The sequence below is a fragment of the Phocoena sinus genome, chromosome 16 (assembly GCF_008692025.1).
Source record: "Phocoena sinus isolate mPhoSin1 chromosome 16, mPhoSin1.pri, whole genome shotgun sequence".
Lineage (NCBI taxonomy): Eukaryota > Metazoa > Chordata > Mammalia > Artiodactyla > Phocoenidae > Phocoena > Phocoena sinus.
This window is the reverse complement of record NC_045778.1, coordinates 83,388,628-83,676,985: the sequence shown is the minus strand read 5'-3', so window position 1 is coordinate 83,676,985 and position 288,358 is coordinate 83,388,628. Positions and strand designations below refer to the sequence as shown.

At 48.3% G+C, this 288,358-nt stretch overlaps 1 protein-coding gene across 1 annotated transcript; it reads left to right on the top strand.

The window, feature by feature from the left end:
• Window positions 1–61,385: 61,385 nt before the first annotated feature.
• On the top strand, window positions 61,386–265,476 carry TCERG1L (transcription elongation regulator 1 like). Its single transcript, XM_032608658.1, has 13 exons — window positions 61,386–61,646; window positions 63,662–63,808; window positions 64,576–64,787; window positions 101,064–101,215; window positions 143,527–143,536; window positions 197,580–197,661; window positions 201,232–201,320; window positions 211,578–211,732; window positions 224,244–224,313; window positions 245,943–246,078; window positions 257,563–257,652; window positions 261,557–261,675; window positions 265,279–265,476. The coding sequence occupies exons 1-13, from the start codon at window positions 61,401–61,403 to the stop codon at window positions 265,433–265,435; spliced, it is 1,665 nt and encodes a 554-aa protein (XP_032464549.1). The 5' UTR covers window positions 61,386–61,400; the 3' UTR covers window positions 265,436–265,476.
• Window positions 265,477–288,358: the final 22,882 nt, after the last annotated feature.

Here is a 288,358-nt window from a genome sequence, read left to right as displayed (position 1 = left end):
GGGGTCCCCACGGCATGGATCCCCCAGTGCCATGCCGCCGGCTTCCGGGGTACTAGCGCAGCAGGCCGTCCGAGGCACGACACCCAAGCTGACAGTTACCACCATCAGCTTCTGAACATTTCCTTTTTTATCACTCAGTGTACTTATGAATAATGCCAATTCAATCAGACTTATTGTCTATAATTTGCTGGCATATTGCTTTATTGAGGAGAGAAATTCCATCGCGTCTGGGATCTCAGCTTCCTGAAAATGAACTCAGACAAAGAACGGACAATTTTCAGTGAGCGCTATTATTTGTGAGACTGCAAAACTCATTTCTCGGTGAGTATCCTGAGATTTAAAGAGTCTGACATATCTTCCGATTACTTTAAAGGGTACGCATGCCTGTCAGTGCCATTGTCTCAAACCTTTGGGCAGCAATATTCATGCTTCTGCACGTTGTAGAAAGTGGTCTGCAAGATGTGAGTGGCGGCGTTAATGGGCTCATTTCACGTCGTGAAAGCAGCCCCGTGAATTAGATGTGTCACAGACGTGGGGCTGAGCTCGGGAGCCTGAGGGCAGCGCTGGCGGGGGCCGATGTTCTAAGATACGGCTTGAAGTACAAATCGATGCATCCCGTCACTTGTTTCACGTAATTTATTAGAAAGCAAGAAGATCGACAAAGTTGGTAATTATTATTTATGAAGGTCGCTTTCCCATAAGGCTGAATCAGCAAACACGATTGAGATGATTCCCATTAGCCCCCCTGCGCGGCTAAGCATCCCGCTGGAGAGAACAAAACCCCAATAGAAATACATTGCATTGACGTTGTTTTCGAGCAATTCTTTTTTTAACCTAGGAAGCTCTGACTAATGTTAGGAATTTGGAAACATGAGCTGGAAGACAGTCTCCCAGTTCCTCCGTTTTGGATACCTAGTTAATGCTTCAGTTGGCTAACAGATGTCTCTGTAGCTTTAAGAGGAATTAAATGCTCGCATCTGTGAGTGAGGGCACTTGGGCATCAGACGAAGCTGAGAGTTTCTACAGCTGAGCATTCTGGTATTTTAGCATACGAGCAAGTCGATTTTCCATCTACTGGTACAACATCCTTGAAGGTACTTTGGGGATGGTAGGGAGTTTGACACAGAACGCAAAACACTAAGACTCTCGGTTTTTCCAGAGTATTAGCATCTCTCACCTGCTTCCATTCCCGCACCGGGGGAGGCAGCCACGGGCATCGCCGTTCCCGGGAAATGGGTGTTTAGTCACTTACTAAACACGGAGCCCAGGTGACAGGTCCTGTGCTCCTGAGAGCCCGGAGGGCACCTTCTGCAAACCCTCGTCCCTGGGGTCGAGGCCAGAAGAGCCAAGGACAGGCAGGTGGTCCGAAGTCCAGGCGGGTGGAGAGGAGCAGATTGAAAGGGACCAAGCTGAAGGTATGAGGCCAGGCTGGCCCTTCGAGGGGCCTCACGTGGTTCGGAAAGCTGCAGGCAGGGTGGTGCAGGGAGTGTGCCAGCTGGGGTGCTACCTCCGGGGACAAGAGGCAGCCCAGGGCCAGGCACTGGGACCCACATCAAGAGTTCCCTTGTGTGGGCACATGTTCCGGGCACAGTGCCTCTCTGCTCTCCCCTTGGCTAGTACTGACCCTGCTATGTCAGAATGCAGTCCTGAGAGGCCAATGGCCTCTCAGTAATGGCTCAGCAATGTTACCCGGCAGTTGGCAGTGCCGATGTGGAGGGGAGGATGCCGCAGAGGGCCCCGTCCATGAGGAAGGTCTGATATTGCATGCGGTGGGTGACGAAGCCGTGGAGACCCTCGGAGAGCCTGAGGGCCACTCGTTCCTGGTGACACTTGCTCTCCAATGACACTGCAGCAAATCCAGGCTGTACAACGGCCCAATTCATGTGACCATGTCTGAGATCCCTCTGAGGAATAAGAAGCAATGTTTTGGTTCTTAAAAAAAGGACAGAACAAATGTCCTATTTTCCAGAAACTTCCAAATATGTGCCAGAAATTAATCTCATGGGAATTAACATCAACTACTCAATGGCTCTTCCCCAGAGCAGCCCATGTAAGTGTAGGACACACAACTGACCGCTTGGAGCTCGGATTAAACTTTGGCTTGAAGAGGACACAATGGCAGGTTACCTACAGCAACTGAAACCTCAGATGCACAAATGGAAAGGGTGATGCCTCTGCCATCTCTGTACCAAGGACAGTGCAATCAGACTAACTCTGCCACACGCAATTCCACTCACTGACTGCTGATGAGCTACGGGCTCCAGCACCCACGTTCCCTCAGAAGCCAGGGAGTGAGGGGCCGTGCACGCAGGTCACATGGTTGTTCCTAAGCGTAGTTGAGTGGTCCACGTTCGAATGCAGTAAGAGGTGTAATACAAAGGAGAATCAGGTGCGTGCAGGGGCTGATTCTTACCTGTATGCCTTTTGTTGGGGATCCTTCCAAATGCCCTGGGTGTATGAGGCAATTTTAGTATAATTAAAACCCGAATCACTTAAATTAAATAATTAATTACATTCAGCTTCAACCACAATTTCTAATTGATCCCAGTCTGCTAGCTCTGCACCTGGAGACCTTGGGGACATGGGGAGGGAGAGCAGGTGGCCTGGCCCTGCTGCGTTGTTGCCTGTACTCAGTTTTCAACAAGGAAAATGTTTTTGGCAAACCATGGTGTGTCCACGTGCCGTGCACTTACGCCCATAGCGCCCGGCATGTGTGGGGCTGCTGAGTGACTATAAATCAAAGACCAGGAACGTTGTCTGTTTCTAAGCCCCTGGGAGTCTGAGAAGAGCCACAGGACCCTGGTGGTGATGCAGAAGTGGACTCACGCCCAGTTCAGTAAGCACGTACTGGATGTCTACACCCGCTAGATCTACCTTCTCAAAAACGAGCCCTCCGTCTTATGCCAGTATTTGGGAGATAGGAACAACACTGCAGGAGTTGGGGGCTTGCCAAAACCACAGAAAACTGCAATTGTATGGGGCCTCGTAGCTTCTGGAAGAATCTCCAACACCCTGACCAGATTCATCAGACAACCTGCCAAACTAATTCTAGAAAGCACTTTAACTACTGAGAAAACTCGTGTGTGAACCACGTGAGAAACAGGGCAACGTGGATGTCGTAGAATGTAGTCCACACCTTCTTTTTCATGGACGCAGCTGGCTCTGTTAGCGCTAGGCTATTACGATGCCCCGGCTTAAGCAGAGAAGCCCGTACAGGAGCATCATTTTAAAGTGTATGACCCTGGGGAGCATCCCACGACCTCCCTGTGATGTTGCGGTGCCACGTCAGAGCACACACCGTTCATGTGCGTTGAGAAAGGGACCCTTTCCGCAATCACACAACGATGCTGTTTCAGTTAGTGGTGGTCCTGGTTTCTAGCTGCTGAAAATGTCAGCGCTCAGGGGGTTAGACGGCACTGATTTTGATGGGCACAGATGTCGGCATCTTTTGGGGCCAGAGTGGATGAAGAGGGATGGTCCAGGGGAGGCTGAGAAGACGAGGGCCCGTGGGATGAGCTGGGGAAGGTGCACGGGGAGTGTCTTTGCTCCTGACTGCCTTAGGTCCATTTTCTCAGGCCTGGAGGGAGAGGCAGCTGATGGAGGAATAAGAAGAGCTTGGGACCAAGTAGGTGAAGAGGGAGTTGGAAGCCCCAGAAACAGGGTGTCGCAGCACTGACCCCAGGGAGCTCTTTCCATCAAAAAAAGGCAGACAGCAGAGTGGGAGCCCGCCAAGGACTGGGCTCACTGCTGCTGAGGACGGTCAACAGAAGCTGGCGTAAAAATAAATAGCTGAAGAGGGACATGGCACACCCCCGTGTTTGTTCTCGGGGCTTGTGTCAGAGATTCGGAAATGGGTAGGCGGATGAAGGGGTGACTGAGGTACAGGGGCCACGGACGGGGTCTGCCTGCAGGGGGCCTCTCCCAGCACTCTGGCTAGGTGCTCAGCTGTTTACAAACAGATTTCGACAACTTTTCCCAGGTCACAAGTTCTGTCTGCTCCACAGATGTGCAGAGTGAAAGGGGACCTCTGATACAAACCAATGATGAAACCAGTCATCTTTGGTAGGAACGAAGGACACGTTTCTGGCTTTTGTTTTTTTACCCGTAAATAAGCTGTATAATGCCAGGAAGAACACACACAGTAGATTAAATTAATCTGTAAATCTAAAATCCCTTGGCAAGAATCTTTTAAGAATTCTGCGAGTCTAGTAAAATAGGATCTTTTTTTAAAAAAAAGTTTTAATATACTCACAGCAAAGAGAGCCACATGCTTTTTATAATTTGAAAGAAAAAGACAGCATAAGACAAGGCTTTATTTTTATGTATGGGTCAAAAATCATATTTGACACGAATTCATCTGTTTTGCTGGGACTTGTGTCTTTGAGAACACACTGTGTGTGTCCAGGTGTGTATATGTGTCTGTGTATATACACCTGGGCTTTTAAAACTGTCAGCAGAAGGAAAGAGAAATACTCGTGAGCTGCTGGGATGAGGTTAATACCATAGGCTGTGTTGCAGCCACAGCTGGGAAGAAGCTGAGCTGTCCACCCGCTGCTCAGGACGCCGGGTCCCCCGCTGGGTGAGGTCCCCCGTCAGAGCATCTGGCCCAGAAACTAGCCGCCGAAGCACAGCTGTTAGGCAGGACCTTCCACTGAGAGATATTTCACTTCTTACTTCTAGCAGGAGTTTGAACGTCTTACTGATAGTCCCACAGTTAGGGAGATAATGAAGTTCCCCAGCCGAAGGCTCACCAATTAAAAATCTCCAATCACCTGTTCCACGTGGTCTGTGAGGTAGGACAGGAGTCTTCCTGCCACGCAAGTTTACAAAGAAGAATTTCACAGAATATAAAAACATGTGGGCTGGATGGATCCTGATAGCAGCTGGTTATGAACAACATAAGGAGGCTGTTATCCTTCGCCCCTTTTACCTTGGAGATTATTACACAGATAAAATGAATTTTTCAAAATCTTTGGATAGTTATACATTACTCTAAACTTCCAATGTATGTGCCTTTCTTTCCCCTTTGTGATTATTTACATCTGACTCTTTCCCCTTAAATCCAACACATCTTTTGCTAAAATTGCTTCTTTTTCAGCAAGGTACCGTTTGAGCCTCAGGTATACAATATCTGTAGCGAAGGTCTTAGAATTTGAGGCAGACCCGGATGAAGTTCCCCAGCGCCCGAGTTTCTGGTGGCTCAACTCCAAGTCTGTAGAGCTGTGTAATTGCAAGACTCCAGCTCTGAATCTGGAAAAAAAAATGTAGGATGCAAATAATTTCTTGTAGGAAGCAGGTTGCCAACAGCCATGATTTTTTTTTTTTTTTGCGGTACGCGGGCCTCTCATTGCTGTGGCCTCTCGTGTTGCGGAGCACAGGCTCTGGACGCGCAGGCCCAGCGGCCATGGCCCACAGGCTCTGGAAGGTGGAACGACGAGGGGACAGATTCTCCCCTGGAGCCTGGATTTCAGCCCAGCCAGGCCCGTGCTGGACAGCTGACCTACAGACTGTGGGAGGTGCGTCTGCGCTAGTTAAGCCCCCATGTCTGTGGTGATCTGCGGCGGCAGCAGCAACAGAAAACTAACACAGCAGTAAAGGAGACTTAATTTGTTGGTTTTTTTTTTTTTGTCTTCTTTTATTTATTTATTTATTTATTTTTGGGCTGTGTTGGGTCTTCATTACTGTGTGAGGGCTTTCTCTAGTTGCGGCAAGCGGGGGCCACTCTTCATCGCGGTGCGCGGGCCTCTAACTATCGTGGCCTCTCTTGTTGCGGAGTACAGGCTCCAGACGCGCAGGCTCAGTAGTTGTGGCGCATGGGCTTAGTTGCTCCGCGGCATGTGGGATCCTCCCAGACCAGGGCTCGAACCTGTGTCCCCTGCATTAGCAGGCAGACTCTCAACCACTGCGCCACCAGGGAAGCCCCAAGACTTAATTTGTTTTCGTTTTTGTTTTTGCCTTTACCAATAGTCATTCATTTTGGAGAGTGAAAAAGGAGTTGGCGCTGGTGATAGCATTATCTGCTTCCAGAAAGTCCATAGAGAAAATGGACCGATATTGGGCTATTGGGTTACTGAGAGCCAGCTCTTGAAGGTGGGTGCTGGTTGGACGGCTTCTCCAAGTTCACGGTAACGTGGTGGCCCAGCTGTGCATGCTGGGAGCTGCTCAGGTGGTCACGGAGCCAGCTGCTCCTGGAGGGTCCCTGGTGACATTGCCTGTCACGTGTGGCACCCAGACCACAGGGAGAAAGTCCTCGTGGGGCTGGTTTCCAGCGCAGGGAAGCGCTAGTGAGGGTGTGGAGTGGGCAAAGGGAGATCTGGGGGCTGGCGGCCAGGGTCCACTCAGTGCAGGGATGGGGAGAGTTATGGCCGTGGGCGGGCTGACGGCCTCCGAAAAGGTCAGAGGGGAGGCAGATAGGTAAGAGATAGGGTATGTGGACGGGGTGGGGTGGGAGGCGAAGACCTAGATGGAGATGAGGGTGGCCCTGTGACCCCTCCTCTGCTGGACACCCTGCTGGGACAGTTATGACCACCCCCTGTTCCCTGGTGCAGTGCCCAAGCAGAACCAAGTGGGGGGATTACATGTATTACTCCTCAGCCAGGAAGTTTCCATCATGTCCACCGTGTGGAGGGCACACTCAGGCGCAGAGGTCACATGGATAGGCAAGGGCAGAGCCCGGGTTCAAGTTCAAATGTCTGGATCTCAGACCCTGCCCCTCACCACCCTGACAGGGCCAGAGCAGAGAGGGCTGTTCACACAGTGCCCAGGTCTGCAGGGAGTGTCCACCCCTCAGCAGCCCCTCCCGCTTCTCCCACCTGAATGCCAGCTGCAGGGCACCTGCCTTCCTGACACCCTTTCTCTCCCCAGCCTCAGGGTTCTCCCCGCCTGCCCAGCTCTCCCTCTGTAGACCACCCATGGGCGGAGCCTTTGGGTCTGCAGAGGGGCCCTGCCCACTGTTCAGGAACCCCTGCTCCTGGGTGTGGGGCACCTCCACTGCCCAGAGCAGCTGCCACCCTGAGGCTCAGTGCTGTAAGTGCTCAGAGGGGAGGTTTGCAGTACGGGGCAGGGGCTGAGCGAGGCTGGGGGAGGGCTGGGCTCAGGAAGTTCTCTCTGTGGGATGAAGGCCCCGTGATGAGCAGGGAACGGTAGGAAGGATGGTTTGTGGGGAGCAGAAATGCAGACAGAACAGCACGTGCAAAGGGGCTGCAGGAGGCTGGTGAGCTGGAGCCCAAGATCCAGGAGAGCTGGCAAGAGATGATGGTGAGGGGTGGGTGCGCTGCCCGGACACTTACACACTGGTTGCGTCCCTCCATCTACATTTTTAAATAAATAAATTGCGTTTAAAGTCAGGTCATCGGCGGAAATTTTGAAGTCACCTATAGTTTGAAAAGGAATTCTGTTTTGCCGTTCATATACAGTGATCTTGGTTAAGGGTTTAATCAAAATGGAGAGGAATTCAATTATTTAAAAACCTCTGTATTTTGGGCTGCTCAGGGGATAGAAAATCTCATTTAAAATATTCAGCTTTAATAATATAAAATAAGACCATGCTAGTAATTACAAGAATCATATTTAGCAACTAGCTTAGTATATTTAAAAATTATTTTGTGATGAAACATTTTTCTCCATTTATTATGGTTTGGGGAAATGCTTGTCAGAGGCTAAAAAAAAGACATTTCTTTTCACCTCAAGACTCTGTAAGCTGTCCTCATTGTGCAGACTGCCTCTCACTCCAGGAAAACACCCTTTGAATCAGAAGGTCACCTTTTTGGAAACTGGGGGATGCTTGCTACCTGAGTGTCAGGGGACAGTTTTCAAGACAGGAAGATGAGGAAAGTTCACTGTGCAGAGAGCGTCTCACACACACACACACACACACACACACACACACACACAAGCTCTAACTCTTTTGCAATATGTGAGTAATATTTAAAATAGTGAAGAAAAATAAACTTATAAGCTCACGTTTCTTTCAACCTTAAAAGGTTTAAGAGGTTTGGATTCTAAACGTTGTATAATGGAGACAACCCAGCCCAAGACCCAAAAAGCCCAAGCCCCCCCACTATTTCCACTCCTGTGCCCCCTACACCCCTCTCCCATCCCCAGACATTTTGTGCAGGTCCTAGGCTGGGCTGGGCTGGGCTGGGGAGGGGCTGACCCACACTTGGATAAGTTTTTTTTATTTTGCAGTACGTGGGCCTCTCACTGCCGTGGTCTCTCCCGTTGTGGAGCACAGGCCCAGCGGCCATGGCTCACAGGCCCAGCCGCTCGGCGGCATGTGGGATCCTCCCAGACCGGGGCACGAACCCGCGTCCCCTGCATCAGCAGGCAGACTCCCAACCACTGCGCCACCAGGGAAGCCCAAGATTCCATCTTTAAGGCTGATTGATCAAGGCCATCCCAGAGGCACACACAGGACTTTGAGGCCCCAGCCCTTACTGGGGACAGAGGGTGCAGCGAGGAAGATTTCCCGGGGGACAGTGGCTCTCGACCTTGGCAACCCAATAGCATCACCTGGGAAGCCGGGAAAACCTGATGCTCAGTCACACCTGGAACAATTGCATCAGAATCTCAGAGAAGGGACTCGGGCAACGGCATTTTAGGGCTCCCGGGTGATTCCAAGTGCAGCTGAGACAAACCTGCTCGTGGAGGTGACACTAGAGCGGGGACTTCACAGAGGAGGTGGAGGGGTCCAGAGGGAGGGTTGGGGGTGTGTGGAGAGTGTTGGGCAGAGGGCACACAGGAGGGGAGGAGGGGGGGTGGCGGAGGGCAGCAGGTGGTGGGGCGGGAGAGATCTCCTGTCTCCCAAGGCCTCTGGCCACACATCCCCTTCCAGAAGGGCGGGCCTTGGAGCGTCGGAGCCTCACTGCGGTCGCAGAGGCTGTGGAAGTTCCACGGGGATCAGGGGGCCTTCCCGAGCCTGGACGACCCCTGCATCCAGTCCACCTCGGCTCAGGCCAGCTCCCGCATGGCCATGGAAGGCCTTGCTGCACATGGACATTTGCGACTCTGAAGTTTCTTGGGAATCTTACTGCATGTTTGTTGAGGAGCAAAATAGGAGCCTGAGATGAGGGTTCCATGGCGCTTGGTGGAAACGCAGGTCAGTAGCTGCCTGGGTCACGCTGACGGGGAGCCAGAGGATAAAACCACCGGAGCAGAGCACGAGCGTAAATGGAAACAGAGTTAGAGCCCAGTTCCCACACCGTGGGAGGGCGAGGCCATTGCAAATGGAGGATGATAAATGGGGGACATCAGTGCTGCCATCCGAGATCCACCTGGACTTCCTCTGTTCACCAGCCCCCACTGGGAGGCCCCCTCAATCGTCCAGGGGTTGCAGTGAAAGGGGTGCCAGTGAGGGGGCTGGAGGGGGTGTGGACGGCTGTAAAGATACCCGCAGACATCCAGATGAGAGGGACGTGAGGGCCTCCTTGGTTACCTGCCACCAGCTTAGACGCACAGAGTTAGGAGGACTTGCTGAGGATGTGGACCCTCAGGCAGCCACGCTCCCATGCTGGGGTTTCCCCTTGACGCGGCTCACTCTTCAATCCTAGACAACCTTGGTGTGTTTTCCCCAGGAGGGCCTGATATCGCAGTCCAGGAGGAAGGACCACAGATGCTGGGTGCTGAAGTTTTGGAAACTCTGTGTTAAAAAATAAATACATAGTTTTCTCTGTGGAAAAACCTTCCATAGCTAATAGGCATTTTGGATTCCTAAGAGGGAGATCCTATAAAGTACCTCCTAGATTCAGACATCCACAGACCTTTTTTTTTCTCCTTCAAGGCATCTCTTGGGGCCAGTTTGTGGAAAACACATTTTGGAAAATACAGCTTCATACCAATTTTAGCTCCAATGCAAAAAAAGAGAGAGAGAGAGAGCGAGAGAGAGAGTTCTTGTTCCATCCTCCCTTTATAAAGGCACTAACTCCCTCACGAGGACCCCCCCCCCCCCACTCATGACCCCATCATGTCCCTGAGGCCTCCCCTCCAAACACTGTCACATGGGGATTTAGACTTCAACATACAAATTTTGGGGAGAAACAAATATTCAGTCCGTAGCAAGCTTATTAAAAATAGGCAGACGCAGGTACTCCTCAAAAGAAGGTATTTGGATGACCAGTCAACACATAGACGACACATAACACCATCAGTCATCAGAAATGCGAATTTAAAGCACAAGAAACACTTTCCATTCAATTTTTGCTATGAATCTAAAACTGCTCTTTAAAAAGGTCCACTAAAAACAAAACCCACAGTGAACTACCATTATCCATCTACTAAAAAGGCTAATTAAAATGTGTTTAATGACAATACCAAGTAAAGTAAGAACATGGAGGAAGTGGAAATCTATACTTCCGAGGTTGGAAGAGTAAAAACTCTACAGCCTGCTTGGAAAATAGTTTGGTAATTTCTTATGAAGTTAAGTAAACACTCACCATTTGACCCAGCAATCCCACTCCTGGGAATTTATCTGAGAGAAAAGAACTCTTGAGCTCAAATGAGATTTGTTCATTAATGTCCATGTCAGCCTGGCTCAAAATAGTATAAAAGCAGAAATAGTCACAATGTTTCCAAAAGGACAAAAAGGTTAAACAGTTTTCAGAATATTCATAATACAATGGAATAATATTCAGCGATAAAAGTGAATGAAATGCTGATTCACACGACAACGTGCATGGATCTCAAAGCATGATTTTCAGTGAAAAGAAGCCAGACACAAAAAGTACATATTTCATAAATGCACTTATATTAATACGGAATTCTAGAACAGTGAAACAAGCTATAGAGGCAGAGATGGGTCAGGGTCTGACTCAGCACAGGGATGGGAAACTTGACCAGAAGGAGCATTTGGGCCTTTTAAAGGCGATGAAAATGTATATTTGTCAAAACTCATTCAACTATTCAGTTAGAATAAGTGTATTTTATAATGTGTAAATTTTACTTCAATAAACTTAAGACACAATATTGTACCACTGCACGCTCAATGGAAATTTATTGTTAAAATAACAGTAGATAATATGGAGGGTCTGAGGAAACCTAGAGCAACTGGAACCCTTGTATGCTTCTGGGAGGAATGTGAATTGGAACGACTCTTCTAGAAATCTGTGTGGTGGTCCTACTACGCTGAAAACCCCATATACCTGAGCAATTCCAGTTCCAGGAAAGAGTCCAACACAAATGCATACACGTGTTTAACAAAGTGTATGGGTTGTAGTATTCACGACAGCATTATTGGCTACAGCTCCGAACTGAAGGCAACCCAGATGCCCATCCGTGGTCGCAAGGATTACAACAGAATACTGTATGGCAAGTAAAACAGAAAAATTAGCAGCTGTGTGGGTAGCATGGGCAAATATCACAAACCTAATTCTGATGGTAAGACAAACACACACACACACACACACACACACACACACACACAGTGTGTGATTCTAGTGGTACAGAGCCCCAAACTAAGCAGGCGGACCCTGCTGTCACAGGGCGGATTTGAGTTCCCCTAGGGTGGGAGAGTGTGGGGATAGGAAATGGACTCCGGGTTGGAGGGGGGCTTCTGTAAATGTGGTGATGACTGTTTCTTGACCTGGCTGAAGTTACACAGATTGTCGGTCTTGTGAAGGTTCATCACACCATACTTTTATGATGTGTGCAGTATCCTGAGTGCTAATATATTTAATAAAAAGTTTATGTATCAATAGAATGTCACAAAAACGCACAAATATATAAAGGTCCTAATAGAGTAATGGTTAAAATATTTTACTGGAATTCAAGAAATAGAAATTGGGCTGAAAATATATTAGCCTAAGTGGACAAGGAGAGTGCTGTGGTCTGTGTGAAGTTACCAGGAGACTTGGAAGGTGATTGGAAACTCAGAAAACAGCCCCCGATCATGATGGACCCTTGATGGATCTGACCATTGATTTTTTTTTTTTTATGTAGAACAATCTGGCATGTTTGTTTGCGTGTGTGCTCTTATATATGCAGACATAAGCCATGACTGATACTGAAAGCTGTGTGAGTATTCCCAGGACCCTAACTGGCTGTGTGGGGAGAGACACATTTTATTGGTCTTTCCCTAGCACATTCGATATTTACCAGCTGTTTTATCTTTGCATTTATAATAAACGAAATAAGTTTAGCAAAGGGAAGGGATACAATGTCATCACCTAAAATCAGTAGCTCTCTTTACATCACTTAGAGAATGTGATAGAAAGTCAGGGGCCAAACATAATAGGAGTGAGTCTATACAGATGTGAGCTGGGATGACAGCACGCAGGTGAACAGAGGACTGGGGGAGGGGCCGCACATGAGGAGGTACCCACCTCACCTGAGTCCCATACAGGAACACCTGCTCACACGGCCCATCGCTCACACTTGTCACTTTTTCTATACAGAATACCATTTATTCAAAATTAGGGATCTTGAATGCTATTAAAGAAAAAGAAACACACCTCTGCCAAGGGGAGGGATAAAAGTAGGCTTGGAAACCCTGCTGCCGCGGCAAGATTGCGCTACCCCTGCAGTGTCTGCAAAGGGAAGGACCCGGGAAGCGGGGTGCGCATGCGCACACCCAGCAGGCCTCACGGAAGGGCGTGGCTGGGAGGGAAAGGCCGGGCAGCACCCTGGACAGAGAGTTTCCTTCCTCAACTTCACATTTCTGTTCTTTTTTTTTTTTTTTTTTTCTGCGGTACGCTGGCCTCTCACTGCTGTGGCCTCTCCCGTTGCCGAGCACAGGCTCCGGACGCGCAGGCTCAGCGGCCATGGCTCACGGGCCCAGCCGCTCCGCGGCATGTGGGATCTTCCCGGACCGGGGCACGAACCCGCGTCCCCTGCATCGGCAGGCGGACTCTCAACCACTGCGCCACCAGGGAAGCCCCAGATTTCTGTTCTTGATGATTAAACACCTAAGAGAGAAGATAGGAGATCTATCTTCAATCCTATGACATTTTTTTTACTGATGTGTAGTTGATTTATAATGTATTAATTTCTGCTGTACAGCAAAGTGATTCAGTTATACATATATATATACATATATACATACACAGTTATACACACATATATGTATATATGTATAATTGGATCACTGCTGTACAGCAGAAATTAACACATATGCTGTACATATATATGTATATATTTTCAAATTCTTTTCCGTTATGGTTTATCCCAGGATACTGAATATAGTTCCCTGTGCTATACAGTAAGACCTTGTTGTTTATCCATCTATACGTAATAGTTTGCATCTGCTAATCCCTAACTCCCAATCCTTCCCTTCCCCACCCCCTCCCCCTTGGCAACCACAGTCGGCCGTCTACGTCTGTGAGTCTGTTTCTGTTTTGTAGATAAGTTTATTTGTGTTATATTTTAGATTCCACATATAAGTGATATCGTATGATATCTGTCTTTCTCTGGCTGACTTACTTCACTGAGTATGATCAGCTCTAGGTCCATCCGTGTTGCTGCAGATGGCATTATTTCATTCTTTTTTATGGCTGAGTAGTATTCCATTGTATATAAGTAGCACATCTTCTTTGTTCATTCCTCTGTCGATGGACAGTTAGGTTGTTTCCATGTCCTGGCTGCTGTGAATATAGGGGTGCACGCATCTTTTCGAATTAGAGTTTTGCCTATGACAATTTTTAAATGATGAAGTTGGGGCTCACTCAATTAAGTCACTCTGTTAAGTGAAGCAGCTAGTTTGGAAACCACTCACTCTAATTCCAAACGCTCAAGCTCCATGTTTCTGCCTCTAGTTCATGCTGTTTTTATAAAAAGGGTTTCTGTTTTTATTTTTCAAATATTACAATTACCTGGCAAAGCAGAAGACCTAATTTGCCTACTTAATTGGACATTTTGCTTTTCTCAAGGTTGCTAAATGCTTGACGGTGGCCTAATTACACTGCAACCCTCCTGCTTCACACCAAAGAGAGAACTCTAGAACCCTGTCATCGTAGATGTCATGAGGGGTGCTCTCATGACCTCAGCCTCTCCCCCCAACACACACACAGCCGTCCTAAGTGACAAATTCTCTCAAAGTCCTGTTGTAAGGTAAGTAGCACCATGCACAGCTAACTGCTCAGGGGGAGGAGAAATGTTAGAGTAAATGAGACAGCTTACTTTAGAAAAAAATTATCATTCTAGGGGCTTCCCTGGTGGCGCAGTGGTTGAGAGTCCGCCTGCCGATGCAGGGGACGCGGGTTCGTGCCCCGGTCCGGGAAGATCCCACATGCCGCGGAGCGGCTGGACCCGTGAGCCATGGCCGCTGAGCCTGCGCGTCCGGAGCCTGTGCTCCGCAAGGGGAGAGGCCACAACGGTGAGAGGCCCGCGTACCGAAAAAAACAAAACAAAACATGTCAACTTCGTAAAGAAAACGTTTCTCCCCCGACTTCTGCAGAGCCCAAAAGGAAAAGTCTCAGGAACCCCATGCACGGGGTGGGGGAGGGAGGGAAGCAGCGACAGTCACCACGAGGCCCCTGACTTCCCCTAGGAAGACACGCAGGGCGCGGTGGCGCTGGTGGTGAGCTGCCCCGGCGGCTATTGTCCAGAGAGGGAGGGACACCTGGGGAGTGTTACAAACCGTGTTCTATGGTTAAGTGTGTTCAGAAAGCAGATTCCGGCTCACAGACTCGGCGTCTAGAAAAGTGAGATTGGAGGACCCGTGCTGCTAGAACATGTTCCTGCAGTCAGTTCTCACGAGCGGGGCCACGTCTGACTCACCTTCGGGTCCCTGTATGTGGCGCAGTGTCTGGCACATAATAGGTGCCAACCAATGTCTCTTGACTAAACACATCTAATAATGATGCTGGTCACAGCAATAGGAAGAAGGAGTGTCTACCATGCATGTTCTGCTATTCTGAGACGCATCAGGGGCGTTGGCAGCCCCTGTTTGGGGTGTTCAGACAGACATCACCAGAAAGGTATATCTGACCTAGATCTTGAGGAAGGAATCAGACTGGTGGATGATGGATGAGGGGCACGTGGCTGGCAGAAGAGAGAAACTCACAGCTGTTCAGTACAGAGCACATGGTGGGGAGGACCGGGAGGGACCCAGGAGGGGAGTTGGGACAGGGGACGGATGCACAGGCAATGTCAAAGCTACCAGGAAAACATTAGACACTGTTAAACTGGGACGTGGCCCCAAGTGTTGGTTTCATAGAAGTGACTCTAGTCTAGAAGTCATGTGGAAGATGATATGCAGAGAGAAGCCCACAGAGGGGAGACCTAGGAGGATTTGGCTGTTGTCTCTGACTTGGACTTACAGGGAGTGAGATGGAGAGGACGGAAGAGATTTTGATGGACAGTGCAGGACCCAGAGACCAATTAGATGCACTAGAGGTGGGCGCATGTGTAGAGAAGACGGTGCCAAAATGTCTAGAGTGGGCATTTGGGAAGCTGTGGCATCTCGAGCTAAGTAGGAATTCAGGAGGAAACAGATGTTTAGGGGTCTGGGAAGAAAATAATGTGCTCTGGACATTATCTGGAGGTGTCAGCTGTGCAGCTGGACTTCAGAGAGCCTGGAGTTCTGGGGACACGTCAGGACCAGCTCTATTTTGGGGATTCAGTGGCATGTAGGTGAGGTCATTCGGGGAAAGACACATCAAAAGGGAATAGATGGCAGAAGGTGGATGGATTTGAGAAACACCCTGTGGGAAAGCTCTGGCCGGGAGAGACCATGTGTAGTGTCCTGAAATGTGGTTGGAGAAGAAAAGAGACTGAAAACTTGGGCCCCAAGAGAGGAGGGGATCCAGGGCTGGGGAACTCGGTGAGGCAGAAGGAGAGGCAAAGTGAACGGGTGGAGAAAAGCCAACGCCTGTCCTCACGCTGGGGACAGAGGTCGGCTGGGACCCCACTAGACAAATTGGACACTGGAGGTGCAAAGTGAATGTTCCACGATGTCTTCCTGTCTGGATCGGAGTCCAGGGGCTCAAAAACATTTTGAATGAGTGAATACAGGAATGAACCTCCCTTCCCTGTAAGAGTGAGGTTTAAGCCACAGCATCTGTCAAAGGGCTTAAAATGATGCCTGGTACAAATCTTCACCAATTAAATCCTCAGTTTGAAAGATGCTCAGTTGATTCATGTAGCAAAAAATTGAGAATAAGCATTGCCATTAAAACTCTCAAGACCACTACCCCAGGGCATTCACAATCTGGGAATTAGCAATGCAGGGGATTCCCTATACGATGGCACCAGAGCCGGTGAACATCAAGGGTGCAGTTGATCTTGTGTCTAGGACGCTGTGATGTCATTCCCTTTGGGGCCCCAGACATAGCTGCCGTGCTTTCCAATGGACGGCACCCCCACTTCACCCCCAGCGCTGCTAGGGTCCCGCAGACAGGACAGCTCTGCCTCCCCTGGCAAATCGGGACTCAACAGTAACCACGGCTCTGTATCCAAAGTGGTTGCTCCCGAGGGACCCCTTGGCTGCGGGGTGTGTCAGTTTAGAGCCGAGGCGGTTCTCAGGAGCCAAGCTCCTCCCAGCTTCATCTGTGGGAGCTTGGAGGTGGGGTTGTGGAACGCAATGACCTCTGAAATCTCTCTCTTAACGAGTAATTGCCTTTTGACAGCAGAACCTCCTTCAAGCATTCCGTTTCTTACCTACAGGAACATCTTTGGAGCTGAACCAAATGTCCATGAACCACTTCTTGTCTGAATATTATTGAACACATAAAGTTGAGATGGAAGAAGCCGGAATATTTTCTACATAAGTTAACATGTTTTTTCCTCTCAAATGCCGATGAACCTTAATTTCGGCAAGAGGTAATTCCCATCCTGCCTCCAGACCTGAGCACTGGCCAGGTCTTATTGTGCACCGTGAGACAGTTTAGGATGGTCCTGTACAGATAATGGGGCAGGGGTCCTTGGCATGGCAAGCCAGAACCCCTAGGAAGTGCTGAGTCCTCAGCCTCACAAACAGTCACATCTCTCCACCACAAATCCTCTAGACAGCAGCACTACTTACTCATAGGTCCTGGGCTCTACAGGGTGGTTTGTGCCTCTGTGTTTCTTGCTGGGATAGGCATTCCTGCTCTTCACCCATGCCCAGTCCTTTTCTCCTTCCCAATAAACGCAAGGAGCATCCTTCCATGACTGCTCAAAGTTAGGTGGGCTGCACGACTAGTTGGGGGCAGAACTGTTATGCATCACCACCAGGCCAAGTCTTTAATCTTCAACGTGAGACACACTAACAGATGGAGCGTCCAGGTGGTGCCGCTTCTGGGTCTGGCCTTTATCTCTGATTGCTGAGTCTCCACTTGAAGGGAAGTTGCCCTGGAGAGTTCCCAGAACCACATCAGACTTTGCATGAGCAAGGAATTCAACTTTCCTTGCAAACTCCTGAGCTATGGGAGATGTTTGTTACTGTGGCCTAACCTCACGTATGCTGACAAATACATCTGCCTTGGACACTTACAGCTGCCTCTTCCGAATACCACCTATCATCTCTGCCCCCGTGACATGCTCTTTCCCTTGACACCCATCACGCTGATCTTCCCCTGATCCTTTGGGATCCTGCTTTTACTTTGACTCCAAAGCCATGCTTACTGTTGAGCTCTCATGGGGTGCTTTGTCACACACTATTACCACTGCTTATTTGCATGTCTGCCTCTCCCTCTCTGGCAAGAGCTCCTTAAGGACAGGCGTTGTGCCCGTCTTATTTATTGTTACAACCCCAGTGTGTGTTCAGGAATGTTTGTTAAACGAATGCATGAAAGTTTTGCAAAGACAAGAAAAATTGTATGAGGCAAACGACTGCTTACTAATTCATTGTTTATGTGAATTAGGAGTATTTTATGTTGGGTTTGTTTTAAAAGGGATACACATATTTTACCGGTGCTAGAATTTAGTTTTAATTAAGCAGACACTTCTGCCAAAGTTGTTTTTGGTTTAATCTTTTAATGTCTCTTGTTGTTCTTGAGCAATTCTGCTTGTTACTTTCTCTCCAGCCATGAGGGAGACTGGAAGATGGCCTGGCTTTCATGAACAGATATCTGCTTTTGATTCAAAATGTAGTTAGCTCAGATGTGGGGCTTTCTAAGTGGGACTCCTAGGGGTGTCGGGGTGGTGGCTCTCATTCCAGGGTATCAGACGGGCTGGGAGAGCTGAAGTTGCAGTGGGGACAGATGTCTCTCACGCCTGATGAAAGGATGAGATGTGGCGTCAGTCTTTGGTGCAGGGTCTTGTCTGACTCTATTAACTGCTCTCTCATCCACATATTCACTCATTTACTCACTTTTCAACTCACTGTGGGTCAGTGTTTGAGACTCACGTTGAACAAGGCACATCTCTTGTCATCAAGGTGCTTGGAAGTTCTTTCTCTGGTTCTCTATACCCTTAGACCATCGACCTACAGCCCTTCCCCACCAGAACACATGTACACACTTGTACACACACATGCATACACATACACACTGCTCACAGAGACACAAAAGTGCGTGCACACATGTATACACAGACATGTGCACACACACATATGCAGGTACACATGCATGCATGCATATAAGGACACACGTGCACACACAGACCCACAGGCATAAACATACATTCACAGAGATACAACATACTTGGGTACACACACCCACGCCTTCAGACTCAGTGTGATGGGAGTGGGCTGCTGCATCCAGGGTACCCGTGGCAGTGGGAGGGCATGAAAGCACAGCACTGCTCAGGGTACCTAAGCCTGAAATCTTTTCCACCATAACCTTCAGAGGAGCCACGGACTATTTTTCGGCGATGTAGTAGTGCTGCTGTCACTGTGATACGTTGACACTTTTTCTGAGCACCGATACTGCAATCACGACTTAACGGAAGGGACATTATCTGCTTTCAGAAATTTCACCAAGTGCTTTTTCTTCTCAGCTTCAGAAGAAAATCCAGTCAGCCTGCAGACCATGTGAGGAGATAATCGATTGCCTTCGAGAGGGAAAACTGCTGAGACGCGACAAACCGCTCGGAGAGAAACGGGGACAGGCCACCTTGGCCAGCTGCCCCGTGGGCTGCCCTTTCGCTCCTGTGAATCTCTTTAGTTAAGAGAGAGTTAAAAACTGAGGGGTGCTTATGCAGGTGACTCAGACAGTCATGCTTCTGAAGTGAAGGAGGGCGCCTCTCATTTTACTTGTCTGAAATTTTCCACTCAGTGGGAACTCACTGAAATGGCTCTATTATGAGACTTGGAATCATAGTTTCTGGAAAGGAGAATACAAAGCATGAAGAGAGCCCTCAGGTGTGGAGCCCCCTTGTGGCACCTATGAAGGTTTACCAAATGTTTTGCTCCCTTTACTTTGGGGAGCCCGGTCTTCGCTGGGCACAACCCGGCTTCGGTCAGGAACACAGCGCACCTAATGTTGGGTGCACGGGGATGGCAAGGCCGGGCGAATGAGGTGCTCTGCTCTAAAGGGCCACAGTCTTTATTCTTTCCCCACGGCCACAGATAAGCGACGACAGGAGAGGAAGCCACGCTAACAAGGGGCACAGAGATGGCTTAGCACATTCTCCTCTGGGCCTTCCCCTGCCCACATCCACAGCACTCGAACATCTTATGCTGTTGAGACTAAGCGATAGCCTGGGAGACAAAGACTGTGATCCAAAGAATGGAATATTGAACCCCAAATGTAAGCGGGGGAGGAATAGCCCACCGCTCTCTCCCTTTTGGGGCAAACAAGACATCCCTCAGAGCTGGGGCGTGTTTGATGGTGAGCTGCAGAGCCAGACGATCAGCCGAATATTTCTTGTTAATGTGGAGCAAGAAAACAGCTGTGCTGAGTAGACACATTTCCCCCCTGAAAATCTGCAGTAATTGATTTTTAAAGCTTCTGTAGAAAAGGCTATCTTTCCTGTTCTTTTCTCTGTTGTTAAAATACAGTTTCATGTGAGCACATTTCTGGTCCTATCCCCTTACATCTCTATGCAACAACTAATGATTTTGTCAGATTCTTCTGCCAGGATATTCCCTCGTCTTTCTTCACCTAAACGTTCACTTGTAAGCGGCGGGCCTGCCTGAGTAGAGCTGGATATCAAGAATCAGAGAATCTCTTTACAAAATGATAGAGACGTGATGTAAATGCTTGACTGATTTCCAGATGCTTGACAAACAATTAGTAAAAGGAAAGGCTCTGTTTGCCCAATATCTCTTTACAAAATAAAACATGTTCCCTCTCCTGAACCTGTGATAGTCATTTGGAAACCCGAATCCGGAACAATCAGATTGGCCTCAAGAGGCATCAGGATTCCACGCTAAACCTTGCGATTACAATGAGCTGCTGTGTGCTTCAGGGTAGTTCCGGGGCATCCCCTTATGTAGATGTGAGCGCACTGTGCTTCCTCTAAAAGCATGTGTGTGACAGCATCTCCACAGTGCTGTCATCCGTGATAATCACCATTTGTTCTGGGTCTAGCATCAAACCGACAGCAAGGGCAGTGCCAGGATAACTGAGGCCCACGTGGTGCTTCGTGGGGGCTGCATCCCTCACTCGGAGCTTCAAGTTGGAGGAGAATCGGTAACAAGTCAGGGTGCAGACAACCGATGTTATGAACACAGAAATACGAGCCCATAAGAGCAGCATTTTCGCTGGTGGGAGATGTTAGTCTTGCATTTCGGTTGAAGTTGTATGTTTTTAGAAAGCCTCCCCACCGAAGGAACACAAAAACGATGTCGTGTTAACGCACCCCTGGTTTAACATTTTAGTGGCGCCCAGTAAATTTAGCACCGCAGGGTTTGTGGGGCTGGTTTCCGGCCTTTCGGATCTGGTTGGTCAGTGTTCCTGGGGTCTTTGTCCCTCGAGATGTCTCCTCTGTGTTGGCCTTTATCAAATTCCCACTCATCAAAATCTTGGTGTAATGAAAACAGTTCAACAACAGTTTAGAGACGGAAGGGGTTATCAAACACTGGGACTCAATGGCACAGCGCATTTTCCATTTTAAAAAATATAAAGCCAATTGTATTTATTTTTTCCCTTTCTTTTTTATTGAAGTATAGTTGATTTATAATGTTGTGTTAATGTCTGCTTACAACAAAGTGGTTCAGTTATACACATATATACATTCTTTTTTATACTCCTTTCCGTTATGGTTTATCACAGGATATTAAATATAGCTCCTTGTGCTATAGAGTAGGACCTTGTTGTTTATCTGTTCTACATATAATAGTTTGCATCTGCTAACCCCCAAATCCCAGTTTTGAGCTAGCCACTTTGGGGTGATAATTCTAAAACCTAGAATGAGGAAATGGCTGGTCCATGGTCCCAGAGAAAACCTTAATGAGTCTGGATGGGGATGGAGAAGAGAGTTCCGGTGATGTGCCCTCAGGTGGGAGCTAGAGTTCAGGGTGGAAATCATGTTTGTGAATCACAGATCGCCCCTCCCTGGCGTGGGACCTCACCTCTCATTCCTACACAGAGGTTGGGATGGGGTGGGGAAAGGCACATGTAGGGTATTCGCTGGCTGTCATCCTCCATTCTGTGCTGAAACACTTCCAAGGGCAGGGTTGTCTCCCTGACACTGAGCTGTAAGCCGCTGTGGACTGAGATAAACAAGTTTGGAAGGAGGACGATTATCCCCTAACATGGCAAAGGGGAGAAGAGAAACTATTGGCTCACGCTGGAAAAAAAGGCCTGAGTAAATGAGAAGCTCGCTGTGTTTGGCATTGGTTCAAAGCATTTTCAGCTTCTATTTTAATAAGATGACATTGAAAATAACCGCAAATTTCTCTTTAAACTCAGAAAGTGAAAAATCTCTTCAGATATTCCCTGCCATAAAAATGTGTCCAAATGTTAGGTGAAGAGGTTCTAAATTATCATCTAGATGCTTCTTGAGTTGCCCTGTGACTTTCAGCCCCAAACTGGTGTAGTGACCATGATCATTACCTTCTGCCAAGCACAGAAGAGCAGTGAGTCCCTAGCGCTGCAGATCACTTACATTTGTGTCATTAAGTGATGAGATGGCAAAAGGAAGCTGCTGCCCGAAATTTAGAGAGGATGCGAAATTGGGCTGCAGTGAAAAGAAAGCTCACCCTGCAGTTACAGATCTGAGCCAGGCTTCCTTGATTGACAGGAACTCACCAGGCCCCTTCTTGGTGCCCAGCGCTGTCCAAGGTGCTGCAGGTACAGCCAGGAAGGAAAAACATTAAACCCCCCTGTCTTCCATGAGGGGCGTGAAGGAATCCAACCAGAAGACTGGCCCAGGTCACGAGACCATATGCTAACCTATACGCTCTTGAGCAGTGATAAATGCATAATGTTTTGAGACAAAAATTTTCCAACAACAACAACTGGAGCTTACAGCTTTCATCTCAGTGCATAGAGACAATAGGCAGAAAGTACACAGAGGCTGTGATACATCCAATGGTAAATGCTATGGGGAAAACAAAGCAGGTGTGGAGGAGGGGTGAGCCACAGGCATACCTGTGCACAGCAAGGTCATGGCCAAGGTAAGTGGGTGCCTGGCGACCCAGAGGGGTAGGGAGGAGGCCATGTGGAAGGGGGCATGGTAATGTAAGGGAGGGAGGGACGGGGCAGGCTGAGCGGGGTCTGGGCAGCCAACCGAAAGACCTTGGCTTCATTCTGAGAAGATGGGCACCACGGGAGGGCTCTGACTGAGCAGTGCTGGGACCTGTCCTGACCAACAGGAAGGCCCTCTACTGTGAGCACAGACGGGAGAGCAAAGGAGGGGTGGAAGGAAGCTGTGGCGATGCAGGAGCGAGGTGAGAGCAGCAGCGGGAGCCAGTGATCTGGGACCCGGACACATCTGCTGGGAGCACAGAGAGTGCGTGCTGATGGAGTGGACATGGGTTTGAGGGCAGGAGAGGAACCAAATGCACCGAGGCTGCAGCCTGAGCTTCGAAGGAGAGGGAGACAGTGAGTGCAGAACGGTCATTGGGTAGTGGTCAGCTCACGTGAGGGCTGGATCCTGGATGTGAGGTGAGGACATTCCACCCAGCATGGTGTCTCCTCCACCACATTCAGGAAGAGGGGCAGCAAGCAGCAGGCACGGGTTGGGTTGAATCCAGTTGGTGGCTTGGCCGAAAGGAGGGCATAGGAGGGAGGGCACCTGTAGAGGAGTGACTGCAGTGGCGGTGTAGCTGGAGTCAGCCTGACGGCAGGGAGGTGAGGACACAAGCGGAGGAGCAAGGGGCCCTGGAGTATTAGCGTGGGCTGTGGGCGGCTGGTACCGTGTGTCAGAGGATCCGGCTGCAAAGAAGGTGGCATTCAGGGATAAGCACCCTGGGCGTCGTGATTGTAAGTGAGCTGCGGTTCCTGGCATTGACGGGGCCAAGCATGTGAACGTCGAAAAGAGCAGCCACAGTGGGACAGGAGAGAAGATTCTGGACTAAAGAAGCCCAGGAAACCTGTGTGTTGAGTGGGTCACTTAGGTGGAAATTGAAACGACCACGGGTTAAGATGGGGGTAACGGGAGAGAGCAACAGTGAGTCAGGAATGAAATTCATCGAGAAACGAGGGTAGAAGGTGGGTGGGGGCCACCAGACTAGACCTTGGCCATGGCTGTTCTGAAGTGTGGAAACATTGACAGCCAAACCTCGGAGCCCCTTCTGCTGTGGGGATTCCTGCAGTCGAGGGATGGGCTGATGTTCCCCAGCCACAGGTGAGCCTGAAGGCCTTGGCCGCGGGCCGTGGGTGCTGCACGGACAAAGCTCCAGAAGCCGCGTCAGAAGAAGCTGCTGTGCAGCGGCCACCCTGTGCACCCTCCATGCTCCCACCACCTGCACATTTGCGACTCCTGGCAGAGGTGGGAGCGGGTGGGGCTGCGTCCATGGCCCCCGGCTGTGAGGTGGTGTGAAGGAGGGCGGGGTGGGGAAGCATCCCATCATCAGGGGCTATACACTGCTGTGGGGTAGAATCTCCAGTTGATTCACACACCTACATGTCCTCACCTGCCAGGAAGGCTGGCTAGGACTACTGATTCTGAATTCAAACAGGACACTGATGTTAAGAGAATTGAAATGACACCCAGGTAACAGTCCAGTGGGGCTGCGACACAGACCTGGGTCTTCTCCGCTGCCTCTTAGGTTCTTTCCACTAGGCTAGGGAAACCCCTGCCCTTGAGAAGTGGCCGTGAAGTTCAGAACAGGGCCTGGCTGACTTGGCTGAAGGCAGGAGCATCTGGGAGGTGACAGCAGCCCCGGCCATGGTCCCGAGGCTGGCTTTGTGCTGAGAGACGGGAGGGGCTGTGCTGTGAGGGTCGAGCCCTCCCGGATCAGTCGCACCTGTGGCTCAGATCTGCCCCCCACAGACACAGGGATCCCTGCCTGTGTGGGTCCCAGGGTCACTCGTAGGGAATGACTTCTGTTGTCTGCCTAATGGGGGTCTGGTGGACCCCCCTTGTCTGGCTATGAAAACAGAGAAGTGAGGGTCTCCAGGATGAAGCTGGGGCCCTGCATGAATGTGCAGCACGCCTGCTCCACGCTCCCTCCGGAAGGATCCAGTGTCTGCGGGGACACCTTTAACCTGTTTCTAACTCTGCAGAGAAGAAAACAGGAGTGCATCTATTCTCACATTGGACCGTAAACACTTGAGTAGGGTGACTGTCAGACTTCGTTGTCAACTTGGCCGGGCATTTTGTGGACCCTGGTTAACGCTTCCCTTGTTGACTTTAAGTAAAGCAGATCATCTTCCATAGTGTGTGTGCCTCATCCAATCAGGTGAAGGCGTTAGAGAAAAAGTGGAGGTTTCCTTCAGAAGGAATTCTGCATCAAGCCTGCTGCATTACTCCTGCCTGAGTCTCCAGCCTATCATATAGATTTAGGTCTCGCCAGCCCCACAATGCTTTAATTTCTGAAAAATCTATAACACCTCTATCTACATCATCTCTAACTGCGTCACCTACATTTATATTTCTCTCTATGTCTATATCTACATTTCTAGCTGCATCCATACACACACACACACACACACACACACACACACTCACACTCACTCCTGATGGTTTCTCAGAACTCCTAATTGATACAATCAGTCATAACAAGACATATAAATGCAAATGGACTTCCTATTAATTTCTCCTGGAAAATATCAGAAGCATCTTAACCTTTCCCTCCCAAACATCTGCCCAGATGTCAGACAAAGTGAATCTAATCGGGGGCCGGGAGCAGAGGGAGCTTGAGACATCTGTCACCTGCTTCAGAAAGGACCACGTCACCCTGGGCTGCTTCCTTATGTGGGAGAATTTTATGTGAAATTATTAATTCTGAAAGCAAAATTATAAATAAACAGATTGTTTGAATGTTCTTGAGTCCAAGTCTCTCACCACTTGATTTATTCCCCAGAAGCTGGCAGGTTGTGTCAGAAATGGAGGACTCAGTATCTGATGCATTGATACATCCCACTTCCGACAGAGTAGCCAAGAAAGAAAGAAAAGACAAAACAACAGCAGCAATCATGTAACTCTTCCGTTGTTTCTTACAGGAGGTTTTTTGTTTGTTTTCTCGTATTCAGGAGTAGATCAACGCCAATGATAGTATTACAATTTAAAATCACGGTGATGGTCAGAAGTGAAGATAAGCCCGTGACGCCTCTGTTGAGCCCCCAGAACAGCCAACGTGCTTATTTTGGGCCCCACAGGTGAGGTCAGGGCTGGGCACCAAGGAGATGCAGGCTTGAGAGTCTCCAGGGGTCAGGCTAGCTCCAGAGACAAGCTGGCCGCGGCTGAGCCTGCCCTGTCTGTGCTCCTGGGCTGGAGGGATCGGCTCTTGCACCCTCTCCTCTTCCAGACCCTGCCCGCTCTCCCCTCACCAGAGCTCCTCTACCCCTCACCCTACTCTAGGGCGCCCTCTAGCCACTCCTCCAGGGCGCTGCGCATGGACTCCAGCTCATCATGGCCAGAAGCCTGCAGGGTCTAAAGCCAGCCAGACTGCAGGTCCCAAGGAGCAGCTTTGTCCTCAGGGGAGGTCTGCACTGATGGGACAGGGAAATGGTCTTGAACTGGACCATTCTCATCTGATGCCAAGCTTCCTGTCTGTTCAGCAAGATTATTATTTCTTTAGAAAGCTGTTCTCCATGAGGCTGGATTAAACTTGCTGCTGTGTTTGCTGCTGTGTTTCCTGCAGTGTACAGGAATGGTTTTTGATGTCCTTGGTTGGGTAAACTCACAGGGCACCAAGCAGACTTGCTTTGCTCTTTGCTACACCAATTGTGAGCCGCACGCAAGCCCAGACCTGCCGTCTTGACCTCATGCAGTTTTCATGATGTGTTTGGAGACTGTAGAATGTAGGGTAAAAACACAGACTCTGAGGCTCTTTTTAAATCCCATGTCTGTCCCTTCCTAGCTGTGTGACCTTATACAAATTACCTGACCTCTCTGTGCCTCAGGTTCCTCAAATGGGGATGCCAGTAATGGAAGCAGTTGCCTCATAGGTCTTCTGTGAGGCTAGAAGGAGTTATGTATGTAGAGGACTCAGAACAGTGTCTGGCACCATTGTGCACCGTATGTGTTATAGCTGTTATCGTTTGAGATCCAGTGGCCCAGCTTCTAATCAGCCTTTGTTCTTCAGGACACTTTTAAGTATCTGGAAATTATGGTGAAAACACACCCGTGGCTCAGGTCTCAGGTAGAGGGGGAACCACATCTCAGGGGCTGATAGAGGTACCAATCCTCCTGCTACCCCCAGGCGACCTGAAAAAGCCACAGAACTCCACGTGGTCCATTCTCAATAATATGCCTCAGTCACAGAAAAAGGACCGAAATCAGTTAAAATAACAACAGAAAGAAATTCTGGTTTTGAAGATGTTTTCGTCCTTAGAAGATGGGGACAGGATGGTGGAGGGGGAGGAAAGGAGGATAATGAGATGACACATGCCCTGAACATTCAGCAATGACATCTGTCTAACACACACTTATAAAGCAGAATGTCTGCCCGTTGATAACTCAGTTCCAACCCATTAATTAGCCCTCAGCTCTTCTCATCAGGTTCTGAGAGAAAGAAAGAAGAGTTTGGATTAGGAAGGGCCTCAAAAGGCAGGGCCAAGTCGGGCATCAGTGGAAGATCCCTGGTCTGCTGGGTGTTCACCTGGGACAGAGACGGGGCTGGTGGCAAGTCAGCAGCTGCGAGCTCTATCCCAGAGCCCATCGGCCTCACCAAAGGGCTGCCGCCTTACCAGAAACGAAGCCTGTCCTGGCAGGGTTTCCACTCACCCAGTGCCTGAAGGCTCTGCCCTTCCACCTCCGCAGGAACACAAGAGACAGAGATGAAGCCCCTCCCTGCCCATCACTCGGTCTGTGAGCCTCCCAGGGTTTCCCCACTTCCACCTGACTCCTGTGTGGTGCAGGGGAGCTTAAGAGAGCCGCCCCTAAGAGAAAGGCAGCCCTCCCAGACTATCCCCATCCTGCCCACAGCTCGCTCTTCCCCTTCTGGGAATAAGTAGTATCTTCAGAGACTACAGGATTTCATCAAGAGATTATTTCCTTCCAACAAGGACAATTGCAGTTTGGCTCTTCAGGATTTATGGACAGTAAAAAATCTTGCCCCCGTAGAGAAATGCTCACAGCAGCCACGTGACGTACCCAGCAGTGCGGCGCAGAGCAGGAGAAATGTCTCCGAGATGTCGCTCTGTTATCCCAGCTACCTTTTAACCTCCGGGTGTGTTGTTTACATCAATGACGAGGCATGTAAATGCATCATAATTCCGCTGGTCGCAGTAGCTGGAAGACAATCAGAGGGTTCTGGAGAGAAATGAGCTTTGACAAAACAATAGCCCAGGGTCTGTGGATAAATATTATACCAAACAGCAACCCCTGGAGCGCGACTGACCCCTGGGTAATAAAGGCTGCGCACAAAGGTTTCCCTCAAAGGTGAACTGCGTAGCTTAAAGCTAGACTGATTTCCCCTCTGCAAAGCCACCACCAGATGAGGGGCCTGGCTTGATGCCGCTATATTTGTACATGTCTGACCCAAGGCTACAGGGTGCCAATAATTAAAGCAAGTCAAAGGCCTCTCCTGGCCACTACAGGCTGAAAGTCCCCAGTGCTCTGTGTCCTAAGTGCATTTTTCCCCCTCCAGTTGGGCCAGGGGCAGGGGGCAAGGGATGTTTTGAAGAGAAAATAAGAACTTAGAGCACTTACGTTCAGCTTGTAACATACACGGCAATTAGCCAGGGCGTTAAAATAGAGATTTTGCCTTCCAAAGCCTGGGTGGGGCCCAGGAATGAGCATCATAACGAATGCACAGGTAGGAGAATCTGACGCAACAGGCCACAGACACGCCATGGAGACGCTGCCTCAGAGGAGGGTGAGGGTGAGGGTGAGCCTCCTTCGTCTGCTCGTCCAGAAGTCTAAGCTCTGCTTCCTCGGAGAGCACTAAGGCCAAGGGGCCTGAGGTTCGAGAGTCAGGAGGAAGAGAGGGGCTGCTGCAGGCTGGGGAGAACCGGACGAGAGCAGCTCCTCAGGGGTTGACCAGAAAGCCCGACCGCTCAGGGATGGCCAGAATGAAGGTCTGGGTGGGTGGCCATGCCAGGAGGCCGAGGTAGGTAGAAGGCTTTGGGCTCAGCCCCCAGCCCCCCACGGGCCACCTTAGAAGTCGTGTGGAGGGATTACTGGTAAGAATTTTCCTAGAGTGAGCACACTCTGGACAATGGAGGGGAGTGTGATCTTCTGTACACGCCACCCACAGAGCCCTGTGTGGGGAGGAATCCCCGGACCACGGCAGGGCACCCGAGCAGCGGCTGTTAGAGCCGAGCCTGTGGATGAGGCCAGACTGAAGCGGGGCAGGGGCAGCGCCGGCCCCACCTCCAGCTCCCTCCGGAGGCCTCACTTGCTCTTGGAGAAGGAGCCGCAGCCAGGGAGGGAGGCAATCAGTTGATGCACTTCAGGCAGGTCAGCACCCACAGGCCCTACTTCCAGCTGCCACTTGGTTTTCTTGGAAACATCCGGCAGCTTGGCAAGAGGAGGCCGACAGTGCCAGAGAGCTCTGCCTGGGAAGTTTATGTTGCCTTGTTGTGACTGGGACCAAGTTGACCTTAAAGTAACTGAACATCATTTACCGCAGACCTGGTGGGTCTTTGCCAGAGTCCCCAGTGGAAGGACTCTATCCAGGGTGGTCAGAGTGGCCAGCCTGCACCAAGATGCCTTCTCCTGACCATCCCAGCACCACCAGAGTGTCACTGAGGGGCTCTTTGTTGATGACGAAGCCCCGACCACAGGCACCCAGCCCCAGGCCTGTGTCCAAGAGCAGGGTCGCTCAGGTGGGGGAGCTACAGGTGAGCCTCTGCGTAGGTGCACACAGTGAAGACTTCCTAAGACATCAATCACCTGTTCCTCTTTGCCCCCGGCAGCTCAGAACCATGGGCGCCCTGGGGCTCCCAGTCTGCAGGTGGGCTGATCTTCTGAAGGTCCCTGTGCTTTGCTCTCCTGCTGTGAAATCCTAGAGGCTCGTAGGCAAGAGCTGCAGGAAGACGGGTTTTGCCATGAACTTTGTCTACCTTGATGCAAAGCACGTGATCACATTAAAAAGCCAGCCAGCCCACCAGGCTTACATCTGCACCGGTAATTCCTCCTATTTACTACTGCACCTGTGCTTTTCAGCTTTTTCAACGAAAGTAGTTTCATTTTTAGATACTTGTGCATTCCAACCAGCTACAGTGGTCAGAAAAATTTCTGTCATGTGACATCTGCTTTATAAGTTGTAACTGATTTTAAAGAAAGGAAAAGAAAAGAAAGGCTTTTTTTTCCAGTTGCATCAACAGCTGTTGCCTGTGTGGTTTGTCTTTACCGTCCCTGTGATTCCTGAACTGAGAATAGGTCAGCCAGAGTCTGACCTGCAGGGCTTGGAAAGGGGTTGTCGGAAGGAAGGAGGGAGGGAGGGAGGGAAGGAGGGAAGGAGGGATATGAGGGAGGGGTAAGGAAAAGAAGAGGCAGAGACATGGCAGGGAGGCTGCTCTTTGCTGTCAGGTCCATCGTCCGGGAGCTCCTCAAAGCGGCCTGTCGATCCCTGCCCTCTAAGACTCTAACCTCTACGATGCTGGCCCAGTGGTGTTTAATGAATGTCTGTTATTGAATAAACACGTTGGATTGTTCAGCAAATACTTCTTAACAGATTTTTCTCCACTTAGCTCTGTGTCGGCTGCCGGCGTGTGATATGAACAAAACTGCCTCGATTGATTTTTTTTAATGCCATATAATTATTTGTTCTTATTGACACTTCTCTTGTTTTAGTTTTATTGGAGTACACTTGCTTTACAATATGGTGTTAGTATAAAATAGACATTAATGAGAACCTACCGCCTTGTTTGACTGACCTGGCACCTGAGCCATCCAGCCCAGGCCCCCTTTAATACGAGAAGACCCCAGCTTTGCAAGCGGGGCCTCTGTCGTCTCATCCCGACGCCTGGTGGGGCCCTGGTGATGTTCCTTCAGAAGTTCCTGGTTTGAGGTGAGTGAGCTTTCATGCTGAGGCTGATGGTCAGACATGCGTGTCATTCCCCTGAGCAGGTAGTTTTCCTTGAACCTCTTGTACCCCACACTATTAAACAGCAGTAACACAGCAAAAACACAAAGACAACCCCTAATCTAGGAAACATGTTCATTCCATGTGACTTGAGGACACTGTGATTTTGAAAGTTAAAATAACATGTCCTTGATACTTCATTTGCTCTCTGCCAAATATATCTGTATATGTATATATCTCTATTCACACAGACACACCCCCCCCAACACACATATATATAAAATCTCTGTTTCTCACAAAGATCCTGAAAAGTAGGACTTCTATCTGCCATTTTGGAGATGGGGTGAAAGAGCCACAGAGCTTCTGTACGTAACTTAGGATTACAAAGCCAGTAACCAAAGAGCCAGAATGCAAAGTGAGTAGCTATTGGATCCTAAAAGAACTTTTCTCCACATTGACAGAAGCTGTGTCCCTTGGGGACACTGAAGTTTTCAGAGAATGAACACATGGGCCCTTCTCCCCAGAGTCCAGCAGCTACTCGGGTCCACAGAAGCCAGCAGTGCTGCAAGGACCATGTGCAGAGGTGGGCTCTTTCCTAAGCCTGACCCCATCAGACCAAGCCCACCTTGTGAAGGGGAGGTCGCAATCAGGATGCCAGCTCTTGGCCAGAAGAGGATCCAGCTGTGATGGATTTCCATCATCCTTCCCTGATGGCGCCTCCCTGGCTGACCCTGTAACAGACTGTCAGCCAACATGTTGCCAGCAGAGCCTAGAGGGCTGGGCTTCCCGGCCTTTCCCTCTGCCTTTGCCATGTTCCTGCTGCTGCTGGAGGATGAGACTCAGATGGGAGCCAGGTCCCTCAGGGGTCTTTGATAGACCATTATAGACCCAGTGGCAGCCATCCAAAGTCCAGACATGTGAATCTGGCCAGTTGCCCAGCCCATGGATTCATGAGCTAAGTAAATGTTTATTGTTTTACACCATTGAGTATGGGGGTCCTTTGTTACACAGTGGGTCCTGTGGCAGAAGATAACTGATACACTTCGGAAATGACAGCTGCAAACTAGGCCCAGGGTGTCTCTCCTAAGGGAGCCAGGTGCTGATCGAGGCCAGAGGAGCTGGGATGGGAAAGACCTGCCTGTGAGGGCACCTGAGTCATCCACCTGCCTAGGATGGAGGTTGGAGGACACTGCTTATTGCAGAAGGGGACAGGGACTGCCTGCCATATAGTTCTGTTGTAGATTCCCTTGTGGTGATTAGAGAACTCCTCTTTTCCTTTCTGTGGTTTGAATGATCGCACCAAGTACTTTATGGGGAAAGAACAGCCCAAGGATAGACATACCTCCTTTCACGAAGTGAGACGGACACCTTCCTGGGAGCCAACTGTACTTCCAGGGACAGAGTGAATCACAGTCACGAATACAGGGAAGGCAGAGCCTGGTTTTTCTTTCTGAAATGGAGTATCTAATCTCACCATAAACGCAGCTGCATGATTTGACAAGCTTTTACAGTATGGTGATATAATAATCAATACTAAAAAGGTAAAATGATGCATTTGGACAGTGATGAACCAAAGAAGAACGGGATTGGTGGAATTAAATTAAACAAACATCTGAAACAAAATAGACACTGACTTCCTATTATTTGGGCTATAGAAAAAGTTCGATTCTGTAAACATTTTTTAAAAAGATTTCATCCTGTTATTTCAGGATCTCAATTAATCTTTTTGAAAAAATTATTTATTTTTTATACAGCAGGTCCTTATTAGTTATCTATTTTATACATATTCGTGTATATCTGTCAATCCCAATCTCCCAATTCATCCCACCACCACCCCATCCCTCCACCACTTTCCCCTCTTGGTGTCCATATGTTTGTTCTCTACATCTGTGTCTCTATTTCTGCCCTGCAAACCGGTTCACCTGTACCATTTTTCTAGATTCCACATATACGCATTAATATACGATGTTTGTTTTTCTCTTTCTGACTTACTTCACTCTGTATGACATTAATAACTCTTGAAAATGAGACAAGCCAGCAATTTAAAACAGCTTTCTTTTAACTATTCAGTGCTAAAGGAAAACATAAAAATGACTCTATTTTAATGAGGAAAATTTACATAGACTATTGACCTTGTGTGAAACCTCCCATTATGTGGAATATACTGCACCTTGTGTCATCCAATGTTCACTCTTCCTTTCATTTGGTTGACATTTAAAAGTACTTCTCAGAATTAAGAAAAATATCACAGTAATCTTGCTTTTCCATAATCAAAATAGAGGAGGGAGAGAAAGAGCAAATGAACATTTTTCATGGACATAGGGTCACAAAGGTGAAATTCCTGTAGAGCCAGCACCCCAGAGCATGTGACTCCTTCAGGAAATTCATCAGGAGAAGAGGGGAGGCCCTGAGGTGAAGCTTTGGGGTGTCTGAATTCTCAGGGAGAACCTGTGCCCTGGTTCCTTTCAAACACGTTATCTGGCAACCCCAGGAATGGGGTTCTGTGGACCCTGGGCTGCAGTGCCTGCCCCAGATAGAGCGTCTGCAGGACCAGGAAGACCAGCGGAATGACAGAGTCTCGCCGATGTGTCCCATCACCTCCTCCCCTCTAAGCTCACCTGACTGTGCTTTGCTGGGGGAGGTGATGCAGTCCTGACTCCCAGGATGTCTTCCGGCAGAACTTGAAAAGCAGCCACTGTCAGCTTTCCAGCTACCCTCTTTGAGATTCTTGTGGTCCTTGTTTCTGCCTCCCTCCTTGCCTAAGACCAGTCTCCCCATTTTTCCTCAAACCTGCCACACTAGAACGATGGTCAGTTTCCTCAGCATCTCCCAGGATGAAGAAACAGGTATCCCTGCCCCTACAGGAGCTTAGCACCAGCAGGGCAGCAGCACAAACTCATTCCTTCATTCCTTCATTTTTTCATCCAGGCAGCATTTACAGAGGGCCAGTTGTGTGTGAGCAGACGAAATAACATTTCTGTCTTCAAGAAAAGCATAAGAAAGAACATGCAGTGATGTAATCCAGACATGCAACGAGCTATGGGAGGAGAGTGAGGCGTGGGCTCAGAAACGCCACAGAGGTAATGAAATGCTTCCTAGGTGAAGATATTGATTTAGGCCTCGAAGTATGAGGAAGGGAATAAAACATGGGGTAACCTTCTCAGGCAGAGTTCAGATAAGGGAAAGACATTTGTCCCATGGAAAAATGAGCAAGGGCCAGTAATTCACAGTACATACATATGGACACTAGCAAATAAACATCTTTTTAAAAATGATTCAACCTCAGTAGGAATCCAATGTATGTAAATTAAAACTACAAAAAGAGATTCCCTGTTGCCAACCAGATTCTAAGGATTTCAAAATGGTAACACTCCGTGAGAACATGAGATGAAAAACCACACCCCTACACCATGTCCTAGCAATACGTACCAGGAATTTTAATAGGGTGAGCACCTTTTGGTCTTCTACAATCTAAAGACAAAGATTTATACACAAAAGACAGTCATGCAGTACTGTGCACGTCAGAAAAGTTGGGAAGCCCTAAATATTCAACATAGGAATATGGAACACTCATCACGTGGATTATTCGGAGGCTGTTTAAAACCATGTTTGTAAGAAACGTTTAGTGACTTGGAAAGATAATGATGGTATAACGTTACAAAATTACACAATGACTGTTATCATAGTCCCATGAAATTTGTGTATCAGGGTGTATGCTTTCAGATGCAAGTAACATTGTGTGACTTAGAGTGTCTTATTCAGTAAGAAGTTTATTATCCTCTATAACAAGACATTTGGACGTAGATGCCCTAGAATTAGAATGTTACACTTTTAAGCACTTGGCACTTGCATCTTTCCAAACTGTCCGTCTTACCATCATGGTCCCATCCTCAGGTTGGTCCCTCTTGCTGCCCACAAGATGACTGCCAGTGACACAAACTCACACAGCCATCTCTCTCTCTCTCATATATATTTTACATATCTGTAAAATATAAAATGTATTTTCTTCCTTTAACTCTCCTCTTTTAACCAAGTCCCATTAGACCAGCCCTTACAAGCTTGCATTTTATTGACCATGGTTCAATATGTCCATGCCAAAATTTATTTCTTGTTAGGGGAATGGACAAGACAAATCTAACACTCACTTTCTTATGGTGGGAAGGAGCCATGTTTCCTGAGCACGTTGCCACCTAACATCTGAACAAGGTCAAGAATTCTGCCAGCAAAGATTGTGAACAGAGGAATAAGGGCGGTTGGGTAGACAACCAACATCTTCCCATAATACACTTGGAGTAAAAAGAAGAAATAACATCCCCCAAATAAACAGTAATTATCTCTAGGTTATTGTGAGATTAGGGTTGAATTTCATTTTCTTCTTTGTGTGTCTGAATGCTTACAAATATCTTCCATCAGTATAAGTTTATTTTAAAGACAGAGAACAAGTAAACGATAATTTTAAAAGAAGCACTTGTATGAAGAAGTTTTAGTACAATGTGAGATTTGTGTTGACTGTCTGTAACGAGCAACCGTTAGAACACCTGTATTCACTGAAAATAGATATTTTAGAAACTGTGAGTAGATAAGGTGTGTGTCTGTTACACGTCTTACGTAGTTAAGACATAACTTACCTTGTCTTTTTCCTTAAGGACTTCCATAGAATGACAGGCTGACAAGAGGCGGTGAGGGCTATGGATGCCAAGACCAGGTTTCAGGGAAAATTTAAAAATAAAGGCAAGTTATATGAATAAGACTTTGTGAAAGACAGCATGCAAAAAAAGTAGAGTATGATTTTAAAAACAATGTATATAATGGTTAGAAATAATAATAGACTATTGTAAATATAAATGCATTTAAATAAAACTAGAATGTGGTGAAGAAAAGTATAAAATGATATAATATGGTTCCTATTCCACTTCCATCCACGATAGATTAGCTTATATAGACTCATCTTCACTCTATTACCTAGAAAACTTACCAAAATATATAAAACAACATTCTGGAGTCTGTCATTAACTGGCAGCCTGAGATTGCCGTCCCTGAGAGGAGGTAAACAGATTAGAGAGCCCCATGCTGCCCTCCCCTTTCTCCCTGGAAGCATCTTCCAGACTAGGGCACAAGGAGTGGAACCTAAGTGGTGCATGACGATCTAGCTGAGCTGAGGACACAGCGTTTAACAAGGCTGCTGTGGCTGGAATTCGGAGAGAGTTTACCAGAGAGGAAGGAGCTATACAGAAAAGGAGCTCCAGAAATTTTCATGGGATCCCCACCGTGTATTTGGCTGAATATCAAGGTGGAACTCTATAAAATTAGTGAAAAACTAACTCCTGCGTGGCTGTAAAATGAACAATTCTCACACCTCATACAGAGCTGGAAGATGTTTGATTGGCCAATCAAAGGAGGGTGGCCTTATTTAGCACCAGATCATTCATCAAAGACATAAGGGAAAACAACAATATGCGGTAGAGTTCATAACATGTCATGGAGTGAAATGAATGAAGATAACATGAAAGTAAAAGTGAAAACTGAAATATACTGATCTAAGTTTCTTACATTAAATGAGAATTTGTAGATCAGTAAAGGCTGGTTGTCATTTTAATTATGCATATTTCCTACAGCTCCTAGTAAAAAACAAACCAGGAGGTTTTGCTAATAAGCTGGTGGGAGAGAAAAAATAAATACCAAATTTTCTCAATCAGCCCAAAAGAATGGTGAAAAAAAGCAAAGTGAAAAAAAGTTAAAGAGGAACAGGATGCGACAAATAGAAAAGAAATAACAAAATGGTGGCCTTAAACCTAACCGTATCAATAGGTACACTGAATGTAAATGGTCTAAATTAAAATGAGAAGAGGCAGAAAGCATTAGACTGGAAAAGATGCAGCACAGTTACATGCTGTGTTCATGCAATGTCCTTTAAACGTAAAAAGGGAGACGCGCTTAAAAAATAGAACGATGACAAATTCTGCCACATTAATATTAGTGATAGGGAGTCATTAAGTGGCTTTATAATTTACAGACTGGCTCTGTGATTACTAGTCAAAGTTTTCAGAAAGAGGGTATATCACAGGAGATAAATAACAAACGTTTACAGTGATAAATGGATCAATTCATCAAGAAGACACAGTAGTCCTAAACGTGCATGCACCCAATAACAAAGTCTCAACAAAGAATAAATACTGAATTCGATGGAGAAATAGAGAAATCAATAATTATAGTTAGATATCTCTCAGCTCCTCTCTCAGTTATCTAGCAACAAGTAGACATAAAATCAGTAAGGACATAGAAGACTTGAACAATGCTTTCAGCCAGATAAATATTGTGTTCATTGAACACTGCACCCAACAATAGTAAAACACACGTTTCTTTTCAAGTACACGTGAAACATCACCAAGATAGAATGTATGCAGGGCCAAAACAAATCAAAATAAATTTAAAAAGACTGAAGTCACAAGGGTTATCTTCTCTGAATAAACTAGAAATCCAAAAACTCTCGAAAATATAAAAATATTTTAAGATTAATGTAAAAAACAGTGTTTTAAAATTTGTGGGATACAGGTAAAGCTGACATATAGATTTAAATTCTTATATCAGAGAAGAAGAAAGTTTTTAAATTAACCAAAAGCTACACTAAGAAGCTGGGAGAAAGAGGTATTCTATAAACCCAGAGTATGTAGAAGAAAGGAAATAATAAAGATAAGAGAAAAAAATAAATAAAAAATTTTAAATGGACAAAAAAGAGAGGAAATAAATGGAAAGTGACAGTTTAAAGTATCAATAAAATTGATGTCTCTCTGCTTAGACTTATTTTAAGAAACAGAAAAAATACAAGTTATTTATAACAGGAGTGAAAGAGGTGATTTCACTATAGATCCTACAGACGTTGATGGAAAAATAAGTGGTTAGTAAGAACAACTATATTTCAATAAACATGAAAAGATAAATGAAATTGGAAAATTCCTTGAAAAGCAATAATGTACCACGAATGATACAAAATAAATATGTCTTAACTGGTAATGTAATTGAATTTATATTTAAAACCTACTCACAGAGGAGACTGCAAACCCAGATGGCATTAATGGTGAATTGTCTCATGTCTAGAAAAGACGCAGTACCAATATTACCTAGGCTCCCTCAGAAAATGAAGGAGGGCGGCACTTCCCAAGTCATTTATGAAAAAATATTGTAAGAAGAGTAAACTATATTCCTCACGAATATAGATGTAAAAATGCTTAGCTAAATATTAGCAATTCAAATCAAGCAATATATAAAAGAAAAATATATTATTATCAGATGGTGATTATTCTCAGAATGCAAGAGAGATATTACATTAAAAATCAATCAGTTTAATTTACCATATTATAAGAATAATAAAAAAGTGACCTTAATATATGTGGAAAACGCATTTGACGGAACTCAACATCCATCCCTGAGGAACAAGAAATACATTCACAGCGAATTGTGAATAGAAGGGAATTTCCTCACTCTGCTCGAGGGCATCTAAAATAAACTATTGACCTTGTATACACTGACCTTGCTGAATTCATTTATAAGTTCTCTGATTTTGTTCCTTTTTGAAATTGTTTTGGCTCTTCTGGTTATTTTTAATTGTCATGTGATCACACTATCTTATTCCGAGACTTTCTCTTAATCAAGAAAATGTCCAGTTTGCATGAGTGTAGACCAACAGAGCAAATGAACAGAATATAATGTCAAGGTAATTCATTGGAGAACAGTCTTTTCAGAAAACACTTCCAAAACGGGTAGGACCTCTGGAAATCCACTACTCCACACAGGCAGTAAGAACACTAAAGAAGCATCAACATCAATTTTTTTCAGGACCTTGTAAATTAACCATAGACTTGCAACAATCTGAGAAGCATTTATTCAAGAAAAATCGCTGAATCTTAGGCCCGTATCCCAAACATAAAAAACTCATACAACTCAATAAGAGGAAGATAAACACTCCAATCAAAAATGGGACGAAGATTTGCACAGACACTTTGACAGAGAAAGTATTAAGTTATACATATTGAACTATACCCTTTAAATGAGTGCATTTTATTCTATGTAAGTTAAATATCAGTGGAATTGATTTCAAATTTTATATTAAAACCTCAGCAAAATATTTTAGGGGACGTTTGACTAAGAAATACACGTGAATGACAAATAAGCCCGTGAAAAGATGCTCAATATCGTGAGTAATCACCAAAAGGCAAAATAAAGCTCCAGTGGGGAAGGACTGGCGTGGATAAAATGTACAAGTAAGAATTTTAGGGGAAAATAAGAAGCAACTAAAACTTTCTGTACTTCTGGAGATTAAATAAGGTACAGCCATTTTGGAAAAGTTTGGCAGTTCATTATGAAGTTAAACGTACACTTTCCAGAAATTCCAGAAACGTATACATAACCCAGAAATTCCACTCGTATATTTACTGAAGAGAAATGAAAACATACATCCATACAACGACCGTACACAATGGTTGAGAGCAGTTTTACTCATTAAACCCCAAACTGGAAACAACCAAAAAGTCCATCCACAAGTGAATCGATAACAGAATCTGGGTATATTTTCATAGTGGAGCACTGAGTAGCAATAAAAAGGGATGTATCGATCATCCTCATAAAAATATTCATGAATCCCAGAACAACGTGCTGAGCAAAAGAATCAGATAAAAGTATGTGCATATTGCAAAACTGCTTTTATGTGAAATTTGGGGACATGCAAATCTTACCAGTAGAACACTAAGCGGGTCAGTGTTTGCCTAGAGCCTGGGGTGGGCTTTTAAGATGGAATTCAAGGAACATTTGGGGGGTGACGGGCATGTCCTAGATCTTGATTGTGGTGGTGGTCACATTGGTGTTTGCATTTGTGAAGATATTGAAAATGGATGTATTTATTGCATATAAAATATATTTTGTTAAAATTTAAGTTAAAAAAAAAAAGAAACTAAAGAAGCAAAACCAAAACAGTGTTTTCCTATAGCAAATTCACCTATCCAAGAACTTTAACTGGAGAAACGCCATATATTTCCCAAAGTTCTAGGAGAATCAACCACATCCAGAGAACGGTAGATTGGCCGTGTGACTAATTAGCCATCCCTGGTCCCTAAGTGGATGAATTGATGGCGGCACCTGGGAATCTCTGTGGAGGACCTGCTGGTGCTTAGAGGACAGAGACATCATCAAATAAAAGTTCACTTTCAAAAAGGTGTGAGTGGAAAGGAGGCTTTTTTAAAAAGTGAAGTATAGTTAATTTACAATGTTGGGTTAGGTTCAAGTGTACAGCAAAATGATTCAGTTGAATATATATTTTATACATTATATTTCAGATAATTTTTCATGATAGGTTATTAAAAGATAGTGAATATAGTTCCCTGTACTGCACAGTAAATCCATATTGTTTATCTATTTTGTATATAGTGGTGTGTATCTGTTAATCCCATACTCCTAAGTTATCCCTCTGCCACCCCTTTTCCCCTGTGGTAACCATAAGTTCATTCTCTGTATCTGTAAGTCTGCTTCTAACTAGTAAATAAGTTCATTTGTGTCATACTGTAGATTTCACACATAAGTGATATCACATGGTATTTGTCTTTCTCTTTCTGACTTACTTCACTTAGTGTGATAATCTCTGGGTCCATCCACGTTGCTGGATTTCATTCTTTTTTATCTTGAGACAATCAACCAACGAAAGCACTGGGTGTTGGAGCTTCAGGAGGCCGTTTCTACTGGCCCCCACAGCACAAAGCAAGCTGTTCCCCTCTCAGCACATGTGCATGACCAGCGAGGTGGTCTTCTTAGTCTCTGTCTCACTTGGTATGAGACGAAAATATGACCCCAGTGGCAGTGCGCTGTGTACACTGAATGTGGATGCCTGCAACGTGCCAGGCCCAGAGAGCTCAAGGACATTGCTCAAGGTCACGCAGCCGATGAGTCAGGATGCAGACTTAGGCAATTAACCACGAAGTGTAGAGTGTGGTATCTCCCAAAGGGATATTCCTGTGTCTCCTGTAGTTCATCCTATGTGTGTGACTGTCCACGTGGGTCTGCTCTGAAACCATGAACACAGCTCACTGTAGATCTGTATTTTTTGCAAAGTGTAAAATCCCACAGGATGTTCTCCATGGCTAAGATTGCTGGTTGTTATCTAACACCCTTTTTCCTTCCTGCAGAGTAATTAAAGTTTTCAGCTGAGACACCTTCCCCTCAAGTCCAAACGTTGCATCTCCCAGAATCCTTTGCCGACAGGTATGGCAATGTGACTAAGTAGTGCACCATAGGCTCTCAGTGGATATGACAGTCTTTGGAACCTTCCTTAAAGACCAGCTGGCATGCACCTGTTGACTTTTCTTCTGCCCTTTCTCATTCTGCTTATCCTGTAGCTGGAGCTCTATGTGGGACCATCTGGGACATACCCAGAGGGCTCATTCCCAAAGTTATCTGGGAGCAGAGCCCTGGCCCTGGACGGCTGCCCTCAGCACTTCTACACGTAAGAAAGAAATCCCCAAACATTAATGCTTAAACAAAATAGGTGGACAAAGCAGATAGATGTTTGTTTTTGCTACTAGTTATATGAACCTAATCTAAACTGTTGGTAGAAAAGTACATGCGATTTTATTTCTTAGGAGTATCTTAACTGTGAAGTTTTTCTATCAGGTGCCCTTATAGAGAAAATCACCTGTCCTATGTATAAATGGAGTGGGGCCAGAGAATAAAAGAAAGGGGATCCTAAGGCATCAGTACAGAATGTGAAATGGGGGCAGGGCACAGGATTCCCTGTTTACCCAGTGGTTACTGAACATAGCATGTCTATGGGGCCTCTGTGACTGTAAAGACCCAGCCCATGTGCTCCTGGAAACAGGATGCAAAGAACTCTGCTGAGAGAGAACATTTACCCTGGCTTGGCATTGTCATTGCAACGTTCTAAGGTGAATGTTAGGGTGTCTGTCCTGTTTCCCAGAGAAGACAGAGTTGCAGGTGTTACATGCCACTCAGAGAGCATTTGAACTAGGATTTTAACCCTGATAGTCAGACTCCAAAGCACGTGTTGTCCAGAAAGCCCAAGGTTTCCTGGAGATCACCAGTTCACTGAGGATGAAGGAGAGGATGACAGCAAAGAGAGCTAAGAGGTTGCGAAAAGAAAGGGAGGCTGCAACATAAGAAAAATAGGTAAACTGGCCTCTATCAAAACGAAATCTTCCGTGCGACAAAGGACAGAATCAGCAGGGTGAAAGGGCAGCCCACAGAAGAGGAGAAAATATTGGCAAGTCATGTGTCCGATAAGGGGTTAATATCCAGAATGTGTAAGGAACTCCTACGTTCAACAGCACAAAACAAACAACCTCATCAAACAACGGACAGAGGACATGAAAGAACATTTCTCCACAGAAGATATGCAAATGTCCAATAAGCACATGACGAGATGCAGAACATCACTGATCATTAGGGAAACACATATCTAGCCACATCGAGTTTCCATCTCATACCCACTAGGCCGGCAACTATTTAAAAGCCAAACAAAATAAAACAGAAAATAGGAAGTGTTGGTAAAGATGTGACGAAATTGGAACCCTTGTGCCCTGTTGGTGGCAATAAAATGGTGCAGCCACGATGGAAAACAATATGATGGTTCCTCAAAAAATTAAAAGTAGAACTACCATATCATCCAGCAATTCCACTTCTGGGTATATCCCCAAAAGAACTGAACGCAGGGTCTCAAAGAGATATTTGTACATTTACGTTATTCACAATTACCCAAAAGTGGAAGCAATTCAAGTGTTGACCATGGATATGGATAAACGAAATGTAGTCTGTACACACAATGGAACATCATTCAGCCTTAAAAAGAGCAGAAATTCTGACACATGCTACAACACAGAGTGACCTTTAAAACGTTATGTAAGGAGAAGAAGCCAGTCACAAAAGGACACATGCTGTAGGATTCCACTTCTGTGAGGGTCCTAGAGTTCTCAGAGTCAGAGACAGAAAGCAGATGGTTGTTTCCAGAGGCTGGGGTGGGGGGAGGGGAAATGGGATTTGTCGTTTAAAGGGCAGAGAGTTTCAGTTTTCCAGGATGAAAAAAGTTCTAGAGAGGAACGTTGGTGATGGGTGCACTGAATGCCTCCGAACTGTGCACTTTATAATGTTTGAGATGACAAGGGTTATGTGTTGTGTATTTTACCATAGTTTTTAAAAATTAAAATTAAAAATCAAAAGAACATAAGTGGAGGTAAATGGAGGCATTGGACCAGGCACCTTCCCTATGGAAAGATATAGGAAGAAAAGAGAAAAAAACAACTTCATAAACTGAAGCGTAAATGAGGGGGTGAAGCAAGTTGCTTTGGGAGTACTGAAACTGGTGTGCATTTTGCCAAGGCGGAGCTGGTCCCTGGGTGGACAGAAGTAGCTGTAAGGATGATGTGGAAAATAGGTACACATAACATTTTTCAGTGTCTGCCTCCCACCACCTGCCTCCCCGCAAATATTCTAAATAACTTCTAGCGATCGGCTTACCAAATGTCCTCTGATGTTGAGGTTTCACCCGGCAACCCTTCCCTGGCGACCTGTGAGAAATGATGAAATAGTGTGTGGGCTGATGGCAATTAACGCCTCAGAAAAAGTCTGTCCTTGGCATGAAATAAGATTCCTTCCCGATCAGCGGAGGGAGTGTGGGTTTTGCTTGGTGCTGGCGGTGCGGCTGGGTGGGTGGGTCTCCCATCCTTTGAGCCTTCCCACCTGATACCCAGAGCAGCCCAGGGGATACCTTTTGGTTTTGAAATTGCCTGTCTGGATACTTGATATTATTGTTGCAACAAAGCCAACTTATGTTTGCTAGAAAGGGTTTTGTGTATAGACTGACAGATTAAAAGAGGAACAGTGCCATTTTATATTACTTGTTTGTTGAAGGTATTTATTTATTTTTTAGAGATTTTGCATCTTCTTGTTTGTTTGTTTATATATAACAATGTTTTCAAGTGGCGGGGGTGTGCATTTAACAAGCGGATTGCATCACTAGTCACGTATTCCATAGGTGATGCTAACAGCATGAAATCCTTTCATTCATACATCCTCTCGTCCCCCCATTAATCTGCCACGTATTGGTGGAATGTTTGCTGTATGTCGAGCTCTGCACTGGGTCCTGGGGATTTGAAGGTCTTCCAGTTTGGGAAGAGATGACCAACACTATAAGTGTTTCATGGTCACTTGTGCCAACACTATGTGATCGTGGAAAAGGTGGTGACTAGTCCTGCTTAGATGTGCCGGGCCCACACAGAAGTGACTTTGAGGTGGACCTGGAGAGAGGGGAGGGTTAACATAGATGGGACAACACATTCCAGGAGAGGAGAGCCCTGCCCAGGTCGGCGGGATGGAGAAATCGCCCTTTGGGGCGCCCCAGTGGCCGCCCAGGCTCCCCCGGTTTCTCCCTGTAAGGGCTACACTGCCCTCCTCTGACCTCTGGGCCGATCGCCCTCCTTCGTTGAGACTTGCCCTCTGTGTGTCTTTGGTGGAGGTTCCTGGCTTCACTCTCACAGCAGTGTCTGCTTCTAGGGAGAAAGGCTTGTCCCAGGGAAGGAGTCTTTAGAACGAGAGCAGAAGAGGAAACTCTGGCTCCAGAAATCTCAGTGGAGCACATTTCAAGCCTATTCTTCCTCTCCGTGACTTCCAAGGAAGGTTTGTACCTGTGTGACCACACAACATGTTTCTCCATTGACCCTCCCTGAGAATTTCATCATCCTTCTTAGGGAGTTCTGTCCTGCAGCTCCCCTCTGCTCCCTGGTCTCAGCCCACCAGGAGGAACCTGGGGGACACACCATCCTTTCCATCAGGAGGACTTGGATGTGAAAGAAGCTTCCTTCCATAGCGAGGGGCTGCTCTGGGGGTCTTCAGGGCAACAGACACACCTCTGAGGTTGAACAGGTGGATGGCTGCTTCGTTCCTGGTGTTAGGAAGGTGCTCAGGCTTCCAGTGTGAGGTCCCATCTCACCTCCTACCACCGCCCCCTGCAGCTTCTGTCGAGCCCAGGGAAGTGCCTCCTTTGGCATCTTTTATTCATAGGCCCGTCATGAAGCAGGCTCCCAGGGGACGTCCACAACAGCGTGAGTGATGTTATTTAAAACCATCTTGCCACTTGATAGTAAAAGTGGAATCATTCTTGCAGTGCAACTCATCAATCGCTAAATACGACTTGTTAATGCTTTTCCCTACGGAAGGTCAAGTTCGAATGAATAACGGGTGTGATATCTTTGGTGGCTGCTTGTGGCTTTATGTTTTTCCTTAATGTATCTGAATAAGGAGTTCCCCTTTTGGGATGTCATTTAAGAGAGGCCCCTTCCTCTTCATCAGGAATGCTGCCGGATGTTCCCTGAGAGTGGAGACGTTCTGTGTATCAACACAGCAGAAGAATAAGAGGACCAAAGCCGGACCCGCCTTTAGGGCAGGATGCTTCATCAATCACCATGGCAAATGGAAGCACCGCAGCCTGAGTCATCCTGGTTAAAATGAAACCAGGAAAACGTGGACAACCACTGGGATGGTGCAGATTTAGGTCATAGTGCAAAGGTCATGCCCACCTTGTCATTAAAATTAGCAACGGGAAGATTTAGGGTCCTGTTTGCTAACCTCCACTTGGTGTCTCACGGGGTGGACATAGAGAGATGGGACTTCAGTCCGGGAGGGAGGAAGCCAAGTTTTAAGAGATGGTTACCAAGTGGTCCACGTTGCTCCAGGTCACATACGTGTTGATGTGTAGGCGTATGTGATAACTACTGGACCTGTTCCAGAGTCCCCACAGGATGGTTCTGCTGTGGTCATCTTGATGATAGGTCTATGGACATGGCTTCAAGGCTCTCCTTTCTTCTGCTATTTTCTTATTCTGTGACATTGGTTCTCAGCGTTGGGTGGAGGGATGTTTCCTCTCAACGGCAATGTCCAGGGACATTTTTTGATAACTATGACTTGGAAGGTTGCTACCGGTACTCACTGGGGAGAGGCTAAAGTTACTAACCATCCTACAATGGCCAGGACAGCCCCCATTCCAGGTTTTTTTAAAAACATTTGTAACAGCTTCATTGAGATACACAATACATCACCCACTTAGAGCGTGTATTTCGGTGCTTTTTGTATATTCACAGATAGGTACAACTATCACTTCAACTGATTTTAGAAATCTTCATCACCTGAGAAGAGACCCCCCCCCCACCCAGACCATGTAGATATCTGTCCTCAATCCTTACATCTCCTCCAGCCTTAAGCAGCCACCAGTCTATCCTCTGTCCCTAGAGACTTGTCTATTCCGGACCATTCATAAAGGTTGGATCATATCATATGTGATCTCTTGCGACTGGCTTCCTTCACTTAGCATTCTGTTTTCAAGGTTCATCCATGTTGTAGCAGGTGTTGGTACGCCTTTCCTTTTCATGGGGAAGGTTCCATTGTATGGATGTGCCGCATTTTGTTTATCCATTCATCAACTGATGGACATTCAGCTTCTCTCTGCCTGCCTAACTGATTTTTGACAGAGGTGCAAAAGCGACTCAAGGAAGGAAAGATATTCTCTTCAACAAATGGTGCAGGAGCGGTTGAAATAATGTAAAAGCAAAACAAACAAATAAACATGAACCTTTAGCTAAATCTCATGCCTTCTTCAACCGTTAACTCAAAGCGAATCATGAACATAATGTAAAATATTAACCGTGAAACTTTTAGAAAGAAAAAAAAGCAGAGGGACAAATATTTTATGTCTAGGGCTAGACACAGAGTTCCTAGACTTGACACTACAACTATGACCCACAAAAGGGAAAAAAATAATAAAATGGACTTAACAAAATTAAAATATTTTGCTCTATGAAAGACCTTGTTTGGAGGATAAAAAGACACAATAAAGACTGAGAGAAAATATTTGCTAATCACCTGTCCAACAAAGGATTGTTATGTAAACCATACACAGAACACTCATAACTCAATGTTAAAAAAAACCAAACAATCCCTTAGAAAATGGGCAAAGATATGAGGAGATATTTGACCAAAGAGGATATACAGATGGAAAATCAGGACATGAAAGAAATTCAAAATATCACCGATTAAGGAAATGCAAATTTAAACCACCAACTACACGCCTATCAGGATGGACAATTTTATTTTAAAGTGAGAGCACCAAGTGCTGGTGAGGTTGAGGAGAAACTGGATTTCTTGTACAGGGATGTAAAATGGTGACAGTACTCTGGAGAACAACTTGACAGTGTCTTAAAAAGCTAAACTATCATATGACCCAGAAATTGCGTTGCTGGCTATTCATCCCAGGGAAATGCGAACATGTTTATACAAAAGCCCATGTATGAATGTTTATGGATGCTTTATTCATAGTAGGCAAACATGAAAACAGTCCAGATGGCCTTCCGTGGATAAATGGCTAAAGAAGTTGTGATGCACCCACACCATGAAATACTATTTACCTGTAAAGAACAAACTCCTGACGCATACATCAACCTGCGCAGACTTCCAGAGAATTACACTGAGTGACAAAGAACAACCACAAAGGCTACATATGTCACATGATTCCACTTACATAACATGCCCGAAATGACAAAATTATAGGAATGGAGAATAGATTAGTGTTTGCCGGGAGCTGAGGAAGAGCCAAAATAGCACTGAAGCGGATGTGGCTGTAACTGGGCGACAGCGGGCGTCCTCGGGATGGTGGAAGTGTCCTGTTTCTTGACTGTGTCTCTGTCAGTGTCCTGGTTGTGATGAGGTTCTATAGTTCTGCAAAATGTTATTGTTGGAGGAAGCCGGGTGAAAGTACACATGATCTCTGTATTATTTCTTACAATGGCATGTGAATCGACAATTATCTCAAATAGAAAGTTTAATTTTTAAAAGCATAAAACAAGCGGTTCCATATAATAGAACTTACCCTCCCTAGGAGTCATTTATAATACTTATGCTTTTGTGAGACAAACTTACATAGAGTGAAACGCATAGATCTTGAGCGTAAAATTTGATGAGTTTTGATAAATGTTCACACCCACGTAACCCCATCCACTCAAGATACAGGACTCTCCCATCATCCCAGAAGGTTCCTCTGGGTCCCCTTCAAGTCAGTCTCTACCCCCATAACAACCTCTGTCCTAATTTCTGTCACTATACATAATTTTTCCTGTACTTGGATTTTGTAAAATATGGACTTATTAAGTTTGTATTCTCTTATGTCTGGTTTCTTTCATTCCGTGTATCTTTTTTGGTATTAATCAATCTTGTAGGTATCAATAACATACTATTTTATTGATGAGTGGTAATCCATTATCTGAATAAGCCACAAGTTGTTTTTCCATTTTTCTATTGATGGACATTTGGGGTGTTTCCAGTTTGGGACAGTTATGACTAAGTCTGCTAAGACAATTTGGACGAGTCTATTGCAGACCTATGTCTTCATGTATCTCAGGTACGTAGCTCAGACTGAGACTGTTGGTCACATGGTAAATGGACTCCCAAAGTGGGGAACAACCAGTAAAATTCTTCTCTGTAACGCATGAGTTCTGGTTACTTCACAGCCTCATGGTGTTTCGTACGGTCAATTGGTCAGTTTTGTTTGTTGGTTTCTTTGTTGACTTTAGCCATCCTGGGGAGGTGTGACATGATACCTCCATTGGGTGTCAATTTGCATTTTCTCTGGTAATTAATGACATTCAGCCGATTTTCATGAGCATATTAATATTTAACTAGCATCAGTCATTTGTATACCTGATTTTGTGAAACGACTAGTCAGGTCTTTTCTTACTGGATTGTTATTTCTTTGTTGTTGATGTGTGGAAGTTCTTTATATATAATGGATATTCTTTATATATTCTGGATTCCTTTGTCAGATATATGTGTTATGAATTTTTTTCTACCAGTTTGTGGGTTGTGCTTTCATGTTCCTGGTGGTGTCTTTTGAAGAGGAAAAGTTTTAAATTTTGATGGAAACTAATTTATCCATTGTTTCTTTTATATTTCATGCTTTCTGCATCCTCTTATATTCTTGTCAGCTCTGAGGTTGGGAAGGTTTTCAAACATGTTTTCTTCTAAAAAGCCTTAATACTTTTGGATTTCACTTTTAGTTCTATGACACATCTTGCATCAAGTTTTATGGAGTATAAGGTAGGGGTCCAACACTTGTTTTCTTGTGCTGTGTTTCATTCTTTTATCCAGTAGTTTCAACACCATTTGTTGAAAAGACTTTTGAACAGTTTTCCCTATTGAACAGTTTGTCACGCCTTGGCTATTCTTGATTTTTACACTTGTATATCTATTTTAGAATTAGCATATCAGGTATATATAAAGTATGCATATATCCTCACCTTTGATTTTTTTTTTTTTTTTTTTTTTTGCGGTACGCGGGCCTCTCACCGTTGTGGCCTCTCCCGTTGCGGAGCACAGGCTGCGGACGCACAGGCTCAGCGGCCATAGCTCACGGGCCCAGCCCCTCCGCGGCATGTGGGATCTTCCCGGACCGGGGCACGAACCCGCGTCCCCTGCATCGGCAGGCGGACTCTCAACCACTGCGCCACCAGGGAAGCCCCTGATTATTTTGTTTGCATTAAAAGTATGCATCACTTTGGGAAGAATTGACAGGTTTCAAATATTTAGTCTTCCTATCCATATATATGGTCTATCCACTTTTAAAGTTTTTTTTTTAAATAAATATCTCAAGAAATTATACAATTTCAGCCATAGAGAAACTATACATTTTTCGTTGTTAGATTACTGTTAGGAACTTCATTTTTGTTACTATTTTAAATACTACATAATTTTAAATTATATGCTCCACTTGCATTTATTATGAAAATGCAAATAACTTTTATATACTGATTTTTCAAAACTTGCCAAACTCTATTTTTATGCTTTCAGTATTTGCTCTAGAAATTCTAGCATGCATCTCTAATTTAAAGTTAAAATTTAATAAATATCTTTACTTCACCCCAGATTTCCATGCTACTTCTGTGCAGTGAGGTAGTTCTAACTTAATTTTTACCCCCACCAAGTATGGTCGGGTTGGTGCAGGCGTATGTCCTGCCCGCACCTTTACCGCAGCACTTACTCTGCTCAGTCTTGCTGGGGGCGCCCCTGACCTTCCTCCTGGCATCATTTACCTTCTTTCTCTAGAACCTCACTGTAACTCCCTTTAGCGAGAGGCCCTTGAAGTAAGCACTCCCCGTTTTTATCAGTTTTCACAAGTTTTTATTTTGCCCTTGCTTTTGCATTCCACAGATGTTGGGTACTGTGTTCCACATTTATCAAAAAAGGTGAATTTTGTTATCACCTTTAAAATTTTTTCTATACACTTGCTGATTTCTGTATTTGTCAAGCTGGTCTGTTGGTTACTAAGAGGGATGCGTTCAAATTTCCCGGTGTGTTTACTCATTTTGTCTACTTAAAAATTTCTGCTGATAATTATTTTTTATATTTTGAGGTTATGTTATTAGGTACATATACATTTAGAACGGAATTATCTTCTTATGTCATTATATGCCGCTTCTCTTCAATCTCTAGTCATCTTCCTTATTTTAAATTATACTTCGATATCAGTGTACCTAAACCAACTTTCTTTCGGCTGGTGTTTGTAGCCAGGGCTGTCCCTAGTGTTTGTGGGGCCCTGGGCAAGTATTTTATGTGGGGTGCTATCTATAAAACTAATTTAAATTAAATATATATTAGAAACCCATGGGTCCATTTGAGGTATCATGATTTATCCACGAAGATTTAGAACAATGGACAGAGACGCAGCTTTATTCTCCAATCAGTGTACGTGAAGATGCTTGGTCGTTGGGAGATACCATCTCTTACTGTTCAGGTCCAGGAATCTTCTCTTTGTTGTTTATTGACAAGGGCACCATTCCCGGCCAATTTCTTGTTTCCCAACAGGAGAAAAAGATGGCAATGCTGTTGTGACTCGCAGTGCGTGGCCCTGGGGACCTGTGTGCTTGGACCAGCCCGCGTCTCTCGCCTCTGTGGTTTAATACTGTGTGTGTTACTTCCTGCATCGTGACTCCAGAAACTGCTCCGTCGGTGCTGCTGGCCACGAACCCTGGCTTCCAATGAGCCACTCAGAGCTTGTCCCTGGGCTTCCTTTGCGGTGATCACACTCTCAAGTCTGCTTCAGAGCACACAGGGGATGAGCTGGGGTCTGTCACACTTCCAGACACCGGGGATTTGTGATTTCTGTACACTCTGGAAAATATTTGGTCATCATCTCTGAATATCGTGTCTCTCCTCTCTTCTTTTTCTCTTCCCTCACTTCTGGGAACTCTTACTAGACACACATTAGCCCTTTCACTTTGTCCTCCATGTTTCCTCTCATCACTTTCACATCATCCGGTGCTTTCTCACTGTGGTGTTTTCTGGGAGATTCCTTCCTCCCCTCATTCATTTACCTCTTCAGCTGTGTCTGATCTGCTTTTTAATCCACATGCTGTGTTTTAAACTTCAAACACTGTGTTTTTCATTTCTAAAAGGTTTATTAAATCAATTTACAAATTCACCTAGCTGTCTTTTATTATCTCTTATTTTTTAGAGGCAACTTTAGTGCATTATTTTAAACTATTTTGGAAGAGCTCACTAAAATATTTAAATGTTATTTGAAGATGTCAAGCACACCTATTTTATATTCCATGTCTTTTCATTCTAACACTCTTCATCTTCTGGGGTCTGATGCTTCTGTTTTAATCTTTTCCGGCAAACCTCCATCGCCTCTTTCCTCCTGTGCTTCCTGCTTTGCGATGTCCCTTTGATCGTCTCCTGTGACATGTCTCTGGGGACTGCATTTACTATTCCTTCCTCGAGAGGGTTTGTATTCCTTACTGCCAGGTGCCTGGGGCCACCTCCCATCAGGGACCACTTCAAATATGTTTTTTTTTTTATGTGGGACAGTCCGTAGTTATAAATTATCCAAGGAGGCATTCTCCACCCACCAGCTGGAATCCGATGCACAAAGAGCACGTTTCTGACTATCTCTGTTCGCAGGACAGTCTTCCTGGTGGCTGTGTGGTTCCTGGACAGCTAGTCCAGTGCTCTTCCTTCTATCAACAAGACCAGGACAAATTACAGATGGACAGACTTGTTTGGGGAGGAAAGAGGGCGCCCTCGGGGCCGTCACCCCGAAAGGCCCAGCCCGGCCGGACCCAGACCCGCCTGGGAATCTCGCGGGCAGCCTGCTCCCCACAGCGGCAGCACAAGAAAGCAGGGGCACTTGGTTACCGGGGGCAGCAAATGCCCAGGTCAGATGATGGATTCAGCTTAATCATGTTTCCATTTTGGGTTCTCTTGTCATTTTTAGCTTCCAGGGATCTCTCTACCTTTTCTTTTTTCCCCAATTCAGCCCTGTCTCTCTCTTTTTAATTAAGTTTTAATCATACTTTAAAAAAACGTTTCATACTAGAAACTCTGTTCAAGACACATTTCATTTGACAAGTGTACGGATGAGTGCTGGCCTGTTGTGTTCCTGGTTCCAAGAACACCATGCACGCGGCTTACAGTCTAGAGATTCCTGTGCTCAGGGCAGGGAGTGTCCAGATGACTCGGGAACCCCAGCGAGTGCCCTTCTTCCTCCCCACACCCTGGGGAGTCACTGTAACTGTCCTGGGGCACCTGCAGCTGCTCCACCTGAAGTAGGAGGATGAGGTGGTGACAGATGGCCCTGGGACAGGTCGTGGGGGCCAGGCGCCTGCAGGCAGCTTCTCAGCGGCTACTGGAGGAATGCGACTGGAGCAGGGGCCGCAGGGAGCCTCTGAGGGCTGTGCGGGAAGAGGAGAGGGGAAAACTCGGGGAGATGGGGGGCTCTGACCATCCGAGAGGCAGCAGGCCTTTGGGAGAGCCGGCCACCCTGGGGCTCAGACCCGCTCCTCGGCTCAGCCCCGGTCACTGAGCTGACCTGTACCCCCGGCCCACCACGCCCAGGCAGGTCCCGGTGAAGGTCAGAGGCTCCCTGAGTGAACCCCTGTGTGGTGCCCACACCCACGCGCTACCCAATCGTATATTAAAATCAGAAAAGGTGACACTGCTGCACTGGGCTGAGAGCTGCTTCCGGCCGAGGGGCCACGGACGCGACTTGCTCCCCAGCGCTGGCTTCTGCGTTCGCGCAGACGGTCTCGGGCAGAAGCGCAGCAGCTCCGGGGCAGAGGCCCACTCGGCCTCCCGGCAGCGTGGTGATGCAGCATGGCTGTCACTTCGGGTGAACATTTAACCTTCACAGACTCAAACAGTCACCCTGGTCAGAGAAAGAGAGGGTGGAGAGGAGAGGCTGGGTGAGGGCAGGCGCCACTGGTTAGAACCACACAGCTGGGCCGGGCTCCCGGGGCCCTGCCAGGCTCTGGGCGGGTCTGGGTCCCGCCGGGCTGGGCCTTTCGGGGCGACGGCCCCGAGGGTGCCCTCTTTCCTCCCCAGACAAGTCTGTCCATCTGTAATTCACCCTGGTCTTGTTGATAGAAGGTAGAGCTCTGGACTAGCTGTCCAGGAACCAGGACGCTGGTCTTGACTGGGCTGCTGGAGGGGCCTCAGGCACCCGGGGCAGCAGCGGGGACTTGGTAAAGAGTGCACAGCTCCCCGGGTTCCTGGAGCCCCAGCATCCAGCGTCGTGGATGTCTCCTCTCCCACAAAGCAGAGGCCACGGCAGCGTCCAGAAGGGTCTGGGGGCCCGGCCTGGGCTTGGTTCTGGAATGCACAAATCTGTGTCTGGTCGAGCGAAAGGACTCTCACCTTGAAATGAAGAGCATGGGGTCTGGGATGATTTACCTGCTTCCCTCCTTCAAGGCTGTTTTCTCCTATATGTCATATTGTGTTGTATTGTCTTGTACCGTAGGACCTTTGCCTTGTTCTCTGTGCTGAGGAAGGTATCCCTAAGAGGGTGGCCATGTCTGGCTGGCCCGGTACCTAGCCAATGGACCCCAGGCAGTGAGCCGGACTCCCAGAGTTCGGGTGCCCAGGGGTGGGCGAGGCCCTGAGTCAGTTTTGCCGGTTGGGAGAGCAGAAAGCCTGCTGTACGATCACCGTCTGGTGGTAGGAATGGCCCTCAACGGCACAGGCTCTTTGGGCTTTTGCACATTTTGTTTTATTTGGGGATGGAGTTCAGAAACCTTTGCACACACGTGCTCTTATTATCGACATTTGTGTGCCTCCCTAAAATCACGGTTGAAAGCCTAGCCCCTAACGAACTGCTGTTTGGAAGTAGGGCCTCTGGGAGGTGATCGGGTGATGAGCTCATGGAAGAGGAGAGCCCCTATGATGGGATTCGTGTCCTTATAAGAATCCCAAGAGAGCTTGCTTTCCTCCTGCCCTCGGCCATGTGAGGACACAGCGAGAAGACAGCCACATCTGTGGGCCAGAAAGCAGTTCCTCACCAGACATGGAATCTGACGGCACCAGCCTCCAGAACTATGGAAAGCAAAGGTTTGTTGTACAAGGCGAGTCTATGATATTCTGTTGCAGCAGCTGATGGACTGAGACACCTTATCTCTCCATAAGACACCTTAGGTGTCTCCATAAGACACCTTATCTCTCCTTGAGCTACTGTGTTCCAGGCAGTGGGGACACAGCCCCGACGAAGTGGCTTAGGAGCGGTATACATGCTGCTGGACAGAGACGCGAAGTCAGAAGGGCACACGTGTACTTTATTGACCCTTTATGAGCCTCAGCGACATCCTACTCAGTGGATCGGCTGGCAAACATCCCCAGATGGTCTCCCTCGCTTTGCCTCCATCGGATCCCTGCTAAGTTGATGTGACTCACCTCTAGCTTCCGTTGGGGGAAACTGAGCCTGCAAAGGTGGCAGGACTTGTCCAGAAGCAGGCAGCCACTCAGGACACACGGATCGCAGACTGAGCTCAGAGATCCCACGCTGCGTGTTAACACTGGCTTGATCCAACTCTGTCTCACGTGTGGACAACTGAGGCCCAGGGATGTCAGGGACTCGGCCAGCAGGTGCCGGGGGCAGGAGGGCCCTGAACTGCCTGATAGGGCTTGGAGGCTGGGCCGTGGGGTCTCTGCCCCCCGCAACCACTTACAGACATCCTGTGGAATGGCTTGCGTGCAGGGCAAAGGCTGCCACTTGGCTGAGTCATCCTGCCTTGTCTGATCTCCTGGTCACTCTGGGAAGCTCACAGAACAGGTTGTTGAGCAGCGAGATGGCCCAGCTGTCCTTCCACCGGCGTCCCTACGAAAACCTCACTCCTGGTCCCCGGTTTCATGTATGCACCTCGATTTTACTACTTAGCTCCTTAAATAATCAAAACTTTTGCCCTGTGTAGAGTTCTGAACATAGAAAAAGGTCAGAAGTTGGATGCCCCCGAGATTGGTCCCAAGGCAAGTCTATTTCAATATATTTATTAACGAGTTGGAGAAAAGGTTAAGTGGCAGAATGTGGTGAACACACAGAATTATTTAAGTTAACAGTTCAGGGAAGAAGAAACACAGACTATCTTCTGTGAAATTGTATTTTTTCCTTCGCCTAAGAGTATCTCATCGAGGTGAAAACCATGAAGACAGTCAGCGGTGCAGAGAGCACTTTAGGCATATCCACCTTTTCTCCTGTTGAGACGTAACTCACCGTTGAGGTTAGAGAATCTGGATTTGAAGGATGACGATCCCTGGGTCCAGGAAAGCACGCTGCTGGTGAAATCGAAGACTTGTAGAGAACAGCTGCCCGGCTCTACCCTGCCGACGTGACGGGAAGCGTGTGAACACGTGTGAGGTCAAGGATGGACGATGTGTCACCCTGTCACAACCGACCGCTGGCGACCGGTCTGCTGAAGGACCCCACTCCCACCCTCCTCAGCGCTCTGAGCGCCGGCACACGGCTCACATCACGGGTTGGATCCAGACGTGGACTAGTGAGCCCACGTGGCAGGCCTGGCATCCTGGTGGCTTGGTTGCTGCTGGCAGGCGGGGGAGGGGTGCCGTGATCCTCGGCATTCCGGTCAGCTCTGCTACTGGGAACGGTGAGGGCCATCCTCTCCCCAGGAATCTCGTTCTTCTGGTGCCTCCGAAGAAACGTGTTCTGGACTATGTCATGAATTCAGGCCCTGTGCTTTGGAGTTGGTGCTGATTTGAACCTGGTTGGAACTGCAAAGTGTAGCCTCGGACAGAGGAGGCTGGTGAGCCTGAGAAGGCAGAGGGATGCTCTCAGGGCACTAATTGCTGAAGCAGCTCCCCTGCTCCAGTCGGGCACAGCGGGGCTTCCCCGACCTCCTGTTACCTCGTGCTCCCGGTTTCGCCTCCTAACAGAAAGACTGTGTTAAAAACGCACTTGATAATCTACATTCTTTCCCACTTCAGACCAAGCTGCTTCTCCTCCCGAATTATTTCCAATCAGCAGGGCTGTTGTAACAAGTCTCCCAGTTGTGGCCCCTCTTACGTGTCAGCGTGTGGCCTGGCCACAGTATAATTAAGCAGAGTAACGGCCAAGTGTGCCCTTCACAGGGACACGGACGGTGGGAATTCCCGCCCCCTTCTCCGCTCCACTTAAGAAATCCAGGGAACGAGCGCTTCACGTGGGACAGATTGGAGCAGGGTTAGCACACTGGCTTCATCTGGTGTGAGATCAGCATGCTTTGACGAAATAAGATAAAACTATACACAAGCACAAATGTTTGTGTCCAAATAGGAAGTTCGGGTGTTTTCTGACAAAAGCCCTACTTAGCACACATCATGATGGCTTTCTAGCTGTCTGGTCAGGCTCTGTAGAGAAAAGGCAAACGATTTCATGTCTCCAGACGCCACAAATCATGCCACCAGATGTGTATGTCGAGAATAAGGCCGATGAATCGTGTGATTTGTGAGAACGCACAGCACCAAAGGTCTTCCTGTCCCTCCTTGTCTAAGTACCCGTAAATCATGTCCTGATAAGATTAAAGGCCTCCGTCCCCTCCCCCAGCAGCTGGGATCACCAGAGAGCCCTGGGAAAGGAAAGGGCACAGGAAGGGGCCAGGAGCAGAAAGGATGGGCTGGAGGCGGGGTGACCTCAGAGGGCATGCTGGGCCAGGCCCTCTCCCACCATTGGCTCTCTGGACCCGGGGCACCTAGGATAAGCAGGGCACTGCTCTTTGTTGTCACCTCTTTGGGGTTGTCACCATCTCCCAGACTCTAAGCTTCATGGGGGACATCCGTCTTCCTCACCATCATTCTCCAGAGCCCAGGCTGCCTTGGTGTGGGTCCCAGGAAGCTGTCCTTCTGGGTGGACCCCAGTCCCTCTCCTGGCCGGGCATCCTTATGCAGGACACAACCTGCAAAGCCCTGGCTGGGTTATTGTCTGTTGGATGGGATGTGGTCAGACAGCTGGCCTGTCTTTGCACCCACTGGGGGCTCAGTAACGATCCCAGGCTGGGGTTTCAATCCAGCATGAGGAGTATTCTGTTCTAGTCACTGGACACTCAGCTGTTGTGGAGAGGAGAGGGGAGAGCACGCAGTTCCTGCCATCCGGGGCCTCTGCTGAGCCGACCCGAGATCAGTGTGGACCTGGGGAAGTGCTCCACGGAGGGCGGCGGGTCTGGACGCAGGGAGGGAGGCCTCTGCGCTGTCCTGAGCATCCCTCAATAACTGCCCGGGGTGTCTGGTTTTCAAGGTCTTCACTGTGTCCCACACGGCATCTATGCACTCCAGTGTTTGCGACGTTTTACCTATGACTTAGATCGATGGATGGTGGGAAGTTGGGTGGGTAGACGGGTAGTTCTTTACAGCTACCAAATGGACCGGCTGCTGAGCAGGCTGCGCTGCTGTCCCACGTGGGCTACTGATTCCCACTCAGGGCAGACTCACCCCCACTCCTACACGTCCTCCGTGAGCTTCCTCTAGGTATTTTCAACGATGTGGGGAACCCACTCATGCTATGATGCTGAGTGAAAAATAAGGTTTAAAATGATTTGTTATAAAATGCAATTTAATATAAAACGTAATACGATCAGATGCTAAAAATATGCTAACATATATTACTATATGTAATATATATACAATATACATTATCATGCTATATAGAGAGAGATGAGAAGAAAAACATACTCTGGAGGGGAGGTCGACGAAAGGTTCATGTTCCTTTTCCCTGAGTGGGTTTGATTCATGATGCTTTTCTATATTTTCCAGATCTCGTGCAATACCACATCTATAATAAAAACAATAATAATACCCTTTAACAGACGAACACACTCCTGCCCATCCAGGGTGGTTTCGTGCTACCACCTGCCTCGGTTCCCCTCCGTGTATCCTAGAGAGCTTCACTCCCCATGACGGGGACCCCCCGACGGCCTCTCCTCTCCCACTCTGTGCTCGCCTGGGGTGACCCCATCCACATCTCTGATCTCAGCCACCACCGCGGAAGGCTACCCCTCTCCATCCTTGTGCTAATTCCAGTTCCGTGTCTTCATCCAAGACTTTGCTCCTGACTCCAGGCAACCGCGACACGGATGGATCTTTCCAGGGGTCCCTCGGAGACTTCCCAGTCGTCCTGTCTGGAGCAACCTCTCCTCTCTGCTGCCCATCCCCAAAGGCCCCTCATATGTGGGAAGGGATGCTCAGCTGCAGACTCCCGAGTTTGGCAGAACTTTGGAAAAATCACTCTTACGCCCGCTCCGTGTCAGCCCACACCGAGTCAGGTATCAAATCACCAATTCCTCCTCCTGAAGATGCCAGTCTCCCGGGGCGGTGGTTCGCTTTTGTGGCTTTCATCCAGGGCCTCATCATAGCACAGTTGGCGAGCCTTCAGCAGGGAGGGACCCAGTCGGATCAGCGTTGGTTTTGGAAAGATGTTCTGGCACTGTGAGCTGGTGGGCAGGACAGGGCCGCGGCTGAGGCAACATCTCAGTTCTCCACCCCACACGTCCCCACTCCCGCCTGCCCCATTGCTCTGGGAATTACTTTAACTCGGCAGGCCTGGAGAAGGCACCTTCATGCTTCTCCCTCTCTTTCTTTTGAGGTGGGAGTTTCTCTTATATTTTACTTAGAAAAAGAGTAAAAAAAAAAAAACTTGAAAAAATCCTTCTACAAGCTGCAAAATCTTACTTCATCCATCTCTCCCTAACACCCAACATTCTTTTTTCCAAAAAGGTGATAAACAATTCAGAACTCATTAGCATATGAGGATAATTCACACTTTTCTCGTGCTGTGGATCTCGTCTTTCTTCAGTCTGTCACAGATTAGCTGGAAATTTCTGCTGGTTTTGCGTGAAAAATACAGACAGACTTAAGGCTGTTTTTATTGGTTAGGAGAACTGGAGACTAGATTGTGTATAAAACCCATTACAAGGAGAATTTGTCACTGATTTGTATAGGGAGATAAAGGGCCTGAGTTTATGGGGCGCTAACCCCCTGGGGGCACTGATAGGTAAGCACACCTGTCCACCAGTGGCACAGCTCTACCTGGCATGGAGCCTCCATGCACAGATGGGAGGTCCCCTGATTTCTGGTCCTCATGGAGAACAAGTCTTCCTGCTTTAAAAGAGTCCTCTTAAATACCCATTGGAAAGACAGTACCCATAGTAAAGGGGGCTTCTCCTATCCACGGGGGTGTCTGGTTGTTCCTGGGTCGAGTGGGGTGTGTGAGGAAAACCTTGAGATGAATGTGATTAAAACAAGAGCCAGAAATAGGGGATAAGTCCATCTCCTGGTTCCCCTGTCATATCCATTAACTAATTAGTGAAAATCGCTCTGCATCTCTGTTGTCCTCTGCTGTGTTCCCAGAATTCAGAGCACAGCATGGTAGGGAAAGGGGTTCAAAACACTGTAATAGATGAATACAGTCAAGCCCATGGCAGGAAGCAGCAAAGGAGTTTGGGCTACTTTGAGATTCTTTGAATGAACATACTTGTAATTTCCCAGCTCTTGTTCAGAGCCGATCAGCTGCCCAAGGCATCCTGTGCTCAGGGCACTGGAAAGCCCAGGGAGGGAATAAATACAACCAGTTTACAAGAGCATACTTTAACAGAACCACTTCAAGGACGGGGCTGTGTGGGAACGGGTGAGACTCCCCCCAAAGCACCTGCTGAAGCACCCCCAGATCATGGCTAAATCCTGTTTCCTGGGAGTGTGGGTTCTGTGTACACTGCACTTGCTTTTGCTGAGGGCAGCATGCAAGCCGGGCACTGCCAGCCTCCAAACAATGGAGAAGGGATGAATAACTCCCATTCAAACAGGACCCTTTAAGGGTTCACCTTAGCCCGCCCAAAGACACCTGCCCCAGTTCCTTAGTCTGGCTGTGGCCACCGAGATCAAGACACATATCAGGAGTGTGTGCACATACAAATATATGCGCACCAATTAAGGGCTTAAGCTGAATAGTAACAGTCTTCTAATCTGCAGAGCTTTCTGACTGTAGGTGAGAAAAAACAAAATCTTGCCAGGACTTTTGCATCAAAGAGAGAGATAAACTTGCTAATTGAAAAATGGTTTGCCTGGAGGAAAACACGGAGATGCCAGCTATGTAAATTAGCATATGCCAGGATCTAAAAGAAATCATGCCAGGCCAGGAGGAAATAAGCAAATTAGAAGAATGAGGAAACAACCCTAGAAGCAAACCGAAAGCACTCTGGTGCTTTAGTTTATCTCAGGAGGGAGGTCGACGGATCAGTCCAGAGGTGAGGCGAGCCCGTGTTTGGAGAGTCCCAGGTGTGTCTGTGGTGTACCTGGGTGGGTGCATGCTCTCCTGTCCAGGTCAGGGTGGGCTTTTCATACAAGCTCTTAAAAGCATGCCTCATAATAGCTTCCTTCTGCTTTAGGCGGCAGGAAGGCCCTTCATCAAATGCTCCTAAGAAACACCGTGCTTGCGCTGTTGACTGTGGTGGGCTTTCTCCGGCGTAGCGACCTAAGCAGTTTATTAGCACGTGGAAGTCTCCAACCGGCTCTGGGCGACGAACAGCCCACAGCTGGGCGGGGTCTCAGAGCCCCGGCATCACAAGGAGATACCGCGCGGGACCGGGGTCTGCGGCAGGAGGGAGGTCAGCCGGGGCGCGCGCCGCCTGGCGGCGACCGCGTGTGACCCGCGCGGAACCAGGCTCTGCTGTGCGGACCGAGCGAGGGTTCTCGCAGGAGGGGTGGTCCTTGGCCTCAGGCAGCCCAGGTTGCACTGAAGAGGCCGCGTGAGGTGGGTAAAGGAGGAGTACAATTCTGGGCCCGGTAGAATCCAGGGCCAGTTCACAGTGGGCAATCCCAGCGACAACCGTCTGTCCCGTGCAGAGGCCCAGAGGCGACCCGCCTGGAGTGTGTGGCGCCTGAACTAGTAGAGCGTGGGGTAGGGGCCGCCGGGGCAGAGGACCCGCTGGGGTCGTAGGAAAGTGTTTGGCAGATTTTCCAGGGAGAGAAATCTACCTGTCCCCAGTGGCAATCCGTGCCCGCCGGGCGTCGGGGGCTGCAGGCAGCATCCCCTGGGGACCCTCCGCCCTCGACCCAGGTTACGCCAGGCATTGAGCGGCCCGCGCGCGATCCCCGTCGGCGCCCCCAGCACCGCCCGGCGGCTGGACGTGCCTGGCTCAGGCGCCGCCACTTTGGCCTCGCCGCTGCTGGTGGACCCCGTCTCCCGGCCTGGCCGGGTGCGCCTTCCTCGGCGTGCGCTCCGTCCGCGACAGCCGGCGGCCTCCAGCGGCCGAACCTGAGCTCCGGGCGCGATCCTCGGGAGCCCCGCGCCTCCGCCTGCTCCCCGCCCCCACCCCCGCCGCCGCGGGGGTCCCGGGGTGAGTGCTGGCCGGAGCCCGGAACCTGGGGACGCTGCGAGCCGGGGCCGGGCCTGGGGGGCGGCGGCGGCGCCGGCGCGGGCGGCAGCGCTAGCAGAGGAGGAGGAGGAGGGGCTCCCGGCGCGGGGCAGGGGCGGAGCGTGCGGCCGCGCAGCGGAACCAAGTGAGTTCGCACCGGAGCCCGCGCCGCCGCCGGCCCGTGCCTCTGGCGCCCGCCGCCCCCGCCGCGCCCGCAGCCGCCGCCCGCGCGGGGATGTAGGATGCTGGTGGGCGCCGGGCTCCAGCGGCGGCGGCGGCAGCTGCAGCAGCCGCAGCAGCCTCGGCGGCGGCAGCCTCTCCTCTGGCCGATGAACGCAGACCCGCCGCCGCCGCCGCCGCAGCCGCCCTGGGTTTGGATGGTCCCCGGCTCGGCCGGGCTGCTCCGGCTGGGAGCCGGGGTCGCGCCCCCGCCAGGGCTGCTTGCCTCGGCCCAGCCCTCTGCCGCCCCGCTGCTCCCGGGGCTGCCCGGCTGGCTGCCGTTGCTGCCGCTGCCCTCTGCGCCAGACCACGCCGCCGCCGCAGCTGTGCACCACTACCCCTTGCTCAACGGGCAGGTAATGTGTCCCCCGGCCCCCGGCCCCGGGTTCGGGGTCGCCGGCTTCCCCCCTGGCCCCTGGGCGCGGCCCTCGCCCCGCTCCGGCGGCTCCGGCCCTGTGGCTTGCGCTCTTTCCTCCCGCGGTGGTCCTCGGCTCCCCAGCCCATCACGGCGCAGCCTGGCAGCCATGCATCGGCAACAAAGTTCATGCTTCGACGTCTCGTTCTGCCTCTCGGCAGTTTTTGCAGTATGTCTTCCCGGTTTCTCAGACGAGCAGTTTGGAGACCCGCACCCCGAGCCCAGAGTTGGGACCGCCTTGGCCACAACTTTCGCCCGGGCCGGGGTCGTTGTCCAGAGCGCGGTGCTTAAGTATCGCCTCCGGAGCCTGGCGTTGCAGCTGCCAACTGTGGCCGACTTACCGAATAGAAGTTAATACTTTTACAGTCTCTGACAGGCTTGGAAAGCAAGCTGGGAATCAATAGCTGTTTCTGATTCTGATCTAGTTTTTTATGTTTTTGTTTTTTTCATTTGAAAATAGACTCAGGACAATGCTTAAGAAAATTCAAACCAATGGAAGCCTGCGGGGAAATCCTGCCTTTAATACTGAGAAATGCTACCGGTGATTTCCACTCCCACCCTAGGTCTGCCTGAGTCGACCAAATTACCTAGTGTCATATTGCACTTTAGAAGAGTTTGGCGTTTAAAACCTGGAATTAAAAAGAAAAAGTGACTGTGCCTTTGATTAATGGTGTAACAGAGCAAGGGAAGCTGGTTTTGGCAAGATCCATTGTTTGCTATCTAACTAGGCAGATGCATTTAAATCAGAGAATAACATGTATTTTATTCCAATGACTGTCCTAATTAGCATATTCAAATGAGTGGATGTTAGAATACACCACATAATTAATTTAATTCCAATATTATATTGTGAGCTTTTCTAAAAGATGTTGTTACCTCTCCTAAATTGGTCTTTACATGTAATGATACATCACATATGTGGTACTGGATATGGTATTTTGATGTGTGGTGCAGTTCACGTTGGGGATTTTTTTGAATAAGCGTTGGTAGCTTTTTTGATATTTTGAAGGGGTTGTCATATGCGAGTGCTACCACTAGAGGTATATGGTGTCAAGGAACTACATTTTATTTTTTTTCCGTATAGAAAATGCTTTTTTTTTTCTTGTGTAAATTTAAAACGAAAAATCTCCCCCAAACTTAGTATTAATCTTTAAAATATTTTGTGCTACCATATTTTCTGTTAAATAACTATTTAAACCAGAAGAACATTTTCACATAACAGGAAATTCAAAAATGCTTTTATGATTTTAGAACAAATGCGTACTGAAGTATTCCGTACCATTGAACAATGATCTTATTCTCCACTGATAAGGATTCAGTTAATTTAATTAGAGAGACTGGCTCCTAAATTGTCTGCCCCCTTTCAACGTTTGCTATTTTATTCTGTGCGTTGGGATCTTCAGTTATGTGATAAGCTCATTTATGTTTTCTTTGCCTCGGAATCTATTTGCATTTGCGAACCTTGGGAAACTTTGAATCCTGACCTCTTATTTTAAAAATATTACTTGTGCCTGTTTTTAAAATGATAAATATAATTAATATAAAATGATATATGGAAAAGAATATCATAAAATATAGCTCTCTGCTTGCTTATAAAAAGAATTCAAGAATTGTAAAAGGAATACCCAGCATTTCACCTTCCCATTGTGGTTTTTCATATTCTCAGGGCAGAAATCCATCTCTTACCATGTTCTCATGGTTTTGTGCTTAGAAGTTCTTCCTTAATATTAGAGAAAGCAGTGTTGTAAATGCATTGTGATGATTCAGATATGAAAATTTTTATGAATTTTGAATGTTTGTGGGGGTTTTTTTGGACTGGGAAAAAGGAGATTTTTCTCATAATCAAATACATGCATTTTAAAATTCCCTTTTAAAGCAGCTATCCCAGCATCTTTTGGTACAAAGGAGAGTTGATGTAGGCTAATGAGCACACCCTTCTCTTTTCTTGGGTTTCAGTGGCTGTTTGGTGGTCATTCTCCATCGATTGGACTGTCCCCCTCTTCCACTGTGGAATTGGTGCCCATTTTCCCACATGTCTGCCCATCTTCTCTTCCACTTCCCATTGGGAAAAGTTGGATAGACAAAAGGATACCTAATTGTAAGGTAAAAATGCAGCTAGCCTGATTGGATAAATGGGCTGTTAATTTTTAAGTTGTTGGGTATTGCCGTAACAGAAATCACTGTGTAATTTTAGTTTCTAACTGCAATAGATCAACCATCTCAGTCTGGAGAGAAGTCTTTTCAGAATAAGATTGGTCTGTTCAAAAGCACCAGTAGATGGTGGTGGTGGGGGATTTTGTTTTAGCTTAGAATATTTGGTTTCCATAGGATAATATAAAATTCCTACTTCTGAATCAGAAGTACTAATTTTTGAATTTTTCAGTTTTTAAATCCATAACTATTGTTCAGAATCTAGCCCTAAACCTTATATAACTCAAGTGTACGTTTTAAAAGTAAGTTTTCCTTGGTATTATTGCTTTGAGTGTTCGTCTTTCTGATGGTTTTTCTTGGCTTTTGAATTCAGACATACTGGCTCCACTTGGTTTACCTGAAAACCAGTAGAAAGTAGTACACTGACTTGTTCTACAACACACTGCTTGCCTCACTGGGGGGGGGGGGTGTGATTCTATATCTGTTAACTGGCTGCTGGGAGGAACTAACCAAGTCAATAGCTGAAGACCAGCCCAGGAGACTTAACTAGAAGGTGATTGGTATCAGAGCCCTGTGGATCTTCTGGTTTTAAGATAGTGGCTTTATAGAATCTCCATGCATAGAATCTCCAATATTCAATGTAAGACAAGTATTTTACAGTCTTCAGCTTTTATTCTGTGCATGGTCTTAAGTGTTATGCTTGCTTTCTCTTTGGACAGATCTTTTTAAATAATTCCTTTGCTCTGGACTCAACATGGATATATCCTGAGGAATCAAGATTGTTCCATGGGCCTGAGAAGCCTCAACTGTTGGCAAATCAAGTAGCCATGTCTCTGTCCAGGCCAGCTCCTGCCTCTAGGCCTCTTCCCACAGTGGTGTTAACACCTCAGCCTGTCTCAGGTTGGTGCCCAAATAGCTGTAAGAATGTGTGGTTGTTTTTTCTTTGTTTGCTTTTGCTTTAGCTACAAATTAGCTTTGGGTGTGAAAACTATGTCACTTTAATGAAACAGTTCTTTCAGTAGAATAGAATTTCCTTTTTCATGGCCATGATTCCTTTTCATAATGAAGTTGAGGTTGGGGTAGATCATTCACTGTGTTTTTGGAGAATGGAATCTGTTTTAAGGCGAAGAGATGGCTGAGGGGATTTGTACAGAATCATATTTTTGGTGCTGTTTTTAGAGTTGGACCAAATCTGCTGCTAGCTTTTAGTAGGAGCCCTAACTGACCAGGCAACTCATTTAAAAAATGTTCCTTATGTGAGGGGAGGTGCTCAGCTCCCTGGTCCGCAGGACACGGGCGCGTGTAAGACTTTTATACGTTTTGCCTTCACGAATATGGGGTGATATTGGCGACGGTCTATGAACGTGTGCTGTTTGGAAGATGGGTTTCGTTCTCTCTTTGGAGTCTAGTGACCTAAAAGAACAGTTGTCCTGCAACAGACTCCCATGAAATAATCCCTGGTTGAAAGATGGTATAATAAACCTATATAGTAACAAGAGAATAAAATCATCTTATGAATTGTTTAGTTGATTTTTAAAATCGCCTTAACATATGATCATATTAGAAAAGCAGATGTTGCTCATGGGCAAATTATCTTGCAACACCTTCCATTACGGAATATTTTATGGCTTCAGAATTATATTATCTTCCTTGTAATTTCCTACCTACCAAGATTGTCCCAATATATAGCACTAAAATTTAGTAATAAGGACACGTATCTGTGGATAGTTCAGAGCTGGTTTAGGAGACATATTTATTTTCTTCTCTCTCTTTCTACCTTATGTATTATAATTTGTTATGTGTCCTGTTTAGTAATAAGTCAGGAAGAACACTCAAGTCGTTGTGTTTTTTCATACGCCTGAATGATTCTTGACTGAAACTTGCCTTCTGTCCTTGTAATCATCTATTACTGAGCTGTTAAAATCTGAATAAGCGTCATACATACATACACTTATAAACATTTTACACGAAGATGATCACATATCCTTTTTAATGAAACGATGACAAAGGATGATCAGATAGCATGTAATATATGGTATTCCAGGGCTTTAGACGTCTTTTTCGGTATATGAAAGGATAATATTTTACTTTCCTAATGCACTGGCAATGCTGTCACCAAAATAATCAGCACATTTAGTTTAAAAAACAGTGAAATTAGTTTAACTGTTCCAACAAAAACTTTGAATGACCTTTCCTCTGTCCGCTCACTCTTGAATAGCATGTAGACATTTGCATTATACCTCTGTCCTCTTAGAAAACTCATACTGTGAACACGCTAGCTACCAATTTTGTCGAAGAAGCTTATGGCAGGTTATCATAGCCATTGTATCATATGGACATTTTGACCTGCTGTTGTATGGCACCTGTTTCATACTTAAAGCATATTCATGTTAATTTTACCTTTTGACTTTTTTTTTTTTTTTTTTTTTGCGGTACATGGGCCTCTCACTGCTGTGGCCTCTCCCGTCGCGGAGCACAGGCTCCGGACGCGCAGGCTCAGCGGCCATGGCTCACGGGCCCAGCCGCTCCGTGGCACGTGGGATCTTCCCGGACCGGGGCACGAACCCGCGTCCCCTGCATCGGCAGGCGGACTCTCAACCACTGCGTCACCAGGGAAGCCCCACCTTTTGACTTTTTGACTAAGCCTTTTTAAAGGACAAAATAAAACAATATTTCTTACTAACATGGTCGATCATAGAATAACTGTCCGCCCCATCTAACATTTATCAAATTTCTGCTTTTATTCTTCCTTGGATTTTTTTTTTTTTTCGGACTCATGAACCATAAGAATACAACATGCTTTACTTATCTTTTGGAGAATAATGTGTCTGTGCCCAGAGGTATTTTACTAACAGTCGTATATGCATTTGTTCTGAGATGGCGTTTCTGAACTGCTTCATGAAAATTTTGATTTTTTGATACATTTCAGATTCTTAGAAATTACTATTCTAGAAACATGTATTAAGTGACTGTTAGTCCAAAGAACACATTTAGGGTGTTGTTTATATGTTTGTTGTTTATATGTTACTAACTGTTTAACCGGGAACCTGGAAGGGGGAGCAAGTAAAGGTGGAAGGTAGGGTAGCTCCCAGTCCGTTAAAAGTTAAGGTACATTGTTTCAATTTTAATCTAATTAATGAGAAAATATAGCCTCATTAAAACATTTTATATATAAATTTTCAGCTATGTTGTTAAAAGTTATTGTTATAATTGCTATTAAGTCTTATATCTTGCTATATATTGATAAATTGAAATATTATATTGGTTTACATTACATAAAGTTATGCATTTATAAATATAAATATTTATATACACTATATTAATCTATAATGTATGAATATATTGTATGATTGATATTTTAAGCTGATCCATTCGTAAATTGTTCTATTCAGAAGCAGATGGCCTCAGAATCTTAGATATATTTTATTAATCTATAATGTATGAATATATTGTATGATTGATATTTTAAGCTGAGCCATTCGTAAATTGTTCTGTTCAGAAGCAGATGGCCTCAGAATCTTAGATATATTTTATTGATCCCCTTTCAGTTAATCAGCGAAGCACTATTGGATTTCCAGGAGAACCAGGGGAGTGAGTCAGACTCGCCTCATTTTATTTTTTAATTTAATTGAATATTTTTTTTAGAGTTTTTTAACATCTTTATTGGAGTAGAAGTGCTTTACAATGTCGTGTTAATCGCTGTTGTATAACAAAGTGAATCAGCTATATGCATATGTATATCCCCACATCCCCTCCCTCTTGCGTCTCCCTCCCACCCTCCCTATCCCACCCCTCTAGGTGGTCACAGAGCACCGAGGTGATCTCCCTGTGCTGTGCGGCTGCTTCCCACTAGCTAGCTATTTTACATCTGGTAGTGTATATATGTCAATGCTTCTCTCTCACTTCGTCCCAGCTTACCCTTCCCCCTTCCCTTGTCCTCAAGTCCATTCTCTACGTCTGCATCTTTATTCCTATCCTGCCCCTAGGTTCGTGAGAACCATTTTTGTTTTTTTTAGATTCCATATATATGTGTTAGCATATGGTATTTGTTTTTCTCTTTCTGACTTACTTCACTCTGTATGACAGACTCTAGGTCCATCCACCTCACTACAAATAACTCAATTTCATTTCTTTTTATGGCTGAGCAATATTCCATTGCATATATGTGCCACATCTTCTTTATCCCTTCATCTGTCGATGGACACTTAGTTCGCTTCCATGTCCTGGCTATTGTAAATAGAGCTGCAATGAACATTTTGGTACATGACTCTTTTTGAATTATGGTTTTCTCAGGGTATATGCCCAGTAGTGGGATTGCTGGGTCGTATGGTAGTTCTATTTTTAGTTTTTTAAGGAACCTCCATACTATTCTCCATAGTGGCTGTATCAATTTACATTCCCACCGACGACAGTGCAAGAGGGTTCCCTTTTCTCCACACCCTCTCCAGCATTTATTGTTTGTAGATTTTTTGATGATGGCCATTCTGACAGACTCGGCCTCATTTTAAACAGGCTCATCACATTTTCCTTTCTTGGATAGATAGTACATTTGTGTGATAATCATTCTTGACAATGGCATTATGTAGCATGAGCTCCAATGATGTGACACTAGAAAGTGGTTTTGTTTCAGTAAACATGTAGTCTGTTGAACTGAGTTAGAAGGTGTGATGGGCAGAGACGTCGGGTGGGTGACCTCTGAGGCTCATGTTAATATTGCTCCCCTCCTGATCTATGGTTGGTTAAGAAGTAACTGCACTGCAGCAGTGTCTCATATAATATTAGCACAACTTGAACAAATTTGGGTAAGTCATCTAAAATTTAATAAATGTTTTGAAGGACTTTATTTTTGATATATAGTAGACTCACTTATGTTAACGATAGAGATAATGATTTGCTGTTATACTCAGACCTGAAGAAAGCCTGTTGGCCACTTAGAAGCGTGAAGGTCAGTCGTGTTCCCACCTGCATTCATCAGAGGAGCTCCTGCAGGCGGTGCAGACATGGGCTCTGCTAGGCGCCCTTGCAGCTCATGTTCTCCTGGGGAAGTGCACTCTGTAGATCATTACCCAGCACTGCCTTCCTAGGGGCTCTCTGCAGATGTCCGAGGAGGGTCTCAGGAGGGTCATCAGGGAAGGTCTCCAGGGGATGATGTACCTGAAACACACCACAAAGATCAGCAGAACCTGACCAGGGCAGGAGGGGGAATGGAGGAGTAGAACATGTAAAGTCACAAACTCATGACAGATGTTTCGTCAGGTGATGACAAGCAGTCAAGCAGCCTAAACCAAGGAGGAGAGTGGTGGTGGGATGCGGCAGTGGTGGTGGGATGCGGCAGTGGTGGTGGGATGCGGCAGTGGTGGTGGGATGCGGCAGTGGTGGCCCAGCTCAGGGCCGCTTCGTGCAAGATGAATCCCATCATCCCACGGGACCTGTGTAGTAAGTCCTGGGCGCTCTCCGGAGTATCCTGGGCTGTTCCATCATCCTTCAGCTTGGGAGCCACATGGTTTCTTCAGGAAAGTGTAAATTTGTCCTCAAGAAGCAGAGCAGACAAAGAAAGGGCCGAGTCTTCTCACCGAAAAGTAAATGCAAGCGTCCAAAAATATGCAAAGTTACAACTGTACTGGAAACTAAAGTCTCCAGTGAGTAACTTAGTGGCTTTTTAAGGAATTATCCCTAATTACAGTGTGAATGGGTTGAACTGAGAAATAAGCTGGGACTCATTCATTCCCAGTCATCAGAGGTTGATGCAGGAAAGGCGAGGACGCATGAGGACACAGGCACCCCCTCCTCTTCAGGAGTCTCTGCACTTAGGATGAGACCCCATCACTTGGTCTCCAATCTCAACATCTCCCTTCTCCCATGCAGTGCTAAGTCCCTCTTCATCCCAGGGAGAAATGGGCTTGCATTGCTTCTAAGGATATGAGGTTTATCACAAGTAGAGGTGGGAGTAGGGCCAGCGTGGAAATCGTGCTTTCCAAAGCATCCCTGTGCTTCACTTCTAAAAATAAGAACTTCAGAGTCCTTCAAGTTATTCAGAAATACAAGTGCTTAGATTCAGAGTATGAGGCAGGAGAATAATTTACTCAGCTTCTGTCCAGTAAGGACACATGGCATTATAGTTTGCTGGAAACTGGAGATTTGTCTAAAAGTTGTCTGTATCACATTGCCTTTTGGCTGAAGATCAAAGAGCCTGATTCTACCAATATCTTGTTGGAAAAAAAATACTGGCTGTGCCATTCAAAGATGACTAGAGAGAGAGGGAGGGAAAGTGGAAGATGAGGTGGGACAACAGAACCTGTTCTGCTTCATGAAAGATTTGTTTACTCAAAAGATGCAGAAGAAAGAAAAATCTGGGAAACAGCTTTTGTACAGGAGCTTGTAAGCATTTTGCATAAATCACCTTTCAGTTTAACTTAATATGAACAAAAGAGCTTTATAGAAAAGCAATAAAAGAAAAATCGAAAGCGAGCTGGTGGAGGTATGAAATCACGTGGCAAGACGGTTTGAACTGGATGATGGCAGACAACATAGACGGATTCTCAAGCATGTGTAGCTGTGGCAGTGAACAAAGGGATGGTAATCATGAGAAGGTGACAGTGAGATAGAGAGCAAACAACACATCAATGTTGATTTGATCTCCTTGAAAAACAAATACAATGTGACAGACATAGTAAATGTGGCCGTGACATATACCTTGCTCACTGTATCCTGGTGGAGTTTACGAATGGGAGAGCTACTCCTTCCAGGAACACCGAAGTGGGCACAGCTTCAGATCAATGTACAGCACTAGATGTGATCACCTAATGTGGAAAACTTTAGAGAATTAGGAGGAAAAACGTTTGTGATCAAAGTAATATATGCCCAACAAGAAAGGCATCCATACGCAAAAGCAAGGAAAAGACCTTCTCAAACAACCGATGGATAGACTTTTTTCACGTCTAATGTTCTCACCTCAAGTTCTACTTTGTCTCAAGTTAATGTTGCTGTCACTCTACATTTCTATTTTATCTTGCTTATCAGTGTTTACCTTGTCTTTTGTTTTAAGCTTAGGTCAGTCGTTTAAAGGCACAGTCTCTTCTTTTGCCTTTAAAAGTGGAGTTTAGCATACCTATATTTGAATTCCTATTTTTATGTTTTTTCTGTCATATTATTATATCCTGTTTTTTGTTTGTTTGTTTGTTTTTTTGTTTTGGTTTTAGTTTTTTTTTTGTGGTACATGGGCCTCTCACTGTTGTGGCCTCTCCCATTGCGGAGCACAGGCTCCGGACACACAGGCTCAGCAGCCATGGCTCACGGGCCCAGCCGTTCTGCGGCATGTGGGATCTTCCTGGACCGGGGCACGAACCCGCGTCCCCTGCATCGGCAGGCGGACTCTCAACCACTGCGCCACCAGGGAAGCCCTATATCCAGTTTTTTATAGTGTTTTGTTATTTCTTTATTTTAGTCTGTTTTTATTCTTTTGCTGTGCCATGTATGTTTTGTTTGATTTTGTTTATTTTTGTTTTTTATGGTGATTTGGAATATGTTCATACTGATCCTATTTTCTCAAGCAATTACCAGTAAGATTTTTAAAGAAACAGATTTAAGCTTTATGTTTCCCTTAATTTTCAAATTATGACAATACTATCACTTTAGAATTCTTTTATAGACTATGAAAAATTTGGGAAAAACTTATAAATTTTTTTTTCTCTTCAGTTTCCTCCACTAATTGAGAAATTAATCGAAAGCAAGAGCTAAGAATGGGGAAGTCAGGTTTCAAACTATCTATAATCGTCAACAATTTTTGTCAGTAACATAGAATATATGTAAATGTTCATTAATTTGGTTACAGGAATGACTGAAATTTTCTAAGCAACTTTTTTCCCCCAAACTGAAGCTGAAAAGAATAATTATAATCTGAATACGTAACCTCAAATTATGTTGGTAAAATTGGGAAGAGGAGAATTGAGAAATCTGAGGATACAGATTATTTCAAAATCCCTCATATAGTTAAAAGAAGCTGAAACACTAGGAAACTCTCATGCTGGAAGCCCAGAAAACAAGGGTATTTAAGACTGACACGGGACAAGACATCCTGCCCCACAGCCAGCCTTATACATATGAGTAAAAGCAACAGCCACCTACCACTGGTGCAGGGACCAGGTATGGAGAGTGACCCTCTTCTGTGATGCAGGAATTTGGTGATGGCTGAAAGTTAGGGGGACACAAATATTAAGACTGTCAGACACCCTAGAACTTACTCTCAGAAAAAGGCATCGTTAAAGGATTTTGAAGCCTCTGGGGCATGGTAGGAAACTGTGGCAAGAAAATTCAAATCCAGGTCAACACCTGAATACATTGACACATCTCATTCAGCTTGACAGAAGAAGGGGTGTGCCCATTTCCAGGAGTCAATCCTAAGTACCTCATTCTCTGTTGTTCTAATCATGATGTCTGGCATTGAATAAAAAAGTTACAAGACACACAAACAAAGCAAAAAATGATAAACCATTGTCAAGAGATAAAGTAAGCAACAGAACCAGATCCTAAGATGACATATTTTGGAACTCTCAGACAGGGACTTTGAAATAACGATGATTAATGTATTAATGAGTCTAATGGAAAAGGCGGGCCACATGCATGAAAAGATAGAGAATTTCATCAGAGCTATGGAAAAGATAGGAAAGCCAAACTGAAATACTAGAAAAAATAAAACGTGGTATCAGAAATGAAGAATTACTTTGGTGGACTCATGAGTAGATGTGATACAGCCAAGGAAAGTATGAATGAACTTAAAGATAGGTCAACAGAAACTACTAACATTGTAACACAAAGAGAAAACAGTGAAAAAATGGAGCATACTTTCCCAGAGCTATGAGATAATAGCAAATGGTTTAACATGCATATAATTGAAGTTTCAGGAGGAGAGAAAATGAGGGGGGAAGAAAACATTTGAAGTCACAGTGACCAAAGGTAATAAACAATTAATAAAAGTTATCAAAACATGGATCCAAGAGACTTAGAAAACCCCAAGACTGAAAATGTGGCAAAACATATTCAAACTTCTGTTTCCAAGGTTAAGAGAAAATCTTGAAGACAAACAAGGAAAAAAAGACACATTACACAGATAGTAACAAAAATTTAAAATTGCAGGAGTTGTATTGTAAGAATCTATACAAACCCCAAAGCAACAAAGTGACATCTTTAAAAGACTGAACTAAAAATCTCTCAGTCAAGAACTTTATACAAAGCAAAAACAATTATCAAAAACTAAGGTGAAATGAAGATTTTTCCCAAACTAAAACTGAAAAGAATTAATTGTCGGTAGACCTGCGGTTCAAGAAATTATGAAGAAGCTTATCAAGCAGAACTAATATAATAGCAGAGAGAAACTTGCATCTGTACAAAGAAATAAAGAGTACGTTAAGGTAAAATATATATTTTGCCTTGTTTTTAATTGCCCCAAAAGATAATTAACTGTATAAGGATAAGTAATGGTGAGTGATGTAGTATGTGCATATAGCATATGTGAAATCAAAACGATGTCAACAATCACAAAAGATGGGAGGAAGGGGGCTTCCCTGGTGGCGCAGTGGTTGAGAGTCCGCCTGCCGATGCAGGGGACATGGGTTCGTGCCCCGGTCCGGGAAGATCCCACATGCCGCGGAGCAGCTGGGCCCGTGATCCATGGCCGCTGAGCCTGCACGTCCAGAGCCTGTGCTTCGCAACGGGAGAGGCCACAACAGTGAGAGGCCCGCGTACCGCAAAAAAAAAAAAAAAAAAAAAAAAAAAAAAAAAAAAAAAAGATGGGAGGAAGGAATTGGAAGGATATAACTGCAAAGCTCTCATCATACATTAAGTGGTATGATGTTATCTGAAGGTGAACTCTAATTAATTAAAATACATATTATAAAGCATATAGCAACCACTTATTAAAAAGTTATAACTAATAAAACAATAGAATAACGATAAACAATAAAATTGGAATCATAACAAATACTCAACCCAAATTCAGTCAGAAAAAGAGAACAAAAGATCAAAGCACAGAAGAAGTAAATAATTAAAAAAATAATAACTACAATATGGTATATTTAAATAAAAAGGTGTAGAGTCACATACAGACCGAAAGTGAGAGGATGGAAAAAGGCTCTCCACACAAATGAAAATCAAAAGAAAGCTGGAGCAGCAATACTTTTTCAGACAAAATTGACTGTAAAATAAAACCTGTAGCAGGAGACAAAGGAGGACACTACATAATGATCAAAGGATCAATCCAAGAAGAAGATGTAACAATTTTAAATATACATGCACCCAACGTAGGAACACCTAAATATATAAGGTAAATGTTAACAGACATAAAAGGAGAAATCAACAGTAACACAATAATGGGGGGAACTTTAACACCCCACTTTCACCAATGGACAGATCATCCAGACAGAAAGTCAATAAGGAAACTCAGGCCTTAAATGGCACATTAGACCAGATATACTTAGTTTATATTTATAAAGCATTCCATCTGAAAGCAGCAGAATAAACCTTCTTTTCAAGTTCACATGGAACGTTCTCCAGGATAGATCACATGCTGGGTCACAAATCAAGCCTTGGTAAATTTAAGAAAACTGAAATCATATCAAGCGTCTTTTCTGACCACAATGCTATGAGATTAGAAATCAACTACAAGAGAAAAAACTGCAAAAAAATGCAAACACGTGGAGGCTAAACGATATGCTACTGAAAAAAAGAGAGGAAATCAAAAAATACCTAGAAACAAATGAAAATGAAAACATGATGAACCAAAACCTGTGGGATGCAGCAAAAGCAATTCTAAAAGGGAAGCTTATAGCAATACAAGCTTATGTCAGGAAATAAGAAAAATATCAAATAAACAACCTAACCTTATGCCTAAAGCAACTAGAGAAAGAAGAACAAACAAAACCCGAAACTAATAAAAGAAAATAAATCATAAAGATTTGTGATAAACCTTAAATAAATAAATCATAAATCAGAGCAGAAATAAATGAAACAGAGACTTAAAAAGCAATAGAAAATATCAATGAAACTATAAGCTTGTTCTTTGAAAAGATAAACAAAATTGATAAACCTTTAGCCAGACTCATCAAGAAAAAAAGGGAGAGGGCCCAAATCAATAAAATCAGAAATGAAAAAGGAGAAGTTACAACTGACACTGCAGAAATACAAAGGATCATAAGAGACTACTATGAGCAACTATACACCAATAAAATGGACAACCTGGGAGAAATGGACAAATTCTTAGAAAGGTAGAATCTCCCAAGAGTGAATGAGGAAGGAATAGAAAATGTGAACAGATCAATTACCAGTACCAAAATCGAATCAGTAATTTAAAAACTCCCAAAAAACAGAAGTCCAGGACTGGTTAACTTCACAGGTGAATTCTACTAAACATTTAGAGAAGAGTTAACACCTGTCCTTCTGAAACTATTCCAAAAAAATTGCAAAGGAAGGAATATTTCTGAACTCATTCTATGAGGCCACCATCATCCTGACACCAAAACCAGACAAAGCTACCACAAAAAAAGAATATTACAGGCCAATATCACTGATGAACATAGATGCAAAAATCCTCAACAAAATACTAGCCCACTGACTCAAACAATACATTAACATTATTGACTGTAGACGTATTATTGCCACAGGCATTAGTTTCTGCAAAAATCCCTTGGTCAATAATGTGTTAAAGGATCATACACCATGATCAAATGGGATTTATCCCAGGGATGCAAGGATTTTTCAATATCTGCAAATCAATCAATGTGATACACCACATTAGCAAATTAAAGAATAAAAACCATACGATTGTCTCAGTAGATGCAGAAAAAGCTATTGATAAAATTCAACATCCATTTATGATAAAAATTCTTCAGAAAGTTGGCATAGAGGGAACATACCTCAACATAATAAAGGCTATATATTACAAACCTACAGGTAACATTATACTCAATTGTGAAAAGCTGAAATCATTTCCTATAAGATCAGGATGCCCACTCTTGCCATTTTTATTCAGCATAGTTTTGGAAGTCCTAGCCACAGCAATCAGAGAAGAAAAAGAAATAAAAGGAATCCAAATTGGAAAAAGAAGGAGTAACACTGTTATTGTTTGCAGATACATAGAAAATCCTAAAGATGCTACCAGAAAACTACCAGAGCTCATCAACAAATTTGGTAAAGTTGTTGATACAAAATTCATATACAGAAATCTGTTATATTTCTATATACTAACCATAAAATATCAGAAAGAGAAATTAAGGAAACAATCCCATTCACCTTTGCATCAAAAAGAATAAAATACTTAGAAATAAACCTACCTAAGGAGGAAAAAGACCTGTACTCCAAAAATTGTAAGATGCTGATGAAAGTAATTGAAGATGACACAAACAGATGGAAAGCTATACCATGTTCTTGGATTAGAAGAATCAGTGTTGTTAAAATGACCATACTTCCCAAGGAAATCTACAGATTCAGTACAATCCCTATCAAATTACCAGTGGCATTTTTCACAGAACTAGAACAAAAAAATTTTTAATTTGTTTGGAAACACAAAGACCCTGAATAGCCAAAACAATCTTGAGAAAGAAGAATGGAGCTAGAGGAATCACGCTCCCTTACTTTAAATTATACTATCGATAAAAAGCTACAGTAATCAAAGCAGTATGGTACTGGCACAAAAACAAACACATAGATCAATGGAACAGGGTAGAGAGCCCAGAAATAAACCCACACACTTATGGTCAATTAACCTATGACAAAGGATGCAAGAATATACAATGGAGAAAAGACAGTCTCTTCAATAAGTGGTGCTGGGAAAACCAGGCAGCTACATGTAAAAGAATGAAATCAGAACATTCTCTAACACCATTTTCAAAAATAAATTCAAAATGGATTAAAGATGTAAGACTGGATACTATAAAACTCCTAGAGGAAAACATAGGCAGAACACTCTGACATAATTTACAGAAATATATTTTTGGATCCATCTCCTAGAGTAATGGAAATAAAAACAAAATTAAACAAATGGGACCTAATTAAGCTTAAAAGCTTTTGCATAGCAAAGGAAACCATAAACAAAACAAAAGACAACTTACAGACTAGGAGAAAATATTTGCTAACGATGCTACCAACAGATTAATTTTCAAAATATAAAAACAGCTCATACAGCTTAATATCAAAAAACAAACAACCCAATAAAAAAATGGGCAAAAGATCTAAATAGACATTTCTCCAAAGAAGACATACAGATTGCCAACAGGCATATGAAAAGATGCTCAATATCACTAATTATTAGAGAAATGTATATCAAAACTACAATGAGGTATCAGCTCACACCAGTCAGAATGGCCATCATTAAAATGTCTACAAATAATAAATTCTGGAGAGGGTGTGGAGCAAAAGGAACCCTCCTACACTGGTGGTGGAGATGTAAATTGGTACAGCCACTATGGAGAACAGTGTGGAGCGTCCTTAAAAAACTGCAAATAGAGTTACTCTATGACCTTGCAATCCCACACTTGGGCATATGTCTGGAAAAAACTCTAATTCAAAAAGATACATGCACCCCAATGTTCATAGCAGCACTATTTACAATAGCTAAGACATGGAAGCAACCTGAAAGTCTATGGACAGAAGAATGGATAAAGAAGATGTGGTACATATATACAATGGAATGTTAGTCATAAAAAAGAAAGAAATAATGACATTTACAACAATGTGGATGGGCCTAGAGATTATCATATTAAGTCAGATGGAGAAAGACAAATAATATATGATTTCACTGATATTTGGAATCTAAAAAAAGATACAAATGAACTTATTTAGAAAATAGAAATAGACACACAGACTTAGAAAACAAACGTATGGTTACCAAAGGGTATAGTGGGGATGGGGGGAGAGGTAAATTAGGAGTTTGGCATTAACATATACACACTACTATATATAAAATAAACAACAAGGATCTACTGTATAGCCCAGAGAACTATACTCAATATCTTGTAATAACCTATAATGGAAAAGAACCTGAAAAAGAATATATACATATCTGTATAACTGAATCACTTTGCTGTACACTTGAAACTACCACAACATTGTAAATTAACTATACTTCAATAAAAGTAGAACTAAGCCAAAGTAAAGAAATACAAAGGTATAAACTTTATAATTAAAAGGAAAGATTTTCATCCTTATATATATTATGTCCACAAGAAACTCATTTTTAATATAAAAACCTAGAGCAGATGAAAGTAAAAACATGGAAAAGATACAGCATGCAAATCAGAAGAAAACTGGAGTACCGTATTAATATTAGGTAAATTAGAATTCAGAACAAGAAGTATTGCAGGAATAGGAAGGGACACTCCATAACTAAAAATTCATAACTAAATACATACCAAGAAGGCATAACAGTTCTAAATGTGTGTGCATCTAGCAAAAGAACTTCAACATACGTGAACAAAAACTAATCAAACTTAATAAAGAAATGGACAAATCCATAATTATGTTTGGAAATTTCAACACTCATCTCCCAGAAATTAATAGGGCAAGAAGGAAGAATATCAATAAGGATTTACAGAATTTACACAATACTATCCAGTAACTTCATTAAATTGACATTTATAGAATACCTAACAATAATATAATACATATATTTTTTTGTATATATGGAACATTCATCAATACAGACCTTATTCTAAGCCACAAAAATCAACAGATTTTAAATAAAAATATACACAATTTGTTCTCTGGCCACAGTATAACTAAATTAGAAATCAATAACAGAAAAATACCCAGAAAAATTGCCAAATATCTGGAAATTTAAAAAAATACTCCCGAATAGCCCATGGGCCAAAAAGGAAGTGGCAAAGAGAATTACAAAATATTTTGAATTGAATAAAAATGAAAATCAATTTTAAAAATATTATCACAGAGCATAGCTCCAACAGTGTTCAGATGGAAGCTTATAGCACAAATGCCTATATTAAAAAATAAATTTTCAAAAACTATTAGCAAACCAAATTCAACAGCACATTAAAGGGATCATACACCATGATCAAGTGGGATTTATCCCTATGATGCAAGGTTGGTTCAGCATATCCAAATCAATAAATGCGATATAGCATATTAATAGAATGAAAGATAAAAATCACATGATCATGTCAATAGATGCGGAAAAAGAATTTGACAATAATACAACATTCTATTGTGATAACAAACCCCAAAACTTCAGCAAACTGGATATTCAGGGGCCATACTTCAATATTACACTGACAAAGGACATCTATGAAAGAACCATATCTAACGTTGTATGTAAGAGTGAACACCTGATGTTTTCTCTCTAAGATAGAGAACCAGGCAAGGGTTTGTGCTTCCACCACTTCTTTGCAAGATTATACTTGAATACCTAACCAATGTAATAAGGCAAAAAGAAAAGAAAAAAAAAGCATGAAAAGCATACAGATTGGAAAGGAAGAAATAAAGCTGTCTCTACGTGCAGACAAAATTATTGCCATATCCACCATCTCAAAGAGTCTACCAGAAGCTGCTAGTACCAATAAGTGAATTTAGCAAGGCTGCAGGATGCAAGGTCAGTGTGAAAATTCCATAGTATCCCTGTATGACCAGTAATAAACAACTAGACGTTAAAATAAATAGCAGTCTCACTAAAGCACTAAACCCAGAAAATATTTGCGGATTAATCTAACAAAATATGAATCCTGAAAACTACAAAACATTGAGTGGAGAAATCAAAGACTAATATATGGAGTGATATTTTGTATTAATGGGCTGGAAGACTCAATAATGTTAAGATGTCAGTGCTCTCCAAATTAATCTATAAATTCTGTGTAATCCCAAACAAAATCCCAGTTTCACAGAAATTAACAAGCTAATTCTATAACTGATATGGAAAGCCAAAGGAAGTAGAATGGCCACGACAGTGTTGAAAATGAACAGCAAATGTGGAGGTCTCCTATGGAACAGATTTGAATGCTTACGATAAAGCTACAAGAATGAAGGCTTCGTGGAACTGGCAAAATCGGAGGAACAGAGATCGGTAGAACACAATCATAGACCCTTCAGAAATAGACACACACATACATGGTCAACTGATTTTTTTACAAAGGTGCCAAAGCATTCAGTAGAGAAAAACTTGCCTTTACAATAAATGGTTTTGGAACAGTTGAACATTCATCTTTAAAATAAACAAACAAACCTTGATAAATACCTTGTATCATATATAAAAATTACCTCAAAATAGCTTATAAATCTGATTTTAAAACCAAAGTCCTAGAACTTCTCAAACGAAACATAAAAGAAAATTTTCTGACCTTGATTTAGGCAAAATTTTTTTAGATATGACATCAAAAGATGAACCATAGAATAAAATACATTGATAATTGGATTTCATCAAAATTATATACTGTTGCTCTTTGAAATGACTTTTAATAAATTAAAAGAAAAGCCACATATTGGGAGAAAATATTTGCAAAGCATATATCTAATAGAGAATTGATATCCATAATATACAAGGAACTCTCATAAAACAATAATAAGAAAACAAGTAACCCAGCAAAATATGTGATCAGACACATCACCGACAGAGGTATATAATGTCAAATGAGCACATGAAAATATGCTCAATGTTATCTATCATTAGGGAAACAAATAAAATCTGGAATGAAGAGTCCCTACACACGTACTGGAAGGGCTATCTATTCTATACCCAGAAATCTCACTCCTAGGTATTTACCCAAGAGTAATAAAGAGGTGTTTCCACACAAAAACCTATACAGAGATGGTTATAATGGCTTTATGAGTAACAAAACCTGGGGACAGTCCAAACAGCCATTAACTATTGCATGGATTGACAAACTCAGGCACATCCAAACTGTGGACCACAACAGAAACCACCAGGAATGGACTTCTAACACACGCGGCAACATGATTGAATCCTAGTAGATGGTGCTGAGTGGAAGAACCCAGAGTCAAACATTTGTATCATAGATGATCCCTTTTTTTTTTTTTTTGCAGTATGCGGGCCACTCACTGTTGTGGCCTCTCCCGTTGCGGAGCACAGGCTCCGGACGCGCAGGCTCAGCAGCCATGGCTCACGGGCCCAGCTGCTCCGCGGCATGTGGGATCTTCCCAGACCGGGGCATGAACCCGTGTCCCCTGCATCGGCAGGTGGACTCTCAACCACTGCGCCACCAGGGAAGCCTGATGATTCCCTTTTCATGACGTTCTAGGAAAACAAAAACTATAAGACCAAACACAGATCAGTGGTTTCCAGGGATTGGTGGGAGGAGGGTACTGACCACAGAGGGGCAGAGGGCAGGTTTTGGGGTTGTGGACAGTTATCTGATTGTGGTGGTGGTTACATGACTGCCTTTGCAGAAATTCAGAGAACTGTGCACAAAGAGAATGAATTCCACTGTAGATAAATTACACCTGAATGCACCCAACTTTTAGAGGAAGAGAGACTTAAAGAGACATACCCAGTAAAATGTGTGTTTATTTGATCCTTGTTTGAACAAGGCATACAAAAAATTGTGAGACAACAGGAGAAACTGGAACAGTTGACTAAGTGTTTAACAGTTTAAAGAAATGATTGTTTAAATTTATGTATTTTATTTATTTATCTTTATTTTTGGCTGCCTTGGGTCTTCGTTGCTGTGCTCGGGCTTTCTCTAGTTGCAGCGAGTGGGGGCTACTCTTTGTTGCGGTGCGTGGGCTTCTCGTTGTAGTGGCTTCTCTTGTTGAGGATCATGGGCTCTAGGGCACACGGACTTCAGTAGTTGTGGCTCGCGGGCTCTAGAGCGCAGGCTCAGTAGTTGTGGCACACGGGCTTCGTTGCTCCGCGGCATGTGGGATCTTCCCAGACCAGGGCTCGAACCCATGTCCCCTGCATTGGCAGGTGGATTCTTAACCACTGCACCACCAGGGAAGCCCAAGAAATTATTAATTTTGTTAATTTGTAAGTGTTGTTAGAGTGCTATGCTCATGCTTTTAAAAAGAACCTGTATGTTTTAGAGATGCCTGCAGAAACATATATAGCTGAAATAAAATCTGTTATGTTTTATCAGTAATCCAGGTGTGGGTGCTAGGAGTGCAGGTGTGAAGATGAAACAAGCCCAGTCATGAGCTGATAATCATGGAGGGTGGGTGATGGGATGTGGGATTTATTATATAATTCTCTATTATATTACTGTTGAAAACTTTCATAATAATAATTAAAGAAAAAAGAGTAAAAAGTAATATCATGAAGGACACTTCAAGAAATTACAAAGAGTGATTTTATAGATTTCATATACCTGCCACAGTGCAACAAAACTGAAACCTTAAAATAAGCTATAAAGAGATGCCCAGCAGTCTTGAAGTTAAAAGGCTGCCCCCAAAATAAATGAACAAAACAGAAATCAATATTACAAAATAAACCTTCTATAAAGTAACCAAACATGATGTGCCCATATTAGAAGTCATAATATGTAGCCAACAGTACTGCAAGGCAAAGGTAGAGCCAGAAATGATATGTGAACTATGAAAGCATAGGCACAGAATAAATCAGCTTAAATCAAGGCATTAGAAAAGTTTCCTTAGCGAAAACTAAGGAAAATCTGAGGAAGCAAATGATAAAAAGTAAAGGCAAACATTTATAGTTTCAAAAACGGAAATGAATTAAATTGATGAAAATCTCCCCTCCCGTGATCAGAAAAAAAGAAACGCATTCAATGGAGACATCTCTGCTTGATATCAGCCGCTTTTTAACAATTAGATGAACTGATTTCTGGCAGCTTTTCAACTTGAATCACGATGGAGCAGCCCATCTACACGCCCACAGGTCTCCTCCCTCTTCTACCTGGGCAAGTGTGTGGGAACCTTATCCTCACATTTTCTCTTAGCCTGAGTCCCCTCTACACCCTGACACTCCATGGATTTTATGGGTAAAATCTCTCAAACTCCGAGGAGAATCTTCTCCTGATACAGTTTTTTTCAGAACATAGAAAACGGTGAGGCATTAATATAGATTATGAGGTTGGTTACCCATTTTACCCATGTTTTTCAAAAATAAGAGAAAAGGGGGCTTCCCTGGTGGCGCAGTGGTTGGGAGTCCGCCTGCCGATGCAGGGGACATGGGTTCGTGTCCCGGTCCGGGAAGATCCCACATGCCGCGGCAGCGGCTGGGCCCGTGAGCCATGGCCGCTGAGCCTGCGCGTCCGGAGCCTGTGCTCCACAACGGGAGAGGCCACAGCAGTGAAAGGCCCGCGTATCGCAAAAAAAAAAAAAAAAAAAAAAAAAAAAAAAAAAAAAAAAAAATAAGAGAAAAGAAGAAGCAAACATATTTTATGGGCAGATCTCAGTTGTGAAGTTAGCTGTACAAATCCTAAAAGTATTATTGAAAGTTTAACTGTATAGTGACATTAACACCTGCCAAGGTTAAGTGGAGTGTATTTCATGATTGTAGAAATTGTGTCACAGTAAGAAAGGCATTGACAACAGCATCGTGGCCATGTGTTCATTTCATTAGACTACAGGAAGATGTATCGTGTGATAAGAGTAAACAGCCATTAAACAATCAGGAAAGTAAAAACTGAACTGTAATTCCTTAACATGATACATAATATTTATCTAAAAACTGCCATATCCCGTGGCAAGCATCATTGCCGTTCCCATGAGAATCAGTCACTATTTTTTCTTTACTTTGACTGTTTTCTGGAAGTTCCAGCCAGTGCAGTAAGAAATAAAACAGAAATGCCACTTGGGTTTATATACTTTTTTGTATTTTGAAAACTCACAAAATTCAACTTAAAAACTCTCAGAATTAAACAGCCGGTTCATCAAAATGGATTGATAAAATATAAACATGCAAAAGACAACATAGTCCCTACATATTAATAGTTATTTAAATATAGCAGCAGGGATGAGCCTCTCTTCACACAGCATGGGAAATGCATAAAGTTCCAGGGCACACTGTCAACACAGGTATACAGATCAGAGCCTTCACTATGAATGAAACCTAAAAAAGAAAACAAAGAATTTGCCGACTTTGATATTTTTCAACTGGAGAGACTCACTGTGAGCTTGGATAGGAAAATGGAACATTGTGATCATATCAATTCTTCTCAGATTAATTTATGGATATAATATAATGCTAATTATATTACTTTTTAGAACATGAGAAAATCATTTAAAATTGTTGATCATGGAAATACGCATGAGATGAACAAATATATACTTTAAAAAATCTATGAGGGACTTCACTTATTATTCTATTTTATTTATTTATTTATTTTTGGCTGCATTGGGTCTTCGTTGCTGCGCTTGGGCTTTCTCTGGCTGCGGTGAGCGGGGACCGCTCTTCGTTGTGGTGTGTGGGCTTCTCATTGTGGTGGCTTCTCTTTGTTGCAGAGCACGTGCTCGAGATGCACGGGCTTCAGTAGTTGTGGCATGCGGGCTCAGTATTTGTTAGTTACTCTGAGGCACGTGGGATCTTCCTGGACCAGGGCTTGAACCCATGTCCCCTGCACTGGCAGGTGGATTCTTAACCACTGCACCACCAGGGAAGTCCCCAACTTATTATTCTAAAGTTACCTCATTTTTTAAAAATGTGGTACTGATATACTAATCTACATATAGATTAATGCAATGAGTTTTAAGAGAATTGTTATATAGGACAATATTCTAATACCATAATAAAAGACAGACATAAACAGATGACTCACAGAATGATTATAAATGGTCATTATGCAATATATGGTTTACTCACAAGTAATTCAGGTAATGCAAACTTAAACCACCAAATATAATACTCCCCTATTAAATTAGCACAGACTTTCAAAAAGCCTTGGTGCTCCTTGGTGTTCGCAATGGGGCAATAGAATGTACACCCATTCGTACGTGGTATTAAATGTAGTGTGTACTGGGTCATGGAAGTTGGCTTTCAGATCCTCTGAGAAAATTAATATAATTTCACTCAGTGGTTCTCCTTCTATGGCAAGTTAAAGGAAGAACAAATATGTGTGCACAGTGATTCAGCACCTCAAAATTTATACCAAAAAGGAAAAATAAAATCTCAGACGTCCATGACTAAGTAACTGGTTAAGTGAGTTACAATATAGCAATAAAAATGAACAATCTTCAACCATTAGTAGAATCACGTTCGGAAGATTCTTTAGACAGAAGAATGCTTTTGTTTTAGTAAATTTTTAAAAGCAGGTTACAACACGAATGAACAGGATGGTACCAGTTTTGAGAGCATTGTACACACACAGTTCACACACATGCTGATGAAAGGCGGAAGGAAACATCCGTAAGTGTTCATAGTGGAAATTTCTGAATGCTGGATGTAATATCTTTTATTTTTCATTTTTACTGAGCATGCATTACTTAGGTTATACAGAATTTGCTTATACAGTATAATACAGAATGCCATAAAGTACATGAAAATACTTCTTTCTTCTTCATGCCATTGAAAATGAGAATATTCGGTGCTGTTTGAGCCTCTCATCAGCCGTGTGACTCTGACAGCAGTGTAATGGAGTTGTGTCCATCTTGGAGTTGCTGTTTCCACAAAGAAACAGCCCCGCTGAGGCAAAGCTTGATTTTTTTTTAGCCACTCATCATATCTGGGTAAGGAGGAGTTCTCCATCTTACAGCCGCAGCGTTAGACGTCTGGAAGAACGCTGGGCAGAGGTCTCTCATTTCCTCCTTGGAACTACCCTGTGGGGCCTTGGGGTCCGGCGCAGGTGGCAGCAAAATGGTGTCCCCATAGAGCGCCCCTCCTGAACGGTCCGGTCTGACTTCACCTGAGATCGTACGTCCAGGTGCTGGTGCCGGTGTGGATGTGGAGTGTAAAGTGTAAATAGACTACTCACTCCTAGTCGGGGATCAGCCTCACTCACTAGGAAGTCAAACCATGATGTCCCCGCTGTCCCTCTGCCTCAGCCCTTAGACTGGGGGTTGGGGGGTGACCCGATGCCTCGCGATTTCTGGAGGAAAAGGATAAACAGATACACCTTTCAGGTCCCCAATATTACTTAGAAAGTCGGGGGAGACACTCTACCTTCCTATCATGGAAAAACATATTTCAGGAGAAGATGCAGATGTGTTTGACTCTTAGAGATAACAGGAAACCCTCAAGGGCACTTCAGCCTTGTGGTGGCCAATTTAGTGCCTGTCCTCCACCCAGCTGGTGTACTCATGCCTCCCTCCAGCTCCTGAGAAAACTATTTCCGGTGCTGGCAACCGGGGCAGGGGGATGCCTGTCCAAAGGCCGATTCCCCCCGTGACAGCCAGTGGGTAAGAGCTTTTCCAGACAGAGGGAGGGGGCTCCATGCAGAAGCAATACAGTCAGCTCTGGCAGTCATCTTGAAATTGGTCATCGGTGGTCTGACCAGCATCTTCTTGATCGTTTTAGGTACAGGGAATCTTCAGTTCCAGGGTCGGTTTGTTCGCATTTTCTTGAGGCCAGGTCTCGGAATCGTGGCAGCTTATGTCCTGGCTCCAGCCTGGGTCATCACGGAGTTAACTTCCTCCACCTGGCGGGGGTTTCCGTATCTACGAGACAGCTCCCAGGATACGGCTCAGAATATGATCTATAGCCCTTGAGGAGGAACTGAAGGTCCTTGACTATACTTAACGACTAAACTATTATGATTTGGTCTCCTTTGATCGTTTTCCTCTGTTTCTGCATTTTCTCACTTCTCTGATTAAACTTATTCTTTGGCTAAATTTTTTCCACAGACAAAAGGCAGGCGGAGGACGTGGGGTCGGGGAGGGGGAAGGACCCTAGGGTCCTGCTCCGCTTCAACTCCACTAAGTATTTGCAGACATCGCTAGTGTATCGGTGCTTTGCCGTACACGATGCACTTTTGTAACACAGTTTTGCATTCTACTGTGATTTACTATTTTAATATATATTTCTCAGTAATAGCGTAAATTAGTAAATGTTATCTTGAATGAATGTTTCAGAATCCAGCAGATGAAGCAGTGTTTACTGAACATCAGTGCGCCAGAGAAAACGATTTCCAGATTTTCACTGTCTGAAAATGTTTTGTAGGCACTTTGGCATCATTTCTTGATAATGCTTTCTGAGACTTCTTATAGGCGTCTTGAGCTAAATCGTCAGTCTTTCACTTGCCTTAAAGGATGCAACGCTGCCTTGCAGAACCACAGAAGAGTTGATGAACAGGAGAAGGATTTGATTCTTTCCTTCTACTCTCGAGCTCTTTAATTTCACTTTTAAAATTCCGCTTTTACCTTTGCTGTCTAGGACTTCCGGTGCGGCATCTAACGCAGGAGTGGCGGTAGGGACTCTGCAGTGCCCGTTTCCAAGGGATGCTGCTAACCCTTCCCTCTGTCAATGACATGGATTGTAGATTTTATTAACTACCTTTCCCCCAGCTTAGGAAAGCTCATTCCATTGCTAGTTCGCCAGTGGTTACGTTTTGTTATAGTAATTTAGATATGACTGAAAAGACTGGTCAGCTCAGTGGCCCGTACCCACTTATCTCTAGAACTGTGTAATAAGAAATATTTAGATTTCTCTTGAGTTACAGATGATCACCACGACTTTATTTCAGTCAAAATTTAGGTTCAAGGCCTATAAGAAATAAATGGTGAGAAATAATGTTTTGGTGAAAATTAAATATTCCGCTTCCCCTACCGTGATTTTCTTCCTTTAAGCATTCAGTGTCAATGTCATTCAGGTAAGAATGTGTGTTCTTAACAGGGCAGTAGCCTTGTTTGTTTAATTTACTACTGAACCTCCAGTGCCTGCTAGAGTGTCTTGTCTCTAACAAGCACATGGCAAATATTAAATCAATAATCAATACCACAGATACGGATTGAGCCCCACCGTGGACCACGCGCTGGCATGTGTGCTGGTGGTTACTGCAGTAAACAAAACCGATGAAAACCTCTGCTTCCCTAGGTCTTACAGCTCAGCTTATTGTGTTAATACTTTAGTGTCTCACTTGTTGTATTACTAGACTAAAATACTCTTAGTGGGAAGTTTTCAGATAGGGAGACCTAGTCTTTCAGGTGTGACCCTTAGGGCTACTGTCCGTGGTTTCTGTAATGAAGAATCAGTTCCCTTCTGCTTCCAAATATCACCAACACTACAATCTTCAAAAAAAAACTGCATCAGGAATCACAGAAAATAATGTGTGTTCCTAAAACTCCCTGCATGCCATGGCCATCTGTGTCATAACTGTATTTCTTGAATGCATGTAAATGTGGTTTCAGTTAGAATTCTGAGAAGCTTGAAAGCTTAAGGTACTCAGTATCTAGCTATCACGTGAGGTCTCGGAGATGAAGATTTGGGTAAAATCTTTCTCAGTGCCTTTGTGGAAGAATGGTTTTACATTTGTATCCAGCAGTGTTTACCTTTAGGTTTTGAAGTTGGTAAGTAGGGGCAGACCAGGTGTTTTGGACCATGACATTTATGAAACTCTCTGTCCTCTTTAAGGAAAAGAATACAAAATCCCTAGTCGGAGTTAGGGCTGGAGGCTTGGTAGAGTTTGTATGAACGAAGACCCTGGAGCTCAAGCCTCACCAGCTTAAGGCAGATCTATCTGCCTTTGGAAAGAATAGAAATATGAGTGTTTCCCAAAGTCAAGCCTTGCGTTTTTTCTCGTGATGATGACCTGGTGGTCTTGAGTCTTACTTACAGTTTCCTTTTTCCTCTGGCATCAACTCAAATGCCGTTTATGTAAACAACATATTATTCAATCTTTAAGGAAAATAAGTATTCATTTCAGGCAGTATTATCCTCAGTAGAGTGGATTTTTTACATTGGAAATGAACCTTGAATCTCTTCTGAACTAATTAGCCTATTTGCATCCATTCCCTGTGATAGAGAGACAAACCTACTTGTAGATGTTCTCATGCCATGCAGGCAGTGCAGGGCACTCGTCAGAGGCGTTACTGCGAGACCGTGCACGTGATGGACACTCACAAATGTCCGTTGATTCAGGAAAAGGAAGATTGGATGCAATGTGGGATGCCGAGAATGGGGTTTTACCATTTGCAATAGAAAGAAGAAGGCTAGTGACTGTTGGTGGTAGATTGTTGCCCTTGAGATCCTAAGGGGCATATGGACTTTGACGGATGAGCGAGAAGGAATCCTCAGAGGACCATGGCAACTTTATAACTGAAACCTTGTGATGGACGCTGAAGGCCAAGATATCAATGTTGAGACACAGAAGGAGGGGCAGGGCTACAGGATTCAGTGGATGGCGAACCTTTTCTGTATGCTGGAGGGATGCGCAAAGACAGGGCCCAGGAGCCCTGACTCGGGGTGCCTCTGGCCGCAGAGCCCCTGGTGACAAGTCCCACCGCTGCCCGTCCTGAGCCTGCCACAGGTGGCTCTCCAGGGCTACGCAGGTAAACATGTGTCTGTTTCCACACGAAGGAAACAGGTGCGTGTGTATCTTCCCAGAGGCACCGATGTCACGGGTAGCTTAGTATTAAGGATGCAGGCTGGCTCTGCTCGGCTGCATTACAAAGGGAGACTCTCTCTTCAAGGAATTCCCGGTGGGAAGAGGAAACACCGCCTGAAAGGGTGGCTTCACCAGGACGATGGAAGGCGGAGGAGGGGCTGGAAGTGGGTTTGGATGCGTTTGCTTGGGTGTCACGGCCACCTGAGACCCGCTGCAGCCGTGAACGCATCCATGTTTTATGCCTTCGGACTGTTTATGGGCTGTTTCCCTGTCACGGTCGGGGTGGATCTGTGGAAGCGTGACCATCCTCTCTGGGACGCTGGATGGCCGGCGCTCCTCCAGGTCCATCTTGATTTTCCATCTCCTTTGCTTGGAATTTCCATGGATTCCAGGCTAACGTGGCCACAGTCTTCTCTTTGCGTTGGGTACAGTAAACGTGCAGCATAAGTCTGTCTCACCAGTGTCACTTCTCCAGGGACCCTGCACTTTGCTCTCAGCTCTGATGGTATGACTTTTCTTTGGCCTTTCCTGGGATGCTTTAGGCCATAAGAAATCTAGGTGTGACAGGATCCCTGGAAGTTATTGGCAGGAATGACAGTTATAGGTAAACGTATTGCCGCAAACAGTTACTCTCCTGCCTGCCTGCCAACTGCTGCGTTCCTTTCTTCTTTCTTCCCGCTTCCCTTCCTCTGTCCCTTTGTAAAGTCGACACATGTGTAGAATGCCTTAAAATTGTAAGAAAAGTGACGAGTTTTTCTTTGAACATGAGCTACGTGCAGGCACTTTATAAGGACCTTGTTGTGCACGGGGATGACCTCACCGAACCCTCACAGGCCTCTGTGGAGCAGGTAACAGTGTCCTCACCTGCCCTGGGGGACACTCGTTCTACGGTGAGGCTGGGCCAGTTTCTGGGAGGGCAGTGTCGAACCAGATCCACGTGGGCTGCCGGCACTGGCAGTTCTGAGCCTGCCCCAGGCTCCCTGGGCCGGGTCTGCGTGTGAGGGGAGAATTCTGTTCCCTCCTGTTCCTGTGTCAGCAGGGATATCACCCCCCAACCCAACCCCACCGACGGATGCCTTGATTCTGCAAACGCAAATACTCGTCTCACTTAGGGCATCAGTTCCACAAGGACAGGCACAGTTGCGCCCTATTTGCTGAAACCTGGATTCAGTGCAGCACATTTGAGCAGCAGCTACGTATGATGAGAACATTTTTCTGAAAATTCCTGTCTTAGACATTCCTGTTCTCAAACACCGGGCATCTTCACTGGGGTTATGTATGGAGCCCTGATCCAGTGGCTGTTTCCTGGGAGTGTGTTTGGGTTTTGAGGAGTGGAGATGTCAGTGTGGACGTGACCCATTAAAGCCCCTTTCGCCGCCCCGACGAGTCCTGTGATGGGCCGCACACCGTTACCCGAGTGGGGCTCGGGGCGGAATCCACCCTTGGCAGGTGCTGAAGGGAAAGGCGGGTTTGGCGTCCCCATTACGAGGCTGTCAGTCATCTTAATTTCATAATGAGGAGAGACACCGTCAAGCAGGAATATTCCTAAAAACCGTCAGCTGGTTGATTGCGTCGCTGTCTAAATGTGTCTCTGAAGAGAAAGACGCGAGCTGAGCATCATTTCCTGTGCTTTATTACTGCCGTGGGATGTTACGAGACAGGTAAGAGGTGAGTGTAGATCGTGTGCATTGAGCATAATGAAGTGGTTGGAAAACAGCTGCCGGGTGCTGAACAGCGTGGTGTTGGTAAACGCCTCGCAGAAGCCCTTCCCACACTTGTGTTGTGCAGACAGACGGGATTGTGTCCTCTTTGAAGGTCAACAAAACCTCGGGCTGCCTGTGACGGATAGAATCCATCTGCTGCAGCTTTCACAGGGAAACGCGTTTATTTCGAGGCAGAAGGTTACGTTTTTGCCGATGCCACTGCGTTCCATGGAGAATGACACTCTTTTGGGGGACAGCCACGTGCACCCTGGGACCCTCCATGGGACAGGTGTGGCCGGACCCCCGAGGGTGACCCTGCTAAGAGTAAACTCAGAGGTTGGAGAATCTGCTTGGACCCACTGAACCCACGAAACCACTTACGGGATGAATCCTTCAGGAGACAAATGTTGCCTGGGAGCCACTCGGTTGCTGTGGACTTGTTAAGCACCTGCTCTATACCCGGTGCCTGGATGTGTCCCATGAGCACAGTCCTGCCCTCAAGGAGTTCATGAGTGTGTGGTCCGGGTGTTCTGGTGGAAAGTGTGTCTGTGGGAGGGGCAGTTGCTCTGCTGAGCCCGCCCTGGGGTCCGCTTGGCCAGAGTGCATGGCCGTGTCACAGCCCCTTCCCACCCCAGGCCCCTGAGCTGCACGCCCCACTCCTTCCGCAGTGGACCTGGGATTCCAGAGCAGGCGTGGGCCGAGAGCGGGAGGCCGCGCCGCCGGGGCTCCTTAGATGCCAGTGTCAGCCGGTCCGTTGTTTCCTCATGAAGATATAGTTCCTGCGCTGCTGTCTTCCCGTCTTCTTCCCTGACTCGGTTCATTACAGCATCAGGACGGTTCCATTACCCAGTGTCAGGGGCGGTTTGTTCTTCGGGGCGGTGTAATTAATCTCTAGTTTTAATAAAGTGAATATTCAAATTATTGTGTACCAAGTTACATGAAATCATAAACATAACAATAAATTAGGATTTCTAAGCTGATGCACGAAGCTGAGTGAATTTTCCCCCTCTTAGCATTAGGTAACTCATATGTTCTTGCTGGCACCGTCCGCCATGGCGGTCGGGGGGTGGGGAGGGCTGGTCCATGCGTGACCCTCCCGAGGGGTGACTCTGCTGCGGTGCGTGGACTTCTGTCCCATGGAGGTGGATGCTGGTTCACGGTGACCAAGTGGGTCCAGCACACCGTTGGCGCTTGTGTCATCAATGTCCCCGACAGAGACACACATCAAAGCCATGCCATGTGCTTCTCTGCTCTGTGGGAGGGGACCCGGCTGAGAGGGGAAAGGGCCGGACGGATCCTGGCTGGGATTCAGCGCCAGCTTCAGGGCCGGGAGCACCTTTCATCCTATGGTCGGTGACCTGGAGGGATCGCCAGTCCTGGGGTGGGGGCTCCGAGCACCGCCAAGGGGTCTTCAGGGTCGGTGCCCACAGACTAGACGTATCAGGGGTCACTGGGGTGTCCCAGTGCTGGGGCATAGCTGGAAATGTGTACGGATGTGCGGACAAAAAGCTGGAGTAAAATGAGTCAAACAGCGGCAGTGCCTCCTTGGGAAGGGCTGGTTCCTGATGAAGTTTTGAGTGAGACAATCAGACCGAAATCCACCCTTTGCAGAGCAGTTCTGTGCCAGACATGCCTGCAAATCCAGAAGAACCCAGAGGAGGCTCTGTGGGCAGATGAGGGGGATTTGTACGGGAAAGTCCTCTTCCAAATGTCAGAAATGGGGGGAGGCAGCCCAGATGGGTTTAGCAGAAATGAACACGTGCATTTGGGAGCCGGGCTTGTGTTACCGAATTAAGTTGTGTGGATAACCCCCAGCCCGGCTGGACCAATTGCCTTGGAGGGAAAAGGTTCTTTGCCCCTTCGGATTTGTGTAGCCAAATAATGAAACCGAAGCTGAGATGGATGCAGCGCCAGCTTTTTTCAGTGGCCAAAGAATGGAGAAGCGGGAACTTGGTTCACAGGTCGACTTCTTGCCCACGTGGGGAGGGGTTTGATTTTAGAGTCAAGACAAAGGGAGGAGGGGTGAGGCCGAAGATGGGGAGGCCCATGCAGGGCTCTCCCAGGGAGCAGGCTGCCACCCCTTTGTATCCTTTTTCGGTCCCTGACTTCCAGTCATGGCATCATTCCGCTGGGTGTGTCATTTAGTCACTAATGTAGTAAAACCAGCCTAGCGTGAGACCCCGGGTCTGTGGGAGGTCAGGTTCATCACCGTCTTGGTCCCAGCTGGTTCCATCTGGTTTTTGGTTTTCTCTCCGTGTAGCTTCCTTTCTTCATCTCCAGACCCCGAGACTTAAAGATTTACGTTAGTTCCTGTTGGGGGGCAGGGAGGCGACGGGTTCTGATTGATGATCCAGTGTCAGCTGTGGCCACGCTGGTGCATCTCCCGCGAGCAGGCGTCACCCTGAGAGGCGGTGCTGCGATGCTTCGTCGGTCCACAGGTTGGACTCTGTGCTGAGCATCATCTTAGGAACTGAACGATGCTTCAGAAAGTGAAGACGTAGGTCCTTCTAGAAATGCTGTTTCCCAGTCTTCCCTTTCCAGTGCTTCTAGGTGCAGGACCATGAGGTAGGTGTAGTCACGGCCCAGCAGGGGAAATGAGGGGCGAAACTTCAGAGGGCTGTCACTTTTGTATGACACGCCAGACCAACACACTGCTGTTCTAGCATCCAAACAGTGGGAAACGGGAGATTCAAACAGAGAGTTTTACTTCTCCTGGGGCATTCCTCACAGCAAACTGTGCACATGTATCCCTCTCACTGCTGACTCTTAGGGACACATCCTGACATCATTTTCCTATTTCCTGATAAAATGGAGAAGAGGGGTTTCCAGGCAACCGCTCACCCCTTATGCCCAGGCTCACATCGCAGCTGAGCCAGGCCACCAGCGGAGCGCTGTAGCTCTCTGGGTCCCCTGGGCAAGGCAGATGCACACGTAGGTGATTGTGTCAAAAGGGGACACAGAAAGGGGGCTCTTGGGTCAAAGGGCATTGTCGGAGCCCTCCCTCCGGGGCAGGAGGCAGCAAGGTATGAGACTCTTGTTACTTGTGGGTCAGCGTGTAACGGGGGTTTGGGGGAGATGAGAGGTGTCGCCTGGGAAGGCGTTTGTACTTGCTCCGTGGTGTGGGGGGCTGGCGGCTCTGACAGGAGGAGAGGAGAGCCCCCCCTCCAGCTTGCAGGTTACAAAGGCTCCGAGGCAGGGCACAGTCTGGCAGAAGGGGCAGGGCGATGCCAATGACTGTGAGTGCAGGTTGCCAGGGTCGCCCACCCGCTACCCGTGGCTGTTCTTGGCAGACACACACTCCGTCAGCACCGGGGTGCTGCCTAGGTGCCGGGGTGGCAGAAAAGACAAATGTGGTGCGTGTCTTGCGCAGCTCACAACCCGCCAGAGCCGATCATGAAACGGATACTTTGCTGGGCAAGGTGAGAGCGGCCTTGGAGCTTGGGTGACCATCCAGCCCAGCTTACGGGTTTGCTTCCTCGGAACGTGGAAAACTTTACCAGCACCAGGAGCCGGATGTCTCCTTCAGAAAACTGCCGGAATGGCAAACACCAAGAAAGGCAAAGCAAAATCAAACACGTGTGCGGGAGCTTGGCAACGGCTTGTCACTTAGACACCAAGGCCCGTCACTGCTCTTCCTAAAAGGAGCCGGGTAAGCACTGACAGAGCTGGGCGTCAGGGCACAGGGACACGACGCCCTCAGAGCGCAGGGGAGGAAGGAAGAGCCTGTGCTCTTGACTCTGTTCCCCTTCCCTCCCCTCTGCCTGTTGTCAAAGCCTTACATGCTGCCAGAGACCCCACACCCTCCTCCTGGCGAAGCCTCCACATATGGACCACTGCCTGAAGTCACCCCCTAACCGGTCCTGTCTGCAGAAATAATTACCAGTTGGCAGATACACCGCCTGAAGGATTCCACCAGAGCTGAATCATATGCTAAACGGACATAATAAATGAAATTAGCCAATGACTGTTTGCTGTTTTGAGGACGTGGCTGAGAGGAGAGCACAGCATCTCCTGTGTATCAGGTGAGGTTCCTCTTCATCGGAAGACCTGCTGCCATCCTGGTGTTTCCTCCATACACTCTGCCTCCCAAGGTAAAGGTCTTCCTCTCTGCGTGGTGTCCTCAGTGTCAGACACTACAGGCGAGGCCTCCATCCTGCTCTTTTGTAAAGATTTGGAAGCTAAGTCTCTAGCATCTTATCTACTCTGCAGCCCACTAGTGGTTATAATTCTGGGGCTCCTCTGGTGCCAGAGCACGCCTTCCACACCAAGTATTCCTCCAGTAGGGATGAGGTCAGTGTTTTCTCCAGCACTGCCCTTCCCTTCTTCCTCTGGGGAATGCGGCCAGCGACAGAGAACCTGGGGCTGAGAGCAGCTCTGTTCCAGTGCAGGCCTAAGAGGAAGAGAAAACCCAAGGGAGCAGGAACAGACCAGACTGTCCAGCCTGAGCGGACACCCCTGAACTTGCACAGTCCCCAGTTAGCATCTCAGCCTGAGGCCGGATGGTTAGAGCCCCTGCCTGTCCCGCCGTCCCAGGGCCACCAGCCTTTCTCTTCCTTTTTTTTCTGTTGAATCCTGGGAAAAGCAAATCCAGCTGCTGGCTGGGTTCCAGTTTTGGAGGCAGGTACCGGGAGAGGTCAGTGGTCAGGGTGCCTGTGAGCACAGGTGGCCGTGCAGAGCCTGCCCGCCCTCTCCTGTGAGTCTATCAGTGTGTCAGTGACCGAAGGCCCCTGTGCAGATAGCAGGGTGGCCTCTGGTGGCACAAAGGAGAAAGTCCTCCAGACGCTCCAGCCCGCCCAGGAGTCTAGCTGGGATGGGGCACGCATTCAGCCAGGTGGGGCCCCAGTGCCAGCCCTGCAGAGGGATTTGGGCAGACCCGCCTGGCCTTGAGTCAGTCACTGAGTCCTGCTCTCCGGCGACAGACAGGGACCGCAGAAGTTCTCTTTCGTCCAGCTATCCTGGGGTCACTCAGACGAAAAATGCAAACAAAGCCCCTTTGCAGGTCAGGCCATCAGAGAGAGATCTGGAGGGAGGTGGCCGTGACGTGACGGAAGGGGCAGCACAGGGCGGGATGGCTGCAGCCCCCCGCCCCTGCAGCTGCCTGCCTGCAGAGAAGCACAGGGTTAATTACTGTTTTGCCTAAAACATTGATTTTTATTAGTGATGCTGATGGGATTGCATTTCTGGCTTATCTCTTAGCTGGCTTAGCAGGTTATTTTGGCTGGGCCTCTTATCTCAGTTTATTTACTCAACTAAGGGATTCTCTGCTGTCCTTTGGGGAAAGCAAGTTATGATAATTACTTATCAGTCGACACAGTTTATTGAGTACCTGCCTCATCTTCCAGGACTCAACTCAAGAAGCATCTCTGTGGGAGCAGCTGGCGTCCCAGGGCCCCTTCGGCCCCGCCTGTCTCCTGGTGGGTGATTATCTGTTTGCAGCAGTGTTTCCTATGGTAGCGTCTTCCTGGCCGAGCTGTGTGCCATCTGGCAGGTGGAGATGCTCCGTAAATGCCTGAGCTGGGGGCGGGGGGATGGAGTGGGAAGCAGGAAGTTGCCAGCAGCTCCCGCCCACACGGTGCTCCAGATGGGGATCAGGGGTTACCATTGGTCAGAGGAGGTTCCTGAGCCCCCCGTCCCACTTTGCAAGTTACCTCTCCCACCTGCCGGCCAGGGTTGAGCTCATCTGTGCTGTGTGTCCTGGAGGTTGGGAGCCAGATCCTGTTCCCACACCAGGTGCCTGGGTCTAATATCGACACACAATGCACCTGCGCAAGGCCTGAAGCTGGTGGGAGCTTGGCGGTGATAAGACCCCTTCTTTCCATCTCATCTCATCCACCAACTATGACAGTAATTTTGTCGACGTTGGTTATTAACTTTTTACCTCCACTGATATTATGCAGTCGATTTTGTGAACTAACTGGTGAGTGGTGCGTTTTTATATGGACCCAGATGGATTCAAAGCAGGTTAAAAACTATCTTTCCAGCGTCTTTTTTTAAAGAGGTAGATAAGGTTTACTTATTCTTTTTTCCTTTTTGGTTGACTTATCATTTCTGACAGCAAAGTCATGCGATGATAAAACTGTTCCCACACTTCGATCTGTAAAATGCTCTTGCCGTGGCACTGTTTCTTTTAAGTCACTGTTGTTACTTTCTCATTCTTGGCTGAAGGGTCATCTTCGTTTTGAACAAAAGATCAAGTTCATTCAACAAATTCCTCAGGTAGCCTATCACTGGGGTCATTGAACTTGGCTTTGAGAATCGCAGTTCTTTGAAGCCCTGTGTCACACCAGTGGAGCTGTCTCTGAACAGGGCCAACAAGTGGTTAAATTGCAGTGGAAACACCTGTGGTAACATAATGTCAATAAAGGAGTCTTGAAGGAGGGAAGCTGAATTTACAAAGAAATATTTGTGTACAGCTTCATAGTGTGTGGACTTTCACAGAATTGCCTCATTAAACTGACACATGCACACTCCAAATGCTCACCCTGTTTGGCCCTGAACAAGCATCCTGGAATGGGCAATAAATGCAGAAATTAACCTTTTACACACAGTTGTTTATAATAGGCAACACCTATTATGATGGGGGCTGGTTAAGGGAGCGTGGCAGATTTGTGTGGCGGTTCCACTGCCTGGAATACTAGTCTCTGATTAATAACTGGACTTGGGAAGGCCATTTAATGACAGGAGAAGTGGGAGGGCAGTGTGTGCAGTGTACTGGTGGTCCATCACCGGTACAGCCAGACCATGCCTCTGGAGACTCCTGGTTAGCTGCATGACAGAAGATCAACAGTGTTCAGCTGGGGGACCATAGGGACATTTTTAGATGCTTATTTACTCCATTTTATACCTTTTCTAGAATGTGTTTTTATTGTTAATTAAGACAATATACATTGAATAGTGTGGTATTTTTGCTGACTTTGAATCTGTATGTGACAACAGTGAGACACCACGACACACCTGCTGGAATGTCTAAAATCCAGGACATTGACACCAAGTGCTGTTGAGGATGTGGACTGACAGGAACTCCTTCATGGCTGGTGGGGATGCAAAACGGTGCAGACACTTTGAGAGACGGTCTGGAAGTTTCTTACAAAGCAGGAGTTAGTCTTACCATATGACCCAGCGGTCACACTCCTTGGTATTTACCCAAATGAGTTGAGAACTCATGTACAAACAAAGACATGCACACAAATGTTTATAGCAATTTTATTCATAATCATAAATACTTGGAAGCAACCAATATGTCCTTCGGTAGGTGAATGGGTAAACTGTGGTACATCCAGACAATGAAATATCACTCGGTAATAAAAAGAAATGAGCTATCTTGCCATGAAAAGACACAAAGGAACTTTGAGTACATACAGGCACACCGCTGAGATGTTGCTGGGTTGGTTCCAGACCACTGCAGTAAAAGGAATATGGCAATAAAGCAATTTTTTTGGTTTCCAAGTGCATATAAACGTTGTGTTTGCACTTAATACAGTCTATTTACTGTACAATAGCATAATGTGTAAAACAATGTGCATACCTTAATTAAAAATACCTTATTACTAAAAATGCCCACACAATCTGAGACTTCATCAGGTCGTAATCTTTGTGCTGGAGGGCGTTGCCTCGATGTTGACGGCTGTTGACTGGTCAGGGTGGTGGTCGCTGAAGGCTGGGGAGGCTGCAGCAATTTCTTAAAATAAGGATCTACCGCATCAGTTGACTTCCTTTCAAGGATGATTTCTCAGTAGCATGCAATGCCATTTGGTAGCATTTTACCCACAGTAGAACTTCTTTTGAAATTGGAGTCAATCCTCTCAAACCCTTTCACTGCCTTCTCAACTAAGTGTATGTCATCTTCTTTATCCTTTGTCTTCATTTCAATAATCTTTAGAGCATCTTCACCAGGAGCAGATTCTGTCTCAAGGAACCACTTTCTTTGCTCATCCCTAAGCAACTCCTTCCTCATCCATTAAAATTTTGTTGTGAAATTGCAGCAATTCACTCACATCTTTGGCTCCACTTCGAACTCTAGTTCTCTCGCTGTTTCCACCACATGTACAGTAACTTCTTCCACTGAAGTCTGAACCCCTCAAAGTCACCCATGAGGGTTGGAACCGTCTTCTTCCAAACTCCTGCTACGGTTGATGTTTTGATCCCTTCTCACCAATCACAAGTACTCTTCATGGCATTTTGAAGGATGAATCCTTTCCAGAAGGCTTTCCATTTACTTTGCTTAGATCCACCGGAGGAATCACTGTCTATGGCAGCTGTAGCCTTGTGAGATGTGTTTCTTAAGTAATAAGGCTTGAAAGTCAAAATAGCTCCTTGATCCGTGGGCTGTAGAATGGATGTTGTGTTACCACGAAAACAACATTAATCTCCTCTCCATCTCCATTAGAGCTCCTGGGTGACCAGGTGCATTGTCAAGGAGCGATCATATTCTGAAAGGAATCTTTTTTTCTGAGAAGTAGATCTCAACAGTGGGCTTAAAATGTTCAGTAAACCGTGTCGTAAACCGATGTGCTGTCATCCAGGCTTTGTTGTTCCATTTATAGCACACAGACAGAGTAGATTTAGCATAATTCTTAAGGGCCCTGGGATTTTCAGAATGGTAAATGAACATTGGCTTCAACTTAAAGTCACCAGCTGCATTAGCCTCGAACAAGAGAGTCAGCCTGTCCTTTGAAGCCAGGCATTGACTTCTCCTCTCCAGCTATGAGAGTCCTAGGTGCCATCTTCTTCCAATAGGAGGTTGTTTAATCCACACTGAAAATCACTAATGATCTGAGCTAGATCTTGTGGGTAACTTGCTGCAGCTTCTACTTCAGCACTTGCAACTTCACCTTGCACTTTTGTGTTATGAGATGGCTTCTTTCCTTAAGCCGCATGAACCGACCTCTGCTAACTTCAGACTTTTCTTCTGCAGCTTCCTAACGTCTCTCAGCCTTCATAGAATTGAAGAGAGCTGGGGACTGGCTCTGGATTAGGCTTTGGCTTAAGGGAATGAGGTGGCTGGTTTGATCTTCTATCCAAACCACTCAAATTTTCTCCACATCAGCAATAAGGCTGTTTCTCTTTCTTATCATTTGTGTATTCACTGGAGTAGCACTTTTAATTTCCTTCAAGAACTTTCCCTTTGCATTCACGACTTGGCTAATGGTCCAAGAGGCCCCACTTTCAGCCTGTCTCAGCTTTCGACATACCTTCCTCACTGAGCTCGGTCATTTCTAGCTTGTGGAGATGAACAGGCAGAGCACATGGGATTTTTAGTTTTGCATTTGGCAAAACTCATAGAATGTACAACATGAACAGTGACCCCTAATGTAAGCTATGGACTTTGGGTGATAATAATGTATCAGTGCTGGTTTATCCATTAATGGTAACAAATGTAGCACCCAACCCAAAAGGGCGATAAGAGGGGAAACCGGGTGTGGGGGAATATGTGGGAATTCTCTGTACTTTCTGCTCCGTTTTTCTGTAACCCTAAACCTGCTCTATAAAAAAATTAAATTACATTTTAAAAATCTGTAAATGCCCATCATAGGACATTTGGAAAATACAGAAAAGCAGAAATAAAAAGAAATTCAAGGATCTGGGAGTGAGCGTGCCCTTTCGATTTAAAGTGAGAGATGTGTGACTCTGTCCCTAAGAGCTAGAACATGCTTGGCATCTAACTGACCAAATGAAGTTTGTTGACCGAATGACTGTATAGTGTAGAAATGGAAATGACTGTATCATCGGCTTTGTTTACTGAGCATCGTATTGTGAGCTGCGGCAACGTGCTTCTCTTTAAGGCAGGAGTGTCCCCTGGTGACTGTGAGCCTTGTGAGGACACACGGCTCTGTGCACAGGTGACATTCAGGTGGGTAAAGAGCTCATCACACTTATTTCAGGGACAGTGGCCCAGGGCACAGGCTTCCAAGAAAGGGGGTTGCCACGGCCTTGTTTTCTGGCTGCTCATATGTTGCATGATGAAATGGCATCATCTCCGGGGACACCGGGCATCCGGTGCTGACCTCCCTGTCCCCCCTCTGCAGGTGGTCATCACAGCATTCTTACGCCTGTCGGCAGCGGCCCCACCTTTGCCATCACCACTGCCACCGCCACCATGGTCTCCGTGGACCCCGAGGGACTTGGGGGCCCATCCCCCTCCAGCGTGCAGCCTTGCCACTTCCTGACCCTGGCGCCCATCAAAATACCCCTGCGGACCACACCCTTCTCTGGTAAGTACACAGCCTGGTCTCTCAGAGCCTTGGGTTGCTTCGGAGTCCACAGCATGGAGACCAAGGCAGGGACCTGCCATCCCCCAGGTTCATGGTTCCCTGCGTGCTGGGGGCGTCGGGGGAGGGCTCATCCTCAGATCACGCAAACGGACCTCAGTTCCCTTGACCAAGGTCATGTTAGTCAACCCGGGCATTTTCTGCCATAAAGCAAAGTGTAAAGTTTCTGTTTGAAGAAATGAGACATTCCTTTACTAACTCTTCATGGGGAGTGATGCACATGACTGAGAAATTTCTAATTTTCGTGTGTGGGGCTTGGAAAAAAGCAAAGGCAACATGATGGAAAACAGTTAAGCATCGGAGTTAATAAAACACAAAAAAGTACAAAACTCAGACTCGCATGGGGCCCTCACTGAGCCATCCCTCCTGGATTGGCCAGCTGGGCCTGCTCTGAACACATGGAGTGGGGTCCTCCCCACCACGGCGGGACTGGTGCAGAGGTCCACCGAAGCCCGTGACTGAGGAAGAGACAGGGTAACCACCAAGGTTTGGAGCTCACCCGTTCAGCGGGTGTACTATTCTAAGTCCGCGGGGCGGAGGCGGGGCTGCCATACATTCTGGTGTTGTGAGCGATGCTGAGATGCAGGATGAGATGCGGAAGGCCTGGTCCTGGATTGGTTGCAACTCTGTTGTCCAAACATGTTCTCAGCTGTACGCGCACATCTGCTAACTGTCACCAGCACTCCACGTGTCCCAGCTGTCCTGGTGAGTGCATGTTTGGGTCTGTCCTTAAGTGTCACAAAAACAGCGTTGACTTGGAATAACCTTTAGTAAGTACTGGAGTCTTGGGAGCCAGCACTATTACTTGAGTTTTAGTTTTTCACATGATACAGTAAGACTTGGATAGAAATTCTGTGGAATTATAATATTAATTCTATACTAGAGTTAACCCTAGAATTGTATATTAGCACTATATCATTAATTGCTAGGTTATCAGTGATGGAAGCATCTCTAGATTGTGAGATACATAATCTTTTTTTCATGGTAGAGATAGATTAACCTGGTTTCATTACTTTCCAGTTTGGGGAGTGCTTTTGGTTTTCTGGTCATGTTTCTAGTAAAGCTGATGTGGTCTTCTCAACACTGGACCTTGGCTTCTGTGTTTCTATGTTGACCGATATATTCGTTGGTAATAGAATGTTGCATTCTCAAGAACAAAATCTTATTTCTGTTTCAGTGTGTTAGTGAACATGCAGTTAGGGTGTGACGGGGAGAATAAATAAAGCACATGGATAATCTCCTGTGTGGAACATAATTTACAGCTGTGTCAAGATTCTGGTTTTAAAATCCATCAGTCCACTGGCATTTATTAAGGATGACTTACTATTTTCTGAGCAAATTAATCTTAGAAAGAACCCAAAGCCAAGCCCTGTGTACCCCAGGGGCGGCTTCACTCTTCATGTCTCTTATATGATTTATAAAGTGACATAATCATTAGGCATCTTTCCATGTTGGCATTTTATAAGGCTATATAATCAAATCTGCCATAATGTGCATTCAGTTAGAAAAAGACAACCTCCATGTGATCTATCTTGTACAAAACTGCCGAAGTGGACAGTCAGAAGATGAAGGGGCCCTACGTAACAGGTGCTTCTGAAATGGCCTTTGTCTTGCTGGCGTTGGTCCCTTTGATCTGAAACTACAGGGGTTGAAACTGGGGCTGCGGGTCTGGACGAGTGACCCCAGCCCAGTGGGTGGTCCCTGAGCTCTTTGGCCAATCCCAGTGTTGGATATGGTACTGCCAGGGCTGCCCCTATAAGTGGTTCTCTGGCAGGGAGGACCACGTACCCACCTAGAAGTGTTGCCCTGACTCTCCTCTTTTTATTTTTTGTTTTAAAGGAGTAAAACTGTGGTTTTCTTTTTTTTTGAAGATGTTGGGGGTAGGAGTTTATTAATTAATTAATTAATTTTTGCTGTGTTGAGTCTTTGTTTCTGTGCGAGGACTTTCTCTAGTTGTGGCAATCAGGGGCCACTCTTCATCGTGGTGCGTGGGCCTCTCACTATCACGGTCTCTCTTGTTGCGGAGCACAGGCTCCAGACGTGCAGGCTCAGTAGTTGTGGCTCAAAGGCCTAGTTGCTCTGCTGCATGTGGGATCTTCCCGGACTGGGACACGAACCTGTGTCCCTTGCATTAGCAGGCAGATTCTCAACCACTGCGCCACCAGGGAAGCCCTGGCTCTCCTCTTGATGTTAGAAGGCATTTGAGAGAGACTGGCTAGGTCCCTGATGAAAACCTTCTCAGAATTTCCCTTGAATACTTTCTGAAAACCAAGCCTTGAAGGAGACTGAGGGCAGACAGTTTGTCCATCAGAGCTGGGGTTTTTTAACCCCTGTCAGTAGCCCCATGGAATGTGAGCCAGTGAGACTGAAGAGTGGATTGTCCTGATTCTCAGTGGAGGTCCAGGTATTCTGCTCAGAAATCCCTAACCCCCCTGAAAACAGATGGAGTGGAGGAGGGATGGGGATAGGAGAAAGGACGGCTGGTGGAGGGAGGGGGGCCAAGGGGATAGAATGGCATCGACAGAAAGAGAGATTTCATAGGCCCAGAAAAACACACCTCTCTGGAAAGTTTGCTCCATATTCAAATTGATTTTATAAAAGCACATGAACTTTAATTTATCTACAGATGAATAATCCTGCTTTTATTCAGAAGATAATAGTTCCCATTTTAGATAAATGAGTTAGACTATTTTATTTACACCCTAAGCTTGGTGATAAAAGCCAGATAACCTCAGAAGCCCTATGTGGTTTAGCTTTATGGTTCTCAACTGGGGGCAGTTTTGTCCCCAGCAGATACTCGCCAGTGACCAGAGACATTTTTTGGTCATTGAAATTTGGTGGTTGCTACTGGGATCTAGAGGATAGAGACCAGGGATCCTGCTACACATCTGACAGCAAAGGACAGCACCTGTGGTAAAGGATTATCTGGCCCCAAATGTTAGTAGGGGCTCCATCAAGAAACCCTAGTTCGTGTTCTAGATGTCTACTTAAATCGCGGAAACCAGGACTGGTGTATGAAGAAGAAGTTCTGGTCCAGTAACTGTAGGACCCAAAAGGAAGAAGGCTCTGTGCTGGAAAGAAGATCAGCCACGAGAGTGGCTGAATCATATGCCTTTAACAAGGTTTAGGATTTCGAGTAAGACACCCTATTTAAAAAAACCCTTGAAGGAGATTGGTTCAAGATGGCGGAGTAGAAGGACGTGCTCTCACTCCCTCTTGCGAGAGCACCAGAATCACAACTAACTGCTGAACAATCATTGACAGGAAGACACTGGAACTCACCAAAAAAGATACCCCACATCCAAAGACAAAGGAGAAGCCACAGTGAGATGGCAGGAGGGGCACAATCACAATAAAGTCAAATCCCATAACTGCTGGGTGGGTGACTCACAAACTGGAGAACACTTATACCACAGAAGTCCACCCACTGGAGTGAAGGTTCTGAGCCCCACGTAAGGCTTCCCAACCTGGGGGTCTGGCAACGGGAGGAGGAATTCCTAGAGAATCAGACTTTGAAGGCTAGCGGGATATGATTGCAGGACTTCGACAGGACTGAGGGAAACAGAGACTCCACTCTTGGAGGGCACACACAAAGTAGTGTGCGCATCGGGACCCAGGGGAAGGAGCAGTGACCCCATAGGAGACTGAACCAGACCTACCTGCTAGTGTTGGAGGGTCTCCTGCAGAGGCGGGGGGTGGCTGTGTCTCGCCATGAGGACAAGGAAACTGGCAGCACAAATTCTGGGGAGTACTCCTTGGCATAAGCCCTTCCAGAGTCCGACATTAGCTCCACCAAAGAGCCCGGGTAAATTCTAGTGTTGGGTCGCCTCAGGCCAAACAACCAACAGGGAGGGAACCCAGCCCCACCCATCAGCAGACAAGCAGATTAAAGTTTTACTGAGCTCTGCCCACCAGAGCAACAGCCAGCTCTACCCACCACCAGTCCCTCCCATCAGGAAACTTGCACAAGCCTCTTAGATAGCCTATCAGAGGGCAGACAGCAGAAGAACTACAATCCTGCAGCCTGTTGAACAAAAACCACATTCACAGAAAGATAGACAAGATGTAAAGGCAGAGGGCTATGTACCAGATAAAGGAACAAGATAAAACCCCAGAAAAACAACTAAATGAAGTAGAGATAGGCAACCTTCCAGAAAAAAGAATTCAGAATAATGATAGTGACAATGATCCAAGACCTCGGAAAAAGAATGGAGGTAAAGATCAAGAAGATGCAAGAAATGTTTAAAAGAGACCCAGAAGAATTAAAGGACAAATAAACAGAGGTGAACAATACAATAACTGAAATGAATAATACACTAGAAGGTCCCATTTGTTTATTTTTGTTTTTATTTCCATTTCTCTAGGAGATGGGTCAAAAAGGATCTTTCTGTGATTTATGTCATAGAGTATTCTGCCTATGTTTTCTTCTAAGACTTTGATAGTGTCTGGCCTTACATTTAGGTATTTAATCCATTTTGAGTTTATTTTTGTGTATGGTGATAGGTAGTGTTCTAATTTCATTCTTTTCCATGTAGCTGTCCAGTTCTCCCAGCACCACTTATTGAAGAAGCTGTCTTTTCTCCACTGTATATTCTTGCCTCCCTTATCAAAGATAAGGTGACCACATGTGTGTGGGTTTATCTCTGGGCTTTCTATCCTGTTCCATTGATCTATATTTCTATTTTTGTGCTAGTACCATACTGTCTTGATTACTGTAGCTTTGTAGTATAGTCTGAAGTCAGGGAGCCTGATTCATCCAGCTCTGTTTTTCTTTCTCAAGATTGCTTTGGCTATTTGGGGTCTTTAGTGTTTCCATACAAATTGTGAAATTGTTTGTTCTAGATCTATGAAAAATGCCAGTGGTAATTTGATAGGGATTGCATTGAATCTGTCAGTTGCTTGGGGTAGTATAGTCATTTTCACAATGTTGGTTCTTCCAATCCAAGAACATGGTATATCTCTCCATCTGTTTGTATCATCTTTAATTTTTTTCATCAGTGTCTTACAGTTTTCTGCATACAGGTCTTTTGTCTCCTTAGGTAGGTTTATTCCTAGGTATTTTATTCTTTTTGCTGCAGTGGTAAATGGGAGTGTTTCCTTAATTTCTCTTTCAGATTTTTCATCATTAGTGTATAGGAATGCAAGAGATTTTTCTGCATTAATTTTGTGTCCTGCTACTTTACCAGATTCATTGATTAGCAGTTTTCTAGTGGCATCTTTAGGATTCTGTATGTATAGTATCATGTCATCTGCAAGCAGTAATAGCTTTACTTCTTTTCTGATTTAGATTCCTTTTATTTCTTTTTCTTCTCTGATTGCTGTGGCTAAAACTTCCAAAACTATGTTGAATAATAATGGTGAGAGTGGGCAACCTTGTCTTGTTCCTGATCTTAGTGGAAATGGTTTCAGTTTTTCACCATTGAGGAGGATGTTGGCTGTGGGTTTGTCATATATGGCCTTTATTATGTTGAGGAAAGTTCCCTCTATGCCTACTTTCTGGAGGGTTTTTATCATAAATGGGTGTTGAATTTTGTTGAAATATTTCTCTGCATCTATTGAGATGATCATATGTTTTTTCTCCTTCAATTTGTTAATATGGTGTATCACATTGATTGATTTGCGTATATTGAAGGATCCTTGCATTCCTGGAATAAACCCCCCTTGATCATGGTGTATGATCCTTTTATTGTGCTGTTGGATTCTGCTTGCTAGTATTGTGTTGAGGATTTTTTTCATCTATGTTTATCAGTGATATTGGCCTGTAGTTTTCTTGCTTTGTGACATCTTTGTGTGGTTTTGGTATCAGGGTGATGGTGGCCTCATAGAATGAGGTTGGGAGTGTTCCTTCCTCTGCTATATTATGGAAGAGTTTGAGAAGGATAGGTGTTAGCTCTTCTCTAAATATTTGATAGAATTCTCATGTGAAGCCATCTGGTCCTGGACTTTTGTTTGTTGGAAGATTTTTAATCACAGTTTCAATTTCAGTGCTTGTGACTGGTCTGTTCATGTTTTCTATTTCCTCCTGGTTCAGTCTCGGAAGGTTGTGCATTACTACGAATTTGTCCATTTCTTCCAGGTTGTCCATTTTATTGGCATAGAGTTGCTTGTAGTAATCTCTCACAATCCTTTGTATTTCTGCGGTGTCAGTTGTTACTTCTCCTTTTTCATTTCTAATTGTGTTGATTTATTCTTCTCCCTTTTTTTCTCGATGAGTCTGGCTAATGGTTTATCAATTTTCTTTATCTTCTCAAAGAGACAGCTTTTAGTTTTATTGATCTTTGCTATTGCTTCCTTCATTTCTTTTTCATTTATTTCTGATCTGATATTTCTGATTTCTTTCCTTCTGCTAAGTTTGGGGTTTTTTCATTCTTCTTTCTCTAATGGCTTTAGGTGTTAGGTTAGGTTGTTTATTCGAGATGTTTCTTGTTTCTTAAGGTAGGATTGTATTGCTATAAACTCCCCTCTTAGAACTGCTTTTGCTATATCCCGTAGGTTTTGGGTTGTCGTATTTTCATTGTCATTTGTTTCTAGGTATTTTTTGATTTCCTCTTTGATTTCTTCAGTGATCTCTTGGTTATTAAGTAGTGTATAGTTTAGTCTCCATGTGTTTGTATTTTGTACAGATTTTTTCCTGTAATTAACATCTAGTCTCATAGTGCTGTGGTCAGAAAAGATAATTGATACGATTTCAATTTTCTTAAATTTACCAAGCCTTGATTTGTGACCCAAGATATGATCTATCCTGGAGAATGTTCCATGTGCACTTGAAAAGAATGTGTATTTGCACAGCAAAGAAAACCATAAACAAGACAAAAAGAGAACCCTCAGAATGGGAGAAAATATTTGCAAATGAAGCAACTGACAAAGGATTAATCTCCAAAATTTACAAGCAGCTCATACAGCTCAATATCAAAAAAACAAACAACCCCATCCAAAAATGGGCAGAAGACCTAAATAGACATTTCTCCAAAGAAGATATACAGATTGCCAACAAACACATGGAAGAAGGCTCAACATCATTAATCATTAGATAAATGCAAATCAAAACTACAATGAGGTATCACCTCACAACGGTCAGAATGGCCCTCATCAAAAAATCTACAAACAATAAATGCTGGAGTGGAGAAAAGGGAACGCTCTTGCACTGTTGGTAGGAATGTAAATTGATACAGCAACTATGGAGAACAGTATTGAGGTTCCTTAAAAAACTAAAAATAGAGCTACCATACGACCCAGCAATCCCACTACTGGGCATATACCCGGAGAAAACCATAATTCCAAAAGAGTCATGTACCAAAATGTTCATTGCAGCTCTGTTTACAATAGCGGGGATATGGAAGCAACCTAAGTTTACATCAACAGATGAATGGATAAAGAAGATGTGGCATATATATACAATGGAATATTACTCAGCCATAAAAAGAAACGAAACTGAGTTATTTGTAGTAAGGTGGATGGACCTAGAGTCTGTCATACAGACTGAAGTAAGTTAGAAAGAGAAAAACAAATACTGTATGCTAACACATATATATGGAATCTAAAAAAAAAAAAATGGTCATGAAGAACCTAGGAGCAAGGCAGGAATAAAGACACAGACCTACTGGAGTATGGTCTTGAGGTCATGGGGAGGGGGAAGGGTAAGCTGTGACGAAGTGAGAGAGTGGCATGGACATATATACACTACCAAATGTAAAATAAATAGCTAGTGGGAAGCAGCTGCATAGCACTGGGGGATCAGCTCAGTGCTTTGTGACCTCCTGGAAAGGTGGGACAGGGAGAGTGGGAGGGAGGGAGATGCAAGAGGGAAGAGATATGGGGACATATGTGTATGTATAACTGATTCACTTTGTTATAAAGCAGAAACTAACACACCATTGTAAAGCAATTATACTCCAATAAAGATGTTTAAAAAAAATACACTAGAAGGAATCAATAGCCAAATAACTGAGACAGAAGAACGGATAAGTGACCTGGAAGACAGAATGGTGGAATTCACTGCCGCAGAACAGAATAAAGAAAAAAGAATGAAAAGAAATGAAGACAGCCTAAGAGACCTCTGGGACAACATTAAACATAACAAAATTCACATGATAGGGTTCCCAGAAGGAGAAGAGAGAGAGAAAGGACCCAAGAAAATATTTGAAGAAATTATAGTCAGAAACTTCCCTTACACGGGAAAGGAGATAGCCACCCAAGTACAGAAAGTGCAGAGAGTCCCAGGCAGGATAAACCAAAGGAGAAACATGCCGAGACACATAGTAATCAAAGTGACAAAAATTAAAGACAAAGAAAAATTATTGAAAGCAACAAGGGAAAAAATGACAAATAACATACAAGGGAACTCCCATAAGGTTAACAGCTTATTTCTCAGTAGAAACTCTACAAGCCAGAAGGGAGTGACATGACATATTTAAAGTTATGAAAGGGAAGAACCTACAACCAATATTACTCTACCCAGCAAGGATCTCATTCAGATTTGATGGAGAAATCAAAAGCTTTACAGATAAGCAAAAGCTAAGAGAATTCAGCACCACCAAACCAGCTCTACAACAAATGCTAAAGGAACTTCTCTAAGTGGGAAACACAAGAGAAGGAAAGGACCTACAAAAACAAGTCCATAACAATTAAGAAAATGGTAATAGGAACATACATATTGATAATTACCTTAAACATGAATGGATTAAAGGCTCCAACCAAAAGACATAGGCTAGGTGAATGGATACAAAAACAAGACCTATATGTATGCTGTCTACAAGAGACCCACTTCAAGCCTAGGGACACATACAGACTGAAACTGAGGGGATGGAAAAAGATATTCCATGCAAATGGAAATCAAGAGAAAGCTGGAGTAGCAATACTCATATCAGATAAAATAGACTTTAAAATAAAGAATGTTACAAGACACAAGGAAGGACACTACATAATGACCAAGGGATCAATCCAAGAAGAAGATACAACAATTATAAATATATACACACCCAACATAGGAGCACCTCAATACATAAGGCAACTTCTAACAGCTATAAAAGAGAAATCAACAGAAACACAATAATAGTGAGGGACTTTAATACCTCACTTACACCAATGGACAGACCATCCCGACAGAAAATTAATAAGGAAACACAAGCTTTAAATGACACAATAGACTAGGTAGAATTTAATTGATATTTATAGGACATTCCATCCAAAAACAGCAGATTACACTTTCTTCTCAAGTGCGCAGGGAACATTCTCCAGATATATCACATCTTGGGTCACAAATCAAGCCTCAGTATATTTTAAAAAATTGAAATAGTATCAAGCATCTTTTCTGACCACAACGCTATGAGATTAGAAATCATTTACGGGGCAAAAAACATAAAAACCACAAACACATGGAGGCTAAACAATACGTTACTAAGTAACCAAGAGATCACTGAAGAAATCAAAGAGGAAATCAGAATACCTAGAGACAAATGACGTTGAAAACACGATAATCCAAAACCTATGAGATGCAGCAAAAGCAGTTCTAAGAGGGAAGTTTATAGCAATACAATCCTACCTCAAGAAACAACAACCATCTCAAATAAACAAGCTAACCTTACACCTAAAGGAACTAGAGAAAGAAGAACAAACAAAATCCAAAGTTAGTAGAAGGAAAGAAATCATAAACATCAGAGCAGAGATAAATGAAATAGAAACAAAGAAATCGATAGCAAAGATCAGTAAAAGTAAAAGCTGGTTCTTTGAGAAGATAAACAAAATTGATAAACCATTAGCCAGACTCATCAAGAAAAAGAGGGAGAGGACTCAAATTAATAAAATTAGAAATGAAAAAGGAGAAGTTACAAGGACACCACAGAAATACAAAGCATCCTAAGAGACTACTGCAAGCAACTCTATGCCAATAAAATGGACAACCTGGAAGAAATGGACAAATTCTTAGAAAGGTATAACCTTCCAGGACTGAACCAGGAAGAAATAGAAAATATGAACAGACCAATCACAAGTAATGAAATTGAAACTGTGATTAAAAATCTTCCTACAAACAAAAGTCCAGGACCAGATGGTTTCACAGGTGAATTCTCTCAAACATTTAGAGAAGAGCTAACACCCATTCTCTTCAAATGCTTCCAAAACAATTGCAGAGGAAGGAACACTCCCAAACTCATTCTATGAGGCCACCATCACTCTGATACCAAAACCAGACAAGGACTCTACAAAAAAAGAAAATTACAGACCCATTACACTGTTGAATATAGATGCAAAAATCCTCAACAAAATATTAGCACACAGAATCCAACAACACACTACAAGGATCATACACCAGGGCTTCCCCGGTGGCACAGTGATTGAGAGTCTGCCTGCTGATGCAGGGGACACGGGTTAGTGCCCCAGTCTGGGAGGATCCCACATGCCGCAGTGTGGCTGGGCCCGTGAGCCATGGCCGCTGAGCCTGCACATCCAGAGCCTGTGCTCCGCAATGGGAGAGGCCTGTGTACCGCAAAAAAAAAAGATTATACACTATGATCAAGTGGGATTTATCCCAGGGATGCAAGGATTCTTCAATATATGCAAATCAATCAGTGTGATACACCATATTAACAACTTGAAGGAGAAAAACCACATGATCATCTCAATAGATGCAGAGAAATCTTTTGACAAAATTCAACACCCATTTATGATAAAAACTCTCCAGAAAGTGGGCATAGAGGGCACCTACCTCAACATAATAAAGGCCATATATGACAAACCCACAGCAAACATCATTTCAATGGTGAACAACTGAAAGCATTTCCTCTAAGATCAGGAACAAGACAAGGATGTCCACTCTCACCACTGTTATTCAACATAGTTTTGGAAGTCCTAGCCACGGCAATCAGAGAAGAAAACGAAATAAAAGGAATACAAATTGGAAAAGAAGAAGTATAACTGTCACTGTTTGCAGATGACATGATACTGTACATAGAGAATCCTAAAGATGCCACCAGAAAACTACTAGAGTTAATCAATGAATTTGGTAAAGCTGCAGGATATAAAATTAATGCACAGAAATCTCTTGCATTCCTATACACTAATGATGAAAAATCTGAAAGAGAAATTAAGGAAACACTCCCATTTACCATTTCAACAAAAAGAATAAAATACCTAGGAATAAACCTACCTAGGGAGACAAAAGACCTGTATGCAGAAAACTATAAGACACTGATGAAAGAAATTAAAGATGATACCAACAGATGGAGAGATATACCATGTTCTTGGATTGGAAGAATCAATATTGTGAACATGACTATACTACCCCAAGCAATCGACAGATTCAGTGCAATCCCTGTCAAACTACCAGTGGTATTTTTTACAGAACTAGAACAAAAAATCTTAAAATTTGTATGGAGACACAAAAGCCCCTGAAGAGCCAAAGCATTCTTGAGGGAAGAAAACAGAGCTGGAGGAATCAGACTCCCTGTCTTCAGACTATACTACGAAGCTACAGTAATCGAGACAATATGGTGCTGGCACAAAAACAGAAATACAGATCAATGGAACAGGATAGAAAGCCCAGAGATAAACCCACACACCTATGGTCAACTAATCTATGACAAAGGAGGCAAGGATATAGAATGGAGAAAAGACAGTCTCTTCAATAAATGGTGCTGGGAAAACTGGACAGCTACATGTAAAAGAATGAAATTAGAACACTCCATAACAACATACACAAAAATAAACTCAAAATGGATTCGAGACCTAAATGTAAGACCGGACACTATCAAACTCTTAGAGGAAAACATAGGAAGAGCACTCTTGGACATGAATCACAGCAAGATCCTTTTTGACCCACCTCCTACAGTAATGGAAATAAAAACAAAAATGAACTAATAGGACCTAATGAAACTTAAAACCTTTTGCAAAGGAAAGGAAACTACAAACAAGCTGAAAAGACAACCCTCAGAATGGGAGAAAATATTTGCAAATGAATCAACAGACAAAGGATTAATCTCCAAAATATATAAAGAGCTCATGCAGCTCAATATTAAAAAAACAAGCAACCCAATCCAAAAGACCTAAATAGACATTTCTCCAAAGAAGACATACAGATGGCCAAGAAGCACATGAAAAGCTGCTCAACGTCACTAATCATTAGAGAAATGCAAATCAAAGCTACAGTGAGGTATCACCTCATACCAGTTAGAATGGGCATCATCAGAAAATCTACAAACAACAAATGATGGAGAGGATGTGGAGAAAAGGGAACCCTCCTGCACTGTTGGTGGGAATGTAAATTGATACAGCCACTATGGAGAACAGTATGGAGATTCCTTAAAAAAGTAAAACTAGAATTACCGTATGACCCAGCAATCCCACTACTGGGCATATACCCAGAGAAAACCGTAATTCAAAAAGACACATGCACCCCAATGTTCATTGCAGCTCTATTTACAATAGCCAGGACATGGAAGCAACCTAAGTGTCCATCGACAGATGAATGGATAAAGAAGATGTGGCACATATATGCAATGGAATATTACTCAGCCATAAAAAGAAACGAAATTGGGTCATTTGTAGAGACATGGATGGATCTAGAGACTGTCATACAGAGTGAAGTAAGTCAGAAGGAGGAAAACAAATGCCATATACTAATGCATATATGTGGAACCTAGGGAAATGGTACAGATGAACCAGTTTGCAGGGCAGAAATAGAGACACAGATGTAGAGAACAAACGTATGGACACCAAGGGGGGAAAGCCGGGGGTGGGTGGGTGGTGGGATGAATTGGGAGTTTGGGATTGACATATATACATTAATATGTGTAAAATGGATAACTAATGAGAACGTGCTGTAAAAAAATAAAATAAAATGAAAAATAAACCTGAAGAAAGGCAAGTAAATAAATACATACATACATACAAACCCCTTGACCAGTTCCAAACTCAATGGGAAAGTGGGTTTTCTCTTCCAGAGTGTCGCCAGCGGGTGCAGCCAAGTTAGTCTTCGCTGCTGCTCTTTGGCAGGAGCCCGTGCACACCGGGGCTTCTCATTGGCCTCGTGCTCATGGCAGTCTGTTCACTCGCCTGCCCCTTCCCAGCCTGTGAGTCACCCGCTGGAGGGCCCTGTCGCCCTGTCCCTGCCCAGCCTGCAGCGGCTCCGGGTGGTTTACCGAACCTCAGGTCCATTCTCTGTATTGGACATCCAAAGGATGAATCCAGCTGATACCACTTATTCACCTAATCTCTAACGCTGTTTCTCTCATGCTTGCTCCTGAATCAGGGGCACGGCAGAGGGAAGCGTGGGCAGAGCAGAGGGTTTACTGTTAGAGGTCTCGTTGGAGGGCATTCACATGTGGGCTGGGAGCCAGCGGTTGAAGGATGAGCAGACAGGGGCGGGGGTGGGGTGCTCTCTTCGTTTCCTCCCAGCAGGTCTCAGCTAATCCACTTTGCCTCATTCCCATCTATTCCTTGAAGCCTTGGAATTTCAGGTTATAGAAGGAACACTTTCGGGGGAAAAGCATGTCTTGTATCCCATCTATTTCTTAGTTTTTAAGGAGAAGGTGGAGTTTATCTGGGGGGAATGGAAGACGTGCGGAAGGATTTGCCCTAGGGAATGGCTTTCCTGGCCCTCTGCAGGCTGGAGCCCTCCGGACCTGCACTCCCTCACCTGCCCCCTCGATGCTACAGGGAAGTGGGAAGTGGGAGCCCACATTCGGGAGGATACAAGCACCAGGCAACTCCAGCATCTGCCCCTCTTTGATGAAATAAGCGAAGTGATTCTTTTTTAAGAATGATGGTAGCTATTTTCAAAACTTAGCCCACCATTTCATAAGCATTGAAGTGAAAAGGATAAAATATGAGTGAGAGCTGTGGCCTCCAGTACAGCAAGTGACTAGCAAATATAACTATTAAAAAGTACCATCTGCCTTGGAAGCCATTTACCACCTGTTCTTTTGCTTCCAGAACAATTTAATGGTCTAAATTTAACATTTTGTCCTGCCACAGAACAGCTGGGAAGTGACGATTCTTTTTTCAATGAGGAACTTATCCGCCAGGCTACATAACAAGGCAGGAAAGTCTCCAAGACACTCTCCATGCAGCCTCTGTGGGGCTGTCCACTCATCCCATTAGCGGAATTCAAGGATGCTGAAATGGGCTCTGTAGCCACAGTAACCCAGACGTTTGGAGATGCAGCCTTTTCTCTTCTTATCCAGGAATTGTTTCCTCCTCCAGTGTAATAAAAAATGTCATAATACATATTAACATTTTGGAGATTTGTAGAGACAAAAATACTGCTGCAATGTCATTACTTATACCCCAGAGTGCCTGAGACTCAGCTGGCTTCTGTGAGAAAGACATACGTGTTTCTAATGAGAGAATGAGCTGCTTTTATTAGAAAAATTATTGGATTTAAACAAACAAAAAAGGACTTCGTATAGTTTGCTACCCACAAGTGAACTCATACTATGGATGCGAGATACAAATAGTCAAGCAGGTGGTAACGCGTTTGGGCCGTGCCGGGTGCAGAAGTGTCTAAATGGAGATCCAGCTGTGAGCCCTTCCTATCAGCAAGTCAGCTTGTTTAAGGTTGTCCCTCTACAAAAGTCCTCCTGTGACCTGTCTGCTGCAACCTCCCTGAGGAGCTGCCATCACTTGAGCTGTATTCTTCGTCTGCACTGTTGGCTCCAATTCACTCTTTCTTTGAAAAGAAAAATTGGCAACCCAGCACGCACAGAAAAGCCTGTCTATGTCTATGCCAAGTATAAAGAACACTGATACGGGCTTCCCTGGTGGCGCAGTGGTTGAGAGTCCGCCTGCCGATGCAGGGGACACGGGTTCGTGCCCCGGTCCGGGAAGATCCCACGTGCCACGGAGCGGCTGGACCCGTGAGCCATGGCCGCCGAGCCTGCGCGTCCGGAGCCTGTGCTCCGCAACGGGAGAGGCCACAACAGTGAGAGGCCTGTGTACCGCAAAAAAAAAAAAAAAAAAGAACACTGATACAGTAGACTCCCAAGTACCTCCCACTGAGCTCAAGAAATGGATGTTTCTGTACCCCTAGCGGTCCTGGGAGCCTCAGCCCTCCCCAGCAATAATTACTCTCCTGAATAGGTGCCAGTCGTTGCTGTGCTGCTTTTGAGAAATCTGTTTACATATAAGCATTATTTCTAAACAATATATTTCATAGTTTAGGCGCTTTTTGAATTTTACATAAACGTCATCATAGTTCGTGCATTCTTCCGTGATTGCCTTTTTTGCTCAAAATGATGTGTTGTTTTTTTGTAAAGTCCCCGCCGAGGGGGGACTTTGTAGTTGTAATGCAGTCACATTCACTGTGGCATAGCATTGGCTGGTTTGTATGAATCCACGCAATGCATCATCCATTCCGCTACTGGTGGCATCTGGACCGTTTCCTGAAATGTCAGGAACAATTGCCCCCTCTTTCCTTTTGGAAGCACTTTCCTCCCCTTCTGATCGTCCTTCCAGGTTTGGGGTGTGGGGGGGTCTTTGCACAGATCTGTAGAGTCTGGGGTGTGCAGGACCCTCCCTCTCTGGTGTCCTGAGTGTTCTTATCCTAGGTAGTAACTAATCCCAACTTCATCTCTGTCCCTGTTTCTCCCTTGAGTGCTAGGTTGATAGACCTAGTTTCCCACTGGACACATGCAGTTCCTGATGGATACCTCAAGCTGCACTTTTCTATAAAAGCAGTATTGATTTCCTACCCGTGGTCCTGCTTAGGAAACAATGCAAAACACCCGGTTTCTCCTGTGGGCTTCTGGGAAAACCCCCTCTGCCACTAGCACCCTGTCATTCCTAAGTAGCACCCCAGTGTGTCCAGTGTCAGCACCCAACACCCCAGGGTCATCCTTGGTGCCTGGTGACCTCACATCCACCCGTCAGCGCCGTCTTCCCTCCTAATCTGCATCCCAAGTCCCACTTCCTCGTCCAAAGCGACAGCATCTCTTGCCTGAGCGCACTGCACAGAATCTCTCTGCTTCCACTCACCCTTATCAGCCACTGTTTCCTACAGGAGGCAGAGTTCGCTTCTCAAAAACGTACAGCAGGCCAAGCCTGCTCCTGCTTGAGACTCCCACTGACTGTTCCTGTGGAGCTTAGAACAAATCCCAGACTTCTCCCCAGAGTCTCTGGAAGCCACCTTTCGTGGCCCCAGCCTGTGCTCTTGCCACCGCTGCTGGCCACTCTCCCTCCTCCCACCGAGCCTCAAGCACACTCAGCCTGGCTGCCTCGGGGCCTTTGCACAGGCCACTGCCCTGCCTTAGAGGCCCTCCTTCACCGTTCAGGCCCAGCTGAGAAGCACCCCTACTGTCTCATCCTAAGGACCCTTGGGAACCAACTCCCTCTCATCACCTGTTTACTTCCTTGATAGCGTTTCTCATTGTCTGGAATTATCTCAGTGTCTGTTCCTGGCTTGTTTCCCTCTGCTGCCCTCCCTCATCCCCGGATGTGTGAGATCCAGGATGACAGGGGCCTCTGTGTCTTATTCACCATGAGTTCAGGGCCAAGGTCAGTGCTTGGGGCAAAACGGTCTCCCCTTTGCCTCTGCGGAAGGGGCAGTCTGCTCCCTGTGTTCTCGAAGACGGGGGGGGGGGGGGGGCGGGTTGAAGATGTTCGTTCAGCACCCCCGCCCCAGCCCAGTGAGTCCTCACAGACAAGGTGGGAATCGGGGCAGCCATCCCCACGCCAGGCCTCCTCGGTGGTGCTCACGGCCGCAGAACCTGGCTGCTGACGTCGCTGTCCATCTTGGCGTTGATCGGGACGTCCACTCAGGATGCCCAGCAGAAAACCAGGCTACTCTGTGAAGGACTTCAAAGGATGGCCAACACCCAGGTGCTACATCCTTGAAGACTGGTGTGTCCTGAAACCCCACATTTTCACCCTGAAAGTTTGCATGGATCCCATTCTTTAAACTGGGGGACAGAGTGGGAGGTGATTAAAGACCTTCTTAACCTAAGTTCCAAAGCCAAGAAGGGCAGAACGAACCTGGAACTCAGCCCCGTTTCCTGAGGGCCTTGCCTTTCTTTCGTAGGCATCACCATCAACCCCTCCTACCATTGATCCCTCCCGCTAGCCACAGTTCACATTGAGCCATAGAGCCATTGAGCTAGAACCCATGACCTGATGACGGAGACTTTGGCTGGGCTGTTGGCACTATAGGGACATTGACCAAATTCGGCTCTGTGACCAGCCCAGGCAGAGAGGGTGGCCAGGCCACACGCACACACGTGATGCGTGTGGTCTGATCCCTGGAACGGGCCTGAGCTCTTCCAGCGGGTGGGCATTTTTAGAAGAGACCCTAGAAAGACTGAGAAGATAGGTTGGTCTGCAGACAGAGGAAGGAGGAAGGAACCCTGACGGTTGTCGCTTTAATGGAGAGCATCCTTGGTTGCCGCATTAGGTCCCGTTGCTACAGCCACAGGTCAGAGCCTGGTCTTGGTGAGTCCCCGGTAACGAGAGCAGCCACCCCCTCCTGGGCTGGGCTGTCTCATTTGATCTGTGATAACAGCGCCGTTGGAAACAGTATCCGTGGCATCTAGTTGAGGATGCGGGAGGGGGTGAGGTGCCGGATGTGCACTCACTGGAGGCCGTGGTCCGGGAAGCACCTGGGAGCATCTTCGGGCCCAGCTGCTTTGGGCCACACACACAGAGGACGCTGCCTTGTGGGAGTGCGGGGTCTGTGTTTATTCACTGGCCCAAGTCAGGGAGGCAGCTGGCATTTTGCCCCTGGGTGCTTAAACTTCTGGAGCCCACGGGGCGCTGCTTGAAGCATCCTCAAGGTGCCCAGTCCTCTGGCAGCTCCAGCTGTGGAGAGCAGCTAAGGAAGGGCGAGGACACCAGCACAGGGTCAGTGTCCGCCCTGCCTGTGATGCTGGGTCACGCGAGAAAGAAGTGAGTGCTTAGGAAACTTTACCTAAGGAAGCTACGCCCTGTTGAAATATCCTGTTGGTGGTTTGCAGTTTATAGATGCCGATAGTTAAGAGAGCGAGCTTACTTAGCTAACAACATACGAGCTCCTCATTTCCTCAGGAACTCAACTAACAGCTGTACCTGTCAGCCACTGCAGGGAGTGGAGAGGGGAGGGCGCTGCTTTGAAGCAGACCCTGGGCAGCGCTGGCTTCAACCACTCGCCTCTTCCTCCCTGATGTATTTAAGAATGGCTGTGCTCGAACCTAGGTTTTGACCGACGTCCAAGATTCAGTTCGCCATCCATGTGTCTCCTGAGCTCCCAGGGTTCTTGGGATGAGACTTCTCAAGCTCGGATGCACAGGACGTTTTTCCATTCGGGAGGACTGATGGTGGGGGAGCAGCACGGAGCCCCCGCTTTGTGCTGGGGTCCCAGGCTTCCCCTGGCACCTTGTCTCAGCGCAGGTTGGGCCCATCCAGGGATGGGCTGCAGGCCCACCTTCATGAGAAAAGGGATATGAAAAGGATGCTCCTGGGAGGACCCTCAGAAAGGAGTGAGGATAAGATGGTAGAACTACCACCTACATGCTCACTGCTGGGCTCCCATCTGGCCCTGCTTGCATGGCCTTTCCTCTTGCTCTGTTCACATCCTGGCCTCTCATTGGAAGTCCAGTTGAGAGCTGACCTTGTCCGTGGTGACTGCCTTGACCCCTTCGGTCCACCAAAACCTTTCCAGCCTTCAAACTCCTGTGCTCTCCTTGTCTCACCTGTCACTTAACTGACAGCCAAGCTGTTCACAAGAGTGCGCTTCATCTCCACGCTGAACGTCCACGGGGCTTAAACCAGCACTTAAACCAGCTCTGAGGATATTTCTCAGGTGGGAGGCTCAGCCACTAGAGGACAGGCAGTGACTTCCATCGGTCACGTTAGGCTGGATTGTTACAATTAAATCGCTTTGTAGAATAGCCCCCTCCTTGTTTATACAGCACGTAGAGAACATGTTTTTTCCTGTTCTCCGCTGTGTAAATACAGTCCTACTGACTGAAGAAAGAAACAGTCATCATCCGGTACATGTCCTCCTAAAGGTGTTATTGTGTTTCCCTGCACACAGCTGCTCAGCCTTACTGGGGAGACATGGGTACTCATGATCGCACCTCTAGCCACAGAAGGAGGCATCGGCTACATCTCATTTGCTTTCTGCTGGGGAGAAAACAACCATGCTCTGGGCGGCCGTTCAACATAAAAGAGAGTTAAAGGCACAGAGCCCGAGAAGGCCCACGGTGCTCACAAATGACCCACATCTGGGGGCTTACCTTGACTGGGGCTGGGAAGTCACCCAGGATCACCTATCGCTATGCACTCAAGCGTGGGCTGGAGAGGAGCCTGGACTGGCCAGGTGCCAGGTGTTTACGTCCCACTAGTCCCAAGGAGCGAAGGGTGCAGGGAAGGCTGGGCAGGTGGAACCTCAGAGCCAGGGAGGTCTGGCTCCCAGGAGATGAGGCGAAGGGGAGCCCATCGCTTCAGGACAGAGGAACAGTTCCTGATCGTCTAGAAAAGAGCTGACAAAATGGTCCAGACCCCACGCCGCCCTCTCCACTACGCCCAGCCTGGGAAAGCTTCCTGCTCTCCACTCTGGTCAGATCAGCCGGCAGCCCTCGTGGTCAAGCACGTGGTTAAACCACAGGCCCAGGGGCAGTGCTTGTGCACGGGGTCCAGTCTGGGTGTTCAGGCAGGTGTGAGCTGACTTCTGTGAGCAGAACTCTCTCAGGGGAGGAGAGCAGTGTCTGAATTATTCTATGAGCGCCGTACAGGACTGTCTGCTCCCAGGTCCCCAGCTGCTCTTGTTGTCCTGCAAAGATTTGAAAGGAAGGAGACTCGGCTTCCACTAACTGTCCCCTAAAGCAGCCACCGGTGTGCACGCGTGGGCGGGGGCCAAGGTCAGGACACGCCAGGAGAGCCGGCAAGGACTCATGCGCCCCAGGTTCTGACAGCAGATATATGTATGTAGTTTGCTAATTTACACACGGGGAAGGAAAACACGCACATCTGAGGCTTTTTAAGAAAGAACTGAAACTGTGATAGTGACCAAAAGAACAGAACGTGCTTCTTGTGCTGAAAAGGACCCCTCTTGTCTGGGACTCCCAGACGCTGGGCTTTAAAACGATGCCCTGGAGCCCGCGGAGCCCGCTGTCAGTGGCACTGACGTTTAAATGCTCTATGAGCCTGGAGGATGGCTTTCCCAAGCCGGCCGTCTTCCCTTTGTTATTCTGTTTTTTAACTGGGACGTTGCATTCGCTAAGGTGGCAGGGACAACCTGCGCAGATCTGCTTAGGATCGTGGACTCTGCAGGGGCAAAGGGAGTGGAAAGAATCTGAATTTTCTTAAATAGATTCATTTGCCCCATTCCCCACTCAACACATCAGCCAGCCACCCACGTTCCTGAGCAGGTCAGCGCCCACTGCATCGCGCCCTTGGGGGGCTGGTCGTCACGCGGGAGCTGGCCCAGGCACACAGAACCTGCAGGGCTGTCTCAGGCTGGGTGGCCCCAGAAGAAGACTCTGGGATGGAGACTTTATGTGAGCCTGCGTGGAGGAGGGGGCGTGTGATAGGAAAGCAATAAGGCAGCAGGAGGTCTACCACGTTCTTCTAGCAAAGGAGGGAAGAAGCTAGGCTCTTGCCCGTCAACGTCTGCCTGCGTTTGGTTGAGGGCAGCTCCGGGTGGCTCAAATTCCCTGGTATTTCTGCTCACCCCACACCAAGGCCAAAACCGCCCCCCACCAGACACATCCCTGAGGCAGAGAGAGTCAGTCCTCGTGGTCGCAGGAGGAGGCCTTTGGCATCATGGGAAGGTGAGGGCTTCTGGAGCGTGGTGGGGCAGCCTGTGGACTGCGGACCCTCTGGGAGCCAAGCTCCCAGGGATGCAGGGAGGGATGCGGTGCGCTTGGTTTGTGACCTGACCTCTCTAAAGGTCATAACAACCAAAGATGAAGTGTGAGGTCATGAAGACCTGTGGACTGTTCTCACAGCTGTGACATTTCTTACCAAGTGTGGCTGTGGGGCCTGCATGCCGTCCTGTGTGTGAACAGTGAAGGGGACTCCCTTGGTTCACAGTGAATTGAGATGTTGGCCGGGGAAGGAGGCCTCAGGTTCCAGGCCGTCCTTCAGGGCTCCCCCAGGCTTCTCTTGACCTTCAGGACAGCCCTCTGTCTGGGTGGCGGGGTGGTGGCAGTGGCCAGGCAGACGCAGGAGCCAGGTGAGGAAGCAGATGCGGCTGTGCTGAGTGATGGGTGCCAGCACTGGGCTCAGCCCATGGAGCCATCCAGCACACGGTGGGTGTTCAGTGAGCGGCCGTTGAATAAAGAGGTGCCTGTGGACATAAGAAGAAAACACCAGCAGAACCACCGTGACAGCAGGGCTCTACGGAGGTCCAAGTCCCAGCCCCACAGCGGGCGGCAGTGGGGACCTGGGGTGTGGCGAAGCCAGGAAGAGCCCCGTGGCAAAAGAGCGCCGTGATGTTAAAGATCTTGGCAGAAAGAGATTTCAGCCTGGGGACCCCGTTCAAAAGGGCTCTGAAATCTAAGGGGTCCATCCGCTTCTCTCTCTGGCATTGCTTTGGTCAGTGGTGAAATGAGACGCCAGAGTGAGGTCATCCCTGAGATGCCCCCGGCGCTACTGAGCCATGAGACCACAGAGCAGGGTCCGTGCACCCCGGTGCAGGGATGCAGGAGCCTGGCACCTTCCAAGGTCAGGGCAGACCACAGCCAGGATGCCAGGTGCAGCCTTTTGTGAATATCTTCCTGGTTCAATGCTCTTGCATCAACCCCGTTGGGTCTTTGTAGTGTATTTAAGTGTCTTATGCAGTCTTTATTGGGTTAGTTTATTCTGTTTTGGACAGCCAAGCAGGGAGGGGGCTACCAAGGTGACACGAGTGTGAGATGCTAGAGGTTGGACCAAGCAGATCATGATGGGGGTTGGGGAGCGGTCTGAGTTGGGGTCTGAATTCGAGGTCCACTCAGCAGACTAGTTGCCGAATGTTTGTGGATGTGCGAGAAAGATGGAGTCAGGGGTGGCATCGAAGATTTGTCCTGAGCAACTGAGCGAGTGGAAACGCCCTTCATCACGCAGGGGCCATCTGAGCAGGGCTGTCCTGGGAAGGCAGATCCGGAGTTTTCTCTGACCCTGCTTCTTCCTGTAGCACCAGCCTGCGTCTCTCTTTCCTTAAACAACCTTCCTCTGAGTAAGCCGCCTGTTCCTTGTTATAATTTCTGTCTTCCTGTTTTCTTCTGAGCTCAATCCAAGCAGGTTTTGGCTTCTGCACTCCACTGAAACTGCTCTTATAGACGCGTCACCAACAACTTGGATTTTCCTATTCACATGGTGCATCCTCTGTCCTCCTGTTACTGAACTTTATGCCATTTGACAGAGTTAATCACTCTCTCCTCCTTGACACACCCTTGTTGGATTTGCCTCCGGGTCACCATGAGCCTGGTTACCCCACTTTCCTGGGTGCACCTCCCCTTGTCTGTGCTGTGTGTCTCTGGTGACCCCCCGTCCTCCAAATACAGAGCCGACCTGTGTTCAGTCCTTCAGAGTCTCCACTCAGCTTCTCCAACAAAGCCGCCTGAGTTGATGGGTACAACTTCCAGTGAAATCGCCCAGTCTCACGGCTACATCGTCACCTCTACAGCGTCCCCCCCAATTCCAGACGCGCGTGGGCCAGACGTCCATGCGACATTCCTACCAGTATGTTTAGTAACCACCTCGCACTGAACAGATCTCAACCTGTGCCCGAGTGTCCTTATAATTCCAACAAATAAGCTATAATTTTTATTGTACTCATTTTTCCTCAAGGCGGCCACTGGGGAAAAATAAAAAGAAAGGGGATGTAGGGTATGAAAGTGGAGGGTATGTAAGGGGCAACGGCTGGGGGCGGGAGGCAGGGACACTTGTGGCTCTTTGGGCATCCTTTGGTAGTAGTTTTGTGGTCACCGAGACTGTGGCCTTGTTCCTGGAGAGGCTGTGTAGACGTTGGTAAGAGGCCTTGGTCTAACAGAGAGGAGCTTGTGTGTACTACCCAAGCCATCCGATTTGCGTTAATTATGTGTATGTAGCTGTCATTTGCCACATGTCATAGAGTTATGACATTTGTTAAAGATTCATTTGGACTTATAAAAGGATATATGCAAGATAAATAACCCAATTAATAAATAAACAAAGGATCTGATAGATGTTTCTCCAAAGGAGACATACAAATGGCCAATAAACACGTGAAAAGACGCTCAACATCGTTAGTCGTCAAGAAATGCAAATCAAAACCACAGTGAGACGCCACTTCATACTCACTTCATGGCTGAAATAAAAAGATGGACAGGTGTTGGTGAAAATGTGGAGAAGTTGGAACCCTCATACGCCGCTGGTGGGGATGCAGAATGGTGCAGCCACTTCTGGAAAACAGCCGGGCCATTCCTTAAGTGGTTAAACAGAATAACCATTAAGACTCGGCAGTTCCGCTTCTAGGCATATACTCAGGAGAGATGAAAACGTATGTCCGCACAAAACCGTACACAAACGTTCACAGCGGCGTTATTCATAACAGCCCCAAAGTGGGGCAACCCAGGTGTTGTTAAATGTAGTCGATCCAACAATGGAATACTAGCAATAAAAAGAAATGATGCACTGACACAGGCTACAACATGGATGAACTTTGAAAACATGATGTTAAACGAAAGAAGCCAGTCACAAAAACCATGCATTGTACGATTCCATTTATATGAAATGTGCAGAATAGGCAAATCCATAGAGACAGAGGGAGATTAGTGGTCGCCTAGGGTGAGGGTGGGATGGAGGCCTGGGTGGAAAAGGAGAGCGATTGCTAGTGGGCCCGGGGTTTCTTTGCTTGGGGGGTGGGGGCGGTGGCAAAATATTCTGAAATGGTTTGTGGTGATGGTTGCCATTCTGTGAATCTAGCGAAAACCAGCGTCTCGGACAGTTTCAGCGGGTGAATTGTACGGTATGTGAATTATATCTTAATAAAGCTGTAGTAGAAAAACAAATATACACACAACCCCATCTCGCTCCCCTCCCCCCCGCCGTGTGCAGCTTCGCGGGGAGTTGCAGTGCGTCCTTCTGGAATAAGGTGACACGTGAAACCCACTTTAGGTCCCAGTGGTTAAACGTCCCTGCTGGAGGGAGAGCAGGCGTGGTCTGTCAAGCCCATTCATTTCGGTGATTTTTCTATTTAAATACGTTTTCAGGTCGTTTCCAGCCCTTTCCTGGTAGCTTTGCAGATCTGCGTGATTGTAACTGTTGTTACCTCTGAGGCCGGGGTCCTTTAGCAAGGGGCGCTCAGGCCCTGAGAGGTGGGATGCTAGCTGCCCCGCTGTGTTGGCCTGGCCACCTGAGGTTCCGGCCCCTCGCCCTCGGGGAAGGGTCCCCTGGGCGCTGGGATGGAGGGGTGGAGATTCAGGAGGAGAGGCTGTGGGTCAGCTGGGTGGAGGGATGGGGGATGGGGGAGAGGACTCAGAGGCCGTGGATGTCAGGCCTGGGCAGTGCCCGGATCCCGTCAGCGAGAGGAGGATGCTGACCTCTTGGGCAGCGTCTGCGCCTGTGCAGTGAAGACAGGGGGCGCTGTGACCGGCAGGGCCTCCCGGGACCCTTCTTTTGGAATGGGTCATCACCTGTTACAGGCGAGAGCAGGAGCGCTGCTGAGGGGACCCGTGACCAGAGTGTGTACCCGGACCAGAGGTGCACGCACATCTGGTCCGCACACACCCTCAGGCACATTTAAGTAACTGGTAAACCTGTGGCTTGAAATTGACTTTATGGTTTTCCCAGTGGCACATAAACTCACTTTAGCATCTTTATGCACGTTTATGGGAGCGGTTCCCTATGTCCCTCTTCCGTAGAGATAACATGGGGAGGTGACCTATAGTCTAGCTTTGCTCGTAGCTAACAGTCCCGGCTAAAGCCTTCTGAAGATCCTTCATTGACTTAGAGAAGGAGTGAAATCTGGAAACGCACAGGCTTTGCCTGCGGGAGGGGCTGAGTTTACCACAGCTGCTGTTTATTTCCCTTTTTTTTTTTTTTTATCCAAAGAGCCTTTTCCTCCTGTGTGTGTAACGCCCTGCCCTCCCCGGTGCCCCGGACTGGACGTGGCGGTGACGCTTCTGGCTGTGGTCGGCACAGGCGGTAGCCCCCGTTGCTCCCCAGAGAACACACAAGAGGGGCCACGTCCTTCTCATTAGGGCAGAGCAGAGGCGGGCTGGGTGAGGTTCCAGCCAGACAGAGGCCGGGCGTCCGTCCACAGGGAGCCCCCTTCCTGCCCAGCGCCGCCCAGACGCGGCTGACAGCACCGCCTGCTGAAGGGATGGATTCCAGCACCTCCTGACAGCCGCCTGTCCCCCGGCCCTAAACCCCTGTGTCTGCAGGTCTGCCCCCTCCGTCAGCCATTCTGGAATGTTCCTGGCTCTTGAGGGAGGGCAGGCCCCATGGAGCTGTGGAGAAAGCCGGGCCCCTAGATGCTCAGGGTCGTGGCTCCCACTCCAAGGGTGAGGATATGGCTGGGGGATGCGTCTCCGTAGCCTCCGCATCAGTAACCCTTCAGGGAAACCTCACGCTCATTCCACGTGTGAGCCAGAACCAGGAACTGTGTTGGTCTTTCTTACTCATTTCAAAGATTATATAGGGATCAGAGGACCTGGCGTTTCTCTCCAGAATCCGTAATGTTTCCTCCGGTTTGCTCAGTGACTCACACAGATTTACAGTTGTGTGCAAGCGTGTGTGTGCTTGTGTGTCCCAGGGTGTGAGATGGTGTGTGTGGGTGTGATTTAGGCCGAGGCTGGACGCCAGGTGACCATTGCTGGTGCTGGTGGGCGGTGGAGAGAGGGAGCTTTAAGGGGCAGATTTGGGAGCCGTTTGGGAAACAGTGCACGGACAAGGCTTGGGGGTCTGTCCAGGATGGACGTGGGGAGAAGAGTCCAAGAGGATCTGTCCTAAAATCTCCTTGATGTGCTCTCGTCCGGGAGGAGTTTTACTCACTCGTGCTTCTTCTCGTCGCTTTTGTCCCATCTTGTCCTATCTTGTGCTTCTTATCAAGTTGTAAATTCCTCTGCCTCAGAAACCCTGTCTTGTTTCCATGCCCCATGGGGCTCGTCCGTCAGGGCTATGGGTGTGTGAGGTCATTTAAGGGAGGGACCCCTGGAGGGAGCAGGGGATAAACACGTGCCCTGTGGACACACAGACCTGTGGACACACGTCTCAAAGTGTGATGACCGTGCACAAGAAGAGCTAAGGCATATACTCAAATACAGAATAATTTCTAGTAATTAACTGAAATAAATTACGCACATAGACACTTTGCCCCAGCCCAGCATAAGGCAGGTTTGAGTCATATGGCGCTAGGTGCCCCTTCTAGTGAAAGTGTGCCAGTTGCTGTGTGTGGTGTGGTGTGGAAGGGGGTGCTGGGTGTGTGCTCTCATGGCCGTGCACATGCATGGTTCATGTTTCCATCTCTACCTGAGATGGTGTTGTGTTGCATCCACGCGCAGTGTTCCGTGAACTCACGTGTCCGCATCTCTGCACACGCGTGAACTTGGGAATTCTTTGAGCCCAGGCTCCTGAGTGCTGGGTGCCAAGGACGTCAGGGGAGGGGTCTGCGTTTATGTTTGAACACAGAGAACTGGTGACTCTGTCCTTGGAGAGTACAACTCGGGATACCAGCTGATGCATGAAGGCACATGAGGGTGTGGAGGGGAGTTTCACGGCCCCCCGCTTTCCCTTTGCTCCACCATCCTTTCTGCCACCGGCAAAGCCCCTTGGCTTCTTCCGGCCGGCTTCCCCACTCTATCCACGGCCAGGCGTACACTGCGGCCCGAGGGCCGCCCCAGCCGTGTGGGCCCCGCCCTGAACCCCCGCCGCTCACGAGGCTCCAGCATCAGGTCCTGGCCTGGCATGCGGACCTGTCCCCACCCCGGCCTCTGCTCCCTCTCCAGCCCGCCCACCGTGCTGGCTCTTCTCTCCAGGCCCAGCGTTCTCTGCATCTCTCGGAACCCCCAGGCTTCTGTCCTCAGTGGTCCCGGCCGACACTTGCTCAGCCTTGAATGCTCAGCTGGTGTTGCCCCAGAAAGCCTTCCCGAGTGCACGTGGGTTACGTGTGCTGTGGTCAGCACTGTGCCCGTCCCTGATTGGCCGTCGTCACCAAACTGTGAGCCTCTGAGGGCCCGGATGAAGTGTGACCCTCCCTCCTGCCCCGGCCCAGCCCAGCACTCAGGGTGGCCAACAGCACCGTGGCCGGGATGAACATGCTGCACGGCGGTCACAGCATCGCCCCCCAGCAGTGACCCTGGGGACGAAGACCTCAGAGCCTGGAGGTGCTCGATCTTCATGGGGGATACTGACTGTCGGAGGCCCTCCGCCCTCACGTCTGCCCCCCATAGAGACCTCTGCCGCCCAGGCCAGGCTTCTAGTCAAGTACTATCATCCCCAACGCACAGGACACCTTGCTCAGATTACAGCAGCCCACGCACGTTTCCTAAACGTGTGCAGTGCCGCCGTATCCCCGCCGCCAGTGCACACCTTGGGCCAGCCCTGTGTGAGGACTTGGTACTAACTGTTAACCAGAACAAATCACTCTGGCGGCTTTGGGCGGCCCCACCTCTGGTCTGGACGGCGGAGCACCGCGCGTGGTTTTCTGGGAGGGTCACGAGCTGCGCACTTCGCGCGCCTGCCGTTGCCGCACTAGGAGAGCTGCGCCTTTGTGGGGAGGGGCTGCAGATGCAGGAGGACGCCTCCGGAGGAGGGGGCTTTACTGCTGAGGGCAGCTAGGAAGCTAAAGCCGACGCAAACCTCTCACAGTGATTTTGTAATTTATTATTTTAAACCTATTAACAAGCTATGATGTCGGCTGTTACTTCCAAAAACAATTGATTGAACTCAGAGAATTCCGAAGAGGTTAAGCTGGCAGCGCTGCCCCATGGATTAAGTGCTGTGGTTAATATCGCTCCTGCAGCCTCCTTTCACTTGCCTCTGTAACTATGTTTCACCAACACTCCTTCCAGTGTGTTGTGGGTCACGGCGCCCTGCTTCTCACACCAGTGGCAGAAATACCAATGAGGCCCTTTCGAGAAAGCGTGAGGCCCTGCTGGCCTTTCATCAGTGCAGATGTGTCACCAAGGAATCCTGATTTCTCCAGTGGGGAGGATGGGACTGAGGTCAGGCTCATTTCCAGCGAGCCTACCTAGGGCCTGGGCGTGATTGACAGTGATGGCGCCCGTGTATCTCTGTCTCTGGGGCTGGAACACGGCTTTTTCCAGGCGTCACCACAACGGCCCTGAATGGGGCTTCTCTCTCCTGGGTCCCCTGCAGGACCTGCTTCTTCCCGTGATCTCCTCAGCTTCTGCTGCTCCCGGGCTGCTGCCCCAAAGCCACCGTGTCCTGGCCAGGAAGACACCTGGCTCCAGTTGAGCTCGTGAGATCGGAAATGCACCAGGTCTTTCGTGGCTCCCCCAACCCGCAAGGGGAAGGACATCAGTAGTCTAGGCAGCAGCTGAGCCGTCCTGGGGTCACCTGGGCCCTTTAGTCTATGGCACTATTGTGGCCACACAGATGACTCTGTCCAGAGGGAAAGACAATTCAGATTGCTCCATGATTTCAATGGCCATGAGCTGGAGGAAGCCCTCCCCAGCCAGTCGTCTTGACCAGAACCCATCAAGGATGTCCCACCACACTGGGACACCCCGACACTGAAGTCCCGGCTGGGCTGGTAGGGGACACAGCATCGGGAGTGAGCTGGCTGCTGTCTGCTCTCCGGGCAAACTTTAATTTTAATTGTACCTCCAGCCCCCTTTTTGTAAATCTTGGTGACATCACACTGGTATCCTTTACCCATCACACCTTAAATAAACTTTGCAGGCTGCCTCCCTCAGGTACCCCCAAACCACCCCTCCCACTTCACACAGTTCAGTCCCTGGGGCCGCCCGATTCGAACCCACATCTCCCGTTCTCGTGGACATGTGCCCAAACTCCCAGATAAAGCGTGTGCCCGCTATATGGCATGATGCATCCAGCACTTCTCATCTGTGGCTCTAATGTCATAGGTTTTGCACATGTATTTTTACTTATGCCTCTGGGCACATGGGGACAGAAGACTGAGATGGAGAGTGAGGGTCTCCTGCCGCAGGACCTCACCCACCTCCTGCCCCACCCCAGAGGCAGCTTCTTTCTACGGATGCTACTTGTCAGTTTTGCATTTTTGTCAGTTAACTTTTCCACTGTAACTAGACCGTTGACATTTTTATTTCTTGATTTCTCAACTTTAGACAACGGCTGTTGATGTCATATGAGAGATGAAGGATTTTGTTGGTCATCTCCGGCTGCATAATGGAAAAGTGAGCTTTTGATGACTAACCAAACAGCCCGTGTAACAGCTTAAAAGAATGACCACTCATTTAACTCATGACTTTGTGGGTCGGCGATTTGGGCTGGGTTCAGGCAGGTGGTTCTTCTGCTGGTACAACACTCAAAAACTTTGTGGGTTTTCCATGCGTCAGATTCAACAAAAGCCACACCCACGTGGATTGTTGAGACAGACCTGTCAACAGTTACAGGGCTAGGCTTCTGTATGATTGCACCTGCAAAACTGCTTGGAAGCCTCTTTATCTAGCCGCTAGGCATCGCCCTAAATCGTTCAGAGGTCTTTTTACCAAAGTGTTTTCCAGTAACTTCTTTTATTTGGCCTTTGGCATAGGCTTCACTTCACTTTGAAGATCACTTACCAGCTGGGGGTGAGTGATCACTTACCTCCCAGCATGGAGGGAATGAGAAAGAGTTTGCTTTTTCCAGCTCAGCAGGTCATAGCCCCTCTCAGTCCCACTCGCAAATTGCACAGTTCTTCCTTTAGCTTGTGTCCTCCTCTCACATCTCGTCACCCGCAGACAGTGGGCTGTCTGGTACTTGCAGCCTTTGGCCTGCAAATCGTCTTCCAGGGTCAGTGACTCAGGTCCCTGAGTGTATTTTCCATCTTCCAAATGACCACAGGCCATGGCCTTGCTGATTGTTTCGATGCTACATAACAGGATCCGGCATCCACTTTCCAACCGGTCCTGATGTAAATGCCACGCTTTTTAGGTTTTTGCTCTGGTGGCTCTTTCCATACCACTTTCTGTGACAGTCACCTACTGCTACATAATAAACTACCCCAAAACCTAGCGGCTGAAGACAGCTGCTGTTGATTTAGCCCACGATGCCCTGGGTCAGCACTTGGGGCCGCGCTCAGCTGGGTTGCTCTTCTGTTGCGCCCGGCCGGTCCCTCGTGCATCACTGGCAGGGGCCGTTTTGCCCTGTGGTGGCTTATCCAGGGTGGCATCACCCACATGCCTGCCGGTTGGTTTCAGCTGGGAGGAAGGGGGATGGGCCACGTGCCCCTCCTCTCTGAGACCGCATTTTCCACATGGAGGTTGCAGGACGCTAGGAGCCGCAGGAGGGGGCAAACACGGAGGTTGCAGGATGCTAGGAGCCGCAGGAGGGGGCAAACATGGAGGTTGCAGGATGCTAGGAGCCGCAGGAGGGGGCAAACATGGAGGTTGCAGGACACTAGGAGCCGCAGGAGGGGGCAAACGTGGAGGTTGCAGGATGCGAGGAGCCGCAGGAGGGGGCAAACCGCGCTTGCAGGCACTTTTCAAGTCTCTGCTCGAGTCACATTTGCTCCTGTCCCATTGGCGGTGCAGGTCTAATGGTCAAGGTGAGGGCTGGGGTGTGTGCACATCCAAGGGGCTTGGACGCAGGGAGGCGTGAGCAAACAGGAGTCCGCTGTCTACTGCCACTGCCTCTCAAGAATTGAGTTCACTTACACAGTCCCACACCACGATGCTTATATTGTCTTCGATATTTCAAACCAAATACTCTTTCAATAAATTATAGGTAAATAAAACACTTAAACTTCCAATTCTTCTTCCATAAGATGGCGAGTTTCTTCCCTAACATGGTGACTCTCTTGTGCATAACATGAGGGTTTCAGCCTCCCCATTTCCCTGCCAGCCTTCCCATTGCTAACCTCGGTCAGCTACACTTTTACATGGTCAAGGGTATATTCTACAGGAACCGTGGAGATTTTCTGGATTCATTCATAGACTGGTTCTACAAGTTAATAAATAAGTAGGTAAATAAATACATTTTCAGTGTTATAATTAAGTAGATGCTGTTCCGGAGAGAGTCCCCCTGGGACTACGCGTTGTCATCAGAGCCAGACAGATGTGTGACGCACCTATAATTGCTTAAAATTATGCCGGGTAACGCCATGGCTTTCTTACGTCTTTGGCTGGCTGTCCTGTCATTCCTCGTTTCTCTTCTCTCACATGTTGCCAATATCTTTTTCGAATTGCTCGCTGTGCTTTTCTATTCTGTTCCTCTTCTTTTTCCCCCGGGGCCCTTCCTTCCTCAGAGCATCCATCTCTGTGATTCACATCCTCCTGGCAGTTCCCTCGGGGCTGGGATGCTAGAGCTCCATGTCACTGCTGTGCTGGCTCCGAGCCACCATCTCTCGAATTCAGAACTTCTCCTTTCCTCGTCCACGGCCACCCTTTCCCAGAGGATATCCTGAAATAATGTCCCAATAGGTCTGATCTCTTTGATGCTTAAAATTCCCATTTGCCTTCAAACTTGGTTGATAGGTTGTCGAATTATACAACATTTGCTTGAATTGTTTTTCCCTAGAAATTTTGAAGACATTCCTCTAATGTCTCCTAAATTCTGAACTCTCAAAGGGAAAGACACGTTCCAGTTGGTGTTACTTTATAGGTGACTTGTGTTTTCTATGTGAAAAAATACAGTGGTAATGGTGTCACATTTCTCTTTGACGTGTAGTGATTTTCTAATGATATATACACATTTTAAAAATATTAATTTCATGGAAAATTCTATGAACTTTTTCAATACAAAGCTTCATATTCTTTAGCTCTGGGAAATTCTCTTCCATTTATACACACACACACACACACACACACACGTATTCACACATGCTGTTAATATATATGTTATATCTTTATGCTATATTTACAGCTTATATACTACATATAGTATAACATAGTATATGGTATAACATATAGTATAAAATGCATATGACATATAGTATAACATAAATGATCTGTTCTACGTAATTTCCCCCCTCCGTGTGTGTGCTTTGTTTCTGGGTCCCTATCACTGGGCTGCTGGCTGTCCTGGATTGTTCCCCTTGGTCTCTTCTTTTTGCTCATGTTTTCTGCCTCTTTGACTTCTTTTTCACATTTTGGGAGAGCTCCTTGTCTTTGTTTCCCAAATCTACTGAATGTTTTTAAATGTCTGTCTGCGCGTCAGAGCACCTTTCTGCATCCTCTAAGTGCGTCTTCCTGTTCCCGTGGCTCACGTGGTGTCTGCCCTGCCTGCCCTGGATGTGGTCACTCATCCTGCTTCACTGTCAGCTCTGCTCAGCTCCCCACCATATCTGCCCTCACTGCTGGGTCTCTTCACGTTTCCCTCCCGCACTCGGCTGTTCTTTCCTAGTTGAGGCTAGGGTCTCCTCTGCGCTGGAGTAACACGGCCAGAGCCTCTCAGGTTTCAGCCACATTTACCCGATGCCCCTGCCCCCCCCCTCCCCGGGGCCTGAGGCCTTAGCTGCGTCTGCCCCTCACCTCCCTGAACCCTGTGGACCCCCCTGGTAGAGGGACCCCGGCTCCCCCTCCTTTCATCGCTTCATCCCCTTGGTGCTTGTATTTCGGGAGGGACGGGCAGCAGGCACACGCACCCCTCCATAACCTCGAGGCATCGGGATGGGCGTTAGTCCTTGAGAGCACTGGATTCATGTCCTCCCACGAGACTCAACTCCATCCGGGTGGGGAATGCGTTGGTGGTCATTGTCACATCTGCACACCTCGTCTCAGGAATAGACCATCATTCATTCATTCAGCAGGCACTCATCGAGGTCTTACTGCTGCCAGGGATTGTGTCGGGTGCTTGAGGTTGTCAGCGTATGAAAAAGGCCAAACTCTCTGCTCTCAGGAAGCTTCCAGGGTAGCAAGAGGAGGTAGATAGTAAGCACAATAAATCAGCCCCTAAATGTACTCAGTAAATGAATGAAGGGGACAGCACTGGGCACGAGAAAAACATCCCTAACTCCCGTGCTGATAACAAAACACCTGCAGCCAGAGGGAGGACACAGCCGTGCGGCCACATGGCCAGGGCACTGCCCTGGTCCCAGCAGCTTCTGTGCCCAGGACCGGCATGGCAGGTCACTGTGTCCCCCAAACAAGGCCATGTCTCTGCACAGAATTAAAGTCGGGGGGTGACATGGTGTTCCTGGGCTTCCAGGGATGGCATTCTAAGATCCAGGGTCACCTCCCATCACAGGGATGGGCAGCGAGAGTGGTCCAGGGGAAGGACTCTTTCCCCAACCCCAGGGTCGCCTTTTCTGACCCCACCCGACCTGTGCCTGACCGGCTGGGATCGCAATCCTCTGTTTTCTGGGCACCTTATGACCTCCCCCCCACATTGTAGGGGGTCGTGAGGACCCTGGAAGGGTCTCGGTGCTGAGCCGAGCTGGTGCAGGGTCTCAGGAAGCAGCCACAGCCCCCTTTCTGCAGGAGCCTGGGTGAAAGTCAGGCGGCTAGATGTCCACAGTGCAGGAAGCAATTTCTCGCTGGCATGCCTGGCGTCGAGGGCTTTGAGGTCAATCCCATAAAAACCCCTCTGCTCTCTGCTGATCCGCTGACCTCTCATTACTTTGTGTCTCAGCAGTTGAGCTCTGAATGGCAGAGGCGTTTGGCAGTCCCTGCAGATAGAAATTGCGGACCGTGACGATTGGGAAAGATATCTGATCATGAACAAAGTTGTTTCCACTATTTGACTACTTGTCAAAATCTATGAAAAGATTTCTTTTGAGGTAATAAATAAACACAACAAACGGGACATATTCTTTGTTTGACGTGCTTTTATTTTGGGGAGATAAGATATACAGTGACATTTAATGCTCGGTTTTATTCTGGGTGCCCCATACATGTCTTCGGTGGCTGTACCTCTATCTGCTTATCTTTGGTTTCCATATCAGCAAACAAGTTAGGGACTACTATTCATTTTTTTTTTTTTAATGTCTGATAAAGGCTGCATTCAAGTGAAGGCATGGAATTACATTTCAGAAAGGGGGCTGCGGATATGACTTGTGTCTCTGGTGAGAGCGCAGGGCTGTTCCACCTCGGCTCTGAGCTGCACTGTGTCCCAGCTGCGTGGGTCCTGCAGCCCCCATGGCCTGTCCTTTGGGAAAAGGGCTCTGCTTGCCCAACAGCAGATGGAGGGGCACACGCGCTCCTTGGGGCCTTCGCTTTTATGTTCTCAGAGCTCAAGTGTGCGGCGGGCAAGGGGACCCGGGACAGCCAGCCTGCGTGCTGCCGCGCGGTGTGGGCCAGGGACGCCCTCGTGACCAGGAACGATAGCTCATGGCCCCCCTCCACCCCAGGGCACAGTCTCTGCGGGCATAGATGCCCTGGGCCCTGCAGTGCTCGATGGAGGCTGCAGCCAGCCCTCCTTCCCTTCAGCCCAGCCTTCGTGATGGCAAGAGGGTTGGGCCATCCGGGGGCCTGTTTCTAGCCGGTGGCCCCGGCGCTTCTAGAGCAATCACCACCAGACTCCCAGGAGTGTACTTCTGGTCGGGCCCTTGTTCCCATCGCTCACACTGACGCTGCAGGATCACAAGTACAAGCGTCATCTCCTACTTCCCACGGAGTCTTGGGATGCTCGAATGACCCAACCGTGGAGATGAACACGGAGAGAGGCTCGGCACGGACACACGCGCAGCTTCCAGGAAGCCTCTCCCTGGATGAGGCTTCTTCCCGATGTTCTGTGGGGTGCCCACTCGCTGGCCTCGCCGCCCGGCACTGATGCCACCCTGTGTGCGAGCTTCTGTGCGTGCTGGGCTTCGGGGGGTCTCAGGGGAGAGCCCCTGCCCCCCGTTTGGCACTGGCTTTGCTCCATCAGAACTTCTTTTAGGGTGAAAGCTGCGTACCTTCTCAGAAATGTTTCAAAATATCAGATCCAGGGAACAACCAGTGTTAATTGTGCCCCAGTGAAGATACCTTAATGAGATGGCCCTGCAGACTGGACAGCACACAGAGATGCACCCCAAGTTTCCGCCATGGGGCAGCGCCAGACAGAAGGGCAAGGCTGACCCAGGCCTGGGTCGGGGTGGCTGCAGTGGGGGGCTGGGAGGGCAGCAGGAATCGGGCAGACCCCAATGTCACCAGTAGTTCCATGATTTTCCAAAACACAAAAAAGTCTTTTGATGGAGATAAAGTCATTTATTTCACCATGCTTGAGTTCGGAATGCTCTAAATGAAGATTCAAAAATGGATACGATAGCTAATCAAAGAGCACACGATTAGGGGCGAGTACAGCTCAATTGTCAGTACGTGTGGTGGAAGAGCGTTGAAACTTGCAAACTGTTGGGTGTCACTGGGTGCAACCCCTCTCCACCTGCAGGGGAACATTTAGAAGAGAAGCGATTTGGCCGGTGGAACTGCGAGACTGACATTCTTCTACCAGCTGACCCCTTGACCAGCTGCTCAAGCAAAGAGTGTGGACGGCTCCCCAGTCACTGCAGGTGCGAGCACAGGTCTGGCCATTAGGAGTCCCAGACACATTCTCCAGGCCTGCCTAAAGTCACTGGCTTGTTTTAGTGTCTCAAAATAAACCATGAAAGTGCCCCAACCCTGCCGTTTGCATTAAGGCTGTGAAGTATTTTGCCCTCGGTGCTTCATCGTATCCCTGAAAACTCTCTGCGTGGGAGATGTGGGAACCCCTCAGTCTCTGCCCGGATATAGGCTCGGCCAAGCAAGACACGGTCGCACTTTCAATCCTCTGTTCATTCAACAGAGATTTATTTACTGCCCACCTGCTTCATGTCAGCACAGAGGGCGTGGGGCTAAGTGGCGTGGCCCCTGGCCTTGCCACGAACACAGTTCTGCAAGTAGTGAAAAACACCTACTGCCACAAACCACCAGGCACACCTACTTCAGGTACACCTGAGAGATGTAACGCTTCCTTTTGGAAAACATCAATACCCTTTTGAAGTACTACACAAAATGGTGGAATTTTATGTATGTCCCTCAAATTATCCATCTGCAATTTTAACTCATCAGGTACAATGCAGGTAAATATTAAATTAGTGGATGCATTAACTTATTTTCCTTTATTTACTCATTCACTCATTTCAATAAGTACTCTTTAAGCACCTGTGTGCACAGGGCCGTTTTGGGTACCTGGAAAACCTTGAGAAACAAAATAAAAGTCTCTGCCCTTGAGGGGTATACACTGCAGCAGGCGAAGCAAATGATAAACAAAAGATAAAGTATGTCAGGGGAGGATTATATGGACTGTTGGAAAGGGATAGCTTTATGGAAAACAGACTAGCAGAAAAGAGGAGGAGGCAAGGGGCGCAGAGGGACTGTCACAGTTTAAATGGGGGTCGGGTAGGTTCACTGGGAAGATGGCCTTTCGGGCAAAGCTGGAAAGAGGTGAGGGGCTCAGCTGCGTGGCTCACTGGGGGAAGACCATTCTAGCAGAGAGGACTGCCACCACGGAGATCTAAGTCAGGAGAGAGTCCGATGCGCTCAGGGGCCAGCAGGGAGGCTAAGACAGGGGTGGTGGGAGATGGGCCATGGAGGAGGTCTCGTAACTGAGTCCAAGCTCAATACTGCTCGATGCACAACATGTTAAGGAGTCGAGAGACAAGCTGTTGGGACAAGGAATGGTGACTTTATTCAGAAATCCAGCAAACTGAGAAGGTGGGGGACTAGCGTCCCAAAGAACCACCTTCCTCAAGTTAGAATTAGTCCTCTTTTATACTAAAAGGAGAGGGGGTGTGGTTGGTGGCTGCAGACTTCTCGGTTCTGGAATCCTTTGTTCCTGCAGCTGTCTGTGTAGGTCAGGTCACGATGTTCCTGTAAACCTCCGACAAGACAAATGGTATTCTCTGTTCTGCAGCTTTGTATCTCTCTGTGAAGGGAAAAGTGTTATACCTTTAAAGGTCAAAGCGTTGAGAATATATATTTCACATTCTTAACTTGCAGCAAAGGCAATAGAATACAAAGGTTAAAGGAAAAGAAACAGATCCAGTATGGAGTCAGATTTGCTCTTGCCTGTTACGTTTTCAAGACTGACTTTTACTGCAAGTGAAGTGGGGCCTCTACGGGGCTGGGACAAGGATGTGCCACTACGTTCCATAGTTAGAAAGTACTGCTCTGGCTGCTAAGAATAACCCGTGTGGGGGCAAAGGGCAAAGCTGATGTTCACCTGATAAAATTTACTAGAACAATGGATTGTCTCTCCATGTCAAGTTGTTGATTCATGTAAAACAAATGGATCCATTGAAGGTTTTGATTTGTACCGGCCTGTAGGGACATATAGATGTTGTCACTTGCCTGCCTTAGTGGTTTTCTTCTCAGAGTCTGAGTTCCTGGTGGATTCTCCTTGTAGACACAGTTGCCTGTATGCACTGTCCTCACCCTGGGTCATCCATAGCTGTGAACCAAGACAGGGAGAGAGCTGATTAAAAGATTTAGAGCTCTTCCACGCTGCGGGGGTGGCTGGGATTGAACGGATGCCAGTTTTTAGCTGCAATCGTGCTAAACGCTACGATGCTGTGATAGGAGGATGCGAACATCACCTTCAAAGACGGTTATCTGAGTAAACTCTCCATCTCCTTCAGTCCTCCTGTCTTCGAGCCAGGAAGCCTTGGTTTCCTCAAAACTTCCCCATAAGAGGTTTTAATAATTTTGCTCCATAGGCTTCATATTTCATTCCACGATTTTAGGAATTTGGTGTGCTTAACAGCTAGTGATAAATTGCGAAAATATTATTTATCATCGCAGTCATTCATGAAATTACATTAGTAAAATTAGCATATTTTACTATGAAGTGTATTTCCAACAGTGTACTTGAAAGGTGTATTGGATCTTTGGGATGCAATGGATTGGGATTGATTGGAGCAAGAAATAATCAAAATAAAAATACCTGATGGTCAGCTTCCAAGAATTTTTAAAGAATTAAGTAATTTCTTACAAGTTTAATGGAAAGTAAAAGTACAGATTCTTTTTTTTTTTTTTTGTGGCACGCGGGCCTCTCACTGTTGTGGCCTCTCCCGATGCGGAGCTTGTGGCCTCTCCCGTTGCGGAGCACAGGCTCTGGACGCACAGGCTCAGCGGCCACGGCTCACAGGCCCAGCCGCTCCGCGGCACGTGGGATCTTCCCGGACCGGGGCACGAACCCTCGCCCCCTGCATCGGCAGGCGGACTCTCAACCGCTGCGCCACCAGGGAAGCCCCAGAATCTTTTTTTACAGAATATATTTGATAGTTTCAAATTTTATATTATAATGTACCATTAAAAATGGATTATAAAGTTACATATAAAAACAGTGCTAACTAGGAAAAATGTCTGGAGAGAAAAGGACTAGTAAACTGTAGAACTGAGAGAGAAAAGTCACAAAAAAGACAGAGAGACTTGAATGCATAATCTAAATTTCATATGTATATATGTATGTGCATATGTGTATATATACATGTGTGTCATACACACATGTATGAACACTATCTCTTGTTTATAAAAATATAATGCTGTGAATAAAGAAACAAGAAAACAGAACTACATGAGTTAATAAACTATTGAATAAATATAATATTGGTTTTATTATTACATTTTTATTTACGTTTATTTGAAAAACACAAATTTAACAGTGAGATCTCAATATTTTACTGTATGGCTCCCGCCCTCCCTTCGGTACTGTATTACCACGTGCAGAGGCTGCTGTTAGCAGGGTAAAGTATCTTTTTGAAAACATTTTGAGAATTTGTATCATTTCCTTTATAGAGTTAGTATGATCCGACCAACACTTTTCCTTGGAGGAATTTAGTCTCAGGTCATAGGAAATTGACTCTAGGCAGAGCTCTTTGTGATATGGGTAGCAGCCAACATCTCCAACAGTACTGTATATATGTTATTCTTTGAAGTAACTCTTTTATGTAACCTTTTAAAAAAGCTATTTACCAAGTCTACAGAGTAACATGAAATGCTGACTACACATGGTGTATTTCAGATGTGGAGACTGGAAGCTGGTGGGGAATTTCATGAAACCAGTCTCTGTCCCTGGCCTCCTGTCTCGAGAGCTAAGGCGGGCACTTGTGTGATGGAGATGGGATGGGAGGGGTTTCCAGGCATCCTTGAGCAGCTCCTGGCGACAGCTTTCCATGCACACACTCCTTGAGGAGTCAGCACTGAGAACACAGTAGCTCTTTCTTGGCAAGTTTCTACACACTGCAGTTTAAAAGAGAAAGAACAAAAACTATTTTAGAACTTTTTTCAGAACTCATCAAATGAAAATGAGCTATGGACCAAAGCACAGGAAATGGATTCGGTTGCACAGACTTCCTCAAAGCCTCTCCTGGGAGGCACATACTGGTTTTAGGTACTTGAGGTGTATCAGTTAGCTATCCTGCCAGTGATGCCGCATAACAAATAACAAGATCCTGGTGGCAGGCAGCAATAAGCGTCAGCTGGACAGCTGCTCGGCGGGTCGAGGGTTGGCTGGCAGCCAGGATGGTCTCATGTAGAATGACAGGTGCTCCACATGGCTCTCATCCTTTTGGCTGCCCGCCAGCCACGTGTCATAGGGATGCAGAAGCGTGAGAGGGAGAAAGCCCGATGGCACAGGTTCTTCAAGCCCCAGCTGCATCGCATCAGTCAACGTGCCACCAGCCCCAAGCCTCCTGGCTGAAGGCCAGGGAGGAGGCGGGACTGCCCCTCCCAGGGTGGAGGGGCTCTGAGCCTTCAAGGCTGCACAGAGCGTCACTACCACACGCGGCAAGTACACCCCCTCGTGAGCCTTGTCTCCTGAGTTCTCCTTCCACTAAACTAAGAGGATTTCGCAGTCTCTGTGTGCAAGTGCTTTATTCTCTTTAAAGATTCAGTCTTTTCAGAAGGAAACTCCCTGTCGCGGTTGGTTAAGACGGTCTCCTTGGATTATTCACTCTTCGGGTGACTTTGGGTCGTGTCTGCCCCTCCGGGAGAGAAGCCGTCGGCCCAAGGAGCTGGGCATCCCAGGTTGCATGCCTACGGCTGCCGTCTCACTCCAGCACAGTTGGCTTTGCTGAGGTGTGACTCGGTGTCCCCTGTCCCTCCCTGGGGATCCACCAGGGTCACCAAGTGGCAGAATATTTGTGTCTTTTGCAAATGATTGTTTTACCTAGTGTTCCTTCCCCTGCTAGAGATTTGCCGCAGGTGAGAACTGCCCGGATTCTGCTTCTTCACCTGGTCCCCTCTGAGGAGCCCGTGAGAGACATGGCCAGGAGGGACCTGAGTGGGGCTGGTGGGCCAGGAGTCGGACAGGCAGGCAGGAGAGCCAGGCACAGGCACGCGGTGGACGGAAGGATTAATGACAGAAGTGGCGCGTGGTTTTTGAAATAGTCCGAACCACAGAGATGTATACATAGTGAGCGTGAAAATACTCTGTACCCAGTCTGATCTCACTCCCCTGGGAATGCGGCAGCTGCTGGTAGAAAGTGTGGCGCCTGGTATTCTGAGCTCTCCTTTTTCTGTTAATATAAGCACACACACTCATGCACGCACTCACGTCCTCATCCTTCTACGAAAGGGAGAACACTGACTTTGCGTGTCTGGTAGCCGTTGTTCTTGGAAGCTATCAGCTCTGTTTCCATTCTATGATGATTCCCTCGGGTTATAATGAACACGTGTTTTTACTGTTTATTGGTGTGCAGCCTAGTAGCCTCAGGAGTCATCCAAGGCCAGGGTCTGAACACAGCTGGCTGGGCTGCAGGTGAGTTTAGGACAGTGGCCCCGGGGGAAGCGGGACAGGGCGGCCAGTGAGCAGAGGAGGAGCTGTGCCCCTGTGGTAGCCTCAGGCCCTGCCAGCTGCAGCCGGGCGAGCTGTTGCCTCCCAGGGAGGACGCCGAGGTGAGGGTGCAGTGCAGGGAGGGATGCATCTCTGAACACCCTGTGGGCTGGGCGCTGGTTCAGAGCTTTCTCCAGGCTGAAGGGAACGTTCTGAGCCAGCGTGACTCACGCTGTCATGCCCTTGGGATCTGGGTGACAAGCAGATTCTGATCCCCGCGTCCGGGGGTGGTCTGAGAGCCTGCAGGCCTGATGGTCTCAGGCTGCTGCTGCCGCTCGGGCACAGGCCACCCAGAAGCAGCGCCCAGCCTTTGTGGCCCCTGACATCGGGAAAGATCAGCCGTTCAGTGCTCCATCACACATGAGTGAGGTTTCCCGTTGACACATATTTACATATTAACAATTAGAATCTCAAAATTGTCCATGAAAGTGAAGGTCCCTCTTCACTTTAAAGGTATATACATGCATACATATGTATATCTCATACACTCGTGCATATATGCAGACACGTGCAGACGCTTGTACGTATGTTGTATTATTAAGGGTTCTATAGCCTGAGATTGTAGGATTATAGTGAGATTTATTATACAGTAGTGGCTCTGGGATTATGGCTGCTGAGAAGTCCCACCATCCCATCTGCCGGCTGCAAGCTGAGGCCCAGGAGAGCGGGTGGGAGGTTCAAAGGCCTGAGAGCAGGAAGGCGGATCCCAGCCGTGTCTGAAGGCCTGAGAACCGGAGCGCGAGGACAGGAGCAGAGGACACCCCAGCGCTGGCTCAGGCAGAGCGCGGCTCCTTCCTCCACTCTCTCCCTCCATCTGGGCCCCTGCGATGGACGGCCCCCCTCCCTGTGGGGAGCGCAGGCTGCTTCACCCCCCCACCCCCGCGGGGAGTGCAGGCTGCCGCTCCCGGGTGGCCGTTTGCTCTCAGGTTGCTGACGCCTGGTAGGAGCACAGCTCTAAAAAGTGCTCCCGCTGGGCTGTGTAGACAGTCAGCTCATCGTGTTGGGGACTGGGGGCCGAGTCTTGATTATCCGTGACCAGCGTTCCCCTCTTTGCAGATCAGAGAAACTTCGGGGCCAGTTGTGGGGGGCAGGTTCTGTTCTCTTAAATGCAGTAAGGGTTGTGGGGGGGAGCCAGACGGGATCCCGTTCTTCCAAGGTCACACTTGTACTCGAATTAGAAGGCTACTCATCCACCCCTTGATTCTTAGTCGTTTGCTTTTCTACGTAGACTGTCCCTCTATTTCTTGGGTGATTTAAGGCTTTCATTCCCCTCCCAGAATCAGAGGTTCATGACTGTGCTAATTAGTCGTTGGCATTTCTGCTTCCCGGCGCACAGCCTTTCTGTTGCTCTGTGTCAGGCGTGTGCAGGGAGCGATGCTGAACAGCCTTCTTGCTGGAGGATGAATGTGCCAGTAGGTACTTTGGTGGCAAGTGAGGGCGGGAAGCATAAGACACGCGAACGTCGCTGACTGCCGACGTACGTGCTGCTTAAAGACCTTGATATTTTATTGAAGGCATTTAGCTTCCTCCCCAATCCATCTATCTGGGGAGAAATAAAAAATCTGTGTGGAATTCTGAAGGAAGAGCTAACCCCCAGTTTTGTTGTCCTGGGATGTGGCCCCTGCCGGCTTGGAGTGACTCTGACCAGAGGTTACACCGGGAGGAGAGATTCAAAGGGTCACTGAGAGCTACCGTTTCCTTACTCTGAAGTACACAGAAATCATCCAGAGTCATACTCCTGGGATGTTACTGAGAAAGCAAAGGACAGGTGGGGCTGGGCAGGAGAGGTGGTGGCCTTAGTGGGGGGCCGGTGAGAGAGGATCAAAGTCGGGACGAAGGGAGGACTGGGTTGATGAGGGCAGAGGTGGGAACTGCCGGGGCAGCGGGAGTGAGACATGGTTGAGTGTCTCCAGCAGGTGTGTCCAGGCTGCTGCTGAATTCGACTTTAAAGATGCTGGTGCCCGGATGAAAACTTGAATGCTAGACGGACACCATGAGCAGAGTTTCCCTTTTCTGTTAAAAAATGAGAAATAAAGAACATTATCGGTGACTAACTGGATTTAGGGGACAATGACCTGGAGGTACTTCCAGGTTCTGAGTTAGCTTCTGAATTATCTAATAATGATATAAATTTGTTAGTAAGTACAGTAAATAATAACTAAGACTACTGTCATTGCTGAATATATTTTATTATAGTCCAGTTTATTGAGCATCTATTAATATGCAAGGCATTGTGTTACATACATTATCAACGTCTGTAATCCTCTAACAATATCCTCTAATGACTCTGCAAGGCAATTGTTGTTATATTCAGCTTATGTATTTGTGGTTGATAGATTAATTGGGAATATTTCAGTAAGTCTGAACTTTTGTGAATGCAGCCAGGGTAGCCTTAACTTTCCATGTGCTTCTTATGAAATAATGCAAACACAAGAATATACAATAAAACGGAGGTTTTATAGAAAAAGAAAACATTCATAAGTGATCAGTGTTTTAGCGAGTATGACTGTAATCTTTTTGTAATAATCACAGCACGCCTCTTAGGCCGTGTGCTCCTGTCCGTAACCTGTTCGTCTGTTCAGTCCAAAATGGCCAATTCAGAGACAGCCAGCTTGATGGACTCTGAAGCTTCGGCTGGACTGGTTGTTGGGCTCGGTGGAGAGTCAGTTCAGTGAAAAGCACAGGTATTTGTGGTTTCAGACGTGCTCGGGTTCCGCCTTGGAGGCATTGCCATCTCAGGTCTGTGTCAGGTGTGTGTGAGGGATGGGTGGGCTCTCCCTTCTGCTCCAGCCCTGCCACCGGGGATCCACAGCCCCGCCTGGGAGCGGGCAGAGCCTGGGGCTGCGTGGGGGGCCGACTGTGTCCATGGCCGCCCGTACCTCCTGACCCCCAAGTGCATCCCGCTCCTGAGTTTCTCAGCTCTGCGTGCAGCCCGGGAGGATGAGAAATGGAGGCGGCCTTTCCCCAGACCACCCTGCCCGGGCACAGAGATGGGAGCCCTCCACGGGGACAGGTGCTGGCGGCTCACCCCTGGTGGTGACTCCTCACTAAAGGGAATCTCCCTGCCTGAGACCCGTGGCCACCGCCATGGCAAGTTCTGGACAGCAGGCCTCTGATGGGCTGTGGCTCTCTCCTGGGGCCGCCAGCCTTGCTGTGGTGAGGAGGCCAGAGGCAGGGGACACACCGGAGGGAGGACGTGAGTAGCGGGGAGAGAGTGGGAGGCGCGTCCCCCCTGCTCCCAGAGCCCACCTGGCCCGGCGCAGCGACCTCCCGCAGCTGGTAGCTGACACGGAGGCCAGCAGGTGTAAGAATGTCCCACATTCTGGTCTTTGTTTGGCTTCTGTGCTTTTATTTTGAAGCAGGAAAGCTCAGTTCCTTCCAAATTTTGCACAAACATTAAAACACAACATTTTCTCTGTCCATATGCCCTGAGGCAAAAACAGGATTCCTCTTTGTTCAAAATGAACCCAGTTTGCATTGCTCGGGCTTTTAAACTTATAAACGATAATTATTATTTTTGATTACGTGTATTTACTGTGTGGCTAATTTACCTTGAATGCCTTGACATTGAACTTGTGGATGTAGTTTTCTCTCCTTCACACCAGCTGTTGCACCGATTATTTCTCACTTCCTTTAGTTGTCTCCTCCGTAAGACGGTGCTTCAGGTCCTCAGCTGCGGAGCAGGAAAAACTGCTTCTTCTCGATTCTGATTTCCATGGCTCTCATCTTAATTTTTATGGCTCTGAAGGAAAACTTGAAAACCCAGTCATTTTCTGGATTCTCCACTGTGCTTTGAAAGGTGGTTACCTGTTTCTAAGACTGACAAGAATTCTGCCGAGTGGAGAAACACAGGGCAAGTTAGGTGCTTAAGGGACATTCGTATGTGGAGTCTGGGGTTTGTGACCCTGAGGTGTGTATCCTTTAAGTCATTTCATCTCATTCAGATGATTTAAAACAAAGTCACTAATTTTGAATCTGCATTCATGCAGCCGAGAACACCTATTTTAGCCTAACTTTGGGTACCGTTACACACACAAAGAGCACTGCTCGTGTGAGGGACGGTGTGTGATACCCAGGGATGTGCAGCGACATGGGAATTTTTCTTCATCTGCATCTCAGGGGGTCCATATTCTAGTACTTTGGGGGGACCGCTTCTGTACTGGTTGTGAGATTTGGGGGCTTCCTTCTGTTGTGTTGCTTCGGGTGTCAGCGTTAAATGGCAACTGGGTCTTGAAATTAATCGAAGCCTCTCCTTGTCTGGAATAAAAACAAGTGGGAGTGTCACAAGGGCAGTGCTCTGAGCTGGTGTCCTTGGAGCCCTTTCGTTAAGAAAATGAGGATGGCCTGCGTTCTCCCCGACCCCCACCCCCCGGTCTTGAATGTGCTTGTTCTCAGATCAGGTGCCAGTCTTCTTAGATCATTATTGATGATTCGGGCTATAGTTTCCGGTCTGAGCAGCTTGGCCAGGTCACTGTCTCTGGGCTTCGCTGTTGGATGTTCGTGTCTGGGGTACGTGGTCCATCACAGAGGAAACTTCATCAGCCTGTAGCAGTTTGGCTCTCCTCGCAGTGTTTGTCCTCTGCTAAGCTGATAAGATGCCCGAGGCAGAAGGAAGCCCGCGCTCGTCCAAGGGGAGCGAGTTGGAATCCCAGTGCTGCAAGCTTGGATCCTGAACAAGGCCTGCGCCCTCAGCACCTCCTTGTTCCCACCTGTGAAATGGGACGAGCAGCTTTCCCCTCAGTGACATGCTGGTGGCATTAATGAGCAAAAGTGCCCGGACCAGGACTTGGTGCGGGACAGACACACTGCAGAGTGATGTGGGTTATTCTTCTTATTATAAACCATGTTGTCATTGTCATGTTATCTCCAAATTATTATTACTGTCTCCAGTGATCAGAAACACTTTCTACTTACCACTGTATTCAGAATTCCTAAGGCAGAAGTGCTCTCATTAGCGTAGAAACAGTGATTTTATGAAGATTGAAGTTTGCCAGACTTGCTTTTTTTTTGGTTATTTGCACAGGTTATTGGTGTTTTCTTATGTTTTATCTGGGAGATCTGGGGGAGGGACTTGGGACAGAGTGACCAGGAGGACCCTTGGGCAACGCCGGGTGTTGGAGGGGCTCGGTGAGCGAGGGGCAGACTGTGAGGGGGTGACCCTGACCCTGACCCGAGAGCTGAACCAGACCTGCAGGCCGATGGGTCCCAACGATACTTCCCCAGGATGCCCGTCACCAGCATCTAGTCTCAGAGCAGCCATGCGGGCAGAGCCAGGGTAGACCCTGCGCCCTTTGTCTGTCAAGTCACTGCAGTAAGAGCAAAGTTTATCTGATTATCTTGTCACTGGCTGGGGCGGGGGTTAAAGGGGGCAGGACACAGACTCAGAGCAGAGTCTAATGTTTCAGGAAAGTGCCCTGGAATAAGAAAGCTGACCAAGCAGTTACGGGACCCCAACTGGGTCAAAGTGTGTGTGTGTGTGTGTGTGTGTGTGTGTGTGCGTGTGTGTGTGTAAGCCTCTGTGTCGGAGTGCTGTGTGACCCTGTGTGAGTGTGCATACACACATACTTTGTTTAATTTTTGTAGTTATTGGTTTTTAGGGTAAAGACTTTGGGATCTGTTTATATTCTAAGAGTCAACAGAGAGCAATTGAAGACACAGAAAAGGGTGGTCTTCAAAGAAAACTTGAATAAATCACAGTGGTGTCGCTTCACCCTCCCTGGGGCAGAACACAAGCCCAGCTGTGGTAATGGGGGAGCCCTCAGGGGCGAAGCCCAGGGGAGCAGGGAGGCGAGATGGCCCCAGGCACCCGGCGGTGGGCCTCCGGCGGGTCTTCCTGTACCGAGTGGGATGCTGCTCAGCTGGTCCTCTGCCCCACTGCCCACTGGGACGTCTCTGAGGCCCGTGGCCGCCAAAGCCTGATATGGAGCCATTAGTTAACAGTGAGGAACTTGACCGAGGGAAATGGTGAAATGCAGCTCTGACGAAGTGCACAAATCATGTCTGGTCTCTGCTCCCTTAGACGCACAGCTGATTGGGAACTTTTGGGGTCCCCGCCCCTCCTAGTTGATTCATGGGGAATTAAGAACTATGCTTGCATGCTCTGTGGCCCCAGGGATGGGGCTGGGGACAGGTCGTCACCAAGGATGGAATTCTGCCCCAAGGTCAATGACACAGGACAGGGAGGGCAGGTGATCGACTCGGCATAGCCACTGCCCCCGCCTGACGGGACCCCAGGGCTCCTCTCATGACCTCCCCAGAAGGCTCTGAATTGGGAAGGACCCTGCCCACATGTGAGAGGGGGCAGGAGGGGACCAGGCGAGAATGCCCACGTGAGAGAGACCATGCCAGTGGCTGTGTGCGTGATGTCCTCTCCTGAGAGGGATGGTCCCAAACGGCCAGGCCACATCTTGATTGTTTCACGGAGCTTCACTCTGCAGAGATCCACTGCACTGAGCAAGCCACCCGAAAACTTCGAACTTTCTCCTCTCTCATCAGGAAACTTAGTGCCCTGGCCACACACACCCTGTGGGTGCCTCCTGACTTAGACGGAGAAATTACAGTAAGTCTCCCGTCTGCCAATAGAGATACGCACCTTTCTCAGAATGCTGGACTGTGTGTAAAGGAGCCCACGCGTTTTTCAGACTCGTGGGCCATTAGAGCAGCACGAATTCACGCACGAATAGTAAACAGAACATCGTCCCAAATATAGCCATCGCTATCCAAACAGAAACACCCCGTGTGAATAATTCTGAGGTGTTTGTCAGAGGGGGGACATCTTTGGATGAGTCATCGTGTTTGCCAGGGTAAAGCCAGCACCTGCAGAGAGACAACATCTCAGCGGCCTGGGACCTGTGACTGTTTCGTTTTTACCACGTAACACAACACACAGTTGAGCTCCAGACGGAGGAAGGTAGCCCGGGTTTGGGTTGCTGCAGAATGTGGACTACTGCCAGGGCTTTGAGGGATTCAGTGGGTTTCTGTGTTCCCTGAGGGCTAGGACTTGTGGGCCTGGGGGGACCCGGGCGGAAGGGATCACCCTGTGGCCGCAGCTGGGCTCCTCCATTCACTGCAGGTTGAGGCCAGTGTAGATGGGGGGTGCCGCGCAGGCTCTCGTGCGAGACGGGGCCAGCAGTCCGCAGAGGGACCCCCGCTGCTTCCTGGACGATGTCAGTGCGGCAGACAGTGGCCACGCTGCCTCCTGTCTGAGGAGGACGCATCCTGGGGTCTGTGTTTAGTGGCAGCCCGGGGACTTGCCTGGCTGTAAAAAACATGGTACCGAGTTCATTTTGCAAAGAGCTCAAATCTGTGTGGTTTTTTAAATATTTTATTTTATTTCTTTATTTTTGGCTGCGTTGGGTCTTCGTTGCCGCGCGCGGGCTTTCTCTAGTTGCGGCGAGCGGGGGCTACTCTTCCTTGCGGTGTGCGGGCTTCTCATTGCTGTGGCTTCTCTTGTTGCGGAGCACGGGCTCTAGGCGCAGACTTCAGTTGTCGTGGCACGTGGGCTCAGTAGTTGCGGCTCGCTGGCTCAGTAGTTGCGGCACTCAGGCTCTAGAGCGCAGGCTCAGTAGCTGTGGTGCGCGGGCCTAGTTGCTCTTCGGCATGTGGGATCTTCCTGGGCCAGGGTTCAAACCCGTGCCCCCTGCATTGGCAGGCGGATTCTTAACCACTGAGCCACCAGGGAAGTTCTCAAATCTGTTTTTAATGAACAATAAAAGCACATGTAATTTTTAACCTGTTTGGCATATTTTAAAGAGTGTGCTACTTTTGGATGCTGTATGCCTGTTATAAACCTTTTGGAAATCTCCCACTTGGAGACCTGGTTGGAAGAGCCCGTCTTTTGCGGGCTCCCTGCTGCTGCTCGGAGGAGGTGGGTTTCTGGGGATGGTGCTCTTTTCTCCTGCGCAGGGTCTTTCTCCACTGCCTTCCCTGCCCTCTCCCTGGGGGGTTTCTCCTCATGGCACCTCTTGGTGGTTTCTGTAGAAGTTGACATTGAGAGGAAAGCCCCTCGGTTCTATGTACTGGTGTTACCATCTCAGAACTGAATCTCCTCCCTAATGCACAGCAGCATGTTTCTCAGCATAAAAACTGTGTTTGTATATACACAAGTAGACTAGTGTAGCATAAAAGAAGAAGTGTGGTTAAAGTTTTTAATTCACAGGAAATATCTTCTTTAGGAATCTTTATAAGTTAAATGCATAGAAATATACAATTGGCGTTACCAATGAAATTGGCTGCTAATAAAGAGATGGTTTCCTTGATAAAACTTTAAGACACATTCTGCTCAGAATGTCTCTAAAAGGCATAGGTTTCAAAATTCTGAATGTGTTCTTTCCCTAAAATCGGCTGATGAACTTTGGAATCAGCGCTTTCCTTGAGCTGCAAACTTTCCGGAGAATTAGGTGGGACATTGGGACTCAGTCATGGAGAGAAAAACACTTTTGAATTTACTTCCTTCTTTCCTTGGGAGACCAGGATCTCTATCCTCACCTGTTACTTGGACACAGAAGCTGCTCTACATCTGAGGTGACCTGCTGACGTGTGACCTGCCCACCCACACTTGTGTTCTGGGGTCAGTTTTCTGGTGTCTGCAGAGTGGAGGCTGCCAGTCAAAGTGTCCTCTCCGTTCATTCTCGGATCAGTCCAGGCCGACAGGGAACGGTCCCCCGTTTGGTCCGTGCCTGGGGTGTTAATCAAGTCTAGGAAAGACAGGGCATCGGCCAATATTGTAAAATCATACTTACAGAGCACCAAGCATTTATTCAGCACTTACTTAACTAAGTAGTAATTCAGCACCTATGAAGCACTTACTTCGTGATGTGCACTCTTTATACATCTTACCTCCTATGACCCTCAAGTCAAGCCCAGGGAAAGGTGCTGGTCTTATCTCCACTTTACAGGAGAGGAAGCCACAGCCCAGGTAGCTTACGGAAGAACTCCGAGGCGGCGAGTCCAGAGCCGAAGTCCGTGCTCTGGGTCACGGTGTAAAACGTGCACAGTGGGTCTGGGGAGCTGGGGTTGAGTGTGAAAGGGATGCAGGGCTCCAAGGCGTCACTGGCAGCGCTGGCTTCTGTTCTGGGTTTTGTTTTTATTTCGCCAGCATCTCCGTGGGATGAGACCCAGGCACATTTTCCAGGTTACAAAGGCAGGATGGCAGAATCTAGACAGTGTCTGTCTGTGCACGTGTGTGGTGTGTGTGTGGGTGTGTGTGTCCCGCACTCTGCTCTGTGCTGGGTGCCAGGGACCTGCCGAGCAGGCAGAGGTCCACCAGGGCTGGGGTTCAGCCCATCCCCCAGGAGGGTCCTAGGGCGGCAGAGGGCGGCCTTTCAACCACAGCCTTTACGGTAACAATCGACTTTAATTTTGCCTTCCAGTTGTTTCATAACTGTTTTGTGGTGACAACTCTGGTTTAAATCACTTAGTGTGGCATAAATGGGAGATGCAGGTAGATGAGCCTTAACTCCCATGGCCGTGGCCTTGGGCTGCCTGCCCATAGGTGGACTCTGTGCCCCAGAGGCTCCTCGTGGGGAGCGGCTGGGGAAGCTTTCCCCGGGGGATTTGGGGATGTGGACGGAGAGCAGAGAGGAAGCCTCCCAGGGGCCTGAGCACCACACCCTGTGCAGCTCAGGGTCGGAGACCATGGGCTGCTGACTGGTCTTGGGCCAAGGGCCGTGCAACCCCCAACAAATATTTATTGAGCACCTACTGTGTGCCAGGCTCCATGACCAGCACAGGGATCACCTGGGAGAGAAGGAAATGTCCAGGCAACCCGTTGCTGGTGGGGACGACTCAGACCAGAGGTCCACCACCCAGACCCTGCGTGCGCATACGTCTAAGAGTGGTCTGGTCCTCCAGGAGTGCGGCCGGGGCTCTGCCTGGCGGGAGGAAGACGGGCAGCTCCTGGAGGTGGCATCTGGGTCAGAGTCTGAAGGATGCACAGGACATATTATACTTCTCTAAGGGACAAGGGCTGTCTGGGAAGCAGGGGACTCTGGCCACTCGGTGAATTTTCAGTGCGGCTGGAATGCACCAGGGCTGCTGAGCACGTGCTTGTGTCTTTGTGGAGGACAACATGGTGACTTTAGAAGTGATCTGGGTCCATCTGGGACAGCAGAGCTACTCCAATAACCTGCCCGGCTTTGCCCAAATGTCCCTTGACACTGATGGTCCAAGTTACCCACTGAGGGCTAACTGAAGATGGGAAGGGACTCTGAGGTCTGGTGAATCAGCTTCACGTGGGAGCTCAGGACCAGCCGACCTGGCTCAGACGTGAGCCCCGGCCCCTCAGAACCCCACCCTTCACTTGGCAGGGCCTCAGAGCCACGTGCAGGGGATGCCAGGAAGCCTGTGGGTATCTGCAAGGAGCTGGGAATTCACACAAAAAATGCCCAGTTCTTCAGTCAACAGAGTCACTGAGTTTTGTTTCATTTTGTTTGTTTTACATGGAAAGCCCGTCCCCATTCTGACACACAGGGAACCTCTGCTGGGTTAAACTGATTCACAGCATCCCCACTGTAGGACAGACCGGTACCTGGGCGGGTTTCTCAGGACCCGGGAATGCGCAGTCCTCCCACTAAGCATCCCAGCCTCTTGCGGGGCAGGTGTCCGGTTTTCCCCGTTTTTGTCTCGAGCTCAGCACGTCAGTAGCCCTAAGCTTCTGCTGACCTAAGTTCTCACGTTCACGTGTCAGTCGCTCTTTGAATCGGGCATTTGTTGAGCAAACAAAGCAGAGACAGGACACAGCAACCACATTTGTTCAGGGCTTACCTTGATCCAGATGCCCTTGTAAGTGCTTCGCTTAAAGAAGTTCACTGAACCTCCCCCGCAGCACTGGACACAGCTCTGGGGATTGTCTAGATCTGCAGAAAGGGACTGGAACACAGCCTGGCTGGACAGACAGAGAGCGGCCCCATCTGAGCCAGAACCCGACTGAGTCTGCGGGGCTCCCGGAGTCTGAGCTCTTAGCTGCTCTCCGATAGTTTACTAGGAATTTGAAGAACAGAATCGTGTTTAAGTACCTTATAGAAGTTCACAAATGGCTGGTCCTAGTGAAGAATTGTTTTATAATATGAGCTACGGCTCCAATTACATCTGTTTTCAGTGTTTGAATTTCTGTAGAAATGTCCTGGATTTCCAGCCCTCCCAGCATCTCAGGGAAGATCGAAATGCAGGCGTTGATTCTGTAGAGTCTGGGTGATCCTTTCTCCCACCCTGAAATGCAAGACATTCCGGGGTGTCGGGACTGCACCAGCCACAGGAGGGGCCCCGCCTGGACTCTAGGGGGCTGCAGCCGCTCCACACCCCCCATTGCTGATGCCGCCTCTGATTGAGGCCGATTAGGAAATGGTTTTCTGGGCTGCCTGCCTCACAGGGGTGGAAAGGGGCATTTGGGGGCTGATTAGTGATTAAAGTCTGCAGATCCAACAAGCGCTGAAGGTCTAACAGTGGGCTGTGGGGAGGGTGTATTTGGAACCTTTCTATAAAGAGTGATCCAGGGGCACAGCCCCGCAGGGGCACCTTTGTCACCTGTCATAGCATGTGTCACCCAGGGCCTGTACCATATCCTCTTGAACTGTCCTAACTACTCACGCCTTAGCAATTTTCATCTTATTGTAAAATGAGCTTTTATTTGCATCTGTGGTCACTCGGCATTCACAAGTTAATTAGTTGTTTTATCAGCCATCAGTAAACAACAGGCCTAATTTAGTAGTTTCAGGTGTAATTAAGAATCTTGGAATAGCAGACTTCTATATGTGCAAATTAGAGGGACCCTGAGACCCTTCAAAGAATTATCGACACACATTTGTCAAATCACCTGGAACCTCGCCTCTTTTATTTTCCCTTCCTTTTTGCATGCTAAATTTAATTATGGGTTCATTAGGTAAGGTCTAATAATTATCATCTTACAGGTGCCATTTCTAAATGAATGAAAGTTCCCATCATGCATTTGGCTGGATGAATGAGTTTCCCATCATGCACTCGGGATACTCAATATCAGGTCATGGATGTGGACGTTGAGGAGGATTTTCGAGATCTTTTCTATAAGACCTTGCAAAATAAACTGAGCCATGGGTCTGAGGGCAATGGGGAGAGGGGACGGCTTTCTTGCCTGGTCTCTGAAGCTGAGTTAAGATGGTGTGAGCAGGCAGAGAGAGAGGACAGGGAAGCAGACACAGCTTGGCTGACCTTACCCGCACCTCAGTGCATCACTCAGGGGATGAGACGGTCTCCTGTCCACCTGAGAGATGAGGGTAACGAGGCTCACTGCACCTTGTGTCTCAAAGCCTTTGTGTGTTGTGTCTGAGTTTTGCTAGAGTGAGAGCCAAACCAAGAATTAAATGTAGCTGGGAGATTTTAGCAGTGGGTACAAACGTAAGCTTCCAGCCCAGAAAGCCAACTCAGGATGCTAAAGTGCTCCCCTAAAATAATCTAGGCTTCTCTGGTGAAACTTTTAATAATCCCATGAGAATAATAATCGTAGTAACAGCATTTATCTTGCTCACCTTGCAAGCCCTTGGGGAAGGCACTGGTAGGTGCTGCTATGATTCTCTCTCCAGATAAAGACGCTGAGGCACAGAGAGGTTGTGCCTCTCTTCTGGGGCCACACAGCCAGAGGGCCAGAGTGATTTCTCCATGGAGTCCCCTCCCTGTGCTTCCCCAGGCAGCACCAGCTTCCACAGAAAGAATGCATGGCCCTCAGTGTGTTTGTGTACATGTCTGTACGAAGACTTAGACTTACCGTGTCTTATCATCTGTCGTTGCTTCGTAACCTGGAAAAAATAAGAAAATCTATGAATGGTTGTATACCCGCTCAGCAGTAGCACAAAGAGGATTTTCCCCAGGACTAGTTCTATGGACATTTCTGTCTGTTTGATGACTTGGATGCTTTACAGTTCTGGCATAATCCTTTCAATCAGAGAAATGGGTGCTGCCAGCCACTGGGTGTCCAGGAGGTGCCTATGGGTGAATGGCCAGGTAGCCAGCTCTCTGGCACTTCCTGGGGCAGAGCCCACCCTCAGGCCTGAGTCCACATCCCAGAGTCATCTTCCTCCGCTTGGGCAATTCCTGTGCGGTGGCTGAGCAGTTAGAGCAGCATTAGGGCAGTTCGAGGCTCTAAATGTTAATGACGTACACTGTATGGATGAAAGAAGCCACTTAAAATCTTTCTTACAAATTTCCACCTTTGGCTGGAACTTGGGCTGCAGCCTGACTTTTCTTCCATGGGTCTGGGAGGTGAATGAAGGTGTCACTGTGCCCCAAGGTGTAACACGTCGTGGCAAGTTATGAGGTTCTGTCAAATCTAGCACCTGAGTCCTGGGCCCTGCAACTTTCTACCACCCACGGGTCTCCCATTATGCTGCACCTCTCCACACCATGGATTCTTGTTTTAAAGGATTTTGCCTGCAAAATAAACTGCATCAAAGGCATAGTTCCTTTTCCAATTTGAATTGGATATTAATGGTTCTGATTTGAATCAACATCTTTTCATCTGCCTGTTGGCCATCCGTATGTCTTCTTTGGAAAAATGTCTGTTCAGGTCTTCTGACCATTTTTAATTGGGTTTTTGTTTTTTTGATGTTGAGTTGTATGAACTGTTAATATATATTGGATATCAACCCCTTAGCGGTCATATCATTTGCAAATATTTTCTCCCATCCCATAGATTGTCTTTTCATTTTGTCGATGGTTTCTTTTGCTGTACAAAAGCTTTTAAGTTTAATTAGGTCCAATTTGTTTATTTTTGCTATTGTTTCCTTTGCCTTAGGAGACAGATCAAATATATATATATATATATATATATATATATATATATAGCTGCAATTTACGTCATAGACTGTCCTGCCTGTTTTCCTCTAGGAGTTTTATAGTATCTGGTCTTACATTTAGGTTTTTAATCCATTTTGAGTTTATTTTTGTATATGGTGTTAGAGAATGTTCTAATTTCATTCTTTTATAGGCAGCACCACTTATTGAAGAGACTGTCTTTTCTCCATTGTATATTCTTGCCTCCTTTGTTATAGATAAGTGGACCATAAGTGTTTATTTCTGGGCTCTCTATTCTGTTCCATTGATGTATGTGTCTGTTTTTATGGCTGTACCATACTGTTTTGATGACTGTAGCTTTGTAGTGTGGTCTGAAGTCAGGGCGCATGATTCCTCCAGCTCTGTTCTTTCTCAAGATTGTTTTGGCTATTTGGGGTCTTTTGTGTTTCCATACAACTTTTAAAATTATTTGTTCTATTTCTGTGAAAAATTGGTATTATGATAGGGATTGCACTGAATCTGCAGATTGCCTTGGGTAGTATGATTATTTTAACAATATTGATTCTTCCAATCCAAGAACATGGTATATCTTTTCATCTGTTTGTGTCATCTTCACTTGCTTTCACCAGTGTCATAGTTTTCTGAATACAGGTCTTGTACCTCATTTAGGTAGGTTGATTCCTAGGCATTTTATTCTTTTTGATGCGATTATAAATGGGATTTTGTTTCCTTAATTTCTCTTTCAGAGAGTTCACCATTTTTGTCAGTGTGCTGAGCTCTTTCACTTCACCTGTACACTGTCGCCCCAGGATCCTCATGGGTGAGGGTTGTGCTCTCTGAAACATGCAAGATGGTCCATGAAGCCCCCACCACCCCTCCAGACTTGGGGGCTGTTTCCTCAGTTTGATAGCCCCTGCTCTTCAGTTACTAACTTCAAAGTGCAGGAGAACTTCACTGAGGCACTCAGCAGAAAGGGGAAGGAGCTTTCCGAGAACACCTGGTGACATTGGATTGATGGACCCTCAAAACGTCGTAAGCTTTTCCAAGAGTGGGTTTTAACTTGTCCACATGCAAACAATTATTGTGGTTCTCTGTATCACTTTGCCTGTTGGCTGATTTCATTCTAAAACTGTCTCCTTTCGCTGATGGGATGTGGCAGGTTGTGGCGGAGGTACCTGCTTCCCAGCCTTATGTATACGGGTCCATAGATAAGCAGAGCAGACGGGGCAGGGAGATAGACAGAGAGAGAGGGAGGGAGGGAGGGAGGGAGAGGGGCTAGACCATGTAAAGGGGACACTCCATGGGAACCTGTCTTTTGTGCTGCCCATCTACACTCTCCTTCCGGGATGCCATCCCCTGCAGGGCCTTGATGGGGGATGGGCTCTCTCCCCTGGGTGCCTTGACTTCCAGGCGGAGGCAGGCCTGTCAGCGTCCAGTGCACTCCCTTCTTTCACCCTGGAACCCCCGATCCTGTGGCTCCGTGCTCAGTCTCTGGCCAGGAGTTGCTCCCTGGGAACCACATGGAGTGATGGTCAAATGTGCATGGCAGAGCTCAGGGAGACCCAGGAGGCTCCACTGAGAAGATGCACGAGGTGAGGTGGGCGTTTAGAACGGACTCTGCTGATTCTGATCTCCCTGCAGGGAAACCAGCCACTGTCCAGAGGACCATGACACCTCCAGCTCAGTTCCAGGACACAGCAACATGAGCAAGAGTTGAGGGATGCCCCGGAGTGGGACCTGGATGGGCGTCCGGCCACAGGTCACAGGTCAAAGGGGAGTCGGGGCTGGCAGCCTCACCTTCCCATCAGTGATGGTCTGGCACTAGAAAAGAGACATCTGGCCCAGAGATGAGGAGATTGAAACTGGTTAGCACTGGACAGTGTCGGGGCCCTAACGAATGGTTTAGGGCTTAGACACCATGGTCCTAGAATCAGAGGTCTAGGGTTCAAAATTAAGCTTTATCATGTAAAAGCTGTTTGATCTTAGGAAAGTTACTTTACCTCTCTGTTCCTCAGATTCTTTACTATAAAATGTGGATATTTATAGTGCAGAGGGTAGAGGGAAGAATTTAATTAAATGCTACAAGTGAGGATAATTAATGCAGGGCCTTGTACCAAGTAAAGCTCCAAAAGTGTGAGCAGTTATAGTGAAGATGGTGATGGCAGCTGCCATGGTGATGGTGAGGCTGATGGTTTTGGTGATGGTGGTCATGGTAGTGGTGATGATGGTGATGGTGATGGTGAGGCTGATGGTGGTGGTGATGGTGACGGAGGTGGATCTGGTAGCAGTGGTGGCAGTGGTGGATGATGTATGTCAGTGTTGGTAGAAGTGCTGTGTTTAAGGGCAGGGCCCCATCACAGTCTGGGTCCAGAACACCAGGAAAGGAATTGCAGCAGGAAGCCCTTCGTCATCTCCTGGGGCGATGGTGGGGTAAGACAGAGCCGTGGGTACCTGCATGTTCAGGTGCCCAGGCACTGTCCTGATTTGGGGCATCTGGTCTAATTTTAGTCCTACCTGCTGCAGGCCTGAGGGCCCAGGATGGTCCTTGTCCCCACCAGGCCATCCTAGTTTTTGTACTTGCAGCTGGAGGGCTGTAGTGCCTCTGGCATCAAGCCCTGGGCCACACTGGGCCTGACCGCACTGCACCAGCCACACAGCATCCCTGGACCGTCTTCCCTGCCCTGCTGCGCTACCCTTTGCTGCCGACCTCAGAGCACAGATGCATACGCTACAGGCAGAGTCCGAAAACAAGCATCAGCAGGTCCCCAGGTGGGACTGAGTCAGAAGGGGAGACTGAACGCAAAGTCTCCAGACATTTTATTTTGATTAAAACATTAAAGTGTGTGGCAGCTCCTCATGGAAATTGTAAATCTTTACAGGCAGAAAATGAGAAAACAGGAAGAACGTGAAATAATGGCTTGGTGTTTCCCAGGCTTGAAGCGCCTACTTGATTTTACATAGGGAGCTGGGTACTGCTGCTGCCAAGTTAATTTTCGGAAAATGAATTATCGACGGCAGATTTAATTTTGCTAATGAGCAAAATATGTTTGTAACCTGGGCCTGATGGGGTGGTTAGCAAAGCCGGAAGAAGGAATACTAAGATGTTGGCGAGGGGGTGGGCACCCCGAGGGAGAGGGAGAGGGAGAGGAGGATGCAGCCCCAAGACAGCTGCCGGGCTCTTCATCCTGTAATGCTCCCAGGGCTAAGCATGTTCTTAGTGTCCGCAGTGTCAAGAGTCGCCAGGTTTAAATGGCTCAGCAAAGCCACACCACCTGTAAGGGGCAAAGCCTGGATGCGCACCCCCTAGTTTCCCCAAATGATCTTCTTTCTCCTGTTTCCCCCTTGGCATTTCCCATTTTGCTGTCTCTCTGCCAGGAGGGGCTTTGCAGAGAGGGCCCCTTCAGAGGTGGCCCAGGTGAGAGCGGGGACTAAAGCGAGGACGGCAGCTTCTCAGCTCTGCTTGGGGTGGGATCAGGGCTGGGGGTTGGCGAGGAACCAGGAGGTGCTGGTGTCGGCCTGTGAGCTGACACTCCCTACAAAGCTGGAGCCCTTGGGGAAAACGCGTCCCTCCAGCCTCAGTGTCTGCATCTGCAAAATGGGCACAAGAACAGCTCCCAGCGTTCTTGAAATGATGGCTGTACTGAGAGAGAGAGGGTGTCAGGATGCGTGAAAGTGTGTTATACTGAATTTCAGATCAGGCCTTTTATATTTCTCCTGCTAATCTTTATCTCCTGGATATTGGTTACAAGAATACCTTTTTGAAAACTAGGAAACGTATTTTTCTAGATTTCAAAATTCTCACTTTTGTTGGTATGACCTGACCAGCCCAGTGAAATTATGGTGTCTTCATCGTACAGTCTGATGCATGAATGCTGCATTTGTAGGTATACAATATAGCCGAAATATAGCTATTTGGGCCGATGTAGCGTTAAGATTCTGATATATTAAACAACGATATTTATAAAGCATTTATTTCTGAAAATTAATATTAAAAACATAAAGTATTCTCTCAGCTTAAAATCAATACTTTATTTAGATAATTTTAAATGTTTTATTTCATAACTTATTTTAATAAGTATTTAAATAATTATAAAAAATAGTGATTATTGTAATCCTCTTCTGTGGTGCCGGTCATTATGCGGGGAAGACAGATAGGGGTGTTTAGCTGTCAGAACCTACACAATTTGATGACTCTTCGGAGAGGTTGGCAGGTCTCACAAGGGGTAGCGATTATTTGTTTTATATCGCTAAGTACATTTATCTAGAATATTTGCATTTGTGATAATAGAATTTTTGTAGTCATCATGCCATGTGCATATAAAAATTTCCATTCCTCCAAGCTCTAATAGTGATTTCGTAATGATTTTTAAACAAAACTGCTATTTTTAATCACAATTACGGTATGCAGGTAAACACTCCCCTTACCGTTACACTGGAAATTATCCGAGAACTAAGTTTGCGTTTGTACGTAAATGGTTCATGGTTTCCCAGATTTTCTCATATCTGTTAAGGATGGGCTGAGAAGGGGGGTTCTGCTGCAGGCAGACTGTGTTTCCCTGTGGTCAGGCAGGGGACAGATGACACAGCACCTAGACATCAGTGCTGTTGATATTTGACTCTGACCATGAAACTCTGTCTGCTAAGACATCACCTCCACAGAGGCCCACTCAGAGCCCAGGCTGGAGCGCGTCATCTCTACCGACCTGGTGCTTCTGGACATGGCTGGAAGGGGGGAGCCAAGCTGGGGAAGTCCAGGACCGTGGACCCTCCCAGGCATGGAGGCCAGGACGACTCAGGGGACGGCGCTGTCACAGCTCAGGCAGAGAGCTTTTCCAATTGAAGTAATCCGGAGATCCTCCCTGCAGGAGGGGCACTGGATTAGGGGATCCCTTAGGGGGAGGGTCACTGGATTTGGGGATCCTTCATGGGGGAGGGGTGTTGGACTGGGCCGCAGCAGAGGTCGGTGGAGGAAGGCCCTCCCGGGCATTGCAGCCAGTGTGACTCAGATGACGCGGCCGACGGTGGCTGATGAAGCTCAGGCCTGTCCTCTTGCAGTCCTCAGGGTCCCGGGGGCTTGGGTGAGGCTGGTTAACATTGTGTCTGGGATTTAATTCATAGAGATGACTTGTGACCACATGGAGAGACAAGTGCCACTGAAAGGCCAGAGCCTTCATGGTGGCTTCTCAGGAGAGGGCTCAGGACCGCTGGGTTGAATGTTCTCTGTGGGCTTTGGGTGCGGGTGGTCTCCTTCAGCAGGGGAGATGGCACTGCTGTGGAGGCAGGTTGGGAGATGGCTGTGCGGTGTAGACTCTGGGTCGGCTGGTGTGCTCAGAAAGGTGCATTCCAGGCCAGAGACTCCAGGAGAAGTTGTTAGGTTGGCCCTGTGGTCCATGGAGGCTAAACAGACCAACGGTCCCCAAGAGAACAGGGTGGGACGGCCCAGGTGGGAGGGGTGGGCCGGCCTGTGGGGCAGTTCAGGCCCCTGGGGGTCTCTCAGCCCTGCTTCTCCTGCCTCAGCCCTGAAGCTGCCTGGCCTGGGGGGGCTCTCGTTCGGAGGTCAAGCCTGTCTCCAGCTGATACTGGTGCCCTCTTTCTTCCTTACGTCAATGCCACCCTGCCAAAGACCCACTCGGGAACCTTGGTTTTTCACAGCTGGCTGCCCCTGGGCCTGCTGAGTCTGTGTCCGAGGGTGGTCACCGGGAGTGCCCTACGTCCGCAGGGGCAGTGCTCGCGTCCAGGCTGGGGTTGCACGTTCCCAATCTGCGTGACCCTTCTCTCCATGTTTAGTTTTTGCCAGTCCGCGTTCTTAAACCCCATGCAGCTCTTCCTTGCCCACTGGTTGCAGCCAGGACAGGATAAAACGGCTGCGACTGAGGCGAGAGAATGCTCCAGCCTGAGTGGAAGGGGGCATTTTGTGGCCGGCTTCTGGTGGAGGAACTGAGCTGGCACTGTGCCTGGGGACGCTCCTGGCAGCACGGCCTCGGTCAACAGCAACCCCCTCTCCATGCGCAACACTTCTGCTGATTTCAGCTGGTTTGGAGAGCACAGGTGACAACACCGTGTCTCCAACAGAACCTTCCTTCCTTCGGGGAAGCTGGCATCACCCTGCCTGGAGCAGAGGTTGAAGTGGGGACCCAGGTGTTGGGATCGGAGAGGGGTAACCTCCCCACGAATAAGCATGCAGCTTTCTCTGGGCTCTGCCGACGGGCAGCGTGTGTGGAGCGCCCAGTCCCAGAGTCATAGACAGGGACACAGCACCCCTGGAAGATTCCTGGATCGGGTCTGAGGCCGGGCACTGAGGAAGGCGCCAGCCATGGGTGCCGCATAGACCTCTCCGCGGTTAGGAGAGTCTGGAAGACCGTCTGCTCCCTGGCCCTTCGTGGCCTCCCTGGCAGCGAAGTGATTGTCCCAAACCCTACAGCGCCCCACCCCTTGCCTGGATGCACCCCATTCTCTCCCCACCTTCCTAATCCTCTGTGCAGTGAAACCAGCGCTTGAGCTGCTTCCCGGGAGGTCTGTGCCCCGGGGCTGCCCCAGGCTCCCCTCCGCCCCTCGTTGATCTCAGCCCTCCCTCCAGGCTCCAGGAGCAGGGGGCACTTTCTCATGACTCTCTGGCTCCCATCACGGTCACTCGCTGGGGATACAGCCGCCCTCCCCACTGGCCGTGAGCTCAGCCACGCGGGTCCCTGTCTGGGACCACGAGCCCCACCGCCTGGCTCACAGTTGGCCTCCACAAATGCCGGTACGCGCACGAAAGGTCCACGACTCTGCCTTTTGTCGTGTCCTGAAGCCAGGTCCCGCCCGTCCCAGTCGTCAGAGGGCCGTGGAGGCAGGGTTCGAGCTCCCTGAGACTGTTGTCTATCCACATGCCCGTGTCCGAACCAGCAGCCTGTGTCCCCCTGGAGGACCCTCTGCTGTTCCTTGCTGCCTGAGTCCACTGGGTCATGGATCCCAGTCACCAGCCCAGCTGTTCTGGCGGGACCCCTCAGCCGTTCTTGGGAGGCCCCTTTCTTGTGAGGCCGGTTGGTGCCCAAGGCACTGTTTACGTGCGTCTGTGCTCTTTTGTTCTAGAATGCAGACCTGCCAGCTGGTTCTCCAGACCGGGGAATCTTAAGGGCAGGTGCAGGGGGCTGCAACATCCATCCATCTCTGCCCCTGCAGAGATCCCCAGGGCTCTGCAGACCCCGCAGAGGCTCAGGGGTGGGGCGCATGGGAAGAGAGCTGTCACCTGGGCCCTACGCCATTGGCCATGTGCCGGACGCTGTGTCCGGGGCTCCCTGTGCCTCTGGGTCCCCTTGGGCACTGCATGTTAGAAACAGTCAAGTCCCTGCGATGCTGGGGCTGAACGGCCGGTGTCCTCAGCGAGGAGGCCCCTGGGTCGGGGGTGAGGTGCTGCGGTCCCAGGAAGCAGTGCCCCCTGCAGCTGGGCTCCTTAGGAGGAAGTCTTTATTTTTTTCCAAATAAAATTTCAGCCTGTGAAAGCATTTCAGTGTGAGAGAGAGGCAGGAATGAGGCAATTCTACAGAGAAATCATCGTGGGAATAATTCACACCTGATGTCGTTGCGGGGCAGACACTGTTCCCGAGTCTCTCTCCTTCCCCCGTTTTCTCTCACTTTTTGATTTTATTGCCATTTTTTGACATTAGGAGAAATTGAAAACCTGTTTAGATTTCATTGCTTCACATTTTAGAAGTAAGTGACACAGCCAGTAGCCAGGATGTGTCTAATTTATGCTACACGATGAGACCTTCCTTCCCTTTTTAATTATGCAGCTTCCCACAAAAGAGATCTGTCGGGATGAAAGGATAAAGCACTAAGATGAACATTTTCTTTCCCTTTTTAAGGGAATCGCTTATCAGGAACAAAAGGCAATAAACCAGGTGTGATGAGATTGGGTTGAGGGAGGATGGGTCTGCTAACAAAATGAGCCAGTTGACTCGGCTGGGTCCCCAGAGCCACCCCAGGACAAGCAAAGGGGCAGGGTTGGGGGGTCAGTCCCAGAGACAGAGACGGAATCTGGATCCCGAATATAGGCAGGCTGAGCCCTGGCCTTGCGGGAGCCTGACCCTGGAGTCCAAGAGTCTCCAGCCTTGACAGGAACCTCTTCCTCCACCCACTGATAAAGCCAGGAGGTGGGCGGCATTATTCCCCAGATCCCTTCTTAGTTCAAAGGACCAAGTAACGTTTACACCTTTGAATATCTCAGTGTTTTCATTCCTGTGCAAACCCCTTGATGGTTTCAACTTATACCGACTTGGAAGCAGGAACCGTCCTTGTAACCTCTTCTAGGAAGAAATCTATTTCAGAAGGTGTACAGGGTTGGATAGCATCCCCTCCCACAAATTCATGTCTACCAGGAAGCTCAGAATGGGACTTAATTTGGAAAGAGGGTCTTTGTAATATCATTAGTTAAGGATTTTGAGATCATCTTGGACTTAGGATGGACCATAAGCCCAATGTAAGGACTGGTGTCCTTACATGAAAAGGAAGGACACACGGAAACTTAGGGACCAAGGCATGTGAAGACAGGCAGAGATGGGGGTGATGGGGCCATAAGACAAGGATGCCTGGAGCAGCCAGGAGCTGGAAGGGGCAGGAAGGACCCTCCCCTAGGTCCTCAGAGGGATCTCAGCCCCGCCGACACCTTGACTTAGGACTTCTGGCCTCCGGACTGTGAGATAATAAATTTCTGTTTAAACCAGTTTGTGGTAATTTATTTTGGCAAACCCAGGACACAAATACACTGGGCAATGTGACATTTTTTGGAAAAATTAGGGGTTTGTGTGATGCATATGACACAGCACGGGACATCGTGACCACCCCCCACCTTAGACATCTTCCCCCGACTCCCTAAGTCTTGCTGCATCTTCTGGTCTGTCTGCACTGCTTTATCTATGCAGAGACCCTTTGATGTCCAGGCTATCACACGTCCGGTCCCCAGGCAACCCACTGACCTTGCAGGCCAGTTGCGAAGGGCTGATGGAAAATATACCCCACAAGGGCGGGGCAGGGGGAGGGTGGGATGAATTGGGAGATTGCGATTGACATATATACACTAATATGTATAAAATAAATAACTAATGAGAACGTGCTGTATAGCACAGGGAACTGCACTTCGCTGTACAGTAGAAACTAATACAGCATTGTAAAACAACTATACCCCAATTGAAAAAAAAAAAGAGGGGCCTCTCCCTGAAGGCTTCTGCTCTGAAAACACTGCAGGTTTATTGGTTTGTTGTATCCTCCAGAGGAAGAATGTTCCACCAAAGTCCTTCAACTTGAGGACACGTGCATTTGGTTCACCCCATCCTTCCACCCACAGAGCTAAAGGGATGGTCAGCTGTGAGCTCTGCTGCCATCTGATAGGACTCCTCCCTTTGGGAAGGGCTGGACAGGTGTTTGCTAGCGCCTGGGATGGGTCTGACCCTCTCACCCCATTTCTCAGTCGTGCATATGGAGGTGGCGAGGACAAGTCACTTGGCAGGGTTTTCGGAACCTGCCGAAGACAAGCTTTCTCTTCTCTGTGGCTCTGGTTCATGGTCAACATCCTCTCCTGGAACCCGTCCCCGGCCACCCCCTTCACTTCCACCCAGAATACGCTCAGTTTGCACAGGCCACAGAGAAGAGAAGGCTTATCGTAGATGGGAGGAAACAGACCCCTCCAGGCAGGCTGACCCAGCCCCTCCCAGCCAGGGCCCAGCGGGACCCTTCCCACGGCACAGAGGGTGGTGCACACCTGCGGCCCAAGCACCTTTTATTGTTGGAGGTCTGGTAACAGCACTGGCAGCTCATGAAGGTGCCATGACATTGGAAGTGAATGCAATTCAACAGAGAAGCCCAGTAGGGCTGGATATCCTAGCTACACGCCCACGGCCGACTTCGTCAAAATATTCCACTTATACGACGTAATGGAATCCACGCTGGGTGGCAGCACACCCAAAGGCCAAATGACCCAATTAAAATGACAGTAATTAAGAGCAAACATTATGGGCTTCCCTGGTGGCGCAGTGGTTGAGAGTCCGCCTGCCGATGCAGGGGACGCGGGTTCGTGCCCCGGTCTGGGAAGATCGCACATGCCGCAGAGCGGCTGGGCCCATGAGCCATGGCCGCTGAGGCTGCGCGTCCGGAGCCTGTGCTCCGCAACGGGAGAGGCCACAACAGTGAGAGGACCGCGTACCGCAAAAAAAAAAAAAAAAGCAAACATTATAATTCATTGTCTCTTACAAAAATATCCACTTTATCCTTGGGTGAGCCAGTGTCTACAGCAGTGGACCTCCGTACCGCTTAGAACCACGCCAGTGTCTACAGCAGTGAACCTCCGTAGCACTTAGAGCCACACCAGTGTCTACAGCAGTGAACCTCTGTAGCACTTAGAGCCACCAAGTGAGTTGAGGGCATGATGTTGATGCCCCGGACCCCCATCCTGGTTGCTCAAGGGGACCTACATGAGGACCCTGACGGGGGAGCCCTGAAGGGTTACCAGCGATGCCGAGACCCAGGAGCCCTGGTGATCTGTGGACACCTGAGAGGTGGAGCCCGTGACATCAGCCCACTTCTTGGGCTGTGACTTAATGTCCCCCCCCCCGTGCCAGCTGTGCTGTGCCGAGACACTAGCCATCCACTCAAGGTTGCTCCCCCTGCCAGGTGCAGCGTTGTAGCTGGAACGTGGCTGCTGGCTCAGGACTGCGTTTCCCTGCTGCCCTGAGGTGAGGTCATCCACCGTGGACCACACACCGGCAGACTGAGCAGAGTGGTGAGACCAGCTCCCTGGCACGGTGGCCAAGAACAGGACCTGCCTTCTCCACTCTTGTCCCCCACCTAACTTTCATTCTAACTCCTCTGAGACTCTGGGGATGGCAGGACCCCCAAAGGAAGGGACCATGTCCCTGAGTCATTGGTTCTTACGCGGGATGACTAATCTCCAACCTGAGTGGGTTGACACAGAGCGACATTTTCGTGGCAGAGCTAACAAGGCCTAGACTGCATTTTCTTAAGGTGAAAACATCTATGCGTGCCTGGCTCCAAGCTGGGTATTCCACTGGAAATGGTGTGTCTTATGACAGAAGAGCAGTCTTGGGGACCGCTTAGCCATCAACCTCACTAAACACGCCATCCTTCGCCGAGATAAGCTGGTCTGAGGAGCTGGGCCCCCGTGGGCGTCACCGTGGAGCATGCTGAAAGTCATAAGGCAGACCCTCCTCCCACACGGCTGCTCTCAGGGAATGGAGTGCGCGAAGCTCTGAGGCTGGCCGTGGGGCTCAGGCGTCATTCATAGATGCAGTCACTGCTCCTTGAGAAGCTGTCACAGTCATTCACACTCTTCAAGGGCTGTTCTCAGTGATTATTGAGTTTAGAAGTGGCACTCCCAGCGGTGTCGTGATAAACCAAGCAGACAGACGTGCGTCCGCATGGCCTTTGCCCCCGCCCCCCACCTCTCATCGCCCAGGAATCAGAAGAAGCCTCTTCACCCCAAACTACCACTTAGGATGGAGACTGATTGACATAAGTCACCAGGCAATTTTAAGCTGAGATGTGTGTCTCTGTAGACTAGAAACTTAATTATTTAAATGTTTACATTTTTTCTAATTAAACAATAAATTGTGAATATATTCTATTTCAGAAATGGAAACAATTTAGATGTAGCTTCTGCTCCTCAACCCTATCCTTCTCATAAAGGAGACTTCTGTTAGCAATTTGGGGTGATAATCAAATATTTCCTACTCCTTATGGCATTCACATGTATTCTTAAAAATATGAAGGATTTTTTTAAACGAGCGTGGGGTTGTATGGTGCATGTATTTCTGACTTTTTACGTAGCAATGTACCTTGAAGATCCAAATACAGTGACGTAGAAACTATGACGTAGAAGCTGTGAGATGAGGCTTCATTTCTCAACCACACCCACTCAAATGCGAGTCCTCTCTGGTCCAGTTATATTTTATAGCACAGCGTATGCACAGTGATGGGATGCCACAAAACAGAATTCACCTGAATGCTTGTGCCTTTGGGCGGGGACGCGGCACCCGCCCAGCATGTCTGCACGTGTGGAAACAGCTTTAGGTGTGGCGACTGTCACCGGTGAGACTACAGGAAAGTGGAATTACGTTTCTGTTCTTCTATAGAGCGATGCGATGATGTTACAAAGTGATCCTATGGAGCAGGACAAGGATGCAGCCTGAAGATGCAGGAGCAAAAATAATTTTAGAAAAATGAAAGGGAGTCGATGTAAATATTATGTTATTTTTCTGGATTTGGTGATACATATATACAATATTTGGTGATATATATACATATACATATACTTTTATGTTATTTTTCTTAATGAGGGCCCAGCATCTACATGAGCCTTCTACCCTGAATCATCTCAACTGGGTTGGTGTGTTTATCGGTAAAGGTTAGAATGTAAACACAATATTCACTAGGGTTTAGTTATTGTCTCTTAATACTGGATTATGGGTAGTTTTCTTTTTTGCTTCATTTTGCATTTTGATCCTTGACAAACGTTGTGCGGTTAGGGTCAGAGAAAAATAGAGGGAGAAGGGAACCCTTGGGTGATGCTTAGGAAGAGGGAACTGAGTTGGGTCCCCACTGAAAGCTGTGATGAGACCTCTGGTGTCCGATGCTGAAGGACCGGGAGGGAAGTGCCGTGTGCACAAAGGGGAGGCGTGTGTGGGTGGGTCTCCCAACCGGGCTGTGCTCCCATCGGCAGCTTCTTATTGCCCTTCTGCTTCCCTGGAGAAGCCCCGACTCTTTTACTGTCCTGCTGCCCAGTTCCCTCATTCTACCTCCCTATTAGGGCCCTTCCTAAGTACCTCCTACTCTAAAAAGTTCTTCCTCTTCTCTTAGTATCGCTGGTATCAACAACACAAATTTACCCACTTATACTAAGAGGTGAATAAGTGCTACGTGATGTTAGTAGAAGTGATTGGTGCTTGTCTTTAGAATGTTTATGCATTCTAAACATTGCTTGGTGGTGGCATCCCAGCCAGTCTGGCCAGGCAAAGTGAATCCGTTCAGGTCGCAGAAAAGCTGAGACTCTGGGCAGTGACCCCGAGGGGTGGGAAGGTGGGCTCCTGCCCCCGTGGCCCCTCCTGCCCTGTCTCTAAGTCTGCACTGAAGCTCAGGCCGTGTTCACAGACTTTCAGGACCGTGGAGACTGGCCCTTCCGAGCCCAGAGAGCGGAGACGTCCCCGGCACATCTGGGCCGTCTGCAGGGACTACTCCAGCCTCAGGCGTGGGTGCACCAATCACACTAACGCCCCCCGTGACCCAGGCCTCCAGCGTCCTGCCTCCTCTTCCTCTTGGGAGGGGCCCGCACGCCTGCAGACGTGGGAGGTGACTGTACAGAGGCCACATGCCTGCGCCTCTGTCTCGGGTTCAAGGAAGACGGTGATCATCCAGGCTTGGACGAGCAGTGACCAGAGGGTGTTGTCACCAGGTATGCAGATGACGCTGAGCCTATGAAAGCCCCGTCTCCAGGGCAGCAGTCAGATCTCCATCTGCTGGGACAGATGGAGACGCACTTTACAGTGCGTGGAAGTGGAAGTTACTTTCTGCCCTGACATAAAGCACCCCGTACCCACAGCTGCTGGAGACAGAGGCTACCCCAAACTGAAGCTGTCCGGTGGTCAGGCTGTCAAGAGGCTGTAGCGCTGACACCCTGGCATCCACCCAGGGACGGGTCGTGAGCTAGCTTTGTCTGTTACTGGTTCATACTGTATTCAGAACATCTTATCACTTTCATTTCTCCATTAATTTTCCCTTGTTATTGTGTCCCCTACAATGTGAGTTTCATGAATGTTGGACTTTTTACCAACTGGCACCCCAGTAGGGCTAACGAAAATGTGGGCACAGCCAGTGGTCAGGGTGCTGACCTTCATCCTGGTTTAGGGTGTCCACTGCGTACCAGCCCCCGGCCAGGCTCTGGGGACGGGCTTCCTGTACCCACGTGACATGGTTCTTCGAGGACCCCCAGTCCAGTTGAGACTGGGATGCAAGCGGCTGTGCTCACCCCCTCTGCACTGCCAGAGGGATGAGAGAGGCGTAAGCAGAGCTGACGGCCCCGGCTGTGCAGGGGGGCTCTGCAGAGGGGCGATGCTTGAGCCAGGCATCCCTCATAGGGTGCATAGAGCAGGAGGAAAGGATAGGCTTGGGGAACCACAGTGAAGCATCCCAGGCCAAGGGAAGAACGAAACCCACAAAGAGGGCTGGTGTGTGAGGACCACATCCTACCGCTGATGGGCGCTCCAGGCACCCAGTGGCAGGCGGGGCTCTGTCTTGGTCCTGTGGGCCCCTCCCTGGCAGCCCTCAGGAAGGGAAGCTGGGAAGACCATCCAGGAGAGTCTCTCTAGAGATAAGTCAGCCTTCTTGTGGTCCATTTCAGGAAGGGATTCCCAATGCCAATCAACCGTGAAATTAGGGGAGTTCCTTGTTTCAATGTCAGTTTGATTTCGTTGGCCGGTCTGGTTATACTCACGATGTTCTAAGCCTTTGAGACGAGGGATTTGGTGAGGTGCCCTTCTGTCCGTCAGCACTTGTTTCTGAACTGAAATGTGCACCCACATGTAAGGAAGACGGCACGCCCACCTGCCAGGTGAGGACGGACAGGCTGTGATTCGGGCATGGTGCTCACAGCATCAGGCTCCCGCGTGGGTTTGCTGATCCCCATTTCACCTCTGTTACCCGCACTTGTCAGAACAAGTCTCAAGCACTTGACCTTGAAACACAGCCTGGGCCATTGTCTCGAAGGTGAATTCTACAGACACCAGAAGGGCTGGGTTGCCAGGGCTGTCTGCCTCTGTCAGGGACCTCAAGAAACGGAGTGGTAAAAACCTTGGTGGGTTGGATTTGGTAACATGTGTATCATCAGCCACATTTTACCATCTTAAAATAGCATGTGTGCATGCATGTGTGTGTATGCAAAAATATATGGACAGTACATGCACGCCTCAGAGATTTTGCAAGTTTGGTTCCAGGCCATTGCAATAAAGCAAATACAGCAATAAAGCCAGTTACACAGATGTTTTGGTTTCCCAGTGCACATAAAAGTTATGTTTACACTATACTTCAGTTTATTAAGTGTACAATAGTATTATGTCTAAAACAACAATGTAGATCAGCTCCGTGCTTTGTGACCACCTAGAGGGGTGGGATAGGGAGGGTGGGAGGGAGGGAGAGGCAAGGGGGAAGAGATATGGGAACATATGTATAACTGATTCACTTTGTTATAAAGCAGAAACTAACACCATTGTAAAGCAATTATACTCCAATAAAGATGTAAAAAAAAACCAATGGAAATACCTTAATTTAAAAATACTTCCGTTATAAAAATGCTAATTATCGTCTGACAGTGCAAGGTTGCCACAAACCTTCAATTTGTTAAAAAAACACCACACCTTCAAAGCACAATGAAGCAAAGTGTAATAAAGCGAGGTCTGCCTGTACCTAAATATGTGCGTATAGGTCCAGGGATAGACTCAGGTCCCTGCGGGCAATTAGTGTATGATGGGAAGGCATTTCAAATCAAGGGGTGAAATGGATTGTCAGGGTGATGGTGTTGAGTAAACAGGGAAGCCACCTGCTGAATTACAGAGGTGTATCCACACCTCACACCTTCACCTGAATAAAGTCCAGATGGACCTAACAATGGCATATGCAGAATGAAACCGTGAAACTCCCAGAGAAGAATCACGGGAGAATTATTACCAACTTTTGGAGTGAAGCAAGTCTTTCCCCAGACAACAAAAACCCCGAAGCTCTAAAAGAAAAGAATGGTAAATTAAACCCCTTAAAAAACTGGGGGCGTAGAAACCATAATCACAGGGAAAGTCAGAAGGAAAACAGTATTTTGCCATTCTTATCCTAGACAGAAGGGCCCTTAAATCTATAAGACAATAGAGCCACAACCCAAAAGGGAGAAGAGCAGAAGCACGAGTGTGTAGGTCGCAGAAGAGGAGGCACAGCACGGCGGCATTGACAGCCTTGGGAAGGTGCTCAGACTCGATCGTAATGATACCGTGTCTGCTACCATCAGATGTAAGTTCCACGGGGCAGGGAATTTCATCTGTTCTGCGCTCTTCCAGGCCAAGGACAGTGCCGGGGACACAGTAAGTTCTCAAAAAGTATCTGTCGAATGGAGGAGTGAAAGTTAGGTGAATCTCTTTTAAGACCTGCATTTTCATTTCTCAGGTTGGCACAGGTCATGAATGTCCCCTTGTGAGGCCAGGACGCAGGAAGCCAGGGACTCGCCTCCAGGTGGGAGGCTCGGTCATTCATTACAATTAAAAATGAGACGGTCAGTTTGGCCACGTTATCAAAATCACAAGTTCGTGTAGCTTCTGACCCAGCTACTCCCCTAAGGGGACTGGGCTTCAGTAAACTCCCTGGTGCCGGGTGGGTGTGTGCAACGCTGCATGTTACAACAAAAGACTAGAGAAAACAAACGCTGGTGCATCCATGAAATGGGTATCTTGGCTGCTCAAAAGGTCAGTGTGTGCTTTATTCACCTGGATCCCAAAGACACAGTAGTATATCTATAAAAATTTTAATTGATTTAAAAAGAAGAGCCCCGTCCTACCCACACATGCAAAAAATCCAAACTCGAACCACTGAAACATTTGTGTGAGACATTGTTTGAATTTTTCTGTAATAATTGTCCTGAATTCATGTTAATTATGTGCCCATTACTGAATGTAGAAGTAAGTGAAATGTAGAAATTTAGCTGTTTTTGCCACACTAATTAGATGTTGGGGCTGCCTTACCAGTAAAATTATTTTCGTTTATGTTCACCTTACTTCCGAAGCTCATTTCTCCCTGACTGCTGCCCATATATTTCCAAAGTAGATAAAGTAATTGTGTAGGCAAGAGGGAGATTTTATCTCCCTGTAAAAACTTTGAAACCCATTTTCTAGGTGTTCTGCATGGAAATCAGCAGAGCCTATTCATTTTTATTGTATTGTATCCGGCGGTACTTTGATTCCCACTATTTCAACTCGTAAACCTGGCCGTCAATGAAACTAATTGCATCAGAAACAGCCAGGGAACATCACAACCATTCAAAACACATAAATAACACCCCCAATTAGCCGCCATGACAGCCAAGCCCTCCATCTTCTTGTCAAAAGCTGTGTGCTCCTGGCTCTAATTGCACCGAGGCGGGCGATGGAGGTGTCTGCAGTCTCCCAGCACAGAGTGTGCTGGGGACAAAGGATAGGCTGCCTTTCAGGAGAGTAGGAACATCCTGGGGTGCAGAACGCGCACTTAACTCACCTCCAGATGGACCCCCTTCCGTCCATTAGGCAGGAGGCAGGCTGGGAAGGTGTGGGGCTCGTGCTGACCGGATAGGCTGTGTGGGGGCACCCCCTCTGCGGGAGACCGTGCGGTCCTTTCCTTCTTTTGACCTGTTCACCTTGAGTCCCCCAAAGCAGGGGACAGAGCATGTCGCAGGGGAGCACAGCACGGGCCTGCGTGAGAGTCCCCAGGTGACCCAAACACCACCATTTAGGGCAGTTTTGTGGGTGAGGGATAGGGAGTGCGGCCGGCGGGAAGTTGGGAAACTGAGGACCTGAGGAAGACCAAGGAGACCCTGGCCACAGAGGCACATACGTCAGCCTCTGGCTTTCCGTCTCGGAGTTAAGGACACAGTGCCGGAGAGATTGGCTGCCTCCTGCGAACTTGCCCTCCTTACAAGGAGCACAGGGAGGGACCGGGCAGTCCTGAGTGAGGCCACCAGGTTGACCGTCAGCAGAGCGGAGTGCCAGGTGGGATGCTCCCTGCTGGGCCTCTTGGACGTCCATTGTCGTGTCCTGGATGACGGGAGGGTCCAGGACAGCTGTGGGTTAGCGTGGACCCTGACTCCGAGGTCACGCAGCCCTAGTAAATACCTGATCCTCCGTGAATCACCCCCTCCTCCAAAAGACCCTCCTGCCCCAGAGCTGGGGTCAGGGTGGCGGTGACAGTGAACTTGACCCAGGTGCCCTGCCATCGCCGAGGTCACTGTCTTTGCTATCTCCAGATTCTGTCCTTCGTCCAGCTTTCAGCCTATGCTTCTCTGTTACCATTGGAGCCACTGTGTGTGTCAGCTCTGGTGGACTTGCCTCTGGTCACAGGGCCAGAGCTGTGTGCTGGAGGGAGTGAGGGAGTGGGCTGGGTGGGAAAGGACCCTCATGGGGTGAAAGGCCACTGGCCTACAGCTGGCAGTGTGGGTTGGGGACTAGATAGCCAGTGGCGGCTCCCCAGATGCCTCTCTCATCCCCAGCTTCCAGGTCTTCAAAACTCTTGCATAAATATCACTTTGCATTAAGCTAACAGCCGTTCTGTGGGGTAAACAGAAGTATTATCTTCACCCCAGTGAGACTGGTGAGAAAAGGCAAAAACAAGCCAATGAGCAACAAGGATGTTGAGGGCATCTCAGTGGTGTGTGCGATGCCCAGTGTAGAGGGGCAGACCCAGGTCTAGAAGCTTCTGTGCTGAGGCCGTTCTGCCTGTCCTCAAACCTGATGCACAAGGACAAGGATCTTCCTATCGACCATGTTTAACGCTCGGCTACCTGCAACCTGTCCTCATCCTTTTGTAGGAAAATAGGTTTTCTTTTTCTTTCTGGAACTTTCTAGATAGATCCTTATCACTGCTGCTCCAAAATATCTCTTTGATGTATACAGATGTAACTCTGTAGCCATTAAATCTGAAGCTTTCAGAAACCCTCCCCTGTCACTCTCTGCTCTCTTTCTGGGCCTTCTATTAATTGGATGTTCAACTTCCTGGATTAATTCTCTATGTCTCCTTGTTTCTTATGTTTTCTCTTTTTTCTTTTTTTTTTTTGTGGTACGCGGGCCTCTCACTGTTTTGGCCTCTCCCGTTGCGGAGCACAGGCTCTGGACGTGAACGCTCAGCGGCCATGGCTCACGGGCCCAGCCACTCCGCGGCATGTGGGATCTTCCCGGACCGGGGCACGAACCCGTGTCCCCTGCATTGGCAGGCGGACTCTCAACCACTGCGCCACCAGGGAAGCCCTCTTTTTTCTTTTGAATGAAGTAAAATTCACATAACATAAAATTAACAGTTTAAAAGTGAACAGTTTAGTGGTATTTGGTGCATTCACAAAATGTGCAACCACGACTTCTGTCTAGTTCCAAAACCATTTCATCACCCAAAAGAAGACCCCTCATCCATTAGTTAGTCAATGCTCCCCACTCCTCCCTCCCTCAGCGCCACACAGCTACCAAACTATGGCCTGTCCTATGGGTTTGCCTAATCTGGATATTCCATGTAAATGAAATCACATAAGGTGACCTTTTGTGTCTGGCTTCTTTCGTGTAGCATACTATTTAAAGTTCAACCATGTTGCAGCAGGTGTCAGTACTTCATTATTGTTTATGCCTGAATAATACTCCATTGTATGGATAGACCACTTTTGGTTTATCCAACCATCCATTGATAGACGTCTGTGTTATTTCCACCTTTTGGCTATTATGAATAGAGCTGCTATGAACATTTGTCTGTAAGTGTCTGTTGAGTACCTGTTTTCAATTTTTTGAGAAAATTTCACACCTAGGAGTGGAATTTCTAGGTCTTCTGTTGATTTATGTTTAACTTTTTGAGGAACCACCAAACTGTTTTCCACAGCAGCTACACCATTTTACATTCCCACCAGTAATGTACAGAGATTCCAATTTCTCCATATCCTGACCAACACTTACTTTCCTTTTTCTATTGTTATCATTCTAGTGTCTAGTGGGTGTGATGTGGTCTCTAGCCGTGGTTTGGATTTGCATCTCCCTAGGAACTGGTAATGTAGAGTATCTCTCCATGTGCTTGTTGGCCTTTTATGTATCTTCTATGGAGAAATAGCTAGTTAAGTTGTTGCTTATTTTTAAATTGGGTTGTCTTTTTCTTGTTAAGTTGCAAGAGTTCTTTATATATATTTTGGATCCTACACCTTTATCAGATACCTGATTTGGAAATATTTTCTGCCATTCTGCAAGGTGTCTCTTCACTTTCTTGATATTGTCCTGTGATACACAAAAGTTTTCAATTTTGGTGAAGTGCAATTTATCTACTTTTTTCTTTTGTTGTTCATGCTTTTGGTGTCATATCTAAGAATCCAATGACAAGTCCAAGTTCATGGCTCTATTTTTAAAATCTTTATCACATTCCTCTCTAGTTGGGGATATTTACTTGATAGTGCCTTTCAAACCTCTAGTTATTATTTTTCTGTTTGGATGATATATATCCATATCTATATTAATATACATATGTTAATATAAATATATACATATATTATGTTTATATACATTATAGAGTAAGAAAGTGCTCTTTGGGAAATATAAACATAAATATATATAAATATAATAGGATATATATATATAGTTTCCTAGAGCTTATTTATGTTTTCTGATTGTTACTTTTTGATAGCACTTTGTTCTTGTTTCATGGATAAAGTACCTTCTCCGGTCCCTCTAAGGACACTATGTAAACGTGCATAGACCCTAGGTGGGATGTCTTGCCTTCTCCTCTGTAATCTGAGATCCACTGTCACCCTTTGCCCTGTGTTTACAGTTGACCTTGTTCTTTCACACAGCAGACTTGCTCAGGTGTCCGGCAGTCCTGGGCTGCCCATCCACACTTTAGAATCAGCCAGTAGAAAAGTGAGCTCCCGCTGTGATCTCTTGTGTTCCCGCAGAGCCTCTGTAGACAGATCTCACCTGAGATGGGGTGTGGGTGTGCTGGGAGCTCGCCCTTTGGTAGTGGGCTCCTTAGCTGACTGGTGCAGAGGGCTTTGCTCTGGAGTAGAAACCCCACACCCGCTGCCTCGGCTCTTGCCAGGCGTTGCGTCCAGTCTCTTGCTTGTCTGCTGATTTGTTCCTCTTCGTTTGGTTGCCCTCTGCAGGGGAGAGGACAGTTGACAAGCACACTTACCTCTTCCGGGGATAGATTCATCCATCTGTGTGCACATTTACTCAACCATTCAACACTTATTAAGCACCTACTTTGTGTCATTCACAGTTGATTTAAAGAAGATTTAAAGATGAAAAGGCATGGAGAGGGTGTGGAGAAAAGGGAACCCTCCTGCACTGTTGGTGGGAATGTAAATTGATACAGCCACTATGGAAAACAGTATTGAGGTTCCTTAAAAAACGAAAAATAGAATTACCATATGATCCAGCAATCCCACTACTGGGCACATACCCTGAGAAGACCATAATTCAAAAAGAATCATGTACCATAATGTTCATTGCAGCACTATTTACAGTAGCCAGGACATGGAAGCAACCTAAATGCCCATCGACAGATGATTGAATAAAGAAAATGTGGCATATATATATATATATATATATATATATATATATATACATACATACAATGGAATATTACTCAGAGTTATTTGTAGTGAGGTAGATGGACCTAGAGTCTGTCATACAGAGTGAAGTAAGTCAGAAAGAGAAAAACAAATACCATATGCTAACACATATATATGGAATCTATAAAAAAAAAAAAGGTTCTGAAGAACCTAGAGGCAGGACAGGAATAAAGACACAGACATAGAGAAAGGACTTGAGGACACGGGGAGGGGGAGGGGTAAGCTGGGAGGAAGTGAGGGAGTGGCATGGACATCTATACACTACTGAATGTAAAACAGATGGCTAGCGGGAAGCAGTCGCATAGCACAGGGAGATCAGCTCGGTGCTTTGTGACCACCTGGAGGGGTGGGATAAGGAGGGTGGGAGGGAGACGCAAGAGGGAGGGATATGGGGATATATGTATATGTTTATCTGAAAGCAGAAACTAACACACCATTGTAAAGTAATTATACTCCAAAAAAGATGTTAAAAAAAAAGAGCTCCTTCTGTTTTCAAGGAGCTCACAGCTTTGAAATTAGTCATTTAGAAGTGATATGCGGGAATAGAAATATGTATCACGGATTTTCAAACACAGAAGGACATGAGGTCTTTACTCCGAGTGGCACTGAGTGCAGGCTTTGCAGAAGAAAGGAACAGTGGTGCTGACAGTTGTGGAGGAGGGAAGGACTTTGTCAGGCAGAGAGGGAAGCAAATTCCAGCAAACAGAAAACTCTAGTGCAGTGGCACAGACACAGGGAGTGTGGAAAAGCCAACATCCCAGCCCAACCAGATGCAGAGAGAAGGAATAGTCAAAGTGGGGAGTTGACTTTGGCCAAAGGGGTCAGATGATCCCTGCTGAACACCAGTGCCAGAGTAGGTACATGGCTCTTACCTTATGGAGTTTATCTTCCAGGAGAGATGCATTGACCAATAATTTCAGTAAAGAGATAAGAAAAGGACAGAGCACAGGGCAGAGCAAGGATGCTCTGCTCAACGTGGAAAGTCATGGACAGCGTCGGAGAGGATGAGCCCTGAGCCCCTTTTGCAGGAAATCATTGCAAACACAGCGGGGACATGAAACTGCACCCTGTGCTTACTCTGGGGAGGGGTTCAGAGCAGCAGGAGTCCTAGAGAACAAGATTGACAAGTCCTAGGACAAGGAAAGAATGGATTGGATTCTGTCCTGTGGAGGAAGGGGTGCCACTAAAGGGCATGGGAGGTCCAAGGTCAGATTTACAACAGAAGGGCTGATTTCTGGACCAATAATTCTGATTCTAGTTGACAAAGAGCTGACCCAGGTGGTAACCAGCCCCACAGAACTGGGGAAGGGTAAACCTAAGATAAGAACCTTCATTTGAGGATTTCCAAAACAAAGGGTCTCTTTTTACCAGGTGCTTCATGGTAAATGTAGGATTGACTGTTTTTCATTTTTAATACCTTTAAAAGAGCTAGTCATTAAAAATGCAAGTCCCTTAGAAAACTTCTCCTATGCTCTCAGCCAGTGCAAGCCCGGTCTTGGGCGGCACCGAGCAGAATAGACAGGACATGGATGCAGTGGATCTCCTCGACCCCGTCATTCCATGCACCTGCACTTGTCATAAAAATACGTTTGTGTGCAGGAATGGGCTGGCTTCTTGATGGCCTCAACAGAGGAATCATTCTCCCAGGTGATGGGTTGTTTACTCTGACGTAGAACCAAATCGGATTATACAGCAGCCATAACAAACCAACTTGTGGACACTGCAATTTTTTTTCTCCTGTAGCGCACAGACCTGCAGTCCCCAGCCTGTATTTTTGTTAAAGGTTATGTTTGCCCTAAACTAATTAAAGCCATTTGTATTGAATGACTGAAACAACTTCCCTTTTGAAAATAAGGAAAATAACTGAAAGATGTTAGCTGCCCCCCCGAAAAAAGTCTGAGTTAATTTCATCAACTGACATAAAACTGCATTGTTAATTTTATTACATCTAAATGTGAAAATAAATCAGCTTGGCCAGGCCTGCAGGTTCATATAGATTAGTCTGCAGAAAGTCAGAGCTGCCTCAGTATGAGCTCTTTGGAGAATAACCAGCCTACAGATGCTAAAGAGGGGGTTATGTAAATCCATGGCCACCACATCAAATATGCAGGGAATCTGCATAGCTCTTTCCAAATCACCTTTTGCTTTAGCCATGCAGAGTTTTAAGAAACATAAGGACACTTTTGTGCATTGGGCATATACTCTTGTAAGTATCTGTTCATTTAAATCGCACCAGTGGGTTAGGTTAGGATGAATTTATCACATATCATGATTTATATCTAAGAAAAAATTTTTAAACAGGGTCTTTTTGTCTCCATACAAATTTATGATCCTTTTAATGTGTTGTTGGATTCTGTTTGCTAGTATTTTGTTGAGGATTTTTGCATCTATGTTCATCAGTGATACTGGTCTGTAGTTTCCTTTGTTTGTAGTATCTTTGTCTGGTTTTGGTATCAGGGTGATGGTGGCCTCATAGAATGAGGTTTGGGAGTGTTCCTTCTTCTGCAAGTTTTTGGAAGAGTTTGAGAAGGATGGGTGTTAGCTCTTCTCTAAATGTTTGGTAGAATTCACCTGTGAAGCCATCTGGTCCCGGACTTTTGTTTGTTGGAAGATTTTTAATCACAGTTTCAATTTCATTACTTGTGATTGGTCTGTTCATATTTTCTATTTCTTCCTGGTTCAGTCTTGGAAGGTTATACCTTTCTAAGAATTTGTCCATTTCTTCCAGGTTGTCCATTTTATTGGCATAGAGTTGCTTGTCATAGTCTCTTAGGATGCTTTGTATTTCTGCGGTGTCCGTTGTGACTTCTTCTTTTTTCATTTCTAATTTTATTAATTTGAGTCCTCTCCCTCTGTTTTTTGATGAATCTGGATAATGGTTTATCAATTTTGTTTATCTTCTCAAAGAACCAGCTTTTAGTTTTATTGATCTTTGCTATTGTTTTCTTTGTTTCTATTTCATTTATTTCTGCTCTGATGTTTATGATTTCTCTCCTTCTAGTAAATTTAAATTTTGTTTGTTCTTCTTTCTCTAGTTCCTTTAGGTGTAAGGTTAGCTTGTTTATTTGAGATGTTTGTTGTTTCTTGAGGTAGGATTGTATTGCTATAAACATCCCTCTTAGAACTGCTTTTGCTGCATCTCATAGGTTTTGGATTATCGTGTTTTCATTGTCATTTGTCTCTAGGTATTTTCTGATTTCCTCTTTGATTTCTTCAGTGATCTCTTGGTCATTTAGTAACGTATTGTTTAGCCTCCATGTGTTTGTGTTTTTTACGTTTTTTGCCCTGTAATTGATTTCTAATCTCATAGTGTTGTGGTCAGAAAAGACGCTTGATATGATTTCAATTTTCTTAAATTTACTGAGGCTTGATTTGTGACCCAGGATGTGATCTATCTGGAGAATGTTCCGTGCGCACTTGAGAAGAAAGTGTAATCTGCTGTTTTTGGATGGAATGTCCTATAAATATAAATTAAATCTATCTAGTCTATTGTGTCATTTAAAGCTTGTGTTTCCTTATTAATTTTCTGTGTGGATGGTCTGTCCATTGGTGTAAGTGAGGTGTTAAAGTCCCCCACTATTACTGTGTTACTGTTGATTTCCTCTTTTTTTTTTTAATTAATTTATTTGTTTATTTTTTTTAACATCTTTATTGGGGTATAATTGCCTTACAATGGTGTGTTGGTTTCTGCTTTATAACAAAGTGACTCAGTTATACATATACATATGTCCCCATATGTCTTCCCTCTTGCATCTCCCTCCCTCCCACTCTCCCCATCCCACCCCTCCAGGCTGTCACAAAGCACCAAGCTGATATCCCTGTGCCGTGCGGCTGCTTCCCACTAGCTATCTACCTTACTACGTTTGTTAGTGTGTATATGTCCATGACTCTCTCTCGCCCTGTCAAAGCTCACCCTTCCCCCTCCCCATATCCTCAAGTCCGTTCTCCAGTAGGTCTGTGTCTTTATTCCTGTCTTACCCCTAGGTTCTTCATGACATTTTTTTTTTCTTAAATTCCATATATATGTGTTAGCATATGGTATGTGTCTTTTTCTTTCTGACTTACTTCACTCTGTATGACAGACTCTAGGTCTATCCATCTCATTACAAATAGCTCAATTTCGTTTCTTTTTAAGGCTGAGTAATATTCCATTGTATATATGTGCCACATCTTCTTTATCCATTCATCCGATGATGGGCACTTAGGTTGTTTCCATCTCCGGGCTATTGTAAATAGAGCTGCAATGAACATTTTGGTACATGACTCTTTTTGAATTTTGGTTTTCTCAGAGTATATGCCCAGTAGTGGGATTGCTGGGTCATATGGTAATTCTATTTGTAGTTTTTTAAGGAACCTCCATACTGTTCTCCATAGTGGCTGAACCAATTCACAGTCCCACCAGCAGTGCAAGAGTGTTCCCTTTTCTCCACACCCGCTCCAGCATTTATTGTTTCTAGATTTTTTGATGATGGCCATTCTGACTGGTGTGAGATGATATCTCATTGTACTTTTGATTTGCATTTCTCTAATGATTAATGATGTTGAGCATTCTTTCATGTGTTTGTTGGCATTCTGTATATCTTCTTTGGAGAAATGTCTATTTAGGTCTTCTGCCCATTTTTGGATTGGGTTGTTTGTTTTTTTGTTATTGAGCTGCTTGTACATTTTGGAGATTAATCCTTTGTCAGTTGCTTCATTTGCAAATATTTTCTCCCATTCTGAGGGTTGTCTTTTGGTCTTGGTTATGGTTTCCTTTGCTGTGCAAAAGCTTTGAAGTTTCATTAGGTCCATGTGTTTATTTTTGTTTTTATTTCCATTACTCTAGGAGGTGGGTCAGAAAGGATCTTGCTGTGATTTATGTCATAGAGTGTTTTGCCTATGTTTTCCTCTAAGAGTTTGATAGTTTCTGGCCTTACATTTAGGTCTTTAATCCATTTTGAGCTTATTTTTGTGTGTGGTGTTAGGGAGTGATCTAATCTCATACTTTTACATGTACCTGTCCAGTTTTCCCAGCACCATTTATTGAAGAGGCTGTCCTTTCTCCACTGTACTTTCCTGCCACCTTTATCAAAGATAAGGTGTCCATATGTGCGTGGGTTTATCTCTGGGCTTTCTATCCTGTTCCGTTGATCTATCTTTCTGTTTTTGTGCCAGTACCATACTGTCTTGATTACTGTAGCTTTGTAGTATAGTCTGAAGTCAGGGAGCCTGATTCCTCCAGTTCCTTTTTTCGTTCTCAAGATTGCTTTGGCTATTCGGAGTCTTTTGTGTTTCCATACAAATTGAGAAATTTTTTGTTCTAGTTCTGTGAAAAATGCCAGTGGTAGTTTGATAGGGATTGCATTGAATCTGTAGATTGCTTTGGGTAGTAGAGTCGTTTTCACAATGTTGATTCTTCCCATCCAAGAACATGGTATATCTCTCCATCTATTTGTAGCATCTTTAATTTCTTTCATCAGTGGCTTATAATTTTCTGCATACAGGTCTTTTGTCTCCTTAGGTAGGTTTATTCCTAGATATTTTATTCTTTTTGTTTCAATGGTAAATGGTAGTGTTTTCTTGATTTCACTTTCAGATTTTTCATCATTAGTATATAGGAATGCCAGATATTTCTGTGCATTAATTTTGTATCCTGCTACTTTACCAAATTCATTGATTAGCTCTAGTAGTTTTCTGGTAGCATCTTTAGGATTCTCTATGTATAGTATCGTGTCATCTGCAAACAGTGACAGCTTTACTTCTTCTTTTCCCATTTGGATTCCTTTTATTTCCTTTTCTTCTCTGATTGCTGTGGCTAAAACTTCCAAAACTATGTTGAATAATAGTGGTGAGAGTGGGCAACCTTGTCTTGTTCCTGATCTTAGTGGAAATGGTTTCAGTTTTTCACCATTGAGGATGATGTTTGCTGTGGGCTTGTCATATATGGCCTTTATTATGTTGAGGAAAGTTCCCTCTGTGCCTCCTTTCTGGAGGGTTTTTATCATAAATGGGTGTTGAATTTTGTCGAAAGCTTTCTCTGCATCTATGGAGATGATCATATGGTTTTTCTCCTTCAATTTGTTAATATGGTTTATCACATTGATAGATTTGCGTATATTGAAGAATCCTTGCATTCCTGGAATAAACCCCACTTGATCATGGTGTATGATCTTTTTAATGTGCTGTTGGATTCTGTTTGCTAGTATTTTGTTGAGGATTTTTGCATCTATGTTCATCAGTGATACTGGCCTGTAGTTTTCTTTCTTTGTGACATCTTTGTGTGGTTTTGGTATCAGGGTGATGGTGGCCTCATAGAATGAGTTTGGGAGTGTTCCTCCCTCTGCTATATTTTGGAAGAGTTTGAGAAGGATAGGTGTTAGCTCTTCTCTAAACGTTTGATAGAATTCACCTGTGAAGCCATCTGGTCCTGGGCTTTTGTTTGTTGGAAGATTTTTAATCACAGTTTCAATTTCAGTGCTTGTGATTGGTCATTCATATTTTCTATTTCTTCCTGATTCAGTCTTGGCAGGTTGTGCATTTCTAAGAATTTGTCCATTTCTTCCAGATTGTCCATTTGATTGGCATAGAGTTGCTTGTAGTAATCTCTCATGATTTTTTTTATTTCTGCAGTGTCAGTTGTTACTTCTCCTTTTTCATTTCTAATTCTATTGATTTGAGTCTTCTCCCTTTTTTTCTTGATGAGTCTGGCTAGTGGTTTATCTATTTTGTTTATCTTCTCAAAGAATCAGCTTTTAGTTTTATTGATCTTCGCTATCGTTTCCTTCATTTCTTTTTCATTTATTTCTGATCTGATTTTTATGACTTCTTTCCTTCTGCTAGCTTTGGGGTTTTTTTGTTCTTCTTTCTCTAATTGCTTGAGGTGCAAGGTGAGGTTGTTTATTCGAGATGTTTCCTGCTTCATAAGGTGGGCTTGTATTGCTATAAACTTCCCCCTTAGAACTGCTTTTGCTGCATCGCATAGGTTTTGGGTCGTTGTGTCTCCATTGTCATTTGTTTCTAGGTATTTTTTTATTTCCTCTTTGATTTCTTCAGTGTTCACTTCATTATTAAGTAGTGTATTGTTTAGCCTCCATGTGTTTGTATTTTTTACAGATCTGTTCCTGTAATTGATGTCTAGTCTCATGGCGTTGTGGTCAGAAAAGATACTTGATACAATTTCAATTTTCTTAAGTTTACCAAGGCTTGATTTGTGACCCAAGATATCATCTATCCTGGAGAATGTTCCATGAGCACTTGAGAAAAATGTGTATTCTGTTGTTTTTGGATGGAGTGTCCTATAAATATCAATTAAGTCCATCTTGTTTAATGTATCAGTTAAAGCTTGTGTTTCCTTATTTATTTTCATTTTGGATGATCTGTCCATGGGTGAAAGTGGGGTGTTAAAGTCCCCTACTATGAATGTGTTACTGTCGATCTCCCCTTTTATGACTGTTAGTATTTGCCTTATGTATTGAGGTGCTCCTACGTTGGGTGCATAAATATTTACAATTGTTATATCTTCTTCTTGGATCGATCCCTTGATCATTATGTAGTGTCCTTCTTTGTCTCTTTTAATAGTCCTTATTTTAAAGTCTATTTTGTCTGATATGAGAATTGCTACTCCAGCTTTCTTTTGGTTTCCATTTGCATGGAATATATTTTTCCATCCCCTTACTTTCAGTCTGTATGTGTCTCTAGGTCTGAAGTGGGTCTCTTGTAGACAGCATATATAAGGGTCTTGTTTTTGTATCCATTCAGCCAATCTGTGTCTTTTGGTGGGAGCATTTAGTCCATTTACATTTAAGGTAATTATCGATATGTATGTTCCTATTCCCATTTTCTAAATTGTTTTGGGTTCGTTATTATAGGTCTTTTCCTTCTCTTGTGTTTCTTGTCTAGAGAAGTTCCTTTAGCATTTGTTGTAAAGCTGGTTTGGTGGTGCTGAACTCTCTCAGCTTTTGCTTGTCTGTAAAGGTTTTAATTTCTCCATCAAATCTGAATGAGATCCTTGCTGGGTAGAGTAGTCTTGGCTGCAGGTTTTTCTCCTTCATCACTTTCAGTATGTCCTGCCACTCCCTTCTGGCTTGTAGGGTTTCTGCTGAGAGATCAGCTGTTAACCTTATGGGGATTCCCTTGTGTGTTATTTGTTGTTTTTCACTTGCTGCTTTTAATATGCTTTGTTTGTATTTAATTTTTGACAGTTTGATTAATTGATTTCCTCTTTTATAGCTGTTAGCAGTTGCCTTATGTATTGAGGTGCTCCTATGTTGGGTGTATATATATTTATAATTGTTATATCTTCTTCTTGGATTGATCCCTTGGTCATTATGTAGTGTCCTTCCTTGTGTCTTGTAACATTCTTTATTTTAAAGTCTATTTTATCTGATATGAGTATTGCTACTCCAGCTTTCTCTTGATCTCCATTTGCATGGAATGTCTTTTTCCATCCCCTCAGTTTCAGGCTTTATGTGTCCCTAGGTTTGAAGTTGGTCTCTTGTAGACAGCATATATATGGGTCTTGTTTTAGTATCCATTCACCTAGCCTGTGTCTTTTGATTGGAGCCTTTAATCCATTCATGTTTAAGGTAATTATCAATATGCATGTTCCTATTACCATTTTCTTAATTGTTATGGACTTGTTTTTGTAGGTCCTTTTCTTTTTTTGTGTTTCCCACTTAGAGAAGTTCCCTTAGCATTTGTTGTAGAGCTGGTTTGGTGGTGCTGAATTCTCTTAGCTTTTGCTTGTCTGTAAAGCTTTTGATTTCTCCATCAAACCTGAATGAGATCCTTGCCGGGTAGAGTAATCTTGATTGCAGGTTCTTCCCTTTCATGACTTTAAATATGTCATGTCACTCCCTTCTGGCTTGTAGAGTTTCTGCTGAGAAATAAGCTGTTAACCTTATGGGTTATTTGTCATTTTTTCCCTTGTTGCTTTCAATAATTTTTCTTTGTCTTTAATTTTTGTGAATTTGATTACTATGTGTCTTGGCATGTTTCTCCGTGGATTTATCCTGCCTGGGTCTCTCTGTACTTCCTGGACTTGGGTGGCTCTTTCCTTTCCCATGTTAAGGAAGTTTTCATCTCTAGTCTCCTCAAGTATTTTATCAGGTCCTTTCTCTCTCTTCTCCTTCTGGGACCCCTATCATGTGAACGTTGTTGTGTTTAATGTCGTCCCAGAGGTCTCTTAGGCTGTCTTCATTTCTTTCTATTCTTTTTTCTTTATTCTGTTCCATGGCAGTGAATTCCACCATTCTGTCTTCCAGGTCACTTATCCATTCTTCTGCCTCAGTTATTCTGCTTGATTCCTTCTAGTGTATTTTTCATTTCAGTTATTGTATTGTTCATCTCTGTTTGTTTGTTCTTTAATTCTTCTAGGTGTTTGTTCTTTAATTCTTCTAGGTCTTTGTTAAACATTTCTTGCATCTTCTCAATCTTTGCCTCCATTCTTTTTCTGAGGTCCTGGATCATCTTCACTATCATTATTCTGAATTCTTTTTCTGGAAGGTTGTCTATCTCCACTTCATTTAGTTGTTTTTCTGGGGTTTTATCTTGTTCCTTCATCTGGTACAAAGTATTCTGCCTTCTCATTTTGTCTATGTTTCTGTGAATGTGGTTTTCCTTCCACAGGCTGCAGGATTGTAGTTCTTCTTGCTTCTGCTGTCTGCCCTCTGGTGGTTGAGGCTATCTAAGAGGATTGTGTAAGCTTCCTGATGGTGGGGACTGGTGGTGGGTCCGCCAGAATGGTTTTGACTTCTGTGTTCTGATTTGCAGCTACATCTTAACATGAGCGATGATGCTTTGGAGCAATAAATGGTCTTTCCTATAGTATTTGCAAAGGGCTGACAAGTTTCCCTTAAAATTTTCATGATAGAATAGTTGCTACTACAATTTTTTTGAAGATCTGGCCAGAAGAACCAGCTATATTTTGCATGGAAGATAACTGGACCTGGGGCTGAGTTTACACATGTAGGGAGCAGGGACACAGGGAGCCCCTCTGCTCCTGACTCACAGGGCCCCTCTTGGGTCTCCATCCAGGCTGGGGTCCTCTCTGCCTGCTCAATGGCAGGCAGACCCTGTGCAGTAGACAAGGCTAGTTTAGGATGATTTTGTCCCAATTATTGCTAGGATCCCATTGCATGAGCACCTGCCTTGGCAGACATTGTGCTCAGAACTATAGTATACTCAGTATCTCTGTCCACAGCCAGAATCTTCATGTGGTATTGCTATGGACTGAATGTTCCTGCCGCCCCCCTCAAATTCATATTTTGAAGCTGTAACCCTCAATGTGATAGGATTTGGATGTGGAACCTTTGGAAAGTCATTAGGTTTAGATGAGGTCATGTGGGTGAGGCCCTTATGATGGGATTGGTGCCCTTATAAGAGAGACACAGAGCAGTCTGTCTCTCTGTCGTATGAAAACTCTTGGAGAAGGTGGCATCTGTAGAGGAAGAGATCTCTCACCAAAACCCCAGGACTTCCAGCCTCCAGAAGAGTCTGGAGAAATAAATGTCTGTTGTTTAAGCCACCTCATCTATGGTATTTTGTTATAGCAGCCTGAGCTGACTAAGGTATTATTTTTCCTGTTCTGTTGGAAAAGTTGAAACTCAAAGGAGGTGAGAGAGTGTCCCCATATTTCAGGCCTAAAATAAGTAGCTAAGCTGGGTTTAGACTCCCAGGCCTGCCTAATTCCGAACCCCAGTCTCTGTGTGGAGCCCAACACCAGTCTGGTACCCCAGGATGCAGTGGCTGCTGTGCCAAACTCCCTGGTCCCTGAGCTTCCCAAGCCAGGTGAAGGGAGAGTGTTGTCCCTAACTGAACCCCACTGCAGCTCCCTCCTCCCAGGCCAGGGACCCATTGCTGGGGGAGGGCCCAGCCCCGGCAGGAGAACCAGAGGGTATGTCCCAACCACACAGACCCAGGAGATTCCTCAGACTCAGGACGGCTGTTTCAGTTCCATGGTGGGCAGTGTGTTGAGGGGCGGCTGTGCCCCCCTGTCCTGAGCCCTAAAGTTCCCCAAGATGAGAATCCCCTCCAATGACTACATCAAACCCAAGGGCCCAGCCACACACCTCCTCTTCATGGGGCTGGACATTGCTAATAATAGAACATGCTCAGTGATCATAATTCCCATTCCAGCAACAAGGGTTTCACAAATCTCCCTTTTATATTACAATTGCTTTAACATTGAATTTTTTTTACATAAATGTTCCTATTCGATAAAATTTAATGATGCAATTTAGAATATGAATATATTTAATCATGCGTTTCTCTTCCATATATAACTAAAGGTTATATAAAAAATGTACTTTGAGGATGTTTTAAAATCTGAGGCCATGAATACTTATGCCAAGGTAACTAATGTGTTAAATACGATATCTGAACTCTAAGACTCTAACGCTTAATTTTAGCATTGTCAAAAGGCTCCTAAGACTGCTACAGGCCTCACTTGAGATTCCTTTTCTATGAAATAATAGTAACAGTAGCTAGTAGCCTTGAAAAAATCTTCAGTGTGAAAATAAAATTAGTTATTTTGTTACATGTATAAAGCACTCTATAATATTCTATGTATAATGCAGTATGTATAACATTATTTATATTGACAATTTCATATGCCATTGTCCGTGTATTTTTAGCTTTCACTGCTCCTTGTCATATCCACATGGTGCGGGGGAGGGGGATGGCTGCTCTCTCGCTGGCCTGCGTGGCCTTATCTCCCCACTGGGCCCTGCCTTCTGTCGCTTGCCCTGGCACCTGTGGTCCGAGTCCTATCCCGGATGTGGGTCTCAGCTCTGGGACTTGCTATTCCTTGTTTCCATAAGTTGTTCCCGCCCCCTTGTCCCAACCCCTATCCATCTTTGGACCCTCCCTCCACCTGTAGATTCACCTGCCAGCTCCAGAGGAACCTGTCCTGTCCTCTCCCAGGTGCCCCTGACCGCAGGGTTGGTTGGTCCTGAGGCCTGCAGCTCACCTGGCTTCACGTGCCTTTCTTTCTTTTCTTTTCTTTTTTTTTTAAACGTCTTTATTGGAGTATAAGTGCTTTACATTGTTGTGTTAGTTTCTGCTGTATAACAAGGTGAATCAGCTATATGCATATGTATATCCCCATATCCCCTCCCTCTTGCGTCTCCCTCCCACCCTCCTTATCCCACCCCTCTAGGTAGTCACAAAGCACCGAGCTGATCTCCCTGTGCTATGCGGCTGCTTCTCACTAGCTATCTACCTTACGTTTGGTAGTGTATATATGTCCATGCCACTCTCTCACTTCGTTCCAGCTTCCCCTTCCCCCTCCTCATGTCCTCAAGTCCTCATGTGCCTTTCTTTTCCCTCTACCCACCTTGTACCTCATGCCACCTTAGAGCAGGGCCACACCTGCCACATGTTTTGACCAGAAAATGAAGAAACTGTCGTGAGCCTTTTGGAGCACTGCTGTCACCTGGTGCAGAAACGAGAATGTAGTGACTACTGAACCTACTGGCACTCACCCCTCTGCGGTCAGATCAGAAGTGGCTTCTGGGGACTCAGGGTACGTGGGCCCCCTCGCACGGAAGGACCTGCCCTGATCAGCGGTGTGACAAAACCGTCGCTGTGTGTGCACTGTTTCCGTCACTGTGACGTGCCAATGCAGGTTCTATTCGTCTGCTGTAGATCAGAAATTAGTAACCTTTCCATTAACCTCAAAACCCAAATCAAATAAAAATCTGGGATCCTTTTGCTTTAATGACCTCGGATTTGAAGAAATTGCTGGAAGCCCCCGTCTCCCAGCCCTCCACGGTGGTCTTACTGGTGGTTGGGCTGTGCCTGAACTTCCCAGGTTCCTGGGCCTAGGCTGGCTCGGCCTCCTGGCTGCTGTGAGGTTGAACCCAGGGGAACCTGGGGGACCCAGTGGCCTGTGGGGCGGGACAGGCTGAGCTCTTCACATCCCAGCGCTTTAAACAGAGGAGTCTTGATACCTCTGCTTAGTGCATTCTCGAATAGAGAAGAAGAAAGTTTAAAAATGAAATGATACCAATTTGATGTTTCTGTGTTTTTAACTGGAGCCAGTCCTGCCCTTAGGGCACAGCGTGGGCTGTCACCAGGACCCCGGAAAGGAAACAGAGAGGTTCTGCCCTGGGGCTGCTCACGGGTGTAGCTCCCACCCAGGTGGCCTGGGGACCCCACGTGTCCACTCTGTGATGGGGCCCTGCTCACCCTTCCCACCGCAGGGAGGGCAGGGGGAGGTGTTGCCAGGTGCCCATACAGGTCCCCCAGGGAGGGATGTTTGCCTGGTGTCCCCACAAGAGAGAATCATAGGCCCTCCTCGGTGGGGACCATACAGGAGCGTGTCCCCAAGGGACCAAAACCAGCGTCAAGGTTCATGTCGAGTTATTAAATGCTTGAGTCCAATGAAGGAGTTAACACTTCTCTCTTGGAGTTGCTGTGTCTTCTCATTAAACAATTAATCTGGGGCTCTTCGGAGGGTACAGTAGGGTCCTGTCTCTTGGTTCTGTTCTTTAACTTGATGATAGAGAGAGCCAGCAGGTGAGGAAACTGGACAGTCATCCTGGCAGCATTTACACGGAGGCAGATGCTGGGTCCTGAGGGATCTGGAGACACCTGGGAGGTGGGGCGGGAGGCGGCCGCCCCGTGTCGTGTGCTTCCCCCGGAGCCCCAGCATTGGGGAGACCTCGCATCTGGGGGATGGGGGAGAGTCTCTGCATTAGACACTCTCTAATGTAGAGAGGTTCTACATTAAAGCCAGTGCCCGCAAGAGCTGGGGGTCCTGTCCCCGAGGCTGGAGGAGCCCTGCCTGTCGAGTGAGACCCTGGAATCATGTCAGCCCCGAGGGGCTTCCTTCAGGCCTTTTGAGGAGCTCTCAGCAGTCGTGAGATGCTCATCGTTACACCTGTCGAAGCTCAGCTGATGGAACGAGAGACGTTCAAACTGCAAAGCATGTCATCCTCGTCCAAAATGACTGCAGGGACCTCAGCCAGCGGGCTCTCTCATTTCTTGCACCAGCCCACGGGAATCTCACCAGTAAGCTCCTAGGAACATCACTCTGGCCATTGTCTGGTTTTAAATTCAATATCCTATTAAAACAGGTAACCTCGGGGTGCAGAGGCTGGACGAAGCTTCCTCAGGCGGCCCTCCCGAGGAGACTTCGGCTACGAGGCAGAGTTCTCAGGGGCCCAGGGATGGGCCGAGGTCTGCACCTGCCTGGCGGGGAGGCGTCCGGCTTTGCCATTTTGACCACACTAGGTCAGAACCTCCCTCCCCTGTCACTTCAGTCCCCTGTGGAAGCCGCGATTTCTTAAAGCTCTGAGAGGGACGTGAGGGAGCTTGAAAAAGCCTCAGGACAAAGGGAAGGAAGAGACTTAATAACTGTCCAGGAAGGTAGAGGCGACTTAGGTGAAAAATGGCCACATGCCGGCCCTGTTACTGGAGAGAAAAGGACTACGGCAGAGGGGCTTGGAGGCTGGACGGCTACAGTCTGGGAGCACAAGTGTCATTAAAGACGAAAAGAAACTGTAGTCTGGATGTAGAATGGTCAGACGTCGGTGGAGACGGGAGATATGGGGGGAGCATACAGGGGGTATCGGGGGGAGTCCTGTCCTGGGAGCCCGCCCCCCAGCCTTTCACCTGCCCGCCAGCTGACGTTTGTCCCATGCCTGCTGCTCAGTGCCAGCCCCGGAGGTGGCTGTTAGCTGTGGCCACGGGAGGCTTGCTGGAGGCGGGGGCACAGCACACACTCCACCCGTCACGTGCGTGCAGGCGTGAGCGCCCAAGCAAGAGGAGGTGACAGAGCACCCTCGGAGTCAGAAGAGGGGAAATGATAGACTGTAGGACAATTTTCAAAGATGCTGTCCGTGTTTTGAAAGCAATGCATTGTATATATAGTTCTTATAACAGACAACTTATTTTTGATGTCAGCTGTAGAAAACGTCATCACACTTTCTGCACTCATATGTCAGCTTTTTTTCCATTCTTTTCTGACATGGGTGGACCAGAGAGTAACCTAACTAAGTAGTGGATTTCTGTGTAATGCATTTAACTGCTGCGATGGCTGGAAAATCATCAAAATAGTAGTCTTTTCTGTGTGTGTGGGTACGTGTGTGTATGTCTATCTGTCTGTCTGCGTGTAAGCATGTGCCCGTGTGTGTTGGGGGTGCACCCTTGCCTCTCAGGTGGATGGGCACCTGAGCCCCTGGTGCCAGCTCAAGTCCTCAGGGTAACTGCCGTGACAAGCCCAGCCGTGACTCTTGTGACACCCACTTTGGTGGAAGAAGCACTGCCAGGTGTGTGCTCTCCGGCATCCCCGGGGCGAGGTCGAGTGATGGGCGGATGTTTTCCCTCTTTCGGCAGCTGTAATTCCTGTGCGGCCTTGAAAGGTGGGCGTTGCTGACATAACTCAGCCTGGGACTGTGAAATGGATTTATGCTTTTTGGAAAAGATTGAAGGCCGCACTTCTGCAACATGCTCTACCTGAACCAAAGAGAAGTGTTTTAAATGATGGTTTGCAGTCTACAGGAATGCCTATGAAAAATGGAGGAGGGCTCACAAATGATGTGCCATTTGCCTGAAAATGATATTCAGTTACAGTGGAGGCCAGAAGGCCTTGTCTAGTTTTCTTAGGTGTGAAATGAGGTGATTGTTCCTGCCTTGCTGAAGCATCGCAGAAATTATTTTAAGGCAGCACTTACAGGAGACAGTATTCAAGATTAAAATACCATTCATTATTCTCCTTAAGGCATTTCTTTAAGTGGGTGATACGCTATTGGTTCTTGGAGGTGAGAACATTCAGATATGGAAGTGGGGTCACTAGATCGTGGCAGACACAGAAAATGGGACCCCAGCACTCCAGGATTGCCCCTAGCACCCCATGTCCTACACAGGCTTCTCCAGGACTGGGGGCGGTGGTCACTGGGGAGAAACCTCTGTTTCTGAGCACATTCCCCGGCAGGGACCCGTCTGTTCACTTCCAGTCTTTGCAGCCGGAGGCCTGTGCACACGTGGGGTTTAGTGGTGTGGACTGGCTTTGTCAACCTTCCCATTGTGGCCAGTGGTCTGCAATGACCAGGGAACTCAAGTCATCTTGCTGTCCCCCCAACCTCATGGGCTCCCCCAGGAGGTCACAATCAGGGTCGTGTGGTGCAGACCATCTATGGATCAGGGGTCCCCTTGATCTAAGAGGAGATTCCCCACTAATTCCAAATTCGTCAGAAGCCACTGTTGGTTTTCAGGATAGAAAAGGTTAGCTGTCTCTTCTGCCCTCTTCCTTGGGGTTAATCCATTTCCTTCTTCCCCAGCAGGAAACCAGAAGATTATTCTGGCCCTCCAAGTTCACTGCTTATATCTTCTATTTTGGGGGAATATACCCCAAGCAGTTCCAGATGTCCTGTTGACTTTCAGAATCCCAGAATTGGAAGAAACTTAGGAGATCGGTCCATTTTATAGATGAGGAAACTGAGACCAAGGGAGGGCAAAATTTATTGGATTAAAATGAGATTGAATTTCAGTCACCTTTTGAATTAAAAGATGCGGACGTATTTTTATATCTTTTTGACAAGTTAGACAATTTTGACTCGTCTGCAGTGGTTCTTTATGTTAATAATTAAGAAAGCAACTTTTAGATGTTTAAAACAATCCTAGTGCTTTATTCAGTATAGTTCTGGGTGTATAGTAATTGTCCCATTACCATTGTATATGAGCCATCTTTGGTCTGAGGCCTGATACCAGATAACTTTGAGTCTTCATGTCCCCGGGACTCTAAGGGAACAGGTGGCTTAGATGGGGACTAATGACCAAGAGGTGACATGCTGGGAAACTGACATGGACCCCTGACCTCAGATTAGGACACAGCAAGCCCACCTCGCTCTTCTTTTAGGGAAACGAGGTTGATTGATTGCCGAGCTAGACGTTTCCACGGCTAAGTCTCGCCTATGAGGAGCACGGCTTTTCTGTCCCCTTTGTTCCGCGGGACAAGTTTTGCCGACTGTTCACCTTCCGAAGGCTGTCGTGTATCCCCTCCCGTCACCCTCGCCAACTCCTGCAGCATTTGGAGGGAAGGTGCTGTCTGATTGCTCCCTCCACTTCCCCCCACTTCTCCCCACAAACAGCCAGGGTTGTGCTGGATTCTGTACAGGCAGCAAATACGTGTTTTCAGTGGATTGTGTGCAGTTTTCACACAGGCCCCCTTTCTTCTTCCCGGCTTCCATGCGACCTTTCTGGGCCTCCTTGTCGCTCAGCCCTGCCAGGAGGAAAAGCAAACTATCTGAGAGCCCTTCCTCTCCCAGGGCTGGGCTTAATCAATAGACCAACCACCCCCAAAGATCTGACCATCCTGCCCCGCTCACAGGGTGGAAGGGCATCACGCGCGCCCCTAAGCACTTCAGCACCAGGTCTTCAGACTTGTTGATTCTCCTCCACAAACTAGTTCTCTGTGACACCCAAGGGAGCATCTGATGGCAGCATCATCGGGGTTTGTGGAGAGGCCCAAAGCACAGGGTGGTTAAGCAGGTCAGAGTGGGCCCCAGAGTGGCCCTCGGGGAGACGCAGCATAAGCTCTTCCAGGACGAACATGGAGACCCAGGCTATTACGAGAGGGATCTGGGTGACCCAGCTCAGCCAAGCAGCAAGGCTGCACGAGCCACGGCTGTGAGAGGGGGTGGGCTCTTAAGGAAGCCGCGCAGGGTGAGGCTCAACGTCTGTCACAGGCGCTCTGGGGAGCGCGTGTGCCGTGAGGGCCTTCGGCGTGATGATCAGGGCCGTCTTTGCAAAGAAGCCGTCTCAGCGAGCAGCGCCGTGCATGTAGCCCAAATGCCAGATTGGAAGAGCTAAGTTTTACAAAGATCAAGTGTTTTCAATAAAGGAAAAAGAAATTAATATCCTTTCTCAGAATAATGAGGGAATACACGTAAGCAAGACTACCCTCATTGAGAATTGCGTTGTGATGAGCACACAGGGCCTTGCGGTCAGTTTCCTCGCACTATTTTTACGATGTGTAGTATTTGCATGAGGTGAGCAGATCCTCACATTTCCAGTGACGCCCGATTGCTTTGTTTTCTGTGCGGAGCCCCCGCATTGGCACACAGCCCCTCCCTCCGGGCACGGCCCGTGCGGACTGGGAAGGAGGCCAGACCATGTGCTCAGGTGGTGGAAAGCTGCTCATTTCTACTCACAGCTCAGGTCTCGGTCCAGCAGTTCGAAAGTAGAGCCCAGGGTCATAACCCAGACCCTTCCACTTCGTTGCAAATTCAAGCTTTTCTCCCCTTTCCTTGGGCCTTGCCGGGAGGCAAGGTGGGAGCAGGGAGAGTTCAGCTTCCTTTTTGTTCTCTGGCCTCCTTCACAGAGCAGGGGTCGAGCATCCCAGGTCCTGCGGGCGGCTCTGGGTTGGTTCTGCAGCCTTGGTCTCCTGGGCAAGGCAGTGTCCCTGTGTCCCCGGCCTCTCTTTCGCACGAGAGCTGCTCTGATGGCCTCTTCAGACACCACCCTCCATGGCTCTCTCCTCGGTGCCCCCCACCCCGGCGCAAGCCCTTGCGCTTTTCTGGCCGGTGTAGACCTCTTGCTAAGGCTGCCCACACCCAGGCATCCTTGCAAAGCCCCTCTGCCCACCTTGGGCACCAGCCTCCCACCCTGTTCCTCAGCTGCAGCGGCCCCGCGGATGCCCCCTGGCAAACCCCCGTTCCCGTCTGGCACGGAGTTGGTGGCTGGTGGGATCAGGGCCTGAGCTGAAGCCCAGACGGGGGTCCCCGGCTCTAGACCTCGTGACACGCCGGGCTCTGCAGGACGAATGGGGACAGGGTGTCAGAGAATCTACTGTTGACTCAGTGGAACCACCCGCATTCCTCGAGGCTAGGGTGTGGTTTGTTGACTGAGGTTTGCTTTATAGTCCCTTCCCCAAGGCCGATGGTGAAATGGCCCTGTAAGTGGTGTTGCCAGGCCCAAGGCGAGCCTCTGGGTGGTGGTCACGGCTGCCCGGGAGCCCAGTGGTCGGCACTTACCGCCCCCGTGTGAAGGGGATGTGCGTTCCAGGCTCCAGACGCACGCGGTTTGGAGATGTGAGGGCAGCCGGAAGCCGCAAGGTCTGGGGTCCACGCTTGGTCTGTTTGCCACCAGCCTGAGCTAAGGTCCCTTTAAGAGCCAGGACCAGCCAGCTGGCCCCTGGGGAGAGCCTGCAGGCCAGGCCACGCTTCAGAGTGACAGCAAGCCTGGCTGCGGTCCTAACAACCTCTGTCCGTCCATCCATGTCCGTGACAGGTGGAGGCGGGGCCTCAGGGCTGGCTCCCGCGTGCTTCTGCCTTGTCCAGACACAGCACCTCTGTGGGGACTGGACTTTTGGTCCAGGTCCAGAGCTGGCCCTGGGGCACTGCTGCATCTCTGAGGTACAGTTGTTAGTGGGGTGCCTGCTTCCTCACCCAGGCTCTGGCGTGACTGCCCTGCAGCCTGGACCTGGCTCTGCAGCCACTAGGGTGCCAGGTACCGATGCCCACCATGGCACCTTGGCCGGGCCCCAGTTGGGAGCCAAGCCCAAGCATGCACACACACACAGGTACACACACGTACAGTCGTGAGAACACACAGACGCGCACACACACGGAGCGGTGCTTATCGTTCTCTCCTCCCTTCCACTGGGAAGGAGAGACCCTGGGACCTGCTCAACTGTGTTGCACAGACAGGAGCTCCAGGTCAAGCAATCCCTTCCAGACCCTTCCAGGGTCTCCTCGGTGAATTTATCTATTTGCGAAGCTGGTGTGTTTAGGTGGCTTGGTGTTTCTACTAATCCTTGCTCCTAACACCGTGGTTAATCTTGCTGTCCGTCACTGCCCGCAGACGTCTGAGGCTACGCAAGGTCTTTGAATAAGATGAAGCCTCAGTCTGTTTTCATATCTGGAGTCAGGTTGTTTCCACTTTCCCCTCCCTCCTCCCAGACAGTCACTGCCTGCACAGTCAAAGCACTGTGCAGGCCACCCATGGGGGCCAGAGTCCACTTTAGTGATGGGCAAACAACGGTAACGGGAAGTCTGGCCAGCATGGACCCCCAGCCCCTGTTGGGACAGGGCTCAGGGTGGCCCATCACGGCCACTGGCTGTTGAAGCCTACGGAAGCCTGCCTCTGCTGCCCACATTGGCCCCCTTGTCAGGGAGACCTGAGTCCCATCCATTGTGACCCACGTGGCCTGGTCCAGGATGCGTGCGTGGCCAAGTGCTCCGTGGACAGTGCTGTGCAGGCTCAGATGGGGTTGCCAGGACCTCACCGTGGAGTCGCAGTGGAGGCGTGGCCAGCACCAGTCGGCACAGCTTCCCGTGGGACGCACCGTGTGCACCACCACTCTGAATTCTCCAAGCCACTGTCTGTCCTTGTTCAGTTTTACAAACTGACAGGACAAACAGATGCTAATGACGGTTGTTTTGGCCCTGCAGATAAAAGCAGAGAGCACAGCCGGGCGCCCTGCCCGCCGGCCCTGATGCTGCACGGGGAGACGAAGAGCCCGGCGGGAGACAGACCAGCCAAGGTCAGTGGGCTGCGAAGGTGTGAAACCCCGGGCTGGGGGCTGCGGGGCCCGCACGGCCTTCGCCCCTGTTTTCCCACCTGGCTCTCGGCAGTGGTGCTTTGCAGTCCCCTGTGTGGAACAGGGCCGGATCCAGCAGGACAGCTCCAGAGCCCTGAGGAAGGGAAGGGGCATCCGGGAGCCGGGCAGAAGCAGCCCGGCCTTCCCTTCCTGGTCTGGGTCCAGAGCTCACTGGCCAGCACTGCTCAGAGGAGTAGTGACCCTGGCCTTCTGGGTCCACCGCCCTCACATCTCAGCAGGCACGGGCACGGGCACACGGGCAGCCAGGCCGTGCACTTGGACGCCCCTCAGGCGAGGCTGCGGTCTGCATTTGGTTTCACTGTTATAGGAAAAGCAGCACATGTTTGTGTTTCCTGAACCCATTAGAGTCTCAGGTCCTTCCCTTTGCTCGTTTACCAGACGGCATTTCATAGACTGTGAATGCGTTGGATGCATTTCTCTTCCCACAACTAACCAAGAAATCAGCGTTTATTGCTGCTTTTGAAAGTCACAGATGGCACTTTGGCCTCTGGTCTGATCTGTCAGCTACGCTGCTGGCCTCTGGCCTGCCCCAGTGTCGTGTGAACATTCTCTCTTCCTTTGCTGTTACCAGGTGTGTCTCTGCCTCAGCCTGTTACGTCCCCGTTCCCGCTGGTTGTCCTACCAGTTCCCTGTTAGTGACATCCCTGGGCCCACACTCACCTGTGGGCCACGCCTTCCTCCCCATCATTAGTGCCGATGCTAAATGGTATAAATGGATCATGAACGTTAGTGCAAATTAAACTGTTGCTCCCTGATGTAGGATTTCTCTATAAGAGATTAACATCCGTGTCAGAATTACATGTTTATTAAATAGATCGTCTTTCTTCTGTTTTAGCTACTTTCTTTATCTCTGGGCTCTGTGCCTCTAATTCACTTATATTACTTCAGTGTGGAAGGGGAGTTTTATGCCATGATTAGCCTTTTTTTTTTTTTTTTTTTTGCGGTATGCGGGCCTCTCACTGTTGTGGCCTCTCCCGTTGCGGAGCACAGGCTCCGGACGCGCAGGCTCAGCGGCCATGGCTCACGGGTCCAGCCGCTCCGCGGCATGTGGGATCTTCCCAGACCGGGGCATGAACCCGTGTCCCCTGCATCGGCACTGCACCACCAGGGAAGCCCATGATTAGCCATTTTTATCACCAACAGGAAATCATAACCAGCGTGCATCTCAAGAAGACGACCTTGGTAATTAGTGAGAATTACCAAGAGAACCCCAGCTTTGCCAAATTGAAACGTTAGTCCCCATCAGAAATCACGTCCCACCGTATTTACTTGAATAATTAGTGGGGGAAATCTACTACTCAGAGGCCCCTCATTAGGCTTCATTCTTCAGTTAGCTTCATAATGAAAATCCCTCCTCGTTTTTCTGCTTGGATTAGTAATGTAAACGCTGGTCTTGATATACACATATATTTCTAACACAACTGTTTCTGAATACTCCCAGTTATGCTATTTTCTCACAGGAAACAAAGACATTTTCTACCACCCCAAAATTCGACAAAAAGATCGTTCCTCAACTTATGAACGTAGGGATAATTACGTAAATTACAAATCATTTAGTCAGTGTAATTGTACGTCACAATGAATGAAGGGCCCCGGGAAGCCCCCAGTAAGAGACCAGGATGGACAGGCGTGAAAGAGATCACCCCTCATGTCATGGGTCTTACCTGTCTAACCTTTAATTGACGCGGTTCCCCATGGTCCTTGCGCAGAGGCCGCGCTAGACCTGGTCCAGATGAGCTCTTCATCCCGGCCCTTCCCGTCCACCCTCTGCCCGGCTCTGCCGGCACTGGCCGTTCTCTCCTGATGTCGCGGGCTCGACTCCCGAGTGAACAGGAGGCAGGCTCACTCCGTTGCCTGTGGTTTTGCCGGAGTTCACGTGACTTGTTTGGGGGGTTTTCCTACCCTTATAGACCCTTGATGATCTTTTAACTTTATATTTGAATTTTATGTTTCAGTGCTCTCATAATGTAGCACTTTGCTTGCTAACGATTCTGTTTCAAAGGAGGTTGGGACGGTGGGAATGAGTACTGGTCCCAGTGTGGCCCTCGGGGGCCCTGGAACAAGCCCGTGGACTCTTGGTGCAACTGCCCTGTCCTTGTGCAGCCGGCCTGGCAGCGGTGCCCACATGGGGCGTGGCAGCATTGGCATCCTTGACTTTGAATCATTCCCACAAATGGCTAACCGTCTCCTCACCGACCCTACCTCATAAAGCACTGACACTGATGATGGTAGAAACAGATCCTCAGATTTTAGGATGACATTTAATTTTTTTTGGAATGAATCTAGAGCTTTAATCGCTCCTGACTTTCTCAACTCAGAACCTGGCTGCTGCTTTGAATAATTATGCACTAGTGTCTTTTAATCTCACCTGATTTTGTGAAAGAGAACACAGTCTTTATTATACTGTTCTAAATTTGAGATTAAAACCATGGAAACAGCTGGTAGAAGAAAAAAAAGTGTTTCCTCACCACTAGAATTTATTGTGCTAACTATGGTTTCATTTCTTTCTTATAGCTGTTCCAAAATTGAGATGGCACTGACTTAAAAAAAAAAAAATTCCTCATGGTAATTTTTCAGTTCCACCTGTAGGAGTTTGGTTCTGTTTCCCTTTGTTTAAGAAAATCTGATACATGTCGTACATCAGTGCAGCTAAATAAGTTAATCTGAATCTTGGATCCGTGTTTATGTTGGCATCATAATTGCCCATGTTTTCTACTCTCTGTTTCTCTCCAGATTCTGACCATAATGAACAATGATCAAGTGTCCCAGCCATAGTTTTTTTTTTTTTTTTTAACTTTAGGGAATAATCTTCTTTTTCTTCTGGGTGATGTCATATTCAAACATTCTTTATTTTCTACCTGAAGACAGAGACAGTGATTTTCAAACCCAACTGTGCACCACGGTCACCTGTACAATGTAGAACACGCCCTGAACTCTGCCCTCACATGGATGCTCTAGAAGGAGGGGGTGGGGGGAGTCACTGCAAGGACACAGGCTTGTCACTTCCCCTGCCTTCAAGGGACAGGACGGCCCAGCCCAGCCACACCTGGGACCCTCACTGCTCCAAGGTTCCCTGCCACTGAAGGCAGTGTTTGGCCGTAGAGTGACTCCAGCCCCTGGGTCAGCCCATCTCAAGAGACGAATCCAGTGGGAGTTTCTGCCCCCAAGACACTAAGGCATCTGGAAGCAAACTCTCAGCCCCCACCGCCTGTGTCTGTTTCTACAAAAGCAGGCAGCTGAGCCAATTTGGGATAATTAGAGGGAAGCCTTAGTCTGAATCACTCAAGACGGTCAGTGGTGCCATTAATTCTAAATTCTCATGTGACTGCCGGGTCCCATTAGCTGGCTCTACTGAGCAGGTCATTATCTAATAGCTACTGTGGGCAGGTCTGTCTGCAGAAGACTTGTTATTCTTTACTAGGTTGCCTGTAATTGAAGAGGACTGTTTAATTTTTTTTTTTTAAAGTTCTCTCCTTCTCTCTCTACTGAAAGGAGGCTCCGTCGATCCTAGTGACAGGCGAAGACAGAGCGGCCAAAGGCACAAGACCCGTGGCCTCCACCCCGGTGCCCGGATCCCCCTGGTAAGATGCCCGGAGACTGGGAGCGGTGGGAAGGAGCCCTGTCTGATCCAGCATTTGCTTGTTGTCTCCAGAGAGAAATGCATACTCCGTCGGTAACGCTGTTTTAAAAAATTAACTTGCAGCTCCTGGCAGGCGGCTCTCCACACTGTGGCCACCTTCTGCCGAAAAATAGCATTTAAGTGATAAGTTATCCTGCTCAAGTATATGTGCAAATATGTATTCAAGTAGTAATGTTGTTGCATATGTATCCGTGAAAGGCAGTGTCTGAAGAGACGGCAGCACGCCTTGAGCTTCAAAGGCCTTTCCCTCTACTCGAAGAAGAGCGTAACTGAATAGCTGTTAATTAAAGATGTGTCTGGCTCTCTGCAGCTGCCCTGTGAGGATTCCTGATCTTTGAGTACGCCACACTCAAAGCGCCCTCCACGAGGGAGCCACTGGCTTTGGTTTTTTAAATGTCCTTTTATAATGGAGTAATTTGGAAGCAGAAAAGAAGGTTATTATAGTAAAATTAGCTTTAAAACCTGAAGATTAGATTGCAAGATACAGTTGGGAGGAACAGCTCATTTAGAGAACATTGGCATCGTTTAATGCACCATCAGGGCAGAAGCAGCAGCCGTCCGTGGTCCCAGGCTGTGGCATTCGCCCTGCATGGTGTCCTGAGTGACGTCTGGCATCTGTCCTGCCCTGCAGCCCTGCCCCGGTCACCTGCTCACTGCGAGAACCTGTGCTCTTAGCTGGACAGGCGGGGCACCCTCTCCTCTGGCCGGTCAATGGTCGGTGTCGCCGGCACCCGGGGGCCCCCCGCCCTCTGCCTTCAGCTGAAATGCTCGGCACCCTGGGGATACCTCACGGGTCCGGGCTCCCTGTGCTAACACTTAGTGACACAGTGTTTCCAACGCCTACAGAGTGTCCTGCAATTAATTCCGTTGGTTTCTGACACCAACTCCCGGGTTAGACAAAACCCCGCAGGCTGAGTGAGGGCTCAGTCCCACCCCTCTTCCCCTCCTTCAGACCCAGCCGGCTGCCGGCGTCTCTGCCCAGCTGATTGCGAACTCAGGGCTTCCCACGACCTCCCCTCGGTTTGAGAATTTGCTAGAACGACTCACAGAACTTAGAAGAGTGATTTACTTATGATAGCGGTTTTATTATAAGGACACAACACAGGAACAGCCAGGTGGAAGAGAGGCACAGGGCAAGGTGTGGGAGGGGTCTCAGGGCCCCCATTCCCTCTTGGGGGCATCACCCTCCCAGGACATCAATGTGGTCACCACATTCAGCCTCTCTGACCTGAAGGAGGTTTTATGGACATCTTATTACTAGGCACGCCCTCTCCCCTCCTAGAGGGCGTGAGGTGAGGCCACAAACCAACCCTCTCGACTCGTAGCGGGTCCTTCCGGGCCCAGCCCCGTCCTCCAAGAGTCACCACATGGGGCATGGGAGCAAACTCGAGTGTGCTCAGAGGGGCTCCTTATGAGTAAAAAAAGACCCTCAATCACTTAGCTAATTCCAAGGGCTTTAGGAGCTTGGTGCCAGGAACCGAATGGGGGACAAAACAAAATTAAACTATTTATTTTTTATGACGCCACGAATGCTGTTTGGGGTCTTCTGTAACCAGACTCCTCACATGTGTTCCTAAGGCCAGCTCACTTTGCCACAAATCGTACGGGGGTGAGGATAAACTCAGTGCGGGCGCGTGGCCCTGTGACTGTGTACGTGATGCTGCCCTTGGGGATTATAACTGGGGAGAAGACACGACCCTGGGCGCTAGAAGCTTCTGACTGTGGAAGCTGTGGTGTCAGTTCCTCAACAGTACTGTGTTACAGCACAAAATGCTTCCTGAGATCCCGGAGTCACACGGTCCTCGTCTGCCGCTGCCCCTCTGTGTGGGTCCTTTGCCTTGAATTATTAATCAGGCTTCCGGCCCGAGAGGCAGCCATGGAGGGAGCCATCCTCTCCTGACTCACAGGCTGTCACACTGCACGAGGGAGTCGTGCCGCAGGGCAGGCGTGTCCAGGCCGCGGTCCGGACTTGCAGACGAGGCCGTGGTGCGCTTTCTGAGTGGGAGTTAGGCCCGCCGGCCGGACCTGGGCATCTTTCCCACCTCTGCTCCCCTATTTCCCTGCCTTCCTGACTCAGTCCCACCTGAGCGAGGCTGCCCGGCCTCACTGAGCAGCCCGGGGTAGAGGGTGCCAGTCTGTAAAAAACCCCACACCTGGGAGGCTGGGTCTGTGCATCCCCTGAAAAGTGGAAGAGGGACCTGGACCTCGCAGGGAGCTGGGGGGCGTAGGGGCGGCACCAGACCGGCTTCTACTGCAGCCTCCCTCCCTCCCGACTGGGGGAGGCTGTGTGCAGCGTGGTCTGACGCGCCCTTAACCTTGGTGTTGCACCCACGGAAGCCTTGGTGAGGACACACCCTGCGTGACCGCAATCTGCCTCTGGGAAGAGCTCTTCTGCCCTGGGGGCTGCACCTGTTGCACCCAGTGAGCCCGGGTCACCCACCAGGACCCCGTCCAGGGAGCGGGCTAGTCGTCAGCCTGTGCCTGGGGTCAGCCAGGTCCTCAGGAGACGAAGGACAGAGAGACCTCCTGGAGGTGCGGGAGGCCAAAGCACTGCCTCCTCCACCCGTCGTCCCTGCCGGCCATCGCAGGCCAGGAAGCTTGAGTTCACCCATGTGTGTAAGGAAGCCCTCGCCCAGACTGAGAACATGCCAGGGACCCGCTGCCTTCAGCTCTCTGGTAAGCAGGGATTCACAGTGGGGCGTCCACGTGACAGTGCGCTGCGGAGACTGGGGGAGGTGACTGGGTCTGTAAGAGTCAGTGAGTCCAGGGATCCTGGCGGGTCCCCAGGTGCTGTCAGAGGCTGTGGTGACCAGAGGAGGGGGCAGGGCCACGGGAGGGCTCGGCTGTCTCCACCGAGTGGGTCTCCACGTCTCACGGCCGAGCACCCGGAGTGCCTCTCTGTGTCCGAAGTCACCGTGTTCTTCCCTTGATGGTGCGTCCTCTCCATGGAGGTCCCCAGCCGGTCAAACTCCGGGCCCACTCCCGCCGTGCCGACCCCCATCTTGGCCTCTTAGGCCGGCGGGGAAGCCAGCGCTCAAACTTCCCTGCAGTGAGAGACCCCCGGGATGAGGAAGCTGGACTCCGCAGCGGGTCCCCCGCACATTCTCTGCCTGGTTGAGGGCAACGGCTGGTTGATGTAACAGCAGAGGAGGAAACACTGTGACTGTCACTGAAGGCGGATTCTCCTGGACGCCCTGGGCCTTGGTCGAGATGGGGCCGCCCGGAAGGCGTTTGTTCCGTGAAGACGGCCTGGGGTCCTGGACGACGTTCTGATGTGAGAACAAGCCTCCTGTGGGGGCCACTCTCTCCGCAGGGCTGCCTGACGCTTCTGTGCTGTCCCCTGTCTCCACCACTTGAAAATGGGACCATAAGTTCATGGTCAATGACTGAGGGCTGGCAGGCAGCATCTTTCAGGAGCTACACAAAGAAGTTAAAGCAAGTGGGGTCTTCAGGGGCACAGGTGGATCCCGTCCTCCAGGCAGCTCCCACACCGCCAGGGTCTTGGGGCCCTTCCAGACGCCTGTGTCCCAAGCTGGGAGCTGAGGACCCGCGGGTGCTTCCCCTGCACACACGAGGCGTTCCTGTGGCTGGTCACTGCCCTCATCTCCAGCCGGCAGGTTATCGGGTCACTGAACGCACACTGGTGTCGGTGGGCGCGGCAGCCGGAGGTGCCCGAGCTGGAGACCAGGCTTAGAGGGTGAAGAACAGCACGCCGGTGTGTCCTGTGCTCTCAAAGCCCCTGAACCTTGACCTCACTTCGGACACAGGATGCGTGGTCCACCCGCATGGAGTGCTTCTGCAGCACGCCCGCTGGGTGTCCCTCGGGTCAACCCATCTGCCACTGTCAGACCCCACGTTCAGGGCTCAGACCCACAAGACTGTACCCCCCTTCAGATGCCGAGTGAACGTCCAGGCTGTCACCGGTGCTTCTGACCGACCAGCTCTAAATCGAGGTTCGAAGCACCTCCTTCTGTGTTCAGTTAATTTGCTAGAGCGACTCACAGAGCTCAGGAAGACCGTCTACTTACTAGGTCATCGGTTGTTATAAAAGGGTACAACTGGGGAACAGCCAGATGGACGAGATGCACAGGGTGAGGTATGAGGAAGGGGCTCAGAGCTTCCATGGCCCCTCCAGGCATCACACTCCCCAAATCTCCCATGTTCCCCAACCTGGAAGCTCTCCAGTCCTTGTGGGGTTTTATGGGGGCTTCATCCCATAGGCACGGTTGATTAAATCATTGGTCGGTGGTGACTGGCTCAACCTCCAGCCCCTCTCCCCTCCCCAGAGGTTGGGGAGGGGACAGAAATGTCCCACCTTCTAATCACAGGCTTGGTCCCCTGGTCACCAGCCCCCTTCCTTAGGGACCTTCCCAGAGTCCCTCACTGACACGAACTCGGGCATGGAGGAAGGAGCCTGGGATGTGAGTAAGAAGACGCTCCTTCCACCTCGACCCCTCCTTCCTCCTCACTTGGGAAGAGTTTAGGAGCTCTGTGCAGAAACGGGGACGGGGACCAGATACACACGTCTGGGCATAAATCACGATATCCCAGGAGGGAAAGTGGGAGCGGGGTTTCTACTCTCTCTTCCTCGAATCTTCGTGTCTGCGGACCCAGTGTGCCTCACCCAACCTGCCCCGTGAAGCCGGGGCTGCTCAGTCCTTCCAGGTCAGCCCTTTCCCAGGGACAAAGGTGGGCAGAGTGAGGAAAGGAACAGAGAGCAAAGGACAGAGAGGTGCTGCCTTTTCAGCTCAGAGACCTCAGCCCTGGGGATGTGACCCAGTGAATGTCCTGCAGATGGGACACTCCTCCTGGGACAGGGCGCTTGGGGGCGAGCAACAGGTGCAGAGAGGGACCTAGGGGTGTCTCTGTCGGGGGTGGCAAGGCATGTACCCCTCTCCCCACTGGGCTGAGATGGACGCTTGGAGAGAGAAGCAAAGATGACTTCCATCTTGCAGAACCCATAAACATCTGGATTTGCAATGTGAAAATGAGTGCAGGGATCCTTTTGTATGACAAAGCAGCAATCCCCTGTTCCATGTGCTAAAATCCAGATCTTCATATAATAGGGCTGCTAAGTATGGATGCTTTGTACCGGACCTAACTAACTCTGGTGCACTAATTATGTCCTCTGGGATCTGCGGACAGCTAAAGAGAAGAGGGACTATGGCAACCATCCAGAAGTTTACAGCGGTGATTAAAGCAGAGGAACGCATACATATTACTTAAAATGTGCATAAAACGACACATAAAATTAATTTTGCATGTCACAGCTGGCTTGGTCTAGTTGAGACCAACCGTAACAAGTGGGTAAGCAGATTTCTCTTGGGGAATCATGTTTATTTACCTGGCCACCAGCTCCTTGCTTCAGTCCCACACGTGTCCCTGCGGCACAGGAACTGGGTTTTTTGTAGCCTAGATAGGATGTAGCCTAGATAGTGGCTAATTGTTGCCACTCCTCTATCTCCCAGGTAATAATCCCCTATTAAGTCCCTAATTAGCTCCTCTCTTCCCTCGCTGGAGAGGCTCAGTGGGTGGTGAAAGTAGGAGGTTGTGAATGTTTCCTACACTGTGGCCCTGGGCACTGGCTCTTCCCTGTGATGAAGGTGTGGTGTGGGCATCCGTGGACGCAGCCCCGGGCGCTTACAGAGTCAGTGCGTCCCCGAGGCGGCAAAGGTACAACACAGACCCATCCAGCATCGGGGGAGAATTGGCCCAAGTCAGTCCCCCAGTGGAAAGCTTCTTTCTTAATAGCCAGGCTTGGAGCCAGAGGGGCAGGTACCCAGGAAACTGAGATGCCGGACTGTGTCCACCTGATAAAGAACATGTGGGGCCTCGCGTCAGGGGGACTTTTTGGCGCCCATGTTTCCCTGTGTCTGAGTGTATCCGATTCTTCGGGGAAGGACACCTGCCCAGCTGAGCCGTCTGCCCTCAGCCCAGCATCAGGTGGAGGTGACGTCTGGCAGCATCTGCCTGGGCCGAAAGTTGAAACCCCGTCGCTCTTCACCCCGCAGCAGCACAGGACGGGGCCCGTTCCCCGCAGCCAGAGGCCGGGACACCTTCACTCACCCACTTCCAGCTGCTGCTTATTACCCAGGCCCTGCCCCTGCTGACCAGAACCTTCTCATGTCCGGCAGGCCCCCGGCTCCAGGACCTCAGGACGCCCCCCAGAGCCAGTGGGAGGACTGGGGTGTGCTGAGGCTGGTCTCTCACAGCCTTTGTGGGGTTGGCCCGGGGCTGCTCTCTCTGCGCCCGTGGATGCATGACCACCTCCCTGCCTCTGCGTCCAAGGCTGCCGGCTCCTCAGTAATTCTTGCTGAAATACCCTGTCCCCTGTGGGACGGAGTCACATGCCCCGGACTTCCCCACGTGGGCAGATCCTAGTTGACTGCACTTTCTCAGCAGCCGCATCGCTCCCTGGGTCCTTCCGCTGCTGTAGCGATGGCGGTACCGGGTCTGGTGGGACCAGGTCTCATCTTTGAAAACCCAGAGTGCAGGTCTTTAGGGAAGAGGGAGCTGGTGGGGGAGGGTGGCCCGTCCCAGGCACCACCCGCTGCCTTGCTTTCGGAAGGTCTTCCTGAATACTTAGTCCTTCCTCACCTTTGGGGTCTGTCCTGAGTCGGGGTCCCCAAGCAGCACCTGGGACAGCGCTCTGGGTGCCTGTGAGTTATCAGTTACCTGAGGAATGATTTCCAGGGAGGGGGCAGTGGGGACGCAGGGCAGGAGGGGGCTGGGCTAAGCGAGGATGTGGTCTCAGCTGGAGGCCAAGCCTTGGGTGCCTTGGGCCATGAACACCTGGATTTGTCACATGCTTTCACCCCCTGGCTGTTAGGGGAGGCGGCCCTGGGGTGGGCATGGTCTCCAGGTGAGGCAGTGACCCACTGAGCACGACTTTCCGTAGCCCAGGGCAGACCAGCTCAGGGGGCTGGGGGTGGGTGCGCCTGCCCATAAGGTTGATCCACGGGGAGGGCACCGACTTGACCATGACTGGGGCCCTGGACCGAACTGGAAAATTAGGAGACAAGAATAGAAGCTAGAATACAAGTCAGAAGGAATTTAAGAAATCACCTGGGGCTAGAGCCTCGCCCACTGAGGCCCAGGAGGCTGAATTCACTGTCTGAGGTGTTGAGACACAGAGAGACAGCCGTCCTGGAAGGCAGGTCTCCACGCCCTTGGGCTCCTGCATGCACGCCCCCCGCCCCCAGCTCCCCTCTATGACTCTTAGAGGAGGGAATAGACCAGTCGGCTCTGGGCATGAGGCTGCTGGGGGCTGGGCTGTGAAGCCCAACTCTCTGGTGTGTGCGTGTTTGTGTGTGTATGGGTGGTGGGGACAGGATGACTTCCTGCCAGGACAGCGGTACCTGTCAGGTGTATCAGCTGCAGAGCTACGTTGTCCTACAAGTGAGGTCAGGGGTCCTGGGGTCCACACAGCAGCTCTTAAATTTTTAAGTGTATAGACAGGGATGCAGGGAGCCAAAGATGCTTCTAGAAGTTTTAACTCAGGCCAAGTGAAGTCAAACATTGTGAAAAAAAAAAAATTCAAGCCAGACTGTTACAAACGGAGCCTGGTGGCTGCCAGGAGCTTTGGTCTTGGAGCAAATCTTTCCAGCCACAGCCCAGCCAAAGAAGGCTTCAGAAGGCTGAATGTGGGCGAGTGGGCAGCTGCCTTTGTGCCCCAGACAAACCTGATTTGATGCGCTCAACAGGTAGGGAGGTGCCTGGGTGGGACCTGCCATCACCCCTGTGCTGCTGCTGGTCTGCTCGCCTCTTACTTGACATTCACTCAGGGGTGGAGCTACACATAACCTACAGCACAGCATAATTGCCTGCAGCTTTACGCTCAATAAAAACGTCTTATGCCAGCTGAGTTCTGCACCAGAAGACACGCAGCTTCCTCCAGGCCCCGAGAGGTTACCTGTCCCCTGCCTGGGCTCGCTGGGGCTGGGGGGGATCCAATCCATAGGCAGGGATCTAGTCCAGTTTGCCAGCGTTGCCCCTCGACTTCCAGCCCCTGTGGGCCCATGAGCCGCCCAACATCTAATAAAGGCGGGACCCTCGTGTCTTGCCTGAATTTTCCCGCAGCGGTGAGCACGTCAGAACAACACAAATCTCCATTCCAACCCCCGCCTATGCAGATGATGGAACAAAGGCCACAGAGGGTGAGGGTGGCTCTCAAGATCACCTGAAGGTCAAGGGCAGGTCTAGAGCTGGAGGGTGTGTCCACCGAAGAGGCGGGTCGTGGCCTTCCACCTGGCTGACCAGGCCAGCAGAGGCCAATGCTGTGGGCACAGTGCTGGGGTCTGGGTCACTGCTGGAGGGATGCAGGCCCGGATGCTGGCACCCAGGACGGAGAGGGGCCGGAGGTGAAGCGCGCTGGGTAGTCTACCATAGACAGAGATTTCATCTCCACAAATCTGTCATCTCATTGCTCTGGAGGTCAGAATCCAACACGGACCCCACGGAGCTGAATCCAGGTGTGGGCAGGGCTGGTTCCCTCCGGAAGCTCCAGGCAAGGATCTGTTCCAGGCCTTCCCAGCTTCTAGAAGCATCGGCATTCCTTAGCCCTTTCCTCTAACTTCAAGGCCAGCAGTGGAGCATCTTCCAATCTCTCTCTCCCTCTACCCACCCACCCCAGGTGTGTGCGTGTGTCTGCCTGTCTGTCTGTCTTACTTCTGCTTCTGTCCTCACACCTTCTCTGACTCGGACCCCCCCCCCCTTTCTCTTATGAGGACTGTGTGATGACACTGAACCCACCTGGACAGTCCAGGCTACTCACCCCATCTCAAGATACTAACTTAATCACATCTGCGAGGTCTCTTTTGCCATGTAAGGTAACATTCAGAGGTTCTAGGGAATCAGATGTGGACCTCTTCAGGGCCATTATTCGGTCCACCACTCCCATGAACCTGGCCTGGCTGGGTAGTAAATCAGACAGACCATCTCAAGGTCATTTCTACGAAGGAACCTGGTCTGTACAGAGTTTCCCTAACATGAGGCTCATCCCCTGAACCCTCTGTCCAGCCCACGGGAAGTGGCCGTCTGGGCTGAGCATGGAGATTCATGGGTGGAAATGATTTTCTCTTTGGGAAGCAGAGTGGCTTGTGCTGGCTCAGATGCAGAGAGAGGGCAGACACCCATGTGTGTCTGTCTGGTAAGGCCGGAGCTGGTTGCTGGGAGCCCTGGCACTGCCCAGAAGTGTCCCTGATCGGTCTCCCCCCAGAGAGTAATCAAAGATCAGAGAGTTTCAGGTCACGTGGACTTGTCCCGCCCCTTCCCGCAGCTTCTGAGGAGCCCGAGGAGAGTCCTGTAGCTTTCGGGGCCCTCAGAGGTCACTGGGGGAAGCTGAGGTCCAGGAGGGGGAGAGGCCTTGCCCAAGAGGAATCTTCTGGAAGGCCCAGACCAGAAACAGGTACAGAGCTCATTTCTCTGCACCATCACAAGACTGGTCACAGGACACAGCCAGAGGCCAGTCTGGTGGCCTTAACTGGCCTTGTTTGTTGGGATACATTGAGGCCAAATCCGAATTTCTGTGTGCATTCCCACGTTACAGACATCTTCCTTAGGAAGGAAGCTTTTCCTTTCTTTTGTTTTTCTTTTCTTCGCTATTTTTCCTTTGTAATCTTTTTCTCCTCCCTGGTAACCTTTCACAGATAAGAGGTCTTAAAATTGCATACTACTCCTTTCGGAGATTTTAGAATCCTACACGTGAAAACACAAAGCTTAATTCCCTGCTCTTCTAGAAACAAACCAGGGCTGAGCTGGCTCGAGCAGCCCATTTGCTAGTTCTCTGCCGGAGAGGGGTGAGCTGCCCGCCTGTGTGGGAGGTTTACCGGGCACCACGCTCCATGTTACTCGGTCCCTGGATCCAGGGCCGGAGCGGGAATTCCGCTAAAAGGAGAGAGCTGGCCTACAGAAAGAGCTCAGACCTCCTGGGGTCCGGTTAAGCCGCTCACTTCTCTGAACTCTGGTGTCCTTACCGGTGAAATGAAGGTGAGGACGATGTCTGCCTGTGAATCAAATGAGATGACATATGAGAAATATCTGTAAATCACCCTGAAAGCCAGACATCGCTACTATCGGTCATACTTTGCGTAAATAATCTTTGCAAATGTGTGGATTTCAGCCCTGAAGGGCTTTTTGAGGTAGGGCTCATGCCAAGGGTCTTTGAGGGAAACTTAGAGGAGTTTCTCGATTCACACAGGTGTGTGGTCTGGACGGGCGATGACCGGGTTTTCTTCTTCAACCCGACGATGCAGCTGTCCGTCTGGGAGAAGCCGATGGACTTGAGAAACCGCGGGGACCTCAACAGGATCATCGAAGACCCTCCCCACAAGCGCAAGCTGGAGGCAGCAACAAGTAACTAAGAGACGGGCCCTGTGAACCCAGTTTTATAAGATTCTAAACTGTACGTTCCCAATGAGCATGAGAGGAAAGCATGACTCTCCAGGTTATGCTGGCAATTGACTTTGAAGGAATCGTGGTCCCTGTTTCAGAATTTAGTCATTAAGTTTTTATGGTGCTTTCTGCAGAGACACTGATCCTTCCAAGGGGGAGGCTCTGGCTTTCTTTTTTTAAATTTAATTTAATTAATTTATTTTGTATACAGCAGGTTCTTATTAGTTATCTATTTTATCCATGTTAGTGTATATATGTCAATCCCAATCTCCCAGTTCATCCCACCCCCTGCCCCCACTTTCCCCCCTTGGTGTCCATACCTTTGTTCTCTACATCTCTATTTCTGCCTTGCAAACTGGTTCATCTGTACCATTTTTCTAGATTTCACATAAATTCATTAATATACAATATTTTTTTTCTCTTTCTGACTTACTTCACTCTGTATGACAGTCTCTAGGTCCATCTACGTCTCTACAAATGACCCAATTTCATTCCTTTTTATGGCTGAGTAATATTCCATTGTATATATGTACCCCGTCTTCTTTATCCATTCGTCTGTCAGTGGGCATTTAGGTTGCTTCCATGACCTGGCTATTGTAAATAGTGCTGCAATGAACATTGTGGTACATGACTCTTTTTGAATTACGGTTTTCTCAGGGTATATGCCTAGTAGTGGGATTGCTGGGTCCTATGGTAGTTCTATTTGTAGTTTTTTAAGGAACCTCCATACTGTTCTCCACAGCGGCTGTATCAATTTACATTCCCACCGACAGTGCAGGAGGGTTCCCTTTTCTCCACACCCTCTCCAGCATCTGTTGTTTGTAGATTTTCTGATGATGGCCATTCTGACTGGTGTGAGGTGATACCTCACTGTAGTTCTGATTTGCATTTCTCTAATGACTTTCTTTTCGCACGAAGTTACTAACCTGGGGAAGCCCTCTCATCTGTCAGCCACTCAAAACTTCCTTTCCGGCACAGACATTAGCCTGCATTTAACTTTTTTTTTTTTTTTTTGCTTTTAAAATCTGTTTTCTACTATCAAATTAGTGTGTACTGGTTAAACATTTTAGAAAATGCAGAAAAGTCTCACCTTTCAAGCTCACGCATGGTGGTCATTTTGATGTACTAATTCCTGTTTGGTTTTTTTTCTCCAGCATTTAATTTTTGTTCCAAGTGTCATAGGAATGCCCCTTGAGACCACATGTCACGAATGGGAGCACGTAACCCTTCCTCCTCACACACCCACTTCAGAGCTTTGTATGAAATCCATCCGTTCCTTATTTGAAGGGATGCTTGATTTCTATGGAAGTGCATGTGGAGAGGAGAAAGATTCTTCTCAGCTGTAGAGCAATCAGATGCTTGCAGAGCGCTAACTGTTCCCGATGATGCCCCAGCAAATCTCGTTTCCCCAAGAGTCAGAGGAGAACACTTAACATTTTCAGAAAGGATCCTTTCCGATTAGATCTCGTACATTTTTAATCAGCTGCTGTGTTGGGAAAGGCCCACTCCCTGAGCACAGGGGTTGAAACAGTACTGGCTTCACTGGGGAAACTTGAGATCAGCGGTTCTCCCTGACTGACCCGCAGAGCTTGGCTGAAAGGCCTGGAAATAGGATCTTGACCCCTTGAAGAAGTGTTTGTTTTATTTTTGTGGGTGTTTTGTTGGGTTTGCAGTGATATTTTTGATTCTGCCTCGGGTGGGGCTAACACAGATGACAGAGACCAGCCCCCATTTTTAGTGAGAGCCAGAGGTATTTGAATGGAAATTTAGGAAAAGGTATCGTAAAAGTTTTAACACTTTTATCAGTGCTGAAAGACATGGCAAAGGTTGCTCTTGCAAAGCTGGTAGCAGTTTGCTCGGATGGAGAGATTGACACGGTTAATAGGCCCCCCCACTTAAGATAAAGAGTAAACCCCCATACCCGCCACCCCACCTGCTGCCAAGAGTCAACTCAGGTCAGCTGCTGTGGAGAAGAAGGAACGTTCTAGGTGCACATCCAACTGAGTCTGTAACACTGAGCTGTGCTCAGGGACAGTAAGAATTGGGTTTGTGATTTTGTTTCCTCCTTTGATTCAGTGGCATCCATTTTTAAAAGGGATGCTTTGCATGCTGAGTGGAGGCTTGAACCCCAGACCCCTCGCAGACACCCATACCCCAAGGCCCTCACTCTGGGGCAAGAGAGAACAGCACACCCTGGGAGGGGGTGTCCTGAGACCTACAAACCTCAAGGACAGTCGGGTGCAGTTTGTTTTGTTTCTTGCGGTACGCGGGCCTCTCACTGTCGCGGCCTCTCCCGCTGCGGAGCACAGGCTCCGGACGCGCAGGCTCAGCGGCCACGGCTCACGGGCCCAGCCGCTCCGCGGCATGTGGGATCTTCCCGGACCAGGGCACGAACCCGCGTCCCCTGCATCGGCAGGTGGACTCTCAACCACTGCGCCACCAGGGAAGCCCTGGGTGCAGTTTGTCATAGCCATGATGTTTCTTTTCTTGGTAGACGCAAACAATGCAGGCAGATTCCTTGCTCCTTTCTTCAGCTGTCATTCTTGGAGATAATTGGGTGCTGTTTCTTTTTCTTTCCCAAGGCCTGGAAGGAATGAGAAAGGAAGGCACTCATTAGCGGTCAGTATACAGTTGCTGGCCTGTTTCTCTCCTCTGGACCAAGTCGAGTCAGGGCTGCGAGAACAGAGAGGGGTCTGCAGAGTCCCCCACTGAGTCTTCTGCCCTTTCGAGGCTTGTGAGGACTGTACGTGGAAGACAGCGTTAAAAGAGTAACAGGCATGTCAGAAACGCGAAGGGTTCATTTGAGCAAAAATCGATTCCAATCCCGCAGCACCAAACTGGACGTGGTTAGAGCCTGGGAAGGCTGACCTAGTGAAGGTGCAGAGGCAGAGAAAGCAAATTACCTGATGGGCGACAGGTAAAGCCCAGCCAGCTGCCAAGACTGGTCCTCCTTAGCGTTTCCATGGATTTGTAACCTTGAGGCTTCTACTGGCTTAGATGTTGGTCCAATGGCCTATATCAAGTCATTTTGTCTGCCGCCTTTATAATGGCAGCCCCTTAACTACTCTAGGTAGATAGATGTGCGTTACGAGCAGTTACAAAATGAGCTCTAACCTTACGTACTCTTATAAAAAGAGGAAGACACTGCCTTAAACCAGTGTATTTTAACCTGAATCTTAAAGATATGCAAATGACCTCAATTCTCAACTTGCTGTTGCAGAGTAGAATTGGCATTTAAATGCATTACTTCTAATTTCCTGAGAGCCACTCACCTCAATTGTTCTGTTTGCTGCGAAAGAGGACAGGAAGTATTTCTGGAGGACTGATTAGCAAAGAGCAGGCAGAGTGGATGACCTCAGGCCACCAGCAAGGGGCGTTTTTCCCTGGCTGGTCATCCGTCATGACTCATCCAATGATTTGACCCTAATTATTATAAGAACCAGCTCTAGAAGAGATTGTTCTCGGTGGAGAATTTTATTTTTCACGTTTTGTTCAACTATGAGTCATTATAGATTTGAGTATTGAAGCCTGTTTCTCTCCTGAAATGGAAGCATTAAACATTCCAGTTGATATTGATTATTTTTCAATAGACAAATGAAATAAATGAATTTGACAAAATCGCTGCCACGTTTAACTACTAGTAGGTTTGAAGGGGCGTGCGTGTGTGTGTGTGCGTGTGTGTGTGTGTGTGTGTACTAGGAATGTCAGCTGTGGAAGGGAGAGCTAAGGGTGTCAGACAACTACGGGGAAAAGGATACAGAGGTGCCAAAAGTGCTAAGCGGTTCATCATTCGGCAACTAAGGGAAAAGCCGCCCTTTTCTGCATTCTGTTTTCATTGCTGAGACGTTCAGATGAAGGCCTGAATTATTTCCTAATTACCTTGCAGCACATCCAGACTCTTTGTGTCTCTAGCAGACACACTGTTAGTTGGGAATAAGGGCCTGTGGAGCTAACGTGAAACGAGAAGTACCGCCTTCACCCCGCCTCCGTTCTATGTCCTGATGTTCTCGGGGCTGCCACAGGCTCTTCAGCGTGGAGGGTACCATACCCATGTGTGTTTTTCCGCCAGCTTCAGCATTTCTCAAATCTCTTAGAGGCTCAGTTCTTCCACTGTATTTACCTGCACCACCAAAGACCTCTCTTCTGAGCGATGGGTAGTGTAGACTGAAGGAAAACTGAAAGTTGTGAGTTAATGTTTTATTCGGGGACCTACTGAGGACTAAAAGCCAGGGGGACAGCCTCTCAGATGGCTCTGAGGATCTGCTCCAAAGAGGCCAGGGAAGGAGCCAGGGTATGTAGGAGGTTTTGTCGAGGAAAAACAAAAACGACACACACATTTAATGGAACGTCAAAGATTACAGCTAATCACAAAAACCAGACATCTCAAGTTAATGATCCCGGTGCTTTTCTGTGGGAAGATCCCAGAGTCTGGGCTCCTTGAAATCATTCCTTAGCTGTGCATCTCAGCTATCTAGGGCCAGATCCTGCTTTTCTCCATCCTGAAGTCCCCTCAGGGCCCACCGTCAGGACAGCTGCTGTGGCTCATGGCTTGTCAGCGGTCAAACAAACATTCTTCGTTGACTGAAATGGCAGGAGACCTCTTTTTTTGTCCGAGGTAGAAATCTTCCTGCAGTCTGGCTGAGGCACCTGCTGCCTGGTCACCTGCACCGTCCACAGCGCGGTTCCGTCCCTTCTGCTGGGAGGGTTTGGTGTAGTCTGGTGGGGTGTATCAGAGGGCGATCAGATGAAACGCCTGTGGGCCCATCCTCTGGGGTGGGGGAGACAGGAGGCAGGCGGGGACAGAGATTAGGAGGAGTGTCTCCCAGCCCCTCTCTCCTGCCTTTCGTCTCCTCCCAGTGGATGAGGAGGACAGGAAGCGGGGCTGGGGCGGGGAGGAGGTGAGCTTTGGCGGGGGGGGGCGAGATGTGCTGAGCGGGGAGCGGGGAGGGAACCCTGCACGGAAAAAGGGGCACTTGTTTCCTCATGTTCACTGCAGCCACAGGAGGTGGGCGCCATCTGTATCAGCTTCCTTTTGCTGCTGTAACACATCATCACAAACTTAGTGGCTTAAACCAACACCAATGTATTACCTTCCAGTCCTGGAGCTCAGAAGCCCAACTTACTTCTCACTGATGTTGTTGGACCTGCATTCTTTCCGGAGGCACTAGGAGAGAACTCGTTCCCCTGCCTCTTCCAGCTTCGAGAGGCCACCTGGTTTCCTGGGCTCCATGGCCCTGCCTACCCGCTCCAAAGCAGCAATACATCTTCAGCTCTTCTCTCTGGTTGAGTCTTCTGCCTCCCTCTTCCACTTCTCAGGGTCCTTGTGATGACACTGGGCCCTTCTGGATATCTTAGGCTCACCACCCGTCTCAAGGTCGACTGGTTAGGAACCTTCATCCCCCTTGCCTCGCAACCTAATGTATTCACAGGTTCCAGGGATCAGGTTGTGGACATCTTTGGAGGCCATTATTGTGCAATCCATCATCTTTATACCTGTTTTACAGAAGAGGGAATTAAAGAAAGGAGACCAACTGATGTGCTCAAGGTCACACTTCTATCCGATGGGGGACCAGGGTTTGCACCCCGGAGGGTCTGACTCCAGATCTAAGGAGGGGCGCCTCGCCAGGCATCTTATGAGCATACGATAAAAAGGAGCTTCTGGAAACCGTTTTGCTCCCTGCGCCTGACACAGGACAGTCAGGTGCGGGGAGCCTTGCGCTTCCACATGGCAGGAAGTCACTTGGCTTCAGTTGCTCTGTAAACATTTCAGTCGTTTATATTCGAGACAAATGTACATTGACAATGACATGCATTTCACCAAGGAGGACCTGAAACCGTCCCTGTGAGTAATCCCAGCAAGGACTTGTGAACGGGTCACGTTCCCGAGCATTGTTTGCCCAGGGACGGTGCACTGATCTCCACCACACAGTGGGACCAGGTGCCGGGTACTCCAAAAGACCCAGGACTGCTGAAAACACAGATGCTGGGTGTTCTCCAGAGTGGCAGATAGGTGCCTCGTTGTTCATCCGCGAGGACTCAGGTGGATGAGAGGGGCTCTCCCCATGCAGAAGTCACCTGCCCTGGCTGTTTGGGAGGAGCCCTGACCATCACCTGGGACCTGTGTTCCATCCACAGCCCGACGCCACCTGGCAGCCTGGCCTACGCCTCCTCTTTGCACAACGAATGAACCAGGTGGCTCGTTAACGCCGTTATCAGCATCGGTGCCCACACTGGTCAGCCCCTGTAACAGGACCGCAAGTAAGGGAGGTGAGTGGAGACAGGTCATCCCTCCAGAGAATCGCTTATTGACAGAATTTACCAGGCAGCCTGTGATGGGAAAAGGGAGGAGCCGACGTGCAGGCACCGTGGGGTCTTTACGATGCTCCGTAACACTCGCCTTCAGTTTGCTGGACGGGCAGGGCCAGGGCTCATGCAGGTTTCTGGATCCCATCCTGAATTAGTGCTGGTAAAGGGGTTATGTCCTGTCTCTGTGCCTTCAAGACCCAGGAGTGCTAAACAGGTGAGACAGGAACAGCATTTTTCAAAGCAGTTTCCCCAGAACTTAGTGCTTCAAGCTGCCCCGCCCTCCTGGCCCGGGAATGAGGGCAGCCGTTGTGCCGGTGGAGCTGGGACGGCCCAGCCAGTTTTCCACCCGGGGCCATTTTCCCCAAACGTTCCAGGTGGGCAGAGCACACGTTCTCTTGGCAGGGTTCCCAGGTCACAGTCTCAGGAGCTGACGAAGGCTTCAGCTCAGTGCTGCCTCATTGGGCAGGCGACCCACTAGGGGCTGATGACTCGCAGAGGCCGGGATGGAAGCACCGCATCACTCTGTCTGCTAGGTTCCCAAACTGCCTTGTTTGCAGACACCCCGGTGAAAGGACCGAACTTCGGCCGGAGGGGCCATCCCACTGCTGTGACAGCCCCATCTCGGGCCAGCACTCCTTGTGGGCTGTGAGCATTTCCAGGGGTGGAGAAACTTTGAGGTCTTGTTCTGCTGAGCAGACTGTGCATTTCTTGAATATCAAGGCTATTTGACCCGCTGTCAGTCTTTTCAGCCAGATGTTTGCAGACGCCCCTAGAACTTCGCGAAGATCTCAGGTCACATGCTTTGCTCATGTGTGTTAAGGTGGAAGCTCATCTGTGTTAAGGGCGTACGGCTGCCCTGGAAAAAGCTAGTGAGTCTGGAAGCGGAGGAGCGGAGCCCACTTAGGTGATGGACGCGACCCCAGCCTTGGCGAACAGCACCTGCCATTAAGGAGTGAACTCTGGACTCGCGCAGTTCACAGGCCGGAGCGCCACTGTTCCTAGGTCCCCGGGGGCAACTACAGCCCTGGACTCTTCCGAGTTGCGTCTGCCTGGGGCACAGGTGTATGCCGCATACCAGGGTTCTCCTCTGAATGCAAACGTGCCCTCCCCCAACAAATCCGCTCCTGCAGTTCTCCAGCAAGTTTAACCAGACATTGTGCCTTCCCTTCTGAGAGAGGGGACCGAACATAATAGGGGTCATCACCTCCACTTGCCCAAAGGAAGACATTTGTCTCACAGACTCAGGAGAGCTTTAACCACCTGCTGCAGCCTCACTGCATGCTCAGTGCCTTTTTTTTTTTTTTTTTTTTTTTTTTTTGTGGTACGCGGGCCTCTCACTGCTGTGGCCTCTCCCGTTGCGGAGCACAGGCTCCGGACGCGCAGCGGCCATGGCTCACGGGCCCAGCCGCTCCGCGGCACGTGGGATCCTCCCGGACCAGGGCACGAACCCGCGTCCCCTGCATCGGCAGGCGGACTCTCAACCACTGCGCCACCAGGGAAGCCCGCTCAGTGCCTTTTTTAAAGAATGTACATGACTTTCCTTGCCGGTTAAAGGCATAAGACAATAAATTTTGAAAATAGGTAGATGTCTGTGAGTATGTATTGAATGTATTTTTAGTAGGACAGCTGAGGGATTGACGTGTTGCACTTTCTGCTTTTCACCATTGTGGGTATCTTTCCGGCTCCCCGTGTTCTGAGCCCCGCTCCCCCCATAGCCCATCTCTCTTCTCTCTCTTTCTCTCTCTCCCCTCTCTCTCGGCTGGATAGCCATGACTCTTTCCAGTTGGGGGACTTGTAGGTCATCTGTTTGTGTGTGCACACACAGAACGCTGATATGAACACCTTTGTACACATATATTTATCTTAGGAGCATTTTTACGAGTACTTTTCTTGTATAAATTCATACGACTGGAATTGCCAGGTCAAAAGGTACATGCATTTTCTTTTGACAGATATTGCTAAATCGTCCTCCTAAAAGATCACCCAGTTCACATGGCCACTAGTAGACTCTGCCTGTTCTCATGAAGACTGTACATCATCCAGTCTCAAGTGTTTAGGCCCATTCATTGTGTCAGTTGGCATTTCTTTAATTGTGAGTGAAATTGAACCTTTCAGCTGGTTGATTGGCCATTTGTGTTGTTCTGTATTCCTGTGGAGTGTGTGTTTGTCTTCCGTATTGAATTATACGGAGTCCTGTAAATCAAGGAGATCAATATTTTGTCTATAGTGTGATTCCAATATTTTTCTCTTGATTTCTTTTTCCATAAAACGAATTGATCTTGAATTTTTTTCTTACTGTGGTAAAACATGCATATCATGAAGTTTGCCTTTTCAACCATTTTTAAGTGCACCGTTCAGAGGCATTTGTCAGTAATACCTTCACAGTATTATGTAACCATCACCATTGTTTCCCATCTTTTTCCTCCCCCGAAACAGAAACCCTGTAACCGTTTATTGATAATTCCCCTGGTAACCTCTATTCTACTTCCCATGTCTATAGATTAGCCTGTTCTATGTGCCTCATGTAAGTGGAATCATGCAGTATTTGTCCACTTGTGTCTGGTTTATTTCACTTAGCATAACGTTTTCAAGGTCCATGCATGTTATAGCACGTGTCAGTGCTTCATTCCTTTTCACAGCTGAGTAGTATTCCATTGTAGGGATAAACCACACATTGTTTATTGATTCACCTGCTGATGGACTCTTGGGTTGTTTCCACTTTTTTGCTGTTGTGAATAATGCCGCTATGAACGTCGGCGTACAAATATCTGTTTGAATGCTTGTTTTCAGTTCTTTTTGGTGCATACCTCGGAGTAGAATTTCTGGCTCACATGGTAACTCTATGTTGAACTCTTAGAGTAGCGGTCAAACCTTTTACTACAGCAGCTGCCCCATCTTTCATTCCCACCATTAGTGCCCACGGGTTCCACGTCCTTCTCCATATTATTTGCCAACACTTGTCTTCCTTTTTAAAATTCTTCTTCTTATTATTTTATCACCATCAGAGTGTGTGAAGTGGTACCTCACTGCGGTTTTGATTTCCGTTTCCCTAATGACTCCGTGCTGAGTACTTTTTCATGGGCTTTTCGTGTGTCTTCTTTGGAGAAAGGTCCATTTAAGTCTTTGCCCATTTGTAACTGGGCTGTTTTTGTTTTAGTTGTTGTGGCTGAGTTGTAGGGGTTTTATATATATTATGAATATGAATCCCTTATCAGATATTTAATTTGCAAATGTGGTTCCCATTCTGTGGTTTGCTTTTTCACTCTGTTGATAATAGTGTTCTTTTATGCAAGAAATTTAAAATTTTTTATTAAGTCCAATTTATCTGTTTTTTTCTTTTACTGCCAGTGTTTTGGTGTCATATCTAAGAGACCATTTTCAAATCCAGCATCATGGCTTTTACCCCCTACGTTTTTGTCTGAGATTTGCATAGTTTTAGCTCTTAAGTTTAGCTCTTTCAGCCATTTCGAGTGAATTTTGGTACTTGGGCTTTTTCAGAGACGGTTGCTGTCAAATTCTTTTTTTGTCATGTGAATGGACCATACTTTCTTTCTTATTTCTTTGTATGCTTTGTAGTTTTGATCGAGATCTGGACTTTCTGAGTGTGACGGTGTGGCAACACTGGAAATGTGATTGTCCTACTCCTCAAGGATTTCTGATTCCTGCTTGTTGAGGGCTGGAGCCGCCCATTTGTGACTTTTCCAAACTAGTTTGTTAAAATATTTATTCGGCTGCACTGGGTCTTAGTTGCGGCATGCGGGCTCTAGTTCCCTGATCAGGGATCAAATCCGGACCCCCTGCATTGGGAGTGCAGTCTCAGCCGCTGGACCACCAGGGAAGTCCCTCCAAACTAGTTTTTATGTGTGTATTCCTTGTCACTTTCAGTCCCCAAACTGAAGTTTCTGTTCCGTTATCTCTGAGGTCAGCTGAAGGACAGCAGCCTCTCCCCGCAGCCAGCACTGCCCTTGATGTTGAAGGTTCCAGAGTTCTCAAATACTCGACTCCAGTCACTTTTCCAGTTCAGCAGCTGTTTTGGTGGAGGGACGGACCCGAGAGTCCCCTATTCCACCGTTTTTCCTGACATTCCTTTGGCCTTGTATTTTTAAAGGCAGTAAATTTGTGTTTTCCTTTATGACTTCTGAATTTTGAATCTTGATCAGGAAACTTCACTCATGATAGAATTCTTCAAAATGAACAAAAATACCCTAGAAAATAACCAACATCTTTATAATTGTGTGAACTCATGTAAAAACAGTATTTCTTCAGTTTTCCTGGCTTGCCTTTGGTCTTCCCGAGTGTGTCCTGTGTGGGGTGTGGGGAAGGGCTGCCTCGTCTACACCTTAGTAAATGTCTTGATAATGATGTCTCTGCGTATCTGCCTGAAGGACAAGCAAACACAACCCACTCCTTCTTCAAAAGCCAGCCAGAGCCAGTGGGGGCCAGGAGGGGCATCGTAAGGGAGAGTCGCAGCTCCTACGTGGAGGGGTGTCGGTGGACTGGAGGCTAAGACGGGAGAGTGGGAGCGAGGGTAGATCCAGGTGGAATGTGCTGAGATGAGGGGCCTGTGGGACACGGAGGTGGAGAGCCAGGCAGGAGCCGGGATGGTAAGTGTGCCTTCTGGGGTCACAGCAGAGAGGGGATTGACTGTCGGCGCCACGTATGGGCGCGTGGGGAGAGAGCATAGGAGTGAAGAAGAAAGCCCGTCCCCTGCCCGTCAGCTCGGTCACCGCAAAGGTCTCTCTCTAGACCACTGGTTCTCATCAGGGCAGGGGGTGGGGTGAGGCTCCGTCCCTTGGGGGACATTTGGCAACTACTGGAGACATCTGTGGTTGTCAGTACTGGGAGGGGTGCCGGGTGTCTGGGGGTCAGAGACCAGGGATGCTGCCCAATACCCTACGGTGCACGGGACGCCCCATCATCCAGCCCCATGTGTCACTGGAGCCAAGGTGGGGCGAGCCCCACTGGAGAGCCCTGAAAGGCCCACCTGGGCTTGGGCTCTCGCCGAGGGAGCGCTTACTGGTCCCACAATGCTGTACTGGGCAGGACCCGCTGTGGACGGGCCGTCGGTGGGAAGAGGCCACCAGATCCCAACCCTCTCAGCTCGCTGCAGCCCCAAGCTCTGCACCGAAAGCGAACCGGAGAGTAGATAGGGGTTGGAGCCGGAGCAGGGGGGCATTGCTGGGATTGCAAACCGCGTGTGTGGAGAGTTGTCAGGTTTTATAGAAAGAAAAGGTGTGGAGGGCTTTGCAGTCGTGGAAATTCATATTTTTTCCCATAAGCTTCACATTCATTATGAGCTCATTACAGAGCGTCCTCAGGAAGGACGTGGGTTCAAGCAGTCCTGGGGGACGGCGGCAGCGGGTGAGGACATGGGTCACGCACTGCAGAGCCCAGAACCCTGCCCCTGTGCCCACACAGGACGTGGTTATGAGAAAGTGGTTTCTTGGGGATGACAGACACAGAATAAAAAGCAGGCAAGGAGGCAGTTGTGATGCCAGGGAGCGTTTGGACATCATTCAACCTGTCAGCACCGAAACAATGATGCTCTAGAACCATCTTTATACTCATTTTTCCTCTTTCCTTTTGGAGACAGATACGAAACACCGAAGCACCTTTTTACTTTTTCATTCCGAAAGCTCATCAAACATTTATAGGGCCAACCTCTTCAGGATGTAAGTAGGGGACCTGACTTCAAAATCAATTTAGCTTTTAGAAAGCAGACTTGTAGACAGCAGTGGCGGGCACGCCGCGTGCAGGAGAAATCGGGTTGTTCACTGCAGGAGACAAAGCGGGGAGTCCGGGTCTGTGGTTCAAGCACGAGGACGTGAAGGCAGCGTGGCTAGCAGAGCTGGTCCAGGGCCTAAGTCCTGTGAGGGGTGGGGCCAGGTGGACGCCCCTTCCCCCTCCAGCCCTTCTGGAAGGTCCAGCAGCCTCTACACAGCCGGCAGCTAGAGATGACTTATCCGCACCAAAGCACATCAGATTTCTGTTCCGCTGGAATGTGAAAGGGGTGTGCCCTAAGAGCGTGGTTACAGGATTTGAGGTCCACCTTTAAGGGAAGTCTGTTTTCTTAATTTCAAGATGAGTCTGCTTGAAAGTGGTGCTTCCCGACGGTTTGTCAAAGCCACAGGCTCCGTGTTAACAGGTGAACTTGGCTTTCTTTCAGCCAAGCCTGGCGACGGATCAAGTTCCGAAGATGGCAGGGAAGACCCCCACGTGAAAACCAAGAGGAATCGGTAGGTGGCCACGTCCTTTCCTGCGCGTCTTTCTTCGAGGGATGACTAGGTGGTGGAGAAAGAGAAGGGATCCCTTTCACTCTGTTGACTGAGCCAAGAACGGATCCAACCCCTAAACAGAGGGCGGGAGGTCCCAGGTCTGTCTTAGCAGAACCTGCCCTGGGTGCCCCGGGTCTACACTGGATGTCGTCTCCCCTCCCCTGGCCTCCCCGGGGCCACGTTCACCCCTAGCCTTGCTTTGGGGCCCTGAGGAGTGGACAGAGCACGGAGGTGAAGGTGGCGCTGGGTGAGTGGTGGGTTGTGTGTCTGTCAGCCCCGGGTTGGAGGTCCAGCTCCGTGTCTTACTTGCTTAGCGACTTTGGGCAAAGTAATTTCACCCCCACATCAGACTTCTCGTCTGCAAAGTGGGTGATGCCCTCATGCGATGTTGCCCATGTGACTTCCTGTGGCACCAGGAGAATAAGTTCTCCATCCACGTTTGCTTGTTACGGTTTGCTTGTGGCCACAGCACAGGAGGGAGGGAACTCCGCCCCTTCCTTTCAAGCCGGGGGCGGGGAATGGTTGTTCCCGCTTTGGCCCTCCTGGAAGGCCCGGTCTGTGGTCCCTTTCCTACTGAGTTCTACGTAAAGGGGTAAAATTCGGGGTCTGTGTGTCCCAAGTTCCCAGAACGGGGAGGTGGGAGGCACGAGGCAGGGAAGGATGAAAGCGAATCTAAAAAAGGACCCACGAGGCCACTTCCTGAGCCAACGTGGTTCCGATGTCCCGGCCTAGCAGTGCAATCAGTCCTGTACCGGGTGCCCATTTATCAGCCCCCATCATGGGACACCCCAGGCCTGCGGCAGGAATCCCTGAGCAGCTGTCAGGATGTTTGCAACTGTGCGTATTTTCTCTTTTAAAAAATGTGCCTTAGAAGAAGTACTTTTGCAGTAACAAATGTTCGCAGTGATGGAGGAAAATGCAGTCTTGACTCAGAACCTGTGCCTGTTCTCACCTCTTCCACCCTTGCCCTGTGGCTTCCCGGTGAAAGATGGTGGGAGAGGAAAGGAGAGAGGAAGTGGAGGCAGGGCTGGCAGCCAGGGGTCAGGGTGCCTGTGGAGACACAAGCCTGCAGAATTAGTCCTAAGTGGGTACATTATTCCTTTTATTTCAACACCTTTGGCCTTTTTCCACTGTGCATCCCTCACAAAACTATTTCACTGACCAGGGCCCAGGTATATTGTCATTTTAACTGGTACCAAGCAGACACCACAGAACTTTCTGGAAACAATGCAGGGAAGGGTAAGCAGTGTCCTTCCCAAGACAGGAAGGCAGTCTGGGTGGGGGGTGGGGTCTCCTTGCACGGGTGAAGGAGACCAGGGGCAGCAGTTCGGCGGGACCGGGGGCTCCCTGCGGTGCTGGAGCAAAGCACCTCCCACCCAATCGCCCAGGCCTCTGTTTTTCTGCTCCCCCGTATCCTCTGCTTAGACAGTCCCTTTTGGGGTCAAAGGACACTTGCGTGGGCCGCAGAGGATGGACACCAAGTGTCTTCATTGGGGACCAAGGGCTCCAGGAAAGGAAATCAAGCGTCGTCTCCTTATTGTTATGTTCACACCCTGGTTGTCAGCTAAGCCAGTCTCTGTGATCTTTGGATAAATGTATATAATTTTAAAAACAAGATGAGCTTCCTGAGGCACAAGGGAAGCAGCACCCTAGCCATTACCGGATGCGTTTTGAACTCGTGCAGGAGGGAGGTCTCGGCTAGCTCCAGAGGAGTGGGGATGTCTGCCTGTATCACCCAGTTTTATCCGTTTTCCCGTGCGACTGGCCCCAAACTCTGAACACTTGGCATTGAAATAATGTCAAAGCATTGGTCTCGGTTTTCATCATCTGAAAGACTTCTTCCGTGACTCAGCACTGACTTTGAAACCAGCACGGGTGTTTGCATGAAGCTTTGGGCCATCATATGATTCCAAGCCCCCTCGGCCCTCAGGTGCCCAGGCACCTGGCTCCCGCCATGGTTCAGGCCTCGGTCCCTGGGTCACTTTGTTCTGCCACTGAGATCCAGGAGGAAAAGGTTTCAGCGGAAGTTGGGGGATCTGCACTCAGGGTCTGGAATGTTCCGTGAGTCCTGGTCATTCACTTCTGAGCCGCTTTGCAAACTGCACCCACTCTAGGGGAAGCTTCACCCTCGTGTGGCTTTTTCCAAAGCTTCCTCCCAGCCTGGGCCTGCGTGCCCCTTGCTCAGAGCTCTTCACTCGGGTGCATGGACACCAGCATCGTCTTGGCAGTTTTGTCCTTTGGGGGAAGGTTGTTGTCAGTAAGCCCAAGGACTCCTCAAGCTTCCAGCTGCTTCTGGGCACTTGTATTTAGTAGATGCTGTATAACTAGTAAGAGGCCAGGCTCCAGAGAACCTGCCGAAATCAATCCATTTTGACCTTCCCTTTCGTATACATAGTGTAATTTTTCACATCAAAAAGCACTTAAATGCTTCTGCAAATGACGACTCTTCAGCGGCCGTATCCTGGCCTCTAAACTACAGGGCACGTTTTGGACGCAGCTCTGTGCTCCCTGCATCTTCTCACACCCTGGCCCAGTTCATATACATTTTGAACATTCTTATGCAGATGGGATTAAATCAGTTGTGCATATGATTCGGGTCCAAATGATAACTTTTCCTAAAATTCCCTGGGAAGAGAAATATGTCACAATGACAAGCTTTCAAATTACCCAGATATTTTCAGCTACCTGGTAAGCGCTGTTTCAGATGGCTTGTTATTTACTGTTTAATGGAATGGGTTCGTGATGCACGGTCGTGCGTCTTCCCCGGGACCGGAAAATTGATTGTTTGCGTCTCCCCGTTGTGTGCAGTGCCCAGGGGTTCGGCTGGTTTCTGACGTGTAGGTTGTTTTTAGTTCAGACCTGCTTTTCAAATGTGCTGTCTACTTAAGGAATTTAGAATTTATTTCAAATCATTGAGTTGAATTATTTGGAGGATTCAGCAAACGTATGTCATTTGGTTTAAAAGCCAGAGTGAAATGGTCACTCTTTACAAAACCCGTTAGTAAAGAAACTGTCAGTGGTACGTATGGCTTCCAGCCCCTTCACGAGGTACCAGTTTTTGCCAGTTGCCGAGCCAGGGGATTCCTGCTAAACTAGTGGTTTTCTGTAGTGTGACAGGGTGCAGTTACTTGTTTGAGTTTTTCAATATCATCGGCCCCACGGCTTTGGAAATGCGTTTATGTTTCTAGGCCACTTGGTACAGGAGCCTTTTATGGTAAGTGACTAAAAGAAATCTCTTGGCTTGGTACATTGTTTATTGTGGTAGCTGGTAAACTTTGGGGAAGCCCCGCTGATGGCCTTGGATGTAAGTGGTAAAGTTGACCTTCTACAATAGGTGCTTCCATGGAGTCATATACAGCCACGGCTGGAGACACAAGAGCGTGGAATTAGCAAGAAGTGCCCTTGTGGCACTTTTCCGCTTTCCTCAAATACGCCCTCCATTACTCCCCTCTTGACAAACCAAGGTGACCAAGTCACACTGAAAGCATGTCCCCTGGACCAGGCTGCATCTTTAAGGATTTGGGGGCAGCCTGAGGAGGTAGTCCCCAGCCCCCACGCCCATCTGTGACACCGAGGTGCCCTCACAGAGCTGTGAGGCTATGATCCATCCACCTGCAATTCTGCATCCCACCTGGGGCAGATGGCATCTGTCTAGGACAAAAAACGGATACCGCCATCCAAAAGACAGGACAAGACCAAACAATCTAGTGTCTGGAGGTTTTGTAGCCGCCACCCCTGAGCCTGTCCCCAGATCAAGCCCACACACCTAGAGAGAGTCAACTGTGACAGAGGAAAGGAAACCCTCTGTTCATAGACAGCTGCTGCTACTGCCACCCAAGGTGCAAAGGCAGAGGATGGTCAGTGAGTGTGGGCAGCAAGGAGGGGCCAGCATGCTGCACCTGTCCTCACATGACCTGTGAGACCAGCTCTTTCACTTCCACGTACATGATTTCCAGAATCCCAGACAAATTAGCTATTGAGGAAGTAAGAGCACGGCTCCTCTGAAATGCTGTAAGGTGATGCTAGGAAGTCTGTGCGTCCCAATTAAGATTGCTATAAAATTACATCTTGGGGGCTTCCCTGGTGGCGCAGCGGTTGGGAGTCCGCCTGCCGATGCAGGGGACGCGGGTTCGTGCCCCGGTCCGGGAAGATCCCACATGCCGCGGAGCAGCTGGGCCCGTGAGCCGTGGCCGCTGAGCCTGCGCATCCGGAGCCTGTGCTCCGCAATGGGAGAGGCCACAGCAGTGAGAGGCCCGCGTACCGAAAAAAAAAAAATTACATCTTTGATGTGTCCCAAGATAACAAGAGAATGATCTACAGTCCAACGCCAGTGCCGGAGTCTGGATTTCTTCATAAGATGGGGCAGTGTGCGTCTCTTTGTGGCCTTGGACATGCATGGAAAATGAATTATTAACATCCACTTGCCTTGTAAGTGAGTCTCTGTACATAGTTCATGATTTTAGTTTCTATAGAAACCTGCGGTTTTGTAAACCGTACAGAGTCTGTGCCCTGTGTTATTAGGACATCCTACCTGGGATGGACGCCTCATTGATACCTGCCCATGAGAAGACTGTGTGCACAGTCGTTTGTCATGGTATTTTAATTTGTCCTTTCAGACTGAAGCATAAATATTACCTGGCATTTATTTTCTCTCCAAAACAGGATTATGAAACATGAACCCCTGGCTTCTCCTTAGGGTCTCTGGGGGGACAAGCCTGGGTCTCTGCATGTTTGGAGCAGTAGCTGCTGTCTGATTTGAGTTCCTGCCCTGGGCAGGGACGGCCCAGGGGTCAGGTCTCTGAGATTCCCATCAACACCAGAGCTATTGCATCCCAGCCAGTGCTGTATCCATGATAAAGCAGTTCGGGGACTTCGACAAGACCATGGGGACATCAGGCAATCAGGGAGGTGACGTGTCAGTTGAGTCTTAAATATTAAGTAGGTTTTTGACAGATTTCTCAAGGGAGCAGAGGACTCTAGGAAGTGGGCACTGGAGGAGATGTGCCTCCTTGCAGATGGCGGGTCTGTCTTCAGCAATCCTTCTGTGTGATCGAGTTCATCCTTATTTATTTTGTGATTATGGTCTGCCGGAGGTTTGTTGCAGCTCATCGCAGGGGCACAGAGAGACATCGCCAGGCGGGAAATCCATCTCATATCGACCCACCATCCTCTCCCCAAGACCGGTTATCAAGAATCTTGGCCCATTCTGTACAGCCCCTTGGAGGTATAACTGTGCAGTCAGCTGAGAGTCTTCCATTGTATCTCCACGTATTTGGCCTCTATTTGTGGTAATTAAGGGTTTAACTCTGTTCAATCTTGCAACGCCTTCTGCTGGAAAGCGTGCTCAGCTTGGTGTTTGCTGCCCCAGTGATGGGGACGGAGGCTGGTCCTGAAGAGGATGGAGGACGGTGAGAGATTTGCTGTCAGCACAGGGAGAGGCCACGGAGAAATGAGCGCCGAGGGAAGAGGCAGCTCAGGCAAATTCAAAAGGCCCAGCTGAGATGACTTCTAGTAAGGCAAAGAGATCTTCATATGATGGGAGGGGAGACAGAGAGCGGCTATGAGTTTATTCCACTGTCAGACACGGTGCTGGAAAAGGCCCAACACAGTGGAAATGGCTCAATATGCCCAATGAAGAGATCAGAGTGGATTTGCCCATTTTTAACTTTTTTTTTTGTTTTGGCCACACTGCATGGCTCGTGGGTTCTTAGTTCCCCGACCAGGGATCAAACCCGGGCCCTCTGCAGCAGACCACCAGAGAAGTCCCTTTTAACTTTTTAATATGAAAAGTTTCAATATAAAAAATGGAACAGGGAATTTAACCCCCAGGTACACATTTCCCAGCTTCAGCAACTATCTCGAGGCCAATGTTCATCTTTAGTTCTCCTGCCCCCTCAACCCAGATGATTTTGAAACAAACCCCAGCTGTCATATAAATTTCATTTGTAAATATATCAGAGCACATAACTAAACAATAAGGATTTTTTTTAATGCAACCATAGTCACACCTAAAAAATAAACAACAAATAATAATTCCTTTCTATTATCAAAGAGCCTCCCAGACATTGTTCAGATTTCCTTGACTTTTATTTTATTTTACAATTTTATTTTTCAAATCAACATCTAAATTAAGTTTGTACATAGCCCTCTGTGGCTCTCTCCTAAATCTATTTTAATCTGTAAGTTTCCTTCCTTCTGCCCCAGCATTTTTTTGTTTTGTTTTGTGTTTTTTTCATTTGTGTTTAAAGAAACCAGAATTTCTTCTCAACTGTGGAGTTTCCCATAGTCTGGACCTTGACCCACTGGTAGCACTGAATCTCCATGGTGTGCTTTAACTGGTTCTCCTGGCCCTAGTAAGTTCTGTAACTCTGTAGTCAGACCAGGAGGCTGTATCAGTTCAAGTTTGATTACTGTCTAGGGAAGGATTCTTCATGGTGGTGTTAAGTTCCTTCTATCGAGAGGCATGTGATGTCCGGTAGTCTGTCTTTTGTGATGTGAGCAGGTGACTTGTCCAGATCCTCTATTTCTAGAAGGACTTTTTCATGCTAATATTTTAATTATATTATTTCATTTGCATTTATTACCTTAACTACTTTTATAAAGAAAAACATACCCTCATAAACCATTTGGTTCCACTGAGGTATAGTTCAAACAGGAAAAGCAGGGTAAATGCTTGATTCCTTCCCTTTAATACTGAGTTTCAAAATACTATGTCAGCTCTCTAGCAGGAGAATCCTCCAATGATGACAAATTTATCATGAATCCCTAGACTGACACATAGTTGATGTGTTTCAATGCATCTTAGTTTTTAATTTTAGCCTTTAAATGACACAGTATGTCTCTATCTTGGTGATTCTTGGGTAATTGTCCCAGGTATGATATGCACCTTTTCAAAGTGTAGGTGTGCATCTTTTCTATATAAAGGTATTTTTTTGAATTACATTTTAGTATTCGTTCTATTTCATTGCTTTGAGTTTCCACGTCGGCAGCTCCAAGTATGCTGTTTGGTTCTTCTCTGCCCTTCTGCTGTGTCACTTTGTTTTGCATCCTTCTTATGTATTTTCTTGTTGTTTTTTGATTTTCTTCTCCTCACCTTCTGTTAGTCTTAAGGCATTACCTGTGTGGCATTTATTCTACTCAAGTTTGTGCAACTTCTGGTTTATTCTTCATTTCGGAAGTGTTTTTTTTCCTTTTTTATTTCTAATTTCTTGGATCTCTGAGATGTCTTTTCAGACCTCTCTTTGGTCCAATAGCCTTTCTTTCCCTGAATTTGTCTGATATGTGCTGCTATTTTTTGGCATCCACCATTTGCTTTGAAAACTTCAGCTCATTTTCAGAGTCAGTTAAGATTTCGTCAGAGTCTCGGGCTGTCTTCCTGGCTCTTCTGCCTGCGGGAATATGTCTGAGGGAATGTGACACGACTACGTCTCAGCTGGACTTTTCATCGCTCAGAGTCTGGTAACAGAGCCCCTAAAATACAGCCCTGGGGACACGTCCAAGGTCAAACGCACAAACTGGGTGACAAGCATGGACCAAAGGGCGCAACCTCATGTGCAAACCTGCGTGAAGCTTGTGATGTCAGCAGGTCAGAGCGTCTGTAAAGCAGCAAGGGGAATGCGCGGTACTAACAGCCCCGAGAGCCTCTGCAGGAGACGCGGGGTCTCTGTGCACGCGCTGCACCTGTCAACTCCGTCCTTCCCCGCAGGCAGCAGCCAGCATCTTGTGTGCCGCCTAGAATAATGAAGGAGCTGGAAAAGCACACCAAGGAAACGCATTCAGGAATCGTTTCATGTCCAGGAAGCGTTTGGGAAGACGTGGGCTGGCGAACCTCAGCCCCCCCGGAGTCTTGAGGATAAATACCACGTGTTCCAGACGCAGGCCACGGTAGGGACCCCACGTCAGCTGCCCGAGCCGACCCTGGACCTCACACCTGGGGGCGTTGCTGGCCGAGCAGTCGAAGGGGCAGAGGGCCGAGTCAGGGGTTGGGGCAGCGGGGACCGTAGGACACACCACGCCTAACCTTCCGGGTCTCCCCACTTCACTCGGGTAACAGGCCATGTCCCCCCCCACCGTGGCCCAGGAGACCCCAGGGACCTGTGAGCACTCAGGTGCTCCAGCCACGTGGCCTCCTTTTGGCTGTCTCTGGAACATTCTGGATGCTCTGTAGGGCCTTTGCACAGCAGAGCCCTGGTCCCCTTCTCCACATGTGCACGGGCCTCCTTCACTCTCTGGGATGTGCTCCCAGGCACCCTTTTCTGGAGGCAGCCCTGACCCCCAGGGACGGGACATCCTGGGTCCCGCCTGCCTCCCTGATGGCCCCTATCCCACCCGCATGTGGGTTTTTTTGTGTTAAGCTTCCTAGTCGGGTAACATCTCTGAACACCCCACCTAACTGCACACTTAGTAGGTTGATTATTTATTACTCCCTGCCCCTCTATCATAGGTGAGCCTGGGGACGTGGGGGGGCCTGTGTCCATCCTACAAGTGTGCCCCTCGGGAGCTCTTCCAGGGCAGGGAGATTAGCTGAGCCCTGCAGCCAAGCCGGGGTCACTGGGGTCACCGATGAGGGAACGGTGGCGCCCGGGAGCCGCGCCGGCTGCCCTGGCTGACGAGGGCCACACCGCTGCACAGGGTTGATACACACTGAGCTGGCCGCTCCTCCTGACGGCACTGCTCTGGCCCGAACCCCCTGGAGTCAGTGCAGAGCCCCCGGTCAAGGGCTCAGTCCCAACAAGACCCCCCCCCCCACTTTAGATGTCAGTGGAAAGTGGAGTCCCCTGGCCGTGCCCACTTCTGGCTCACTTGGCTGTAAACTCAGGGGTTCCCATGACCACTCTGCAGGTTTGATGATTCTCCAGAATGACTCACAGAGCTCAGGAGAGCGCCATGCTTAGGGTGACAGTTTTGTTATAAAGGGTACAGCTCAGGAACGGCCAAAGGGAATAGAAGCAGGGGGTGAGGTCCAGGAGGGGCCCGAGCACAGGAGCTGGCGTCCCCGTGGAGTCGCAGTGCACCTGCCAGCCCCTCCCTTTACACGGCTATGCGATCCAGCCTGGAAGATCCCCAGCCCCATTCTGCAGAGTTTACATCCGGTGTCGTGATGCAGGCCCGAGCGATTCAATCACTGGCCCGTCCTCAGGTGGGGGGCGTGAGGCTGAGAGTTCCAGCCCTCTAGTCATGGGGTGGGCCACCCCTCCTTTGAAAGCATCTCAGGCCCACTCTGCATTGCCTTGTTGGCATCAACTCAGGTGTGGCCAAAAGGGCTCCTTTCACGCAGCAGTTTTCACACCTTTTTGAAGCTCTGTGCCAGGAACGGGGGTAAAGACCAGGTACATTCTTCGTCGTCTCATAGGACCATCCTTGCAAGGACACCGCTCTGCTCACCCGCCCTGGGGGCTGGCGGCTTGTGGCCCCCAGCGGTCACTGTTTATGGACAGCTGGTGGGTTAAGCAGGAATGCGTCCCAGCCGCCCTAGCAGGGAGGGAGCAGCCTAGGGGCAGGGAGGGAGGAAGTGTGGGTTGGCACAAAACCCAAGTCACTCAGTGGCCCTCCTTACCCGGGGCTGCACAGCCTCGGAGGCCACCATGGGCCGGCCACCAGCGGGGACCCCAGACGGTGGCCATGGCAGGAGCAGACACAGACTGTGCGGGAGGCAGACCAGGGCCCCCCAGACCTCTGGGCGCGGTGGCCGCCCTGCCCCCGCTCATCACCAGCAGGAAAGCATGGATTGGACCAAGAGACAGGAGGCTCGCTTATCACATTTATAGGAACTGCAAAGTTGGGAGACAGAGCTAATAAATTGATGGCAGAATCAAGATGTTTAAATATTTCAACAGGACTGAAGAACAGGATCGCATTTGCGCCACAGAACTGCAGTGCCTGGAGACGTGTAAAGAGCATCCTGTCCAAACTATCTGTTTTACCAATAAAAAAAAAAAAAAAGGTCCAGAGCGCTCCCATCATTTGCCCCAGGTTTTGCAGCAAGACGTCCCCACCTGGGAAGCGTCTTCAACCCCACCGGCCACGTTGGTTCTTTCTCCAGAACCAGGTGATGCTCAGGTGTCAGCATTGTCTTTACAGAAGATGGAATCACCAGGGCTGCAGTCGCCAGCCTGAGTCGGCATTTATTTCTCTTCCCATCTCAAGTTCTGCGTTCAGGCAATGGTCAAATCAAAAGCCTTCTATTTCTTCAAAGTCTCTCAAAGTATAGTATTAGGAGGGAAGGACAGAAGGAAGAAGGAGAGAGGGAAGGAAGGAAGAAAGGGAAGAAGAGAGGGAAAGAGGGAGAGAGGGAGGCACCCGCTGAGTGAGGGGCTGCCCTGAGGGAGTGACCTGGATTATTTCATTGAATTCTCACAACGACCCTACAAGGTGGGCACTGTTGATGCCCCACACGAGGACATGAAGGTGTGCAGTTTGCCCCAGTTGCCTCTGTACGCATTCCGCTCTGTACTCTGAGCTCCTGCCCATCTGGGTGGTGGGATGATGACACGTGTATACAGTTGTCCCCCCTTACCTGAGCGTTTGCTTTCTGCAGTTTGAGCTAATCTGTGGTCAAACGAGGTCCAAAAATATTAAGTGGAAGATTCCTGAAATAAACAACTCATGTGTCTTAAATCACATGCCGTTCTGAGTAACGTGAAATCTCATACCGTCAGCTCCATCCTGCCCGGGACGTGAATCATCCTTCTGTCCAGGCTGTCCCATCCGGTTGTCACTCGGTAGCCGTCTCGATTGTCCGACCCACAGTCACAGTGTCACAGTGCTTGTGTTCAAGTAACCCTGATTTTTCTTAATAACTGCCCCAAAGCGTAAGAGTAGTGATGCTGGCAATTCGGATCTACCAACGAGAAGCCAGAAAGTGCTTCCTGTAGTGAAAAGGTGAAAGTTCTTGACTTAATAAGGGAAGAAAAATAAATTGAATGATAAAGTTGCTAAGATCTCTGGTCAGAATGAATCTTCCATCCATGAAATTGTGAAGAAGGAAAAAGGGAATTCACGCTAGTTTTCCTATTACACCTCACACTGCAATACTTCTGGCCACAGTGTGCGATGAGCTCAAGTTAAGATGGAAAAGGCATTTAATTTGCATAAGCCATTTTGAGAGAGAGAGACCGCGTTCACGTAACTTCTATTACAGTATATTGTCATCATTGTTGTATTTCATTATTGTTGCTAATCTCTTACTGTGCCTAATTTATAAATTAAAGTTTGTCATAGGTATGTCTAGATAGGAAAAAACCATAACATATATCTATATCTTTAGGATTCAATACTAGCCAATGTTTCAGGCGTCTGCCGGGGGTCTAGGAACATACCCCTTGTGGATAAGGGGGCACAACTCTGTTGATACTTGAGTCAACTGGGGGGCCTCAGACTTGCTGAGAAATATACCTCCCCAGTGTGCACCTGCTGAAACAACAGTGCAGTCTTCTGTATCAATGTCTCCCTTCCCTCTCTCACCCTCCCCTCCCTCCCTCCCTCCCTCCCTTCCTTCCTTCTCTCTCTCTCACCACCTCCCCTCATAGACTGGACAATAAAAAAAAAGCCACTCGTCAGTGGCTATAATTTCTTTGCCAGGGTGACCATTCCGACCCCAGGATGGCTCCATGGGAAGATTCAGGAGGCGGAAGGAGGCGTGTCTGTGCGTCGGAGAGGTGGCCTCTGGACAGGTAGCAGATGTGCCAGGTCCAGAGGCCCGAGTCCCCTCAGCCCCAGATAAACTAATGAAAGTTTGTTGTTCGTGAAAGTACTCGCTGTGTCTAGAATCCAGTCGCACTGCATGTGGTCTAGTGCGTTGGACAGACTGATGTGCTGTACTGAGCACACGGGCAGAATCCGAAAACCCTGGCCCTACAGATCACCCACAGGGGACAGACACGCGTGTGCACACGCACACCCGTCGTTAGGGGTTCAGCTGGATAAGCTCAGTGGCAGTTAGAGGGCTGGGGGAGGGGCAGTGCAGGGTGTGTTTGGGGGCAGAGCTCCAGGAGGGTGTGGCCACCATGATGTCTCCAAGAGGGGGACAAGGTGCACGGGACATGAGGCCCCTCAGAGTGAAGAGACCCCAGCACTGCAGCTGTTCCCAGCCCGCCACAGCCAGCAAGGCTTGGGTACCCAACTGTGCCCCAGGGGATGCTGCCTCTCACCCTCCATACAATTTTGGCTTGAGCTAGCTTTTATTTTAAGTATTAGAATTTACTCCTTTTTTTAAACATCTTTATTGGACTATAATTGCTTTACAATGGTGTGATAGTTTCTGCTGTATACAAAGTGAATCAGTTATACATATACATATATCCCCATATCTCCTCCCTGTTGCGCCTCCCTCCCTCCCACCCTCCCTATCCCACCCCTCTAGGTGGTCACAGAGCACCGAGCTGATCTCCCTGTGCTATGTGGCTGCTTCCCACTAGCTATCCATTTTACATCTGGTAGTGTATATATGTCCATGCCACTCTCTCACTTCGTCCCAGCTTACCCTTCCCCCTCCCCGTGTCCTCAAGTCCATTCTCTAGTAGGTCTGAGTTTTTATTCCCATCTTGCCCCTAGGTTCTTCATGACCTTTTTTTTTTTTTTTTTTTTTAGATTCCATATATATGTGTTAGCATACGGTATTTGTTTTTCTCTTTATGACTTACTTCACTCTGTACAACAGACTCTAGGTCCATCCACCTCACTACAAAAAACTCAATTTCATTTCTTTTTATGGCTGAGTAATATTCCATTGTATATATATATGTGCCATATCTTCATTATCCATTCATCTGCTGATGGACACTTAGGTTGTTTCCATGGCTATTGTAAATAGAGCTGCAATGAACATTGTGGTACATGACTCTTTTTGAATTATGGTTTTCTCAGGGTATATGCCTAGTAGTGGGATTGCTGGGTCGTATGGTAGTTCTATTTTTAGTTTTTTAAGGAACCTCCATACCGTTCTCCATAGTAGCTGTATCAATTTACATTCCCACCAACAGTGCAAGAGGATTCCCTTTTCTCCACACCCTCTCCAGCATTTATTGTTTGTAGATTTTTAGATGATGGCCATTCTGACTGGTGTGAGGTGATCGCTCATTGTAGTTTTGATTTGCATTTCTCTAATGATTAGTGATGTTGACCATTCTTTCATGTGTTTGTTGGCAATCTGTATATCTTCTTTGGAGAAAGGTCTGTTTAGGTCTTCTGCCCATTTCTGGACTGGGTTCTTTGTTTTTTTGATATTGAGCTGCATGAGCTGCTTGTAAATTTTGGAGATTAATCCTTTGTCAGTTGCTTCATTGGCAAATATTTTCTCCTATTCTGAGGGTTGTACCTTTTCTTCTTGTTTATGGTTTCCTTTGCTGTGCAAAAGCTTTTACGTTTCATTAGGTCCCATTTGTTTATTTTTGTTTTTATTTCCATTTCTCTAGGAGGTGGGTCAAAAAGGATCTTGCTGGATTTATGTCATAGAGTGTTCTGCCTACGTTTTCCTCTAAGAGTTTGATAGTGTCTGACCTTACATTTAGGTCTTTAATCCATTTTGAGATTTATTTTTGTGTATGGTGTTAGGGAATATTCTAATTTCATTTTTTTACATGTAGCTGTCCAGTTTTCCCAGCACCACTTCTTGAAGAGGCTGTCTTTTCTCCATTGTATATTCTTGCCTCCTTTATCAAAGTTAAGGTGACCAAATGTGTGTGGCTTTATCTCTGGGCTTTCTATCCTGTTCCATTGCTCTATATTTCTGTTTTTGTGCCAGTGTCATACTGTCTTGATTACTGTAGCTTTGTAGTATAGTCAGAGGTCAGGGAGCCTGATTCATCCAGCTCTGTTTTTCTTTCTCAAGATTGCTTTGGCTATTTAGGGTCTTTTGTGTTTCCATACAAATTGTGAAATTGTTTGTTCTAGTTCTGTGAAAAATGCCAGTGGTAGTTTGATAGGGATTGCAATTAATCTGTAGATTGCTTTGGGTAGTATAGTCATTTTCACCATGTTGATTCTTCCCATCCAAGAACATGGTATATCTCTCCATCTATTTGTATCATCTTTAATTTCTTTCATCAGTGTCTTATAATTTTCTGCATACAGATTTGTCTCCTTAGGTAGGTTTATTCCTAAGTATTTTATTCTTTTTGTTGCAATGGTAAATGGGAGTGTTTTCTTATTTTCACTTTCAGATTTTTCATCATTAGTGTATAGGAATGCTAGAGACTTCTGTGCATTAATTTTGTATCCTGCTACTTTACCAAATTCTTTGATTAGCTCTAGAAGTTTTCTGGTAGCTTCTTTAGGATTCTCTGTGTATGGTATCATGTCGTCTGCAAACAGTGACAGCTTTACTTCTTCTTTTCCAATTTGGATTCCTTTTATTTCTTTTTCTTCTCCGATTGCTGTGGCTAAAACTTCCAAAACTATGTTGAATAATAGTGGTGAGAGTGGGCAACCTTGTCTTGTTCTGACCTTAGTGGAAATGGTTTCAGTTTTTCACCATTGAGGATGATGTTGGCTGTGGGTTTGTCATATATGGCCTTTATTATGTTGAGGTAAGTTCCCTCTATGCCTACTTTCTGGAGGGTTTTAATCATAAATGGGCATTGAATTTTGTTGAAAGATTTCTCTGCATCTATTGAGATGATCATATGGTTTTTCTCCTTCAATTTGTTAATATGGTGTATCACATTGATTGATTTGTGTATATTGAAGAATCCTTGTATTCCTGGGATAAACCCCACTTGATCATGGTGTATGATCCTTTTAATGTGCTGTTGGATTCTATTTGCTAGTATTTTGTTGAGGATTTTTGCATCTATGTTCATCAGTGATATTGGCCTGTAGTTTTCTTTCTTTGTGACATCTTTGTGTGGTTTTGGTATCAGGGTGATGGTGGCCTCGTAGAATGAGTTTGGGAGTGTTCCTCCCTCTGCTATATTTTGGAAGAGTTTGAGAAGGATAGGTGTTAGCTCTTCTCTAAATGTTTGATAGAATTCGCCTGTGAAGCCATCTGGTCCTGGGCTTTTGTTTGTTGGAAGATTTTTAATCACAGTTTCAATTTCAGTGCTTGTGACTGGTCTGTTCATATTTTCTATTTCTTCCTGGTTCAGTCTTGGCAGGTTGTGCATTTCTAAGAATTTGTCCATTTCTTCCAGGTTGTCCATTTTATTGGCATATAGTTGCTTGAAGTAATCTCCCATGATCCTTTGTATTTCTGCAGTGTCGGTTGTTACTTCTCCTTTTTCATTTCTAATTCTATTGCTCTGTGTCTTCTCCCTTTTTTTCTTGATGAGTCTGGCTAATGGTTTATCAATTTTGTTTATCTTCTCAAAGAACCAGCTTTTAGTTTTATTGATCTTTGCTATTGCTTCCTTCATTTCTTTTTCATTTATTTCTGATTTTTATGATTTCTTTCCTTCTGCTAATTTAGGGGGGTTTTTTGTTCTTCTTTCTCTAATTGCTTTAGGTGTAAGGTTAGGTTGTTTATTTGAGATGTTTCTTGTTTCTTAAGGTAGGATTGTATTGCTATAAACTTCCCTCTTAGAACTGCTTTTGCTGCATCCCATAGGTTTTGGGTAGTCCTGTTTTCATTGTCATTTGTTTCTAGGTATTTTTTGATTTCCTCTTTGATTTCTTCAGTGATCTCTTGGTTATTAAGTAGTGTATTGTTTAGCCTCCATGTGTTTGTAGTTTTTACAGATTTTTTCCTGTAATTGATATGTAGTCTCATAGCGTTGTGATCAGAAAAGATACTTGATATGATTTCAATTTTCTTAAATTTACCAAGGCTTGATTTGTGACCCAGGATATGATCTATCCTGGAGAATGTTCCATGAGCACTTGAGAATAAAGTGTATTCTGTTGTTTTTGGATGGTATGTCCTCTAAATATCAATTAAGTCTATCTTGTTTAATGCGTCATTTAAAGCTGTGTTTCCTTATTTATTTTCACTTTGGATGATCTGTCCATTGGTGAAAGTTGGGTGTTAAAGTCCCCCACTATGATTGTGTTACTGTCGATTTCCCCTTTATAGCTGTTAGTATTTGCCTTATGTATTGAGGTGCTCGTATGTTGGGTGCATAAATATTTACAATTGTTACATCTTCTTCTTGGATTGATCCCTTGATCATTATGTAGTGTCCTTCTTGGTCTCTTGTAATAGTCTTTGTTTTGTCTGATATGAGAATTGCTACTCCAGCTTTCTTTTGATTTCCATTTGCATGGAATATCTTTTTCCATCCCCTTACTTTCAGTCTGTATGTGTCTCTAGGTCTGAAGTGGGTCTCTTGTAGACAGCATATATACGGGTCTTGTTTTTGTATCCATTCAGCTAATCTGTGTCTTTTGGTGGGAGTATTTAGTCCATTCACATTTAAGGTAATTATCGATATGTATGTTCCTATTACCATTTTCTTAATTGTTTTGGGTTTGTTATTGTAGGTCTTTTCCTTCTCTTGTGTTTCCTGCCTAGAGAAGTTCCTTTAGCATTTTTTGTAAAGTTGGTTTGGTGGTGATGAATTCTCTTAGCTTTTGCTTGTCTGTAAAGGTTTTAATTTCTCCATCAAATCTGAATGAGATCCTTGCTGGGTTGAGTAATCTTGGTTGTAGGTTTTTCCTTTTCATCACTTTAAATATGTCCTGCCACTCCCTTCTGGCTTGCAGAGTTTCTGCTGAAAGATAAGCTGTTAACCTTATGGGGATTCCCTTGTATGTTATTTGCTGTTTTTCCCTTACTGCTTTTAATATTTTTTCTTTGTATTTAATTTTTGATAGTTTGATTAATATGTGTCTTGGCATGTTTCTCCTTGGATTTATCCTGTATGGGACTCTCTGCTTCCTGGACTTGATTAACTATTTCCTTTCCCATATTAGGGAAGTTTTCAACTATAGTCTCTTCAAATATTTTCTCAGTCCCTTTCTTTTTCTCTTCTTCTTCTGGGACCCCTATAATTTGAATGTTGGTACATTTAATGTTGTCCCAGAGGTCTCTGAGACTGTCCTCGATTCTTTTCATTCTTTTTTCTTTATTCTGCTCTGCAGTAGTTATATTTCCACTATTTTATCTTCCAGGTCACTTATCCGTTCTTCTGCCTCAGTTTTTCTGCTATTGATCCCTTCTAGAGAATTTTTAATTTCATTTATTGTGTTGTTCATCGTTGTTTGTTTGCTTTTTAGTTCTTCTAGGTCCTTGTTAAACATTTCTTGTATTTTCTCCATTCTATTTCCAAGATTTTGGATCATCTTTACTATCATTATTCTGAATTCTTTTTCAGGTAGACTGCCTATTTCCTCTTCATTTGTTAGGTTTGGTGGGTTTTTACCTTGCTCCTTCATCTGCTGTGTGTTTCTCTGTCTTCTCGTTTTGCTTGACTTATTGTGTTTGGGGTCTCCTTTTTGCAGGCTGCATGTTCGTAGTTCCCATTGTCTTTGGTGTCTGCCCCCAGTGACTAAGGTTGGTTCCATGGGTTGTGTAGGCTTCCTGGTCAAGGGGACTAATGCCTGTGTTCTGGTGGATGAGGCTAGATCTTGTCTTTCTGGTGGGCAGGTCCATGTCTGGTGGTGTGTTTAGGGGTGTCTGTGACCTTATTATGATTTTAGGCAGCCTCTCTGCTAATGGGTGGGGTTGTGTTCCTGTCTTGCTTGTTGTTTGGCATAGGTTGTCCAGCACTGTAGCTTGCTGGTCATTGAGTGGAGCTGGATGTTGGTGTTGAGATGGAGATCTCTGGGAGATTTTCACCATTTGTTATTACATGGAGCTGGGGGGTCTCTGGTGGACCAGTGTCCTGAACCTGGCTCTCCCACCTCAGAAGCACAGCCCTGATGTCTGGCTGGAGCACCAAGAGCCTGTCATCCACACGGCTCAGAATAACAGGGAGAAAAAAAGAAAGAAAGGAAAAGATAAAATAAAGTTATTAAAAAATAAAACGTAATTATTTTAAAAAATTGAAAAGTAATACAAAAGCAAAGAAAGAAGAGAGCGACTATACCAAAAAACAAATCCACCAATGTAAACAAGCGCTAAAAACTATACTAAAAAAAAGAAGAAAAAATGGACAGACAGAACCCTAGGACAAATGGTAAAAGCAAAGCTATACAGACAAAATCACCTACAGAAGCATACACATACATACTCAGAAAAAGAGAAAAAGGGAAAAAATATATATATCGTTGCTCCCAAAGTCCACCTCCTCAATTTGGGATGATTGGTTGTCTATTCAGGTATTCCACAGATTCAGGTACATCAAGTTGATTGTGGAGCTTTAATCCCCTGCTCCTGGGGCTGCTGGGAGAGATTTCCCTTTCTCTTCTTTGTTCTCACAGCTCCCAGGGGCTCAGCTTTGAGTTTGGACCCGCCTCTGCGTGTGGGTCGCCGGAGGGCGTCTGTTCTTCGCTCAGACAAGACGGGGTTAAAGGAGCCGCTGATTCGGGGGCTCTGGCTCACTCAGGCCAGGGGGAGGGAGGGGCACGGAGTGCGGGGCGGGCCTGCGGCGGCAGAGGCCGGCGTGACGTTGCACCAGCCTGAGGCCCGCGGTGCATTCTTCCGGGGGAGTTGTCCCTGGATCCCGGGACCCTGGCAGTGGCGGGCTGCACTGGCTCCCCGGAAGGGGGGTGTGGAGAGTGACCTGTGCTCGCACACAGGCTTCTTGGTGGCGGCAGCAGCAGCCTTAGCGTCTCCTGCCTGTCTCTGGGGTCCGCGCTTTTAGCCGCGGCTCGCGCCCGTCTCTGGAGCTCCTTTAAGCAGCGCTCTTAATCCCGTCTCCTCGCGCACCAGGAAACAAAGAGGCAAGAAAACTTTTCCCCGTACTCCCTCCCGGCTAGCCGTGGCACACTAACCCCTGCAGGTTGTGTTCACGCCAACCCCAGTCCTCTCCCTGTGCTCCAACCGGAGCCCGAGCCTCAGCTCCCAGCCCCCGCCCACCCCGGGGGGGGGGAGCAGAGAAGCCTCTCGGGCTGGTGAGTGCCGGTCAGCACCGATCCTCTGTGCGGGAATCTCCCCGCTTTGCCCTCCGCAGCCCTGTTGCTGTGCTCTCCTCCGCGGCTCCGAAGCTCTGCCCCTCTGCCTCCCGCAGTCTCCGCCCGCGAAGGGGCTTCCTAGTGTGTGGAAACCTTTCCTCCTTCACAGCTCCCTCCCACTGGTGCAGGTCCCATCCTTATTCAGTTGTCTCTGTTTATTCTTTTTTCTTTTGCCCTACCCAGGTACGTGGGGAGTTTCTTGCCTTTTGGGAGGTCTGAGGTCTTCTGCCAGCGTTCAGTAGGTGTTCTGTAGGAGTTGTTCCACTTGTAGATGTATTTCTGGTGTATCTGTGGGGAGGCAGCTGATCTCCGCGTCTTACTCTTCCGTCATCTTGAAGCTCCTCCCAGAATTTACTTTTTGTACCAAAATATTTCAGCCATAAGAATATTGAAAATATATTTAGCAAGTTTTCATTTGCTTTTGATTAATTCTAATTGAACTGATAGCTTTGCAGTCTGGAAGGTGCCCAGTGGTTCCGAACACAATATTTTGTGGAATAAGCTGTAATCCGTGATCATTGCCACACTCACAACGTTCCTATTAATCTTATTTCAAGTTACAAAAATGCGAGGCTTGTTTCCACACTTCTATTTTTAACTAATGAAAATTTATTACAAAGAAATCCTAATTATACCCTTTGGAGTGTAATTCAATGGCAAATCCACTGGTAATTTTCTCTTTTCAAAATTCCGCATAATTGCATAAGAAGCTAAGAATGTAAGTTCTCCTGCAATAGTTGGTCTGTAAATAAGATTCCCTAATGGGCTGAGCAAGCAGGTTTTTTTCTTTGCACATTTTGCATGAGGTTTGATTAACCCACGTTATAACCCTGATGCGTGAAACCCTTGTTAGACGTAGCACATGGGATACCACGTTCTCATAACGTTCCCAGATTGGTAACCTGCGTATTTTCACAGCACCCTGGACAGAGGTGGAAAAGCTGCAGATTTGGTGGGCGTCAGGAGGTGGGGCTGCCCTGGTTGAGTCGTTAAGTGACTGTATGAGCTGAACGGGCCGTCTCCTTCTCCCGAAATGCGGGAGTGCAGATGTGCCCAGGTCCTGTGTATCACTGGCCTCTGTCCCTATGTGCCGGAGCACCTTCCCAGTGGTGACAACCACAGATGTCTCCAGACACTCTGCCAAAGTCCCCCAGGAACAAACCACCCGGGCCTGAGCCCTGATCTTGACCTACATCAGAAAACCCGGATGTGCGTGGCGTGGGCACCTTCAGCCCTGCAATTCCCGGGTTGAGGCTGGTTTTGCAAAGAGGGGGGGAAGCGCCAGGCTTTTGATGTGTGTGTGCCCTGCTGTTCGGGACCTCCAAGCACTTAGGATGCTGTCGCGGATGCAGGAGACACAAGGTCCTGGTGCTTCCCAGCGGGCTGCTCTTCAGGTTTGACAGCCTCGCTTGACCTGAGCGCATATCAGAAAGGTGGCCTCAGGATCAAGTTTGCACCAGCCTGTTGAAGTCTCTGCCCGAGGGCCCAGGTCCTGGGGGCGGGGTGGGGGGGGCGGGCGGGCAGGGCTAGGCCAGGAGGAGGCCCCGCAGAGGGGTCTGGATGTCTAAGCAGGGCTGCTCTCTGGGCGGTGGAGGTCCAGTCTGTGTATCCTGGCTGAGAACAGGCTGCCTGGGAGGAGACCGGGGGTGGGGCTGGGCAGACCCTGCTCCCAGGTTGGGGAGCGAGACGGACAGGAGTGGGGGTAACACGTCTGCATTTGGCCAGATGACTTCTTCCAGCAGCAAACGTCAAGGTGCTTTAGAAGGAGGTTTCCAGATGCTTTCAGAAGAAGGTGTAGAACCATAAAGAGACCTATCAAATGGCCAGTTAAATAAAAGATGCAAATTGCCAAGCCGGTGCTTCGTCAAAGCAGCCTCTCTCCTTCCTCCCCGCCGCCCTGCCTGGCCCCTGCCCTGGGTCCGCGCCAGGCCCCCCTCCTCCCTGCCCCTTGGGTCCGGGCCGTGGCTGCGTCCACCCCTGTGGAGGGGGACGGACCGGCTCTGGGCTCACGTTGCCCAGCTGTCCCCGTCCCTGTACCGATCGCCCAGGTGGCATCCCGTCTCCCCGCTGTCACTGAAATCTCCCTCGCAGGTTAGACGTCGGGACAATGCTATCTGTCCCCTGAGTGTGGATAGAATAGTCTCCTCATAAATGTCTTCCATGCATTTATCCGAAATGAAACAGTATCTGAAAACAAAAGCAGAACCAGGTAGAAGCTCCACCGCTTGGTTCAAGTGACAGGCTCACTCCGTTCCCTCGGGTGATGACTGGTCTCTGGCGGTGAAACGGTGAGGGACTCACAGCCTCCTTCCTGGTGGCCCAGCGGGGTGCCCTCGGCCCTCAGGCTCCCAGCGCTGCCTTCCCTCCCAAGAGCGTCCATCCTGTTAGGGCTTCAGTCTCAACTTTCTGCCCCAAAGGCAGCAGAGCTGTTTGCATCCCAAGAGCAAAATCTCTGCTCTGTTGGGCTGACTGTTCCAGGCTTTGCAATGTGTCCAAAGAATCCTTGCCCCTTACAGGGTTACCAGAGGGTTTTGAAAGCTTGCAGTGAGAAGCAGTTGGGTCTCCAAGGTCACGCCTGACTCTCTGTGTCTTGTGCCCTGAAGGACGGAAGGCCACGTGAGTCCCGAGCCCGAGGAGGCGGAGAGGAAGGACACGGGTGCCAAGACGCCCCCGCCCCAGATCCTTCTGCCCCTGGAGGAGCGGGTGACCCACTTCCGAGACATGCTCCTGGAGAGAGGGGTAAGGATGTTACATGATAGCAGCCCTCAGTGGGAGTGGCTGAGCTACTGTCCCCCAGCCCAAGACCCCTCCCCTTCCTCACCGAGCCCGCAGTCACGCTGCCTGACATTCAGGGGCCACGTGATGTGAGGCCAAAGCAAAGGAAAATGAATCCTGCCTCTTGTCCTAAAAGGGAAAGGAGGCTTTGAAGGGTGTGATGCATCGCGGGGTAGCTGTCGCCACCTGTCCAAGGAAGTGGCTGAGAGGTGAACAGGTGTGGGTCACCTGGAAGGGACGGTCCCCGGGACCATGTGGAGAAATGATTGGTCTGTGTTGATGGCCTTCCTGCTGGAGCCCTGCTGGCTTCTGGGTTCCGCACCCCCAGAGGGAAGAGCCCTCCTGTTCACTAGGGGAGGGACTCATACGCCTCTGGATCAACCCAACGGTTTTCGTACACCTGGGATGTCTTAATTGTAGTTGACTTCTGAATCTCATTTTGAATTGAGGAGGAAAAAACAGTTTATAATTGAATCTCCTTCCAATGACTTGTAGTTCCTGTTTTGGCTTTTGGGTATGAAATGAGCCCGATACAATAGTTTAGCCCAGTTGGATTTCTTCATAAAATGAGACCGAACGCAGAAGGCAGTAATAGGAGCCGGTGTGTAATGATAATTATAATGAACACTGTAAATGGCCTTGGGAATTCAAAAGCACATTCCCTCTGCAGTCAGCACCCACCCAAGGCTGCTTCCTGCGCGGCCTCTCCCAGAGCAGGTGCAGCTGGGAACTGAGTTGGGGGGGGCAGTCTGGAGAGACCTCCTCTACCCCAGAGCAGCGGGTCTGAGTAGTGCTGGCACCTGGGCAGGGTGAGGCCCTGGGGCTACAGGGAAACTAAACAGTGCCAGCACTTAAGAATTAGGAGTAAGAAGGAGATTATCTCAGGCACCTTCCGTGGAACCTCTTTTCCTCTGCACCATGAATTTTAATGCATGCATTGCTCTATCTGTCTAGAGACTCACTCAAAAATAAAATACAGCCCTTGGCACAAGGACCTGGAAGGAGAAGTAGGCTTGTGAGCTTAAAACTGCAATGCAATGGATTAAGCCTATACTCACATATATGCCGAGTAACCCAGAAGTGCAAAATGGGAAGACCGCGAACACACACGCACGCTGGAGTGGTCCCTGGTGTAGATGGAGGACGTGTTTTTGTAAAAAGACATAATTTTAAAAACTATATTTACTTGGCTAAAATTTTATTTTTAAAAAAAGACTCCCTCCCCATGCAACTTTCCTTTTTTTTTTACCAAGACATAGAGATGATTTGATTAAACAAATCCTGCAGGATGAAATAGCCTTGAAACAACTGACTCTCTTGTGAGAGGTGTGTCTCTGTATGTGTGTGTGTGCGCCTGTGAGTGTACATGCTTGTGTTTGTGTGTGTGGTGTGGGCTCCCTGCCCGACGCACCGAAGACTCCGCACGGCAGTTGGGAAAGGGCTCCGGCCGACCTCTCCCTGCGCCCATTGCTCGGCCCTCGCCCCCTTCTCAGCCTTCCCACTTCAACAGCAGAGACGTGCTGACAAAGCCAGTGTCACTACCTGGCTAAGGAGAGGAGGCCAGGAACACAGGCCGGGGCTCCGAGCTCTGGCCGTGCAGCCCCTCTGTTCCTACAGCGGAGAAATGGGTCCAGTGCCCGCGTTCCCTTCTCCAGCCACCCCGGGAAGATTCTGCCAACAGGGCATTGACTCCATGTAGATGTCGTCACTGCCACTCGACGGGGTTGCTTATTCCGTGGCTGTCAGTGTCCTCCTGGTCCTGGAGGCTTGTACCCAGTGTCACCACCGGTCACCATCCCTGGTGGCCGCCCTCAGCTGTCTCACAGCCCGCCTCACCCACCTTCCACTCTTGGCACGGGGTCCCTTCCCTGGCAGGCCCTCCCTCCCTCGCCCCCTGGCTGCCCAGCTGACACGTGATGCCACACGGCTGCTCAGTGTCCCTCCCGCGTCGCCAGGTCACCACGCTGGCTCGCAGCTCCTGGAGACGCGGGACTCTGCAATGCGCCGTTGGGTTCCCAGGGCCCGGCTCCCAGGAGGCGCTCAGTGATTTCCCAGGACTCCCTTCGTGTCCGAGCTCTGGTCTTGCTGCACGTGCCCCGGGCTGGCCCAGCACTGATCCCGGAGTGGGCCCGTGAGCCTGGATAAGGGGGTTTATCTCCTGGAGCAGCTGCCGTTTCTGTTTCCCTCTCCCCCACTCGTGTGGCCCCAGAGCGTCTGCACGACAGGGCGTATGGCATCACTCGTGTGAAAGTGATAAAGCAGATTCCTCTGCCCGCAGAGCCACTGAGAATACGACTCTCTTCTGCAAACCCATTGGGAGGGACACTCCCGAGTTTTGCTGCCACACCTCTTCCGATTGCAAGGACAGTGCAGAAATATTCATAATTCCGAGTATCTGAGTGGACCCAGCCAGTCTGTCCCAGTGGAATTAACTGGGCGGCATGGCCCGTCCTCCGTGAGACGTGATGGCCTTGTGAGCATTTGAGAAATACATGCAGCATCCCTCTCATCAACGTCTAAGTTTTCCACCTCTTTGTTTTGGAACCAACCAGGCCCATGTTACCGGCACAACATCAGACTAAGCCACGTGGGAGATTGGGGCCGCCGGAGACGCCTCCCTCTCCTTCCCAAGGATGTGAGTCTCTGACTGTATCCCAGTGGCCTCAGCTGAGCAGTTTTACTAAGGAGATTGTCAGTGTGTTCTTGTCTCGTTGAGGTGGCTGATTCCATTCGCCCACCCATTCCATAGGTACTCATGCGTGATCCTCAGCAAAACACCCTGGGAATGGGAGGCACCAGCTGCAGTGTTCTGGGTTTTCTCTGGAGAGAGACTGGGGTGAGCCTAGACCCCTATCTCACAAGGGTTTCAGAAGAAGCCCGTATGCCGTTCACGAAGAGAAAAGGCCAACCTGAATGCACACTGATGTCGTAAAGCAAAGCCAGCATTTAGGACTTTTGTTGTTTCTGTTTTTGTTTGTTTGTTTGCGGTACGCGGGCCTCTCACTGTTGTGGCCTCTCCCGTTGCAGAGCACAGGCTCCGGACGCACAGGCTCAGCGGCCATGGCTCACGGGCCCAGCCACTCCGCGGCATGTGGGATCTTCCCGGACCGGGGCACGAACCCGCGTCCCCTGCACCGGCAGGCGGACTCTCGACCGCTGCGCCACCAGGGAAGCCCCATTTATGACTTCTGGACTTTATAAAGTCCAACAGATTCCATGAGTCACTCATGCTCAAGAGGGCTTGATAGCTAAGCTCATCAGATTTCCAGTTGCTTAAAAATGAGGCCGAGAAAGGTCACTGTTTTCATAGGTTGGGTGATAAATAAGATTTTTTCATTGCATTTGTTCAGGGCTTCAGCTCAGAAACTCATGTGCTTATAGAATGATGGCACTAGGTGTGTGGATTTCTAGTAGTTTAAAAAGGGCATGGTTTGGGGCATTCCATGGGGATTATGGCTTGGGGAAGGGGCCTTCGGTTTTGTGGTTTTGAAATGTGTAAGTGGTAGGTTTTGTCTTTATATTGTTTCACTAGTATAAACCACAGTAGGGCTTTCTTTAAACTTTGGTCTATAAAGAGGCAGGATTCATTGAGTAGCAGAGGATTAATTTAACCCTGTCTATTTAGATAAATGCATTAGAGACATTTTATTGAAGGTGTCTTCCTTCTGCAAAGTATCCCTTGGAAGTGGCTTTCCCAGGCACCAAGAAAGAAAGACTCTTCCATAACCCTGGACCTTGATTCAGGCACTCCAGGGTCCCTCTGCGGGTGACACCCAGCCAGCTTCCCTGCAGCGGGCAGCCTTGGGGAGACTGACTGGCACAGAGGCCAGCTCTGCAGCTGAGACCCCTCGACTTGGGTCCAAGTCTGTGTTGATATATGGAACCCACAGGCCGCAGGCCCTCGCCAGCCCAGCCACGGTGGTCTCTCTCTGCACTAAGACAGGCACCCACCATGAGGTTTCTGGTGCAGAGTTGGTCCAAATGAAGGAGAGGTTCTTTACCAGGTGTCCTCCCACCATCAGGGAAGCTGCATTTTCTCCCATGTGGCAGGAAGACCCCCTCCCTGGTGGGGGATGGCCGGCGCTCCTTCACTCAGATGCATAAGTGGTGTTGCCTGGAGCTGTAGCGGCACTTGGGCCGAGACATATGAGGGAGGGTTTCGGTCACCCGCAGGTGCAGGTACACATCACAGGTGAGACGGCTCTGGAGGTGAGGTGCCTGAGCCGTAGCTCTTGAGTTGTGGACACCCGCAGGGTCTCTTCCACGAGGTGAATCTTTGCTCCTTGGGAAGCTTATGTGCTTCATGTTCCAATGACAGCTCTTCAAAGCCTCACCAGGCACATACAACTAATAAAACAGAATCGTGCTCTCAAAAGAACACGTGCTCATCGTAGGAAAATGGCAAAACACAAAGAATAGAAATAAGAAAAACATCACCTGAAGCCCCACCCCAGTTATTATCATCAATGGGTACATTCCTTCCAGTCTTTCTTTCTAAAAACAGATTTTAAAGGAATAGCGAGAATAAACATTTGTATTATACAGTATAATCAAGATTGAACTATAGTTGAACATGGCTGAACCAAAGTTTTTTAATATAGTCAATTTCATAAGGTTCAACCTAACTTATACATTTGTCCACTGTTTTCTCCTTTTACCCATTTTTTAAATATTACTATAAACCTTTGGAAACATTTCTGATGAGGGTATAGTAGCCAATTCATTGTCAGTTCAAAAATCCCTTTTTTCATTTATTTAGTTTATTGCCCGGTTTTGCTAGTTTAAATAATATTCTGGTGACCATATCGATGCCTTAATGTTGGTTTTTTTGTGTGTAGGATTGTTTCCTACACGCTGTCAACATTTGACCTATATTACCAAATTGTTTTGGGAAAAGTCGTTTTCTTACAATGTATTCCCCCAGCGGTGTTTGACCAGCGTGCTCCACCAGCACTGAATAGTAAGAAGTACAAATATTTACTGTTGGTTATTTTTTGAATCTCATTCTTCTTTACCTTTGATTTGGCTTTTCTCTTGGTTTCTATGCTGTGGTTTTTCTTTCCTGAATTAACTCTTACGGCCTTTGGCGATTCAGCTCTGCAGATATTACTGTGGTCACCTCTCTATTAGTGAGTAGATGGCGGTCTAATCATGAAGATGACCTTGGGGGAGTTGTGGACCACCCGCTCTAATGCCTGGAAAGGGGTTATAACTGTCCCTAATGTGAAAGAAAAGTAAGTAAAATTAGCTGAGATACGGTGGAATAACAGTACAAAATTTTATTTATCAAATCAAAATACCAACAAAAGCGCCAAACTTGGCAAAATACCATGAGTACTGGGAGTTGAAGGTGGGAATCGACATGTCCCAGAGTTTGGGGGAAGTACGCAGCCCCTTTCTCACTTCTGGATCACCTGTGGGTCACCTGGCTCACCTGCGCTCAGGGGAACCTTCCACATGCCGACCACTCCCCCCTTTAAATTTAGAGATTGAGCATCTCCAGGGGCAGTGCTCCACCAGGGAGGGTGGGAGCGGGAGGTAAACCCCCACGTCCCCACCTTCGGTGGGATGAATTGCAGGCAGATTCCAGCGTGTTCTACATGAGTCTCCATGGTTCCCTGGGGACACGGCGCCCTGTGGTCCCCCAGGGCCACCTGCCCATTTATGCACCATCCTTGGTTCTTCTCCCTCCACGTGTCAGTGTCCTGCACGCCTGACATCACCTCCCCAGTGCGCCGCCGTCACCCAAGCTCCCTTCTTGCGGCTGCTTCTAGATGATTGTGGAGATGACACCGCCTCCTGTCCCGGATGAGCCAGGAGCACAGTCTGCTCACTTCATCCTGTGCTGTGTCCACCTCAGGCCACCTTTAATTGTCAGGAGCTCCAGAACCAGAAATAGAAGACACAGCTGTGCGTTCCAGGAAATTGGATAAAGAGGGTAATGGCGTGAGTGCTAATTACAAGCAACACGCCATCTGTCATCAGCAGAGCCTCCAGGCGGCGTGGAGGACAGAGCAGAGGATCAGAGGATGCTGCACACGTCCTCACACGTGATCCGCAGTGTCAGGGCGGCGGGGTCTGGGCTCTCAGGAGGGTGGCCCCGCAGGGAGAGCTAGTGGGCAGGGAGGGGGTCTGGACTCGGGAGGGGTGGGGTGAGCACCGACGGAGGGAGGTGGTGTTGGGGCGCAGGTGGTGGCTGGAGGCAGAGAAGCCAGGAGGGCAAACCTGGGCAAATGCACGGAGGGGCTGTGGCCACGGTCTCCGGCCCCTGGAAGCAGAGGGCAGTGGGCTCAGGCTGGAGGGAGATTCAGGGACCGTCTTCAGGGGCCACTGGGCCTCCTGCATGGCTCAGCATGTCAGGTCCCACCCAGTGGCCTCGTGCCCCCTCAGAACTCCCGCACCTGCTTCTCCCCTTCCCAGGTGAGAGAGGCCTTCATACCTCCCGGCTGAGGCCTTGGTCCGTTTCCCTGAGACCAGGAGAGACCAGAGGTGATAGGAAGGGGAGAGAGGGTGCCAGCCGAGGGTCCGACCAGCACGTGCAGGCAGACAGACAGGCAGACGGGTGCCTTCCTCTCTTCCTTCGGCTCCTGGCCTTTTCTTTGACCCAAGGGTTGACAAGCCCTCAAAACTGCCTTTGGTTTCGGAGACAAAGCATGCCTGCCTCCTTTGGGTGCCCAGCCTGGGGGCAGGACCCCGAGGGGATGGCCACGGCCCCGTGGCACCCACGGGACTTGCGTTATCATCTCGCTCTTTAGCCTTAACCCAACGCTCTCAGACCACGTTACTTAACGGAGTCCCTTTCCCCAGGAGCAACGCAGGACCCACTCCTTGGCCTTCGGAGAGGTTTCCGTGAAGGTGGGGCTGAGGTTGGAGGTGGTGTCATCCGGGGAAGGGTCATCTCATGGTGGCTTCCGAGGGGGCGTCACCCTGCCATGCCCCGCAGGTGGAGTGGGTGGAGGGGTCAGCCACCCGGCGTGGGACCCTCGCTGGTGGGGGTCGCTCAGGGCCGCTCAGCTGGACAGGACGCTGGGTGGACAGCTGGGGCCAGACCCGAGAGGCCTCAGTGCTGGCCGAGTGGCCGACCCGTTGGTCTGAGGGCTCTTGGAAAGATGGGGGCTGCGGGTCAAGGGAAAATGATGCTGGGGGGCGGGGAGCCATCAGGAGGCCACTGTGGTCGTCCAGGCAGGAGATGACCACCCCCAAAGGCGACGAGGATGACGCTGTCATTTTGCTACTTGTGCTGGCATGATTCTTTGGGGTTTTAAAACAAGGTTATTTTTCTGGGAGAACCTTGACAACAGCTATGACAGGAAGGACCTGGTGCATGAGGCCGCAGAGAGAGTACCAGTGTCTCCCCTTTGATCTACAGCCTCGCTGGAACTGTCACCCCTCCAGCAGTGACACCTGTAGGTGCAGACATTGCCACATGGGATGCCCACGTGTCAGCCAGCCAGGCGGCAGCCTCGGACCAATGCCGGGGGTGGACGCCTGCTGACAGTTTCCACTGTATGGCGGCATCTGTCCAGGCTTGGGAACTGCGCCCTGGCCGGTCCACGCTGAGGCTCCTTCTCTGTGCCTGTGTTTCAGACCACCAGCTCTGGTGTCTTCTGTTGTAGAAATGGCAGGGAACACAATTCAGACAACTGAGGATGACTCAGAGGGGAGTCTGCCGGCGGGAGAAGCACAAGACTGCAGGAGGCTGGCCTCGAGTACAGCTCAAGGGACCCGCTGCCCATGTGTCCCTATTCCCAGCCCATAGGGGGTGATGTTCCAGAGGGGAGTTAAATAAAGCTGTGCATGAGTGTTAACCAGAGGCCAGCGGATGGGCCAGGACAGTGTCCAAACACACTCTCACCAAGACAGTTACTGCTGACCTTCGCCCACGGCACAGAGTCACCTGGTGTCAGCACCCTGAGATGGAATAGGTTGCCAAGTGTCAGGAGATGAGGTATACATCACAGAACACGGCCCAGGAAGGGAGACGGGCGCACTACACAACACAGTCAGGCTGCAGGGAAGGACGGGACTTCTGCAGGAAAGGGTCTAAAATTGGCTGAAGAATTCCATGATCCTGGACCAAATCACATGTAAAATGTCAAAGATTCGAAGGACTGTTGGGCAGACGAGGGATGGAGATCACTGTTGAGAAACGAAGGCCAAGTTAGGGGCAAGAACATGCATTTGTCTTGGGGACCTGCTGTGTGGGCAGAGTCCTAGGGTGGCCCCAAGACTCCCACCCTGGGGCACACATCTTGAATAACCCCCTCTTTTGAGAGTGGGCAGGACTCCAAATAGGATGGGGGGCCACCCCCATGTCGGTGTGACACCATGTTATGTAAGATTGGGTCTCATATATAGAGATTCTCCCACTGGCTTTAAGGAAGCCAACCTATTGTGGAGGGCCCACCGTGGAGAACTTGGGGACCCCTGGGAGTGGAGAATGGCTCCCCACAGGCCTCCAGCAAGAAAGGGGAGGCCTCAGCCCCTGCCCCATGGAATGAACCTACCAGACAACGTGACCGTGGGGACACAGGTCCAGGGAGGCTGGGCTTCCATCAAGAGTGAGTCTCACAGTCGAGGGAATGACAGTCATCAGGGTCCTTCTTTGGGAAGAGTCTGTCTCACAGACAAGGCTGTGTCCACCCACAGGCAGTGATGGGCCCCGTTTCACACTCAACTGTCCAGACTTCCCTTCTGCTCCAGCCTCTGTCGCAGGTCCCAAGCCCGGCTGCCCCTCTGTCCAGAGCTGCCACCCTCCTCTGAACTTCCAGAGCATCTGTTGGTGTGGCTGTCAGGTTATGTGATGACGTCTGTTTTATCACAAATTACAGTCATTGGGGAGATGGCTCATCTTGCCTTGTATACAGATTGTAAATTCCTCTGGAGGCAAGGACAATATATTATTTTTTTTAAATATAGTTTATTATACATCTAGAACTCCAAAACTTCTCAACTAACTGGTGGAATCAGTTATGTGACACCAATTCTTAAGAATCGTTGGCCTTCCTTACAAAACTAGGACCTTGGAGGGGTTTACAGGTCTCTACATGGTGGATAGATGCCCATCTGATTGGGCTGTATTGAAGTTGGCCATTCCTTCTCTCCATATCCACCCTAGTGCTCACGTGGTCAAGTGTCAGCTCTCGAAAAACAGAGAAATCATTCTGCCCTGATGCTTTTCCAGAGCCCCTACCCCCAATCCCTGTAACGTGTCAAAATTTCACCATGTTTTTAGTCAACTGAAGAAAGTCCCTGGGTGGAGTTTGGGTCACCCTGCCTGATAGAAGAGCTCATGAGTATTAAAAAGGGCTTTCCTTTTTATTACTGAAGATAGGAGTTGTCAAGTTTGAAAAAGCATTATGTTATGATGTACAAAGCAAAGCACAATTCCTATTGAAATAATATCTCTACCAGAAATATTCTAACCTGCTCAAAGTAAGAATGTGAAGGGATCTTGGTTTTGTAAACTGCCCATTGGCTTCACCTCCCCACGTCCCGGGAGTCCCTCCCCTGCCCCGGCTCCTAGATACACATGACATCTGGCTCTTCTTCCCCCGTTGCTCTCCAGACAAGGCCCTAGTTCCTAAGTAGGTCTGGGAGTGTCCTGCACATCTGCTCTGCCCGTCTCTCCTGCGTCTTCCCAGCCCCTCTTAGCCTCCTTCATCCCAACCATGTTCCACCCTTGTAATCCCCACATTCCCCACAGTTCCTGGAGCCTGGCCTTCGCTCCACAGACACTTCCTCCTGAACACCTCCCAGACCCTTCATGGGCCCAGTTCCAGCACAGTCATTATTCGAGACAACTTCTCCCCAGGCCCTTCTCTGTGTCCCCTTGGCTCCTGGGCATGTCTCTGGAAGGACGCTAATGCCCCCCAGGAGATCCTGAGTTATAGCTTTTCTGCCTCACCCTGGACCGTGGGCCTCCTTACGTCAGTGGCCTCGATTTACCCAGCATGGGGCCTAAGGCACAGTCAATATTTGGTCAATGCTTTTAAATGAATAAATTAGTTTTGGATGACTTAAATGTTTCACTGCTCCATCAGCTGAGAGAGTCTGGATCAACAACATCCCAGCAGCAGTGAGCTCACCCGGCACCCAGGTCTCCAATAAGAGGGACCAGGGCTTCTTGGGGAATGCTGATTCTAGGGCCAAGGTAGGAGCGATATGAGATGACCCTGGAGCATCTTGAAGGGCCCAGAAAACAAAATGATGGGGTACGTCCCAGGGACACAGGAGCCAACTGCAACGGCCAAACCAGGAGCAGATCGATAATTATGTTAGATTATAACCCAAAGTATGAAATAAATATCCATGAGTCATATTGATATAAACAAATGATTGACCAAATAAGTAAATGGGAGAGAATGGACAAACAGCCCACCCAGAAGAATGCCAAGGGACTCCTACAGATACTCCCACCTCAGGAGGTGGAGCCGGACCCCTTGAGTGTGGGCTATACATTGTGACTTCCCTCCAAGGAGGACAGCATGGGCTAGGGGAAAAAGAATAAATTCATAGAGGAAAGACCTCAGCTGGTCGGTCAAGGTCAACGTCAGCTCTGATAAGTTACATTGACAGTATGGACCTTGATAGGATGTGACAAGAAGGGCACATTTTCTGGGGTCTTCCTCCCCAGACCCACAGCCCCGGTCGAACCAAGAGAAAAACTGAGACAAATCCCAGCAGAGGTACATGTCACAAAATACCTGACCAGTACTCTTCAGAACTTTCAAGGTCATCGAAACCGAGGAGAGTGAGAAACTGTACAGCCCAGAGGAGCCCGAGGAGACATGAGTGATGTGGTGTCCTGCGTGGAATCCTGGGACAGTAAAAAAAATTAGGCAAAAACTAAAGAAACCTGAGTAAGGTGTGGACTCCTGTTAATAATAGTGTAGACACATGTAGCATAGTAACATTATATAGGAAGCTGGGTGTGGGGTAGACGGTAGCTTCATAATAGTTGTGAAATTTTTCTATAACTCTAAAACTATTAGAAAGTAGGGTAGTTTGTCTAAAAAGGTGACCTACCTAAAAAAGGTTTAAATGTTGATTAAAAATCATTTGAAATTGTGCCAAACTCTGATTATTTCTAAAACACTGTCCTCTGTTACGACCTGCGGTGTCCTGAAAAGTTTTCCAAATACGTCCTTTCACAATGTGGCATTTCAGAATGTCCCAGCTTCACGGGCGTAGCTGGGGTTTTAGATCAGGACGCACGGCTCTGGAAGATATCCAGGGAGGAAATAGTGTCATGAGTCTAGAAATTCGATGTTCAAATGCTCTAAATATTGATTTTCTTAAAAGTTTGACAAGTTGAACACTTTTAAACGATGCTACATCCCTCAACCCCTGGTTCCTTAGTGCTGTGTCTCACCATTGATCATTTCAGTGTGACTCCAGGCTCAGCATGAGATGCTAAAAGCAGCTCTATTGACTATCTTTCTTCAGGTGTCAGCGTTTTCTACCTGGGAGAAAGAATTACATAAAATCGTGTTTGATCCACGCTATCTCCTGCTAAATTCCGAGGAGCGGAAGCAGGTAAGGGGGTAGGAGGTGCGGTGATGGACTCGAGGACGCAGAGCTGAAGTGATGCTCCGTCCTGAGGGCTCTGCGGACGAGCAGGTGCCTGTCACCTTTGCCGTGTCAGTGGGGAAGCCGTGAGAATTGATTGCTGGCCTGTGAGCTTGTGAACGGGAAGAGCTACGGGTGCAGCGGGAGGCTACCCTGGCACCTGCTCTTGGCGAACCGCCTGGTCATGACCCCATGAGACAAACACAGAGGTGAAAACTCAGCTTTGGGGAACATTGACCACGTCCTGGGTGACTGTATTAAAAAGACTTAAGATCTGATATAATAAAAGTGAACTAGGAGAGGGTCCAGGGAACAACGGTAGCAAAAGTAAAGGATGGACTTTTCTAGAAAGTGGGTCCCCAGAAAAGCAAGAATGGATTAGAGATAGCTGGCCCGGAGGTCACTTTAAATGGACACTTGACAGGGGTCCGCCCTGGCTTGTTGAGAAGTCAAGTCACGGAGCCAGAACTGTCTCCCGGATTAAGCAGACAGACAGAGGGATGGGCTGTGCTGACCGGTGGGGACACTTGAGCTTTCACAGCCCTGCCAGGATCTGGTGGCTCCTAGAGCACATCCAAGAAGGGCCCCGAGATAAATTCCAGAAGGATCCAGATTCTGCGTCTGCATCTGTGTTCCCGCCCCAATCATGCGTCTCCCTCCCTCTGCCCTCTGAGTACAGAGCAGATACATGTGGAAAGTGGGCGACCAGGCGCCACCACTGGAGACACAAGCCCACGAGGGTCATCTCACCTCCGATGTCGTGGCCCTGGAGGCATCCATCTGATTTCAGACAGTAGGGTCTGGGAAAGCCCGGGCCAGGAGGATGGAAAGTGCAATTTTATTTTCAATTCTGTCATCAACTCGTGAAATTCCCTTAGGTGTAGACCAAGGGGCTCCATGCAGGCCAAGAGGGCGGGGCCTCGCTTTTTGTTTGGGTGTTTTATATCTGTTTTCCCCACAGCCGAGGAAACTCGGTGATTTTAATCATTGGTAATATCTCACCCTTTTGTTGCCCTGTTACAAATCACAAAGTTCAGCTCTCCAGCTGTGACCAGAGAGAAGCCCGTTTATTTTGGTGACAAGATCACTTTAAACCGTAACAGATAAAGGTCAGCACAGCTGTAGACTCTGTCACTGACTGTCGCGATCAATGCTCTTCCATCTCTAGTCCATGGATGGTTTTAGAGGCCATCGGCCTCTTTAAAGGAAGTTGAAGAAGTAAGACCCTTCCCACCACACCCCCGAGAAAAGCCGAGCTGATGATTCAATGCTTAAGCCCCGTCTCTCAGACGTCAGGGAGCTCAGGGCGCTGTTTGCCTGGAATGGACCAGGCTCTTGGGCAGGGCAGGGTCTCCTGCCCTCCGGGTGTCTGGGGCGGGGTCATGGCACAAGACTCACCCACGGGAGCAGGGCGGCTGGACTCCCACAGCCCCGGTGAGAGAGACAGGCGCTGACCGGGAGGGGCCGTGACTGCCAGGGTGCTCTCGGGGCAGACAGATCAGACTAGAAGGTCAGCTCACAGCCAGAGCCCGCCGTTTGGTGGGGGGCCCTCAGACGTCCCTGTGAAATCATACAGAGGAAACATCAGGCCTGTGTTCATACCACAGCGTGGTCCCAGAGCCCCACAAGGAGGAGGAAGCAGGCTCCCCATAGCTGAGGCACTTCAGCACCAGAGAGGCCTCAGATTAAGTGCCTGCATCGTAAGGGAAACCCCACCCCAGCAGATCGACAGTGTTGTGGTTTCTGAGAGGCACGGGGCTGAAGCTGAACTGATGAAGGAAGCAATATTTGGGCCCCGTTCAGAAAACACAGTCCTATTTATGAATGAATTGGGCTGGCAAGCACCAGACGTGGACTCTGGGTGGGACCTACTGTCACATAGTGTTTGTGGGAAAAGCCGAGGCTCATGGTGTATGCATTGCATCCATCCTTCCATGGGGTCTGCAGGGGAGACGTGAATGAGCCGAAATAGAGAGCAGGGGTCCTGGGAGCGCTCATCAGACCTGTTTCTATGGTAACAGAGTGTTGCATCTTATTTCACTAGAACACGCCATGACGAGATAATGGCCAGTGGTCTCTCTTTTAAAAAGTCATGCCCCGTTTTGAATAAAACTGGTGTAATTTGTTAAAGAGGAGGGAAAATAAACCTGTTACATTAAATTATAGCGGCATAAATAAAGCAGCAGAGCAAAGGCGGAGGAGAGAGCAAATCTGATTAGAGGGATAAATGGTTCCAGGCAGAGAGAGAAGAAGGCCTTTCTCACCAGCTCTGACCCCACCACCAGCCAGGGTTTCTATCCAGATTTAAAATTAATAGAGCAAAACTCTGACTAATGATGGACCCACACGCTTTTATCTGTATAATAACCCTACATTTACCTTTTTTATTAGCTTAAATTATAGAAGAACTGGGGAGTTTACATTACCACTTGCCTTGAAGGTGAAACAAGCCAATCGTTCTTACTCAAATATATGCGCGCGCTCTCCGGCTAAGGCCTGTTCCTGAATATTTCATTTCGCTGGTGATCCTTCAGGAGGCGGGTAGCATTTTGTATTTATACTCCTGTAAAGGCTGGCCGTGACTGAAATGCAATCTGAAACCATCAGGCAGAGCCGGGACACCCGTTCTGCAGGGGAGTGATGGGGTTTCGGCCAAGTCGCCACTGCCTGGTTCCATGTCCTCGGCAGGAGGGCGGGAGATTCCCTGAGCTCTTCGTCAGAGTCCAGTATCTGCAGTGGCCACCGACTGGGTTGGTACAGAATTGCTATTCATTGGCCTCATAGGATCAGATGTGGGCTTTTTGTTGATCTTCTTATCTGCGTTCGTACACACATCTAAATCTTCTCCAGTTTATTCTCCTTTCAACGTTTTCGAGGCTTGGAGAGCTTTGGGAATGAAACAGCTATCTCCACCTCCCTTTGGCTTTAGTCTACAGATGACAATTTTCTGATATTAGAACAATGAGCGGTCTTAATCCAAGGCAGGGAGGCTCACGCCACGGTCTACTGCAAAGGGTGATTCCCTGGTGGCATTTTGTCGTGTCGGCTGCCAGTACCCAAGAGAAACCTTCCCAGGGTCTTGGATGGATTTGCCTACCAGACAATATCCATACCCTGTGGGCTAAGGGTCTGGTTTTCCTGTGGAGGTAGCCTTCAAAGCCCACTCTCATCGAGCTGGGGAGGGGGAGTGCAGTGCCCGGTGGTCGGGTCTCCTCACTGGGTGTTTCCATGACACCAAGGAGAGGCTCACCTTGCCCACAGGAGCCCCTGGGGAACCAGACCCTTGTTCACAAGTGGGTCTTCTTGAAGACTAGAGTGTGGGAAACCAGAGATGCTGGGTTGACTTTCTTTTCACAAGTTCAAAGTCATTTTGGAGACTCAAATGCCAGTTACATTGCCACAGGGATTACTAGAACAAAGTACAGACTCTCACGTGTCATGGTACCGCTGGCCAGGATGTGAAAGTCGGTGAGACAGTGCGTGCAGGTAAGTGGTGCTCAAGAGGCTCCAAAACAAGAAATATCGGAGCACTGGAGCTGGAATTTCCAAACTGTCCACTGGTCCCGCCACACCTCTAGAGAGGGCCGCCCACTCAGACCCAGGATTTCCAAGCAGGCTGATTCAGCGTTTGGCCCCCAGATGGTGTCTGGACGTGGAGAGGCGCACTGGCCTCGTGGGAGAGCAGGTGTAATTGTCCAGACACTTGCTTTCACGGAGAGGCCAGGTTAAAGGCTCTGGTTTGTAGCTCCAGCAACTGTGAAAAAGACAGGCTTATCTCAGATTCTTGCTGTGTTTTGTGTGGTGTTTGAAGCGCAGGAGTTCATTTCCGATACGCATTCTTGTAATAGTTCTGTTTTGTGTGTGTCTTAAGATATTTGAACAGTTTGTCAAGACAAGAATAAAAGAAGAATACAAGGAAAAGAAAAGCAAATTGCTGCTGGCCAAAGAAGAATTCAAAAAACTTCTAGAGGAATCTAAAGTCTCACCCAGGTATGGAAAGTGAGTTAAGGCCAGGCGATTTCTGGGGCTGGGAATTTACCAAATTTTGTAAGGGGTCTTTTAAAGTCAGTTTGGGTTAAATCATGTGACCTATGTTCCATAGACATGAAATGTGTAATTTTGGAGCGGGAAGCCCTTCTCCCCTGTGCCAGCTGTGAACAAACCTCCCAGCCCTGCTTGCTAACCAAAGGCACCCCAGCAGCTCTGTCCACCTTACGTGGTGGTTTTCCACAGGTCAGCAGCCCTGACTCCAAGGCCACAATAACTCATCAATAGGTCAGCCCTCGTGAGATGGGGCCTAATTCCCCTGATCTAATGATGGAGGAGTACAAATGCAAAACAAACGATACACAGCAACAGCAAAATAAACCCCACCAGCCCCTGGGTTCCACACGCCTGGGCAGCTGTCCAGCGTGTGAAGTGAAGACGCTCCACACCAGCAAAGGGCCCGAGTGAACTTGGCTGTCAACCTCACCAAAGATAATCAGGCATTACTGCCATGAAATGCAACAAACTAATATGAAGACGATGTTAGAAACGAGAAGAATACATAAGCTGAACTCGACTTTAAAATTAACTTTAATTGACATTTAAAAATTAATGCAAGAACTATTTAATTATACAAGTATAACTTTTATGAGTGAAAAATGGTTGATTTTGATGTATTTTTATTTTAAATTGGGACCTTACTTTTAAATGGACATTTACACATTATGATTTTTAATAATAAGGCTGCCATCATGCATTTTTAATAATGCATAAATAAATCATAGTTAAATGAACATTAATTGATGTTTGCCTTCCGTGCAGATGTAGGCATCTACATTTTGATCAATAATTGGTTAATTCATTGGCCAATAATTGGATAATATAATTTAGTGCTGGTTACATAGGCCTCAGAAAACTTCTTCGACTATTTAACGGATAGATACTTTCTGAATGGGAAAAAAATTCGCATGAATTATCCCCATCACCAAATGCTAACCTCGGAAAGCAAATGTGGGCCTAACGATTTGTAAATTGTGATTTTCTATGAGAACTCTGGGTTCTAGCCGTGGCTTTGCTCTGTCCCCCCAGCTGGTGACCCTGGGTGGGAAGGGGAGAGTTGGATCTAGAGCCCCTGCCTCAGTGCACAGCAGCCCTGCCCATCCTTGGCCCCCGCTGCCAGGTCAGGCACTGGACCTTCACAGCTCAGGTGTCTTGATCTGAGGGGGTGTAGCTGCCCTGCCACCCGGGCCACTAGGAGGATGGTGTGTGGGGCTTCATGGCAGATCCTGGAGAGCTCCCATCATTACCACTGGTGCTGTCTGTGTCCATCCATTGGTAAAATGTTAACAAGAGCCAACCTAGTCCCCCTCCCATGAATATGTTATGAAGGCAAAGGAGAAATATTCAGAATGTATTCAGCAATTACGAAAACGATTACACACACGGAGAAGGAAAATCAGTGGTAGAAATGAAGTTACTCTTCTTTGAAATTAGATTTAATTGCCTGCTATTTGTTAGAAATGTACACTGGGCATATATTACTTTTATAATTATAAAACCAGTTTTTATTTCAAACGTAGCTAATTCTGCGACATTTCAAAACCCTCTTCAGGTCTTCTTTACATCCTCTTCCCGCCATTTCGCAGGCATCCACTGGTCGCCAGCGGGCTCAGCACAGGCGTCCTGAGTACTCTCAGCCCCACCTCCAGTCATCCTGGCTCTGATCCTAGCCGTGGGGATAGTCCAGGGCCAGATCCCAGCCCTGCCCAGCTCTCGGTGTCTTGGAGAGGGGAGAGGAGCCTCCGGGGACCTCCCCGTGGGCTGGCGGACTGGTGCTCTGGCCACAGCGGCCACCTCCTTCAACTGCGGGTGGCCACGTCCCCAGGGGAAAGGGAGATGCAGTGCAGGTGACTCAGAGGACTTCCCCAGGCTCACTGGACGGTCCACCAGGGTCAGCAGTAAGCCAGGCTGTCCCCTTGGGCACGGCTAAAGGGTCGGAGTTTTCTTTTTTCTTTTCAGGGATACTTCTATTTAGAGGTGCCCAGAATAGGACCTCTCTAGAAGGGGCTCCGCCCAGCCCCTGATTGAAGATGCTCAGGCTCCCCCTAGACACGCGACCAAAATAACAAGCCCCCTGTGTCTCTCAGCATCTTACTTTTCCCAAGAAGGTCAGTGATGGAAGCCCAAATAAGTGTGTGTTAGTCACACCTCATGGCAATTGTGAAATCATGGAAGGAAGGGAGGGAGGGAGGGAGGGAGGGAGGTAAAGACGGAAAGAACGAACAGAGAAAGTTGAAAACCGGAGAGAAGAGTTTTCTCTCCTCGGGAAGCGTCTGGCACGCTGAATTCCGGGGTGTGCAGGGAGGAGAGCAGTGCTTGGTGAGGAAGGAATGAGACTCATCGTTTAGTGACAGCAGTGAGGATGGGTCTACTAATTATTCATCTTGTCTCCTAACAGCCATGTCAGTATAATCTTGTTATTCACGTATAAAGAAAGAACCATTAAGTTATAATAATTTAATGCAACAATTAAATGTCTGCAATGGAATATACATTTCTCCACGAAGGGAAATAGGAGGAGCAAGGGGCCTCCCCCGGCACAGGGCGAGCACGTTTCTGCTCACCCAGGGGCCCTCCTGCAGCTCCAGCCCAGCTCTCTGCAAGCAGAAGGCAGGCGGAAGCGTCTGCCGGAACCTCCGCTCTCCCCTCCCGCCCCCGCCCCACCGCCTGGAGCCGCCCCAACCACCGGCTTCAAGCTCCGGCCTGGGAGAAGAGGAAGCCATGGGGAGCCGCTGCTGGCAAACTGCAAAGCCACATCCACTCCTCTGCCCTTTGAGCTGCCCCACCCGCTCTGGCCTGGCCTGGCTGGTGCACTGAGTTTCTTACAGGGGACTCCCTGGCCTGGCAATCATGGGTTCAGTCAGTATTTGGGTGCCGAGCACACGCCGGCCACTGGGCTTAGACGTTTGGGATGCTCCATAGAAAACAAAGCAGGTAACACACTTCTACTCGAGCAGGGAGAGGCGAGTACCATCGCACAGTTGAGGCTCATCGAGATGGTACCCAGTTCTCTGACCCGTAGATAGGACGAGTTTCCCTGAGGAAGACAGGCTGGTCCTGACATCTAATGAGGAGAGGGCTTCACATGGTGAGCGAAGAAATGAGGGAAGGGTGTGCCAGGCAGAGGGAACAGCATAGGCAAAGACCACGGCAAGTTGAAGCACAGTGAGAGTAGTGGACAGAAGACCTGTGTGGCCGGAGCGGTGACGGGGGCGGGGAGTGAGAAGCTCGGAGTGACACCAGGCCCGGGAGGCAGGTGAGGCCAGGCTCATGCCCACGGGCCGGTTGGATGCAGAGATGGGCAAGTGTGTGAGTTACGTGGCTCAGGCCCCTGCCGGGCCGAGTGGGGAATAGCAGCCAGTGGAGGGAGCAGGCAGGTGGTGTCGGAGGCCCAGCGCTGTTTCTTCTGCCCGTCCTCGTGCCAAGGGTCCTGCTCCCGGGTCTGGAAGAGGGAGCTCGCCACCCTGAGCTCGGGCGGGAGGTACTCAGAGCACCAGGACCCGCTCTTCTCCAGGAAGGGGTCTCAGGATGCTTTTGGTCTTTCAGGACCACATTCAAGGAGTTTGCTGAGAAGTACGGCCGGGATCAGAGGTTTCGACTTGTCCAAAAACGGAAGGACCAGGAGCATTTTTTCAACCAGTTCATCCTTATTCTCAAGAAACGGGACAAGGAAAACAGACTCAGGCTACGGAAAATGAGATGAGTGTGTACAGATGCCATCAGGCTGGGCGTGGTGGAGGCTTGGCGGACGGGCACCCACGCAGCCAGGTCGGGAGCCCCAGGGGCCGTGGGCTTCGTTCTCAGAGGGTTATTGTTTCATATTGAAGCTCTCTTTGGTACAACTTTCCGAGTTTGATGCATTTCTAATTGCCATGATATGTTGCTCCCTTCATTGCTTTAATTATGCAAATTACTTGTAATATAGACAGATTCTAAATCTGCTGCAGGTTTGTACCTCAGCAGAAACAGACACCATCTCTAACCATCTCAAGGTGTTTTCGTGAGTCGAGCTGATTATCTGAAACTTTTCTGAAAATCTTCATGAGTTCCTTCCATCCTTCAGGAGTTCTGTGGTGTTGGGACGTCCCGGCTCGGGTCCCCGGGTCTAGTTTTCTGAGTAGTAGTTTATAGGCTGTTCATCACCATAGTGACACCTGTGACCGTTGGACACATGGACCGTGGACCACCTACAGGTCAAAGGGCGATCGCCCCAGCCCCCTCCGGGGACATCGGGCCTGGGGAAGGGGGCTGTGCTTTCTGTGGGAGGTCCTACTTAAAAAAGAATTATTTTGTACAAAATCATCCTATTAATATTTAAGTTATTTTTCTTGTATGCCCAGAGTTTGCATGAGATTTTTCTCACCATCTTTGTATAAAAAATTAAAAAATTTTTTGAATGAATAAATATTTTAAACCAGTGTATTTTTGTGGCTTAGACTTCCAACACAATCTTAGGCAACAAAACCGTGTCTCAGCTAAAGGTGCTCTATTTGGAAAGATTCATAAAAATATTTACGATTGCACGTAAGGGCTGTGATAGTACTACTCAAATAGAAATCTTGCTTTTCAAATTACGAGTTCCGGGTGGAACCATACTTGATAGAACTCCAGCTAATTAATTGCATTCTGTAAGTTATTGAACATCTGTCTATAGATTTCAGGTTTATGGAGTCACTATCGGATACGCTGTCTTTGTCCCCAGCTCACAGTGGCACCTCCTCCACACCTACCTTTTTTCTCATCAGTCAGTTCCCAAAAAAAGAACACTTTTTGCCACACATATTAGGAGGGAAGTGGGCAAGGAGGCATTCTCTCTTTATTGGGGTATGCACTGGTCTTAATGTCCGTACTGTTAACTGGTTACCTTCTATGCCAGTGACCTCTGTGGGTTCCGGAGCTATGGCTCAGATTCAGACCATTACCCGGTGGGGCTGGGCGTCTGCGGCCATCAGCGCTGCAGGGATGGGCTCTGAGATATATATGCCACTGGCAGATCAGACAGGGTCCGTCAGGAGATAGAAATCCCCTTGTAATGTGAAGGGAGGAACTGAACAGGAAGGGAACTGGGGTGATGAGGGCTGTGAGTAGAGACAGGTCTGAAGGACATGGGAACAGCAGAGGTAGGAGCGGCCATTCACACCCCCTGCCCCGGCTCAGACAAGCTTCCCCACCAGTGCAGAGGTCCAGACACAGCCAGAGAGGGCACAGCTCAGCTGAGCGGACTGCCAGGAAGCCGACGGGAGCCGCTGGTCAGCCACCCTCTGGGGGAAGGTCGCCCTGTGGCCATGTCTCATTACCTGCACTCTGCCCAGAACCACCAGGAAAGGTGTCTGGGAGGGGAGGCTCTGGCTCCCCAGCCCTTGGGAGCTGCAGTAAGGGGCTTCCGGGGACCCCTGGGGCTTCGCACAAAACCTGTGCTCTCTCCTGCCGTCTGCAACATCCATCTGCCAAACCAGCTGCTTGCTTCTGGCCCAGGGTGTGGGGAGGTGCTGACCACCTGACCACAGAACACCAGATGTCTGCAGCCCGAGTCGCCCTCCATGAACTGCCGTCTGATACCGCAGCATAACACCAGATGTGCACGACAGCGTCGTTTAAAATGAACGACTACAGGGCTTCCCCGGTGGCGCAGTGGTTGAGAGTCCGCCTGCCGATGCGGGGGACGCGGGTTCGTGCCCCGGTCCGGGAGGATCCCAGATGCCGCGGAGCGGCTGGGCCCGTGAGCCATGGCCGCTGAGCCTGCGCGTCCGGAGCCTGTGCTCCGCAACAGGAGAGGCCACACAACAGTGAGAGGCCCACGTACCGCAAAAAAAAAAAAAAAAAAAAAGATCTACTGAAACCATAATGAAATGCACCTTTCATACTGGTCAATTATAGTAGCAAATTATATTGCTTTCCTTTGTTGAAATGCTTTCTTTGATTATATAAACTACAGAGTTGGGCTTCCCTGGTGGCGCAGTGGTTGAGAGTCCGCCTGCCGATGCGGGGGACGCGGGTTCGTGCCCCGGTCCGGGAGGATCCCAGATGCCGCGGAGCGGCTGGGCCCGTGAGCCATGGCCGCTGAGCCTGCGCGTCCGGAGCCTGTGCTCCGCAACGGGAGAGGCCACAGCAGTGAGAGGCCCGCGTACCACAAAAGAAAAATAAATAAATAAAATGAACGACTACAGCCGAGACCAGGCCTCAGCCGTTCTGGAGGCATAAGAGAACCCACGGCCCCCTCCGGTTGCCTCTCCCCGTCTACGGCTTTGCCTCCTGCATCCGGAGCATCACCTAGAAGGTGCAGCCTGGGTTAGTGATCTAACTCACATGCCGCTGGCCCCAGCCACGAGCTGCTGTTTACCCCTCGCAGCCCTGGTCAGGAGAGACCCCAAAAGCACCAGTGGAGGGAGAGTCTCTCTGTGGGGAGCTTGCGGCCGTTCCAAGCAACCGTTCTGGAAATTGCGTCATCCGCTGCCCCAGGGGGAGGTGGCCCGAGGAGGAGTCCACGCTGCTCTGGGCTGGGGTTCGTGCGACACCAGTGGCTGGGGTGATGGGTGATGGTGAGGTCACCACAGAGCTGGGGGTACTGATGCCCCACGAGCGTCACAAAGAGCTTTCAACGCCAGGTGGGCCAGGTGGGCAGTCCTGCAGGATGTCAGCCGCGTCCTCCCCTGGATCCTTGCTCCGTGGTCCAACCTGCAGAGAGACTGCGATGCTGGGGGTGTGTGTGTGAGTTTAGCAACATTGCTGTCACCGTGGTGTAGCTGTTGCCACAAGAGGTGGCCCTGAGTCCCCACTGCAGCCCCCTTCCAGGCAGATCACGTGGATCCTCCGGCTGTTAACGGGCCAGCAATTTCTCCTCGTGCAGAAATGAATCCCTAAGATGTAGATTCCTGTCCTGCACAAAGCGCTTCCGCCATCATTACAGTCCACGCTCTCGCGGGAGGACTTGTCTATCGTCCTGGCTTCCCACAGAACGTCCTGTTGACCACGGAACTATTTTTAAGGGAAACAAGGCAACACTGGGCTTCTGCCCACCAAATTCACTGGTGCGACCGTGGGTCTCATCCCCCGGAAGCAGCCGGCTTGATGAAGTGCTGGACAGCCCGCTGAAGGTGTGGACACAGTGCCACTGGAGGGACAGACCCCGTGAGGCTGGGTGATTCTCACAGGAGGTGGTGAACCCGCGGCTGGGGTGTGGGGTTGTCTCCCCGTGCCGACTGCAGTGGGAGGGGAGGGGGCAGGGCCCCCTCTCAGTTACCCACGCAGGGAATTCTTACTCCCATTGCCCACAGCTTGGTAAGTTTGGAGGGCCTGGTGCCCAAGGGCAGAACCCAGCGCCTTGGTTCTGCTCAGTTAGGCACAGTTAGTCAACTCCTCTTGGAACTGAAACTGTAACGGGGAGGAACAAAGCTGACTCCACATTGGATCTGTTTCTTTTACTTTAACCTTTGTATTCTGCTGCTTTTGCTACAAGTTAATCACTAAAGGAACGTTGCCTATAAGCTTAAGTTATACATATCTTAGTGCTTAGAAAGACACAGGCACCTGATGGCCTGTAGGAAAATTTCTAGACGTTTTTGCTTTTCACCCAAGTATTTGCAAGCTTACATTTTAGTTCACGTAATAATCGTGATTTTGAATCTAAGAAAATTGAATGGTGTACAGTTGTAGATGGAGAGACAGATCATCTCTATGGTTGTCTTTATATCTACATCTAGATTTGCACCTATCACTTATCAATCAGTGAGCTGCAGGAGGGGAAAGGGCAGCTAGGGTCTGATCAGACCAGCCCTCAAGCAGAAACACAAGTTTCAAAAAAGCTGGTTTTTCTTTGTACATGGACTATATTTGAAATACTTGCTCCTTTTCAGGCCTGCAGAAGTAATCAACATTTTTCAGACTTCTGTATATGTTTAAGTCATTGTAAAAATACAGTAGACGAAGATTTCTTTTAAATGGTAAGTTCCTTTAATGTTTGCATATTTCACTTTCATTTTAAATGCCACTAGCATAGATTAGGTTAACGCAGTAGTGACTTCTCAGCTGTTAAAAATTAGTAGGAAACTAACCACTGATTGGTGGTTGCCAGGGGCAAGGGGTAGAGGTGGGAGAAATGGGTGAAAAATAGAGAGAAAACTTAAACCTCATTTGTGTCTTCTCTTAAAAAAAATTTAGCAGGAAACTGTGAGCATGTCACTCAGTTAACACCGAATCCAATCAAAGGACAAAGGTGAGTCGTGGAAGAAGAGGTGGGTCTTTCTGTCATTGATCATTGCATTAAACCTCCTTTCACGCCCCAGAGGCCAGAGCTTCAGGACACGTGGCTCCGATCCTGGTCCCCTGTCACCTTGTACCCGGAAGTGGGGTCCGGCTGCTCGATGCTCAAAAGCCAATAAAGAGGCAAGTTGGTGGAAAGGAAAGTTTGCTTTATTTTGTATGCCGGTAACCGGGGGCGGGGGTGAGGTTGCAGAGCGGACTCCTGTCCAAAGGCCGCCCACCCCCACCCCCGGCCGTCCCTCCCCCCACCTCTGACAATCAGGGGGCAAGAGCTTTTACAGGAGGAGGGAGGAGGCTGCGTGCAGAAACAGCCCAGGCAGCTCTGACAGTCATCTTGAAATAGGTCATCGGTGGTCTGACCAGCGTCCTCGTGATTGCTTTAGGTACAGGGACTCTTCAGTTCCAGGGTCGTTTGTTCCCATTTCCTTGAGGCCAGTTCTCAGAATCGTGGCAGCTTATGCCACGGCTACAGCCTCGTCATCATGGAGTTGGTGGGTGGAGGGTTTCAGTATCTACAAGACAGCTCCCGGGATACGGCTCAGGATATGATCTATAGCCCAAGAAAAGGAACTAAAGGTCCTTGACTTTGCTTAATGACTGAACTGTTATTATTTAGTCGTGTTGGGCTGTTTTCCTCTGTTTCTGCATTTTCTCACTTCTCTGATTAAACTTATTCTTTGGCTAAAGTTTTTCCACAGACCAAAGGCAGGTGGAGGATGATTAGAGGGGGAAGGACCCTAGGGTCCTGCTCCACTTCAACCTGACCCCCTCCCTTTGCTTCTCTTCCCGTGTGTCACCCAGACAAGAACCTGTCCTCCAGACCGTGCTTCCCCCGCTATCCAGCCACACACCACTCACAGGTGGGGTCCTGTCTGCGGTCCCTGGGTCGGCAGTGACCTGCTTCCTCTCTCCACCTGACAGTTTTCAAGTCCTTCTTGGTGATGCCACGTCCCTCACTTCCTCATCAACTTAGGACCTCTCGCTCAGGGCAGACGTCCTGGGAGAGCTCAGCCCCTTCGATCTCCCTCCTCCGGTCCCCAGCCCTGCAGGGAGGGTCCTTGGAAGGCGGGCAGCGGGCCTGGACCTGGGTCTTACTGGCCTGGAGCAGTGATATTAGGATGGACCTTTGAACTGTCTGCTGACACGAGCGAGAATGACAAACACGAGTGGATTCCTTCCCACTTGTGTCCTTATTGGCAGCTGTGACAGATTTCTTGTCCTTGATCTGCTGAGTGTCTATTTTCTTACTAAATGTTTACTGTCTTTACTGTTCATTTTCTGGTTGCTTCATTGGAATGACATGCTTCAAACAATTCATCAACAATAATGAAGGAAAGTTGTTCCTGTGTCTTTTTCCCCCCAGATACGTAAACTTTGCTTTGTTTATATTTTCCCCATAAGATATTTAACGTGTCAACTAGGTTAAAGCCTCCTGACGATTCATGAAACAGCTGTCGAGATAACGAAGCGATGATTTTGCAGGGGGTCACTGCTATGAAAGAATGCTTAGGGGAAAGCCTTTGAAAAACCACCGTGCTCGCCTCTGCAGACAGTTATAAGGTCCAAAGGCAGAGCCGGGGGGTGGGGGGCAGAGGGATGATGTGGGGAGAGAAGAGGGCGGGTGGGCACGAGCGAGGGGCTCAGACAGCCTCTCAGGAGAATGGAATGCGGGGCAAACAGTTGATTAAATGGAACGTTAGAGATTTTTGCCGTGTGATCGTTCTCCTCCTCCACTTTCTATTTCCCAAGAGACAATCTTTAAAAATTGCATTACAGGGGCTTCCCTGGTGGCGCAGTGGTTGAGAGTCCGCCTGCCGATGCAGGGGATACCGGTTCGTGCCCCGGTCCGGGAGGATCCCGCATGCCGCGGAGTGGCTGGGCCCGTGAGCCATGGCCGCTGGGCCTGCGCGTCCGGAGCCTGTGCTCCGCAATGGGAGAGGCCACAGCAGTGAGAGGCCCGCATACCGCAAAAAAAAAAAAAAAAAAAAAAAAAAAAATTGCATTACACTTCAAAATGTTTTCATGACCACGAAGGGGATCCATGCTCTTTGCAGAAGTGGGAGAACATGGAGCTCTGACCTCTCCTAGGACCTGGGTGTGCTTTTCTCAGGCACAGGGCCCAGGAGCATCCTCTTGTCCACTGAACAAAACGCACGGCCCAGAAGGTGAGGCTTATGTTTTATTCGGTGGACAAAACTGAGGACTTAATCCCGGGCCACAGGATCTCAGATCTCTCGGAGGGACTGCTCTGAAGAGGTAAGGGTGAAGCCAGGATACAGAGGAGTTTTTGCAACAAAGACCAGGCAGTCAGAACATCAAAAGATTACTGTCAAATAAAGAAAACCAGACACGTCTCAGGTTAAGGAATGGAGCACTTTTCTGCGTGTGAGAAGATGCGGGAGTCTGGGCTCACTGAAATCCTTCCTTTGACGTGCACCTCAGCTCTCTGGGGCCAGCGTCCTGTGCTTTCCATCCTGAGTCTCCCTGGGGCACCGCTGGCTGCAGGGGCTGACAGCTAGGTTGGGGAGTGGGCGACAAATCCTGCCTCTATCCCAAGTTCCCTCCAGGCTCACCGTGGGGCGGCTGCCATGTGACGGCTTGATGGCGGCAACATCCTTTGTTTGCTGGTATGGCAGGGACACTTTTAGTTCACGCACTTCCCTCTGGTGCAGTTTTGTGGCCAATCGTGTTTCCCCGAAATGAACGCCCCCCTTCGCACCCCGCCTGCTCGTCTTGCCTGACACTCCCAACAAGGTGGGAGCTGGGTGGGAGTCTGCACCCGCCTGCACCAGCAGAGTGGCAGATGCGGTGCCGAGGCTCCCCGGGCCAGGAGGGGAGAGGATGCCGCCTCTCCTAGCTCCTCCAGGGAGCCGCCGTGCTGTGCGGAAACCCTGGCCTCTGGGAAAGGCCCGGTGCGGGGGTCCCACTCACGGCCCCAGCTGGGGGCCATGCACGTGGTTCCCGGCCTCAGAGAGGGGGGAGCAGACACCAGCCTCACCCAAACTGCAGGCCTGGGAGCAAATCGGGACATGCCCTTGCTGGGAGCCGCCGCGGCTCAGAGTGACTCGGTAACCGGGACAAGCTCCTGGCTCCAGGTGACCGGCACACTTGATGTGCAGATAACGGAGACACCAGTCATGGTGGCTGATGTCACGAACGCTGCTCCGTGCCAGGCACTGGCCGAGGGCCTCACGGCTCCTCTCAGCAACCTCTGGGGTGGGTTCTGTTACCATCCTCCGTTCACAGGAGAATCTCGGGTCTGGAAGGGTAAGCAATTTGCCCAAAGGCACCTAGACTGCGATGCGGGCAGGGCTTGCACAGAAGTCGGTCTGACTCCGGAATCTGTGCTCTGAACCACCACCCTCTTTGACCCCCGACCCCACCAGGGCACGTAGGACTCAGGCCCCTGTGGTCGGAAGTGGTCATTCCTTGCTTTACTCAGGGACGTTCACGTTTTACTGTGTGTCTTCCCACCAGGCCCTGCGGGAAGGAAACCCCAGCAGCGGCTCCCAGGCCAGCAGGAGGGTCAGCCCGTGATGGAGCGGTTAATGCAGAGCTAGGTAGGTGCTGCAGGAGAGGGCGCAGGGCAGCGTGAGGAGGGGAAGGGCTGGAGGGGGAGGGAAGAGCTCAGCAAAGGCTCAGAGGAGGGGGCCGAGATCAGCCCCGGGAACTTCCCACAACATCCTGCCCCAGCATCAGTGACCCCGCGAGGGCATGTCTCATGCACCTGAGGCCCAGGGAAGACCCAGTTCCCGGCCCCTCCTGGGGAAGCATGCAGTACAGACACACCAAATGGCTGAGTCGGTGACATGGCCCGGGAGGCTTCTTCAGAGTCTGCCACATGTGTGTCCAGGGAGAGCAAGGTCATAGTGTTGGTTGGTCTCATTCATTCATTTGACCCACGGATATTGGTGAGCTTCTAGGAGGTGTCAGGCAGGAAACGAGGAAACGAAGAGATGTGACCCCGCCCTCTGGGAATGACCTGGCCCGAATGTGGGGTCACAAAGGGGTCGTGGCTGGGACAGAGGTCCAGGGGCATGTGCCCGGTGTAGATAGTCAGAGGGAGCCTCCCAGGGGGCGGAGATGGGGCTGGGCAGGCACGGGAGGGGGCAGGTCCCGGGTCAAGGGCTCAGTGGGACCAAAACCCCAGGGCCGGTGAACCTGCTGAGCCGTGGTTCTTGGGAGGATGCGGCAGTTGTGGTGGGAGCAGAGAGCACCTCCTGTAGGTGGTGCCTCAGCCACAGGGGTGCGGGGGCTGCACGTTCACCCCTGTGAGGGGACAGCCTTCCCCAGGCGCCCACGGTCCTCAAGGTCATTTCACGCAGCCTCTACCCTGGACGGTACTTGAGTCAGCACCATTGGCACCTGCCCCATTTTCTCCCAGGTCTTCCGAGCCTCACGCCCGCTTGTCCTTTAGAAGCATGGAGCCCTCCGTCCCGGCGGAGCCAGACCTCGCTGGCCACTGGCCGGGAGCCCGGCTCATCTCTGCCCTTACCCTGATTCCAGTTCACGTCTGATTTGGGTCCAGTCACGGGACCATTCTCATCCGGTCCCTGCCCTGCCCTCCGTCTCATAGGCTCAGGCCCCGGGGGCTGGGACGTCAGTGCCCTCTAACCCCAGGAAAGGGAAGGGGTGACTTTAAATCCACTGTGTCCCTGGCCTGGGTGACGCCAGCTGGCAGCTCCTCAGCTCCCCCCCATCTCCCTGCTATCGTGTGAGAGAAACGGTAAAGCCAATGAGCTGTGCAGCCTCCCCGTTCACCCAGCACACAGGCTCCGGGTTTTCAGATACAGTTTGTGTCAGGCGGCTGTGAATTTGCAGCGCTGGCCGAGACTGTCCTGAAATGACCAATTACTCCCAGCCCGGTCACCTCACCCCGAGGCCTTCAACCTGGTGACCTCCTGCAAACCACAGATGAAAACAGCTGCTTCCCCGCTCCGTAACACCTCGCCCCGACACAGAAAACTTGTAATCAGATGACTTTATCAACTCGTTCTCTTCAAAGCCCGGCACACGCGTTTTGCTGTGAACACTGAGAGAATAACCTGAAAACGGAGTGTGCAGAAGCCGAGCCCTCAGCCGAAACTCAGCTCCATCTCCATCCCACCCAGGGCATCAGGACACACCCCGAACACAGCTGGATGACGGACCCTCCCAGGAGCTGCTGTGAAACCAGAGCGACACCTTTAGAAATGGCCCATATCGTCTCGTGGAGGGGGGGTGACAAGGGTGCTCATTCATTAGCAGGTTGGGCCTAAACCAGAGGGTCCTTATTTTTCCATTTTGCCCCTGTCCCTAGGACCCTGGCTTTATTCCCAGGCCGGCATGATCTGGGATATCCTTGTCGCCCCAAGAACAGCAGAGGGTGTCCGACGCAGTACCCAGGAGGCACCACTCTCCCGGCAACCCTAGCAGCCCCCCGGCCGGGTTCCAGCCGCTGCTCATGGAGAATGTCCTTGGGGGCTGCCATCCTAATTCCCCCTTTATTCCAAATGCCCTCCTCCACGTTCTCCAGGAACACTGTCGCCAGCAGGTAAAGCCTCATGCCAGCGGTGCTGTGCCCTCATGGTCAGTCCTCAGCCAGCTGTCTGCCAACCTTCTGTCCAGGCCAGCCCTCCACCCGCCCCTTTGGTGGTCTCTGTTTGGGGATATCGTCAATCCTCCGGGAGTTCCGGACACGCAGGTCAGCAGACCCCCGCGCACCTGGTGGGAATGCCCCAGACGCGGGCTCCAGCAGGCCACCCAGCTGGTTCTCTGAGGACACACTGAACTTTGTCACTTTTCAATTTGTGGTGGATCGGGGGTCAGGAGGAAAGGGAAATAAGGATTGAGTAACATATCGGCAGGTCCCTTGTTTTCAGAAATGCCACGGAGCTGATGGGAAGAGCCCAGGTGACCCTCCTGCTGCCTGGTGGCCAGCAGCACATGTGCCCCTTCACCTGCTCTCACGGGGACCCTGGGTTCCAGGTGCCCCGGCCTGGGAGTGCCTGTGCCCGGTGGGCCTGCCAGCCTGGGGGACACCTGCCCGTGTCACATCCTCCACCGCAGCCCGAACCTCTTTCCTCCGGGGCCAAACACCAGCTCCTCCAGGACCTTCTCAGCCTCCACCTGCCGAGAGGAGACGGGGACCCACAGCCTCCGTGCTCAGCTCACTGCGCGGCTCAGCTTCTTCCCTTGCAGGGCTTTTCCACGCGAGAACGTGTCTTTTCTGCGAGAACCCAGAGGCGGGATTTTAAAGCAGTATCTCCACCGGTAGGTTCACATCAGTGAAATGGGCACCTACTTGCCATCCACTGCTCACGCAGGCCTGGCTCAGATGGTCCAAAACAACGTCTCTGTTGGATGGGGGGACTCCTATCCTTTGGTCTGTATTCTTGTTTCTCTGCTTTTGCTGGGCTATGACCTTGTGAGCTACAGGAAGCGGGCTCCCTGGACACCGGTCAGAGCAAGAGGACACTCTCCACCTGCTTCCGTGTCATCCCTCGGTCCCGGAACCATCCTCACTGCCTCCACCACCCCTCACAGGAGGGGATTGTCTAAGAGAAGGCAGAGAGGGTCGAGGCGCCAGCTGCGGCGAGAAGGCGTAGAAACATTTTCATTTCAAGAGGATTGATCGCATTATCAGGAGAAATAGCCCCGTGGCTTTGTTGCCCTGGAGAGCAGAGCTGGGATCAAGGCCCCTGTGTGCCCGGTGGCCGGCGGCGGAGGTCCCAGCAGCCGTGCTGCTCCCGCCTCAGTGAGTGTGTGTCCCCGTGTGTGAGGTGTGTGCGGTGTGTGTGTGAGCAGCCCCGTGTGCCCCAGAGCAGCGCCGTCTCCCTGCATACTGTCGCCCACCCACCTGCCCTCGGGCGGTCCGTCCCCTCAGAGGCTGTTTCAGAGTGAGCATCTCAGCAGGATGGGGGGGCCATGAGTGTTTCCGGTTCCCCTGTGCCCCACCTGGGTGTGTTTGTTCTCTGAACTCTCTTCCGTGAACCTCCTCCAGGGGCCCTGTCTTGGTCCTGTGTGGACCAGTCTTAGGGAGATGATTGCCACCTCGTGGGGATAACAGCCAGGACCCTGCGACCACAGACGGGACGACAGTTCCCCGGGGAGGACAGACACTCCCTACAGTCACAGGTGGACTGGGTGGTGGCGTTGGTGGGTAGCGCTACTGGATCAATCGGGATTCATCTCCACATCGTCCGAGGTGAACCTCTCCGTTCCCGTCCTCCTATTCTGCCAGCGAAACCTTAGAATGTGGGTGTCCCATATGCCTCTTACCATAAATCGCCTTCTGGCCAGGTGTGTCAAGGAATGACACACACTTCCACCCCTTCCAACTTCTACTACTTTGCCACCAATACCCACACTCCATATGCAAGTCTGAGGCCCACACCAGCACCCCCCATTTTGTAGGTCTGACCGACAGCGCTGAGATGCTCTCTGAATCCAGCTGTATTTGCAAACATACTGTCTTCACCTTTCTTATCTTTTACACAACGCACTGCCCTCCAAGATCTGAAAACAGAAATCCTGATCTAACCATGGCTCCTGAAGGCAGGAATCAGCATATCAGAGGCCACTTCCCGTGTTTTTGTTTGTTTGTTTTTTTGTTTGTTTTGCGGTACGGTACGCGGGCCTCTCACCGCTGTGGCCTCTCCCGTTGCGGAGCACAGGCTCCGGACGCGCAGGTTCAGCGGCCATGGCTCACGGGCCCAGCCGCTCCGCGGCATGTGGGATCCTCCCGGACCGGGGCACGAAAATGCATCCCCTGCATCGGCAGGCGGACTCTCAACCACTGCGCCACCAGGGAAGCCCCACTTCCCGTGTTCTGAAAGCTGTCCCTCTCAGCCATGCCCCCTGCTTTCCGCCCCCCCAGGGGTCTCCCTTCGGGGCAAAGGTGATGGAACCTACTCTGGGCACCAAATGCTGACAGCTGCCCGGGGTCGGGGGAGCCCCACGGTAGCTCACGTTCAAGGCCACTACATTTTGGCTAAATCACAGGACAAGGCCCATAATGGGAAGACATAAAATAGGCCCACAAAATGCCCAGGGGTTTTAGGTTTTATTTACGATATAAAAGAAATATTTGTTACAGTCCTGCACATAATAAATATTTCTTGCCACATGCATTATCACTTGGCAACTGACACCATATTTTAGAAACGGAAACAGCCCATAAAGAAGCCGGTGAGTCCGCCGTGAACGCATCAGCATAGCCCGGGAGGCAAAGGGAAGGGCCGCTTCTCTCCAGGCTGCTCGCAGTAAAGCGTAAAGTGTTCCTGGCGCCAATTCAGGGGACTGTGAACTCCGGCAGCCGGGACGGTTTCCGTGAGGTCAGCTCAGCAAACCCTGGGTTCTCAGCCTGAGGAGCCCCTTGCCCAGGGGGTTGTCGTCTGTCTGAATCCTGCCACCACCCTTATCTCTAGCTGTGGATGGTGGGACAACTAGGTCCCACGTGGCAACTTGGCAAAACAGATGCTGCATCCCTACCAAGTGTCAGGGCCTGTTATGTTCTGGAGATGGAAGGGGCAGACCCAGCCTCTGCATCCAGGGCTCACAGTGGAGACAAGGGAGAGGTGAGACAGGGCCCTGCTGACCTAGCGCAACCAGGTCCAGGGTGTTATGGGCCGAAGGCAACAATGGCCCTCAATGCCCTCAGTGCAGACCCTCTGCCAGGCATTTCTCTGCTTCACACTGCAGACTCCTGTGATCCTCACATGCACCCAGGAGCTGGTCAAGATTATCGCCCCATTTTATAGATGGACAGACTGAGTCAAAGAGAGGCCGTGTGTGCTGGGGCAGTGACTGGAGCACAGCTGGCTGTCTCGAGGACCTGGGTGTCCAGCCACCGTTCCACACGGCCCCCTCACAGTCAGTACGGGAGGTGACCTCCAGGGAGAGAGACCTTCCTGTGATGGCAACTCTGGGCCCAGAGCCCCATCAATCCTTTTAACCCCTCCCCTCCCGCACTCACCCAGCTCTCAGGAGTCCTTTCTTATGCCTTCTGAGGCTCAGACAGAAGGCATATACCTAGGGCCACAGACCTAGCCCACACCCGACCTCGTGGTCCCTCCAGGGCTGACTCAGGTCCAGTGTTGTTTGGAATAGAGCTAGAGGGTCAGCGAGGGCTGGTGGGCAGCCAGCAAGCTAGGGCTGGCCCTGTAAACTCTCGGAAGAGGCAATTCGGTTCTTCTGCCGCCAGATAGCAATTCCCGTCTCGTGAGGGCTGCAGGGTGAGGGGGTCACACGTGCAGGTGGCTGGCACAAGAGAGGCCCAGCCGATGCCACGTGCACAAAACATCTTAGGCCTCCAAGATGTCCATATCTCAGGGAAGGAACCCTGGGGTCTGGACTGCCCTGGGCGTGGCCAGGACCCTGGGCCTGCGGAGGCGGACGGTGGAAGCGGTGCGGTGGAGGTCAGGGAGGTGGCAGGTATGGGGACAAAGGTTCCCCCCGCTCAGCTCAGATGTGGAGGAGGCCAGCCTTGCTGCATTTAATCGCCCCTGCAGAGATCCTATTATAATCCCATTTTCTTATTATTCAGGCAGAGTTAGGATAGAGAATATGTAACCCGATTATGTACCATATAATATATGAAGCCAGGAAGCTCTTAAAATTAAAACATTTAAAAAGAACTATCTGGGGAGGTAGTTAAAATCCATTTATATCCTTATCAAATAATGAAAATATGTCCAGAAAAAATATCAGCCTTTCAGCTATGGTGTTCACTTCCACAATCATTTGTGGTTTTAGTATTAAGTCTAAAGACAAATTTACGTGAAAATATTTAGGATTTAACTGTTCCTTTCATCCACAGGCTGAGAAAGCAGGCCAGGTGCAGGGTGGCTTTTTAAAGAGCCTCTGATCAGGTGGGGGTCGTGGCTGGGGGGAAGCGGTGTCCTCGCCTGTGCTCCGCGCACCCCCCCCAGCAGCACCGCCTCCTTCTGGTCCGGGCTTGGCCTGGGGGGCGGCATCCAGCAGCGCAAGCCGGCCCATCCCTCCTCCTCTGCGGGACTGTAATTCTCCACCCGTAGGCGACGGTTTGGGTTCCATCATCTCCAAGCCTCCTTCTGTGGGTTCTGTGCTGCTTCCCAGCCTCTGGCAGCATCCCTGGGCTGTGAATGAGGTCGCCGCAGAGGCCTTGCTGAATGCTCCGAGCTTGGTGGAGCCTCTCGTTACCTTTATGCATATTTTATGAATTAGTCACCTTCTCAGCAGTCCTGGCACCAAACCGAGAGAGGCTGTCTGGGAGCAAAGGCAGGGAGGCAAGGGACGCTGCCAGATCAGATCACGCTGTTGACCGAGGGGCCCAGGCCAGGACTGGGCCGCTTTTATAGCAGGCTCTGGCCGCGTCTGGGTTGCTCAGCCCGGGAGCGGATGGACCCAGGAGGCAGCGAGGCTGGGACCGCCTGGTGAGTAACACGTCTCCTTTTGGCAAGCAGTGATGGCCCGAACCGGATGGAGGCACGGCTGGAGACCGGGACTGGGAAAGTGAGGTCCCAGGAGGGAACGAGGGCAGACTCAGCACCAGAAGAGTGAAAGACCAAGTCCTTACATGTCCTAACCTTCACCCTTCCCTGTTTCTGAGCAACACTCAGACGAACTAGACGAGATGCTGACCTGGATGAATTAAGGCCTTTAAAAAATGTTAAGATGCCGGGCTTCCCTCGTGGCACAGTGGTTGAGAGTCCACCTGCCGATGCACGGGACGCGGGTTCGTGCCCCGGTCCAGGAAGATCCCACGTGCCGCAGAGCGGCTGCGCCCGTGAGCCATGGCCGCTGAGCCTGCGCGTCCGGTGACCGTGCTCTGCAACGGGAGGGGCCACAACAGTGAGAGGCCCGCGTACCGCCAAAAAAAAAAAAAAAAAGTTAAGATGGCATTTTTCAAGCATGTAGAAGAGTGGAGAGAAAGCAGTGATCCCCAGGACCCCAAATCTCACGTCAGGAGCCCCAGTCCCCACAGCTGAGCCTTTGGGTGCCCCCTACTCCTCCAGATCCAGACTTCAGACTCCACAGAGCTAGCACCTAGGGTCAGGAGGTGACAGAGGAGGGCTCCTGGGCACAAGCCCCGCATCAGCATCCCTCTCAGCCCTGCCTGGAGTGGAGACGGCCCTGACCCTGTGGTTGTGACATGAAGAGAGAAACAGTCCGGCCCCCAGGCCCCTGCTCCTGCCTCGCGCTGCCGAGGGATGACCAGCCCAAGTGTACCTCCCAACAAAGCCCACCTCCTCCTAGGCCCGCGGAAATCCAGCCTCTCGGCCCGCCGGGTCCCCTGTGCACCGGCTGGTTTGATGTTTCTTTCCGTTTTCAGTTTTGCGTGCACTTGTTGTTTGGGCGGCGTTGTGCCATGTAGACCAGTTTCCATGGAGGTGACATCTGGGTGTGGCCGGCCCAATTCTCTTGGGAAGACGAGCTTCAGCAGGTGCAGAAACCGCTCGTCCGCGTGGGCACAGTCTCTCAGGTCCTGCTGGGTCCTCGGTCATCAAGGGCCTGACCCCGCACTGCTCAAGGTCAGCCAACCTTCCTGCTGTTCCTTGAGTTTAGAATCAGCTGCTCGAAATAGAAATTTGTGATGAAGGGCCAATAATGAGCTTAGGACAAAATCTACATCTTTAGAAGTTTATTGATAGTCTCAGCAGAGTCGTTAGACAAACTATTGATTAACTAAAAGACTTTTCTTTCTACAAGAGAGGCATTGAGAACTCTCTTGGTCAGACTCAATACAGAAACGCAGGAAAAGAATGTCTCCCGAAACCCCTGGACCGAAAAGCTTGTGTTTTGAGTGGACTGGAGGGTAGTTACTCGGCAGCCAGGGCCGGATGAGCTCCCCCCATCATAACCAGGCCCTTCACTGAGGTGCAGCCCTGCAGGGAGGGTCGTGTGTGCAGTTGTGAGGCTGGAGGGACAGTGCCGGTGACGGTGGCGCGTGTGCGCCTCTGGCTTCAGCAGCCTTCGTGGAGGTGACGAGAGGACTCTCCCTGTGACTAGGGTCTTCTGTAAGGGAGTGCTCGGGGCGCTTTGCCGTCGGGAAAGGAGTGGGCTGCAGAGATCTGGAGGAGGGGCCGGGGATCTGCTTGAGAAGGGAGCGATCTGAAGATGGGGTCATGTGCAGGAAGGAGCACAGCCCCGAGGCTGTCCCACAGACCCCACAGAGCCGCCTGGTTCTGGGTGGAAACGTCTGTGTTCCTGGGCTCTTTCCTCCCGTGTTCTAGACGGCCCGGTGCCGGTCCTCAAGGGGCCACAGCAGCCCCTTTTGCGTTGCAGGGACACATGCCACACCCTTCCCTCCAACAGAGTCCCTGGGGGCTGAGACCATGGCCAGAGCACATGTCCAGTGGGGCTCTAAGGTGGGCCCTCCCCTGGAACATCACACATGGGGTCTCTCCGTCTGGGTCAGGGTCATTTCTGTCCTTGCTGACCTGTGGCTCTCAGCCACTCATGCCTGTTGCCGTGAGCCCCAACCCAAAAATTTCACTCTGCTTTTCTCAATTACCTGGACGACATTTACTGAGCTCAGCCTGGACAGACAGGCAGCAGTGGAGGCCAGGCCAGGCTGGGTGGAGGGGTGCTCAGGGTAGAGGCCACCAGGATGCAGGGACCACTGACCCATTGGGCTGGGATGCTTTGAGCTCTCACACTCTGGAAGCATGGATGCTGTAGGGACCCGCTGTACGGTCTGAGCTATGAGGGTTAAACATGCAACGTAGAGTTGAAAGCACCTGGGGAGCAAGGACGCACGTGTGTGTGTGTGTGTGCGCGCGCACGTGTGTGTGCATGGAAAGGAAAGGAGGAGAGTGCCACGTGATGGGTGATCTGTCCACACCTGGACTGCAGGATTGGATGGCAGGCAGCAGCAAGACAGGGCCTGTGGCTTCCTGACAATGGGGAGAACAAAGCCCTGGATGTGTGTTCATTCAACACAAGACCCAGTGCGCCCTATGTCCACACACACTGGGAAATGCAAGTGTGAGATAATTTGGGTGCAGAAATGATTAGAGACATTACTTCCTTTTGAAGTATGAATTTTATTTTGCTATAAAAATATTTCGTAGTGAGCACTTGAACATCGGACATCACGTAGCTGTTGCGTGAATGGAATCATGGGCGAGTAGCTTCGTGACGAACAATTTTCCAAGCGTGTATTTAGAGGGATACAGCTTAGGGAAGGGGGTGCTTTCGAGGAATCTCTGGGCATTGGAAACAAACCACCCAGCCGGGGATGGGAGGGCAGAGACCAGGACACTCTGCCCAGGACTGGAGGAGGATGCGGCCGCCGTCCACATTGTGCCCAGCGCCCACTCTTCCCCCGTGTCCCAAAGGGCCAGAGGCAGTTCCGGTCCCTGTCGGGTGGTGGCCTGAGATACTTGCTTTTCTGAGGGATTCCTTCTTTTCCAGCTAGAATCAGCTCTGACTCGCCTTTCATATTAGTCATTAAAGAAATGACCTAGCTTTGTGTACATAGAATTATTCTCTGTTACCTGGCTTCTAGTTTTAAATTTTGAAACCTACAAAAAAAGTTTAAAAATTGTAAAACAAACAGTCCTGTACTTTTCAAATTCGTAAGTTTTCAGCAGTTTGTCATATCTGTGCTCTCTCTTTATATATGTATACACATACGTACACATACACACCTATGAACACACCTACCTTTGTGCTAAATTATTTGAAAGTGAATTTAAGACATCATGACATTTTACTCCTAAATGCTTCCTCATGAGTCTCCAAAGAATAAGGACTCCTGTCCACTTAGCAAGAAATGCCGTTGTCACACGTAAGGCGTCTTGACATGGATGCAATAACATCAGCTCACGGTCCACATTCAAGTTTTTTCTATTTATAAAAACATCAGGGGCTTCCCTGGTGGCGCAGTGGTTGAGAGTCCGCCTGCCGATGCGGGGGACGCGGGTTCGTGCCCCGGTCCAGGAAGATCCTACATGCTGTGGAGCGGCTGGGCCCGTGAGCCATGGCCGCTGAGCCTGCGCGTCTGGAGCCTGTGCTCCGCAGCGGGAGAGGCCGCGACAGTGAGAGGCCCGCGTTCTGCAAAAAAAAAAAAAAAAGTCAGACTTTCTCCTCCCTCAGGATACAATCATTTTCACTCACTGGATTTGGTCAGTTGTCTTTGGACATTTAAAAATCCAGACCTCCCTTTGCTTCCCAGTCTTTTGTTTATTTTTCAGGACCTTGGTTCTTTGGAAGATCAGCAGCGGCACTTGGGATTGTCGGATTGTCCCACGTGGTTAACCACGGAATCAGCATTTTCGCCCATCCTCCCCCTGCCTCCTGTCAGGAGGCGCACGATGGCGCTTGCTCCGTTATCTGTCCCCAAGGTGGGAGGTGTCTTTGGAAACGTGCTCTGCAGTGCTGGGCACTCAGTGGGTGATGCTGAGCCTGCAAGGACGCCTGGTTCCAGCCACCTCCCTCCCAGGGTCACGACCCTTCACTTAGGGAACCACAGGCGGCAAAATAGTGGGACACGTGTGTTACACTGGTGAAGAGAAATATCCCTTTCGGCCTCTTCCTCTCTCATGGTCTTCTGTACAAATGTTTCTCAATGTGTTATCGCCCTTTATCACCAGTATTCTTTTTGATGCTCAAATGGTCTCAGATGTGGCCAGTCGGATGCCCTTGAAATGGGCATCTGTGTCCTTTTGTCATGAAGTCCTTTGGCTTCGGGCTCTGCCTTATTTCTGGGAGAATGAGATGTCCTGGGTTCATGTGCCACTCTCCCTCTGCCAGGCTCCAAGGAACGCTGATTCCTTTTACTGGGCAGATACAGGAGATTATATATGCATACACGTATAGGCACACACATCACACATATATACACACAATTACAGCAGAGATACATGGAATTTTATTCATATATATATATATTTTTTTTTTTTTTGTGGTATGCGGGCCTCTCACCGCTGTGGCCTCTCCCATTGCGGAGCACAGGCTCCAGACGCGCAGGCTCAGCGGCCATGGCTCACGGGCCCAGCCGCTCCGCGGCATGTGGGATCTTCCCGGACCGGGGCACGAACCCGCGTCCCCTGCATCGGCAGGCGGACTCTCAACCACTGCGCCACCAGGGAAGCCCCCTATTTTTACATTTTTAATTACAGAATGTATACCTTTAAGATCATAGGCTATACCGACACGACTATTTCAAAGCCAGCATCACAGTTTTCTCTTACACCCTCTGTTGTTCTGCATTTTATTTCCCTTCCGCCACAGTGAGAGCTCTCATTCATTTGCTCTCTCCTACAATACACACAAAATCATTTCACAATTACTACATCATTGCCACTTTCAACAATAAATCTAACTAAACTTTAAAACTTTTTTATTTTCTTTCTCAAAATATATCCCACTAAGGGTAGACAGAGTGCACTATTTAAAAGATCTTTGAATTTTTTTCCTGTTTGTTTTTTGTTATAAATTTGATATACATTTGGGCCCATGTAGCTCTGTTTGAATTCAGTTTTATGGCTTGCTTTTATTTCCTCTTTCTTTCTTAACTAATTTCATTTCTTGAATATGGAAAATATTTACATGGCTCAAAATTAAAATCACAAAACAGATTAATCAGGGGAGCCTCACACCCAGTCCTGCCCCTTCACCCTGTGTCCTTCCACACCACACAGTTTAGTCTTCCTGGGCTTCCTTTTGTAAAAACAATAAATGATTGTGTACTATGTGCATTCTTTTGTACTTTTTGTTTTTACTTACAGACATAGAAAACAAACTTATGGTTACCAAAGGGAGGGGAGGGATAAATTAGGAGTTTTGGATTAACAAACTACTATATATAAAATAGATAAACAACAAGGGCCTAGTGTATAGCACAGGGAACTCTACTCAATATTTTATAATAACCTATAATGGGAAAGAATCTGAAAAAGAATATATATATATATAAAACTGATGCTATACACCTGAAACTAACACAACATTGTGAGTGAACTATATTCCAATTTTTTTAAAAAAGTAAAAGTAATAATAGAACAGGTCCTGCCCTCTCAGCGTAGAGAGGCCCCTGGTCATTTCTCCAGTTTCCTGACTTCCCACCAGCAGGAGGTGCTGTGGTCCACATGACTATCCCCGGGATGCTTCCACTATTCCCAGAGGGAAAAACGCTGCCCTGGTGAATGTGTGCAAAGGTGGGTTCATCTTTGAGGGGATTCCTAGACGTGCACCCTGAGGGCAAATTGTGTGGTTATGCCATTTTCTTAGACATTTAGTTTAGTTCCCCGCCACAGGGAAGCAGCATTCTGTACACCAACCATCACTGGGGAAGGGGCCCTTCCTCCCGCAACCTGCCAAGGGGAGTGTCGTCAAACTTATGAATTCGTGTTAATCTGAGAGGTGAGAAATGGGATCAACACGTTGTTTTAACGTATTACTCTCTTTTATGAGTAAAGCTGGAAATACGTTTTCACAGTTTGCTCTTTTCCTGAATTTATTTATGGGGATTTGTACCACACAATTTTAAAAGTGTGCTGCTGTGTTTATCAATCTTTCATTTTATTGTTTCTAAATTTTGATTTCCAAATTGAAAAGCTTTTCTCATCTCTGGGTTACAAAGAAGTTCACCCCTGCTTTCCCCTAATGTTTGCATATATGTATTTTTATCTTCAGATCTATCTGAACTGTGTTATAATGAAAGATGAGAGGGATGGCCAAATTTTCCAAGTGGCTGTCAAGTCCCTAAAATCACTAAACAACTTTTATATTCTCCCCGGAGATTTGAGAGATAGTCAAATATGCTTTAAAACATACTGAATTTCCACATATAATTGTGTTGACTTATAGATTTCTATTTTCATCTATTGGTCTGTTTATTCATGTCCCAATATTACACTGTTTTAATCATAGATGCTTTATCATATTTTTAATATCTAATGTTTCCCTTCATTGCTCTTCTTTTAATTTTTTTTACAAATTTATTTATTTATTTATGGCTGCATTGGGTCTCCGTTGCTGCACGCAGGCTTCCTCTAGTTGTGGCCAGTGCGGGCTACTCTTCGTTGCACTGCGTGGGCTTCTCATTGCAGTGGCTTCTCTTGTTGCGGAGCACAGGCTCCAGGCATGTGGGCTTCAGTAGCTATGGCGCATGGGCTCAGTAGCTGTGGTTCGCGGACTCTAGAGTGCAGGCTCAGTAGTTGTGGCGTGTGGGCTTAGTTGCTCCACGGCACGTGGGGTCTTCCCAGACCAGGGCTCGAACCCGTGTCCCTTGCATCGGCAGGTGGATTCTTAACCACTGTGCCACTAGGAAAGTCCTTCTTTTAATTTTTTGAAAGATCTTTTGCTTTAGCTTCCATATGAAATTTAGAATCTACTTGTTTGTTTTCAGAAAAAATAAACTCATTAGTATTTTTATTGGTATCGCAGGAAATTTATACATTAACCTGAGGGACCTGACGTCTTCATAACTTTGAATGGTCTCACCCCGAAAGAGAAGACGCCTTTCTACTCAGGCAAGTCTAATTTTATTTTTCCTAAGGACTTAAAAGATTTCCTCATATAAGTTCACATTTTCGTTAAGTTTAATTTTCGTATTTTTTTCCTTTTTATTCTATTTAAATGGTGCTCTCTAATCCACCATCCCCTCTATGTGGTCATTGTTACTGTGTTAATTTTATATCCTGATACTTCACCGAATTAGCTTTGCTTTTGTACATCTAGGTTTCAGTTTTACTTTAGTAAATTTAGCTTTATCCTTGATCCTCCTGGGTTTTCTAGGGATATGCTTACACAGCTGCAAACAGGAGGTTTTCTTCCTGCCCCTCTATTCTTTCCTCCTGTCTGATTGCACTGGCTGACACCTCCAGTGCAACATCCAGCAGGCATGGAGACGGTGCGTGTGGCATCTCACCGTGTTTTCTTATTAGGAAACAGCTTGGCTTTGGGACTGAGGGGTATGTTATCACATCAAGGTTGTTACCGTCAATTCCTACCTAAATGAGCATCTTTGTTGTTGCTGTTTTAATCAGGAACTGGCCTTGGGATTTGTAGAAGCCACAAATCAAGCATGAAGTTTCACACAGGGCTGTCTCCAAGCACTGTGTCCTTGGAAACTACAGGGTGAAAACAAGAGGGGATCACTGTGTCTGCTTCACCGGCTGTGCAACCTCTGAGATGTAGACCTATCATGGATCAGGACTTGGGTCGACTGGCAGAAAGGAATAAAAGACTATAGGAGCAGAGGCCTCAGCTTCTGTGTCCCACATGCAGGGTGGCCCTTGTCCATGGCAACCAGACATGCTCAGGTGGGAGAGGCCCAGCTCCTGAGAGAACTTCCTGTAAGAGGAAAGGGCCGTGTGCACTGAGCCCAGCCAGCATCCTCCCTCAACATTAAGCAAATCAGGCATTAGATGAACACCTATTGTGCCCATTGAGTTTG

Excerpts from the sequence above, each read along its gene's own strand:
- TCERG1L (XM_032608658.1), top strand. The coding sequence starts at position 61,401 with ATGAACGCAGACCCGCCGCCGCCGCCGCCGCAGCCGCCCTGGGTTTGG. Across the intron at positions 197,662-201,231 it reads CGGGAGACAGACCAGCCAAG|GAGGCTCCGTCGATCCTAGT; the intron begins GTCAGTGGGCTG and ends CTCTACTGAAAG. Across the intron at positions 211,733-224,243 it reads CAAGCTGGAGGCAGCAACAA|CCAAGCCTGGCGACGGATCA; the intron begins GTAACTAAGAGA and ends GCTTTCTTTCAG.